Source organism: Phasianus colchicus, chromosome 1 (genome assembly GCF_987193195.1).
Source record: "Phasianus colchicus chromosome 1, bPhaCol1.hap1.1, whole genome shotgun sequence".
Classification (NCBI taxonomy): Eukaryota; Metazoa; Chordata; class Aves; order Galliformes; family Phasianidae; genus Phasianus; species Phasianus colchicus.
In genome coordinates, this window is record NC_143436.1 from 51472639 (window position 1) to 51737832 (window position 265194).

Sequence of the window (265194 nt, forward strand, 5' to 3'; positions counted from 1 at the left end):
CAGTGCCTCACCACCCTCTGTGTGAAAAACTTTTCCCATCCCACCTTAAGACACCCATGCCCCTTTGGGGTGCCTGTCCCCCAAAGATGCCATTTGGGCACTAACTGCAGATGGTAAATCTGCCTGAACTGCTTGCTCCAGGCTGAAGTTGTCATTGCCACTGAGCACCAGGGCTGTGCCATGTGTACATACCATGAGGTGGGTTAGGTTAGGGTTAGTGTTAGGAGCCTTCCCATCGCAGTGTGTGGTTTGGGGCTGGGTGTGATGCAATTGAGCTGATTGCTTTCACCTCACTGCTCTTTTAGGATGAGAAGGAATGGCCTCAAGTTGCACCAGGGAAGGTTTGGGTTGGATACTAGGGAAAACTCAGAAAGAGTGGTGCTGCAGTGGCACAGGCTGCCCAGGGAGGTGGTGCAGTCACCATCCCTGGAGGTGTTCCAGAACCGTGTGGATGTGGCACTGAGGGGCATGGTCAGTGGGCATGGTGGGGATGGGCTGACGGTTGGGTTGGGTGATCTTAGAGGTCTTTTCCAGCCTTATTGGTTCTATGATTCTCCTTGATGTGCTGTGCTGTGCACTCGAGTACTGAGCAAGGAACAAGCAGGTGCCTGAGATGCCCCATTCACATGATGGATGGAAAGAGCGGGCCGGCTGCATGCACCCGCTCCCCGAGCAGCCCCACGTCTCCTTCCCGGACAGCCGCACGGCGCTTCGGACCGCGGGCAGCGCCGGCGCTGCCGTTCCCGTTCCCGGCGGAGCGGTGGGGGCGGCCCGGCGGCGGCGGGGGCGGCGCGTGCGGCTCCGGCTGATATAAGCGCGGCGCGGCGGGGCCCGGCGCCGGTGCTGTTGCTGTCGGTAGCGTCCGTTTCTCCGTCTGCTGCCAGTCCGTCCGTCCGTCCATCCATCCATCCTTCCTTCCTTCCTTCCTTCGTTCCTTCCATCCTTCCTTCCATCCCTCCCTCCCTCCGTCCCCGTTTTGTTTTCTCGCCGTCCGCGGGCTCGGGCCCCCCACGCCGCTGCCACCCTGAAGTTTCTGGCGGTGCTGCTGGCGGCGGGCATGCTGGCTTTCCTGGGGGCCATCATCTGCATTATCGCCAGCGTCCACCCGGCGGGCACCGCCGCCCCCGCCGCTCCCACCGCCGCCGACAATGACTCGGCCGCCGCCGCGCTGCTCCCCGCCGCCGACAAGGGGCTGGGAGCCCTGCACGGCCCCGCCGAGGCTCTGGCCAGCGCCGGGCCTCGCCTCACGGGCTCGACGCCGCTGTTCAGCCGTTTCGTCTGCACTCCGCTGAGCGCCGAGTGCCCCGCGGCCGCCCCCGGCCCCGCCGCCGCCGGCCCCGAAGAGCTGCTGGCGCTGCGCAGCGCCGCGGCACAGCTGCGCCGCACGGCGCTGGAGCAGAAGGAGCGCATCCGCATGGACCAGGAGACCATCCGCGAGCTGACGGGCAAGCTGAGCCGCTGCGAGGGCGGCCTCCACGCCGCTCCCCCCGCTGCCGGGCTCCGCGCCGCCCCCCGGCCCGGCACCATGGGGCACCCCCCCGCCGAGCCGCCCGCCGTGCGAGAGCTGGAGGACGCCGTCCGCGCCCTGCAGGAGCGCATCGACCGGATCGAGGTGGGGAGGCCGGGGGAATCCCCCAAGCCCGACCCCCCAAAACCTGCTCTTTCCCCTCCCGATGTTCCCACCGCCCCTGGGGCGCTTTGGGAAGGTCTTCCTTGCCCCCCTTCCCGGCACCGCGGTCCCTGGTCAGGGGATGGGGATTCCTCAGTGCTCGCCCTTTGCCTCCCCACCCATTCCCCCCATAGCGGGTGGTCCCGAGCATCACTTCCTGACCAGCTGCTGCCCAATGTGGGAACCATGGACCATGTCCAGATGCTGCCCTCCTGCTCAGCCCCATCATGGCCATAAAATGGGGCTCCTTGCAATGGAAAGTGTGAGCATAGACTCCCTCCCTGGAGGGCTTGGAGAGATGGGAAAGACCCCAACCTACACTTGCTCCCCTGAGCATCTCTACCATGGTGTCAGCCCATCCTGGGGTCAGTGTCCATTCCTTGGGGTTAGGATGGGTTCAGCGGCCACGCAAACCATGGTGGGGGTTCGTGGTTACCTGGGGGCTGGCAGGGAGAAGCATCCACTTTGCGGGAATGAATGCAGCAGGGTGAAGCAGGTAAGCTTTGGGCATGTGGGGGCTGCTTTTCTTGAGTTATTTCCCCCAGATGTGCCATTGCTCCAGGGACAATGTGTTGATCTCGAGGTCTGCTGGGGCCATGGCCACCTGCCAGGAGCTTCACATCAACCTCAACACCATCCCACCTGGTTCCCATTACCATCCTGTTCCTCTCTGTCAGCACGGTGACACATTGAGAGCCAGTGCCCCTTGAACTTCATTAACCACAGAGGGTTCAGGCAAGGGGGTGGCAAAGGGTCATCCGTGCAGTCTGGGCCTTGTAAGACATAACGAGATTGAAATGGAGAGGTGTGGATGGAGGACATCTCCTTGGGGAGCCAGCCTGGGGGTGATGCTCTGGCTGTTGGCAGCAAAGCGATGGGTATGGGTATGGGCACCCAAACACTGGCAGCTCCAAGCAAGACCCAAGGGTGATGGAGATGTACTGCTGGATTGGCTCCTCCAAGGGAAACTTTTCCCCATCCCTTGTGGCGCGGTGGTGGGGGCATAGAGAGCTGTGCCAACATGGGACGGGCACACAAGTGTGGGAAGTGCCCAGCGTTGGGCTCCGCAGTGGGCACCTGTCCCCAGACCTGCTCTCCCCGCTTAGTTGAATGCTGGCACGGGGGGGGAAAGCTGTGGGGAGCAGATTTGCCAATGCATTAGTAAATGAAGGCTCTGATCTCCTTACATAAATGAAAGTGCATTGTGCCCAACAATGAGTACCGCCCAAGCCCCCCCCACAGCTGCTGACATTTCACGCGCTGAGCGCTACCTGGCAGCTTTCAATCTTTTCACCAGCTCTGGTGCCCAACGTGTGCCATGCACCTCCCCCGCTCCTGCTGCCCACTCCCCAGCTGCCCGTGCTGTGGCGGCAGATGGGAGCCCTCCCCAAACTGGTAAATAACAGCTGCACAGCTATAATTAAGTGTTTCATGAAGAATTGGGGAGAAGCGTGCTTGGAGGTGCTTATGGAGATGCAGCATAGGCTGGGAGCTGGGGGGCTGAGATGGTCCCATGTTCCCACATCCCATTGGGGTGGTTGGCCTCAGGGATGGGGTGACTGGAGCTGCGGGTGCCACCTGCACTCTTCCCTCCTGGAGAGGCTTTGCTCTCTGCAAGAGCATCTCTGGAGAAAAGTGGATGCTGGAACTGCCCCCCATGTACCCTCACCATTGGTTTTTTGCTTTTCTCTTTGGTTTTCTTTGTAAAACCCACAGAGGGTTTTTGCCTTGGCTGTCCCTGCTAGAGGCTCTTCCAAAGCCCAGAGCTTCACTGGTACTTGGCAGCATCTCCTCATTTCCAGCCTCAGCGTGCTCCCGCCTGGTCCAGGTCCATTTGTGCTCATGCCAACACCATCTCCTCGCTTCCTCTCCCTGCTACTTCCACCTGCCGTTCCCATCCGTGGCAGCCACATCCTGCATGCCCAAGCCTGGCTCAGCTACAAGGAGGTGTGGACAGGGCAGGGGGGTCACTGCCATCAGCCTTGGGGACTGGAGGTGTCCCCGAGTGCCACTGCTGACCCTGTTCCTCTTGGCACGCGTCCTGGTAGCTGGGGCTTTGCCAGCAGATGGGCGATGCCGGCTTACATTGACAGAGAGCTACCTGCTGACCTGGCACGTGTGCACGCACCCACGCACATGGGCTGAGCTGGGCTAAGAGGATTGCTCAGCCGTGCCACAACAGCAAGCGAGCAGCAGGGCAACCTGAGCTCCCAAAAGTCATTGAGAGCAACCAACGGGCCAACCTCATTTTGTACCAGAGGTTGATGGGACAAAGCCCTTGGGCAACATCCTGGGTTGTGGTCCCCATGGTGTCGTGGGTTGACGTGGTCCCTGTGGTCCACATGGTGTCATGGGTTGACATGTCACGATTTAACCTTCCATGCTGACATGATGTTGAATTTCACCCTGTCGCCGAGCGCAGCAGGAGCTGCCATCCCGTCCCAACGGGTCAGCACCCACCGCCCCGGCGCTCGCCCGCGATGCGCTGCACAGCAAGATGGAGCAGCTGGAGGAACAGCTCCTGGCCAAGATCCTCGCCCTGCAGAAGGAGAGGCACGCCGCCAACACGGACCGCAGCCAGCAGCAGCACGACATCGAGAAGGAACTCAATGCCCTGCAGAACCGAGTGGCAGAGCTGGAGCACGGTGAGTGCTGCCCAAGAGGGACCGAGGTGGCGTGGGCTGACATTGAACCCAAGCACAAACCTGGAGGAGCGCGGGATGGGCACCCTCACTCCTCACCCTCCTCTTCTCTCCTCCCATCTTTGGCACGCAGGAGCTCCAAGCTACAGCCCTCCTGATGCCTTCAAGGTGACTATCCCGGTGCAGAACAACTACATGTACGCCCGCATGAAGAAGAGCCTGCCGGAGCTTTATGCCTTCACCATCTGCATGTGGCTGAAGTCCAAGGCCTTGTCAGGGCTTGGCACCCCTTTCTCCTACTCCGTCCCCACCCAAGCCAACGAGATCGTGCTGCTGGAGTGGGGCAGCAACCCCCTGGAGCTGCTCATCAATGACAAGGTCAGCCCAGCCTTCTCACATTCCCTCCATCCCCATTCTTGGAGGTTGATTACCCATCTCTGGAGGTGCTCAAGGCAAGGTTGAATGGGGCCCTGGGCAGCCTGACCTGGTGGCTGGCAGCCCTGCCCATGGGACATTCCAACCCAAAGCCATTCTGCGATTCTGTGATCCTAAGTGACTTCCATGGGAGGTCACATGGGGGACCACAAGGAGGGAGGGCAAGGGGAGGACAGCTCTGCCTGGTGGGTCTTGATGGAGAGAAGCAACGGAATTCTGAGTCTCTCAGTGGGGTACACTGGGGCCCATTGGCAGCCCCATTGAGTTTCATTCTCTTGCTTTCTACCCAAGGTTGCCCAGCTGCCACTGAGCCTGAAGGACAAGGCCTGGCACCACGTCTGCGTGGCATGGACCACTCGCGATGGCAAGTGGTCGGCGTATCAGGACGGTGAGCAGCGGGGCTCCGGTGAGAACCTGGCTTCCTGGCATGCCATCAAGCCACAGGGCGTCATCATCCTGGGCCAGGAGCAGGTACCTGCTGCAGCCTACAGGTTGCTATGGGTGTGGGCATTCCCAAATGGAGTTTGGGCAGAGGCAGCCCCAAATAGGGCCCGGGGTGGGGACTGTGGGGCTCAGATGTGGGGGCTCTCTGCCTGCTCATCCAACATCCAGGTGGGCTTCTTGTTCTCAACATCTTTTCCTCTTCCCTTTCCTGTCCCTCTTCATCTCCACCTCCACACGAATCCTTCCCTCCCCCCAACTCATCCCCTTGTCCCTGCTCTGCTCCCATCCCCAGGACACTCTGGGCGGCCGCTTTGATGCCACGCAAGCCTTTGTTGGGGAGCTGGCCCACTTTGCTGTATGGGACCACATGCTGGCTCCAGCGGAGATCCTGGCTTTGGCCAACTGTACCTCGCACCTGCAAGGCAACGTCATCCAGTGGGACGACCAGGCTGTCGAGGTCTTTGGAGGGGCCAGCAAGGCAGCCTTCACTGCCTGCGACGAGGGGAGGAAGGCATGAACGGCACTCTCAGCTCCAGGCTGCCCTTCCAACCCTCCCAGATCAACGAGACCCTCTCACCACTACCACCACCCTATGATGGGGCGATGTTCGAGGCCTTCAGGGGAGGTCCCACGGCAGCCCCTCGCTCCTCCTGCCCCTCACCTTGCCCTGTTTTGTTTTGGGCCCCGGGCACTGGGGATATGGGGGGGCTGGGAGTGGGACATCCCCTACACTTCTTTATTTTCATCGCCCTGACGTCTGGTTTTGTGAGCCTGCTCCCTCCGAGCTCTTCTTCTCCATCAGCCATTCTCCAGAACCATCCTCCCCCCATAGGATGAAAAGAGTCCTGTGAGGGGGATCTATTTATTTTATTTTAAGCCTTCCCTGTGCCACATAAGGCAGGGGAAGAGGGTCAGAGACTCATCCTCATGCACCCGGCCCTGGTTGGGGTGGAGGAAATGAAGCAAAAGTGAGGAAAAGGGGCACGGGGAGAGGTGTACCTCACTGCTCCCCCAGCCCTTTGGGGCTGAGCTACTTGCAGGGGTGCTGGCCTCACCCGTGCCTCGGCCCCTGCTTTGAGCTGGCTGGGGCTGGGGATGCTGGTGGCCTCGCAGAGTGCCGGAGGATGTGATGTTTCCTTGCTGGTGTCTCAATATGTCTATGCCGGGGGTTTTTCAGGGGGGTCTCACAGTGTGATGTTCAGCTTCCAGCACTCCTCCAAGCCCACCATGTCCCACTTTGCACCTCCTGCCCAGGGACCGGGGGGCAGAGGAGACAACCCACCAGGGTGGGGGGATGCAGTGGGGATGCAGTGCAGCCTCTGTGCCAAGTGGGAAACACTGTGATCTTCATGCCCCCCTTCCCCTCCGCCAGTCGCTCGCTTGTGCGTGGCCGTGTCGTGTTGGGACATTTCTTTTGTAACGCTGGCTGTGGGCAATAAATGTGGCGTGTCTGTTGGAGCCTCGTGGGGCTGCAAACCTGGTGGAAAAAGAAGGCAAAAATCCCTATGGGTGCTGGGTGTATGCCTGGAGGGAGGCAGCAGAGCTCTGGGAGCTCAGGGCTGCAGGATGCTCTGCAGCTCTCACCTAAGGCTCTCTCCTGGGGGCTTGGAGGCAATCAGGCTGAACGGGGAACATGGAAAGACTATAATTTACCCAGTCATTTTAAAGGCTTATGGCAAACTCCTCCGAATAAGGCTCTTAAGGAAATGAAGTCATTATGGAGAGATTAAAAACTAGTTAAGAGGCAGGAAATCAAGAATGGGAATAAATATTTGATTTCCATCCTCAGTGAGGCCTCAGCCCTGACGTTCTGTGGCTGTGTATTCTGTAACTGGGTGGAGAAGGAGAAGCAAGGTGTGGGTTTTGGTTATCTGTGCCCTATGAGAAGCAAAAACTGGTTACAAGGTTTAGGAAGGCAGGTGGGGAGATGGCAGGAGGTGAAAAAATCGATGGGGTTGCAAAGAATAATTGCAATGGCTTACAGATGCTGCTGGCTTCTAAATTAAGCAGAGTCACTGAGGAAAAGAACTGTCTCTCTCTGAGGTCAGCTTGCTGGAAAACAATGTTTTGTGCACTGTGACAAGGGAAAACGAGATGGTTCTTAGGAGGGTTAATGAAGGAGAGGTGTAACAGCTGTACTGAGAGCACGCTATAGCCCAGCACCTCTTCCTAAAAGAGGGATTAAAGCAAAGACATATTGGATGCTGACACTATTAATTATGAGGGTCTGAAGCCATTAATTACGAGGCTTGAAGAGGAAACGCCATAATTCCCAAGCTGGGAGCTGGGCTGCATGTGTCCCAGTGGGTGCCACCACTATGAGCCCATTTTGTCCTAACGATGGGAGGCTGCTCTAATTGCCTCCATGTCCTCTTGCAGGCAGGAAGGCTCAGCAGGACGCTCCAGCAGGGCTGTGCTGTGGTAACACACAGCTGGCTGTGTCCCCATTTCCCAGCCAATGATGGGCACTGCAATGCAACCTGATGCTGCCGTGCATTAGTGGCACGTTGTTGTTTTACCAGCACAGAGGTATGAATTCAGGCTTTGCTGAACAGTGCCAGGGTTCCCCATGGGGAACGTTTCCCCCTTCTCCCCCCCCCCCACCAGCCTGGAACCACACTGATCAAAACCAAAGCAAAATTAATTGCAGGCAACATCACGCAAACACTCGCATACAACACACAGCCTCAGACAGAGCTCGCACCGACTCGCTGCTTCCCAGCAAAAGTGGGTGAACTACACAGGGATTAAAGCATTAAAAAAAGCACAGAAAGAATACGGTGCTTGAAAGCGCTGTATCCCCAGAGAGATTAGAGTAGCTGCCTGGAGATAGAGTAATGATGGAAAGATCTTCTTCCCAGAGATTCTGTTCCTAATTATCTTCTTTGCACACACACACACACATGAAAAGGATGATCTCCCGGCTTTTATCTCTCTCTCGATGGTTTTAGTGCCTTGTTGCAAGAGGCCCATGCCTGCAAAGGAGAAAAAGGAGAAGGAATCAGCCTCAGCTGCAGGAAGACTGCGGCTGTCATGGAGCAAGGGGACAGGAGGCAGCGTTTCATTTCTGTCACCGGTGGCAATGAAGGCAAAGGGAAGAGAAATGATCACTGCAACACTGTCCTCCCAGCGCTGTCAGGGGAATAAAAGCTCTGGGCTCTGCTTGGATGGATGGGTGTTGGGTGAGTGGGGCTGCCTTCACCCTGCAGCTGCTGGGAGGACATTTCACGTACATACCAACAGGACACCACGTGAACAATCTGGCCCCTGGACCTGTTCTGCATGACAAGGATGTGCCCTGATGGAGAGCCAGGCATCACATTTGGTGACCTGGGAGTAGAAAGTGTGATCCCAGAGCTGGATTTTCCTTCAGCTGTATTAATTTTAGACTGAGATTTTGGGCCCATGAGAACCTAATAAGGTTCTACAGGGACAAATGCAAGGTGTTGAATCTGGGTCAGGGCAGATATGAGTATGGACTGGGAGAAGAACTTGTTAAGAGTAGCCCTGCAGAGAAGGACACAGGGGTGCTGGGGGATGAAAAGCAGAACATGATCCAGCAGTGTGTTCAGGTGGCCAGGAAGGCCAACAGCATCCTGGCTTGCATCAGCAATAGTGCAGCCAGCAGGAGCAGGGAGGTGACTGTCCCTCTGTACTCAGCTCTGGTGAGGCTGCACCTCGAGTGCTGTGTTCAGTTCTGGGCCCCTCACTAAAGAGAGACATGGAGGCCCTGGAGTGTGTCCAGAGAAGGGCAGCAGAGCTGGGAGCATCAGACTTGGAGCACAAGTCTGATGGGGAGCAGCTGAGGGAACGGGGGTTGTTCAGTCTGGAGAAGAGAAGCTCAGGGGAGACCTCATCACTCTCTACAGTGACTTGAAAGGAGGTGCTCTTTAACATCTTTATCAATGACATCAATGTTTGAATGAAGTTTGCTGATGACACCAAGCTGAGTGGTGCAGTCAACACGGTGGAAGGAAGGGATGCCATTCAGAGGGACCTCAACAGGCTTGAAAGGTGGGCCCGGGTGATCCTGATGAGGTTCAACACAGCAAAGGGCAAGGTTTTGCACTTGGGCCGGAGGAATCCCAGGCATCCATACAGACTGGAAGGAGCGGTCCTTGAGAGCAGCCCTGCAGAGAAGGACCTGGGGGTCTTGATGGATGAAAAGCTTAACATGAGCCAGCAGTGTGCCCTTGCCCAGTTTGGAAAGCAAATGGTATCCTGGGCTCCATCAGAAGAGGGGTGGCCAGCAGGGACAGGGAGGTGATTGTCCCTGTCTACTCTGTTCTTGTGAGGTCCCATATGGAGTATTGTGTCCAGTTCTGAAGGTCAGTACAAGAAAGACAGGGAGCTGTTGGAGAGGGTCCAGAGGAGAGCAATGAAGATGATCAGGGGGCTGGAGCACTTGCCTTACAAAGACAGGTTGATGGAGCTGGGTTTGTTCAGCCTGGAGAAAAGAAGGCTGCGGGGTGACCTCATTGCAGCCTTTCAATACCTAAAGGGAGCCTACAAACAGGAGGGGAATCAACTCTTTGAAAGGGTAGATAACAGCAGGACAAGGGGAAATGGTTTTAAGTTGAGGGAGGGAAGATTTAGGTTGGATGTCGGGGGAAATTCTTTACAGAGAGAGTGGTGAGGTGCTGGAACAGGCTGCCCAGAGAGGCTGTGGATGCCCCGTCCCTGGAGGTGTTCAAGGCCAGATTGGATGGGGCCCTGGGCAGCCTGGTCTAGTATTGAATGGGGAGGTTGGTGGCCCTGCGTGTGGTGGGGGGTTGGAGATTCATGATCCTTGAGGTCCCTTCCAACCAGGGCCATTCTGTGATTCTGATTTCGTAAGGTTGTGATGAGGTGAAAGTAGGCCTCTGCTAGAAGGTAACAGTGATAGGATGAGAAGGAATGGCCTGAAGTTGTGCCAGGGGAGGTTCAGGCTTGTCTACGAGGGAATATTTATTCCCCATAAGAGCGGTGCTGCAGTGGCACAGGCTGCCCAGGGAGGTGGTGCAGTCACCATCCCTGGAGGTGTTCCAGAACCGTGTGGATGTGGCACTGAGGACATGGTCAGTGGGCACGGTGGGGATGGGCTGGATGATTTATGTCTTTCCGACCTCAATGATTCTGTGATTCTACTTACACCACAGGATACACTAGGATACACTAAAGGCGGAACCACATCCCGAAGGCACCACGTCCTTCTCCTTAACGACGCTCCGCACTGAAGCCGCTCCCCGCCCCCACCCGCAGGCGGTGGCACAGCACAGGCACGCCGCGGACACCCCACGCCGCGCGGCCCCAAGCCCCCTCCGCCAATAGGGTGAGGCGGGAGGCGCGCTGGCAGCCAATGGGCGGCGGGGAGGCGGGGCTTCCGGCAGCGGTTGCTAAGACAGCCGGAGCTCTTCCTTAGCAACCAGTGCGGGCCGCGGCGGCGGCGGCGGTGTAGGTGAGGCCGCGCTCCGCTCCTGGCCCTCTTTTCCTCCTTCCCGGCGCCGCTCTTCGGGCTCTGGAGCCTCGCGGCCGGGGCTGTGGCGCGTTTTCCCGAGCCGCCCCAGCCAGCCTGCCCTAAGACCACCTCCCTGCCCCGTGGAAGTGCAGCGTGCCAGGGCGGCGGCGTGAGGGTAGCGCCGTGTGACATCCCTACTTCCTCTGAGCGGGAGGGGAGGCACCTCGCTGTGAGCGAGAGAGCCGGGGCAGGCCGCAGTGGAATGCTCGGAGTTGGCTGGGCTGCCGTGCCCTGGCTGTGGTTGGCTGTTTGGCCTGAAGCAGCGGCCTGGCGCTTTCCTCTATGGGAATCCCCAGCTGACAAATGCCTGGGGGTGAGAATAGCGAGTGCCCCAAGGCGGGCTGAGATGTTCTGTTGAACGTTCTACCCGGATCGTGTTCCTCAAATACACGCGCGCTTTGTGGTGTACCAGACCAGTAATGGTTGATGCCCCCTCGTTGCTTGTGGGAAGCGTTGCCCTGACTTGGCACATCCCTCGAACTGGGCTGGTGCTTCTGGGAGATGCTGCCATCCTGAAGCCTCGCTTATTGGAAATGATACATTGTTAAAATTTGTTTGCTGTGAGAGCTCTCTGATTGCCTGGCGTGTGAAGAAGTTACTGTGATACAGTGAGTAAGTGGAGGTAGGGACAGCATTCTTGCAATAGTTTTCACCTTTCATTTTAATGCAAAGCTTTCTTCTTGTCTCCTATTTGTTGTTTGTTTGTTTCTGTTTAAGCGGTGTCCTCTGGGCCTGGAAGCTTCCACTTGTGCTGATCCTCAGAGCCACACTCCCTGAGCCATCTGCACTGCAGGGCCTTGCTGAGCTCCATCCCAGCTCCCTGCCCCTTCACGGGGTCACTGGGAAAAGACCATGGCCGACACTGGGGAGGGGAAGAAGGAGGAAGCTGATTATAAAAGACTGCACAGCTTTCCGCTGATTAGGGTAAGAAGGAAAATGAGTTATGTGTTTAGCAGTGTTACAAATATGCAGTGCTACCTTTGTTCTTCCCCATCTTCCAAAATAAGATTTCTCCCTCTGACAGCTGCTGTGGGAGCTGTGCTGTACCTTAGCTGTTCCATATAGGGATTTCAGTCACCACCATTTCTTCTGCCTGTCCGTCAGGCAAGGAAATCAGTCAGCCAAGGGAGCGTGGCACAAAGCAGTCATCTGATGTTCCACTCATGCTGCCTTTGGAGCCCTCTGCTCACATTGCTAGATACAACGTGTTTTTATTCTGTTTAGAGGAGCAGGAATAAATGATCTTAGCCAGCCAGATAACAGAAAAGACTGTGTAATTCTGTTATGCTTACAGACATAATTAAGGATGGTTGAAGCAGTACTGTCTTTCTCTTCATCTTTGCACTGAAAAACTAGCAACAGTATTTATCTCCTCCTTTAAGCTGTGCTTACTTTTATGCTAGTCTTAAATTTGGAAGAGAACAATTCTGCATGGACTGGAACAAAGGAAAGAATGGACAGACAATAAAGTAATAAGCCATTTTCATATTAATCTAATGCTTGGTATTCTGACAAGCTTATATTGCTGATGATGTTCTGCTTTAAGCTAACACTGAACGTCACGTGGAGTAGCTGCCTTGTGTCCGTGCCAGCAGCCTGGGCTCCGTGACAGCGTGGGCAACATAAGGGCTGTTTTCTGTTGTCTTCTGTCTAGCCTTTATTTTTCTGCTCAGTTCCTTTTTCTTGTTTGCTCTTTGCAGCACACAGACATGCCGGAGGAGATGCGTGTAGAGGCCATGGAGCTGTGTGTCACAGCATGTGAGAAATATGCCACGAACAATGAGGTATGAGCTGAATCCATCAGGCCATCCTTTCGTTGCTGCAGCTCAAGGAATCTGCAGGAGCAGGGCTGAAGCTGTAGGGCATAGTAGAACCACATACTGACAGATTACTCAGTTTCTGTACTGAGCAAGGGCAGAAAGAGACAGCTTGGCTAGATCTCAGATTTAGTTGCTTTTGTGAGTGAGATCTGTACTAGCTGTTTGCTTTCATGCAGGAAGCAAAGATGAGTCACAGAGCGATGCCACCTCACAAACCTTATCTCCTTCCTTCTCTGTGAGCTTCCTCTCTGTTCATAAAATGTCCTGACTGTCCTGAGAGCCTGTGTCAGAACTGTGAGAGTGGCCTGTCCCAAAATGTGGGTCCATTTGTCAGTGTTGAGCAAGATCATCCACATCAGGGCAGGGAGAGACTCTTATTTTGGAAACGAGCAAATTAAGCTCTTTGAACCTTTAGGTACAGTCTGTTCAGTCTTCCCTGTCAGCTTTCAGCCTCTTGCATGAAATTACTGAGAACACGTAGATGGGGTGTGATGGAGGAGTTACAGTCTTTTGAAATATTATCCTCATCTTTGAGGTAGAGAGATGAATGAGAACACACTTGCTCAATGGGCAGGGCACAGATTGCTTGTGCTAGAGGAGCTCTATGCTGGAGTGAGGCAAAGCTACAGAGCAGGAGATTCCTTCTATCCCCTCGTGCCTGAGACAACAAGTGTCACTGCAAAATCTTCTGTTTTCCTGACCTAACAGGGTGTGATCTTAGAGAAGCAAGCCTTCTAGAACTCAGCCTAGTTTCATTGTTTTGGTAATTAGCTGGAAAAATATATATATAATATATAAATGGACTCATGTAAAAATAGCTGCAGCTTAGTGACCTGAATCTCCTACCATACTCAGTGTGCCCAGCATAACTCCACCACTATAAAAAACAGAGCTCTTGCATCTCTCAGACCGTGTGAATGAGAAAAATGCCTGCTAGATGTAGTTGTTTAATTTCTCCTAGCTGCTATGCTGGAGGCTGCTGCAAACAGTAAGCTACTTTACCCTTTGGCACAGCCCTGAAGAGCTTCCAGTTTGCTCAGTGCAGCTGCTATACCTGTTGCCTGTGGCTTGAGTACTTTATTAGAGAGGAATAGCAGGGGGATGTTGCACGGAAACTTGCTGCTTACTATGTCTCACCCTACACTTTCCTTCATTCTCCAGAGTGCTGCCAAGATGATCAAAGAGATGATGGACAAGAAATTTGGGTCCTCCTGGCACGTGGTGATTGGGGAAGGGTTTGGCTTTGAGATCACTCACGAGGTGAAGAATCTGCTGTACATGTTCTTTGGTGGCAGCCTGGCTGTGTGTGTCTGGAAGTGCTCCTGACATCTGGCTGGGTCCCAGACTTGCTGCATACAGGAGATTTCTTCCTTCACCGATTTTGTACAATGTGGAGGTGGGGCTTTATTTTTAATAGTTAAAACATTGAGATTCCTTTCCATACTGACATAACAGTTCCATGGGATGCGTATATTTGGGGGGTGTGTGTGTATAACTTGCTAAGCCTGTCCTCACTCATGGGATTTCTGATCTGTCTGTGGCTCTTTCCTTGGTGTTTGAGCTTAAACAACAAGGAGGTGGTTAAATAGGTAATCTCATGGCACGCCATGCAGCAGCACTATGAGGGGGAAGAGGAGGAGAAAAGGTGCTATCTAGTCCTATGTTTTCTCCTCCCACTTGTTCTACATTGTGTCCTCTCTTCTCTGCCTCCCCGGCTATGTGTGGTATGGTTCTGACCAGTGCCTCTTTCCTCCCTCTTAACAGCACTACCTTTCTCTCTTCTAAATGACCACGCAGAGCTGGTTGTGTCAAGAGTGTCCCTTTGGGTTGTCCATGGAGGTGTTAGCTGTGGGGAATTAGGCTTGTTTTACCCTTTTCTGCTTGATTTGGGAGGACAGCTGAGCTGCCTGGATGTAGGAGGCTGCTATGCAAGCTACCCCCTCCTTTTTCACCCACTGCATGCTGAGATGGCATTGAAGCACAGGCGGCTGTTGATGCCTGGGGAGTGGGTGAGAACTCTTCGTACAGCTTGAATGCCTCCCTGTCAGTTCCTGGGGGTGTTGCGAGTGCCGTGTACTTTCAGCATCTTGTTTGGAGGCTGGTAGGGGAAGGAGGTGCCATGTGAGATATCACTTGGTCATCAGAAACCTAACGTCCTTTTGGACTTGCTTTTTTAGCCTGTTTCTTCTTTTAAAGCTGTCAGTGTTGGAGGATGGAGTGAACGTAATTGTATGTTACGTATATGGCTTATTTATATAAATCTGGGGAACTGTGTTTTTTACAATAAAAAAATAGTAAATTGTCTTTTTCTGTGTTTGTTCTAAAATAAAAACCCAATGTGGTGGATGAAAAAGAGAAATAGTTCAGGAAACATGGAAGTAAGCAAGGAATAATGTAGCTCAGGCAACAGCTGATGGCGAGTACACACCCTGCTTCCTTCCTGGGTGATTCCAAGGGAGCAGAGAAGTACTCTCATCCTTCCCATTCAATTCCTTTTGTTGCTGCAAGCCTGTCGAGGAAGGTTGCCACATCCATGGTGCTGCTGACCCAGGTCCTTTGTGGGAGTAGCAGCAAGGGAGTGTACTTGCATCCTCTGCCCAGCCAGTGTGCATCTGCTCTGACCTTTGGGGTCTGGCATTTGTGGCTCCTATGATTTTTCAGACTTTGCTCTGAGAAAGCCACCAACCGTGCCACTGGCAGCTCATGTTTTATGAGAGGCTATACTCGAGTACGTAGTTCAATTCCAAAGGACTTTTCTGCATTAGGGCCTGCAGTGGATCAAATGTGAAGGGTTTTCCATTTCCCTTAGTTTCTTCTCTGGATCTCAGTGTTATGATAGATGTCTTTCTGCCATTTCAGCATGTCAGGAACTCTTCTGCAAGGTAAGAATTGGAGTAATATAAGACCACTAGAAATTATTTCAATTTTTCACCATCTGTGCTGGCTGGGCCCCACATCCTGTCACATAATTCTTTACTGATCAAGTGAAAGAGACTTGTAAGGTAGTGGGGAGGACACAAAACTGGTACCATATCTGCCAGGTGCCAGGATCATTGTGCTGTCTGGAAGACTCCAAACCCTATGAGCTTCCTGTTGGTGTGATTACTCTGTCTCGCTCCAGCTGGCTGACTTTAAATGAAAATAGCACTATTGACTGGCACTTGCTGCAGCTGGCAGGTGGAAAAGCTGTTTTTCTGTTCCAAGACTTTCCACCTCCTTTATGTCTGGATGCACATCCAGAGGAAAAGGTAAAGCCACCGTCTTTGGAATGCTCTGTGCTCGCTGGAGCATAATGATACCTTCAGCCATACCACAGTCTCCTTAATTGTCCTTCTTTCACGCTAATGAATAATTAACTGCTGTGTACATGTCCGCAGACAGGCTGGTCATGGGCATCTCTGTGGGGTCATGCTGACCTGCAGATATTTGTAGGGAGAGGGAGCTGCTTACCTCAGGATGCAATCTCTTGGCCTTGCTACCAGCCTGTTATCAGTTTGGCCACCAGCTGACCACAGCTAATGTCTCTGTGACCTGCATTTGCAATAGGCAAATGCTGACCAGTCCCCAGCATCCTCAGAGCACAAGCACACAAACAAATCGAGGTGAGCTAGGTGTGAATTTGCAGCAAGTCAGCTCCTACACTGCAACTCCCCCAAGGTAAGCAAGTGCAAGGTGGCTCGCAGGAGAGCGCCATGCTATTTTTGTTTCCAAGGGCAACAGCTCTCCCACAAGAACTTACCACAAAAAGCCACCCCATTTTTGAATGCCTGTTATATGTGAAAGCATAAACCTCAACTTTCCAAAATTCAGCTGTGTGCGTCAAGGCCCCCAAGCAAGTATTTGGTAGGCTCAGCTTTCCTGCTTGTTGCAAGTTGAGTCATGCTGCACTGATTCCTGTGTGCTACAAGAAACTCCCACCCTCCTTTTGCTGTGGAACTAGAGCACAGTCTGGGGCTTTTGCTATGGAACTAGAGCACTTTGAGGCATGCCTGTAGTTCACATGGCAGTAAGGTTCATGGATTGGAGATGGTCCCTTCTTGTTCCATGTTATCCCGCAAGTAACCACTCTGCCACTGATGCTTTGGAGCCTAAAAATGCTGTTGACTCTAAAAACTGCCATCTCTTGCTGGAGGCTTTTTACCTTAAAAGTTTTTTAGCAGAAATCTGGGGAAGTTGGCACTGAATGTCTAACTACTGTTTTTTCCCCTCCCTATTGTGTCTTGCCACCTGGGTGTCATTGCTATTGCCATCAAAGGATCAAAGTGAGTCAGATGTGAAAAAGGAGTTGAAAAGCTCAGGGTGATACATCGGTGCCAGTCAGAATGACCGTTTCTGTCCATCCATCCCAGCAAGCCAGCGTGGAGTGGTAGCAGCTCAGAGGGCTGTGCTCATGATTTCATCCCTCCCTGCCGAGGGGAGATGGGGAACATCGTTATCGGCTGTCGGCCTGCGTGGCGGGGAGTCCGCGCTCTGTGCCAGCAATGGAAGTGTCCTTGGGTGTAGGGCTCCTCCTCCATCCCAAAGGTGACTGGGCCCTGCTGTGAAGGGGTGAAGAAGCTGGAAAAAATGGAGGAAAGAGGTGCAAATTCAATCGCTTCTCTGTGATGATGTCATGGCAACGAGGTGCACTGATGTGCTGTCAGGCAATCAGGGCAGGCTTTGAAGCTCCCCAGCTCTTCCTGTTGCTGTAGGCTCACGTCTGGCTTTCTGAAAAATCTTTTGGTTAATATTTAATGCCAGCATTGAAGTGCAAAGGGTGGCGAGCACCCCACCTATTCCCCTTTCCTCTATATTCCAATTTGATGCTAAATTAGAGTTGGGGAGTGGGGAGGATTCTGATTTACCATAGCATGGGGACAGGTCTCCTAGTCAGAAGGACGGCTTCATCCCATATTGGGGAAAAAAGGCTGCAGGCTCTGTGCTGGTGTCCCCATGTATGCAGCAGCCCTGGTAGCTCAGCAGGAGGGAGCTACCTACATCACAGACCTGTCCCAGTCTGGCTCTGGGATGCGGGAAGGATGCCTTTGTCACCCTGCCTCCCTGCAAACCAAGTTTGGAGCTGATGCTGAGCCAATGGAAGAAGCAGGGGGTCTCCCTCTCCCTTTGCTCTCCCGGAGCTGGCTTTGGAATAAAGGAATCCATGGCCCCTCTCTGAGAGCTGAGCCCAGCTCCTTTGATGCAAGTAGTTAGCACATGTTTTTATTGGCTTTTTTTTTTTTTCCCCACTAAGCAATGACCTAACGATCCTGTGTTCCAACCACAGCCCCTCCTAGGCGCCTTCTTTCCAAAACGTGCATCTAGACCGGATCCAGCAAACCTCCTGGTGCAAGACGTCGTGTTCCCTTCCCCAGGGAAGCCATCTGCTCCCCTCTGCCCGGCTCCTTCTGCATGGTTTGCAGCTCGCCAGCCCTGTGGGAAGCTCTGCTCCCGTCGGTCGTGCTGTTTGCGCGTGGCAGGGGGAAGGAAACGCGGTGCTGGCTGGATCTGGGGCTGCTGGCAATGTCAGCTGGAGGCGGTTTCCAAGCAACTGTTGTGCTGCGGGACACGGAGAGCCAGGAACACCATATTCCTGCTGCCCGTGTGGGCTGGATGGAGCCAACATGGGGCTGGTGTGGAGAGCAGCACAAGCTGGAGGGTATTGTAGGGCTGTGGCACGGGAGGAGGTCTCCAGCCCTGCTCCTCATCTGCCTGCCTCCAGCAAGGGGGACAGCGTGATATATGGGATTTCATGTGTCCTCTGCATTTTTGGGGAGATTAAAAAGGGTAAAACTGCTCCAGCTGCTATTTTATCCTGTTTATTTTAGCCACTGATGGGCAGTTGCATACAAGCAACTTGTAGATCCTTGAAGAGATGGAGAGGTGGTAACATTGCCCTGGCTAAGCAGTGGGAGCAAAACTGGATGACGAGCACGTGAATATAAGCATGGTGGGAGCCCAGCAGATAGGATGGAGCTGGGGAGTGCGGCAGAAGTGTGCAAACAAGGAGGGAAAGCAATGGGAGCTGGGCAGGGAGAAGCCCAGAGAGATGGGAGAGTGCAGGGCACCTGTTTGATTGCCAGTGTATGGGTTATCTGTGACCGTCTCTGGCCCCGACCCACCTGCAGCTATTGATTTGGAACTTGCCCTGTTCATGCTAACCTTGGCACTGCTAGCTCGTCCCTTATAAATCCTGCTGCAGCTCCTACCCCTCTCTCTGTCCTGCCACCAGGGTCTTCCCACAGCTTTGCTTTTTGCTGTGATGTTTTAGATGCAGGACAACTCTCCCTGATTTCTGCCCAGAGAAGAGACGGGGCAGTGGATGCACTGACTCTCTTTACCCTGTGTGGGTGCCTGCCCCTTGGCAAAGAAGGATGCGGCGCCAGCTGCAGACACTTGTCCAAAGGAAGTTTAAAGTCCTCCTCCTCCTCCTGCTGCTCCTGGCCTTCCTGCTGCACGTAACGATGGACTTGGCTCTCCCCAAGACTCACAGGCTCTGCAGCTGCGATGCGAAAGCACCAAAAGCCTTGGCTACCCCCACAGGCAGCCCTTTGCTGGCCAGCCTTGAAAAGCTGAGCCTGCGCATCCTCCAGGACTTCAGTGGCAGCAACAGTTCCTTGGAGAAAAGCTCCCAGCCACAGCGAGCAGGGCCACGGGGAAAGGATGGGGATGTGGGAATCCAGCACCAGCATGGAGACGTCAGTCCAGCATGGGCCAAGGGATCCAAGCTGGCTGCACTCTTTGAGCATCCCCTTTATAACATCCCGTTGCCGGAGGTGAAGGACAAAGACAAGCTGTTTGTCGTCAATCCCTTGGAAAAGTTCAGCCTAAGGAGCAGTGGGAGCGATGAATGGTGAGGAGTGGGCTGGTCTGGGGGGGATGCGTGGAGGTGCTTGAGGGGACAAATGGCAGGGAGCAAACAAATTATTTCCTTGCTTGGCTCAGCATCCCACCTGGATCGCCCCAGTGCCTCAGATCTTATCTCAGCCCCATTTCCAAGCTGCTGCCCCAGGGAGCTGTAGGGAGCCTCCTGCCCATGTGGCACATGGTGAAGTCCAAGGAGAGGCCTGAATTATTCAGTGTTACGTATGATATCTTCTAGGTCATCTCCTCCTCTCCTTACCCAGCACTGGTCTCTCACTGTAAATTTCAGGGAACTCCCCAATGCAGACTTCTGACCAGTTTGATCCCCTTCTCTCACCCACCTCATGTTGGAAATGCAAAACCCCAAATGTCAGCTGGCTCTTGACACGAGACCACGGCAGTCCCATGTTTCTCAGGGCACTCTCTGACCTCTTTAGGCTCTGCTGGGTGGTGAGCTCTCCACTGCTGGGTGCCTATTTTTGTCCCTGCACTACTAACCTCTAATTAGAAGGGAAGATATTAACGGAGATACCATGGGTAATACGCAGCAGATTCCTTATGAAAAGCACACCTTCCAGAGGTGAAAATACTAAGATGGGGGGACTAGATAACCCAAATTCATCCCACAGAGAAGCCAGGGGTTGTCACTGGTCTGGTCAGGGGGAGTCAGTTGCAGGTGGGAGCTCAGGATGCTGCTGGGAAGCATTCTTTTATGGATGTTTTGTGTTCCCCTTTAACTGTGCATAGCTGATTGCACACCTGGGAGCTGATCCCCTGGGGTGAGATCAGCTGGAAACTGAGGACCAGCTGGGAGACCATGGGGACTTTCTGTGGGGGATGCAAGGGTGGCCATCAGCTGCCAAGGGGACCTGCCTTAGGGGCTTCCGCCACCACCCAGGCCTTGTGCTGGCTCTTCCCAGAAAGGGCCTGGGAACAAGACCCCATCCCAACTAAATGTTGTTGTTGGGGTGGTGGTGGCTTTTGGGCTGCAGGGTCAGCAGCAGTAAAGCCGAGATGGTCCTCCCGACAGGGAAGACAGCCTACGACACCTACCCTGCCTGGCTCAAGTTCCACGTCGGCATCAACCGCTATGAGTTGTACCCACGTAGGGACCCCCTGATGCCCAACCTCCTGCAGGACCTGGCCACCATGAAGATTGTCAGCTCGGGTATTCACCCCTACCCACATCCCTATCCCATTGGCCTCCCCACCAGTCCTAGTCACCCTTGTGTGCTCCCTTCCAGTGCAGAAGTCTGGCGGTACCCAGCTGAAGCTCATCATGACCTTCCCAAACTACGGGCAGGCCCTCTTCAAACCCATGAAGTGAGTAGAGCTTGACTTCAGCCCCAGCGCTGGAGGCCCCTTCCCCTACTGCTGGCTGCAGGCTTGGTGCAGCTTGTGATGGGCTAGTGACCTCCAGTGGTGGGAAGGAGAAGATGATCCACGAGGACCACTTCCCAGCCCTTGTCCCAGTGGCATTTGGGGCCGCACCACACAGTGGGGTACACCTGTGCCTGGTCATGTCTCGGTGGCACCACAGACACAGCACAAGGGGTGGTTTGGGAACAAGCAGGAGGTGATCCATTCTTTGGCCACCATCCCTGCCCTCCCCAAATCTTCTCAGGCAGAGCAGGGACCAAGAGACCCCCGCTGACTTCTTCTACTTCTCAGACTTTGAGCGGCACAATGCGGAGATTGCAGCCTTTCACCTGGACAGGTGAGTTCTCTTGTGTGGCCTGCACCCAAAAAGAGGCCTCAGCCCTTGGGGGCTACCCTGTGCTTGGTGGGAAACACGACCAAAAATCTTCCCTCTGGGGCCTGTAGCCTCCCAGCAAACCTCACATCCAACCCTGGCCAAGAAACAACTCCTTCAGCCATTTATTCCTCCTCTATTGCAAGGATGCCTGCATCTCATGGCACTTGTACTAACTGGGTGTAAAAAAATGCCTCCACTGGCAAGAAATTGTGCTGAGTTTTGTGTTTTAGGATCCTAGATTTCCGACGAATCCCGCCTGTTTCTGGTCGCTTGGTGAATATAACAAAGGAGATCCGGGACATCACGACTGACAAGAAACTGGCCAAGACTTTCTTCATTTCCCCAGGTGAGCTCTTGCTAACCTTTGGCTCTCACACAAGGGCAGGCACCCATCTGGGAATGACTCCAGCTACCACCGCGTCCCCATCTATGGAGGTGGTTCTCAAGAAGAGTCACCATGCTATTGCTCTATGCGTGTGGCATGGTGAGTAGCTTCATCTGGTTCTTGTTTGGTCATCAGCCTGTGCTTTGTCTCCCATACCAGCGGGCAACGTCTGCTTCTACGGGGAGTGTTCCTACTACTGCTCCACTGAGCACGCTCTGTGCGGCAAGCCGGACCAGCTGGAGGGCTCCATGGCAGTCCTGCTACCCGACAAAGCTCTGGCCAAGCGTCGCTCCTGGCGCAGCCCTTGGCGCCGCTCCTACCACAAGAGCAAGAAGGCTGAGTGAGCTGGGACATTGGGGGACACAAAGGGACTCGAGGAGCGCAGGAGGGCTGCCCAGGTGGCCCTGTGGTCGCTCTCATGTACCCATTGTCCATTCTTTGTCTGAAGGTGGGAGCAGGACCCCAACTATTGCACCCAGGTGCGCCGGACGCCACCCTATGACAGTGGTCATCGTCTCCTTGACCTCATCGACATGGCAGTACTTGATTTCCTCATGGGTGAGTGCATCCCTCCGGTTTCTCCTCACTTTCCAGTAGCTGGTGGGAAAGGCAATGGTCAGGCTTTGCACCGTGAAGGCACTCTGCCTGCTTGTCCCCATGGCCTGGTCCCCACCTGATGGCATGTTTGGGACTGAAGAACCTGTGGTATGTTGCATACACTGAGTCATGGAATTGTTTGAGTTGGAAAGGACCCTTAAAGGTCATCTAGTCCAACTCTCCCGCAGTGAATGACATGAGTGAGGCTGGTTTGCCCTGTACCATCACAGTGTTGGGGTGCTTGTCTCCTGCCAGAACTCAGCGCTGGATGATATTGTGCAGGAGTTGGCATGGGGCCATGCGGGTACCCATCCCAGCATCCCACTGCTGCCACTCTCTCCTCACTCTTTTAGGCAACATGGACCGGCACCACTATGAGACCTTTGAGAAATTTGGGAACGATACCTTCTTGCTTCACTTGGACAATGGCCGCGGGTAGGAGAGAGGGGAGCACTCAACCACCTTAAGTGGACAGAGCTGGGGCTGAGGGGTGCCAAGAGTCAAAATGAGAGCCGATGCAGGGTAATGCTACACACACCCCGATGCCAACCCTTGGGTTTCTCCCTCAGCTTCGGCACGCACTCTCGTGACGAGATGTCCATCCTGGCCCCGCTCCAGCAGTGCTGCAGGTAAGCGGCTCCCACCACCCATGTTCCCATTGGTGAAAACCCAGCCTGATGCCAGGCTCTCTCCTCCGCATCGGCAGCATCAAGAAGTCCACCTACCTGCGGCTGAGGCTGTTGGCCACCGAGCCCTACCGCCTGAGTGATCTGATGCGGGAAGCACTGGCTGCCGACCACCTGGCGCCCATCCTGGCTGAGCCCCACCTGCAGGCATTGGACCGGCGCTTGGGCAAGGTGCTGGTGGCTGTGGGACGCTGCCTGGCCACAGCAGCACAGCCCCACCAGGTGCTGGTGGATGACGTAGGGTCGTGGCTGTGAGACGGGGATGGTGACGTGATGTGATGGCTGTTGTCACCCTGGGAAGAGCTTGGAGTGCGTGATGTTGGATGATGCAAGGGGAGACGGGCAGGTGCGCGCGTTATTTAAATAAATAGGTCGGCCTCGTGGAGCAAACATGATTTGGGATCCCGGCCAGCAGGGCTGTTTTTCCAGTCCCAGATTCACGTGGCATGCTGGCATGGCCATCCCTCCAAATCCTTTTATAATGAGAGAAAGAATTTTCATAGAATCACAGAATGGTTGGTTATGGAAGGGACCTCAAAGCCCACCCAGTCCCCGTGCTGTGTGCAGGGCTGCCTCCCACCAGCTCAGGCTGCCCAGGGCCCCATCCAACCTGGCCCTGAACCTCCAGGGATGGGGCACCCACAGCTCTCTGGGCAGCTGTGCCAGTGCTTCACCGCCCTCTGAGTAATGTATTTCCACCCAAGACCTAACCTAAATCTCCTCTCTTTTAGTTTAAAGCCATTCCCCCTCATCCTGTGCAAAAAGCTGGTCCACTTTCCTGCAGTCAGTCCCTCTCCAGCTTTTCCCCAGCCTACAATTAATGGGGCCTTTGGTGAGCTTCCACGTGGTTCACCCAACCCGCAGTGCTCATCCCTGCCCACGCTCTTCCCACACCCACCCAAAAATCCCAGCGGGCGCCGCGTCCCTCCTGCAGAGGTGGCTCTGGGATCCACACCGGGCCCTGCACCATATATAGCGCCCGGCTTCTGGCTTATCCACTAATCCTGGCCGGGGTTAATCCGCGGTGGGTTTGCGTCAGCTGGGACAGGTGCTGTGGGACAGGGGCTTCGTGCCCCATGGTGGGGATGAGTGGTGGGGATGGGTCCCTGGGGTGGCGGCGGGGGCACGAGGTGTCCCCAGGACACGGTGCAGAAAGCAGCAAATTGGGTGAATTGGTCGCTAATGAGCTATGGGGAAGGGGGGGGAAGGCAGCGGTTAATGGGTCCTGGGAACGGCAAGGGGAGATTGAGGCTAGAATTAATGGGCTGGAAGGAAAGGGGAAAAAAAAAAAAGGAACCAACAAAGAAACAAGGGACAAAAAACCCAAGAACTTTAAAAAAAAAAAGAAAGAAAGAAAGAAAAAAAAAAGAAAAAAAAATAGCAGACAAAGGCGCGCTGTGTGCGCCGCACACGGGGACGCCCCGAGCGCAGCGCTGCGCCTCCCGGGACCCCCCCGCCCCCCCGGAGCTGCCGGGGCGGAGCATTGGGGCTGGGCGGGAGCCGGGAGGGGTGGGGGGGGGGGAGGAGGGGGAGGGGGAGGAGCGGGGGGGCCGCGTCTTGCAAAACAAAAGGGAGAGGAGCGGCGCGGGGAGCGGGCGGCTCCGCGACTGTCCTCGGCTGTGCGGTGGGTGCTGGGGGAGGGATGGGGGGGGTCCTGGGTATCGTGGGGTGGGGAATGGGGGGTTCTGGGAGTGAAGAGGTCTTGTGGCATGGGGGGGTACTGGGTGGGGTGGGAGGAGTCCCGCTCGCGTCTCGGTCGTAGGGCTGCCTGGACCAGCGGGGGGGGGGCATAAAGGAACAGTGCAGCTGTCACTGCCCCGTGAGCAGGTGCCCCTGGGTGCGCTCGGGTTGGCCTTATGCGTCCCTCGGCACGGGGGTACTTAGGGGTGTCCCCGAGCGTGGCTGCTCCCCCCCCCCCCTCTCCATAACACTGTCCCCCCCCCCCGTGTGTCCCCCAGGTGAGCCGCTGTCCCCCCACCATGTCGCGCCGCAGCCAGCGCCTCGTCACCTCGCGCCTCTATTCAGAGGATGAGGACGGCACCAGCTCCCTGCTGGGCGGCCCGCAGCTGCCCTTCAAGGAGAGCACCGCCAGGTTCGGGGGTACCGCAGGGACACGGGGGGGGGGGGAGGGGGCGGGTTCAGGCTTTTGGCACCCAGCAGCTTCGGGCGCGATGGCGGGAGGGAGGGAAGCTCTGCGAGCGCCGTGCCGGAAAACCGCAGCGGTGTAAGCGGAAGCGGGGCCGGGGGCTCCCCACCTTTCGGGGTTTCGCAAAGCAGCGGTTGCGCCGTGCCGAGCATCCTCCCAGCCCTGCAGCGCTCCCGGTGCCGGCGTCGTAGCCGCGCCTCCGCTATGTGACGCCGATCTGCTGGTTCTCATCCCGGCAGGACGGCGGCGAGGAGGAAATCAAGCGGCACCAAACGGCTGTCGCCCGGCCCCAGCACCCAGACCTCCTATTACAGCGAGTCTTTGGTGAGCGAGTCCTACCTGGGGGGCAGCCGGGGGCTGGCTGCGCTGGATGATGCCCTGGATGGCAGCACTTACTGGGGTGAGCCTGTCCTCCCGTGGCATCTGTCGCCTCAACCCCTTGGGGCATCCCGGTTGTTTCAGAGTGGCTGTTTTCTGAGCTGTTTCTATGGGATTTTTTGGGGTGGGTGAGCAGGCAGGGAGCTCTCGACCAGGAGGAGAAGGGATACAGGGGACACGGAGTCCAGCAAAGTCAACGGGCTGCTGGAGAGCCGAACTTATGACACCTATGCCTCCTCCTCTGGGTATTCCTCAGAAGACGACTATGCAGGTAGGAATGCAGTAGTGGGATGCTGGGGACACCTCCATGGGACCACAGAGTCCTAGCCCCTATTTTCAAACCTAGGGATGTGGGTTCCATTCCATGTCTTGTTGCCTCCCCTCACACAGAATCCCAGAATCATTAAGGTTGGGGAACACCTCTAAGATTATCTAGTCAACCATCAGCCCATTCCCACCATGCCCACTGACCATGTCCTCAGTGCCACATCCACACGGTGACTGTACCACCTCCCTGGGCAGCCTGTGCCACTGAGGCACCGCTCTTTCTGAGAATTTTTTCCTTATATCCAACCTGAACTTCCCATGGCGCAACTCAAAGCTGTTACCTCTTGTCCTTATCTCCCTCTAGGTCAGCTCTACTCTGCCCACAGCAGTTCGGGGTCAGGGCTGAGGACTGCCGCCTCCAGGGTTGGCTCCTTCCTGTGGCAGGTGTTCACTGCACCAGGTGAGTGAGGGCCTGAGGGGGAAGGGGTCTTGTCCCATGCCCATGTGGAGGTTTGTTGTCCTATGGGGCTCCTTTGCTCTCATGCCAACTTGCTGTTGACCATGTAGCAGTTGGTTCTTGCAAATCTGAGGCAGGGAGGGAAGGGGATGCTGCATGCATGGATTGTCTTCCTCCAGAGAGCAGCCCTGGAGGCAGAGGGGATGTCCTGGGGTTCCTCTGAGCCTGCTTGTCCTCCCCCAGCCCGATTTGTGGGATGGCTCCTGTCCTGTATAGCCACCGCCTGGCACCATGTCACTGGAAGGGCTCCCCAGCTACAGCGTGTCCCCCTGTCCAGGTGAGTGGGATCCCAGCCCCAGGAGTATCCCACCACTGCAAGACACAGCCCATAGACCTCTTTCTTCCCCACTCTGCAGGCGCTACCCGCGGCTGAAGAAGTCCCTGTGGTTGCTGCTGCTCCTCTTGCTCCTTGCTGCAGTTGCTTATGGTGAGCCCACTACTATTCCCTCATCCCACTGTGATACAGGGCTGGAGAGCCATCATCCCCATGCTGTACCCAGGATGGGATGGCAGCAAGCTCAGTGCTTGTGGCTCCTGTCCCCCGTCACCATCTCACTGTTGAACCATCTTGTCCCCTGTGTGCCTAGGAGCGTGGTACCTGTACCCATATGGCCTGTCAGCACACAGCCTCCCCATCTTCTCATGGTGGGGAGCGGGACGCTTCTCCTCCTCAGACGTGCCTGGGGCACGGGACATGACTGCACTGGACCAGGTACAAACTGGTTGCCTTTGGGGCGGGATGGCTGGGGCCAGACACCCAAGGGAGCTCTGTGCCCATGGGTGCAGCCCCTGAAGTTTGGTACATCTCAAAGATGGAGGGAGGGGAAGCAGTAATGGGGCACAGCCACCCACGTAGGCCCGCAAGGCTCACGGGGGCTGCATGGCATTCTCTTTCCCCTCGCAGGGGCTGCGAGGAGAGCAGCAGCTCCTGGCCCGCTTCCAGGCTCTGGAGAAGCGTTTTGAGGCACTGGAGGCTGCGGTGTCACGCTGGGAGCTGGGGGTGGCTGGGGGTGAACCCCCACCGACGGGAGACATGTTGGGCCTGTTGGAGGGGCTGCTGGGCCGCCGCCAGGCCAGCATGGAGGAACGGCTGCGCAGCGACATGACCGGGCACCTCCAGGTGAGGGGAGCAGGGTGGTGTGGGCATGGGGATGTGATGGGATGGGTTCTGATGTCCCCATCTCATCCTTGTCCCGCAGGGTGAGCTGGACGCCCTGCGGACACAGCTGCAGACTGATATGGACAAACGTCTGGGGAAGATGGCGCAGGCCTCGCAGGTGAGTGATGTGCACCCTGCGGGGGTCCTTGGGGCTGGTGGGCAGCATTCATGTGGACTCTTGTGCCTTTGTGCTGGCAGGAGATGGAGGCCCGGCTGCAGGAGCTGAATGCAGAGTGGCAGAGGTATTGTTGCTCAGTGTGGGGAGAAACCCCATTGTTTAGGGTGGGGCAGGCCACAGCCTGGCGTTTTGGGGCATTTGGTGGTGCTCGGTGGCATTTCTCTCATTGTGCTGGTGGCACAGGTCAGTGCAGGAGGAGCTGCAGGGCCACTGGCAGCGGGCGACGGGTGAGCTGCAGCAGGAGGTGTCAGCACTGAGGAGGGAGCTGGCAGGGCTGCGCTCAGACCAGGAGGCTGTGAGCAAGCACCTGGAGGCTGTGCTGGAGCAGATCAAGGCAACACGGGCTGACGTAAGTCCAGGACATCCCCCCTTTTAGGGACCTCCACCCCCACCCAGGGCCCTGTTTGAGGCAGAGGTGAGTGTCTCTGCCCCACAGCTGAGCCCTGTGCCACACTTCTAGGTGGAAGCACAGATGCCAGCATGGATCAGCCGCTTTCTGGCACAGAGCCGGCAGGACGAGGGCACGGCCGGGCTGCTGCTCCAGCGGGAGGACTTACAGGCAGAGCTGCGTGCCCTGGAGCTCCGGATCCTCGCCCAAATGCGGGAAGAGCGTGGGCTGGCAGCACGGGACAGCATTGGTGTGGCCCTGCGGCAGGGGGGAGCCGGGGGGGTGACAGAAGAGGTGAGTGATGGCCGAGCACTGGGGACATGGGTGGGGATTTCATGGAGCTTGCAAACAACCAGAGCCACCTTGTTTGCCCTGTCCCTAGCAGCACTGCTGAGTCATTTGGGGCAAAACGTTGCAGCAGGATGACAGTGGAGGAAAAAATGAGCTTGTTTGCTTTGGAAATTTTTGTTGGCAGCTCCCTGTGGAGGCAGGGAGGGATCGCACAGGGCTAGCGTTCCCCTCACCCTGTACAGGCTCTGTGCACATGGTGACACTGGGATGCTGAGCTTTAGGATCAGCTCTGGGGGCACTATATGGCCTTGGGCCTGGTCCATGTCCCCCTCCTCATCCATCAGCACTGGGAAGGGAGAGCCCAGCCAGCCAGGCACTGCCCCTTCCTTGCACAGCACTTCTTGTCCCGGGTATTTTTAGCAGCCTCTAATGAGGCTTTGCAGCCAAGCGCACGCCTGCTCCTTTTTGCTGCAGTGATTCATCATTGCCTGTCCCGTGAGAAGGTCCCGTGGACTGGAGGCGGGGACAGCACTCCATAGCTGTGACCAGGCCTCTCTTTATCCCCACAGCAAGTACACCTCATCGTGGACCAAGCACTGAAGCGCTACAGTGAGGACCGCGTAGGAATGGTCGACTACGCCCTGGAGTCAGCAGGTAAGTGGCAGGGAGGTGAGCTGGAGGTAGCCAGGGAGTGCTGGCACTTCTGCTTTACCCCTGTGCTCCTTTCCCTGTGCCAGGGGCCAGCGTCATCAACACTCGCTGCTCTGAAACTTATGAGACAAAGACAGCACTGCTGAGCCTGTTCGGGATCCCTCTGTGGTACCACTCACAGTCCCCACGCGTCATCCTGCAGGTGGGCACTGAGAGTGGGTTGAGAGCTCTGGGGTGATGCAGAGCTCACACTGGGCACAGTGGCTGGGCTGCCGTTGATGGGAGAAAAAACGGTCCTGATGGTGATAATGTTGCTTCTGATACCTAAGAGCTGGCATTCCTTTTCTGTGCACGTAGCCAGACGTCAACCCCGGGAACTGCTGGGCCTTCCGTGGCTCCCAGGGCTTTGCTGTCATCCGCCTCTCCAGCCTCATCCGCCCCACAGCCGTGACACTGGAGCACGTTCCCAAAGCACTGTCACCCCAGGGAACTATCCCCAGTGCTCCTAAGGACTTCACTGTCTACGTGAGTAGGGTTGTAGTGGGAAGCTGGAGGGTGGGGTGCACCTTCATGGCTCCTATTCCCCATCCTGAACATCCCTGTCTCTTTTCTATTCCCTGTAGGGCCTGAAAGAGGAGCGAGAGGAGGAGGGCCTTCTCCTGGGGCGCTTCACCTATAACCAGGATGGTGACCCCATCCAAACATTCTACTTCAAGGTAAGGTGCAGCAGTGGTGATGAAGCACTCACCATGGGAAGGAAGTTGGGTGATGGTGTTGGATGGGGGGTGGTCATGGGGTCCCTCTGTCCTCAGAGCCTTCAGTGAAGTGGGAAAGGGGCGGATGTCCACCTTAAGCCTTTCACTGGGAGGTCTTGCCTGCCCATTTCCACTTATCTTCTCCATGGAGATCTCCAGCACCCACATGGGCTTGACCCTGGGCACCTTGCTGGTCCCAGAGATCCCTTCCAACCCAACCATCCCGCAGTTCTGTGACACATCTCTCCTGTCCCCAAGGATGACGACGTGGGAGCCTTCCAGTTGGTGGAGCTGCGTGTGCTGAGCAACTGGGGCCACCCCGAGTACACCTGCATCTACCGCTTCCGTGTGCACGGGGAGCCGGCGCTCTGACCCTCCCCTGCTGCCAGACAGGGCCATCCTGGGATGCAGGAGGTTGCACTGCCCTTCGCCTGCGCTGCTGCTTGCGGAGGAAAGGACTTTTTGCCTGCAGGGGGGTGAGGCGAGGACATCCCACGCGGGTGGCTCTCGGTGCGTTTCGGACACTTCTGACTTCTGAAGCTCATTTTTTTTCTATTGGGGCTGCGCCGTCCCCTTTCTGGTGGCACATATAACCTTCCCACAGTTGGGAGGGAGGGAACTCCGTGATGCGCTGGGGCACCGTGCAGCATGGTGCTCCCCTCTGTGTTTCTCAAGATCTTAAGGACCTCAAACCCTTCGATGCTGGGCAGGCAGAGGGGACATGAGACAGTATTAATTGAGTATTGTACAAGTAAAGGTTTGGGGGGCAGCAGGAGGGGAGAAACGTGGCAGGTGTGGGCTTCAAAGCCAGTCCTGGGCTGGGGTCCATGCACTTGGACCAGCAGCTGTGTTGGGTCCCAGTGATGCTCGGGTTCCCCATGCCTGGGGCTGCCTATCCTGCTTGCTAAGCTTGAGGATGCTACGTTCAAACCTCGCCTGCTTCCCCTTTTGGATTTGCTCTGCTGTTTTTTTTTTTTAAGGGGTGGGACTGTTTTCCAATTAGATTGTTGAGGTTTTTTGTTTTTTTTTGTATTAACAATGGAAAAACTTTTTCCATGCAATTTCTACTTACGTGGAGGTGGGGCTGTGGCATGATACCACTGGAGCGAGCAGCTTCGCCTGGCAGTGGGGCTAGAGCTTCGCTTGGCACAAGGATGCACACGCTGTAGGATAAGTTGCAATAATAGGAGCACAGCTGGGCTGGGGGACGGGGCCCCACACCGGGTGCCAGCAGGACATCCTCCGAGCTCACTTTCCCACTGGCACACATGTATAGAGGCAGCTGCTGCTGGGAGCTGTTGTCCTGGGTACCATTTCTCCCATCTGGTTTGTGGTGTGGGCCATGGGGTGGAGAAGGCTTGCTGAACTTCACAGGGTCCCCCAGCCTCAGTTTACAGCTCAGCTTATGCTCTGGGGTAGTGTTTCTAACAACCACATTTGTCTTGCGTTTAGTTTGCAAATAATAATATAAGCTGCAGGGCTTGCTTGTGGTGTTTGTGCCCTGTAGGATGCTGGCATCATCCTCCCAGGTACTGAGCACTGATCCCTGCTCTGGGAGAGGCAAGGGGCAAAGAGAAGGGCACAAGGCTGTCAGCCTCAGGGGATTGGGACAATGTTGTCCCCATCTCCAATCACATGAAATGGCCGCATGGGGTCAGGAGGCCCTGCTGTTGGGGGAAAACAGCCCCTCAGCCAGGGCACTGGGGAGAGAAATAGATTTGCTCCTATATTGAGCATAGAGCTTCAACTTTTGGCATCCGCAGCCTGAGTTATTTTAAGCTTGGCTGCAGCTGCCTGCGAGTGGTGACGCTGCTGAGCACCCAGACCTGTCCTGTGTTTATTTGAATGAGAAACAGAGTGGAGATGCAGCTCTCCTCTTTATTAGGGCTGTCCATCTGCTGGAGGAAATGCCATAACCGCAGGGCTGGAGATCCGCTCTTTACTCCACTCTCCTCTGTTCTCCCCCCTCGCTCTCAGTTTGCCCAATTGCAATGTTACAGACCCACCCTGCGCCAATGGACTGTTACAGGCAGGAGATGTACTTAATGCTGTAGCCTGCTGCAAATGCTGCACTGTTTTGTTCATTGTATTTTTTAATCAACAGATTGTAATTTATGCCTATGCAAAGAAAGAAGACCAAGACAAATAAATTATATCAGAACTGCTAAGAGGTGGTTGGTTAGTTGGTGTGTTGGCAGGTGAGAACGAAATGCGGCGAGATGAGAACATCACTGCTGTAGCTGTCGTGTAGTCTCACACCCAATTCTTATTTTCCAGCTGCCATACTACATCCAGGCATGCAGGTTTGCCCTCTTACAGACCTGAACTCCTTGGGCTGCATAAGCTGAAGCCTGCAGCCTTGCTTGCTGCCTTCTAGCAATGCCACGGCTCTGTGCTGTGCCCAGGACCTGAGGCTGCCCCAGCCTTGGCTCTCCATTGCAGTTCCCTGTGAGGCTGTTTTGTGTCTGGGGGAAGGCTCTGGCACAAGGACAGCACCCCCACACTCTCGAGCTGGCTGGAGCCTATGCTCACCAATTACGGCAGAATTGCTAAGCTTGGCATTTCACCACCAATGAGAAGCACCAACTCTTACACAAAGCAAATTCTGTAGGGGCTCAGTCCTCTGGACTTTGCTCCCTGCTGCAAGCACAGCCTCCTCTTGCAGCCAGCGAAGGAGAGCAGTGCCAGGTGAACATTCTTGTGGCCGGCAGTGTTTAAGCTGCAAGCACTGCTTTTCCAGAAGGACAAAAAAACCATCAGACAGCCTTTAACTCGGAACAAACTTTTTTAAAATTTATTTTATAGATCACGCCAGCCCGAGTGATCTTTGAATGCTGGTCACAAAAGAGATCGCACCGCCTCCTTCACCCGAACCGAAGTAAACCCTCTTCCAGTCTCGGCAGTCTCCTTCATTTGGAGCACAAGGAATGGAGAAAGAGAACACCGCCGCAGCCTTCCACTCCCCTCGGAAGCGGAGGGCAGTGAAATCTGATGCATTTGATGCTGCTACAGGGCCAGGACAAAGGCAGCAGGCCCTCGTGCCCTGCTTAGCCACACTTCACACCCTCACAACGCGGGTGCTATTAGTGTCGTAGCCGCCTATGGTTCCCCCCTCTCCAGGAGAGCGCTGGTGTTTAGGCACGTAGCTGGGAAAGGACGGGCTGACCTCCCCGCTGCCACCCGTGCTCAGGCCGCTACAGTCTCTAAGGCAAAGTACCTCCTCTCCGTGGTGTTCCTCACCTCACCACGCTGCTTAATGCTTTTCGAGTGCTGATATCCACGTCAGGAGATGAGCTTTTCCCTCTCAAGCCCTAATGCTTGCTCTTGCTTGGATGGCATTTGAGCCTACCTCCAAACTTGGCTTTCCAGCCTACCTGAAACCAAGCAGTGAATGGAAGGAGCTCTACACTTCTAGCAAGAAGCAGGAACAGCCCTCTGGAGAGGGACTACAACCTTAAAGTCTCCCTCCATGAGAAGTCTTCCACTGGGGAAGAAGGACCTCAAAGAAACTGAAGGTGACCACACATGCTGGGGAGAGCAGCAATCTGCTGGTGTCCATCTCCTCCCTCCAGATGGCCCTGCACTCCCACCCACAGGGGGTAACTCCTGTCCTGCAGGCAGCCACCAAGAGGCTGAGTGAGAGGAGAGATGAGAACAAACGGGGAACTGATCGCTCACACAGCCTGGGGTTAGAAGACATGATATTAGTATTTCATAGAGCATGCTTGCAGGGCCTTCCTGAAACTAGAATTCACCATTTACAACTGAATTAATTAAATTAAAGACAGAAAAATTACCACGTACTTCCAAACCTGAAAGCACTTCTGTAAGTTTGGTCCCTCTTTGGCCAAGAGGGGAGAAGACAAATCATACAATCTCTACCACAGCCAGAGGGCCAGTGAGTTCTAGAAAACGCTTAGGAAATCCTGGAGCAACCAAAATCAAGGGAAGGTCATCTTTACCTGGTGTCTGTTCCACCCATGGGGTCTCTGTCCGTCAAGGTGAGAAGGCTCTTTCTCTGGCTCAAGGGACGGACTGAGTGCTCCTGCACAATATTGTTAATACTGTTCATTGAGCTGCCACAGCCAAGAGAGGCAAGTAGGATTTGCTCCAGAATGCACTGAACAGGCAATAGGAAAAGCAGGGAAGGGGAAGAGGATGGGCAAACCTCTGCCCATTTAACTCTGTCTCTAAAAAAAAAAAAAAATTTTAACTGCTACTAATACATTTGAGAAGGATATTTAGTATGGGATTCCTCAACTAAAGATCAAGAACTGCTTTTCAATTTCCTTCCCTCTTAGACCTCAAACAAACGAATTTTTTCTTACCATCATCTCATTCAAATCTCTGTCACTATGTGACGTGAAATTAAAACCACTTATAAATCGGTTACGATGGGGGAGAACTCAGAAACGTATCTGGCATGTGGCCACAGCAGTGCAGAAGCAGTGCCATAAAGAGTCACCCTAAACAACGAGTTTTAACCACTGCAAGTCTGAAATTTCAGGTGTTTGACAGCCCCAAGATTTGAGATAGCATGTGAGAGAGAACAGCAAGTCCTGTAGACAGAATGGGATGAGGGAGGAGGGAGGCAGCTAACTGGCTCTTCTTGGCTCTGTCCAGTCTCTCCTCTTATCTTCATGCACACAAAATATAATAAAAACTAAGAATAAAAACTAAGCCCATGATGTACAAAAATGTGTCGACAGGGGGAGGAGGAAGGTGTCAGTTACTCTGTTCTGTGTCTTATCACCTTCATTAGCTTATAAGTTAATGTTCCTCTCCATCTTCTCCTTTGAGGAGGAAGGAAGTTTCTTCTGCAGCCAGTCAGCTGGGATGGGTTTTGGTTTGAGCTGCTCTGGATCTTTTGGATAAGAAATGAAGGAAAGAGGAAGAATTCCTCAGGAGGAGGAGGAGTAAGAAATTTAGCAGCCGCTGGCAGGAGTCACACAGGCTCCTTGAGACTTCACTTTATGGCGCTGACCTCCTCGTCGCCGGCCTCCTCCTCCAGCTTTCGACTGAAAAACAAGAAGAGACATCTTACTATGCAGTGACCTCTACATCAGATCATCAACACAGCAGGAGTCCAACACACACATCCAGATACTGGGATGGTGGTTGTGACTGATTGGCTGCTTACCACTGCAGGAAGGAAAAAAGGCAGACGCACCGTGACGGAAGGAGCGACGAGACAGACAAACACGTTAAGAAGTGTGGGCCTTCGAGCTGGGGAAGATCTCATTTCCCAATATTCTGGATGCTTAACTCCTCTAGGAGTCAGCAGGAGCCACAGAACTCAGCGTCTGGGCAACTGAATCTCAGATTCCCTGGGCTTTGTGGGGAATGAAAGGAGGGCCCCCCTCCCAGCACTCCTGCTAATATGACTCTGTCCCCAGACTCCAGCCAAACCCACCATTGTCATTCAAAGTAGCCAAATACCTTGTTGCCCTCACGGATGTGGGGCTCTTCATCCAGTGCAGGCTGATGGGAAGCATCGAGGAGAGAGAGACAGAAATCAGCAAGAGCAAAAGCAACACAGACTCTCAGGGGTAGGGACAAAACAAGCGAGGAGCTTTTCCTATAACCACAGTGATTCCACAACAAGGTGACAAACGATCAATAAGAAGCCACAAGCATATACACAGGAAGGAACCTCTGCCAGAGGGCCCTCTTTCAGAAGCAAGCCTGGCCAATTGCAGCTACTACAGTTAAAATTAAAAGCAAGAACATTGACCAAGACTCTTGACAGTCTGTTTCTGAACCTTTGCTGCTTACCAGGTAAGTACAGCAAAAGGAGAAGATCTGTGTAATAAAGCTGATAAAAATAACTCCTAAAGCTTGCTGTTACGATGGAGTTTCTGTTCCTTTCACAGCTGGGTATCCTTCTTGGAAAAACCAAGCTGAGAAGTCCTAACCAACAAGGCAAGCTGGACAAATCCGTCTAGAAAGTGAATGGCCTTTCCTTAGAATCATAATATATTCCAAGCTGGAAGGGATCCATAAGGATCACCAAGCACAACTCCTGGCTCCAGAAAGGAGCACTAAAAAACCCAGACTGTGCTCTTCTCCTTAGATATCTCCATCTTCGTTCCATGATCTGTGCTCGATACCACTACTCGTGTCACAGTTTCTCTAGTGTGGGGATTCTCCATCTCTCATTCAGACAGTAGAGATACATTCTGTGTTTTTTTAGATGCTTTGCTACTTCAGTTACTGGGCATATGAAAGAACTTTTCCACCACGACCGCAGTCAAGTAGTGAGACATTGCAAAGTTACACAGTCTTACTCCTGAGGTCAATTTTAATTGTCCCAGGCCCCTACACTTCTTGCTGCTGGAAGGTCAGCCATGAAGAGTCATCCAGTCATCAGATAATTCTGATTTTTGCTGTGAGACCATATTTCCATTTGCTTCTGCCATACATTAAGTCTTGAGGTGAGTGGAATGAAAATAACAGTTGTGTTTTAGAGCATCTTTCCTCCAACAGCTGAAAAACAGGCTGCAAAGAGCTAGAAAGGACAAGCTGCTTTCCTCACTTACCGATGGCTGCAGGGCAGTAGGTGTTGGTGGTGCTGCGGCTGTTGAGGGGGGCTCATCCCCCACCAGTGGGCCCCCAGTTGCCATCCCAACTGGAGGAACACCATCCTCTCGTTTTGTAAGAGCTCCCTTCTTTGTTGACTGCATCTTAATCTGCTGTGGCTTGGAGTTCATTGGGGAGTTATTGGTGGTCTGGAGTAACTGCATATCACAAAGGGAGAGGACACAACATTAAAATTGCTAGGTCAATCTGTTAAGGTTCAGCACCATTTTTTAAACAAACAAATAAACAAAAAAAAAATTGGGAGAATTAATACTAACACATACTGGGAAAAGAATGCAGACAGTGTTCTGTTCAAAGAAATCTTCATCTGCCCTTCAGAATCCCTATGGGGCTGAAAGTGCCACTCAGATGAGATGCCACTCAGACCTCCACCATGTGAATCAAAGAGACCAGCTGGAAGCTCTCAGAAAGAGACTAAGCCTTAAGAGCCAGAGGCATTTGGGTCACCCCCTACTGCCTCATCCCCTCACTTGTACCAGACAAGACCCACCACACAGCAAAGCATCTGCAACCCACGTCAGGACTGACGTCTGTGATTGAAGGATGGCCTCTTCCTTCAATTCTCCAGAGCTATTGGGACTCTCCTACTGGCTTCTCAGTGACACAAGTAGCTAATGGGCAAAAAAAAAGTCAGACTCTTTGGCCCTTACCTTAGTGATGGTACCCACAGCTTTGGTACGGCCTTCACGGAAGACCAGACGCTGGTCTATATGCAAATATTCTGGGGTTTTGATGAAACGAAAGTGCACTGTGGCTTTGTCCCCTGTCCGCAGGCAGTCCTTGTCCATGCTGAGAATTGTGGCTGTCTGACGGATGCTGCCACAATGCACTGTGAATGTAATGCACAAAAGCTTTCAACAAACGGTGTCATTAGAGGAATAAGCTTTAGGAAGACATCTAAGGCAGCTCTTGCTACTTTAAAACTAACAGTGCTGAGTTTGACAGGTGAAAATCAACTCAGTAGCATAGACTATATGCGTCACACGTCTGCCTTTATTCAGTCCTCAAAGAGAAAACCTGTATGAGAGAGAACAGCTGCCTTTGGATGGAGACTTTATGAAGCACCCTTAACAGAATCCTACAGACCAAGCAGCTGGGCTAGAGAGCCAGACCCAGAATGAGTTTATCTGCACTGGAAGATTAAGAATCTTTGCACAATGGAGATACAGCTCAAGCAGGCTACAAAAACACTTGAAGTCACAGATCTCCTTTTTACACATTTCTCTCCATTACTCTTCTCAGTTTCTTCCCTCCTGTCCCTCTAATGGATTGCTGGAACAGTAAAAGCAAAAACTCAGGCTTCTATTCAGGCTGACAGAGCCATCAGGACTGAAAAGACTAAAGCTGAAGTAAACTACTACCAGTGGGAAACACAGCTGAGACTGCACTCTGACACTTACCCATGGCCTGATACCGTGGGCTGATGGTGGTGGGGTGATGGAGCACCAGAATCTCTGCTTCAAACTCCCACGATGCTTGTGGATTCAGGCGGGGTGACACCATTACCATTCCTTTCCGGATGGAAGAACGCTTGATCTGAAAAGCAGAGACCCAAAAAAAGTCTTCAGCATGACTCTCTGGAGAAGAAATTTTCTCCTCTGGATGACTGCATCCAGAAGGATCCTGAGGGACTTCACAGATCATGCACACAAAGGCAAAGCAAATACAATTTAGCAGTAGGCAACTATGTTATGCAAAGGTTGCAAAAATCAAGTTCAGCAGAAATTTCTGAGGACATCTTACTCAGAAATACTTATGCAGCTGCAGCACAGAGAATTTTCTTGCTTTGTTACACATCTTCAACATTCCTCATTGTCTTGGGTCCCCCTGCTGCAGTCTGGCACCTGTCAGGTGGAACATGGGATCTACAGGGTTTCTATGGGATTTTACTGTGCCACAAAATGAGGTAGCTGAGATTTGCAGTCCAACAGCAGCTGATCTTCAAGAGCACTCTGAAATTACGGGGGTAGCTCCTATTCTGGGGGTCCTGAGCAGATCATCTCACCTTTTTTAAAGCAAAGGAGGCAGTCTGGCCTCCCCGCACTTCTTTGACAGGCATTCTCTTGCGGTGGATGGATTTGACAGCAATAGGCAGGAAGTTGCCAAGTGGATCCGGCCCCAATAGCAAGGTGTCATTCAGCTTGATTAGGCCTCTCAGTGTCGTCCCAGACACAACCGTTCCTACACCCTATGCCAGAAAACAAACACCAGTAATGAAGGTTATTCAACCACACTCACAGATGAGCTCTAGAACATCCCTCCCTAGGGATGACACCTGCTTCAACCTAAAACACACAGCGGAAAATTGCTCCAAATGCCAGATCCCTTACCGGGACAGAGTAAGTATCATCTATCTGGAATTCTGCTGGTTCTTCTTCCCTGTAACTGGTCCGTGGAGACAAGAGATTAAGAAACATCTTCAGCAAATCTAGGTTCTCCCCGGTGACGTTTGAAATCTGGAAAATGGGACACATCCTGTAAAGGGAAATTGATGAAAACTGAGTTAGTTCACTTTCCTGCCTGGGATTCCACACGTAGGGAGACATTCAAAATCTTGGACTGTATTCAACACATAGTGCTGGGAAGGGAGAGCCTGACAAGCAGTTAGATGTACAACACCCCATCTCTGAAACTCTACAACACTGCCTTCTGCCTTCTAATGACATTCAGGAAAAGGTGTAAGGTTCCAGGACTGAAGAAAGTCGAGTACCCTGCAGATTGCCCAGAAGTAGCCTCTCATTTCTGTATCAGAGTGGAGCAACAAGCAGGTCAATCTCAGAACACGTTCTTGGGGAATCAACACACCACATGGCAAACACAACCTGAACACATCTAGACAATGGGACTCTCTCTGAACCTTCTCACCCAGTCTCCAGACAGGATTGAAAGAGAAACAATTCTCTTCTACTCCCATTACCTCTCTGAGCTGAAGTTGGAGGCTGTTACAATGACATCATCCTTGCTCTGAACCAGCACGGGAATCTTCCTGCACCCTGGGGACTTCAGCAGTCGCTGTAACAGCTTCAGGGTTTCTTAAAGGGTGAAATGAATATTGTTAGGGCAGCATCTCCCGCCTTTACAAATCACTTTTGCTGGCTTTCCCGAAGGGAGGCTGGCACTCTTGCACAAATAGACAGGAGAAAATGGCCAAAAGTGTGTGAGTGCTACTGTGAGTTTGCTACAGCCAAAGTGGCATTTAGGAGCCATTCCATCTTCTACTTCATGCCTGCTGCAAAGCGACAGACAGATATTTGCAGCTACAAGTGCAATGCGGTGAAGTACAAGTTTTATAGCTGTCTATTAAGGAGCTGTAAGTAGTTCTAAAATACTTCCTCTTCCTAGAAAGGCTTTCTTATACCGGAGAATATGTGAATTAGAAATCAATTTTGACCAAACAAACCTCAAAAGACTTTGGCTGGCAACCAATCTACCACAGGAGATCAGAGAAGCATAAAAAGAGTAAAGATCATTTTTAAAGACTACGACAACGTAGAACCAGATATAACAGTTTTGGGACAAATCTCCCAGCTCCCAGCTTTGAATTCTTCCCTTTTTAATTTATATTCTAAGCCTCCTATTTGTCATCTGGCAGGGGCAATACCTCATGCACTAGCATCAGTTTTCTGCAAAGTGCCTTAAAACATGAGGGGAAAAAACAAAAGGCTGATGTGGGGTTTAAAAGAGTAAATCATTCAACTGTCATCCAATTAAATGGTTTTTGTGAACAAACAATTGCCTATCGGAGAGTAATGTTTTGGATACAAAGACAAACATCTAATCATGCCATCTGCTCTTCACAGATACATCTGAGCCAAACCTTGTGTCAATTTAATTTAAACAGAACACGACACAAGGGAAGCTTCTCCCAAGAGCAGCACTTCTCTCCTCACTGAGCCAAACATTCCCCTTCCTTCCCAGTCATTATGTTATTAGTCAGGCCTTGCTTTTATTTCACAAACTTATTATAGAAATATTCAAATTCATTTTTGATCACATGTTTCTGTTGGCTTGAAACATACTCAGGATTTTTACAAAAACAAGCTGACTACAGACAGTACTGGGAGCACCCACTTTCCCGATCCAAAGGACTGCTTAGCAAAAAAAGCATCACTCAATTAACAACAGAACATTCTTGAAGATGTGAGAACACATCAGGGGGATTTTAAAGGTGAGAACTGGTCGCACCCTGAGAAAAATGTCAAGCAGGTTAAAGGCCCACTGCTGGGGTCCCAAGGAAGTTGCTAGCCCCTGCTGCTCACTACCATCCTTCACCTGTGCCTTTTCCAGTCCTGCTACACATATATGGCTGCCTTGAACTGTGATTTACTGCATGTTGGTTAGTTGGTCAGACAAAGGAAGGAGCTGCTGAAGTGATGCCAGCATATCTGAGAAGTGCCCAGGTAAGCAGGATGCAACGAGCAGCTGGCCTTTTGCCTAGCAGCTGCCAGAGAACAAGACTGACCACAGCTTAAGATCATATCCACACTGTGGGCAAGGAGCAGTAAATTTCAAGAGAACTTCCAGACTTTCTCTTCAGGTTTGAACACCCACAGAGAAAACAAAAACCACTGCCCTACCTGCACACTTTTCTCCTTAGAGCTCAGTTAAACGAAATCCTATAGCAGACACTTTTTTGTTGACCCTCCAAGCAGAGTCACTCTGAAATGGTGACTACAAGCAAACTGCCTTGCAAATGGGTGAGGGAAATAAAAGTTTAGATTTCTGGAAGGTGTTTAAGATGCAGTCAAAACCAGACAAAGCAGCTTTCCTTTGGCAATGACTCCTTAACCCAAATGGAGGATAATGGCAGATTCAGAGGTAAGGAATACGCCTGGAAAGAGCTTGTAGGACTTACCTTGGAGAATATTGGCTGGGCACATGTCAATCTTGGTCACCACAACAAAGACAGGAACATTGAGTGCAAGTGCCAGACCCAAATGCTCCTTGGTCATTCCCACAATCCCAGCATTACTGCCAACCTACAGCAGATACAAGATACGTGGATGTCAGTATTCCTCCTTCAGTGTTCCTCCTGCAGCAAGCTGGCTTACACAGAACGTCTTGCACCAGACTCACAGTAGACTGTGGTCAGGTTGTAGATGTGGCAGTGGAAACAAATGAGGAGACTCTGCTCACTTCAAATGCTCGCAGCTATTGGCTAAGGAATCATTTCTACACAGCTCTAACAAGGTGCTCTGGAGTCTAGAAAAGCTTTCACTTCCTAAGAATCATACATCTTGGACCTCTTAGTGACTGAGAGTCCTGGGGAACTTGTCCCAGAATCCTGGTTATATACTCCTAGCCCCCCAGCTCCTCTCCACCTCTGGGAGATGCTGCCTCCCTCCACAACCCATAGGGACCTTGTAATAGAGAAGAAGTTGAGGCTGTAAAGCTGCAAACAGCACTCTTTCTGCAGGTACCACATATCTTTCTTGCTACCTACCATAAGCATGCAGAAGTCAGGTAAATGGCCAGTCATGCCAAAGACGGTGGTTTTCAGGTATTTTTCGTGACCAGCCAGGTCAATGAAAGTAATGACCTTGGTGGATTTCTCGCAGATCTTTGTCCACTCCAAGCTGCCACCATGGCTGTCAGGCTTGTTCACCACGTTGCCCTCGCTATCAAAACCCAGGATGTCATTGCCCACACTGCTGGTGCGGCCTGACTCAATCTCATGCTTATGGCGGAAGAGCTTTTGCCGAGCAAAGCCTCGGCCGTTGTCGAGTTCACCGTGTGTCAGGACACCCAGCAAGGTGCTCTTTCCTGCATCCACATTGCCAACCACTGCTACCCTGAAGGAGAAAGCAAAAAGGAGCGTGTTGAAAATCTGATATCTGAAGCAACAAACTCCAAACACCACTGCTCCTGCCAATAGTTTCTTCTCCCTAACCTGCAAGCAGCATAAAAAGTTGGATCTCTACAAGCAGAGCAGAGGTTTCTTCACTGTTCCCAGTTAACAGGGAACATCACAAGCTCCGGAAAATGAGAAGTAGAAGATTGTTGAAATATGTCACTGATGCTCAGAATTTAGAGCGCTGAATCCAGAATTGCTTGGCGCTTATACAGAATATCTCTTCTCCTAACTCCTAGTCTCTGCAGTCAAACACGGGTGCTGTGGCAGTTCAAAAATCTAAATCTCAGCTTGGGCTAGAATCCCTATACCATTTTTGTATTCTTCACACTGCAATAGCACCATATGCTAGGGAGAAAAGAGAAATATAAGTTGCTGTTCCTGGAAAAGGCAAAGCCCAAACAACAACGAAACCTTCTAGGAGAAGATCCTTCCTTACAGCAGTCCCCCTCCTGTTTCTGATAAAGGTGATGATTATGGCTGTTGACAAAAGGTGGAAATCCAAGGCTGGGCAGATTCTGAAGTCAGATTACACAAGCTATTAGATATCCACTAAAAGACGATCAGAATCATCACATTCTTGGAGTGGAAGAAAATCCTAATGGAATTCGAGCACAAATATCCCCACACCATCACCCAAACAACAGCTCCCAGCTATATAGAGCTAAATCTCTACAGTTTGTGTGCAAAAAAAGATAGCAATAACAACAAAAAGGAGATTTCATTAGCAAGGAGTGGTCAAGCTTTGCTGGGCAATGACAACACCTAGACTCAAACCAGCGTTGCTGGCTCAGCATCACAGAGTGCTCACAGGGTAAGAATGCAGCAGGGCTGCTGACTAAACCTGTCTCCACCCGGCTCCTCACCTGACCTCCAGGAAGTCGTTGTCACCCACACGTTTCCGAACCAGGTAGTCCTGCACCTTGCCCCCTGCCTCTTGGTGCTCCCGCAGGAGGATCACGTCAGCCTCGATCTGCTCGGCCATGCTCTTCAATGTGGCATAGGATGCTTCCATGTCTGCCTCGCTCAGACCGTACTCGGTCCCATCTGGTGTGAGGTTGAGGAGACAGAGGACAGTCTGTGAGCGTCACTGTGCAACAGCCAGCAGCAGTTTCAGCCCTGTTTGGCACTTTCACACCGATCAGGATTCACACGTGAACCAGAGACATCAGCCGTGTCAACAGAATAAATGTCCTTTGCCAAAGAGAATAAAGGACTTCCTATTTTAAGTCTTAAAATACACTAGAAATGCACCATCTTTCACCAAAGAGAGCTTTCCTTGTTATTATTACAAACAAGAATCTCCTTCAGTCTGATAGAGAATCTCCACTCACGCTGTAATAAAGGAAAAACCATAGAAAAACTGAAAGCTCTGACTGGAATATCATCATGGTTAACCAGTGAATGTGGAGGCAATTTAAGCTATCAGCTTACTTCAGAAAAAAACACATACCAACTCCACTTTTCTGCAAATCTGGCCTGCGCAGCAATTCCTTTGGCCCTCATGTGCTCCAGTTAAAACAAGGGTTTTGGCCCATCTCACTGCCTTCATCCTTGCACTTGGAAGAAATGCTGACAAGTACACGAGGCAGGGAAAAAAAAGAATGAGGCACTCTTGCTTCTTTCTGCACAGCTCACCCCAGCAAAGTGCTGACTGTCAGAGAAAGCCAGTGGCAACCACTCAGCCACTTGAAAGGCCACCAGAGCTCTCAGCTGTTCTTCTACCCTAAGTATTCAGAAGCTGCACAGATCTCAGGCCAGAATCTTCTCTGTGGGGTAAAAAAAAAATCAACCAACCAAAAAACACACACAAACAAAGGTGAAGTGACATATAGCACCTGGATGACCAAAATTACTGCTGTACAGTCATTTATATGCATGGCTGACTCATCAGCTGGTAAGCAGTAACTGCACTTTGCATGGACTAATCAGCATTTCAGTCACTGCAAAGCTCTACAGCACACAGAGCTGCTGGGCAGTTTTTTGTAAGCAACCTAAGAACTTGTGGAGATGGTGGGGAAAACAAGAAGCATCATGATTGGGGTTCTGGGTCATAGAAGGGAATAAGGAGTAGAGGATGGGAGTTACAGCTAAGGGAGAACAGGTATTTGTCAATACTGATGAAGCAGCCTTCCCTGGCCTCTCAGTCATCACACCCCCATACTAAAAATCACAGACACTCAAAGGGAATGAGAAAGTGGAGGGATATCTTTTTTTTTTTTCTTCTATTGGATGCTGTTTCCAATAGCCCCAATCTACAGAAAAGAACCTCACTTTTCTCAGCTATGCAGTAGCCTGAAGTAGTCAGAAGTTTTATCTCCTGTTTTAAGCAACAAGCACCTATTTTAAGTACATCATTGCAACAGTAACCTGTTAACACACCCATAACTTGTTCCAGAAGAGAAAGGATTTACTAGCCTGGCTAGCTAGATCTCCCTGCAATTGTGATTATCAGGAAGACCAAGGGCTCAGAATACATATGGGAAGCTTGTCTGGATACAAAAGCATTCCCTTGAAGTTGGCTGCATGACCACTGCCCATCTAATCCTGGCTTCTCTTCTATGTTGGCTGCTTTGTGAGACACGAAGAAAACCTGAAAAGCAAACAGTGCTGAGGTAGCACAATTCCCTCCATTACTGCAGCCAACCCTAACACTGATGACCATGGTTTTATATTCTTCCTCAGACATAGCAACCAGTAGAACATTTGCCTACAACTAGATATTCAATAGATATTTAGCATACTTTAAGTATGTTTTTAGCATTATGATAGAGACACAGAGGCAAGTCATTTTGCATTCAGAAATTTGCATTTCAAAACAAGACCACGCACAGTGCTATTTTATCAGCATCAGATGGGAACGTTCCAGTCATGAAAAAGAACAAAAAGGTAGCCCACCCTAAACTGCTAAAACCTGCAAAGGCAAACGCGTGCAGTCACAGCTGAGTGAATGGGACACAAAGACCTCATGTTCAGAAAAGGCAAACATCCCTCTCTGCAGCAGAGGCAAACACTAATAAAGAATCCGTATGATTTTATACAAGAAGTACACAAGATGGCCTTCTGCTACACTTTAGGAAAGTTTCCATGTTACTCTGGTGAGGTGTCATCTTCAACAGCAGTCACAGAGGTTATCATTTTCATGTTTTCTCTTGTTATCCAGAGGAAGCTGTACTGACCTGATCCCTGCCCGATGACATAGATGGTCTCCCCGCATCCCTCATCGATCCTCTCCGACATCTGCCGCAGCAAACTGTCGTACTGCTCTGAGGTTGGACTCACCATCACCAGCTGGAAAAGAGATTAAATACCCAACATGCAGATGTCAAGGAAAAAATAAAATCAAAACCTACTTCCGCTATAAGTACAATCAAACAGTGTGCTTTATTGAAAGATGAAGGCTCTTTTCCAAGGACCGTTTTCTGGCTTTGTGCGTATATGTGGCTGGTTGTTTTTTTTTTTTAGGACAGTTTTGCTGGCAACTATTTCCTTGTGACACTGCATGAGATGATTAGCCTGAGCTCAGAGCTCATTTACATGGAAAGGTTTACTTCAAAGCAAGTAGGAATACCAAGCATCTCATTTTGAAGCAACCGATATTTAAAAGCCACATGCAAGTGAGCATCCCACTTTGACTTCTGTGAAATACTTGTTTCCATGCAAGGAAAGCACAAAGGGGATGAGGGATTTCCTCCAAACAAACACCATAGGTGGGTACTTCTGCTGTTCATCCACAACTGGAAGCTCTGCATACCCACTGCAAGGCACAAGTAGGCAGCAAAACCAAGAGCTCTGTAGATATGCACTGCCATGACACCCTACAGCACTCCATGAAATCCATACTTCCACCAGCTGCTCTTACATACGTGCTCCATAAGCACACCCAGAAAGATATATTTCCCTCCACTGTGCACCCAGACCAGTGTGAAACTGGGCTAGATTTGTCTAAAGCATATGGCTTACAGCAGCTCACAATCATTACAACTGCAGGCCTCAAACAGCCTGACTTGCTGGCACAGCTAACAAAACGTATATTCAGCTTTTGCCACCTGCTGCTACATAGGTGATGAAGTCCTTTCTTAGAAATCTGGAGCATAAAGCATCATAACCAATGTTTGAGCAGCTTTCAAAACTACAGCAATGAGCACATCTGGAAAAATGAAGCACAGATACCAAGTGCTAATAGAGGGCTTAAGGCAGCCTAAGCAACGCCTTCCTTAGATCTTAACAGTAGCAGAGAGCATCAGTACTTCTGCAAGGGACAAAGAGCTGAGAGACAACCACCTTCGTGTACTTGTTCTAGATGCATGCCCTATCTAAGGCTTTGAACTACTTGGCACGGTCTGCAAAGCAGTTCAGATAGTAAAGCTCTCTGATGTACGAGGCCACAGTTTTTCTCTATTGTACTATAAAGCACTGAGTTTTGCCTTTATTACTGGTCTGTTCTGGTTTGGTTAGGCTTTGTTTTGTTTTTCAGAGGAGACCACTGAATGTATGAAGAGGAGAATCGGAATCTACTCAGAGGTTTGATCAGGACAGGAATGAAGGGCTGCGTGTTGACATGTAGGGCTTGTTTTGTACAGCCAGCACTTTCAGGAACTCCTGGCAAACCATCTCACTACTCATGCTAGTGAATGAGGACAAGTCAGGAACTCAGGAATATCTATTAAATAGGTGGTTATATCCATTAAGATCAGTAAACAGAGGAGTCATCAGCATAGAGGCATGCTAACTTTCATTTCTTCAAGCCTCAGCACCAGTTTCATTCTTCTACAAGTCTGAATGCTTCAGCAGTGCGTTGACTGAAGTACCAGGCACATTTCAGCTGAGCAGCTCGCTGCAGCCCTTCTTCACAGTGCTGGGCAGGAGGGCTGTAGGCTCACAGAACACAGTATATGCACATATTCAGGTAGCACAGATCAGAACGCTGTTCCCCATCAGCAACGGTGCTGCTGTAAGGTGTTCCAGGTGTTCAGGGCTACAACACTGCCCTGAATAGCAGGAGTCCTTCAAAGCCTCCCCCATGGTGATGAAGCTTGCATATGATATGATTTAGTGGGATGCAAAGAGAAAGAAGGATAGATCAAGTGGCAGCTTTCACGGATCAGATCTTTCAGTATTGTTCAGCATTTCTCATGGCTGCTTCTGCTGCCTGCAGTCACCAGCCAGTTCTGCATTGTCCTAGCTCACTGCAACACTTCATTTGGTGTTTTGAAGATCCCTTCTGTGTCAGAGAGAGGCCCTCTGTGTTTGTTTTCTTTTCCCACCTTTGAGAAATCCCATCTATGCTTGTATTAAACACTCATTTTTCAGGTTTTCATCAAGTCAAACATTTTCACTTTTGTTCTTTCAACTTTGCCAGACATTGAGCAGTTTGCAGAAGTCATGCAGGTCTAGCAATCTCAGAATTCCTATAAGGCAAAAAAGCAAAAGCCAGTTATTGTTCTATTCTCATGACAGCAGAAAGAAACATCTCTCTCACAAATTTGAGACATCATCTCTAAAGTCCCAACACAATGTTTGGGGAGAGGTCACATTTCCCACCTTTTCTCTGATCAGCTCTGGGATTAACACAGACCAGAAACTGGCAGCAGCTACAGCTGGATGAGCTGATCCCAAGGGGCAAGCAAACTGTGCACTCTGCTTTGCTCATCAGCAAGAAAGATGCCATAATCAACAAACAGCAATTTAAAGCTTCTGCTGCGATCAAGCTAAGGCTATAGTGTGAATACTTCTCAGGGAGTCCTAAGGGAAGATACATCCCCTACCCACAAGGTGAGCAAACTACAAAGGTTAAAGGCAAAACAAATACTAAGCAGCATTCAGTGCTGCTCTACTGGTATGACACAGTCTGACGTTTGGCTGGGAGGCTACCACGAACCATTGGGAAGTCAGGGGAAAGACAACCCAGCCCTGTGACATTTCAGTCTTACACCAACTCCTTCTGTAACATCGTATTTTGCTTCCTATTTCCTGTAGACAGGCATACTTTGAGTGCTACTAATGTTCTGTTGTCAGCATAGAACAAATGTATAATAACTTAAAAAATTCTGCTTCACTAATAGCTTGGTGAGATATGTTTTTGACCTAAAAAATAATTACTACTGCGGTGTATTAGTATTGAAGGGAAAACAAGCACCTATTAAGATTAATGCGATAATGGATTTGCACTGATGAATGGAACAGTTTGCTTGATCAACTGATAAAGTATATGTGCTTGATAAGAGAATCAAGAGAATCCCCAGTGTTGTTCTCTAAGAAGAGCAGAACTCACAGCAAACACACTGGGGAGGGGAATGGGAGAGAAGTGTGTCAGACAGCAAGCAGCTGGGTCAGAGCGGGACAGAAGGCCAGCAAACAAACTAACTGCAGTGGGAATCACTGTTTTAAGCAGGAAGTGGTGAGAAGTAATTCAGCTGGATAGACAGAGAAATAGGGGGGTTGGGGAAGAGGCCAAGTTAACTCTTGTGTTCTCACCATATGGGACTGCTGTTTTGAGAACAGAGCATGGGCAGAGCTCACAGCCTCAGCACTCATCCAAGATAGAGATCATAGAATCACAGAATCATTATGATTGGAAAAGGCCTCTAAGATCACTTAGTTCAACTGTCAGCCCATCCCCACCATGCCACTGCCCACGTCCCTCAGTGCCACATCCACAGGTTCTGGGACACCTCCAGGGTTGATGACTGCACCACCTCCCTGGGCAGCCTGTGCCACTGCAGCACCGCTCCTTCTGAGAAAACAGGGCAGCAGGTGTATATACTGCCGTGCAGAGAAGTCAATCGTAATAAAGGACAAAATAATGCTCACCTGTCACTTCCACTTTGCCTGCAGGTGCCTGGGAGCAGATGGCTGGCTGCCGACACCAATGGAAGCAGCAGGACGAGAGCTTTCCTCCCTCTTGGTCTGAGCTGTGGGCGGTTCCCGGCTGTCAGGGCTGCTGACAGCCCTCGGAGCCCTCCTGCGCGCTCCTCCACTCCGGTTGTACCCAACACAAAGCACACACACAGGTCGGCGCTGGCATCCAGTACCCGCACCTCGCCCAGCTCTTCCAGACACAAACAGGTGGCCCGGCAGACGCTGAAGTTTCGATGCTCACCCTTCGCTTCCTTACAGGATATCTTCCAAGCATTCAGAGCTCAGCCGTTCCCCCGCAGCCAAAGGCTCCTACAGCCGCACACCACAGCTCCCCTACGCGTACAGAGGAGCCGGGCCCTCGGAGCACAGGGTTACAGCGAGCGGCCGAACGGGACAGACCTCGAGGAGCCCTGGCGCGGTTCCCGCTATCTCTACCGACCCCTTCCCTCCGGACGGGACCCTCTGACAGCAGGCCCAGCCCGTGCCCGCCGCCGGAGCGCCCGCCGCCGGGCCTACCTTACTGGTGAGGTCGATCTCGGGCTCTCCGTTCAGCGTCTCGCCGTCCTCCGCCTCGAAAGAAGAGCGCAGGGAGCGGGCGGCCGCCGCCGAACGAGGCCTCCCGCCCGGAGAGCCGGGCTCCGGGGCGAACATGCAGGCCGGCACCGGGGAGCCCCCCGCCGGGGAGCGGCTCCGCTCCGCCGCCGCCATCTTCCCTGCCCCGGCACTCCGCCCCCGCCCCTCCGCCCCGGGAAGCGCGGAGGCCACGCCTCCCGCCCGCCAAGGCGGTGCGCGGGACGGACAGCCAATGGGAGAGCGGGAGGGGAGGGCAATTAGCCTGTAGTCACGGCGACGGAGGGCGGGTCCGTGACGGGGGACCACGCCCCCGCGAAGCGCGCGAAGCCAATGGGAGAAGCAGTGCCAGCTCGGCTTGTTTTCTATGTATACACACACAACAGAGTCCGCTCGACGTGTCGAGTATTTCTTGCCCAATAGGAGAGCTCTTCCTCTTGACAAGCGGCCCTACGACCCAATGGAACAGGAAGGCTTGAGCGATGGGGCGGGACCAAACACACGGCAGTTAGGCACGCGGGCGGGCACTCACTCAGACCGACCAATGAAAAAGAGGAACAGTTTCACGGACAGCTGTGTCGACCAATGAAACGCGCCGGGCGTCCGTGGGGCTCCTGACAGAAAACCCCCGGGCGCGTTAGAGAAGGAAGGGGGGGGGGGGCGCATGCGCCGCGCCGTCGGTGCGAGGAGGCCGTGGCCGGGCAGCGGGCGGAGCGGCGGTTCCTCGGGGCTCCGTGCGGGCCCTGCCCGCTCCTAACGGAGCTTTCCCTCGGGCGGAGGCGCGGGGCGGCCCGTCGGGCGCTGCGGAGCCCGGAGCTGTGTTTTATGGCCTAGGAGGAGGCGGAGGAGGAGGCGGCTTCCTTCCCCGAGCCGTTGGCATCCCGGAGCCCTGCCCGCAGCGATGGAGGAGGGCAGCTGAGGGACCCCGGCCCATCCCGTGTCCCGGGGCGGGCCCGCACCGTCAGCTCGGCCCCTCCCTGCGGCCTGCGCTGGGTACCGGAGATGGAAGAAAAGGAGCGGTGTGGCAGCATCCAGCTGGCACCTTGAGACCGACGGGATCCGTATCTTTTGCTTATCTCTCTGCTTTTGGTTTTGGTTTTTTTGTTGTCGGTGTTTTTTGGTTTTTTTTTTGGAGGGGGGGGCTGCGCGTGTGGCGTTTTATGGGGTATGGGAGAAAGGAGGTGGTTGTTAAAGCCAGCCGTCAGAGGCGATTACTGAATAAACTGAAGCACAAGAGGGGGGTTGGTGAGCTGGAAGCAGCCCTTGCCTATAAAATAAAGGGGCCGCGCGCTGCTGCTGTGACTCTGAGGAAGAGACCTCGGCCTGCTGAGTTTCTCACCTCCTGCCTCGCCATCCGCCCTGCGAGAAGATGAGTTGCGTGCCATGGAAAGGTGACAAGGCCAAATCGGAGTCCCCTGAGCCACCCCAGCTGCCACCGCTACATATTTACCACGAGAAGCAGCGCAGGGAGCTGTGTGCCCTCCATGCCCTCAACAATGTCTTCCAGGACAGCAACGCTTTCACTAGGGAAACCCTGCAGGAGATTTTCCAGAGGTACGGCATTCTGCACTGGCTGAAGCATTTGCTTCCTTTGGTGCTTAGAGAGATTTGCAGGTCTCATTTTTGGGGATGAATAGAAGTATTTGGAATATACTGCTGCTTTGAGTTAACGTGGCTCTTTTTTGCCTTGTTCCCTTCCTCTCTTATTTTTCCTTCTTTCCACAGAGAAATCCTCTCTTATTCTTGTTTCTCAGACTGTTCAGCCTGTCCGAGAGCTTTATTGCCTGTGCTGCTATGTAATTGCACTGCATCCACCTTAATGCATCTTCTGTTTTCTGCCCCTGACTCCTATCAGTGTGTTTTCTTCATGCAGTAAAAGATCTGGGGAGTGAAGGTGGCTGACAAAGGGATCATCGTGAGAGTTGACAGTGGTAGGACAAGAGGGAATGGTTTTTAAACTGAGACAGGAGAGGTTTAGGTTAGATATTAGGAGGAAGTTTTTCACACAGAGGGTTGTGGTGCATTGGAACAGGTTGCCCAAGGAGGTTGTGGATGCCCCATCCCTGGAGGCATTCCAGGCCAGGCTGGATGTGGCTCTGGGCAGCCTGGTCAGGTGGTTGGCGGCCCTGCACATAGTAGGGGGGTTGGAACTAGATGATCATTTTGGTCCTTTTCAACCCAGGCCACTCTATGATTCTATAAAAACATCTCAATTTAGTACTGTAGAACTTTGAAGATGCTGGACATTAAAGCTTTGTCAACTTATTCAAGCAGTTAAGTGAAGTTCTTCAAATATTGCAGCCTTTTTTACTTCCTTGCAGTGAGACCTTACTTACCGAACAGAATTTAATCTCAGTAGCTAGATCCATGTTTTCTGCAGTGTTGGCTGAACACTTCCTGGCAGCTTCACGTAATTAATAAAGGCATTCTTGAGTCTTACACGGGAAATTGTAATTGATGAATGTGCCCTGCAAATAACTCATTTGGCCAGATGTTTATTTCATGTTGTTTAACGCTTTGTGGAAATTGTCCTGAGGGTGCCTTTGAAAATTCTGATGACTTTAATTGATGAAGCTAAGGAATGGGGTAGTAAATGGAGTCTCCCTGTAGTATTCACTCTCTGTATCTAATCTTCACTGAGGTTATGGTTGAGTACTCATTACCAGTAGCTGACAGCACATTGTGTTAGTGAGGCATAGGGAATAGCTCTCCATGGCAGCAGTTAGGCTGGAGGTGCTGCTGGACAAAGTCCCCTGCCCTGCTGCTACCACCCTAAAAATCAGAAGATTTATTGAACTGGGGCTTGGCTTGTTATGTGTGTTCCTTCCTTTCTTTAGTGAACAAAATCTGGTAATAGGCAGCTGCAAATATCAGATTGAAGTGCTGTTTACAATGGTACTGTAAATAAAATGCCTATTCATGAAGAGGAGCTGATCAACAGCACTTTAACTTTGTCCAGTATAAAGGCTCTGTGGTTTTGTTCCAGAGTAGCAATTGTCAGAGCTGTAATCACTGATGGATTTCTACTGGCCTGAAGTAAACAGAGGCAGTTCCTGTGGTAGAAGTGGCGTGATGATCTAATTAGTTGGTTTTCACTGGGCTTGGTGAGAGAGAATTAGTGTGCAGCATGGAACTTCTCAGAAAGCATCGAGGTGTTCATCTGCTGAGTCCTCTTGCCCTAAAAGGAAGAATTTCTTAAATTCCAAACTGGTGTTGTCTCATGTTCGTATTCAGATGGAGGTATGCAGTCTGATCCAACCCCACAGCAGTAGTTGAAGCAATGTTTGGACAACGATCTCAAAAATATGGTTTGAATTTTAGGTGGTTCCGTGGAGCCAGGAGTTGGACTCTGTGATCCTTGTGGGTTCCTTCCAATTTGCAATGTTCTAAATGGATGAGCTATGAAGAATGCATAGCAATTGCCTCCTCCTTTGCCTCTCTGTGGAGTTACTACTTGTTTCTAACTCTTTGGCTTGACTTTAAGTAGCGTGGTCTTAGCCATGTTTTATACATCATTTTTCCACGTTTTTCCCATGTCTAGTCATACACTGAGTTCTACTGAATATGACAAAAGACTGATGAGTATTTTAATAAGCTACAGAAACGTTGCTAGGCATCATTATTATTATTTTTTTTTTTTAAGTTTAGTGTTGACATGATAATGAAATCACAAATGAGCTTAAGCTTTCTCTAGTTCTGACCGCCGCATCCCTTGAAAAATAATTGAAGTGTGTTTCTTAATCATTCATTTCCCTTTTGCTGCATCCCATGGCTCCAGGCCAGCGTAGCATGATTATCATCATCATCTCAAGTATATGCCAAAGCATGTCCCAAGCTCCCCTCTGGTTCTGTAGTCTGCCCTCTCTTCTTTCCTCTAATAGGAGGACCATCTTCTTGATGTTTCTCTGCCTTTTGTTTCAGGAAGTAAGATTGCTTGTTCCTGTTGTTGCATGGAGATGCCAACAAAACCACTTCACTTGAGTCTGTTTCTTGAGATCTGGTTAGAAAAGACAGCTTTGTGTTGGAGCTGATGAAGGCTTGTGACTTGGGAAGCTCTGAAGGATTGTTGCCTGTAGTTCTGTTCGACTTCATCAGTCTTGCCCAGATTAATCTCTAGATAAATCATGTTATTGTTCCTTGTTTAGTCCACAATCCTTCAGCAGATGATTGTGTACCATGTGTAAGTGTATGTGAGCAGAAGTACTACAAGGTGGCTTTTGATGAAGGCTTCCTGGTGGGTAACAGTTCTCTGAGTGTCACCTCTGTTTTTTATCTCATTTCTGGGCCTCTGTAAGTTATAGGAGAGAACAAAGATAAGTGCATTCTTTCAGCCTGCAAATAAACTAGTCTTTGGAAAACTGTGCCACAAGAGGGTGCTTGTGTAAACAAAAGGTCTCTTAACTGGGAGGGCTTTCCTAGCTTGCCAGCACTCATGAGAGATAATAGGTTGAAGCAATGTTCTTGAGGAATTATTGTAGCCCAGTGATCTTGCTTTATGGTGATGCTGGAAGGGTTGTGACGAGCTACAGTAGCATCTCTGATTTGTAAGATACCAGAGACTTGGAGACTGGGAGCTGATTTTCTGAAAATGTTCCTGCCTTGCTGAGAACTGCTCAGTGGCAGATATTAATAGATTTTTGTTACCACATTGTTTGAGGCTGTTCTGCTGCAGTTTGCTGCCCTGTAGGAGAACAGAACTGACCTGGAAGGTTACCTGTCTGTACCTTATCTAGCCTCACTTGGTCTGAAACATAACACTCAGCTGGTCAAGAGAGTATCAGGGGGTCAGAGCTGGCATGAAGGAAAGGCAGAGGAAACATGGATATCAGGTGCCACCAAACATCTGAACCTTGTGCCAACAGAGCTAGTGGAGTCCTTGCCAAGCAAAAGAGCAACCCATCGCAATAGAATAGAGCTAAGGCTTGGCTTTCTCCTGTTTGCCATTGCATGACCTTGTTCTTCTGGGCTCTCAGTTTCCCTCTGCACCCATCCTCCCAGCTGCTGACACCCATTTGTCCTCCTCACATTAACTCACTATCTCCTTGTTTTCTCTGCTTACAGTGTTTATCCTGAGAGGGGTGAGGGTTGCATATCTCCATCTCTTATGCCTTGCATTCATTTTCTGTATTTGTAGACAGTAAAGGCTATCTTACCTTGTTTGCATATTACATGATAGGCTCTGATTCTGGATTTTTGGATTTTACAGTCATGCAAGTGATGTCTAGGCAGGTTTTTTTTTTTTTTTAAGGTTAAAAGGTTGTTATTTTTTAACAGCAATGACAGTGCTTTAGAAACTTTCAAGCCCAAATACTTCCACAGCTTTATATATGAACATTCTTTTCATTTACCACAGGGGGAGAACAACCTTTAACTGCAGGCAGCCCACCCTGGGTCTCATCTGCTCTTAAAGACTGATGTTGACTTCAACACTTGAAGCTGTTGTAGCAGTTGTTCTAGATGGCAAACTGGCTTTTACTCCAATTCTGAACCAGGGGAAAATAATAAAAGTGGCATTCTGAAATACTAGTTCAATGTATGTGGAATGTTTGCAATTTTTCATGACAAAACTAGGATCCTTGGAGGTTTTGCTCATAAAAGTAATTGTTAATTATTGTTAATTATATTTAGCCTTCTCAGCCTCTTGGTTTAGGGGAGAAGAGGCAGATTGAAATAGTTCACTTTTAAGGAAGCAAATCTTCAGGAAACAGGCTTCAAGTTATACAGCAATTTTGGAATATGGGTTTGCCAAGCACTTCCTAGAGCACTTCTTGTTCTGTTTCCAGGCTGTCTCCCAACACCATGGTGACGCCACACAAGAAGAGCATGCTGGGGAATGGGAACTATGATGTGAACGTGATCATGGCAGCGCTTCAAACCAAAGGATATGAGGCAGTTTGGTGGGACAAGCGCAGGTATTGAGAAATTGTGTAATTCCAGACATGGCTGCCAACTGTAAAACTAAAAACAAAAACTAAAAACAAAAACAAGAAGCAGATGACATTCAAGTACCAGAATGTAATCTTGTTGCTGTTTGTTTTCTGTACCCTTTTAGGGATGTTAATGTCATTGCCCTGTCTAATGTGATGGGTTTCATCATGAATCTGCCCTCCAGCCTTTGCTGGGGTCCCTTGAAGCTCCCCCTCAAGCGGCAGCACTGGATCTGTGTCCGGGAGGTGGGAGGCACTTACTATAACCTCGACTCCAAACTCAAGATGCCTGAGTGGATTGGAGGTGAAAGTGAGCTCAGGTAAGTCCTCTCCACCCCTTTGTTATGTGTTTGTGGGTTTGTATTCAGGTATTTCCTGCTGGAAGGGGTGAATTTGTTCTTAACTACTTAGGAGTGGAAGCATTTATGGTTGAATTGCAGTACCAAATATTTGATGGTAATAAGTTTTGCTTACATTTATGTGGTGGTTCTTTGCTGATGGGAAGTTCAGCTCCACCACTCCTCTCTTTCACTACTCCTCAAAAGAACAGTGGGGAAAAAATAGGATAAGGACAAAGAGATCGCTCAAAGTTACCATTGTGGGCAAAGGAGACTCAGCATATGGGGATTAATATTATTCATTGTCTACTATTAACACAGTAGAGCAGTGAGAGCTAAAAGCAAACTAAAAACACCTCCCCCCTCTACCTCCAAAGGGGCTCAGGGGAGTGGGGGCTGCAGTCAGTCCATAGCACTTCATCTCTGCTGATCTGTAGTCACTCTGTTGTGTGAGTGTGGGGTCCCTCCTCCCTGCACGCCATCCTTCTCAATCTTATCCCACGTGGGCTTCCCATAGGTTGCAGCTCTCCGAGCACTGATCAAACATAGCAGCATACCAGAGGGCCCACCCTTCAGGAACTGCTCTGCATGATCCCTGTGGGAGGCAGCCTCTCTCAGCTCTCCTGGTCCAGGGCTTCTCCTGTGGGGGCTCTCCATGGGCTGAGCCTCCTTCAGGCCGCATCTACTGCTTCACTGTGGGCTCCTCCATGGCATGTGGAGATCTGCTCTCCATAGTGGGGACAGTGGAGGGGCAAGGGGACAGCCTGCTCCTCCATGGGCCTTTCCTGGGCTGTGGGAGCACCTCCTTCTGAATTGAATTTAGTGCCTGAAGGGCTGTCTTATCTTTTCATTTTTACTCCTCTCTCCCAGCCACTGTTGTGTAGCATTTTTTTCCTTTCTTAAATCTGTTCTCCCAGCATCGTTCATGCCTCAGCTCTGGTCAGCGCTGGGACCCTTCTGGAGCAGCTGAAGCAGGCTCTGATCTGACATGGGGCAGCTGTTGGGTGGCCTTTCCCCTACAAAAAAGCTTCTCTGCATAAGCCTGATGTCATTTATACCTTATTTGTGCAAAGCTAGGAAAATACTTTACCCTGCAGAGGTTTCTCAGAGCTCAGGAGAGCCTAATTTCATCTCTTACAGAGCTGGCTCTGTCACTAGCAATGAATGTAGAGGCCAAGTCTGACACTAGTGAGTGATGCCTGCAACTAAACGTGCTGTTCCTTACTGTCTCCTTGAATTTGAGACCATCAACATTCCTTTGCCTCTTCAGTACTGTGTGTTCCCAACAAAATCTCCTCAGATTAGGAGTGCAGCCCTATTCTTGACTGCTTGCCTATTTCAGTGTACGTTGCACATCTGGTTTGATTCCCCTCTTCTCTTCAGTCTTAATACAGATGGTTGGTGTAATTTGCTTTGACTGCAAAACCTAACCTGTCCTTAGTTGCCATTCTGCTGCCATTCTGTCCTGTTCTCACGTGTACAGATGGCATTGCTGTCTCAACTAGACTTGATTTAACTTAAGGGAGCAATATTTCCAGCACCTGTCATGTCATTCCAGACAAATTGGTTATAAGCCTTTTGTGAGCTTCCAGGGTAGAACAACACAGTACTGGATCTACTGTGCAGAACTAATTAGAGGGGCTTTTTTTGTTTCAGTCTTGGGTGTGCTGTTCTTCAGCAATAAATAAGGGCTTCCTACATGCTGAATTTTGGAAGTTGGGCAGAAAGATACGGGAGAAAACATTGATTTGACTTTAATGGCTATTGAATTGCTTCCAAGTTTGGTATGAGAAAAAGCATATGGACAAGAAAGGGGCTGCAGAGCCGTGTCAAATGACTGAGTGGTACTCTGCTGCTGTGACCTGTGGTGATGACATCCCAATGGCAGTGTTTTACTTTTTTTTTTTTTTTTTTGCTTGGTTTCTCCACAAATGTGCTGGATTTGTTGAAGTTACTTTCAGTTAAAGTGCAGTTATTGGTCTTGGACACCTGAAGAAAGTTTGTTTTTAATCACTATTTTTGCCACCTTGGAAAGTTGGGGTGTGACACTTATGTAGATCTCTCAACTGAAGTAATCATGTCTATCTGATTCTGCAATAGCTTGCTGGGTAGAGATGTGTTGAATGTAGAGCTTTTGTTCAGTTTTCTGTCAGGAAATAATGAGGTGAGAAGATGTTCCTCTCATTTCTTGTCATATTTGCATAAATAGCTATGTTTAGTTGTAGTAGATGACAAAGTTCTACATTCAGTTGTGCTTACTCCTGTTTCTCCTTACTGTAGGAAATTTTTGAAACACCAGCTAAGAGGAAAGAACTGTGAACTCCTGCTGGTGGTGCCAGAGGAGGTGGAAGCACATCAGAGCTGGAGAGCTGACGTGTGACTTGGATCAACTCTGTCCTCTCACTACAGCTCTTCCCCTTTCTGGAACTCATGATGTCCTGAAAGCTGGATAATGGGTGCCCCAACTCTTCTCTTCTGGAACTTCCTTTGTTAGGCTCTTTCCTTTCTTCCTTGGTGCAATAGGGCGGTGGCGTAGGACACTGGGGGTAGTGGGTGGGGGATACTGAAGGCAGAGTGGAGGAAACTGGAAGCCATTCATTGATAGAAAAGGTGAATGAGCTGCGTGCTCTTCAGCTAACTAGAAGGTGTTGCTCTCTCTAAAGCTGTGCTTCAAGGCTGGGTTTTCTGTAAGCCTCCGACCTTTCTTTCTCTGTGTTGCCCAAGGCTGCGTATTGTGGCGCTGCGTTCCTTTAGAGCTCACTGGGGAGGAGCAGGGGCCAAGCACGTTGTTGCTCCTTCACAAGCCTCTCCCTCCAAAACAAGTTGTCGTGAAGGCAATTGTGACTTGTAAGGGTCTCTCAGGACACACTCAAAATACTAGGAATGGTGTGGTGTTCAGCACGACCCTCTGCTTTGTAGGGATGGTTTGTGCCCAGAATTAGAGGGGAGGGGTAGTAAAAAAAGTCATCTTTCAGAAAATTCTTTGGGTAACTAGAGGATTCTTCCCCAGTATCTCCAAGGATTTACATGTGTGGCCAAGTAGTTGTTTGGCAATGTGTGGCTTGCTAAGGCAGTGCGAAAACAGCAGGCACAAGCTAATGGGGGAGTATCAGGTTTCTGAACTAGAGGCTGAAGTCTGCCTGGGTTTTGTGCTATGTTGGGTTTTAATTTTTTTTTTTTTTAATATCTGAAGCTATTTTGGTTTTCTGCATGAACACCCAGTAGTTTAGGAGCTGCTTGGAAAGAAAAATAAAATCTGAAAGGGTTTTAAGAGGAAATAATTCTCTTCCAGAAGTCTAGCTCACGATCACAAATACCATGCAGAATGTCCCAGAAGGAGTTTTCCTACAAGTGAGCTGGTCACAAAAGGAGAAAAAATATATGTAACAATAATTTGAGGAGGGGAAGTCTTATGATAGTCAACTTTTGCCTCTTTATAGTTATTAGCAGCCAATACGGGAGATGCAGAGGGTCCACCAGAATCATCAGGCATTACAGCGTGGGGCCTGGTGGTTGAATCAACTTCTCTTTTAGTGTTGGCTGACAAACATTCCATTAATGAGTGAATTGCTTTTTCCTCCCTCCTTTCCATGGGAGAAAAAAGTGATGAAACATGGAGACTCTAAGAGCGATCTTAGTCTGTTATTTCTCTTTCACTTAGGCCAGCTGTAGCTCAGTTGCTGCTTCCAAGCAGGAGGAAGCACTGAACTGAGGACATGGCTCCTTGCATTTAGCTCTTCCTGGCTGAACTGCCATTTGTTTCTCCCTTTACACATGTGGGGTCTCAGCTAAATGGTAACTGCTGAAAGGGATGCAGTTCATACGATTCTGCTGTGCCAGGTAGGGAAGTCTCGTTCTGGTGGTGTTGGGCCTTTCAGAAGGAGGGCTGTGGGCTGTAACTACCTTTTCTCAGTTGCTTGTCTCTTGAGAGCTCAGCAAAGCGTGAGCAGGTGTTTGAAGCCAAGCGAGAGACTGCTAACTCACACCTTGTTACCAAGACTGGAGGCAGCGTGACAACAGGATGAGCGTGGTGTTCACTGAGCCCCGGACATCCCACAAGCACCATTTTGCAGTCTTCTGAGCACAACCTTCAGAAGTTGAGGGCAGGTGGCTCTTACGTTTTAAATACCCAGCGTTTCTAGAACAAGTCCTGTTTCGTAACACATTCCAATGACCAATACCAGCTGGCGGAGTTTTTAAACACTTTACAAGCAGAATGCAAAGCCTGCAGGCATTCTGCTCATGACTTGAAGCCATTTCTTCGAGAGGAAGGGGGAGAAAAAAAATCTCTACAGCAACATTTTTCTATGCTGCGTAAAACTGCACTTTGGAGAAACCGTTTGCATGGAAACTGCAAGCCAATGGATCAGTGCACAATATGCAAAGATGTTTTAAAATATTTTGGGGCTACTTTCCTCTCCTTGTATGTCAGCACCTCTCCTGTGGGGGGAAAATAGTGTGATCCAGCTGCTCAGGTAAAGGGAAACTGAATGATCACACCCCTGGGGCAAGCAAGGCTGCTGGACAGAGGGTGGGCAGACCAGTCCAGTCCCACTGCCTGGGAGTGGGGAAAGCCCAAGTTTGTTTTCTTGCTTGTTTGGTTTTTGTTAGAGCCTTGTCTTGGGTTTGTTTACAGAGATGTATTTTGTTTAACCAAAAATGAAAAAAAAAAAAATGGGAAAAAAAACATTTCCATATAAATGTCTTATCACTTCTGTATGTTCAACTGAATTGTTCTGTAACAAAGTATGTAAAGGAAAAATAAACTTTTTTTCTTTGGTTATAAAACTGAATAATATTAAGAACCTTGAGCCTTGGTTCCTGGTGCTTGAGGTAGAATGGTGGACAGAAATTCTAGCACTTTTGTGAGAACTCCCTTAAATTACCCCCAGATGTTTGGAGTCCCCTCCCCAGGAGCAATGTGCGTGAACTGGAAGGGCAGATTGCTTAAACTTCAGTGGCACCAATGCTCCAGGAAAGAAGCATCCTCTTCAAGGAATATCTATTAAAACCACACTGCTCAGGTTGGATTTATTTAATATTCAATACAAAAAAATATGCAACCGATTCTGAAATTCTACTTTATGATGCAGAGGATCAGCACTAATGTGATTTTCATTAACCCCCTCTGCCACTCCCTTGGTACTCACACACGCACACACACAATGTTGCAGTGAAAGTATTTGCACACACATCTTCCCAGAGAATTTTTTTCCACAGGGTACAGATACCCTCAACCCTCCTTCTTTTTTTGCTTCATCTGCTGGGAGAGTTGCTTCTTGTTCTGTCACTGATGCTCTCAGGCTTTGAGTTAGCCAGAAAGGATTTGTGTTTGACTGTTGCTGTCTGAAGCCCAACTTGTGCCCCAAGGTGGTTTTTCTGGGAAGCAAGGAGTCCAGAACAGGAACTCCATGATTTCAAGTCTCTGTAACCGATTACAGCGTACTGATTGAACAAAAGAAAAGACTCGTGACTTCTACAGGGGAAGAATGCAGACAGGAGCCATCATCAGGTCCAGACAGGGGGCTTCCCCCCTCCCCCACAGTATGAACAGGTCAATGTCCCAAAATATAACCAAAAATAAAAACAGAACCAAAAAAATAAATGCCCTGACCCAACAAATCAACAGTTCAATATATCATAATCTCAAGGTCTTCCCACATGATACAAATCCAACGTGGCTGCAGCAAATTAGATTTTTCCGGGAAGTGGAGGCAGGGCTCCTGGCATGCCCCCAGACAGCCCTGTGTTGGGTCCTAAGAGAATCTGTAAGAGAGAGAGGTATTAGAAGATATTTGAGGATGCACCTCGCTACCCTGCATTAGGACTGGGAGAGCACAGCGAGGCAGCACCCACCCCTGGGATTACACATTTAGCCCTTTCCCTCTCCGCAACAACCACCAGGTTCAGAGCTTGACCTCTCCAAACCCAGACCCGTGGGGTTGGATGCAGCTGTGCAAGCCAAGAGGAAGCTGCCTCGTGCTACTCCCAGTGGAGAATGCAATCAAGAGTACGTTGTGGGATGAGTGAGCCCACAGCATCAAACACATCGCCTTTGCTTTTTGCTTCCAGAGCAGCAGCACCAGCTGATCACTGTGGGACTGCGCAGGCAGCCAGAGCCGCATCCAAACCGCAATGAGGGCGGGAGGTTGAGCTCCAGCCTCACCTGTCGCTGCTGCAGCTGCTGCTGTTGCTCCATCTGCAGCTTTTCGGTTTCAAACACGACGGGAAGAACTAAAATCATGAAGGAGGTGGTCCCAATCCACAGAGCTGCCCTAGAGAATCTGTGTGGAAGAAAACGCATTAGGAAGACGAATCTCGTGGCACGCTGCAGCAGCACTTGGATCCCTCCTCCGTTCCTTCTCCCCCTCCTCCAGCCTGAAGTCCGTCTGGAACCACCCGGCCTCCTCCCGGCCGCCGGGAAGCGGATCCCTCCGCAGCCCGCGGGCCTCGCCGCCCCTCACCTGTACATCTTCTGCGCTATCGCCAGCGACAGGTCGAAGGTGGCTCCTGCCGCCGAGCGCACGCTCTCAGGAAACATCTCTGTCAGCCCCCACAGCCGCTCGGCCAGCGTCTCGTCCAGCTGCGGGCGACAGCGCGGCGTCAGGCCTGCAGCGCCCGACGGGGTCACCCCGCTCGCACGGCCCTCCCGGCCATCCCGGCCCGCCCCGCCGCCGCGCTACCTCCTCGTCGTCGTCGTCGTCCTCCAGCTCGTCCTCCAACTCCTCGGCCTTGCTCGCGCCGCCCTTGGGCAGCAGCTCCTCCGGGGACAGGGACGCAGCAGCAGCCATCACCACCACCACCAGGGACGGAGCGGGCAGCGAGCCGGCGGAAGCGGAACTGCGGACGGAGCGGCCCCGGAAGAAAGGCGGGGCGCACGGCGCCCCCTGGCGGCCGGGAGGTGTCACTCCCCAAAATACGACGCGCCCTCAGATTTTGGTTCCAACGAACGTTTTAATGTGAGTTTTCACGTAAACGATGCCGAACGCTCGAAAACAAGCAAGGTCAGCGCCCCGCTCGCCAAAGGCCCTGCACAAAGCCCGGCTGTGAATCCAAGCATCTGCCGTGGCACAGATCTCTGCTTACAGGGAGCACGGTGCTGCCAGGTTGCTGTGAGGCACGTGTACCTGCGGCTAACAGCCACGAGTGCTAAAAAGTGGTAAAGTGCTCCGAGAACAAACGTGAGCGTTGGTTAACAGTGCACAATGTGACGTACTGGGATGCGGAAGCACCCTTACACAGTACCGATGCAATACTGCAAGTATCTTGTCCCGTGGAACTATCTATATGTGGTACCAATACAGCCTGGACACCCAAGCCAGTCTCTGCCTGCAGGAACAGGGAAAGTGTCCCATGACCTCCTCTCCCTTCTCCCTCAGCCACCGCTTCTGTCACTTCCTCCTCCGGATGTGACTCTTCAGCTCCTCCAGCTCCTTCTCCATCAGGTGGGACTCGGCGGTGGTCTCAGAGAGCTGCAAGGCACAGTGAGCAACAGTAATATGCACCTTCGAGCACCATCCTACCAGAAGCTTTTCTGATTACACTCTGTTTTGTGACACAATCTTTCCAGAGATGTCACCAAAATTTACAGTCGCATCCAGCTCCAATGTGAGAAAGCTTTTGCAATTTGGTGAGAGGGAAGCTGAGGCTTCACACTTCACCAAGACAGCCCAGAGAACCTGGAGGGCAGCTATACTTCCTGCTAAGTGCAGTGCTGCAGTCACAGAAGCAACTTTCCAGATTTTAAAACATAAAAGAACATAAAGAAGGAAAATGCTGACGGAACAGCTATTTCTTCAGGCTGAATAAAGGCCAAATCATTTAGTATACTCAGAATATACACATATTCTATTTCAGCAAAGAAACTCTACGGATTTTGAACGTGTAAAGCTGAATTTTGGTTAGTTTAGTGCTGGGGAATTCTGTCACCCATAGAATCACAGAATCACAGAATCAGAGGGGTTGGAAGGGGCCTCCAGAGATCATCGAGTCCAATCCCCTTGCCAAAGCAGGATCCCTACACCAGGTCCCACAAGTAGGCATCCAGGCGGGCCTTGAATATCTCCAGAGAAGGAGACTCCACAACCTCCCTGGGCAGCCTGTTCCAGTGCTCCGTCACCCTCATTGTAAAGAAGTTCTTGCACACATTTGTGCAGAACTTCCTATGCTCCAGTTTCTCCTCTTGTCCTGTCAAGGCTTACATACAGAACAGATATAAGAGTGCTTGTCAGGTCACGAGGAAGATCCTAGAGCTTTAATCTTCTGTGACCTGACACAGCACTTGCAGAGGCTCCTGTCCAACTCAGCACTTGCTAAGTGCTGAGCCAAGCTCTGCCCCTCATCTCGCAGAGGGAGCAGATGAAGTCAGATCTTTCTCCCATGTTCACTCCGGCACCAAATTTTTTCTTGCATAGTATGGTAAAGCAGGAATGGAGTGCACTCTCTGCAATAAGAACCACTTCCTTTGGTGCCCCCAACACCTTTCCCATCAGCATTTCCACCACTAAGGGCAGGTAGAAGTTCAGTACTCACCATGTCCAGCAGAATATCCACCTTCAAACGAAGGAGATTGTTTTCCTCTTCCAGCTGCTGGTTGCGTTTACGCAAGCGCTGCATTTCCCTGCGATCTCCCGTGAAGCTTCCTATTTCTGTAGGAAATAAAGAGACCACACGGAGGGCCGTCAGCCAACCGTGACCACTGGAGGCCAACCGTGACCACTGGAGGCCCGCCGTGCTGCACAGCACTACCTGCCACCCACTGGCCGTTCTCAAACTTGAGGCTCTGCCCAGTGAGGTTCATGGTGGGGGTGCCATACTCCAGGCCCAGCTCGACCTCGCGGGTGGATCTGTCCAGCTGCAGAGAGAAGGAACTTTTGAGGTTGGAAAAGACCTCTAAAGATCATCTAGTCAGCCATCAAGCCATCACCATTAAACAACTCAGTGTTCCTCAGTGCCACATCCACACGGTTCTGGAACACCTCCAGGGACGGTGACTGCACCACCTCCCCGGGCAGCCTGTGCCACTGCAGCACCGCTCTCTGGGAGAAGAAATCTTTCCTAACATCCAACCTGAACCTCCCCTGGCACAACTTAAGCCCATCACCCCTTGTCCTATCACTCGTTTCCAAGTTACTCACCACCACGCCCGCACTTTCTCCCACCCAAACACACCGGAGATGCCACCCAAGGACTGGGAGGAACCAGCAGCCCCAACGCTCACCAAGTGCAGGTTGGACAGCGAGGCGGCCTTCCGCGGCGGGGTCTTCTTAGGGCTGAAGGTGCTCCCGAAGAGGGGCATCGCTCCCTACCGCCACGTTCCTACCGCCGGGCCGCGTCCCAAGAACACAGTAGGGGCAGAGGCGCGGGCTCTTCGCCCTGCAACGAGTACCGCCCGAAGGGCCCGCGCTGGGGGCAGGCAGCGGGCACCGTTTGCGAGAGAAGAGCAGACGAGGAGCTCCCCGCTCCCCTCCCGCCGCAGCGCCCGGCTCAGCCCCGCCGCGCGGGGGAGGCGGCAGCCCGCTCCATCGGGATTCGCCTTCGCTCCGTGGGGGCAGCACCGCTCCGCCGAGCGGCGCCTGCGCCCCGCCAGCCCCCGCCGCTCTGCGCGGCGGGTCCGCCGCGTGGCCCGACGGCGGTTTGCGGCCGGCGCGTCGCCATGGAGACATCGGGGCCTCGCCGCTCCGCCCAGCTGCTGCCCTGGGCGTGGGGCCTGGCGACGGGGTTCCGGGCCTCGCGGGGGGCATGGGTGGGGTTAAGTGCGCTGCGGGCGTACGGCCGTGCTCAGACGGGGCGAGGAGCGTGCGGGGCTTCGGTGCCTGCTCGCAGACTGTGGTCTCCCCTGAGCTCCTCTTCTCCAGGCTGAACAGCCCCAGTTCCCTCAGCCGCTCCCCATCGGACTTGTGCTCCAGACCCCTCGCAGCTCTGCTGCCGTTCTCCAGACACGCTCCAGGGCCTCCGTGTTTTTTCTGCAGCGAAGGGCCCAGAACTGAACGCAGCACTCGGGGTGCAGCCTCACAGCGCCGTGTTGTCCGTTGAGGGCTGTGGGAATACAGCATTAATATCAGAAAACCAAACTGTCTCACCCGGGGTCTTGCAGGGATTCTCTCAAAGCTCAGGGAATCACCGTTTTCATCAGGAAGTGGTGAGAAGAAATTCATCTGGAAAGACAAAAAACTGAGGGGAGATGGGGGAAGCCAAGTTAGCGCTCACATTCTTACCATAAGAGGCTGCTGTTTTGAGCTCAGAGCACGGGACATAGGGCAGGACTCACAGCCTTATTGCTCATCCAAGACAGAGATCATAGAATCACGGAATCATTAAGTTTGGAAAAGACCTCTAAGACCTCCCGGTCCAACCTCCAGCCCATCCCCACCGTGCCCATAACCACGTCCTCAGTGCCACATCCACACAGTTCTGGAACCCCTCCAGGGTCGATGACTGCACCACCTCCCTGGGCAGCCTGTGCCACTGCAGCACCGCTCTCTGGGAGAAGAAATTCTTCCTAATAGCCAACCTGGCCTCCCCCAAACCTCTATGCTTATTGTGATGTCAAAGAGGGTATTTGTTTTCATTTCTGACATTTAAAACTTGCTACATTCACTGGTGGGCTAGACGAGGCTGAGTTTAAAACTTAAGCTTTTTTTTTCATACTGAAAATAATTTCATTCCCAATTAATTTATTGAGCAGTAAGGCAATTCTTGACACCTCAGTGTTCTGCAGTTCATTATATCCCTTCTTCTAGAATGATAGATAGTGGTATAAATATCTCACCTGTTATAGCAGGCCAGGTTGGATGGGGCCCCGGGCAGCCTGGTCTAGTATTAAATGTGGAGGTTGGTGGCCCTGCATGTGGCAGGGGGGTTGTAGACTCATGATCCTTGAGGTCCCTTCCAACCCAGGACATTTTGTGATTCTGTGATTCTATGATATTGCCGAAGCAAACACCTCTTTTTCAGGTTTGTTCGGTTTTTTTCTTCACGTTATGGTCAGCTCCAGACATGGGAGGACAGCTGCCACACCACATTGCAACTGCTTTCCTCCTGCTTGACGGTCACAGGTTGCACCACCAGGAGGCCCTCACGGCAGCGTGTAGAGCTAGGCAGAGAAAACAGCTAGAAAGAGAAACGAGATGCAGAACTCCACTGTCGTAGGAGCAGCTGGAAAACCAATACTTGCTCTATGAATAGAGAATTCCACAGTGATGTGCAGGCATCTGTTAACTGATTCTTGTAGGAATCCTAATCTCCAGCCATCAGTTGTGACTTTTGAGGATATGTGGTTGTAATGGATGTTATCCTTACATTGAATCACCAAGTGATAATCAGGAAAGTGCATGCCTTTGTCTTGTGGATAACAGAGCTTTCAGAAAGTGTAGTAATCAAATGGCAGTACAGTCCTGTTTTGATTTCTGGTCTCTCATTTCCGCCCTCTGTATCTCACCTAAGGAATAAGCCTTCACCTAATTCACACCTGCCTTTTCTATGAGACTTTTCACTCGTTCTTGGGTTCTTCAATGCTTTCCACTTATCACAGTGGGTTTTTACTGCCTGCTAGAAGTTCTAAACATTGACACCAGCAAACTGATCATTCTCTTTTGCTCATATGACCTTCTTAAAAAATAAGGGAGAAAGAGAAATGTCTTAATTCTTTCTGTGCCAAATATTGCACTTTTTAATTACAGGCTCTGCATCAATTGAAACTTCAGTTGTTTCTTAATTCAAAATAAAGCATGGATATGCTTTTTGGTCGTGTAAACAGTACAATCAAAGGTTTCTCCAATTCTGATATTGGTAACAATAAAAACTACATGGATTTGTCATTTTTTCTTTCCTTAAATCCTAGGATTTCCCTTTATTCATTAATTGAGTCTTATATATCTGCTGTTATTGTTTCAGTACTGATGAATTCAAGACATCTCAGTGTAGTTTCTCAGCTTCTCAGTGTAGTTTCAGAATGGATGGTGGGTGAAAGTGGCTTTGTTTCTGTCAGGAAACACACCTTAAGCAAGCTGTAAGCTGGAAATTGAGTCCATTGCCCTTCAGTCTCCATCTCTGCCCTCCTTCCCTGAATTGTCTGATACACACATTTATTTACATGAGCTTTTCTTATATATAACTGTTTATATATCCCAGCAGTGTGCACTTGCAGCCCGGAAGGCCAACTATGTTCTGGGCTGCATTAAAAAAGGAGTGGCCAGCAGGGAGAGGGAGGTGGTTGTCCCTCTCTACTCGGCTCTTGTGAGGCCCCATCTGCAGTACTGCGTGCAGGCCTGGGGCCCTCGGTACAGGAAGGAGGTGGAGCTCTTGGAGCGGGTCCACAGGAGGACCACTAAGATGATCAGAGGGCTGGAGCACCTCTCTATGAGGAAAGGCTGAGGGAACTGGGCTTGTTTAGCTTGGAGAAGACTTTAGGGAGACCTCATTGTGGCCTTCCAATACTTAAAGGGAGCATATCAACAGTGAAGGGCTGTTTACGAGAGTTGATCGTGATAGGACAAGGGGGAATGGTTTTAAACTGAGACAGGGGAGGTTTAGGTTAGATATTAGGAGGAGGTTTTTCACTCAGAGGTTGGCGATGCACTGGAACAGGTTGCCCAAGGAGGCTGTGGATGCCCCATCCCTGGAGGCATTCAAGGCCAGGCTGGATGTGGCTCTGGGCAGCCTGGTCTGGTGGTTGGCGACCCTGCACAAAGCAGGGGGTTGGAACTGGATGATCTTTGAGGTCCTTTTCAACCCAGGCCATTCTATGATTCTATGATTCCATGATATTCTTATATACACTAACATGTAAAACACGTATCCTCTGCTTTAGGAAGGTTCTAAGTTTTGAATTTGGAACTGTGTTTTGCATTCTCCCCTCCCTTCCCCGCATTCCTTCAAGATGATGAGTTGCTGGGAGAAGCACTGCCCACAAGAATGCAGTGTAAAAGAATGCTCATTGATATGACATGGGCAAAACAATACTTGAATGTGACTTATGCACCAAGTGCCTGAATGATTTAAAGAATCTCATATTTAACATTACTGGGAGGGAAGGGTGTTGTATTTAGAAGCTGGTTCCCAGCTCACACATATAGGTAATTCGATTCATTCTGGGTATAAAAGCTGGTGAAACTCAGTCTGCAAGTTTAAATCTTGTCAGCCCAAGAGAAAGCTAAACTGTTGCCATAGGTCAGCAGGCAGGCTGTTTCCACAATTTGTTCATTCATTATCTGCTGAAGTAATGTGCTACTTCAGTTCCAAAGTTAAACAACTGGCGGCGATAACTTGTTGTCAGGAATCCTGCCAAGCCTTGTGCAGGACACGGGAAAGCTTGTAATCTGAGTTGAGATAGGTGAGCCAGTGCTCAATAGTTTGCAAGGAACAATGGTCAAGACAATGAAAAATAAATAAAAATAGTAATTTCCAGAACGACTTCCTGATTTGCTATTCAGTCACCTAGACAAGTATCTACATATTTAAAAATGCTCCGTAATAAGCATTTATCTTGCTGCCAAGGTGAGTGCCTGCCACTTAAGGTTTGACTGTTTAATTAAGAGCCTCTGATTTAATTCTTGTTTTGAAATCTTGGGACCTGAATGATGCGTATGATGGACAAATGCAAGAGCGTTCCTCCTGTGCCTGGACACAGAATAGCAAACCACTTTAAAATGCCTAATAGAAATACATAGTTTTCATCAGATGTATTTTTGTTAATGCTGTAGAAGAAAGAAAGAAAGACATGGCTATTTGTCACACAGAGGAGGGGAAAGTTCTAAGCACAGGCAGCAAATAAAGTAAGGCAGAAAGGGAAAAGTAAATCGTGGCTATTTGGACAAAGCATCATGGAGAGAAGTGGTGGGAGGAATGGTAGTATTAAATGTAGACAGAGGCTGCACTGGGTAGGGGGCTAGGAATGCTGAACCTGTTACAGAAGCCACTGAGAACATTCAAAGTTGGTAATGATAGCCATTTATTTCTCTATAAATGCTTTGAATGTAAGCTGAATTGTATCATTCTTAAATTGAATTTCAGGATGTGTGTATTGCAAAGTACATTGAAAAAGAGGGAAAAAAATGGGTGGTGAGCCTTCAGGTCTGCCCACTGTGTTCCTATTCTTATAAAGGAAGCTCTCAAAACAGCAAGTTGTTCTCCTTAAAATCTGAAATGAAGTATGTCACGCATTTTCTTTTATATTCAGTCTTATTGCAGAGGATTCTTACTTTCAGTGCAACGCACAGAATTCAGTCAGCTTGCATCTTGGTGATTTCTGCACACTTTTGTAATGAAGACTTTTGCTGCCATGTCTGCCAACAAGTAGAAGCAGCAGCTTCTGTTTCTCTTGACCAAGCTACATCCTTGAGTGCATTTTTTTTTTTTTTTAATTTTATGTAATGTGCACCATTGCAGAAATTCTGCCAGGCTCTGGATTCCTTTTATTCTTTGGAATGCCTTTGTGGATCTTTAAATATCATCCGAGAGAACTCCATACTGCCAGCACATCAGTTTGTCTCACCACAGCCAGCATCTTGCCACTACGGAGTGTTAGAAGACGACCCCTTACAGGTACTGCTTTGTCACTGCAGATGGCAGGGGGGAAATGTGTTTCACTGAGTAACTACGCAGGGAATGGATATTTGGGAAGGACTGGTTGCTGGTGCCACTTTTCTTCCCAGACCTACATGTTGAAACTGGGAATATGAGCGTGTTGTGTGACATTAATTTTGTTAAAGTAATTCATGGAGCCAATAAATTTTCAGGGAAGCTATCTCCAAACTTGCTTTTGTTAGAGACAGCTGACTTCAGCAGTGGTTGGGTGTTTTATGGAATAATTCATTAAGTTTTTTTTTTTTTTTTTTTTTTTTTTTTTTTTTAATACTAGATGAGGACATTACCCTGCTATCATAGCTTTTCCAAGCCTGTAATTGCTTTCTACCACCCTGCAATTTCTCTAGCAATTTCAGCAGGAGAGGATGCTTTTATTCTTTTCACATGACTGCAGTGTGGTGCTGCCAGCAATGGTGGATGCTTTATTTTGCCCTAGAAACAGTCATGTCTCACTTGTGGATGAGTTAACCTCTTTAAAGAGAATGCATGAAAATTAAGGCATTTATTTTACCACTGTGGTAGATGACTCAAACATTTTTTCTCCCTTCCTTTTTTCTCTTGAAAGAACTACAACATGGACAAGCTTCTAGCAATTGCCAGCTTCATCAAACAAGAAAAGTCTTCCAAGTCCAACAAGCAAAATTTAAAACAATGCATCTTCCAGTTATAGAACGAGGAAAAGGTAAAATATTATTTGTTTTACTAAGACTTTGCAGGCTTGCTTTGCTGCATCACGTCCTCCCCATAATAAGGATGGTGCATGTACATGTATACATGGGTTTGCTTGTTGGCCCTGGATAGCTGAGACTCATCAGAGGTGCTAGTAGGTGTATCCATTTGTGAGTGTCAAATTAGTGCAAATACTTCCTTAGGTACTGGATTCACAGTCCTGTGCTAGATGGGGGGAATGCAGTCTGCTAGTATTTGTTTCAAACCTCCAGGCAGTGTCAATATATGCTGAAAACATGACTGAAATAGCACCTCATCCTAGAGAGGTGATAAAATGGAGAAGGATGGAAGATGTTGTAGATGGCTGAGTGAATTTTTGATAGCTGATCTTCTTGTTGGCATCCCAATCTACCTTGCAATACATTAGCAATTCCTAAAGGCATTTGCTCACCTACAGGGAGTACTGCAGTGGCCTTGCTTTGTACTTTTTAGTACTGCTTCTTTGTCAGCTTATCCCCACAGATTCTGTCCCTTAGCCAGTAATGTTCCTTCCTTGTTCCCTGCTAGAACCTTCCATCACATCCAGAAGAACAGCTGAGAGTACTTTCTTCCATTCTCTGGATGGGTCCTGTAAGAGCTTACACAGCTTATGTTGTCCTCAACCTATTGATAGATGCAGCTTCTAAACTCTAGTGCTTTGGATATATTTTTTAGACTCAAAATGGTGATAGTTTGACATCTGTTGTACTTTTATGCTCCTCAACAGGTTTTCTTTAGTATTTGCTCTTTAGGAATCCTAATAGTGTTGGTGACTGTATATTTCATTCTTATTGCAGTAGTGCCTAGAATTTCCTTCTCTGTCTTTTTTTCTATCAAATAGACATAATTTCCTTCTGAAGCAACAGACAGGAAAATCCTCTGCCTGGGTAGTTCAGTCTCATGAACCAATTTGCAGGTGCTTTTACTTTAGATAGAGGACCTTCAAGGCCGCTCAATCATTCCTCACAATGCCCGGGATGAAGGATTGTTGTTATTCTCATCAGCTTCTTATCTCCAGTTTGCTTTTGCTGCGCTGGCACTGTGCTGGTGGGAATGTGCTCAGTGGCTGTTCACTTAAAAACACCTTATGGCTGCAGTTAAAATACCGAATGCTGTTTTTCCAGTTGAACATCTGAGAGTCACCATGTGGTCTGCTATCCATCTCCTTGACCTAAGAGCAGAAGTCATGTGTGAAATTTGTTCTCGGAAGCTTTGACCCTTACCTCCATGTTGGATTGTCCAGCCATTAGAGCAGAAAGCACTGCCTTAATGATCCAATAGGAAAACAACAAGAGGGCCAGATAAACAGAAAGAAAGATTGCAGAGGGAAGTACTGGGATATATTGAACTCAGTGAGAGCTGTGAGCCTGTGCTGAGTTTCAGGAGAAAAAAAAATTGCTTATCATTTATAATTACTAATTCAGCAGAAAACACCAGGAGAGAAGAGCTTGAAAGCTTACTGTGTGATACAGACAGAGGAAATGTTTAAGGTGTAGACACGTTTCCAGTAAGGCAGGCAAAGAAACTGATAATCCAAGGAAGGAGGAACAAGGGGTTAAATATCAGAATCATCACGTTAATCATTCACTAAAGTTCAAATTGTGAGACTGAAGCAAATTATTACCTGAACCATTTGCAAATTAAGGCTTTATGTGTAGCAAAATCAAGGAAACACCATATTTAAGGCTAACTACAACCCTTTTGAGAGTTCTAAATGTTATCCCAAAGTAAAAATAACTGTGATGAGGCAGTTAATGTCTATCCAAGCTTTAAAATTTGAAAAGAAACTGATCATGATCTTTTCCGGCCACTAGCCTGGCAAACATGGAATGCAAATGGAGCAAGATATGTTTGTTTCTGTGGTTTACATACAAACTCACTTGCAGAAGCAGCAGCAAAACTGAGTGTAGGAAACTGGCCGAAAGAAGAGCACATCCAGTTCTGCAGGGTGGCTGGTCTAAAAGAAAAACTATCACAAGCTCAGAAGCTGAGCTAGAAAACATTAACTTTTTCAAACTTGCTAAGTGCATGGAAGCACTGTGAAAGTTTTTCAAGTTGATGTTCTTCAGTTTTGATTTCTTTCTTTTTTTTTTTTAAGAAGAAATATCTCTAATGCCAGTGCTGAACCTCCTCCAAATATGAATTCAAAATATTTTGCTCACAAAATGCCATTTATTGATGTGACCAGTGAAGTCTCCTGTAACTTGGAAATTATCTATTTTCTATTAGCTCACATTAAATACATTCTTGTTTCTGAAGCATGCCAATGAAAACGCTGCCCGCAGTACAAAACAGAGCAGTGCACTCAAAGACATTATTCAACCTACTTGACAACAGAAGCACTCCGCTTCTGTGAGCTGTAATATATTAGAGGAGAAAAGGAAAACATTCAATTAATTATACCTTTTTTAGCTGTAACACTGAAAACTGCTCTTCCGTGTTCTGTGGATAAAGCTGCTCTGCTTTGAGTCTAATTTAGATTAATTCTCAATGCTGATGTGTGAATAAATTAGAGAAGCGTTGACTTTTTTGGCCATAGCAGTTAAGACAATATTTGCAGTACTTCCAGCTTGTTTGTATTAGGAGACAGAATGTCTTTGCTGTAAAGAATACACACAGTGCTGTGTTCTGCAGCATGGCAGTTTCATCTAGGAGCAGTTTTCTTGTTTTAACTCTTTCTGGGGCATAGTCTGCTTAAATCAAGTTTTCAGTCTCTTTTTGTTTTTTCTAAAGAACTCATTCTGTTGCTTCTCTCTCCTTTTCTGTCTCATGCACCAACATATACAGCTCCCACCAGGCAAATTCTCCTTCCTGTATTTGCATTCACTTCCAGAGCATTCTCTGTTTAAAGGAATAACGGGTGTCCACCAAATGACAAAATTGATCCAACATCAAACCAAAGCAATTTCTCCTGACTCTCTTCCCCACCCCACTAGCTGGTCCCATCTTGACTTTTTTTACTGTTCACATAAGCACCAGAGTGAATACAAGCAGTAGAAATGCAAAGCCATTTATATAAGGCAGAGCATGACAAACGCCCAGCTGGCTCAGAGCAGAGCTGTGTCTGAGGGCTGCAGCAGCCGTGCTGGGGACAGCATGCCAGCCTGGCCACGCACTGTTCCACTCAGGCCCAGAGTTTGGATGGTGGTTTCCTATTCCATCCGTGAGCAGAATATTTAGGCAATTCCGCCTTTTTACTTGAGTGAAATGAAGATAATTTGCCTATAGACTTGAACTGGGCCTGTGACTGACCTTCAGTTCAAATGCAGGCTTGTCAGTGGCATTGTCACTGGCTGTGAAGGCTGATCATAATTTCATGGTAAATAAATCAGGATGAAGAAAGCAGCAGTAATTTTTTTCTGACCTTGGAGGTTAATTCAAATGACCGAAGATGTCTGCAAGTGCAACTACACTTACACTTCCCACCTAGCTACATGTGTGGGCATTCTTATTCCATAATTAGTCTGTTTTCCCTGATTATCTTTTCCATAAGCTTTATAAAGTTGATTGAATTAAAGTAGAACAACATGCACTTTGTCCAGAACAAAAATCTCTGTGTGGAGTTAAGAACAGTTATTTTGGAATTTGCTAAAGCTGTTTAGAAAGCTCTCCTAGTGTTAAAAAGACCTGGGTCTCCCAAATTAGTTATTTCATGATTCAGAGTAACATATTTCCCCAAGTGCATTTTGTTATAACAGTTTTGTGTGTGTATGTGTGCAGAACTGTGTGCATGCAAAGTTGATAATGTATTGTTACTATAATTGAAATCTTATGTTTAATGTTTATTGAGTATCATGTTTGTCTAACCTTATGAATATATAGGTACTAGATGTTCTGTATTACATAGGCAGAGAACATGTGCATTTAATGTATGAACACAGTGAAGAAAATTGCATTGTTTTGTTTGGTTGGTGGAAACTTCCTTGGAGCACCCAGGTCTGAACAAAAAGAAATATCTCTCCTGAGTGTGTGGGAATTGGCTCATTGCACACCAAGTAATGAACCTGCTTTGCAGACAGCATCATGCATATGTGAAGCCAAGAATGTATTGTTAGGAAAATAGAAATGTGTAATGTTTATTGATCCAGATATAACTTACAAAAGGGAAAGAATAATGATGCAGTGAGAATACTTCTATAAAACTGAAACACACACACACATAGTTCTTGGTTTCTGCTCCTTTTCCCTGTATTTCACTCTCCCTTCCACTATTTCTGTGGGTTGTAAGGTTGGTGGTTTCATTCTGGTACGTGTGGGAGAACTGTTAAAGAGCTGTCAGTCAGGAGTCCTTTACTGGGAGGAATATGATGTTCATGTTGGTGGTTTCTTCCTCACTCAAGGATTCACCTGGTGTCATTTTTATGTTTGCTAGCATGTATTTATACCCTTACTCTCTGGTCTGCATCTCCATGTTACATCTGATTTTGCTATGCGTGGTGCACATGACATATATTAGATACTATTTCTTTGTTACCCTAAAACCAGCTGGACAGCTCCAGATTTACTCTTATTTTATCGCTGATGAGCTCTTTATAGCCATCAAGTTTCTTTTGTCAAGCCTGTGTCCTGCCTGTTATCATCCTTGCCTGTGCTCCTTTATACCACATCCTGTCCACAGTTCTCAAGGTCTCTGCTATCGCACCAGGCCTGTATTTCTCTGCACTACATCACTGTGCTAGCTGTAAATCTCTCATTCTACATAATAACCATTTGTTCCTGCCTTTTTTTTTTTTTAATGAAAGAATGGCTGTACAACACAGATAAACAGAAGTAAAACAAATTAGCCAGAGACACCTGGTCATTTATAGAAGCTGCTATCCCAGCTAACTGAGTAAAACGAGGTTACAGAAGGGTCAAGTGAAGCTCAGAGAAAGCAAGCCTGACAAGCCTCAGCCCTGAGGCCTTAGAAATTCACTGTAATACTGGGAATGGCAATACTAGAGAACTACATGGTTACAATGTTGTAGCCCCAAAAGAGGAGAGCAGGTAAGAGCAAGCTGTGCACACTAATGCATCAGTATGGGGCAATTATTTTAGAGCTGGCTGTGCTGGCATTTTGTTTCTTTTGCGGTAGAAGACACAAGAATGCAAGAATTAGTCACGGTTATTCGATCTTTTTAAACTAGAAGTTAGCTTAAAGTATATAGCACACTTTTACAAACAAAATTGCATTACCAAGTGAAAGATGGAGTTCAAGGGTGATAGCAAGGATAGTCAGAAACCAGAAACCAGGACCAGAAATTATCTGGTTCTTTCTCAAAAAAAAAACCTCACAACCCTCTAATAAAACAAAGTCCGGTTTCCCCAGGCAAGGAAACATCCTCTGAGTTCAGTTGATTCAGCTTTGAACTAGATAATCTCTTCTTGTCCCTTTCAGCCCTATTGTTGCCTTTTACTGGTTTGCTTTTCATATCTTAAAAACATTCATTTTCAAAAGGGAAAGCTTTACTTACTTATTCCGTCTTTCTGATGGACTCTGCATATGATAAATTGGTGCATGTCTCCAGAAAGGCTGTTAACTGGGATTAGGTTTTGCAAAACTTAAAAGTGGCCTTCTTTCTTTGAGTCTTCCTTTTATTTTTTCATGACATCCTTTATCACATATTAAGAATTATCTATTTTACAGTAATATTTTGAAATCATTACAAAGAAAAGGAAGCTCGTAGTGTTTAGACTGTTATCACCTAATGTCTTTATATAGTTTATATACTTACAGATTATTTCTTCTTGACTCAGAAAAGTAACTGTACGTGTGTTCACCCATTTGCGTTTGTTTGTTTGCTTTAATGAATAAATTGTCTTTGGCATCTTTTCTTCTCCAGTCACATCCATCCTGATGTGGTCCTGCATTCACCTGGCTTCTCTTTAATATTAATAGCACAGACATGTAATACATCATTTTCTCAGGAGGCTGAATCTTCCTGGGTTATATTCTGTCCTGTGTAGGGACAGGCATACTACAAGCCTGAAAGTTCAGAAAGGGCATTTGTTTATATATTTGATTCTATGAACTTGATCTATATGGACCTAAATAAAACACAGAAGCAAGCAATATAAAAACCACATTATTTCCCTCCTGTAACCACGGATTAAAACATTTTTTAAGATGACAAAATCAGCTGAATATTTTTTATATATTTTGTGGCAGTGGTTTAATTTGAGTTTGGCCTTGTTGGAGCTGGGACAATCTCAAATGAAAGGAAGTGCAGAATGACACCTCACCAACACCCAGTTGTAGGTTCACGGTGAGGATGGCAGTAATGGGATGCGATGGGAATGCCTTGACTTGCTTGGCAAGCTTGCCATGTTAGGTGATGAAGTGTGTGGAGTCATTGCAATGGATTGAGTGCCCCCTCAGTAAGTTTGCAGATAACACCAAGCTGGGAGGAAGTGTCAATCTGCCTGAGGGTAGGAAGGCCCTACAGTGGAATCTGGGCAGGCTGGATCAATGGGCTGAGGCCAATCGTATGAGCTTCAATAAGATCACGTGTGGAGTCTTGCACTTCGTTGACAACAACCCCATGGATTGCTACAGGCTTGAGGCTGAGTGGCTTGAAAGCTATGCGGATATGGAGGAAGAGGATCTGGGGTTGTTAGTTGACATCCAGCTGAACATGAGACCCATTGTGCCCAGGTGGCCAAGAAGGCCAATGGCATCCTGGCTTGTATCAGCAGTAGTGCAGCCAGCAGGAGCAGGGAGGTGACCGTCCCTCTGTACTCAGCTCTGGTGAGGCTGCACCTCGAGTGCTGTGTTCAGTTCTGGGCCCCTCACTGCAAGAAAGGCACTGAGGCCCTGGAGTGTGTTCAGAGAAGGGCAGCAGAGCTGGGTCTGGAGCACAAGTCTGATGAGGAATGGCTGAGGGAATTGGGGTTGTTCAGTCTGGAGAAGAGGAGCTCGGGGGAGACCTCATCGCTCTCTACTGTGACCTGAAAGGAGGTTGTGATGAGCTGGGGGTCGGCCTCTTCTCCCAGGGAACAGTGATAGGATGAGAGGGAATGGCCTCAAGTTGTGCCGGGAGAGGTTCAGGCTGAACATCAGGAAGCATTTCTTCCCAGGAAAAGTGGTGCTGCAGTGGCACCAGCTGTCCCTGGAGGTGTTCCAGAACCGTGTGGATGTGGCACTGAGGACATGGTCAGTGGGCATGGTGGGGATGGGCTCACGGCTGGACGAGGTGATCTTAGAGATCTTTTCTAACCAAAATGATTCTGTGATTCTTTAACATCTGCTGGGAGTCAAGTGAGCAGTTAGTGATCCCAGCTCTTTGAGGATGTTGGGTGTAATCTGTTATCCTAAATTGCACCTTGGATTGGAAGATGATCTTCAGATTCTGTGCATTCATTGGCTCTTCCAAAAAGAGGAAATGTGAGAGAATCATAGAATTGTTCGAATTGGAAGGAATCCTTAAAGGCCATCCAGCCCAACTCCCCTGCAATGAACAGGGACACCCACAGGTTGATCAGGGTGCTCAGAGCCCCTCCAGCCTGACCTTGGATGTCTCCGGGGATGGGGATTCAGCACTACTTTGGGCAACCTGTTCAGAAGTCTGTTTACACATGTATTAGCTGTTGTGGAGCCACTTAGCAGCACCAAAAAGATCACTCCCTGCACGTGCACTCCGTCTGGAGTAAAAGCATGCTTTGTGAAGGGATTCATCTTTAGGCTAAAGGACTGCCTGCCTAAGTGCTCTTCTGGAACAGTTCTAGTGGAATAATGCCGTTTTCAAAAGCTGTGCCAGCCAGTTCCTCTCTGCAGACAGAGCCTTAGGCACTCAGAATCCAGGCACGGACATAAACTGCTCGATTTTTCAGGCGCCCGCGGTGCATGCGCTCAGCGTTGTGCTGCGGGGGGACACCGAGGCAGCAGGCAGCGCCATTGCCCTCATTCCCTGGGCGGGAAGGGCGGGGCGCTGCCTCAGGAGGAGGAGCTCAGGGCGGTGCTGGGGCTGAGGGTGGGTCGGGGGATGTGGTGATTCTGCCGGTGGTCTACGGGGTGGGGGAGCGAACGAGGCGTTTTATCGCTTGTAATAGAGGCCCAAGCTCGGCCCCAGTTGGGTGGGCTGCAATGTTTCCGTCAGCTCACGAGCCATTTGTTAAAGCCAGCACGGTGTGCTCAGGACGGGTGCCTGTCGCACAGCCCGCGTCTGCTCAGCACAGCGCAGCAGGCAGGCTTTGCTTTGTGTACCCAACAAATAGCTCCCAGGGCACCCCGAAACGGCTGTATTTCCTCACAAAGATCCTTATTTCTTAATGGATTTGCCGTGTTTTCACACCTCCAGCCTTATATCTGGTTCATTGCAGGCTGTGACAACTGGAACCTTCTGAGCCTTCACTGCACCAGCAAAGGGAGGAGGATTTGGCTCATCCCTAAAGCTTCAATTAGAGTGTGGTATAATTCCTCTGTTGTTCCTCCTAGACTGCAGGAAGGCACAGGTCTGCGGCTGCCTGGTTTTTCTGCTGGGAGGTGCCAGTTGCCTCAGGGTGAGGAATAGGAGGGAGAACCGAAGGCTTAAACTGTGCAGGGTTATGTGCATTTCAGGAGGGTGTTTTAAACAGAGGAGAGGGTTGGGATATGGTTGTAATACCTTTTGCATTACTTGTTTTTCTTTCTTCAGTATTTGAAGCTCAGTGGGCTTAAAATCTCTTTGATTACTTTAATTTAAATTTTAATTATTTTATTGGAATTACTCTTCCTGTATAAAGTATGAAGCGAAGGCATGATTTCTCATTCTCTCATTCTCTCAATCCATAATTGTCAGGGTTCTGAAACAAAAGAAAACAAAACCATAGAATCATAGAATGGCTTGTGTAGGAAAGGACCCTAAGGATCATCAAGTTCCAACCCCCCTGACACAGGCAGGGCCACCAACCTCCACATTTAATACTAGACCAGGTTGCCCAAGGCTCCATCCAACCTGGCTTTGAACACTTTCAGGGATGGGGCATCCACAGCTTCTCTGGGCAGCCTGTGCCAGAGCCTCACCACTCTCTCTGTGCAGAACTTCCCCCTGGCATCTAATCGAAACCTTCCCTCTTTGAGCTTAAATTTCCCCCTTGTCTTATCACTATCTACCCAAGTAAGAAATTGATTCTCCTCCTGTTTATAATCCCCTTTTAAAGACTGCAATGCAAAAAAAAACACATATCCTGATGCTATCAGAAACAGCTAATTTTATAGGAATGTTTCCACTAAATATTAACAAAAGTGATTGCATCATACATTCATTTCAAAACACAAATAAGATCATCTTAAAATTATATTTTCTTTCTCACTTTTCCCATCTTCTGCGTATACAAGATTGACAGGCTGAGAGAGCTGGGACTGTTCAGCCTTGAGATGAGAAGGCTCTGGGGAGATCTGAGAGCAGCCTTTCAGTATCTAAATGGAGGCTGTAAGAAGGGGACAGACTCTTTAGCGGGTTCTATTGGGATAGGACATGGAGAAATCATTTCAGACTAAAAGATTTAGATTGGTTATAAGGAAAAAGTGTTTTACAGCAAGGGTGGTGGGGCACTGAAACAGGTTTCCCAGAGAGGTGGCGGATGTCCCCTCCTAGGAGACATCCAAGGTCAGGCTGGAGGAGCTCTGAGCAGCCTGATCTACCTGTAGGTGTCCCTGTTCATTGCAGGGGAGTTGGACTAGATGATCTTTAAGGATCCCCTCCAAGTGATATGATTCTGTGAACATGTGATTCTGTGATTCTTGTCAACAAATTATGCAGACCTTCTGTATCTATTTGAAAGCTAGGGGAAAAAAAAAAAAAGCTATTTGCAGCAATTTATTCTAAATTATCTCATCCTCTGTTAAATGTAGCTCATTTTGTAGGTTCACAAAAACATCATATTCTTTTCATGGACTTTATTAAGGAGGATGAGTAAGCAAACATATACAATCTTCTGGATGAGGCACTTTACAAAACTAGAGCAATGAAGGCAAGCTGACAGTTAAGACAGAAGCAACCTAACAATTTACAAAATGATAAAACTGGTACAGCAGGTTATGAAATCATATTTATAAGGAACTGTTCATTTTTCCTGCTTTCATATAACTTAGAGGCAATACTGTCCCTTTTATTTGACAGTGCTACTGCTTACGGAAATAAATTCTACTAATGATAAATCATTTAAAATGTTCCTGCCTCCAAACTCTCACTGGGACCCAAGATTCTTACAAGGGAATGAATTCTGTTTTCTTAATACCAGTTAAGCCTTTTCTAGACAAATTAGTTCACTGGGGAGTAACACAGTAGGTTTTCTCCTTCTGGAGAAAGAGAGGGATGCAGAATCCAAGTTTAAATCCATATGTGATGACATACTTAAGGTTTGTGCAGTTTGAGGTCATTTTAAAAGTCCTTTTACAGTTACTTGCATATTTATTATGGTCCCAATACTGTCTTTGTTTGCATTTCTCAGTACCAATCGATACTTTATTGCCTGTTCTTTCACAATGAAGGCCATGGAGGATCAAGTAGTCCAAGAAGAATCTGGATACCAGGATGATGAGGTAAATTTTATGGTTCTTTGAAAAACAGGTGCAGCAGGTGTCTGAAGATATGGTTACAGTGTACTGAAGCTCACAGAGAGACAGGAAGTCCCCAAAGACCACCAGGAAGTTCGTTTAGAATTTTGTTACAGTCTAACACCAAGAAAATCTCATTATCTCTGTACAGTTGTGTTCTTCAGATGCTCTTCACTAACCTTTCCAAAGCTATGCACAGTTTTTAATGGAATTATCATTATTGGTTTATATCTTGCACTTTAATATTAAATGCCAGAGGATTATCAGTTAATTTGAAGCTTCCAAGGAATGGTCATCAGCCAGAAAAGGCTGAAGAACAGTGGATGAAAGAGTCAAGATGTGATCCTAACACAAGTTTATTACAGCAGAGAATTACTTGCCTATGAAGATATATTTGATGAAGAAAGTGGTAGGAAATGTGTAGGCCTTTTTGGCTTACTCTGGGTTTTCTTATTTTGGTAGTTCAGCAAGACATGTTATTAGGGAAAACCATTTTAAGGTTTACAAATTTGAAGCACAGAGTGAGATAGATGTAATTTTAAGAAAAATAAAGACCTACTTTCAACTGTTTTTTTAATTGTTTTTTATTTTTAGGAATCCTTTTTTCAGGACATTGACCTGCTACAAAAGCATGGGATTGTAAGTATTACCAATGACTTATCTGCACATCATTGTCCATGTAAATTTCTCCTTGCAAAAAATTCTAAATCAGTCATGTGAAGACAAATTTTGCCTTTGGTGATAAGACAGGTTTTCAAAATATCTCATTCTCACTAGATTCCTACATAAAGTGTCAAGATATTCAAAATATTTAGCACCCAGTACTTCTTGAAAAGCCAACTAGCTGCTAACTTACATGAAAACCGTATAGTAGATCACTTCCTGTTCCTGCCAGTCTTTGTAATTATACCTGCATTTTTGGTTCCCTTGAAATTACACTGTGGCAGTTGTTGCTAAATTATTTTTGGAAGGCTGTTTAAGGGAGTAGAGTGGGAGTGAACAAACTGTTAATAGCTGGAGAAGTAAGTGGAGAGCTTTTTCATCAAATATGAATTGTTCTCATCATCAACTTTACTGTCACATAAGCATTAGCTTCTTACTTGGATTACTGTTATTATATATTTACCTTGGAGACTGACTCATGGGTCAGAATGTTCAGTGTTAGAAAAGCAGAATAAGAAGTTTGGTTTGCCTGAAGTAATTTCCAATTTAAGATAAATGACTGTAGATGGATACAGACAGGGATGACACAGGCACAATGGGACAGGGTTATCCAGCATTATAGTTACTGCACTCAGCATGTCAGCAGTCTAACTGTTTCCACTTTCTTACTGACAATTCATTGTCAGGGTTTTAAAGAGTTCTGGAGAGGATAATGAGGTAATGAGCTGTAACGATGGTACAGTATAAGAAAAATACACAAATTCTTGTGTTAAAAAATTAAAATTAGTCAAAGAGGCTGACCTCATGAGCTGAAAGAGAGCTGTGTAAGCTTGTCAGTATAGAACAAGGCACAGTATGCAGAAAAATGTTGCTAAGTTATGGAAAATCTTGAAAATAAAGAGTAGTGACTTAGACTGTTCTTCATCATACTGTTTTTGGAGACAGATGTGGCTTACTGAGAGTCTCCTGCTCCTTTTCTATTATTTTTCTTCTCCCATTAAGTGTTTATTCCTACTTCTCAGGGGAAGATGTTATTCTCATCTGTGCCAGTGAGCATATGATGACCTATACCCATTAATTTCACATGCTTAAAGTAGTTTTTATGGCTTTAGATATTTTTCCCCCCAGAGGGATAGGAGAAAAATATTTCGTAGATGTGTCAGCACGGCCACAAATAGTCAGGTTTGCAGAACCCAGGCTGGGGTTTGATGTTCTAAAGTGTTTGATAGGAATTAAGTTTCTGTGATCCCAATGCCACTGCTGAGCGTTCCTACCCTCAGGCATGTGCTATTACATTTTCTGGCACATCTGTTGTAGCCACACTGTGAACTAGATTTGTAAATCAATTCTTGCAAAAAGTATGACAACAAAAAATATGATCTATGTAGTTTGTTTATTTGTTCATTTGAATTCTTGCTGTGCTCCTGTTTCCATCTCAGAGGCATACAACTAGGGCAGAGATGCTACATAAAAAGGTTGGGAGTATCAGGATAAGCAGCTGGTGTAAGGGGGCAGGTGTGTCGGTGTGTTCAGTCAGGACAAACTGCTGAATGCTTCACGGTATCAACTAGTAGAAGAGAATTCTAGTACTTTGGCTGGCAAACAAACAGTTGGTAAAAGATGTATTTGGGAAGCAGAGGACAAGAACTTCTGCAACCAGATCTGCTGCTCAGGGAATTGTAATGTGGAGCAGTCTTAAGTTTGATGAGACCAGTAAGACAAGGCCACTGAAGAAATGAGGAAGCTGAAGAGTGAGTTTTGGCTTAGAAAAATGATCTTTGCAGCAAAAGTCTATTGTCTTAATATAAAAACACTACATGAACAACAGCTCAATATTGTTTTTGTTTGTTTGTTTGTTTGTTTTTTAATTACAGATTTTTTGGGTTTTTTTGAGTGGAAGAGTCATTTCTATTTGTGATCGATTTTACCTCACCTATCCCTCTTAATGTAATAGTCAAGAATATCTCACAGGATGAAAAATAAGCTTCCCAATGACCACAACTAATTCTTTCCATAGCCCCCCTCCCATCCTAAGAACAGATATCCGCACAGTAGATAAAAAAAATGATTCATCCAACTCATAGTGTGGTTTGTTTGTTTGTTCTTTTAAATAAATAACTTGGCTAGAGATGATGAATTGCAGTATTACCTCCAACCTTTCCCATGGTATGTTTCTTGTGAGTTATTTGTTCCTTGCCTTTACATTTCCAGTGATATCAGATTTCTAAAGTGAGGTGGGAAGAGGCAAAACATGCCTGTAGGGTGCTGAATGAACTCATGCTGTATCCAGTGAATTAAAACCTCTAGTAAGCCCATTCCAGATGCAAGTGCCTGTTGGATCTGGCAGGTTAGGTGTGTTTTGCTTTGGATTTGCTGTCAACATGCAGGAACGTCACAGCGGTTAGAGTCAGCATCCTACACCTATGCAAGTCAGCTCCCAGCTGTGATCAGATTACCTGGTTTACAGATTATGTGTGCAAGGGGAACAAAGACAGATTGAATTTGACAGGGTTTTTTAGGTTAGACTCTACAACACCTGAAATAATTCATTCTGTTTCTTTACTATTCGCTTGGATCTAGAAAGACTGGCACTGAACAGGGACAGGTTGAGTACAACCAGACCCAACATAGCCTGCACCATGATCCTTCACATTGATGTGACTCAAAGTTTTCTGATATTTGGGTGTCACAAACTACATAAGGAAGAGTTTACTTTGTAAATATGTTTCTTTGTGAAAATACACGTGCAGATGAGTGTATAACAAAGTATTTCAAAGGTTTACTTTGCCAGCTGGTTGTTATCTGTCACAAGTACTCATAGAAAGGAATTTTCTTCGCAGAACGTGGCAGATATTAAAAAACTGAAGTCAGTTGGGATCTGCACTATCAAAGGAATCCAGATGACAACAAGACGAGCACTGTGCAATGTAAAAGGGCTTTCAGAGGTCAAAGTGGACAAGATTAAAGAAGCTGCAAATAAGCTGATTGTAAGCCAATCACTTTCTTGATCATTTAAATTTATGCTGGCCTCTCCAAAATGCTGCGCAACATTTCTCTGTATACAATTTTTCACCACCTCATCGAGATAATTTTGAAAATTATCCGGTTCACTATTCTTTATATTCTTTATATTTTGCAGCAGCCAGACGAATGTTGTGGTGCTTTTCATACCCAATGTGTGAAATGAGGCTGTGGTAGACAGAAGTCATCCGGGTGGGATATCACACTCTGCCTTCAGCTTAAAGCTCAACAAAATAAGCCTCTCATGTTCTCTTTGGTCTTCCTTAGGAGCCAGGCTTTCTAACTGCATTTGAGTACAGTGAAAAACGGAAGATGGTATTTCATATTACTACTGGCAGCCAGGAATTCGAGTAAGCTTACATCTACTTTTTTCCTGTCTTAGTACAAACTGTTCTGATTATATTTATTGTCTTGAATGAGAAACAAAAGTATAAAAGAACAAAAAATCAGTTAGGACATGTAGGTTATTTTGCATTTAGAGCAAGTGCTGTCTCAAAGATGCCTGAATCTCTAAGCAACAAAACCAACTCCTTTTCTGAGGGAAACCAGGCAGTCATTGTAAATAAACAGTTTGCATCCAAAAATTCTGACCATCATTTGATGATCCTGAACATCATTTTTTCACCTAATTAAAACAACCTGAAGGCCTACAATCAAAATCATTAAGTCTAAAAGACTTCCCTTGAAATACTTCTATGGAACTTTATCTTTCAGGGATGTTTTCTATCTTCTCTCTTCCAGCAATAATTTCTATACATTTTTCTCTTGCAGGCAGTAAGGAAGATTGATTTAATATTTTATCAATCAGTGGTCATTTAGTGCCCTGCTTTAGGACAGATATAACTCATCTTGAAGCAGAAAAAAATTATCTGTTTTCATTTCCTCTTGTGATTTTGTGGCTTTAACTATATCATAATTATCTTCCTTTCTGCAGCAAACTTCTGGGTGGTGGGATTGAAAGCATGGCAATCACTGAGGCCTTTGGAGGTGAGAAAACTACATTAAATGAGTATTATTAAACAGACAAAGAGTAGTTTAGATTTTAAATCAAGCTAGATCACTTCTGTGAAACATCACACCGTAGTCAAAGATGAGTACTGCATGTCTGGAAGAAGAAATAATCCACGTTGAATTGCTTGCAGACTAAGTTTGAGCTGAGTAATCACTATATTTGGGGGGCATGCTGATTCAGAATGACATTAATACTACTATTAACTATTTCCTAATATAGAAAAGATTTCCCTGATGCAATCTCTGTTCCTCTTCAGTAATGGCACAAAAGATCTATTTATTTACACTTGGGATGCATTGAATTTCATACAAGAATTTGCAATCAGTTGTTAGAGTAAATTCCACCCATTTGTGGTTAGCACTTCAAAAACAGTAAGAAGAGTTTGGAAAATGCGGTAATCTCTTTGGAGAAGATAAATTGGAGACCTGTATGATTTGATGTTGTGAGATTATTCTTGATCAATTAGTTGAAAATACAATTGGGACTGATCCTGTTTTGGGGGGTCAAAGTGGACCCAACCACTCATTTTTCCTCCTTTCTCAGTTACCAATTTCCCATCCATGCCTTGTGGTACTTAACTTCTACAGAAAAGTAGAAATAAACACAGCAGTCAGGCAAGATCAGATGAAAGCATTTCAGATTCTGCTTTTCATGCAAGATGTTTCCACTGAACGTAATGTGATTTATATATCAGGATTTAAATGTACAGATGTATAATTAGAGAAACAGAGGTGAATTTTTGCAGTAACAGAATTTGGTAAACTTGGAAGAAAAGACCAAAAAAAACCCAGGAAGTGACTTTTTTTTTTCTTTATTTAACAGAGTTTCGGACAGGCAAAACACAGCTATCTCATACCCTGTGTGGTAAGTGTGCTACCTTAAAACAGGGAATGTTGTTTGTTTTTTTTTTTCTTTACAACGGTGTAAAAATTCAACACAATATTCAACAATATTCAACAATAAAAGCAAGTCAGAATATTCTGTCTCTAGAAATATAGTGAAAAAAACTTTGTGACTCTTTCTAATAGATGTGTTTGAATACAGAACTCATGCAGATAATTGCTTATTAATACTGCTCACATCAATCTAAGTATTGCCAGACGGAGAGAGAAGTCCATAAGCCATGTTAGGGAGCAACACATGCTACCTGGAAAAGCAGAGCACAAACAGGAGTCATAGGGGAACAAGAGCATTGCTCTTGCAAAGGCAAGATTCTTTGTCAGCAATGCTTTTAATTTCCTGGGTTCAAGAAGTTCTGCTGACAATGACATTCTGAAAGGACACTGAAAGGATACCACTGGCTAACATGAACTGGTTAAACAAAGACTTTGGCAGTGCCAGGACTCTGATTCCACAGCACTATCTCACAATGTGTAGATAGTAGTCAGTAATAACTATTGTAACAATTACACTTCTGGAATATAGTTACAGGTCACTGGGTAGACAAACATTCACTTAAATGGACACTGTGGCATAAAGGGAATTGTGGAGCCTTCTGGAAAAATGAAGACTCTTCCATTCAATGCAATCTAAGTTAGTCAGCAGAGTTATATTCTTTCGCCTGAATGATCACAACTGAATGGATTGAGTATTTTAGCTTATTCACTTCAAAGAGGCTAAACTAGTGATTTCCACATTGATTAAAACCAGTGGCTCTCTGTGATACAGGTACACAGTCATCATATTTTATTAAAAATAATAGTGTGAAAAAATATTTTTCTCAGCTATTCATTTTATTCTGATTCATTCCAGTGACAGCTCAGCTGCCCGGGCCCAACGGCTACACTGGTGGAAAGATTATCTTCATTGATACTGAAAACACTTTGTATCTTTTGGGCTTCTGAAAGCTACAGGTACCTTGAACTGGAAAGACAATTCATTTTGTTCTAATTTCAAGCAAGTAGGAGGCTCCAGATGGCTTCACGCATGGGAAAGAATATGATAGGCACAGAAAACTTGGAGAGCGTAGTGTATAGTGGCTTTTCCTCTGTCATTTTATCTAATCCAAGCTGGAAAAGTTAGTCAGAATACAGATTTTAAGTACTTCTTTGGGATTTAACATGCTTTCTTAGTGGTGACAGGTTATAGAAAGCAATGAATAAATAAACAGATAGACAGATGATCATAGAATCATAGAATCATAGAAATGGCCTAGGTTGAAAAGGACCTCAAAGATCATCTAGTTTCAACCCCCCTGCCACAGGCAGGGACACCAACCATTAGACCAGGCTGCCCAGAAGCCACATCCAGCCTGGCCTTGAATGTATCCAGGGATGGTAGGTGATATAAGTATTTATCTCAAAATAAATTTATCTAAGAACTAACTTAATGTCTGTGATAGACTGTGTTTGAATAAGTTTTACTAGCTGCTAAATTCCCACAGCATGTATATCCATATGTCAACCCTAAACACAAAACAATTATCATCAAGAGCCTCAAACTGTCCTTAGGGTATGTAAGACAGTGTGAAAAGTCAGTCTTCTCTAGGATTAGAATAAATATATATTTTTTTCCCATATATTTATTTTGGGATGGAATTTTAGTGTTTTTAGAGCATGGTTTGTACAGAGAGAAATCCTTAACTCTGACTGATGTCAGCCGACCAGACCGTCTCCGTGACATTGCTGATCGTTTCAATGTTGACCATGATGCAGTCCTTGACAACGTGCTGTATGCACGTGCATATACCAGTAAGACCATCACTGCAACTGCTAGGATGACTACGATTTTTCTCCAAGGCTTCTAATTTAGTAGTATGTGTATTATAGTTGTCAGTGTACCATCTTAGTAACAGAAGCAACAGTTAATGTCTGAACGTAAGCTAACTCTATAAATGCTGTCGATAATTCTCTATAATTTTGTGAATGGACCTTCAAAGAAACAGTTTCATGCACTCTGACAGAAGACATTGCATTAATACTTCAAGTAAATGGGACTTTTACATGAACATAAATAATATGGCAATACAGTTTCTTTGTGTCATTTAATTCAGTGTTCATTTCAAAGAATTCTGTTGGTTTTCAATTCTCAAAACAAGACTTTTTTTGTGGAGCTCTTCACAAAGAAGTGTTGTTGGCTGGGCGAGTGGAAACTGGAGCCTGCAGAAGCATAAGCACTATTGGGTATTGGAGAAGTAGCTTGTTAATGGGCACTGGACTTAGGGCTGCTGGTGGTGAAAATACAAAGAATGCAGGCATTTAAAGTGGAATTTCAAAATTTAGGCTTTTCTTGCTTCAGAATTCTTTCTGGCCCTAATTTCATTTGTCAACTGTACTTCTCATCAGGTGAACATCAGATGGAATTGCTTGACTATGTAGCAGCCAAGTTCCATGAGGAAGCTGGTATCTTCAAACTACTGGTACAAGACTAATTTTTATTTTTCATACACTTGCTGCTTTCAGAATAGTTTTTGTTTGTTTGTTTTTCACTGTATTGACTTATCCAGTGCAATTACAATACAGATCATTGACTCCATCATGGCACTCTTCCGTGTGGATTTCAGTGGTCGTGGAGAGCTGGCTGAACGACAACAGAAACTCGCTCAGATGCTGTCCAGGCTCCAAAAAATATCAGAAGGTAAAGGAAACATTGCAAAATATGGACAACATGGATTGGTGTTACTGAAACAGCAATTGTTGGTGGCAAGACCACTAAGTGTATTATCAAATCAGGTTCTGGCCCAGGGATCCTTGCTCACTTTACGCTTCTGTCACTTACCAAAAAGAAACAAAAGTATATTATTTCAAGGTGACAGATAAAAGAGTCTTTAGAATTATTTAACATTTAGAGTTCTCCCAGAAATACTGTTGAGAAGTCCTAAATAGGAGGCCAGGTTTTGAAACTGGACAAATTTCCAGCCTTCCCCCAGCTTCTACAGTCTAAATACAAAAGGAACATGGAGAACAGGATAAAAATGGAGAAGGTACAGAGAGAGGAGAAGGCTGTGCTCACTGCCTCATTCTAATTGCTGCACAATGCTCTGAGGGATGAAGATGGAATGAACAGGATTCTTCCTTTTTTGGAATGGCTCAGAAACATTGATAAAGAATGAGTAAATGTGTTTATGTAGTAAATATCAAAAAAAGGGGAACAGTCAGAGGGAGGGAGAAGAGGCCTAGGGCATGGAGCCCATGGAGAAGATGGGAATTGAGAAAGACTTCTTCAGCAGAACTCTGAAAAGTGCTCACTTTCTGGCAGAAATATTACAGCTGACACAAGAGCAAAGTTAGGCTGTCTTCCCGTTAAACCCAGCCAGCAGGCATAAGGAACATTTGCTTCTCTTTCCTTTGAAATTTGAAGTGCCTCAGTAGCAACCTTGATGTTACCCTGAATATGAGGATATTTTTGAAATCTAATTTGATACAGTTCATCTTCTTTGCATTGTTTTCTATTGCAGAATATAATGTGGCTGTGTTTGTGACCAATCAGATGACTGCTGATCCAGGAGCAACTATGACGTACGATACTCACTGTCACATTTCTAATCTTTGGTTACATATTTGGTTACATATTTAACAGAGATAAGAACTGAGACTGAGCAACAGGCATTGACATGAAGGCACACTCCTCATGTTCTAACTATTTCAGGCTGTCCTTTGGTCTTTCTGGTATCACGAGTCATTCACAGATGACACCTATAGGTTTCTCTCAATTCATTTTTTAAAATGATCTATTTTTCCTGGCTGGCATGATGATTTCTTTCACTGTGTCTTGAATGAACAGAACAAAACATAACAACTATTGAAAAAAACACCTGTCTTTTAAAGCAGTGTATATACGTTGTGTACATTCTTGAACCTCTTGAATTTGATGAGAGGACATTGAGCATTGAGCATCTTATCTTGAGACAGGTGTGTTTAGATCCTCTTTTGAATTCTGCCTGTTTATTATTCATTACTGACTTCACTGTGCATTGCCTGACAGTTAATCACACTATTAGCCTAAGGAAATTGCATGGTGAATCATCACTTTTTTTTTTTTTTTTTTTTTGCTGATTTAGCTTTCAGGCAGACCCAAAGAAGCCCGTTGGGGGCCACATCCTTGCTCATGCTTCAACTACCCGAATTAGTTTGAGGAAAGGGAGAGGGGAGCTGCGTATTGCAAAGATATACGACAGGTAAATCTGTCCTTTCACAGGAAAGAAGCTGCTTTATGAACACAGTAGGGTGTCAAAGTTCATTGCACCGAAACTTAATAGCTTGTGAACTGATTGGTGGTTTCAAATGAACCATGCATCTGGATGGTATGTTGAGAGAAAATGTGAAAGGACAGAGTGATTGGTAGATCTAGATTAGTAGATTCCAAGTTCTCTTGCATATCATATATATTACGTTATGTAACCTTTCCTCATAAATCCTACCAGATGTTCATTTCTTCTAGAAGACTATCAAATCATAGAATCACAAAATCAGAGTGGCCTGGGTTGGAAAGGACTCCAATGATCATCTAGTTTCAAAGCCCCTGCTATGCACAGGGTCACCAATCACTAGACTAGGCTGCCCAGAGCCATGGTTGTCCCTTGGCAGGAACATTCCAGATCTGTTAAATGCTGACCTCAGTGGGTATCAGTTTACACGCTGAGCTGGGGCAGATGCAGGTATTAAAAAACCTATTAGCAGAACTGTGTGGAGAGACCAGTGCTCCCTGGTCAGCAGGATCTGAAATGTGGAAGACACGTTTGCACAGTCTTCTCTTCTCCCACACTTCCTCCTTTCCCCTCACTTGTGTTTCTCATCTTCAGAGAGGTGGGTTTCATGTTTTCTCATCTTGATAACATTGATCACATCTCATAAAGATGCTGAAGTATTCCATGTTGCTTTTACTTAAAACCTTTGGGAGACCGTTCCATTACTACATTTAACACTTGTGGATTTCTTTTTTTCCCAGTCCTGAGATGCCTGAAAACGAAGCCACATTTGCAATAACTCCTGGAGGGATTGGAGATGCCAAAGAATAGGCAGAAAACTCATGCAAAAGTACAGCTGATAACCACCAAGGCAGCGAGTTGGGATGAAGATTTGTGCAAGCTCGCTGTCTCCCCAACTGCATTTTTATCTTCTTGGAACAATTTGAGAGGTTTTGAGATAAACTGTGTGCTTCAGTGTTTATTCATCTTAACAGAAGTTGGTTCATTTTGGGTCTTCTCTTTTCAATTGACAATAAATAGCTGATGGAAACGGCAAAAGCCCAAGAACTTTGTGGAGTTTCACGTGCAGAAGAAAAAAAATATATAATAATTACCTGAAATACCTTCACATTGATCAGATTATTTATTTATGCACTTTTACTTTTTGGAGAGAATGACCTCAAGTTGTTTACACTAAAGCTAATAATAAAGATATAAAATCAGAACAGCATTTGACCCGTGTTTGGGTGCTTTGCATCCAGCCCTACTCTCAGTCATCTCCCACGGGAGAAATAAGCCAGATGCAACCCAACCTTTTGAAACCCGTTTGGGGTACCTCAAGCCATTTTCTCCCAGCCAGGAGAAAGCAGACATCATGGCTGCTGTCCCTCCCGCCGCTGCCCGGGCGCTGAGCCCACAGCCCCCAGGCAACCTGCGAGGGAGCCCCAAGCCCACCGAACCCGCGCAACCCGCAGCAGCCCCTACAGCCCTCGGCCCCGCCGCCGCAGCACCGCTGTTGTTGTCTCCTCCACGGGGGCAGCCAGCGCCTGGCCGAACGGCCGTATTCTCTAAGCGCCGCTACGCTGCACGATTAGCGTAATCCTCCGACCCTCTGCCAGCCCTTCCCGCACAGCCCGCGGAAGAATTTTACGCAAAACGATCGGGCTCTTCCTGCTCTACGTCAGCCTGAGTTACGCAAGCTGCGTACGCCGTACGCTTACGTAACGTACGCCTCGGCCTAGCTTTTCCCTACCCTCTAGAAGGGGTTACGCGATGGGCTCCTTGCGTAGCTGACTTTGAGGAATAAGAAGAGCGATACTCTGTTTCCTGCCCGCCTCGCGCTGGGGCAGCTTAAGTATAGAACGCTACGCAACTTTCGTATCTCGCTCTCCGTTCGGAGCAGCGTTTCGCCATGAGCGCGTAGGACGTAGTTGGCTTCCGGGAATAAACGTAGGCATTTTCGGGAGCCGCAGTTTGCGCAGGGCCGGGGCGCCCGTAACGTAAGTGAAGCGGGTTGGGGCGGCGGCGGCCATTTTGTGCCGGGAGCACGGAGGAAGAAGACGCGAGCGTCTCCACACTTGACGGGCCCTGGAGCCGACCGAGAGCCCCGCCGTTCCCTCCGCCGACGCTCAGCGGGTCTCCGACCCACTGACCAATTCTTCTTCGTTTGTGTCCCTCCCGAGAGCCGAGGTGGCGCAAAGCGAGTCCTCCGAGACCCAGCCGGCGCTGGCCGGGCCCTCGCCCCGCACCCCCAGCCCCTCGCCGTCACCACGGCCGGCGTTCCGATGCCTCTCGCCCACCCCCCCGGGGGCGATGAGGGGCTTCGGGGACCGGGGGCGAGACCGGGACCGCGGCGGGTAAGGGGGCGACGGGGAGGGCCGGGCTGGAGGGCGGGGGGTGTGCAAAGGGGGGGGAGGGGAGAGGGGTTGGGGAGCGCTCACCTCGGTTGAAGAGGCTGGGGGGCGAGGGGAGGGGCGGGGAGGGGGGATTTCTCCTCACGTGATCGTGCTGAGGAGCGTGAGGGGCGGTGGGGGGGGGGGTGAGGACGGATTTTTCACCTCCGATTTTCACGTTGAGGGGCGTATTGTCACAGTTTCGGCAGCAAGGAGTGGCTTTGTTTTTATTTACTCTTTTTCTTACTGACGTGCCTAGTTTGCAATTCTGAGGCCTACCTCTTCCTTTTCTCCCCGTATCCTTAATTTATTTTCTCCTTTACCCAACCACCTCTCCCCTCCCTCCCCCCCACCAATCACCGACGGGGGTCTCTGTGGCCCTGGCGCTGCCCTTCGTGCTGTCATTGCTCCTCTGGGGCTCCCTCAGAAGATGGCAGTTGGTGCAGGGCCCTTCTCGTGAGAGGAAACGAGAGTGAAAGCTGCCGTTGAGCTGCCTGCATTCTCAGGAGGCCAATGGCTGTAAACATGGCCTGGGCTGTGCTTAGCAGGCACGACCAAGCTGAGCGTGACCAGCCTTAGCGTGACCAAGCTGATGGAGCAATCGAATGGGAGCTGTCTGGCTGCTGTAGTTATGGCCTACTGCTCCGTGCTTCCAGTGTTGCTGTTGAAAAAGATTATGAAAGGGTTTTGTAGGTTTGACTCCTTCTAAGGATGGCAGCAATAAGATGACGTTATAATATATAAATGGTTTGTAACTTGGTTTTCTTTCTGAGGGTTAAAAGCAATAAGACTCATCCTAGAGAAAGTGAAAACCAGTTTAGGAGAGCAGTGTTTTCCATCGTTATGATAGCAAGTAGGCCTCTGTTCTCAACAGTTAACCTATATGTATCGTACGGATCTGGTCTGCCATATTAAGACATGATTCTCATGTTTTTTGGTCTTATTTTTCCCCTTTTTCTCAATGGCAGATTGAGGAGTATTTTGTTTACGTGTCAAAATCCACTTTAACATTTAGTTTCTCTTCATCTGTGGAGGAAGATAGTCATACTTAGGCTTTATCTTTGCACCCACATTTCGCACTCTGAACTTAAAGCATCCTTTCACTTTTTTTCACAGGGAGGAGGGTTGTATTTTTCCACCATGAGCTTTCCAGCTGAGCACAACACAAGGACACCAGTGTAAATGCTCTGGCAATCTGAGATAGCTCAGGCCCAGCTGCTTTTGGAGTTTAGAGAGTGTTTGAGTATGCAGACTTTCTTAGAGTTACCTAAAGTAACACTGTTCAGAGTGTTGTTACAATGCTTAGCATGCATGAAATTTGTGTTGTCATACTCTGCAGAAGGGCTTTGGTTGTAGATTCTTCTGGTTTAGATCAGGGATGTGGTGTAAGAAGCAAGTAAGGAGGAGAGCCTTATTTGTCAGGTTTTTGGACATCTGTGTGGAAAATTGTTTTCTTGGCCTATTACACCAGAAGATTTAATGTATCAGGATTCAGCCACTGACAAGCAATTCATAAATAATCTCTCTGAGAAAGTGGGGCCACCCAGGATGCTGTGTTCAGAAGTTCTTCATCTTCTTAGTGCTGACTTTTCCCTGAGCTAACAAATACAGACTTCCAGTTTTCTTCTTAGGAATGAGCTGTAGGTGACTGCTTAGGATAGGCAGCTGTACTGTTTTGCTCTGGAATGTAATAAATTCTCTCAGTTCTGTCCCAGAATCTGTGGCATACTTGTATTAGAGAGGAATGTTCTGGGTCAGTCTGAATTTCTCAGTGAAGTAATCCTAGATTTAAATCAATTTGACTGGAGCTGGAATCGGGTGGTTCCCACCAGGTTAGCGGGGTTGCAGGAGTGCAGCAGGGTTCCCTTCCTTCAGGTCAGTGTGCAGCCATATTGCGTATGGGGACAGAGAACTGGAACTGCTGTACTTGTGTCAGAGTGTGTGAATCATTATCATAGAATGTCCTGGGCTGAGAAGGACCACAGTGATCATCTTGTTTCAACCCCCCTGCTATGTGCAGGGTCAGCAACAACCAGACCAGGCTGCCCAGAGCCATATCCAGCCTGGCCCTGAATGCCTCCACGGATGGGGCATCTACAACCTCCTTGGGCAACCTGTTCCAGTGCGTCACCATCCTCTGTGTATGGAGTCTTCCCTCTGGATAGCTGTGGAGTGCATAGAGTACTCAGCTGTTTTGGGGTCCAGTCTTGCAGTCAGCTTTTCCTCTCACCCTCCAGTAGACTCCAGTGAGGCTGTCTATGCCTTCTGTTAGAACTGCTTGGTTACATCAGTAGTAAGCATTTGGACCTCAAGTTAGCATGGTCAGCAGCAGATATTTTCAGCGGAGCAGAATGTTTCTGGAAATGATCTGTACTATTGTTGCTTTTCCTTTGTCCCAGAAGACAACTTAATGCTTAAAAGTGATTTTTGAAATGGTGTTTTATGATCTTTGCCTATGATAGAAATGACTGATTACCCAGGGTGCTGGTGGGGAACCTGGTGAACATAGGAGGAGAAAATAAGGGGTATTTATACAAGGGGGAAGAGATGTAATGAAACAGTTGCAGCAAAACAAACATTAGAATTTACATTGCTGGCTGTAAGTTAAATTTATATCTGCCATGCTTTTTCCAACAGCGCAACTCCTTCCTGTTAATATGTTCAACTTCTGCTTTTTGGTCTCTTAGCCTTTGTCATTTTGTAATTTCCTTTAGGAAGCAGTTTAAAGAGCAAATGTGGCTACTGTCTGAACAGATAGTCCTCTAATTAAGGTAATGCAAGCAGTATCTCAAATCTACTTTATTTTTTATCAGGCTCTCCTCTAGTTACCAGTTGATGAAAAGTTCTTTGGGATTTCTGTAGCTTTTGGTATGTTTTGTTGACTGTAATTTTTCTGGTGAAGTTTTAAAGTAAATAATAATTTATAATGTATCCAGTAAATAACTGCTTCATACCACTCTAATTCAGTATTATTATAGATTTCTGCCAGAAGTTATTGTTTTGTTTACTGCATCCCTGAGTCATAGGAGAGTTCTTAACCTTCTGAAGTGCGTGAAATAAACCAAGTAAATAAAACGTCTGTGAGAGAACAGTAACTTGGCACTGCTTGATACTTAGGACGTTTTTTAGCAGTCAGAAATGTTTGAAGGAAGATCCTTTTTCTTTTTTTTTTCTTTTCCCCCTCGTGGATTTGTTTTGTTTTGTGGTTTTGTTCTGCTGTGGCTGCTTTAAAAAGGGAGGTGTTACTTATTGCCTTGGTTCTAGCGTTGTACGCAGGCTATCAAGCTTTGCTGGCTTTGTTTCCTTTTTATTCTTTCTTGTTTCGTATTTGAGGCGTATGGCTTGATAAGAAAGGGAGAAAGGAAAATAGCAACTGTCTTAATAAAAACTACCCTTGAGATGGAAGGAGCTTGTGATTAGAGATTTCTCCTATGCTTTTCATCTATCCATGTTTTAAGCATAATCTAAGCTTCAGTGAAAAATAACAGGCAGGGCTGTACCAGCAGCTTTGTCCCAGGAAAGGGATCACAGAATCACAGAATGGCCAGGGTTGGAAGGGACCTCAAGGATCGTAAGTCTCCAACCCCCCTGCCACAGGCAGGGCCACAACCTCCATATCTAATACTAGACCAGGCTGCCCAGGGCCCCATCCAACCTGGCCTTGAACACCTCCAAGGATGGGGCATCCACATCCTCTCTGGGCAGCCTGTTCCAGCACCTCACCACTCTCTCTGTAAAGAACTTCCCCCTGACATCCAGCCTAAATCTTCCCTCCTTCAACTTCAAACCATTTCCCCTTGTCCCCTGTTGTCAACCCTTTCAAAGAGTTGATTCCCCTCCTGTTATATATATCCCTTTAGGTACTGAAAGGCTGACCTAAAAATGGCTGCGCTGAAAGGAACTTTGAAGATGGCTTTGGGTTAGAATGGGCACAGGGCATGTTTATGTTGCTGTATGCTATCATAGTATTGGTTTCTAGGGGGAGAGAGAAAGTGAACTGTGAGAATATTGTGCTCGTGTCAAGAGGAGGAAAAGGAGTGGAAATGCTAAAGAAACGTGCAAATTCTCAACCAACTAAATTCTGTTTGTAATTTACCTTGGTATTTCCAGGTTTGGAGCAAGCCGTGGAGGTCCTCTTCCTCCAAAGAAGTTTGGTAACCCGGGGGAGCGCTTACGGAAGAAAAAATGGGACTTAAATGAACTGCCCAAGTTTGAGAAGAATTTTTATGTGGAACATCCAGAAGTGGCCAGGCTTACTCCAGTAAGTGTTCAAGTTCTGACCTTTTACATACAACAAAAAGTATCACAAGTTGAAGGCTTTGTTCTAGGGCTTCTGGAACAGTGTGTAATAAAACTGTCTCTTCATTAATCTTGTTTGGCATGTTTGTCCTCTGCTGCCTCACACTTGTAGCCGCTGTCACTGTAACGTCAGCAGAGGTGATGCTTCTGGTTTTCAGCCGTTTTTATACATGGTATTTTACTTTTGACCACTTACAACTCACCATCAAAATGCTGCTGTGATCTACTTTCATGAGATTGGCAAATGAAGATGTCATCCTTTGTCAGTGTAGATGCAAATTAGAGGACTTCAGAGTTATTCTACTGGGGAGGCCCTGAAAGAACCAAAAATAATGAACTAAGATTGGTACAAATACTTGAGGAAGATTTGGGAGAAATACAGATTTGTGATAGCAGTTCATGCTGAAAAAAGGAACCTCACAGAATGGCCAGGGTTGGAAGGGATCTCAAGGATCATGAGTCTCCAACCCCCCCTGCCACAGGCAGGGCCACAACCTCCATATCTAATACTAGACCAGGCTGCCCAGGGCCCCATCCAACCTGGCCTTGAACACCTCCAAGGATGGGGCATCCACATCCTCTCTGGGCAGCCTGTTCCAGCACCTCACCACTCTCTCTATAAAGAACTTCCCCCTGACATCCAGCCTAAATCTTCCCTCCTTCAACTTCAAACCATTTCCCCTTGTCCCCTGTTGTCTACCCTTCCAAAGAGTTGATTTCCCTCCTGTTTATAGGCTCCCTGTAGGTACTGAGAGGCTGCAGTGAGGTCACCCCGCAGCCTTCTTTTCTCCAGACTGAGCAAGCCCAGCTCCCTCAGTCTGTCTTCTTAAGGGAGGTGCTCCAGTCCCCTGATCATCTCTGTGGCCCTCCTCTGGACCTCAGGAGATCTCATCTAATGCTCTGCTCAGAGCTCAAGCAGGGTGCTTAATGCTTTGTCCTTCTTACTTCAGATGTCCCAGAGATGATTAGAGCCTGTATCCACCTGTGTGGCTGTCTCAGGTCTTAATGTTTCTCATGGTATTTTTTTCCTCAATAACTAATTGAAGTTTTTAAGGTCAGAATCACAGAATCAATAAGGTTGGAAAAGACTTATAAGATCATCCAGTCCAACCATCCACCTATCACCAATGGTTCTCGCTAAACCATATCCCTCAACACAACATCCAAACGTTCCTTGAACACCTCCAGGGAAGGGGACTCCACCACCTCCCTGGGCAGCCCATTCTAGTGCCTGACCACCCTTTCGGAGAAGTAGTATTTCCTAATATCTAGCCTGAATCTTCCCTGGCGCAGTTTGAAACCATTCCCTCTAGTCCTATCACTGGTTATATGGGAGAAGAGGCCGACCCCCAGCTCGCTACAACCTCCCTTCAAGTAGTTATAGAGAGCAATAAGGTCTCCCCTGAGCCTCCTCTTCTCCAGTCTGAACAATCCCAGCTCCCTCAGCCACTCCTCATAAGGCCTGTGCTCCAGACCCCTCACCAGCTTTGTTGCCCTTCTTTGAACACGCTCCAGGGCCTCAATGTCTTTCTTGCAGTGAGGGGCCCAGAACTGGACACAGTACTCAAGGTGTGACCTCACCAGAGCTGAGTACAGGGGAACAATTACTTCCCGACTCCTGCTGGTCACACTACTTCTGATACAAGCCAGGATGCCATTGGCCTTCTTGGCCACCCAGGCACACTGCTGGCTCATGTTTAGCCGAGCGTCAACCAACAGCCCCAGGTCCATTTCCTCTACACAGTCTTCTAGCCACTCCACCCCAAGCCTGTAGCGTTGCTTGGGGTTGCTGTGGCCAAAGTGAAGGACCCGGCATTTGGTCTTATTAAACCTCATCCCATTGGCTTCAGCCCAGCTCTCCAGCCTGTCTAGATCCCTCTGTAGGGCCTCGCTACCCCCAGGCAACGCCCCAACTTGGTGTCATCTGCAAACTTACTGAGGGTGCACTCAATGCCCTCATCTAGGTAATCAATAAAGATATTGAAAAAGACAGGCCCCAGCACCGACCCCTGGGGAACACCACTCGTGACCAGTCGCCGGCTGGATTTAGCTCCATTGACCACCACTCTCTAGGCCCGGCACTCCAGCCAGTTCCTTACCCAGCCAAGAGTGTACCTGTCCAAGCCACGGGCTGCCAGCTTCTGCAGGAGAATACTGTGGGAGACAGTGTTAAAGGCCTTGCTGAAGTCTAGGTAGACTACATCTACGTCTGGCTCCATGTTCTCTAAAGTAGCTCACAACAAAGAGCTGAAAGTAGCTATTAGACTCCCTTTTTAGTCCTCTCTCCAAGGCTGAACAAATCCAGTGCTCCTCGTCTGTTTTTGTAGCCTGTACTTAGCCTATGCCTTCCCCTGCCACAGTTAGATATGCCCTGTTAACCAGTATCCTTGCTATGCTTTGGATTCAAACCTGGACAGCCACTTCCCCAATCCTAAAATTGTCCTTTTGTAAATACACATTTCAGAAATACTATTTTAAAGTATTAGGGCCTTAGTGTGTCATTGCAATGTTGCTGGGCTTCTTAGAAGCAGAAAGGAAATTCTTTGGTATGTATTAATGGAAAGAGGGGGACTGCCCCGCCTTCACCTTGTTTGTGATATGGCAGGGCCTATTTTATTTATTGGGTTCTCAGTACTGCCATATAGAACATGCTTAGTCTGTTCCTCAGCTTCTATTCACTTTTGAAGCTGTTGTTAAATTCTGGCCTTGGAAGAAGGAAAAAAGCCTTTAAAACATGGTATTGATACACTTGTTATTAGAAAAAGGCTGGTTGGAAGAAAACAGATGCTAGTACTAGGCTGTGTAGAGAAGCCTTACCTCTGATTGGTTGAGAGCCTATGTGACAGCTTGATCTAAGGGTGAAATCCTAAGGAAAGCAGTCATTTTTGAGATCTTGTCGATCTGATCTCCCACATTAAGCCGTTAGGTAGAGGTGTGAAGTAACTTAATAGTTAGAAGCACGTGTTTGAGGATCCTGCTGAAATTTGGCATTTCTTTGCATTTTTTTTTTCTCCATGTAAATAGTATGAAGTTGAAGAGCTGAGAAGGAAGAAAGAGATAACAATTCGAGGAATGGAGGGCTGCCCCAAGCCTGTGTTTGCCTTCCACCAGTGTAGCTTTCCACGTAAGTATTTTGCCTTCCTTTAAGAAAATGAGGATTACTTAAAAGCAGTAAGTTCTGTTTCTACAAGGTTTTCTGAAACTACATTTAACTTCAGTTATCCTTAAAGAAATTTTTTCCTTCCTTAAATGTTTAGAGTATGTGATGGATGCCCTGATGGACCAGAATTTCACAGAACCCACTCCAATTCAGTGCCAAGGCTTTCCACTTGCTCTCAGTGGCCGTGATATGGTGGGCATTGCACAGACCGGCTCTGGGAAGACACTCGCAGTATGTATTCTTCTCTTTCCTCTCCATACTTTCACTTGTGGAAATCACCCTTGGCTGCTTGTTACTAGTGTTTGGTCTTAGTACTGCAAGCACAGAGTGAGACTTTTGCATGTTTTTAAAGCTTTTTTTATTGCATCATGGGTGAGCCTCAGCTCATCTAACCTGTCTCATTCACAGACGTGCTTTTTGCGTGGTTCTTTTTTTGATGTTGAAACGCTTCTTTTGTCCATGCTTACGGTGTGGTTTAAGAATTAGTATGTGCTTAATTGTGTGTTTGTCTTACTAAATATGAAAGTCCAAAGAAGTGATGGTTGAGTCTTCATTTATATATTAATTTTATCTGCAGTGGTCAAGAAGATATTTCCTTTATTATGAAAAGCATTGTTTAGAACCAGGATGACTCAATTCTACTAACTTAGGCTCCAAATTTAAATGTGCCTTTTCTTCAAAGGTACTAAGCAGCCAAGTTTTCCACCTGTACCAAAAGCAGATGAGGTGGCTCTATCCAGCAGCTCTGGAAATCTCATCTTTTGAATAAATAAAAGTATGGTTTTGTAGGTGTTAATACAGAAGAGATTTATTCCTATCTCTGAAACATATAGTGGCTTTTGAAGGGCCGTTAGGTTAAGTGGGCTCTTCCCGTGGCCCAGTTGTCACAGCAGGTGGTCATTAGCGTTGAATATTGAAGTCCTCTGTCTTGACATAAAGTATTTTTTGTTTCAGTACCTGTTGCCTGCAATTGTTCACATCAACCACCAGCCATATTTGGAGAGAGGGGATGGCCCAATTGTAAGTGCTTGTCAATCTCTTCTTTTATCTGTATGGCATGGCAGCGTTAATGAGATGTGTGCTTTAATTGATATATCAGAATAGTAAGTAGAGCACGTTTACGATCACAGAGTGAACATCCCACTCATTAGTTGAAATTCGGTGCGATTGCTGGCATAATATAGAGATATTTCTATGTTTTAGCTAATAGAGAGCAGATGGTTTGGCTTTGCTTATGGCATTTGAGCAGAGCCCTTAAGTTAGGGCTGTGTCTACAGCTTGGTTAACCTGAATTGATTCCTTTTGCAGTGCCTGGTTCTTGCACCTACCAGGGAGTTGGCCCAGCAGGTGCAGCAGGTGGCTGACGATTATGGCAAATGTTCAAGGCTGAAGAGTACCTGCATTTATGGAGGAGCACCCAAAGGTCCCCAGATCAGAGATCTAGAAAGAGGTAATTAGATTTTAAAATGTGTGTTTGCAAATTTCTGGAGTGGTGTTTTTTTAAAAACAACAACGACAAGAAACAAAAAACCTGTAAATTTGAGAGTGATCTTAAAGCCTGTTTGAAGAAGTATTAGTGGTTGAGAAGCAGTCTCTTCTTCTCCTTGGAATGATAGTGCATGTGGTAATTCTCTGTTGTATAATGGCTTATTTGGATATTAGACTTCCTTTCCATTTTATCTTCAAACTTGTGAAAGACATCAGAACTTGTTCTTAAGGACTAAGCTTTCTGCTCATGGCACCTCCATAAAATTCTGCAGTTACCTTTCCTAACATAGCAAAGTGATGGAGTTAAAAATAATAAGGTGCCATGTTTTTCTGCAGCAACAGCAGTAGTGCTCTGGTGACCCAGCCTTATATTAAGGGCTGTCTGCATGTAGTTTCAGATGCAGGGATGTTCTGAGGGTTTAATCTTCTTTAGGCTAAAAAGAAATGATATAATTGTGTGAGAAATGTAAGATAAAGCTAACACATGGAGATCTACTCAAGAAATGAAAAGTTTTTACTTACCACTGTGGTTTGAAGAGTTACTATTGAACACTGCAGTATCAGGATAACAATGTGTGGTAGAAGGCTGTGGGGTAGTTCTGTTCAATAGAACAGCAGTGCACTCCTGTTCAGAAGCAGTATTCATCAGTGGGAGAGACAGTATTATATGAAAAGACAGTGAGAGGGTCAACTTGGTGAAATTTTGCATACTTTTCTGGAGTGCCGTGCAGTGGGTGTTCTCCTTATGGAGCAAACTTGTTGATTAGAGAATTTGGGCAGATAAGAGTTTACTGTCTTTGGAGTGTTGCTTAGTATTTGCTGCAGCAAAGACTGTTGGATAGAGCTCATTGGACACACTTTTGACTCAGTTGTGATTTTCTGGGTATCTGGTGAATTTGCTTTGGAGGAATACATTGCTGATAACGAAGTGCAGTTTTTTCAGTGTCTTTAGCAAACCTATGACTCTGTTAGAAGTCTAATTCTTGCATGAGCTTTGCCAGCTTCGTCAGCTCTGAGGAGCCCAAGTTGACACAAACAGAAGGATCAGGGCTGCCCCAGCATACTGTGCATCTGAAAGTGAAGCATCGATGAAAGTATTAGGTTTTTGTGCTGCTTTTTGTTTTTGTTTTTTTTTCTCAATTCATTACTTGGCTAAACTTAATGTTTGTGGGTATTTCTGTGACACTGAGGAACTCACCCCCAAGGCTTGGAAGTTGAGGGACTCCTTCCACCATTTTAAGGAATATATAAATTAACATACTTGATGCTTCTTTATAAATACTTGAATTCTGTTTTTACGCTAGCAGTTATGGGTTTGGTGACTGTCACAATTATAGCATTATTATTCAGTATTAAAGGCCATGATTTCAATCTATGATTTAAAACTGGAAAAAAAAAAAGTAGAATTGAAACTAATTTGACCTGTGCAGGAAGGGAGACACTTGATTCAGGTTGAGTTTAGTTGTAGGTCACTGTTATTTTTCCTAGAGAGCTCTCTAGATTGTATAATCATGGATAAAAGGGGGTCAGGGTTGAGTAGAAGCTTATTTTGGTTCTGATTTTTGGGCAGCTGGTGTTCTGTGCTCTTAGCTGGTGTTTTCTGACAGTAAGCTTTTAGCTTCTGTACTGCATTTATTGTTCTAATGGTGCTGTAATGGTAACTTCAGAATGGGGAAAAAATGAATTATTAAAAGAAACTAGGGCTTCTACTGAAATGAGTCAATCTTGGATATGGATGAGGGTGGTGCTTTTTCATTTTATTTAAACGATTTTGCTCTAGAAGGTGATTCATTCTGACTAAAAATACCAATTGACATTCAAATGAAGAGCCTTATTCTTTTTTCCTCCTTCTGTTTCGAAGGTGTGGAGATCTGCATTGCTACACCAGGTCGCTTGATTGACTTCCTTGAGGCAGGAAAGACCAACCTTCGTCGGTGTACATACCTCGTGCTGGACGAAGCAGATAGGATGTTAGACATGGGCTTTGAACCCCAGATTCGCAAAATTGTTGACCAGATCAGGGTGTGTGAACCTTGAAAAGAACAGCCTCCTTCAGTTTCCCACCTGAAGTCCACAACCTTAAATCTTTTTCTCTTTCTCTTAGCCTGACAGACAGACTCTGATGTGGAGTGCCACCTGGCCCAAAGAAGTGCGCCAGCTTGCTGAGGACTTCCTGCAGGACTATGTTCAGATCAATGTGGGGAACTTGGAGCTGAGCGCCAACCACAATATCCTGCAGATAGTGGATGTATGCATGGAGAGTGAGAAAGACCATAAGTACGCTCATTTTTCCCTAGTGTTTCAGTTTTTTTGGCTATATTTTAATATCAGCATTGTCAAATGTGAATTCTAAATAGTGAATTTACTTTGAGGTATTACTTAACCTTTGAATGTTACCAGGCAAGTAAGTCCTGTATTTATCCAATCTGTTGCATATGTTCTAACCATAGTATTGTACAATAGACCTAAATTTTGTGTAAGTGGTGCTGGCTTTATCAATGTGTATATGTGCTCAGTGCTCTCATGTCTATTTTAGACTGATACAGCTAATGGAAGAAATCATGGCGGAGAAGGAAAATAAGACCATCATCTTTGTGGAGACAAAGAGGCGATGTGATGATCTCACTCGAAGGATGCGCAGAGATGGGTGATTAACTCCCTCCACCCTTTGCTTCTAGTGAGAAACAGAAACTGCAATAAAAAGCAGCAAGGTTTAAACGTTTGCCATGCTGTTGTTGGGAACAACCTGTCCGTTTGGTTCTTGGCTGAATTCAGTCTTAATTTCCTGGAATATTCCAGTCCATCAAAGCATTAATGCAAAAGAGAATATTTGTCAACTGTGCAGCTTTCAGTATATCAGAATACTGATGTAATGAACTGGCAGGAACAGCATCAATATAGCAAATGTGATTTGGCTTAGATGGCTGCTATACAGTTAGTGGGTTTAATATGCAAGAAACATTCTAGGTGCATCTTAATGTGCAAGCATGCATTCTGGGTAGGTAAGGCCAGAGGAAGGAGACGGGGAATAAAAATATTTCTCAAATGTTTTATTTTCTGCCTTCTTTCTGAAATGCCAGTAAAGCTTCCTGTTGCCTTTAATATATGTACTTTCTGTCTATACTAATGTACATCTCTGTTTGGCAGTTGGCCAGCTATGTGTATCCATGGAGACAAGAGTCAGCCAGAAAGAGATTGGGTGCTTAATGGTGAGTCCATTCCTGAGGGGGGGGATAACTCGGGTTGCTGCATGTAACTTATTGAGATATGCTGTTCTTAGGCTTTTGTCTCTATGCCCATTAGATACATTTTGGAGGATTTTCCTTTGCCTTTACTGTTAATTTCAGTGGTTGTATTTGACAAAATGCAAAGGGAAATTAGCTTAACCTATGATGCTGGATTTTGGAGAAGTAATTGATGTGTTATTATTTCCTGACTTGTTGGGTTTTCTGAAATTGACGTACATATTACCAAGATTCTGGAAAGTGAGCATTTCATGTAAATCAAGTTCAGATCAGGTTATCTTGTTCTGAAAAGTCTTGCTTCATAGCATGCTTTGTTTTACAGAGTTTCGCTCTGGAAAGGCTCCTATCCTCATTGCTACCGACGTTGCATCTCGTGGGCTAGGTTTGTACACATAGACCACTCTTGCCTACTGCTGCATATTTTTCTTCTATGGCCTGAAATGTTTTCTTTAAAAAAAAAAAAAAAATCAAAGCGTGATTTTCCCCCACATGTGAAATACGTTTTTTAACATTAATCTTTTTTTTTTCTTTCATATTCAAAGTCTCTTCCTGCTCCTAATGAACAGGCTTTGGTCTGCAGCAAGGCCTAGGCATGACTAATCGATCGCCAAGAGGGAGAAGAGACGTCCAATTATGCAACCCAACCCTTCCACCACACTCACTTCTTCCCCAAATCCAGCTTTTGTTGCTGGATTATAGGGATGGATTGCTCTGTTCAGAGCGTGCCAGATAAAGCCCAAGTAGGAAGTTGTGGGAGAGCATTTCAACAGCAAATAGCTAATATTCTCCCTGCATAGTGCACCACAGATTGAAACATACAAACCCCAACATATACACATCTTTACCCTGCAGATGTGTTCACATCTGAGAAAGCACTGCTGTAGATTTTTGATCTTGACGTGTAATTTCCCTCCTCTGTGTTCCTTCTAGGCAGGATCACTGAGCTTACATATGGCCATTAACAGTATTGCCCGATACTGTAACTGAATCAAAATTGCACCACTCAATTCTGGTAGTATGAAAATGATCTGTCTGGATGCATCAGTTGCACCCCCTTCTTAAATGAGCACACTTGGACTGTGAAACACTGTGCTAGGCACAGCCCTTAAGCATCTGCCCACTCTAAAAGGGGAGGATGACTTCTGAAGTGCTGAGTTTAATAACACGCACTGAATATTCCAACCTCCCTGAGCGGCAGAAGATAAACCACTTAGCGGTCAGTGTCTTGTAATGGTGAATTTTAGACAAAATTATTGCTCATCATTGCAGATAACATCTGAAAAATCTTAGGTATATTGGAAGTCACCATTATTTGAACTCTATTTTTCATATGTTGAAAGGGTGGCTGTGCTGCGCATCTTATGGTGGCTTTAACACAGGCAGACCATTACTAGATGTGGCAGCCTTTGTTCACACAACCTGCACCCCTCCTTCCCCTCCCCATTCAAAAAATGTCCAACACTTCCTCAGGGAGGTGATTATATGGACTTCAGTCTCTGCCCTCTAGGGTCATGTCTGGACCTGTGCAGTTAGAACTTGGGCCTGTTGGGAGAAGGGACAGAGGCCTGAAACTAGTTTGTATGAAAGAGAGCTGCTTTCTCTAGCAGCATTTTTTAAACAGGCTTGCTATGTGCTGGTAGCTTCTTTGTGCATCTTGCCTAGACATTTAAAACAGCCTCACCCCCCTCAAAAACACTCACTGAAACTACTCGATTGGATAACACTTCAGAAAACAGTCTCCCCACTTCCCATCCTCCGCTTCACCTAAGCTGTGGGGGAAAGGTACCAGAGTCTGTTTCTTGTTACTGAACAACATCTCTGCTTGTTTTGGGGCCCTGAGTTTGCTGCTTCTTAAAATAAGTCACTTAACTGGCAAACTTCTGGACGACTTCCTCCAAGATCCTGGAAAGTGAAGGCTTCTACCTAAATAACATAAAACAGGGGCGCGCGCCTTTTGGCTGAGTCACCAGGGCTTTCCCTCTTCTTAATGGAACATTGGTTTCAAAAAAGCTTCTGCCAGGTAAGTTCTGAGTCCCGTAATGACTTCTTTGTGATAATTCCCTGGAGTGAGGTCCTCTCTCTGCACTGATCATTTTTTTTTTTAATTTTCTTTTTTTTTTTGTTCAGTCTATTAAACTAAAAACATTGAATTTGTTTTGTTTTGTTTTCTTTAACAGAAACTTTGATATCAGCTACAGATCATTCTCAGTGCAGGGGTGGGGGCACATCTACATTGGTGGTCAAAACCAGCTCTCTAGACTAGCATGTTTGCTAGTTTGTCCCTTCTAATTAATACCATAATCGGAGACTGTCTGTGCCATAGGATACTCTGATGGCCTGACAAAGGGCATGTTTCCCAAATAGCTGTCAAAAAATGATTGACGGTTTCAATTTTAGTTCCTGCCACATGATCTTCTGAAAGTGCAGGAAGATTGTGAGTGTGCACAAACACCTTGGAGCATGCTAGACTGGAGAAGCCGAGTCTTGTACTTGCTCGGGTATTTCTTCAGCCGGCTGCGTGCTCTGCCAGGTTCACTTTCTAGTCTGGACAACAGTCTCACGTTTTCCTCTTCCTGCCTTCCCATTCTTCCCAGTCCTCCCCAGTCAAGTCAGTGCTGTCTACATCGATAGCTCCGCTTCCCTGCACTTTCTGCTGGGAAAGCACATCCTTTATCCATCCTCTGTGGTAATTCACGTTTCTTTGCTATTGATGGATGTGCATAATGGGGCTGACTGAGGATCATGTAGCCTGCAGCTTGTCCAACTAGTTGTACCCTGGCTGTGAAGATGCAATCTGTCATGTGAACTCCTCTCTGTTTCGCTTTCCCCTTCTTAAAAAACCTGTTGCATCAAGGACCCTAGCTGGAGACTCGCGCAGCCCCCTGTGAAACCTGCCTTCTCACTCCCTTTTTTTGGTGTGATTCAGGACTTTGGAGCCAGCAAAGACTGAGGAGCCCCCCCCTTTGCTGTAATAAGAAACAGACATAAAGTCCCCCTCTTGCCACTACAACCCCCCTCATTTTTATTTTTTCCTACGACCCCTTTGAAATTGACGCAGTCTGGGCAATAGATGCAGTCTGACCCTTTGGATGTTATTTTTCGCATCTCCTTTTTTTTGACAAACGCCCCTAAGAGCCCCAAATCGGGGACAGAAAGCGTTGGAGGACCTGAAACTTTTACCTGAAGCCAGGTTCTCCGGCGCTTCCCAACCAAATGGGGCTACAGAGAAGCATCTAAGCCAGTTCACAGAGCGAGCGTGTGTGGGGACTTCTCGCTGCCACGGACCCTTGATGCATGCTCCCCGCGCTCCAGTGGTCCCGTGTCAGAGGGCGGAGTTTTCGAAAGGAGGCCGCCAAAAATAAAAGGCAAAGAGACGGGATCGGCTGCAGCGGTTTCCCACAGGAGGAGGGAGTGTGCATCGGTCTGGTAACAAACAGAGAATGTTTCTCTCTTTAAAACAAAAAAAAGAAAAAAAAAAAAAAGGAAATCACAAAAATCTGTGTTTTATTTTGGATATTTTCAGAATATTCGTCTTAAAATGCAGATTTTTTTTTTTTTCATGAGCTGTTAGGACACTTACTGTAAAACCGTGCATTTTTTAATGTTCTATACTGTAGCAAATAGGTGCTTTCGGTACTTTAAATGCTTTCACTGAAGTGTTACACTAACATTTGCTTTGTTTCTGTCCCACGAGTTTCTGAAGTTTCCCTGGAAGGTGTGCAACTCCAATCTCTTTTGCTATTCTTTACCCAGCAGTTTTGATCCCTTCATTTCCTGCTTCTGTCTGATATGGGAAGTTGGGAACTGTAAACAGAATGCAGGATGGCCCAAATTACCAAAGCTTGCCCGAAGTGGACAGAACAGCACAGTGAAATGTTAGTGCAATGCCTTCTTGTGATAACTATGCAGCTAAGTTAAGATACTGTAGGTACGATCCGTGCAGTTTTTAAAGAGTTGTCTGAGTAGTAGTGTGATTGGAGCGCCTTAAACTTGAGGCTAGGGAAAGTAGCTCACTGTATTTTTGTTAGGATCGTAAAAGTAAATATTTGTAAGACTTGTGTTTTATTTCATGTTACCAAATGGAAGGTAAGTGATCTCATTACTGTTATTACTTGTTAGACTTCTCCCAACAGAGTAAAAGCTTGACAGTGGCAGTCCTTCCCTTCCTCCACCCCAGTTTGCTGTGTCAGATGGTGTGGTTTTCACCATCAAGATTGTGCTTTGGAAAAAAAAAAGTACAGAATTCAGTTAGCTTATTCGTCATCAATGAATTTAACGCTGGAATACAGAGAAATGCATTCTGGGGAGGATGAATTTGAGTGCAGGGAGAAGCTGCTTGAAATCTACCACTGTTTTTCAGGACGCTGGTCTTTGTTCCCGATGATCTCAAATCCGAGTCTTCTACTCTTTTGGGATGAGTCTGTCTTGTATCTATTCCATGCATTTGCTAACTTCGTGTTATTTTTTTTTTTCTTATTACTGTCACCTGCATTCGTGCTCCCCACCTTTCGTTGGCACGTCCTCTCTTCTTCTCCCCTTTCCTCAACCCCACCCTTTCACTGTGCTTCGCACCTGGGCACTTCTCAAGATGTGGAAGACGTTAAATTTGTGATAAACTACGACTATCCGAACAGCTCTGAAGATTACGTGCACCGCATTGGCCGTACCGCGCGTAGTACCAACAAAGGTACCGCGTACACGTTCTTCACACCAGGAAACCTGAAACAAGCCAGGGAGCTTATCAAAGTGTTGGAAGAAGCCAATCAAGCCATCAATCCAAAGCTGATGCAGCTTGTGGACCACAGAGGAGGAGGAGGTGGTGGTGGAGGTAAAAACAAATGGGGAAGGGGCTACATAGGGAGTAGGTTCCCATCTTGAGGGAGGGAAGACCGAAGGAGGATAAGGAAGTAATAAGCAAAAGTCTAAGATAAAACATCATACATTTGTTTTGTACCTGAGGTTTCCATGTGTTCTATAAATATTTCTTTTTTACAAGCTAGTAGGCCACTTTTATAGCTTAGTCAGATTTTTTCTTTTTTTTTTTTTTCCAAATAACATCCTCAAAGAGCTAATTCTACGTGAAGTAATTAATTTCTTGTAGCTCCTACCTAATCAGGGAATGGGTTTTCTGACTTCACCTTCATGGGCTGAGACTATTTTTTCCTCCTCTCCCTGAAGGAATAATGAGTTTCACTACATCCCTAAGCTAGTCCTATATTTCTTCTGTTTCCTTTGTCTCCGAGTGCACTCATTAATGCTTTCTGAGCTTCATATCTACACCTTGAACAGAACGCAGGGATGTATGCACACAGCTGTGTAAGTCAGGCGAAAAGCTTTGCTCCTTGTGGGCAGTGCCCTGCCTGTATAAGGGGGAGAAAGGGTGGCAATAATTACCACAGTTCGTTGTTTAAAACTTGTTCACGGTACTAAATCTTAATGTATCCATCGCCAGGAGGTCGTTCTCGTTACCGAACGAGCAGTTCAGTAAACAACCCTAACCTGATGTACCAGGAAGAGTGTGACAGGAGGCTCCGGGGAGTGAAAGAGGGCCGGAGAGACTCAGGTGGCTTCAGAGACCGTGAGCGTGGTGACAGTTATGCCAACGGAGCCAACAAGACCTATGGCAGTGCCTACGGGAGCCCAAATTCCGCTTTTGGGGCAGCACAGAGCCAGTATGGTTACACTCAAGGGAGCTATGGAGCAGCTGCCTATGGCACGAGTGGCTATGGCACTGCGGAGTACAGTGCTAGTGGCTATGGTGCCAGCACCACAGCTGCCACCGCTGGGAGAACCTCACAGAGCACTACCCAACAGCAGTATGCAGGGATGGTGGGGCGCTCAGGCCAGCAGCCACAGCCGCTCATGTCACAACAGTTTCCTCAGCCCCCTGCCACTAATGTGATGGGCTATATGGGACAGACTGCCACCTACCAGTACCCACCCCCACCCCCACCCCCTCCACCCTCACGCAAATGAGACCACTCGCCTGCTGGTGACCAGTGTTAGACCTCTTGCATTTAAAGGAACCTTTTCTTTCTCTTCTTTCCCATTGTGATGTCTCTCTCATGCAGGCTAGGCTTAGAATTCACCATACAAATCCCTTGAGCCCATCAGAAATGGCCCCCAGTAATCCACATTACTGACCCTATCCTTTTTTTCCTTTTTTTTTTTTTTTTAAAGAGATATATATAGTTGACTGGAAAATTTATTATTTTTTGTCTTGCATGTTGAGGAAATTGGAAATTTTATTTTCTCTAAAATAAATGAGTATAAGGCAGATAGGTCCCAGCTCGATCATCTTGGTGTCTAAGGTTTGTGCAAAAAACTTGCTTTGAGGGGAGGAAGTTTCTATTCTGTAATACATTAACTTAATTTCAGGAAGTATCCAGAGAGGTGGGAACCTTTGGGGAGCCAAAAAGCAGTTCGTTTAACATGATAAATGCAAGGGAGCAATGCTCACTTTTCCTAATCTTAATATATTTTTTTAAAGTAGCTCACTATTGTTGCTTGTAATCTATCATAGGTAACTCTCTATAGGAAAACTCTGCTCATTTGTCTCAGTGCAGTGGTGTTCTGAGTACATTATTGGCATTCTCTGCAGCTCTGGTAGCAGCAGCCCATCTTCTGGTACCTGTAGGAGGTACCTGCAGCAGGGAAGTTGAGATTAAAACTCCTTTGTTGAAGACCAAACTTGTCTTGGATTCAATACCTGAAAACTAGGTAAAGTCACTGTAGGGTATTACTGCTGTAGTGTTCAGCCAAATACGTCTTTTCTCTTGCAGTTGTTAAATTGCAGAGTCATTAACGCCTGAAACCTGGCTACCCTTAAGCTAGTTTCTGCTCTCAAGTTCCTACTGTTGGGTTTATGGAGATAAGTCTTATTTGAGAGCCCAGAAACTGAACAGAATGAAGACCACGAACAGCGTATCTTGTTTGTCTTTCCTTGGTGAACAAACTCACTTCTTGCCATGGGAGATGCTCTGAATGCTGCTACACTGAGCAAAATTGAATGGAGTTTTCCACCTTTATAAGGTTTGAATAGGGTGGGTTGGGGGGAGGGTCAAGGGGAGGAAGGGCGGAGGAGGAGATTGCCTGGAATCTCCTTTCCATGAGGTAAGGAGTGAGCTGGTTAGTGCATCTTAATTCTGAAGCTTTCTTTCTTTTCTACCTTGCTCTGACTATTGCTTTTCTTGGCTTTTGAGTGCTTTCCCCGTTCCATTGGTCCCTTTGAGCTCAGCTCTTGCAGGTAGGTAGCATTTTAGAAAATGTTAGAGAAGAGTGAAATTTTAGTAAATAAGTAAATAAATTGTTTATTTTACAGGCTAAGGTGGGTGTGGGGGGGTTTCCCCTTTAGTAAAGCATGTTGTCGACTTGTTATTTCTAATATGAGACGGTTCAGAGATGGTAGATAATAAGAGAAGTTAGCCGCTCTATATCTGATAATGTGACAAAAGAATGAATATAACTCCTGGTTTGTGAGGCATAAACTTTGCATTAAGAAAATGCAGATTGTTGGGTTGTTGGTTTGCTGGTTTTTTTTTTTCCTGTTTTTTTCTTTTTCTCCCTGTTGGCATTCTTGCATAAGGATGAGCAAGGCAGCCCACCCCTTCTGTAACAGAGTGGAACTTCTTATAGTCCAGGCAAAAAGCTTGCTTATACAGATTTTTTTTTTTAAATTCCCAGAGTATTAATTTTGTGAGATAAATGCACATTGGTTTGTGCAGTACACAGGTAGGTTGCTGACACAGAGGGAGAAGGGAGAGATTTTTTTCCAGAACCTTGCTTCCCTCATCCCCTCTTCAAATTCCATTGCTTAGGCAAGCAATTTCTTTGCTTGTGTTAAGTGAAAGCCAGAAACATTTCATTTAGCCAGGCACTGACTGATCTGTCTTTGGCCTCCCTCACAAGCAAGCATAGAGGTTTATTTTTTTTAACTTTTTTTAAAATTTGTGACTGATGCAGAAATGTGTTCGAGGGGTGTAGGAGTAGGGCATCTTGCTGACTGGCTTTAGAAAGGGTCTCTGGGCCACCAAAGCTGCCTTATAGTTTGCTATCGCTTTTACTTCTTTTGGGGGGACTTGTGCACATGTAAACATATATATGCCAAGTCTTGCAGTGCTTTATTGCTACTGAGGTCAGCTGAAGTCCAGGGTCTGGGTTCAGTTCAGAGTGTTAACCAGATTGTTGAATGCTTAAACGCACCGTGGCATGTGCTGCCCCTGTCCCACCTGGTGCTCGCTGCTCTGTTCCATATACCAGCTGGAGGGCCCTCGTTGATAAGCATTAGCCTTTAGTATCGTTTGCGTTGTTTTCAATCTGTAAAAAGTTCTGTGGGAGTGTCGTACGACTTGGGTGTCTCCTCCCCTCCCACTTCCTGAAGCAATTTACTGTTTGGACTTCTCTGAACAATGGAAGGGTTAGTGGCTTTGTGTGGGATCAGCATCTCGTTTCACACGTTTGCTGGTCTCTGAACACATTCCTGTTGTATTAACGAAGACTTGAATTGAGAGATTCATAGATCTGTGGTGTTCAGACACAGGATACTAAGAGCTATGTTACTATTCTTAGTTTGTAAATTGTCCTTTTGATACCATCTTGTTTTCTTTTGTAGGTATAAATAAAAACACTGTTGTCAATAAATTGTGAACTTTGTCTTTATTATTTTTGGAGTATAAAACAACATTTGCCCCCATTCTTCCCATTTGTTAAAAGAAGTCAAATCCAAGGGGTTAAGAACATCTGTTGGCGGCCCTCTGAATTATAATTTAAATGTCCCTCATCTGTAGAATGTGAGGAACCCTCACTGGAGATGGTTGAGTGGGGAGGGTGCTGGAATACTTGTGGAATGGAAGATTCTTGCCACGTGAAGGTAACGCGGACCTTAATAGATCGGGGTTCAGGCACAGTGGGAGGGCGGTAGTTCATGTAGCGGTGGTATAACAGTTGAATTTTGGATGGTCCTGTGTGGAGCCAGGAGTGGGACTCAGTCTTTGTGGGTTCATTCCAACTTGGGCTATTCTGTGATTGCACATAGGGGCCAGTGACCTTTGTATATGTTATCAGACTTCATGATAACATGCCCTCTTCACTTTGGCATTCGTTGGGGACTAAAGACTGTGACAGTTTCCCTTTTACTTCTTGTGGTGTTTCAGGGTAAGGTAGAGGCATGTTATGGAGGTGAGTGCTCGGAAGAACAGGGAGGAAAACGATCTGCATTTCTTAGTATTGGCCAGCACTACTCATTAGCACCAATTTCAAGTAAGAAGAAACAACAAAATGGAGGGAGAGTCTCATCCAGGTGACAAGCATACCAGCTGTCCTGGCCTCGCTGTCTTCTGGCACTGGAGTGAAGCTCAGCTGAGCCATTCTTCAGTCAACAAGGGCCAGGAAAGGAAAGCTGTGGTCAATTAGAGTTTCATCTTTGGAATTTCTGGTGTTGTCTGGAAATGGCTTCAAACAGGCATTGGAAGGCTTAGCTTCTTTCCTTTTAGGACTGTGAAAAGAGATGGTAATGAAGGCTTGCTGGGAATACAAACTGTTCTGTTGTTTCTACAAGTATTTTGAATCTGATAATTTGGGCCACTAGATAGCAAGCTGCCAGGTTTTCAAACCAATATTCCCTTTTTCTTTTTTCCTTTGATATAATACACTCTTCTTTCCCTGGTACACTTTCATTACTTTTAAGGGAGAATAAATGGCCTTATGGCCAGAGACCGCAAGCATCCCCCTGCTGATGTGGGAAGCTTGGCTGGGAGGCCTCACAGAAACACCAGGGGTTGGGGTAGATGATCCCTGCAGGTGCTTCCAACCTCAGCTGTTCTGTGAAACACAAGTTTTTTGGGGAGCTGAAGGCTTCCTTCATCTTTCAGGTCCCTGCGTTAAACAGAAAGCAGCTCATCTAGTTTTAAAAACAAGAAAAAGAGAACTGGCATTATATAAAGATCCCTTTGCAATGCTTTGTAACCTTATTAAGTAGGTTTCTTTTTATAAAGCATCCTTGCTTTCCTTACCAGAATCGCTGCCCTTTTGTCTGCGCTCTCCTGTGATAGAAATGTTTTGAAAAGATGCTTTTTTTTTGCAAGTGTAAGAGAGATGCAACCTGCTATAACATTTCTGGTTGCCATAAATGACTGCCAAGCATTTGCATATCTCCCGCCACCTTCTCTTTCCCTTGATCCAGAACAGTTGTGTAAAAGAAGGGGGATGAAGGGGGGAGGCAATTCTCTTCCTGCTGTGATGTCCCTGGGACAAATGGTTTTTTATTTCTCCCTCCTGTGTCATCTTGAGTTCTGCAGCTTTATGCCTAGTGATGTGAGACCAAAAGCCAGCAGTTGTGAGGTTTTTTTCTCCCTTCCCCTTTTGTTCCACCTTCCACAACTGCAAAGGGTATAGATTTCTAACAGAATGTAAGGATGCAGGACTCATGAATTGCATGAAGCTAAAATGGGCGATGGGAGGAAAAAAAGGAATTGACGTAGGGCACCTTGATGGTGGTTTTGCAAAGTAATTTTCTAACGTCAGAGATGCTTCAATTACAGAAGAAAATCTTAATCCACAAAGGCCAGCCCTCCGTTCTATGCCATCACCTCTCTACCAACAGGAACAGCGCATGGAGCTCCTTAGAGCCACCCATCAGTGCCCCCAGCACAGGATCTGGTGGAATAGTTGGGGAACAGGAAAGAAGAAAATGTCTGTAGAGCTGTGTTTCATCAAATTTTTCCCTCCTCAGCAAATGAGCAGTTTGAAGCCTACTTTAGCCTCAGCACCGTAGCGTGTTCTACCAGATTGTATGCCCGTTAGCGCTGGTATGCAGCCATCACTGGCATCTGGTTTTGGGAAACTGCAGAGTCTTGTACGTGCAGATGCCTGTCTTCCTACAGAATGAGTCCTTGGGAATGCTGCGTCTCTTACACCAAAAGGAAAAGTAGGCTTAATATTGTCTCTATATGTTTGCAGGTGCGTTGCCTGCCTGTGGCTATTTTTTCTCCCCCCTCTGAGGTTTACTGTGATTCATAATCTCAAAAAGCACATGGAAATGAATATACCAGAAAACATTAACTTCTCAGGGCGGGCTTAAACCAGACTGAGCTCTGGTTTTAATTTCTACACAGATAAGGAGTGAACTCAAGGATTAACACCTGGCAAGCTGCGAGAAGGCCAAATGACCGCATCCAATGTATACCAACACTTTCACCCACCTTTGGTAACATAGAGATAGAAGAAGTCGCAGTAGAAGATGGTCTGTACCACCCCGGAGACCACAGCAATCTGGTCATAGAACTTCTCGGTGTGGTAGCGCCAGATCCAGTTGGCGATATAGAGGGCACGATAGAGGCCCAGGAAGAAAAGGTAATGCGTTGTGATGGTCTCTGCTTCCCCTGTCTTGCTGATCATGAAGAGCTGAGGGAGGATAGCTACAGACTCCAGGTAGATGGAGAAGGTCCAGAGTATCTGTGAGGTGCAAATGAAGGTGGCGGTGATCATAGAATGATCATAAAATCATCGTAGAATTGTGTGAGTTGGAAGGGACCCTTAAGGGTCATCTAGTCCAACTCCAATGACATGGAAAGACCCAAGGCTTTACTCTTGACAGCGTGGGGAATGAGAGAAGACGGTGCTGAGCCGCTCTACAGATTTTGTGCTCTTCATGGATTACCAGCCTTGCCTCTCCTACATGCTTTTGGCATTAAAAACCCGAACTCTTCAACATCCTGCAATCTGGGTAGTGCCAGGTTTCCCTATCCTCTCCTGCCCCATGCTTTCCTTACCTCCAGGGGGGTGAAGCTGTGGTTCTCCAGGAAGGACAGGCCTGTCACAGGGACCAGGAGGAACTCCAGGCGAAAGGAGTCATTCTCACTGTCGAAAGTTTTCCGGAATTTCACGTAGATCATGTACACGGTGATGTAGGCACATATCAAAAAAATGACCTGGGGGAGAGAAGGGGAACTGCAAGATCTGACCTGCTATCGGACTGCCTGTGCTTGAATAGAAGATTGGCTTCAGTCAGCTTTGCCGAAAGCAAGGTCTGTTCACCTGCTGGGCTGTGCTGTGGTGAGATAGCAGTGAACAATTTTTCTACACTGATTTATGATTGGCTGGTGTTGGAGGTGCTCCTGTGGTCAACTAGAGATTGCCACTCAGCCTTACCATGAGGGTAACTGTTGTTTAAGAACTCTTAAGGCTCTCTGTTGGCTTGGTGGCAGCCAACTGTTATGCTCTGGCTGTGCAAGCATGCCCAGTCCTCATTCACAGCATCTCAAGCTGGTCTTGGTGGTGCTGAATGTGGTGGGCTCACTTGTTTAATGTGATGAGCGAGTTCTATGGTCGCTGGAGGGCTGGTGACACCAAAGGGAGCGCCTATAGCTGCTCTTCCTGTGTGTAACCCGCTAGCTTTGGTGACAAGCAAAGAAGGTGAAGTTGCTCCTGTCTCCCTCTGGCTGAAAAACTAATGTGGTGAAACCGTGGCGAGCTGGGGGGAGCGTCTGCTTCCCTGCTGCTCTCCTTACCTTCATCACGGTGTTGTAGAGGGAGATGAATGTTGTGAACAGGTCCAGGTAGCGGGTAGTGAAGACAAGGGCAAAAAGAATCTGGCTTTTCCCCGAGATACCTGCATGGCAAGGAGAAGAGAGAGAGGCAAGGCAGGTGAGAGAAAAAACCCTTCAGATGTGGGTTTTACCCTGTGCTTTTTTTGAGATCACTTGTGTACGTGTGTTTCTTCACAAGCCAGGAACTCACCATCACAAAGACCTTTTCCTAACATGCCTGCCCATCTCATTGTGGTGAATTGCTGTGGGACTGGGGACTGGCCCACGGATGTTGGTGCTGTCACCTCTGGTGGGGTGGCAAACATGGATGAACACAGCTGAACCCATCCTCTCATCTACCTGCAAGCCTCTGGCTCTGTGGGAAGCAACTGCTCTGCATGCCTTGCCCAAACACAGCCTCTAGCCTGAAGCAGCATTCTCTCTGCATCTTTTCACCAGAGGTCATTGCTTTTGGTGCCACCAAACCTTCTTGTGCTCACTTTCTGCCTCATCACCCTCCTCCCCTCTGCTTCGCTGTCACCCAGACACCTTCCCCGTGGCCGTGTGCCGTGCCACATCACATCCTTCCAGCACATCCTTCTCCCTCCTGGCAAGGAAGTTATCCACCAGGCTGTGGAGTCTTCTGCAAACCACAACAAAACCCGGTGATGGGCTTGACAAAAAAAAACACCAAGGCGTACCAGAAAGGCATGGGAGAGAAGCTGGAGAAGAAACCGGGAGGCAGCGTAAGGGAGGAAGGAAGAGGAGCCTGATGCCTCTGAAGAGCTGAGGAGTAGGGTCCCCTCCTTGCGCAGAGAGCACTCACCAGCACAGGACTTGGACCTGTGGATCTTCACCAGCAAGATGATGATGGCCAACAAGTGGGAGACGTCCCCCAGGATGCGGAAGATGTTCATGGCGGCGGTGGGCGAGGGCAGTCGTAAAACCCCGCGGGGAGCTCCGTCCTCAGCCGAGCGTGCGCTTTCCTCTGGCTGAACTTTCCCTTCTCCCGGAGCCTGGAGCTCTCTTCTCTATGCCTTCCCAAGGCTCCGCGTCCCCTGCCCCAAAGTCCCTGGACTTTCTCTCTCCCAGAACTGCGTCTCTGTCGCTGCTTTTCCCTTCTGTGCGGGGCCTGTGCAAAGTTAGGTTTTGTCCTCTCAGCAGCCCCGGAGCAGCGCTGGGTGACGTGGCTCCTGGCTGGCTGGGGAGGAGAGAAAGGAGGAGGCGGAGGCGGGAATAACTGCACTATTTTTCCCTTTCCCCTTTTTTTTTTTTTTTACCCCTTCCTCTCTTTTCCCTCACTTGTCTCAAGTTACACGCGGAAGCATCCTTAAAGGAGAAAAGGCAGAGGGAAAGGGGTCATCCATCCTGTGGGCTGGGATGCCGCTGCAGCGTCTTGTGCCATGTTGGCAACCCCGTGGCCCCATCAAGCGGGGATGTGACATACCGGGCTGCCATCACGTCATGTCCCATCCCACCAGGGCAGTGCATTAAGTACAAGGCTGTGCACAAGGAGTGTAAGTGCTGCCATCCTTATAGGTTTAGGAGAAGGGATCTGAGGAGGGATCGCTACAGAGTTTAACCATATTCAGAAACATCAGTGGCCAACCTTGGGACAGCCCTTCTTCTCCAATGGGATCTCAGGGTGCTGAGGGCACTTTTACCCCTAGTTGGTTCTCTCATGCCTCTGTTCCTTGGCTCATCCTTATGGGCTCGCCTGGAGTATCGTCCCTAATGATTAAAGTGTAAAAATATTATTCTCAGTGCTTACTAACAAGTCTATTAGCATCGCCAGATTCCTTTTGGAATGCATTTGCATACATTTCCTCCCAGCCCATCATGCTGGCTGTGTTTTCCTTCCCAGCCGCTGTAGCACCTGCCGTACTGGGCTTTTCCAGTCGTATTTGCAGGTTGGGCTGGAAAGCACTCATGGATCCCCATGGAATAGGGACTGCCACCTACTACCCATGGGCATGCTGAGGCAGGAGTGGGGACAGCCCTCGCTGTAGAATCACAGAATCATTTGAATTGGAAGAGACCTTTAAAGGTCATCCAGTCCAACTCCCCTGCAATGAATAGGGACTCCTACAGCTGGATCAGGATGCTCAGAGCCCTGTCCAGCCATCCTTGGTCCTCTTTCTTTCTTGTCCCAAATGTGGTGGACCCAATCACCACCACTGGAAGGGCACCAGTAAGACAATTGCAGATGGCGGAGGTTTATCCTCTTCCTCTCATGCCTTCCCAAGACCTAAGGAGAGCTGATGTCCAGTGGTGCTACTGGGAACCACCAGGCTCTGAGTGGGACTTCACAGGAAGGCCGCTGGGTTGGCAAAGGGCATATGGATGCTTAGAGAAGGAGAATCTGGCACACCAAGTGGGAGTGAGCAAAAATAGACCTTCCCTCCTCCTTCCCTGTGCCTTGCCCTGGGTGTCTCCCTGCCTCCTGAAATAATGCTGGGCGCTGCCACCACCCCTCACCATGATGCTCTCTCCATGCCTCCCGTTTCCATGGCGACCCTAAGGAATGTCGCCAGGGTGACAGGGAGGAGAGCAAGCTGGGATTTGGCATTAAAAACAGGAATTTGGGGTTGTTGGGTTTCTTTCTTTTTTTTTTTTTCCCCCTTCAGTTCTATTTTTGGGTTCCTCTCTCTGCCTTTGCTGGTTCTCCTTGCTCTCCTGCAAGCCTCTATTGAGGACACAACAATCCAGTGACACCAGGTTCACCCTTCTTGCTAAAGCATTCTTCTGTCACTGGACTTCTGTGATTTGCCCTAGTCATTCCCCTTCAACTTCTGCTTTGTGTCACATCCAGGCCCTCATGGTGGAGAACAAGACCTGTAGGCCATCTCCAGCTGTGCTGTGGATAGTAGCAGTAGGCGTGGAGGGGCTCAAGGGCTTGTGCTGGCTTCAGTCAGTGTGGTGAGAAAGCAGGACTGTGGTTGCCCAACCAGGGTCTGATTGGCATGGTGGTGGCTCTAGGCTTCATTCCCAGACAAGAGAAGGGTCAGGTAGTACCTGCTCACCTTCTGAGGAGCTCCTGCTTCCCCTCCATCCATCCATCCATCTATCCATCCATCCATCCATCCATCCATCCATCCATCCATCCATCCATCCATCCATCCATCCTTCCATCCATCCATCCATCCATCCATCCATCCATCCATCCATCCATCCATCCATCCATCCACTTTTCTATTCCTCCTTCCTTCCATATATCCCTCAATTTATTTTTCCATCTCTATCCATCCTTCCATTCCTCCTTTCTTCCATCTGTCCTTTATTTCATCCTTCCATCCACCTCTCCATTTATCCATCCATCCTTCCATCCCTCCATCCACTCCTTCAGCCGTCCATCCATTCCCCTTCTTTCCACCCATTCTTCCTTCCTTCCTTTGATTCATTTCTCCATCCATCCATCCATCCATCCATCCATCCATCCATCCATCCATCCATCCATCCACCCATCCATCCTTTCTACCCTCCCTCCTTTCTTCCATTCCTCCTTTATTCCATCCACCTCTCCTTCCAATCCTCCATCCATCCCTCCATTCATCCATTCACCTCTCTGCCTCTCAGCCATCCATTTCTTTGATTCATTTCTCCACATCTCCATCCATCTTTCCATTTCTTCTTCCCTCTTTCCTTCCTTTCTTCTGTCTTTCGTTCTTCCATCCATCTCTCCTCCTCTCATCCATCCATCCATCCATGAGCTCTCTCTCCATCCTTCCCTCCCTCCATTCTTCCATCCCTCCATCCCTTCTCCCACCCTCCCATCCCTCCATCTCTCTGTCTCCCCCCATCCCCACAGCAGCACTGGGAAAGGTTGGCGGAGTGGGGCTATTTTTGGGACCGTCTCCCTGGCAACGGCTGCCACCACCGTCTGTGGTGGCTTTTCCATAGGTGCTAAAATATTCCACGCTTCTTATTAAAGACGGTGCCGGTGGAGACGGGCGGGGGTGGCGAGTGTGAGCCACCCCACTGCTGGGGCCATTGAGCCAGGAATGGTCAGGGCATGGCACGAGGACAGTGAGGGGTTGGTGACATCCTTGCTGTGACATCCCGATGTCCATCCCAATGGCCCAACCATGCTGGTTGCACAGTGCAAGGGGTGCAGCCTTATGTCCGTGTGGAGCAAACCACCACCATGGCCACGTGTTCCTCCCCATCCTCAGCAACACAGTGAGGTTTTGGGGATGAGTTGAAGCACCATAGGATGGCTTCACCCCTTGGGCTGCGACCACCATGGACACACCAGGATGTGTCACATCAGCCTTGGGCAGAGCCGGGGCTCTCTATGGGATGGATGGTGACCTCCAGATTAGTGCCCCTGGGTATGGGGGCTCCCTATGGGATGGGCAATGACCCCCAGCCTAGGGACAGGGATAGTAGGGATGGAGGGGCCGGACAGCCCCATCCAGCTGCAGGGAGCAGTGGAGCAGAGCTGTTTGCAGGATGTTGGCTGCTCTCCCTGCTTGCAGCTGCGGACGGATGCTGAGAGGTGCTAAAAATACTCTCTGCTCCTCCCGGTGAGAGTTCTCCAGGAGGTGACCTGGAAGCCCCCGAGATGCCACCGGGGAGCTCCCAGCAGTGACACCCTGAGGGGATCTGGGTCCTTGCCTGGAGCCAGGTCTCAGCCTATAATTTGGGATCCAGGTGGGAAAATCCTACAGGTCACAGCCTGGGTACGTGGCTGCCCCACTATCCCCTTCCCACTGCCACTTCCACTGGATGTGTTCCCTTCTCCCCCATGGCAGCTCAGCAGTGCGTATCCATGGCTCTGAGATCACACGCAAGGATGGGCTAAAGTAGCGGAAAGCTGTTGGATCCTACCACGGAGTTACTGACTTCTTAGCTACAGACTGCATAGCAATCAGAGAGGGGGAGAGGGAGCCAGGGAACGGGAGCAGGGAGAGGCGGTGCAGAGATTTTGGGGTGAGAGCAGGGAGGTGCAGGGAGAGGAAGGAAGGGCAGAGGGGACGAGGCAGGAGGGGGAGAGCAGAACCATCGCTGAGAGCTCGTGGGATGGACGGGAGCGAAGCACGCTGAGCGGAGGAGGAGAGGAGCTGGGCACGGTGAGCTGGGGCTCCTCGGGAATCCAACAACCCCGGAGCTGCAGAGAACCCACTGGGTGAGCCCAGGAGCTCTGGGGCACCATGGAGACACCGACTGCTGACCCCATCCTTTGACTCTGGCTCCCAGGCAGCCCCGGCACGATGAGGTAAGAGATGCCAGGCTGCTCCCGGTGCAGCAACGGGAGGTTTTGCCTGCAAAAATGCTGCCTTGCTAGTGCTAGCGCTGAGGAATGGCTATAAATATAACTTAGTGAGATGTGAGTGGCTTCATGTGAGTGTGTCCGTGAATAGCAAAGTTGCTGTGTGCATGGCAGATGTAAATATCGCTAATGGAGCGTGACAGTGCGGAGGGCACCTCCTCATCAGCCTCCCCAACTTTCCTCCCTTGCCCTGCAGGTAACTCGTGTGGTTTTTCAGCTTCGACCTTTGCTTTGCTCCCTCAACCCAGTTCTTGTTTGCTTTTTCCCTCTCCATCCCCATGGAGCAGCCCTGCACTGTGGCATCCATCTGTGTGCGCTGCTCTGGGATGGGTCTCTCAGCACCAGGAAGGTGCTCTCCAAGCACAGAGTGCACCCAGGGTTGAAGTGTCTCCTTCTAAGCTTAGAGATTTTGGGGGGTCCAGACCCCTTCCAGCTCATAAGGTCCCAGCTCAGTTCTTGCTTGGAGTGGACCAATGTCTCCAACAGACACTGCCAGCAGGGGTTACCCCTTGGTGTTGGATGCATGGCGGAGGTGATGGGTCACCAGGAGCCTGAGAGGGAATGGGGAGGTGTGTAGGGAGCACGGGGATGTACCTGTATCCATTTGCCTTTGGAAGCAATGTCTGAGCACCCCAGCAATGGTCACCTCAGTCTGGGGCTGCTGACAATGATGACATGAAGGATAGCAGGAATAGACTCAATGATCCTTATGGGTTCCTTCCAACTCAGGATATTCTGTGATTCCATGATACGAATGTGGGCTTTTAGAAGGGAAACTGGTGGTGAGGAGGAGGAGGGATGGAAATGGAAGGGATGGATGGGAGAGAGTCGATCTTCTCATGCTGCAGCCTTCCTCTCCTTCCACCATTCCTCCTCCTTGGGGCACATTGCCTGGAGGTGTCCCCCAACCATTGGGCTGCTCCAGCCCATGCTGCCCCTCCATCCCTGGTGTGGCACAACCGTGGGACAGCAGGATGGGGGATGCAATGACGGCCACCGGTGCTTCCATCAGCACCGATGTGGAGCAGGGCACTTAATTGCAATCCGCCTTCAGCAAATTCCCACTTTCCTGGGTCACTGCGTTATGGCATTGGGTTCGTTCAACCCGACGGCGACGGGGGATCGATAGATGGACGTGCCCGTCTTCGCAGTCAATCCCTGCTCACAAACACAACAACCTTTCTGCGAATGGTGCGGGTCAGACGCAGCTCTCCTGCAGGCGACTGTGTTGGATATAGGACCAATGTATGGACGTGGTTCTCATGGAGCACTGAGGGCTCTGGGGTGGAGAGGACCCCACTGGGAGTTGTGGGAGAAGTGGGGGCTGGGGAAGGGGGCTCAGCCTCTGCTCTGATTGTGTCATCGCAGGGACCTTCGTGCGTAGCCCTTTTTTATCTGTTTTCTGCCTTTCTCTCCTCTCCCCCCCCCTCCGTCGGTATGTGGGCTGATCACTGCTCAAACTTTTAATTCAGATGGTAATTGGAATAATAATACGGGCAGAATCCTTCTGGCTCTGTTGCTGCAGCTGGCTTCGGGGAGCTATGAATAGCTCTGAGTCACACACTGAGAGGCTTCAACTTCAGATCATTTTGTTTTGTTTTCATATTACCCGTGCCCAGGGCTTCACAGGGGGGAAATATCCCCTCACTTGCTCCACCCTGAAATGCAAACAGGACAGAGGGACATCCATGTCACCCAATGGGGGAGCAGGGGTCAGCACACCCTGACTGCGGGCACACGGGGACTGCTGGCACCCACCCGATCTATTTATAATTATTGAGGGAAAAGGCAGCAGCGTGTCTATATAAATGGCACAGAGCTCCCTCCCCTCACCTGCCCCATGCCATGTGCCTTTTGCTCTCCTGCATAGCTCCAACGCCCTCGCTAATGAGATCTAGGGTTAACGAGGGGCACCGAGCCCACATGTTAGCCCACATGCAGGGGCTCAGGGAGGGATGGGGGATGCTGCAGGTGTGCAGCTCTGCCTGAGCCTGGGAGTCCCCATACCCAAGGCATCCCCATAAAAAGGGATCTCCGAACTAAGAGCTTCTCATACCAAGGGAGTCCCATATCAAAGGGGTCCCCATACACAAGGGCACCCCAGACCCAAAAACATCCACATACCTAAGATGTCCCCATACCCAAGCGGTCCCCATGCCCAAGGGGTCTCGTGCTCACGGGGTCCCTGTCCCAAGTGGTCCCATGCCAAGAGATCCGCATACCCAAGTGGTCTCCACACCAAGGGATCTCCATACCAAGGGGTCCCTATGCCCAAGGCTAGGGAATGAAGGCCCCTCAGAGCCGCAGTGACCACAGACAGGAGGCAAGCATTCGCCAGACAGCTCTGGATAAAGCCAAGTGTAAAAATACCATGGGATTTTTCCATCGCCGTCGTTGTTGTTTGCGGTGTACATCCCCGGAGCGCCAGATAGGGTTGTTATAAAAAGAGAAGTGGGGGAGTGCTTCTGCATGGAGTTGTCTGTTCTACTTCACAAGGCCGCTCTGCTGCGGATTTGAAGCAGATCCTTACATCCAGACTAAATCTCTCCTCTTTTAATTTCAAACCATTTCCTCTTGTCCTGTCCCAACAGACCCTGCTAAAGAGCCTGTCCCCTTCCTTCTTATCGCCCCCCTTTAGATACTGAAAGGCTCATGGCGCAGGCAGGGCTGTGCTGGGAAGCAGCAGGTGGGTTTATTTCCATCCACCTCTCGGCTGGTGCCGTTCCCTCCGAGGCCGTGGCCGGCGGCATGACGAGCGCTGCGCTCTGCCAGCTGGCAGCAGGGGATGGAGCGGGCGGCAGCAGCGCAGCGCGGCCCCGTCTGCGGCCAACCCGCCCGGGCCGATGCCCTGCCCAGAGTGCTGCCGCGGTGCTGCCGGAGGAGTGGAGGCAGCGAGTGGAGCCTACAGGTCCCCGCCAGCCGGCCACACACCCGTCACCCAGGTAGGTGCCCCGCGGATGCTCCGAGAGCCGTCTGTAGGGGACAGCTGTGGTGTCCCCTTGCGGACACCATCGCCAGGGCGCACTTTGCAAGGCGTAGCTATCGGCAGGTGCCAGCCAGAATTAGCCAGGTGCCTGTCCTTATCAATGTCCCGTCCGTGCTCTCCCCCTGCCCTCCGTCCTTTTCCCGCATCAGCCTCTGTCCCCCCGACTGCGGCATTTCTCAACCTGCTCCTGCTCCGCCAGCCCTGTCCCCTTCTCCCTCCTGCTGCCAGCATTGGCAGGAACGCCGGCAGCTTGGTCTCGCTGCCAGGGATGTCTTCATCCCCGCTTATCCCTGCACTGCTGCCCAGGGCTGATGGTTCCTGCACAAGGTGAGAGGTTTGCTTTGTGCGCTCCTCTCATCCCGCTGGGATCATCCCCAGGGTGGGCTCTGGAGTTCATGTGCTTGCAGGGCTCCTTGCTCCCTGGTCGTGACCTCACAACCAGCATGGTGATGTCACGGAGCAAGGACACGGAGATGCCGGGCTCTCCTTTCGCTACCATCTCTGTTCCATCCCACACAAAACCCCACTGATCTAAACGGAGAGCCCTTAGTGACATCCTGCTCCCCGCATGTGTCACTGAGGCTGCAGAAGGCTTTGTCATTGTCACCCAACCCAGGCTGAGGACACGTTGCATCCTCCTGTTTGCCATCCTGAAATCATGCCGCGGCCACTCAGCATCTCTGAGAGCATGGAGAGGGCCTGCACTGAGCAGCAGAGCCTGGAAGAGGATGATGATGATGACAATGACAACGAAGAGTTCGGTTACACCTGTCCTTTGGCACATCCTCCACCCCCATGCATGAGTTTGGGTGACACTCAGCTGGGAGATGCTGAGTTCTCATTTAAGCCAGGGCACTCTTGCATGGTGAAAGATGATGGAGAGAAAAACAGAATATACGCCAAAAGGTTAGCCAGGCACGCGTTGGAGCTCAAAGAGAATGCTCAGGAGTTTGAGGAACCATTTTACAAAGACACGGAGATGTCCAACAGCCCGTTTGAGGAGGAGGACAGCAGCTGGACCAGGACCTACCACCTCCCTGTTCACCAAAGGAAACACACGTCTCGAGCTGCCAACACATCACCATGCGGTTCCTATGACTCCCACCAGCATGACCCGTTTTCCCTATGGGCCCAACCCAGCGACCCATACCTCTCCAGCCTGGAGCACACCAGGGGAGCAGAACCCCACAGGTGGCACGAGGAATCCATCGGGGACCGGGAGAACCCCTCGCTGCGTGTGTCCTACAGGGAGCTGTGGGAGGAGAACAACAAGCTGCGCAGGGTGGTGCGGAGCATGCAGGGCTCTCTGGAGAGCCAGACTCAAAGCATGAGGAGCCTGGAGCGTCGGCTGAAGGCCAGTTTGGCTAAGGAGGAGAGGAGGGCCCAAGGGCTGCAGGCCCTCAACCAGCAGACGGAGCGCAGCCTCCAGCTCATGACCCAGCGGGCTCTGGATGCGGAAAACCATGTGGAGAAGCTGAAGCAGGAGATGCTGCTTCTCCAGGGAGAACTGGAGTCCTCCAAGGTGGAGAACGAAAACCTGAGAGTGGGGCAGAGCATGGACCCGGAGGCGGTGAAGCACAACGTAGATTTTGCCTTGAAGAACCTCCAGAAGATAATAGCGGGTGCAAACTGGTCCATCAAGCAGCTGGTTGCTGGGACAGAGTCACTGAATTTTGTCACTGAGATTCTTAAATCCACGGGCAAAATTTCTGATGCTGAAGCGGAGAAAAAAGAATGAATCAAACACTGTGGATGTGTTCAACCACAGCCTATACAAAAACTTTTGCTCTCACGTGTGTGTTCAGCTCGATAACCTTTATTCCTCACAGGGGTGCTTTCCCTGTGGCTTATCTCGTGGCTGGGAAAAGGGGAGGGTTGGTCAAAACTTTTAGGAAATGTTTATTAGTGAGATATTGCAGTGACTTTCCTCTGGTGCCAGTGTCAGTGCTAAGAATGAACTTATAGAACCATGGAATTGTTAAGGTTGGAAAAGACTCCTAAGATCACCTGATCCAACCATCAGCCATCCCCACCATGCCCACTGCCCACGTCCCTCAGTGCCACATCCACACGGTTCTGGAACACCTCCATGGACGGTGACTGCACCACCTCCCTGAGCAGCCTGTGCCACTGCAGCACCGCTCTTTCAGGGATGAGTTTTCCTCCCATCCAACCTGAACCTGAACCTGGTGCAACCTGAGGCCATTTCCCCTCATCCCATTGCTGTTACCTGGGAGTAGAGGCCAATTCTCACCTCTCTACAACCTCCTTTCAGGTCGTTAGAGGATGATAAGGTATCCCTTTCACTTGGTTCAACCAGTGGAAAGCACTGGTTGGAGAAGATTCCCTTCCTCTCCCGATGCAGAGAAGCACACCCAAATTGTCCATTTGTCTCCTGTTGAGTAAGGCAGGATGCCATAGCCCACATTTACTATGTAATCACTGAGGATATGTTTTAGTTTTATCCTTTTGGGACTATATGTGGGCGTCATTCTTCAACACCAGGTCATCCCCCAACATTTCTGATGAATTTAGGTTAGCCTCCTCATTTTCAGGTGTAGTTTATCCAGTTGCACAGCAGATCTTTCTCTATCTGGCCAAACAGACCACGATTAAAGACTTTGGTGATGAAGGGTGATGAGAGGCTGGGTGCTGGCAGAGCTCAGCATCAACGTTTTTTCCCAATGAGAATTTTTGGCAGCTGTTCACTCCTACCTACATATGGTGAGTGGTGAAGTCTGCTGCCTTCTCATGGTTCTCAAGTGTCCCAGCAGTCGTGGCTGGGTCTTCAGCTGCCTCAGTAACCTTGTTGCCTGGAGGAGGGACAGCTGGTTAATCCCTATTGCAGACATGACGATGGCTTGCCCATCAGAGGTGATGTCTGGAGCTCCATACTTGCAGCCTCCCAACATGGGCTACTAAGCCAGAAGGGGTGCTGGTCACCCTTAGCCACTTGAAGCCCCACTCTACAACAATGGTCACGAGACAAGAGTGTTTCTCACCAATTTTCCTATCCTCAACAATAACACCAATTGTTCCTGGCTCCCACCTTTGCATGACCGCTTGCAATGAGTTCTAAACCTTGTATTTGACCCAGAAATCCCTGGATTTCTCTGAGATATGGCAACCACCCGCTTCTCATTGGTGAGGCTGGGAGGTAGTGAACTAGCTGTGTCTGTGCTGCGTGCTCTACGCTGTCTGCTGTAATCCAAAGGTTACAGTGTAGGATTAGCATGGGTGTACAAAGCCCTTCCTAATCTATGAGTCATTACCCCTCACCGCATTTCCCTTCCCAGCAGCTCTGGGCAGGTGGGATAGGTCAGCCCTTGAGTCTTCGGTCTCCTAGTTCTTCAACTCAGGGAGGACCAGTCAGGATACAACACCTCCCAGACATCCTCCCCAGGGTCATACCACAGAACCACTCCTCGGATGCTATGCACGGCACATCGCAAGGTCTGTTTGCTCAACTGGCTTCTCCTTGGCTGCCCCTAAGCTCCTCCTTTGCATTGGCTCTCCATTTTGGCTCTATCTCTTGCTTTTCTTCCCATCTTTGAAATAGGGGGGATATTTTTCACTTCTTGGCAATAAATTTCCTCTAGGTCAGGTTGGGCTGACAGGGATCTCTAGGGCTGCTGTGTGTGTCTGCGCTTTGTTAGTCCTTGTGTGTGAAGTATTTAGGCTGGCTGAGCTCTTGTCCTCCTGTAAGCTATGATATTAATATGTTGGCTCAGGGCAGGGACCCTGCAAGCTGCTAAACTCTGGTGTCCTTGGTCCAGAGAGAGGTGACCGTCTGCCAGCACCTCTGCATGAGTGAGATATGTGGGCTGCTGTGTGAACTAGGTGTGTGTCTGTCAGCTCTTCACCTCTGGAGCAGGGCTGTGGTGTGGTGCCTACCATCACCACCTGATCCCTCTGGGCATACAGCAGAAGGGATATGTGCATGCAGGCTGGGTGTTTTCAGGGTGGGCTTTGATGGGGTTTTGCTCTGTCCTTCTCTATAAGGCACATGCCCAGGAGCAATGGTGATGATGGCATGGGTCTCAGCTTGTCAGAGGTGAAAGCTAGAGCTGCCAGGTCCCACACGAGCACGGCTGCATGAGATCCCACGCTCGCCCAGCTCCTGTGGCCCCCAACACCTGATGATACAGCAAGCCATGGGCAGCGTCCGCGTCAACCGGTGAGTAGCCCTCATCCCAAGGACTGTTCATAGAATCATTAAGGTTGGAAAAGACCTGGAAGATCACCTGGTCCAACCTCAGCCCATCCTCACCGTGCCCACTGACCACGTCCCTCAGTGCCACATCCACACGGTTCTGGAACACCTCCAGGGATGGTGACTCCATCACCTCCCTGGGCAGCCCGTGCCACTGCAGCACCGCTCCTTCTGAGAAGAAATTGTCCCTTATATCCAACCTGAACCTTCTCAGAGGCCTTCTTGAGGCCATTCCTTCTCATCCCATTGTTGTTACCTGGGAGCAGAGGCCAATTCCCCACCCACTACAACCTTCTTTCAGTAAGGTCTCCCTTGAACCTCCTTTTCTTCAGACTGAACAACCCCAGTTCCTTCATCTGCTCCCCATCAGACTTGTGCTCCAGACCTCTCACAGCTCTGCTGCCCTTCTCTGGACATGTTGCATGTGCTGCCTTATGTGTTCTGGGCATCTTCTGGTCTCTTCACCCATCCCTCAATATGTTATTTTCAAAATACTTTCCTGGGGCTAATCCACTCTAAGTTATGGCTCCTCCATCTCCAAGTCTGAAATGCGCTGTATGTGGGGGGAGATCTTGGCTCTCAGCAGGGTTGGCTGGTGCAGAGGAGAAGCAAAGTACCAATGCAGTGCTGGACACCAGCCCTGGCCCAGGAATTGCTGATTTCAGCAGGACTGCAGAAGCCTGGTGTCCTCTTTCCAATGAGATGAGGACAGCAAATGGATTTGGAGCTATGTGGCTACCCTGAAGAAACCACCCTATTTAAACAAGGAACAGTCAGCTTCAGGGTCCATGCTGGAGGACTCCAACAGCCATGTCAATGTGATGGGGAGGGAGGGAGGGAGGCACTGCCAGCCTCAGGAGTCATAGTGGCTTAGTGGTGATGAGGGTATTGGTGGGTCTATGCACTCAGAGGGAGGCTACTGGATATCTTCAGTGGTCAGAGCATCTTCTTCCATAACCTCTTTAAATGAGAATCTGTGATTTTAGATCCAGCAGCGTATGAGCACTTGGAAGCTGCCTTCTCCTGGCAGTGGTGAGAGGGGCAACAGTGCCATCCACTGTGGAGGGAATCAGTGGGAAACAGCTCCCAGTAGAGGGGAGTTTCTCCCAGAAAAAAACTGCCAATGATTTGACTGTTGATCTCCAAATTACACCTTTAGCTTTGGATGCAGGATGCTGGGAGCCATGCTTGTTGCTGTGGCAACAGAATTGTCCTGAGCACACGAAGTGTATAAACATTGTCACCAATATACAATGGCATCAGGGCGGGGAGCAGAGGAGAAAATAGAAACTCCCAGTCTTACACCATACCAGGGCCAAAATATCATTCTTCACATATTTCTGTCCGTTCCTTCTCTTCCAGGTACAGCATTGTCTCGACGGAGGAGGATGGACACAAGGTCTCTGCGCTGGGCAGCATGAATGGGCACAGCCGGAACGGGAAGGGCCACACACCCCGGCGGAAGCACCGCAACCGCTTTGTGAAGAAGAACGGCCAGTGCAATGTCTACTTTGCCAACCTGAGCAACAAGTCTCAGCGCTACATGGCCGACATCTTCACCACCTGTGTGGACACGCGCTGGCGGTACATGCTGATGATCTTCTCCGCCGCCTTCCTGGTCTCTTGGCTCTTCTTTGGTTTCCTCTTCTGGTGCATTGCTTTCTTCCACGGTGACCTCAACGCACCGGTGGTGGGGGGCAGTCCCTCTCTCCTCAAGCCTTGCATCATGCACGTGAACAGCTTTCTAGGGGCTTTCCTCTTCTCAGTGGAGACGCAGACAACCATTGGGTATGGCTTCCGCTGTGTGACTGAGGAGTGTCCACTGGCCATCATGGCTGTTGTGGTCCAGTCCATTGTGGGCTGTGTTATTGACTCCTTCATGATTGGCACCATCATGGCCAAGATGGCGAGGCCCAAGAAGCGGGCCCAGACCCTCCTCTTCAGTCACCACGCGGTCATCTCGGTGCGGGATGGCAAACTGTGCCTCATGTGGCGAGTGGGGAACCTGAGGAGGAGCCACATCGTGGAGGCCCACGTTCGTGCCCAGCTCATCAAACCCTACATGACAGAGGAAGGGGAGTACCTCCCCCTGGACCAGCGGGACCTCAATGTAGGCTATGATGTTGGTCTCGATCGTATATTTTTGGTCTCGCCCATTATTATTGTTCATGAGATTGATGAGGAGAGCCCACTCTATGGGATTGGTAAGGAGGAGCTGGAGACAGAGAACTTTGAGATCGTTGTTATCCTGGAAGGGATGGTGGAAGCCACGGCCATGACCACACAGGCACGGAGCTCTTACCTCGCCAGTGAAATCCTCTGGGGTCACCGCTTTGAACCAGTAGTGTTTGAGGAGAAGAACCACTACAAAGTGGATTATTCCCGCTTTCACAAGACCTATGAGGTAGCTGGCACACCCTGCTGCTCAGCTCGGGAGCTGCAAGAAAGCAAGATGACTATCCTACCTTCTCCCCCACCTCCCAGTGCCTTCTGCTATGAGAATGAGCTGGCTCTTGTCAGTCAAGATGAAGATGAAGATGATGACGAAGTGGGTGTAGCGTTAGGTGGCAGCACCAAGGAAGAGGGAGGCGTCATCCAGATGATGGATTTTGGAAGCCACCTGGACCTGGAGCGGCTCCAGGCCACTTTGCCCTTGGATACCATCTCATACCGCAGGGAGTCAGCCATCTAATCCCTCCAGCCTCCCCGCTCTACACCCATTACCCACCCCCTCCTCCTCCTCTGTTCTGCACCCATACGTAGCTGGACAAGTCCCTTGCCCACCAAAAAATGCCTCCTGTGACCACCTCTCAGCACCTGAGTACATCGAGGCCTGGAGTTACTCTGATATATTCCCTTTCCCATGAAGTTGTACCCCTGGATGAGGAGCGAGAATACACCATTCTTCCAGACAGCGCAGCTTGCTTGAGGACCTGCCCAGGGACAAGAAAGAAGCATTGTTGGATTCCCACTTCTGGGGAGGTGACAGGAGCCTGTGCCCTCAATGGAGAGACTGTACCTGCTCAAGTGTTTCTGCAGCTGAGACAACAGCACTTTCTGTCTCTCTCAACATGTGCAGACCCACGGCTATCAATAGCCATGGCTCTCACAAAGAGAGGAGTGATGCATAAGTCCTGACCCAATGAGAAGGGACAGGGGAGTTTAAGACTCCTAGAGGGACTGGGAGAGTCTCTGGAGATAGGGGTTTGCTTGCATGTTTATTGCTTGTTGCACTTGACTTTCTTTGTATATAAAAAGATCGAGACCTGAAATCCATATTCTTCCACTGTAAATGCCAAGCTGGGAGAGAAGGACGCTGCACGTAGCCCGCTCTGCACTCTCCTTGTGGCACCCATCACCTCCAGCAGCAGCTCAGCCCCACAGACTCAGCCCTGGTTCCTCCACTCCTCCCCAGACCACGTTCTGCTTCTTTCTTGGAGCGCCTGGCAGCAGGCAGGGCCCCATTGCTCACACACCTGGCCAGGGCTGGAAGGCAGTGACCTGATGGGACAGCAGGCCCCTCATTTGCTCCTTCCACCTCCTCCAGTCTTCTCCCTGCTGCCATCAGCTGTAAAACGGAATTTGTATCTATTTATTTTTAATAAAGTCTAATATCCCAGGGGGAGGTTTGGAAACAAAGGAGACCCCGAGGCTGCAGCCTGGTACAGAGACTGATGAGTGTTATTAGTGCTGGTGTTTGCTGTTTGTATGGGTTTGATGCCTGGAGGCTTCACCTTTGGTACTTCAGAGCCAGAGCTAGACTTAACACCACTTCTCTGTTGTTTCACAGAAGACAGCAAAACTCTGTGAGTCTTTATTAAGAGCGTTAGAATCACTCACTCAAAACTAGATAACATGAGGATGGGAAAATAATTGGGTAGCTCAAAAGGCTGCTCTGCACACCTGGCAGATGTGCTGTTGGGGAAATGGTTGAAGAAATAATGTTCCATCTAATCCCTGATCTACAGAGCAGAAAGCTAACATCTTGGTAACAGGTTGGGCTTAGCACAAGGAGCAATAAGAAGAGGGGAAGAAGCAAAAGAGGAGGGAAAGAGACAGAAGGAGTGAGGGAGGAGCAGGAACCACAGGCAGGGAAAAAGTGAAGGGGAAGGCGAAGGGAAAGGGACAAAGAAAGAAAGGGAAGGGAAGGGAAAAGGAGAAAAATGAATAATTTGGTAATGTGGGAGAGTATTTGGGAGGTAACAGGGATAGTATAACAAGATTGGTAAGGACACAGACATGGCTACCTCAAGAGGAACACCTTCTGGTCACCTTTTGGCTTTTCTCACCTATGACTTGATATGCAGCCATGTTTTTCTACATGTGTCTGTGTCCCACCTCCTCTCCCCGCTGCTGATTAAAAACGTCCCTCCTCCTCCCTCCCGCTATTATTTATTTATTTTCCCCCAGAGGGAATAAACAGAGGCCAGTATTGACCTAGCTTTCAATATAGCTTTCAGAGCTGGGTGCCTGTCGCTGGTCATAGCAGTGGAAACAAACTAATGGACCGAGAGGGAAGGACTCTGCATGTGAGGACACAGGCACCCAGAACACAGACTGAGCTAGTGGCCCCAAAGAAGGGAGCGTGGCTGGGCACCCCTCACCAAGGTGCAGCACCCTTTAGAGGTGAGTGGGGATGATGTACCATGACTATTAGTTCCTAAGAGTCTGGTCTGCAAGGAAATGCACTCCATGAGGTCATCTAGGGGAGATTTCTCCCACTTTGCCAATGCACAAAGGTATGTGTACCCTTCAGTACATGTGCTTCTGCACCTGCATGCTCCAATCACAAAGTACTCGTGCCTGAATATCCACTGAACATACGTATGTCATATATGCAGGCATAAGCCATCCTACACCTCTCAATAAACCATAAACACTCAATGATGTGCACACAAACTTTGTGCACCAGCAGCACTCATCTCAACAATTGGATGTTGGGGACTCCTTTATGTGGCCCATGAAAAATCACCAATAGAGAAGGTTGGATATTGGGAACAATTTCTTCTCAGAAGGAGTGGTGCTGCAGTGGCACAGGCTGCCCAAGGAGGTGGTGCAGTCACCATCCGTGGAGGTGTTCCAGAACCGTGTGGATGTGGCACTGAGGACATGGTCAGTGGGCATGGTGGGGGTGGGCTGGCGGTTGGACCAGGTGATCTTCCAGGTCTTCTCCAACCTTAATAATTCTATGAATCCTCTGTGGAAAGCTGCCATGAGGAAGACTGGACATTTCTAGGTGGGTCTGCAAATCAGCTCTGCAAGCCAGAAATACAGATGGGATTTTGGCCAGGGTGCAGCTACGTATGATATGTGGAGCATCACCTTCCCTTTAAGTGATGCGTCTGGTCCAGAGAAGATACCTCCACGTGTTCCCTCCCTTCTGCAGGACCTGATGGACAGAATGACTCTCCAGCACTTGTTGAGATTTGGCTTCTGTTGAAAAGTATTCCAATATCAGAAATCTAACAGAGAGAGAATGGACTTTTTGCCCTATGAATAGGATCCAGGCATTGGCTCAGATTCGGCACCCCATGACAGCTAACTATACCGCTTTCACTCCTGCCAGCTTCCAACTGAACATTGTTGTTGTTTTTGATGACACTTGAGAGACTTGTTTCATGTTTTATTTTTGGTGACACTTTCAGCCAACCCTTTTGAAAAGAGACCATCATTGGCACCTTTCAGCTCACCCAAAATTTGCTCAGCAAAACATTTTGATACACGCTGCAGCTAAAAATATGTTCAAGGAACATGATAATAAGGGAGAAAATGGGTTTGGATTTCTGTGATCGGGAATTCATGTTGATAACATTTGTGCTTCCAAACAAAAGTGCTTTTTTTGCAACCAGCTCGGCTTTGGTGTTGACCCAGAATGAAGAAGAGTCGGCTGCACACAGCCGTGTGACCTCTGCTCAACAAAATGCCTCTTCTACTTCTTCCCAGGCCATTAAGGGCTTGCTCCTGCCCCTGTTAAGTCAATGGGAATTTTGCCATTGCCTGGGGTGAATTGCAGAGCTGGGCCCTAATGGAGCGCCGCTATTGGAAAAGCCCTGCAGCCCCAGCCTTCTGCTGAAGCTGGGACAGATGATGTGGGCTGTGCAAGAAGGGGAGAGGTGGAAAAAGGCAGCGTGTGGGGCTGGGGGAGCTGAGCACATTGCTTGGGGGGCACTGGGGAGGCTGGGGGAGAAGCAGTGGGGTGGGCAGGAGACATGTGGGTGTCTCTCAGTGAGAGGCTGCCTGGGCTGGGGGCTAAAAACCAGAGGCGCTGAGGTGGGAACGAGCTGCTGGAGGAGCTGTGTCCAGCCCTCGGGACGCGGCTGGGGGCTGCATCAATCCCGGCCCACCGGTGCGCTGGGGGATCCAGGGCCGGGAATCCACGGCATACATATCTCGGGGAGCCCGGTCCTTGCCTGTCCTCAGAGCACCACCTAGGGATGGCAGCGAGCCTCGCAGCACTGACTCCGAGCTCCCCGAGCAGCTGCGGGCTCAGCAGGGCTGGGGGTAGGGTGCAGGGATGGGGCGCAGGGGTGGCTGCAAGTCCCAGCTGGAGGTCAGGATGAAAATATTTCCCTTCCTGTCCTGCAGACAATGCCAGCTCTGGAGGAATAGGCATCGATGTGCCCATGTTTTTCCAGCCCGGATCTTCAGTCCATAATAAAGTTCAGGATGTCTGATGGAGGGGTGAGGGATTTTTATGCCATGCCATCAACTATCAGCTCTGTAAAACCTCAGCAGCTTTCACAGAGTGGCTACTGGCTTTGAAAGCAGTTCAGATATGCAGTGACACTTTGATTTCTTCCCTGTGGAAAGCTGTGGCAATGTGGGAAGTTGCACAGGGAATACTTGAGTTCAGAGACAGACCATCTGGTTATTGCCCTGCTGCCTGCCTGTCCCTTCAGTTGTCACCTCTGCAACATGGCTGGTGCAGATGCTCAACGTATGACATTTTTCCCCACTTTTCCACTATATAGTCCCTTAGCGTGGCACACACAATCTATGCTATAGTAGAGCTGTGCTGCTGTAGCACCTGCCTTTTTCCTGCCCCAGGCAGTCGTGAAATTGCATGGAAGTAGAGAAATGCCCCAATGGGACGTGTCCTGGCCAGTATGAAGCACAGCTTCCAGGCAGAGGGTTTGCAATGCCCTGAGAGTTCTTTTGGCAACCTACCTTTCCATATCCCCTTGAGATATAAGGTAATGACAGCCTGCCTTGCAAACCGCACGGAGTCTGTGCTCCTGTGTTTATCTCATTTTCTGGGAAAAAGCAATGAGAGCACAGCAGTCAATGGGCCATTCACTCTTACCCTGCCTTTGAACACATCCCTTTCAGGAGGAAGCATCCACAGGGAGCAATCCCTTTGCTCTCTGAGCAGCTGTGGCTCTAGGTACACAGTCCTGGAGCTGCCCAGAAGTAGGCAGTGTGGGAAGAGGAAATACGTATTGCTAAGTGGAATGATGTGATTTCATTGCCCTGGTGCCTTCGAAGAAATGTGGGATGGACACAAACACCGTCCTGAAATAGTCTGTGAGACATTGGATATTTGAGCTTTCAAAGTGTTTTTGGCCTCTGAAATTAGCAGGATTATTTTGGTGCTGGCCCCTGATTTGAAATAGCGTGTCTTGAGACTTGGGAGCTGGTAATATTTGGGAATCCCAATGGCAGCACATGTATCGAGTTGTTTGGATGTCCCAGGACTGCAGTCACTGAAGTTGTCAGTTGGAGGATACGGTGCAATTGCCAAAGCAGTTGCAACTGAGAGGGCAAGGAGCTTGAAATTGCCACTGGCAAGTGACAAGCTGCTCATCCAGCAGCAGGCTCTCCGTGTCTCTGTGGGTTTAACCTGCCACCTCTGTGCAGCTGGGGAGACTGGGAGCCACAAATCAGAAATAGTTCCTAGAAGAGTCTGCAGCTGCAGTGAAGACATGGTCAGGACGTCATACCTCCCTGGGAACGTGTATAGCTTCCATTTCGTTCATACTGCCACTTGGAGCAGCTCTGGAGGATCAAGCACAGCGCCTGTTCCCAGCAGAGACACGCTAGTCTCCAGATCTCCACCAAAACACCCCACCTGGAGCTTCACAGACAGAAACCAGCATGTTCAGAGCACACCCAGGTGCATCAGCCCCCAAGAGCACAATGCAAGTTGAACTCTATGCTGGTGCCGGGGCTGTATGTATTTGGGGTGCTCCTCCTGCTCATCATGCTTGAATCACACTGGGCTGAAAGCAAGCAATAAAGTGCTTATCCTCAGCCCAGCTGGCCGTATGGGACATGTAGTGAGATGGCCTTTTGTTAGTCGGTGCCCCGTGCCTGGCGCTCAGCTAGCAAGGACAGGCTGTCCCTTCCAGAGAAACCCCTTGCATAAGAATCACAGAGGAGCCGGGCTGAGATGCTGAACTAATCCAGCAGGGCATGCCGGGAAGCTGCATTTTAAGCCATCCTCCCTGCCCTCCCATCTCCCGGCGCGTTGTTTATCTCTCCCATCCCTCCCACAGCAGTACATGAATTACTCTGACTGGGCAAGCTGGTTTCATAACCGCCCGCACCGCCCCCCCAGAGCGCATGGGACTCACTCACACACCGGCGGCTCCTCACTCGCCACCAGTTTGCGCTGCTGTGAATCACAGCCTGGCGTCAATGCCGCACTCCCCCCAGCACGGGGGGGATCTTCATCGTGTGCAGCAGGCTTATGCTTCCAACGCCCTCCACGATGCTCTATGGGGTCACCGGGATGCTGCCCCGTGTGCTTTCTGCTCAATACAGACACACATGCACTCACCTGGGCAACTTTTCCCCATGTTTGACTCCTCAGGGACAGAAATATTTTCCTAATATCCATACTGGATCTCTCTTCTTTCATCTTATAGAATCACAGAGTCATTAAGGTTGGAAAAGACCTCTAAGATCACCTAGTCCAACTATCATCCCTTTCCCACCATACCCACTGACCACGTCCCTCGGTGCCACATCCACACGGTTCTGGAACACCTCCAGGGATGGTGACTGCACCACCTCCCTGGGCAGCCTGTGCCACTGCAGCACCGCTCCTTCTGAGAAGAAACTGTTCCTAAATATCTAACCTGAACCTCCCCTGGCACAACTTGAAGCCATGCCCTCTCGTCCTGTCTCTCATTACCTGGGAGAAGAGGCTGAACCCCACCTCACCACAACCTCCTTTCAGGTCATTGTAGATAGCGATGATGTCTCCCCTGAGCTACTCTTCTCCAGACAGAGCAATCTCAGTTCCCTCAGCTGCTCCCCATCAGACCTGTGTTGTCTGATAGGACATGCCCTTGAGCAGATCACTTGGTTCCCCCTCCACATCAGCCTGGTGGGAAAGCACTCTATCACCTCCTCCCTATGTGAAACATCAGGTCTTCCAGACACCCCTTAACCACTGCCTCCTGACAGCCAGCCAGTTTTCACACAGCTTTCTGTCCATCTAAAAGAGCAAATCAGCCTTCCTTGGACAAAGGAACATGATGGAAGATGGCACTGAAAGCCTGGTTGAGTTCAAGGTAAATGACTTCCACTGCTCTCCCCTCACCCACAGAGCTGGTCATTTTATCACAGAAGATCATGTTGGCCAGGCGTGATTTACCTTCACTAAAACCACACTGACAGTTTTCACCCTCTTCTTTGTGTGCCTAGAGATGTATTCCAAGAGCATTTGGTTTGGACCAAATGAGTCTGACCAGCCTGCAGGATCAGCTTCTTGGATTTTTTTGAAGAAGGATGCACCATCTGCCTTCCTCCTATCTCTGCGGACCTCCTCTGACCTCCATTGCTGTACTCAGCCTCTCCTCCAACCAGCTTACCAAACACAAATCATTTCACAGCCCGACTGCCTCCTGTCCGATTTCACTTGGTCTGACCTGAAAATCTTCCAGCAGGGGTGAACATGACTCCTCAGGTCTTTGTCCCTTCATTCCTAAGAGAGAGAGAGGGCTATGCCTCAGAGCTCCAGCATCAGGGCTAATTCCCTTCTCCATGAGCTGCACGTCTTCCCACCAGAGGCTGTGCCCAAAGCCACCCCAGTGCTGTGCAGAAAGAGAGGCAGCAGCCTGCCTCCAGGACAATGGGATAGGACTGCCCAAGCTGATGGCTCTGCCACAGGGTCAGAACCCCAGAGACAAGGATCCACTCAGCCCCTTTTCTCCAAAAAACACAAGGGTTGGAGGATGGGGCTACACGTCTTCAGACAAGATGCTGCAGATTGAGCTCAGAGTCGTGTCTCTACCCTGTACCCTCTGCCCTCACACAGCCCTAAGGGTACACTCGAATATTCCTGTTTGTTTTTTTCCACTTGGTCGTGGCTTTTTTTTGTTTTTTTTTTAAACAAAGCAGGCCTGCGTGGGTGGCTGACAGAAGTTGGGAATGCCACAAGGATAAAAAAAGGTGAGGTATATGGAAAAAAACAATAAAGGCCCTTAATTATAGGTGTGGCCGGGAGCTGCTCCTATTATTAAGGTTGCCGACACTTCCCCTTTTAAGACCCTGTTTTCACTAGCTTATAACTTTGTCAAAGTTTCACCAACAGAGCAGAAATTTTTGGTAGTGAGTGATTGCCTCCTCTTGAATCAGGCATGTTTATTTAGTTTGTTCTGGAAATACAGGCCCACCCCTACGTCTGCTGGGCTAGAGGAAGCACACCTGCAGTCTGGCCCAGGGGAGGAAAGCTCTGGGTCTTCTGGGCTTCAAGCAAGGGCTTGGCCTTGGGCAGGAGGACAGTTTTTGTGTCACGGAGGCTTTGTTTTGCCAGCTTGGTGAGACACTGCTTCTCTCCCCCATTGGCGTGGACAAATTATACAGCTTTGCTATGGGCCGGAGGAGGGTTTGTCACAGCTTCTCAGCCTCTGTGAACCTGCTCAACCCTCAAGGTAGCATGACAGTGTGCGGGCTTTCCCCTGGAGGAGCAGGGCTTCCCCAGTGGGGCTTTCTGAGGTACTAACTGCTGCTCTGGGTCAGCACCAGGCTGGGATCTCCGCTGCTCTTCTCTGGTTGGGTCCAGAGATGTTGTGGATGCCCCATCCCTTGAGGTGTTCAAGGCCAGGTTGATCTTTGAGGTCCCATCCAACCCAAGCCATTCTATGATTATCTCCTTTGGCCCTGCGCTCCTCATTGCCCCTCTTTTGGCTTCTGGGAAGTTTGTAGGAAGAAAGGCCTGATTTGAATAGGGAGGGGACGAAACCCAAAGGGAAAAGGAACAGGGAAGGGATAGAAAAACTAGGGAAAAGCAAATGAGGCAAGGAGTCGGAGAGGATGGGACTGGCTGGGCAAGGGGGGGATCGCCTGGGAGCTGTGGGGTGACTTGAGTCAGCTGAGCAGAATGAGAGGAGCCAGACTACTTGTGGGTGTTCTGGTGGCAGATAGGGTTAATGGAAAGAGAGGAGGCTGAAATAAGGAAGGCTCTCAGGGTTCACCAGGAGTAGGGAGGACAGAGGTGTCAACTTGTGTGGCTGGGACCACAGGTTTCTCCAGCACTCAAGCAACAGCTGGTCCTGTGATGTGAGCCCAAATGGCATCCAGCATTCTGTCTCACCTCTCACCAGCCCTTGCTGGAAACAGCAGACCACCATTCTCCCTCTTATATCAAAATACAGCTCTCCCATCACTGAGGAATGGCAGCACCAAGGCTGTCTGCACAGCTGTCCTTCAACGTCCTCACACATATGAGTTATGACAGAGCCTTTAATTACACGGCCACAAATCTATTTTCCATAGGACACCTGCAGCACACAGGTTAGATGGTGCTCTGGGTGAGTCTGGGCTGTGTCATGCAGGAATCTCCTTGCAAGGACTCAGCATCATTTATTTTTTATTTTTTGCAAAAGTGTCAAGGAAAAGGAGTGACTCATTGCTGGAACAGTTGTGTGCTGGCCTGGATCATTGCCCCTGCTGTGGATTTCCTACCTGAAGCTGAGAGTCACCCACAGCAACCTTTCCAGAGGTAGCTATTAGCTATGTTTTATTTATTTTGGCATTTTGCTTTGTTTCTAGTCTCACACTATCCTGGGATCCTGATGTCTCATTTGCAGTAGTATTTATTGCTCCCTGGTGCATGTGAATGGGGACTTAGACTTGACTGTGCAAAAGGCTTTGAAAAGCAGAGCGCTCTGGCAAAGCTCACCACTCAGATCAGCATCCCCACTTTGCAGGCTGCTTCTGACCTTACCTCCAGGACACTGGGTCTTCCATAAAATGCTGCACACTTTCTGTGTGAGTATTCCAAGAAGGCAAATCCATGAGAAATCTAAAAGTGTGCCCTGTGAAAAGACCTCAGGAACATTAAGCATTGCTTTTAAAGTAAGGGATGAATATTCTGAAGTTAATAAACTGTGAATTAATGCTTTGAATGACAAGGAGAGAACAGAATATCAGACAGCTGACCTTTAAATGATCACCAGCCAACCTGGGCAGGAATCCCGGAACAACAAATGCATGTGGTCTTATACAGTCTGGACCATAATCCATACCCTTCCTCTTTTAGCCCATTTTGGGCCTGAGGATTTTGCAGCGCTAGCGCTGCCCTTGCATAGCATTTTGAGCATGATAAAGTAAATCTTGTGGTTCTCATGACACACTGCTAACCCTGTGCCTCCGTTACATCAGAGGCAGGAGGGCAGCTGAGGTGCAGCCCAGGGTAAGTTGGGTGAGATGAGCAAAGGCCCTGGCCTGGTAGGAAGTCACTGCAGGGATCCTGGGGCTGCTGGAGGTCTGCTCTGGTGGATGAATCAAGCTGCAGGTTCTTAGCATGGGCAAGTCTATGTGAAGATGTGACTGCGGTCTTTGAAGCAGCACGTCCTTCCCTGGATAGCAGATGAAACAGGAATCTTCTCACTGTGGGCCAGGCAGAGCTGCCAAACGCGATCTGGCAGCACACTGAGGTCTGCCAGGTCACTGGAGCTCAGCTTTCCCTGGGGAGGGCTTCAGTTTACCCATGCGTTTCGCTAAGTGCTCCAGCTCCCTGGTCATGGAAAATCATACACCTTTCCAACCACTCCAAGCACCCAGCAGAGCAGGACAGGGCTTCCATGAGACTCAGCCCATGGCTATAGTGCCATTATCAGGGGCTACCCAATGATCTTCCCGTAAGAACAGATCCCAAAGGGTCTGCGAGAACTACGCTGTGCAACCCATCCTCTGCACGCCCAGCAGCAGTGCTCTCTCCATAGAATCATAGAATCGTTTGAGTTGGAAGGGACCTTTAAAGGCCAGCTGGTCCATCTCCCCTGCTATGTACAGGAATACCTCTAGCTCGATCAGGGTGCTCAGAGCCCCTCCAGCCTGACCTTGTGTGTCTCCAGGGGCAGGGTCACCTCCCTCTCCCTGCTGGCCACGCTACTTTGGATGCAGCCCAGGGTACGGTTGGCTTTCTGGGCTGCGAGGGCACACTGCTGGCTCATGCCCAGCTGCCATCCATCCACCAATACCCCCCAGTCCCTGGCCCAGGCTCCCCAGTAGGCATCACTCCGTAAGAAGAGGTGTAACCAGGCAATGCTTGGAGAGAAGGAGGTGGGTGTTATTAGATCACCCGCTTAGCTGGGCTAACAGCACTAAAAACTTGATTACAATTCAATTAAGGCAACATTTCTAATTAAAGACTTATTATTTTAAGCCCTAAATGATTAAAATAAAGGCGGCTGAAGTGTCCGTGCACACACTTCACGATTTCACCCCCGAGGGCTGCGTTTCCCCTGGGGACAGCCAGAAGAGGAATGGACGACGTGTTCTAGGTTATCCTGATGGTACCTTCCACGCAAAAAGCCATCATGGGTGCTCAGTGTGGGCCGCGCTGCCTGCGTTCAGGGTTGCTGCTGCCCTCGCACCCCGAGATGTGACCCCATCCCAACAGAGCCCACCATTCTTGGTGGCGTGGGGCTCCCCAGTGAAGCACACTGCGGGGCTGCACACATCGCCACACACAAAACTCGATTATATCTGAATTTCCAGAGCCAGAGCACACAATTGCGTGAGAAAACGGGGCGGCCGTGGGGCTCTCGCTCCCCACAGCCGAGCACCGACAGGCGAGAGCCCGAAGGGAGCCCGCCCGCCCGAGGGGAAACGTCTGCGGGGCCAGGCCCGGGCCGAGGGAACGGCGGATGGAGGAGCGGTTGTGCCTTTAACGGCGGGAGGGCGGGAGGAGGAGGAGGAGAAGGAGGAGGAGGAGGAGGGCCGGGGCTGCGCTGGGTGACATCAGTGGGTTTGGCTCCGGGGCTCAATGGAAACTGGGTGAGCGCCGGGCTGTGCCGAGCACACGCCGGCTGGAGGGGACGGCGAGCGGGCGGGAGGCGGCAGGCAGCGCCGCGCCGCGCTGAGCCGAGCGAAGGAGGGACGCGCCGGGCACGGCCGCCGCCAGCCCTCCCCAATCCTCCGTCATCCTCCCCGCCGCGGCCGCCTGGCCTCCTGACAGCCGGCGGAGCAGCAGCCCCACACGGCCCCCTTCCCGCCAGGGTGGGTATGGGGGGCGCCCGCCTCCATCTTGGGGCGCAAACCCCGGGGGAAAGGCGGCCCCTCCGGCTCTTTGTGTGCGCGGAGGGAGGGAGGAAGGAAGGGAAGGAAGGAGGGGCGGGGGAAGGGAGGGCAGGGCGCGATGCGCCGGGCCGGGGGGCAGCGGGGACAAAAGGCCCTTTGTGGGGTGCGGGGAGGGGGTCGCCCCCCTGCCCCCCCTTCTTTCTCCTGCTGTCCCTCGGGGCTCTCGGGGCCTGGCCGTTGTAGGGACGCGAGGGTATAGCGGGGGGGAGGGGGGGAGGCTCGGGCTCTCGGGGCGACCGCGGTGGGCTCGGGGTTGGGGGGAGCCGGGAAGTTGGCTGCCGTTCGGGGGGGTGGTCGCTTTGTGTGATCTACCCGGAAAATACAGCCCGGGTAGGGCCGTGTTGTGCCTGTAGGGGGTGGGGGTGTCAGGAGAGATATATTTATTTTATTCCTTCCTTCTTCTTCCCCCCCCCCACCTTGTTTTTCCTGTTTGTGGCTATTTCTAACGAAAAGGTGGTCTTCAGCGCTTCGCCTCTTATTATTTTTTTTCTCTCTTTTTTTTTTCCCTTCCCATCTGCCAGACCTCCTCTTTGTAAATGTGAAAGGGGCTTAGGGAGGGGGCTGCTCGCTGTCTCGCGTTTCCATCAAAATGCCATATTTTTTTTTACCTCTTTTTCCCGATTTTATTTATTTATTTTTTTTAATTTTCCCCTTTTAATTTTGATTATTAAAAAAAACCTCTTTCAGATGACTGTGTTTTGCCAACCCCTTCCTTTATCTCCTACACATATATACACACACAGACAAGGAAATAAAAGCCCTGCACAGCCCTTACGGGCACGGCACCCCCCACGCTCCCACTTCCCCTCGCAGCCTCCATTATGTGGCCTCCAAACTCGGTGCTGCATGGCTTTCGTGCCCCTCCGCTGTCCCCACTGCCCAGGTGTGGGGCCGAGGTGACGCTCTGCCCTGCGAAATGGCTGGCGTCGGACACAGAGCCCCAAGACCGGCTCTATCCTGCCTTTATATAATGGCCTTTGTGTGTATGTACGTGGGTATTTTATCTTATATAAAAGGGCCCTGGTGCAAAATGGTGTGTGTGTGTGTGTGCGGGGAGCGACACGTAGTATTTGTAGTATGTTGTAGGTGTGAGGTGGATATTAACGTGAGCGCACGCTTTGCTTTGAGGTGGTGGTGTGTTAATACTGTGTGGAAAACGCTATGGGTTAAGGGACCCACGGCCCTGGGTGCACTGCTTTGGCTTGAGGGGTCAGGTCTGCTGGGGTGGTGGGGGTTGGGGAAGGAACATCACACGGCCTTTTAATTGTAAGCATCTATAAATAATACATGGAGTGATGTAATTTTTTAAATATCACAATATAAATTGTATATGCGAGTTCTTCATTCTGTAATAGTAGACCCGAAGACGAGATAAGGGCAGGAACTGTAGATGGGGGTATGCGTGTGGAGTGGGAGGCAGCCAGCAAATGTGGCGGATGTTGGGACTCCTGGAGCAGTTGCTGCTGGGGGTGGTGTGCCCCCATACCACAGATCCCCGTGGCCACCCTCTGGCCATCATCTCCCCGCTCTGTTCCCTAAGCACACTTGTGTTGTGCTGGGGGGGGAGATAAGGAGGAGTGACAGCTGTGCGGCCGTGATTTTTCACTCCATTATCCCGCTCCCTGCTCCCACCCCCTCACCCCAGAGCATTTTTTAGATTCCCCTTTGTAGCCTGTTGCTCAATCAGCCAGAAGGGCCGCAGCCTGGCTGTGCGGGGTACCCTCCTTAACCTGGCTCCTGGCTGTCCCAGAAGGGTGGGACCGTGGTATGGTGGGACCCTGCTGGGATCTGTGGCTGGCAGGGGAGCTGTCGTGATGTTTGGGTTCCTGGGAATGTGGACCTTTGATCCTTGGCTGGCGTAGGAGGGCGAGCAAGTCGGATGTATGTTAACATGGTGATGCAGAACAGCAGGCAGCAGTTGGAAACCATGTCTGCTCGCTGTGCCCAGGCCTCCCAGTGTGGCTCCCAAGGCACTGCCTGCATTCCTCGTAGTAAGAAAGTCAGAAATAGCCATGGGGTTTTGTGCTCCTCAGACGCACAGAAACACACATGCATGAGTAAATAGAGTTGAGGGAACTCCACCTCAGTGTGCTTTGTGCCTGGTTTCAGGGTTTGCAGTGTCCCTTGAATGCCTTGATGGGATTATTTTCCCTGACATCCCTGTAGCTCATCCCTTCCTCTTCCTGTAATCCCACCTCCTGGGGCAGCTTGGGGTTTATGGTGTGCCCAGAATCCTGTAGCTAGGATTATTTTGTGCATGCATCTCAGAACCATTTCTTCTTCCCACCTTTGTCTTTTCCTTCGGTGTTGCCTCCTTCCCATCTAGCTGCAGCAAAGGAAAGTTCCTCTCACCTACTTGGGAAAACATGAATCATTCCTCACCTTTCCTGTCCCCAGTAGACTCTGTGTCTGTGTTCTGTAAGCTAATGCTGTGGCATTGCATAAATCAGGAGTGTGGCAAATGCCTCTAAGAGGAGCCGTGCTCGTTGGCTTGGTTCCTAGAACAAGTTGGTGTCCGTGGAAGCGGGGAGGGAAAAGGGACCTGTCGGGAATGGGGCTGTGTGCTTCAGAAGGGTTGTTTGGGGTGGGATGGGGTTGAGAGCCTCCTACCTTCTGGATTTTCTCTGTAGGATGAGTAGGCTGAGCCTGTCTACGTTAACCGGGTGTAGCAGGTCAAAGGGTGAACTGATCACCTGGGGCGAAAGGCCGGGGGAAGGCTGCAAACAAGCAGCCAGCACACCTGGGTGGGTAGCACAGGCGTGGAGGCTGCTGATCGCATCAGCAGAGGTGCGTGGCGATAAGCAAATGGCCGTCCTCCTCCCAACCTGCCTCTCGCAGAGCTCACTCCTGTGTGGTGTCTCCTGCTGCCCCAGCCTCCACCTAGGGGTGGTGGAGTCACTAGCTCCTGGCAGTCTGTAAGTCTGTCTCACAGCCCTTGGTTCCTGCACTTTGTTGCAGCTATGGTGCTGGTGTAGTGCTGGGCCAGAGAGAATTCTTTCTCAAAAGCCATGTGCCTGTCCCTCCTGTTGTCCCACGGGTCTAGGAGTGTCTTGATGCCTCTTATTTTAGGTTACTGTGAAGGAGGTGCTCCTTAAAGTGTGAAGCAGTCACCTGCTGGCACATTGTTAGGAGAGATTTCCTTCCCCAGCTCTGTGGAGAAGATGGTGGGAAAGAGGTTCAACCTTTCTGCATTTCCATGATGGGAACACAGATGATGTTCTTGAGTTGGTCGTGTTCCTGCAGTGTTTCTAACTCATGCTGTTTATGGTCACCTGAATTTCTGTACAGCAGCTGCATAGAAAGTGAAATATTTCGAGATTTAGGAGCTATGTCCAGCTTCTGAAGCAAGTGCTGGGTGTAACTGATGGAAGATTTGCAGTCTTCCATGGGGCACGATTCAGTTCCAGTTTCTGCTCTGACTTTGTGGGTTTTTTTGTGTTTCTTTTCTCAGCACCACTAAACCATGGAGCTTCGAGTGGGGAACAAATACCGGCTGGGCAGAAAGATTGGCAGTGGTTCATTTGGAGACATTTACCTAGGTGAGTGTCAGTCTGTGTCCTTCCACCTGCGTGGTTGTTTTTCTCAGTTACGTCATTATTTTTGGTTTGATAAATATATATTTGCCTGTTGATATTTTTAGCACCATGTAAGATTGGAGATGGTGGAGGTGGGGGGGAAAAAAAAAGCTTCAAGAAATACTGCCAGTTGTTGGCCATCCTCTGATGGCACAGAGGGTGGGATGAGCTCCACTTTGTCTCCCAGATAGTGGAGACATGGTGACGTTTGGTCAAATTGATCTAGCTCTGGACTATTGAGAGTGTATTTGTTATGTACCTTGCTCCAACTCTCTTGTTGACTTTTACTGAGCTTGGGTGTGTGTGGGTATAAACCCATATGTCAGAGTGGGTGGTGGAAAGGGAGAAGATGGACTTTCCTCCAGGGCAAAAGGAATGGAGCGATGGAAGGCTGATAGTGGGAGAGATGGTCCAGCACCTGAAAGAGAGAGGCCTGACAGAGGGAGGTGTAAAACAGGTCGGGGAGGAGGCTGGCCTGGCTAAAGTTCTGGGGCCCAGATCTAGTAGAACATGGGTGGGGTAGAATTTAGGGTTATCATCTGGGGTAGCCTCAGCTGGGAGGTGCTGATGGGATTGGTGGACAAAGCCTGCGGAACTCTTGAGTTTTGTATTATTGCAGCACTTGAGAAGAAGCACCTCCAAGCCAGCTCACTGAGGTGTATATGCATTTATTCCCTGATGCTTTGCCCACTGATGTTGCTGGCGCAAACTCTGTGGGGCTGGAGGGGCAGGACTATCCAGTAGCCTGACAGAACCATCCGTGAAGTTTCTTCACCTGTTGTCCACTTTGCACTGTTACCTTTGAAGCTGTAGTCCTCCAGGCCAGCGGAATGGGCCTGCAGACCCTTTCTTGGTGTGTGCACCCTTTTGGTACTTACAGATGGTTATCATATGCTCCTTGACTGTTTATTTGCTCAGATGAGTCGTATTTTGCTTCCCGCTACATCCACTGCTCTTCACTGTTGCTGTTCTTCCAATTTTTCCCAGTTTATCCATCTGCTGAGCAGCTTGGAGCCTACACAGCATTTTAGGTGCGGCATTTCCAGTGCTGGGCAGAGAAGGGCTACCCTTGAACGGTCTGTAACACGATGCCTCTGCATAGGCTGCTTTGGGTCTCCTTGGCTTCCCCCATCACCAACACTGTATCACGTTGCAGAATTGGCCTGAACGTGCTGTCAGCTGTATTGTGCGAGGTCTCTTCCAGGTTCTGCAACATCTCTTTGACCCTCCCCTAGCTGCCTTCGTTGAATACCTCTAGTTCAGATTACTTTGCCTCATTTTGTAAATCACCTGTTTTCTACCTCTGGCTTTTATCTCCACCTCTCCCTTGCTTTATTATTCTCTCTTGATTGGTGTTGGCAGCTCCCCTTGAATAAGTACCCTTTGGGAATCACTGGTAACAGGCTTTGTTGCCACCTTCATCCAGAGCGCGAACAAAGGTGATAAATAATGGATCGGGGATCCCAATTCCATTCTGTGATGCCATCACTGCAGCCCTTCCTGCTTGTCACTCCTCTGTTGCCCATTAGTGTCTCAGGTGACAGTGCATGCAACACCCAGGTGCTAGGGATCAAAGGGTGACAATTTCTTAGCCTGGATACAACATTTCCACCTATGCTTGAGCTCGGAGCCTTCCAGACCCTTCCAAAACACTGGAAGGTGCTGTGATCTTGCAGAACATCTGGGATACATGTGGAGAAAGCAGGGAGGCACTGAATGGGAAGGCCTGATTCTGCATTTCTGCATCATGTAGCAATTTGCACACCTGTACAAAGTGGGCATGGAAAAGCAGTGGCTCAAGTGAAGAGATTGTCCCCTCCTTGCCCATAACTAAGCCACACAAGCATCCAGGGAAGCTCCAGTGCCCAGTGTGAGGAGCCTCAGTGGCTTGGTTTACTCGAACGTAGTATCAAAGCCCTTGTGATTTGCACTGAGGTGCAGGCCAGCCTGTTTTGAAGCAGTGATAGTGAGACTTGTTGGAGCCAGGGTGACACCCCAGCCTGGAGGGATCAGGCTCGCAGTCTGTGCTGCTGATTGGGCTCATGCTATCCTCTCAAGGCCTGGGTTGCAGACAGAGACTTATTCACTAGAATTTCTCTCCTGCACCAGATCCACCTCTAGGTTTCCTTCATGATGGAGTGGAGATGGAGCAGAGACGAATGAGTTTTGTCTGTATCTGAAGGCTGGTTTGGGCTGGATGCTTTATTCCCAGCTTTTACAGAATATTGGTGCTTCTGTGATATGTGGGTACTGTGTGCTCTACTCCTTGAGGTTTGTTTTTGGGTTTCCTGCCAGAAGGAAATGCGAATTTCCACACGGTCACACACAAAGGGAGGGCTCCTGTTAATCATAATCTGGGGCTCAGATCATGCAGATAATGGCAGTCTCTTGCTTTTGTGCTCTACCTTGAGGGTTATATGTGCCGAGCAGAGTTCCCCTGCACTGGGTGGATTGGCACTGGGATTGAGATGGCAGCAGGCCTGAGCCTGCTCACCTCTGAAAAGGAGAGTGAAACCCCAGGGGAGCAAAACCTAGAGGAGCCACAGGGACATTGGGGTTGTTGGGAGGCTGCTGCTTTGTTAGGGTGTTGGTGAAGGGGCCCTGGCACAGTGCTGCCTGTGATATAGATGACTAGGGTGCACCAGAGGAGCCCTTGGGATGAGTAGGGGGGAGGGTGACGAAGGGGGGGATCTGTTCTGCAGACAAAGCATGCCGGGACAGGGCTTTGGACAGTTCCTGGTTGCAAGCTCCTCCTCAATGGGAGGGGAGCGATTTCCTTTGTTTCCTGGACTGTTAACTCTCTCTCGCCCTCTGACTTCCCCCATCTGCTCACAGCCCTCCTTTTTTCTGTCGCTAAGCTGGTGGTGGGGAGAACCCGTTGTCCTGCTCAATGCGGAAGGTTTGCAGTATCAGACACGCAGCGAGGCTTCTGCTCTTAAAATCCTGTTTAGCAGGTGACATCCTCTGTCCCCAGGGCCCCGTTTCAAACAGCTCGTGATGAATGAGTAGTGTTTGTGCAGCCCCCACAGCGGAGCGAGACTGGGGGTGGATGTTAGGAATTATCCCTGATCCTACATGCGTCTCTCAACTGGTTGAAGCTAGGCAAGCTCTGCTGTGTTTGTCTGGGGTTTTTCAGTCTGGAGAAGGAGCAGGGAGCTGTTACTTTTGTTGTTTGTATCTTTTGAAAGATGGTGGTTTAAAGCAATGAACAAAGCATGAGAGAGACCCCTGGCTTTGGATTCTTGCTGTCTGCTAGTTCTCTAAACAAAAAAAAATGGCCAAGGGAGCAACCTAAAGATACTTGAGGTGGGGGGGCTGATCTGCAAGTGTGAGGTACATGCATCCTCAGCAAAGAACCACCCTGTTTTAGGTGTGATTCATCCTCATTTTACCATCCTAGGCCACAGTTTCTGCTTCCTGTAAGAGACTGACACAAGTATTTGGGCTATGGAGTCTGTGGGTCTCGAGGCCACGCTGAATGGCATACTCATATTTTGCAGAAATGAAGCTTTCGTGGTGTTTAACAACCCCTCCCACGTACCCACCTGCACACCTTCCATTTCCCTGCTTTACGTGCTTATAGATAACACCCCCCCACCTGCAAGCAGCCTTGTAAATGGATGCGTTGTCATCTTCCTAAATATGCAGGGCAGTAGGGAGATGAGAACACATTCGTCTTGCCACTGTTCAGCTTTGGGGGGTAAGGTTCATTGAAAATGCTAATGCTGCCAGAAGTCAACAAGAGTCATTGTTGCTCGTGTGTCAGCAGATGGACAAGGAGAAGGAAAAATCCCCCAGGGGAGGGATGAGGGAGCTGCTGCTGAGGATTTGGAGGAAAATCTTTACAAAGGCAAGGGAAAGAGAAAGGAAATGCTCTTGTCTATCTGGATATGCTGGGTGTTTCCACACTGAATGAGGTCTCGTGATTGAACACGAATTTAAAAGGTAGATAACCAGCCTGTGGCCACATTAGTACTGTGGTCTGAGTGCCTTCTGCTGTTCTTTCTTCAACCCCTTCCACTCTTGATCTTTGTCAGAAGGGTTCTGTGTGACGTGAGGAGAATGCACAGACTTGCTTTGCAGACCAGTAGGCTTTTCAGTGGGAAATATCAGCCTTTTTCAAAAAATCACACTTAGATACTTAGCTCTAGCAATTGGGATGCCTTTTTCCCCCTTCTGTTTGCCTGACTCTGGAGTAAAAGCCCTTATTAAATTCATCCCATTGCTCCTCCTCCTTCCCCTCCCTCAGAGCACCCTAAATAATTCCTCTCCCTCCTTAGTGTTTACAGCCTTCAAATATTTGCAGACTGTTGTCATGTCCCATTCTTCCTCCCCACCCTTCTTAGTTGTATCTCTTGTCTACATTACATATTTAGCTCTTTTAATCTTCCTTAGTAAATCAATCCCTCCAGGCCCTGATGGTTTTTGTTCCTCTCTTTCAAATTCCTTGCAGCTTGCCTATCTTGACCTGATGCTGTAATATCTAGATGACGTCTTGTTGCTAGCAGTGAGCTCTTGGCTAACTCTGTGTACAAGCAGTGCCTGAATCCTTTAGCAGGAGATGGATCACCTTAGTATCCAGTGGGAGAAGAAATCTAGATGCATGAACTTTTCCTTTTTTGATAGAACAGCTGCCTTGGTGGACTTTTTGTTAAGACCTTGACCATTAACACAGGGACAGGGGAGCATGAATTCACCAGGCCTACCAAAATGTGCCATAGGTTTTCTACAAAACATTGTTTTCCACTTGTGGTGTTCCCCATGCATATTCTGGAGCAGTGCTGAGTAGTTGCTCTGAATCAGAGCTGCTCTCTGATTTGTTTGAGTGCAACTTGTAACAACAGTTCCTGATACATGGAAGAACTTGTCTGTATTCCAGGCAGGCACGGGAAAGGGGGAGAGAGAAGCAAGTTTTAAGTGTCATTCCCGTGACCTGTGTACAGATCTTTGTTCTTTCCATTTTAGGATGATGTGAAACATCTGGAATCCTCTCTGCTAATAGGAGAGAAGGATCAGCCTGTTCCTCCTTTGGCAGTGCCCTTTGGGACCAGAGTGCTGGCTTTCGTGGCTGGCAGCTTGCTTCTTTTTGAGGAGAAGTGTGCAGGGAGGTGCTTCTGTATCATTGCAAACTCGCTAGCAGTACCTTCAACAAAAGGCATCTGAGTAGCTTAATTCACTACTGGATTCAGTTTACTTCTTCATGCTTCTAATTTTGGATGTAGCAAATGTTTCTGTATTGGCAAAAGATTAAATACATTATTAAAATCCTCAGGAGAGAGAGAAGCTGGAGATTTGTGAACTGTCTGTACTGAGAGCCCAGAGGTAGCTGGGAATGTCAACAATGTCTCCTCCTGAACTAATTGGCCCTGTTGAAGTGTGTGACTTCTAGAACCTGAGGTAACCAGAAATTTTACCAAGGAAGATGTATTCCATATCACTCCCTGGATGGCTGGCTTGTGTTCTGGGGGCTAAGAATAAGGTCAGCTAAAACTTCTACTCAGGATAGTTTATGCTGATACAGGTTGTCCTCACAAAGCCTGGCGCTTGTTGTCCTAGCCTGTCTGTAGGATCAGAGCTGGCTTACTGGTCATGTGCCTTCCTCTGTGCCTGTATTTGCAAATGGCACTGCTGGAAACTTGGTATGAAGTGGCTGAATAATCTCATTTGTTTTGCAGAGAATAAACCTTCAGATTTACCCCGAAATTTTGGCATCTGCATGGGCCTTGTTAAAAGTATAGCTTCAGTGGAAGCCTGCACAATCTTCCTTTAACTCTCATTTCTATGCAGGAGCCAACATTGCAACTGGTGAAGAGGTGGCTATCAAACTGGAATGTGTCAAAACCAAGCATCCCCAGCTCCACATTGAAAGCAAATTCTACAAGATGATGCAAGGAGGAGGTGAGATAGGGAGGGAAAAGATGGGGCCGGGGGAGTGGTTGAAATAGGGAGTTATTCTGGAGGGCCTTAGAAAGAAAATGATTTTGGTATTACATAGAACCTTGTCAGCAGGGGATGCAGCAGTTTTCCTCTGTTCTGTGGCTTAATCTTTTTTTTCTTTTCCCCAGTGGGTATCCCCTCCATTAAGTGGTGTGGAGCAGAGGGGGACTATAATGTGATGGTGATGGAGCTCTTGGGGCCGAGCCTGGAAGATCTCTTCAACTTCTGTTCCCGCAAATTTAGTCTCAAGACAGTTCTGCTCCTGGCAGACCAGATGGTGAGTTTCCTCTGAAGCATTTGTGCCTACTCTCCTTTTCCATACCACCCCCCCTTCCCCTCTGCTCAAGAAATGCTACATCCCAGGCTTTTTCATTTAGCAGCAAGTGGCTGCCAGGTTTTACTTTCTTGATGAAGGCCTGGATCCTAGGTGCTGCTGGGTGTTTCTGATCTCTGTCCTTCCTTCCTCTTTTGCTCACCTTCACATCTGTGCATGTATTACATGCACAGATGCTTTTACCTACATGGTAAATGACTGACACTGCTATCCATTTTGAGTAAACAGCACATGCCCTGGTCTTAGGACCCTTCTGGACCCTCTCCTTTCCCAGCCTGGCTAGGTTTGGAAATTGACTGGTGTCAGTCCTGAAGCTCAAGGTTCTAATCCATAGAAAGTCAATTCCCATACCTCCTTGTGGTGCTAATGGTGACCTTTCCAAACTGAGGACTGACGGTGTGTGGGGTTTAGATTTCCAGATACTGCTGCCTTCAGAGGGTGGGGAGGGTCATCTTTTTCTTTGACTGCCATCTCTGGTATTCTCTGCAAGGGGTACCTTTTCCTTCTTTGATAGGGTAAGATATCTTTTTAATACATGCAGCTATAATGAGCTTTCATTTCATTTCTAACACTTTGTTTAATTTGAATTTTTTTCTGTTGTTCCCCTTCAGATTAGCCGTATTGAGTACATTCATTCCAAGAACTTCATCCATCGGGATGTGAAGCCAGACAACTTCCTTATGGGGCTTGGTAAAAAAGGCAACCTAGTATACATCATTGATTTTGGTTTGGCCAAGAAGTACCGAGATGCCCGGACCCACCAGCACATACCTTACCGGGAAAACAAGAATCTGACTGGCACAGCTCGTTATGCTTCTATCAACACCCACCTGGGGATCGGTGAGCCTGCTGTTGCCTCTTGGTGGGGCTTTCCATGGGACATGGCATCTATCTTGCAGGGGGGTGGCATGCCTTCTGAAGGTTGCAATACCACATCTGGGGTTTGAGTTGTCATAAAGCCAGCGTGGCCCAGTAAGCAGGTGCTAGCTGGCTACTGGATTCTGTGCCTGGTTCTTCTACTGGCATGTATGGAGATCATAGGCAAATAACTTAATTGTTCTGTCTTTGTCTCTGTGGCCTCTCCTCTGTCTTCTGTGGCCATCTGAACTCCTAAAAGCAGAAATGGTCTACTGGACTGTGTTATGGACTGCTTAGTGCAGCAGAACCCTACTTCAGCAGTGAGGCTGTGACCTCCTCGACTTTACTGCCACCAACTCTGCCTTGTACAATTTTTGCAGGCTTGTAGATATGCAAAAGGCATTCGGAGACATTAAGTCTGTAGGGATACACACAGCTGAAACCTCTTGCTGACTGTCTGTATCAGTGCTGATTTTTGTGGCTGTCGGAGCTGGAGTATTACAGGCCACCACTGAGGATGGGGACAGCAGTGTGCTGGAAATGCACAAGGAGCTGGAATAAGGGGAGGCTTCCTACTGCCAAACATGCAGGTTTTGTAACAGTGAGAAATTTCTTTCATAGGCCTCTAAAATCTGTGGGTTTTTGAACTCCACTGTCTCATTCACCTCAGAGTAAACATGAGGCAGCTGTAGGGAAGCAGGGCTCTGTGCTTGGTGCCTAAGGCTGGTTTAGTGCTGAGAATTCAGCCAGGTCTTACACTGGTTTTGGACATTGTTACAGGCTTTGCAGATACCCCACACAGGTTAACAGCCAGGGCACTTAAACCTCCTGAAGTCACCCAAGGTTGTCCTTACAGTGAGCCTCAGTGCACAACACCTGGGTGATCTGGGGAGCAGAGATGAAATCTGCCTGCAGTTTTCTCTTCCCTGACTGGATACCTACTTCTTTGTGTGACTTCTTTGTCCCCAGTGTTAGAGTTTCATTGTTACCACAGGGTTCCTTCTAAACAGGCTGACTTTGTTCTGCTACTTTGACAAACCCGATTGGCAGAAACATTGAAAGCAGCTTGCCTGTCGAACACAGCTCGCTCATAGCTCTGCTGGCTTTTGGGAGACCTTCTGAGATGTATAAGCTGGGAATTTGAAAATCACAGCAGAGAATTCAAACATCTTAAACTAACAGTCTCTGCAAGATTTCGTATCTTAGTATTCTTGGGAAAGCTTTCAGTTCTCCCCTCTTGACTCTGGATTCTTGAGAAAACATCTACAAGACTTCACCTGCAGAAAATAGAGCAATTTCCCACTGTCTGCCTTCCTTACTACTGTGTAGCTGTATACCAAAAATGTTTTATTTATATCAAAATGAGGAGTGTTGTGTGTTGAGAGTGGGCTATGATCTCCTGACCTCTTTCACATAGCAAAAATAGTTCTTGAGGTGCTCTCTAAGTTGGTCTTGTATTTTGGCTTGACCTGCTTATATATAACTGACTCTCCATTGAATTCTTGGTCAGGATTTCCACAGCCATGGTAACTGTCACAAGGAGACATGCACAAAATAATTCTTACTGCTATGTCTGTCAGTTTTTTTTTTATTTTTATTTTTCATGTGTGCCTTCCCTGTCTGAACCAAGCACGAGATGCTAATGTCTGGTTGTGGGCTTTTTTTATTTTGTTTAAGGAATTTATTATTCATCTGACCCCTAACTTAGCCCTTTGCTACTGGTGGTTGGCTTGTGTATCGGGATGAACAAACAGTGCCCGAGTGCTAATCCAGGGGCAAACTGCATAGGCCATCAATCTGAATGTAGCAGTCACTTGTTCTCTTCATGCCCTTTGCTTCTGAAATGCTGGGTGTGAGTTGCTCAGTGCAACAGGTCTCAAGTATGTTTTCTCCATGCTGCAGATAGTTGTCCTGAATCATATAAAGGCTACATGGCTTGCCTGGAGCAAAGGGGATGGAGTGTCATAGTTGCAGCTGAATTTCCTGTTTCTCAAGACCTTGCCACAGGATAAATGGCAGACATGTTTGTGAGTTAGCAGCGTTGCCATGGGAACTGTCACTAATTTTTATTTTTTTTGACTTGTCAGATACTAAATTCTCTGTCATAATGTTCCATTAATGCAGTTTTGAGAGAGGGAAGGAACCAGGTGCTGGGGTATTCATGTGACGGGAATAGCAAATGAATAAATGCCTTTATTTGAATGTGCAAGCTAAGGACTGGGCATTCCGATGTCTGGAGGAAACACATTCTTTTCCCAGTGACCAAGGAAGAAGTAGGAGGCAAGATTGGAGAGGGTTTCCATAGTGGGAGACTTGCTGTTCGGGGAGTCAGTGGACTGTGCAGGCTTTGGTTCATGCATTCCAGTCAATTTTCACATGCTCCAGGGATGAGAGTCCCCTGCACCCTCTGGAACTTGGTGAGGTCTGAAATAAATGCCCAGGAGTGCCCAGGAAACGGTCTTGGTGGGCTCTGTCTGGATGACAGCAGGCTGGGCTGGGATTGGGGGCCACTTCTTCCCCAAACTCGTCTCGTAGGCAGTATCAGTGTGGGCTGTGCCCATCATCAAGTTCTTTTGCTGACCCTGCTGGCTGCCACCCATTTCAGACTTCTGCTGTCATGCAATGGGGAGAGAAAGAGGAAGCGTAGTCCGAGAATGTGCAGTGTCAGGTCTGAGTGTGTAATCAGGAAAGCATTGCTTGGTTAAAACTGCTCGTAGCCCCAGTGAAGAGTTGTGTTTTAAGGAGGCCTGCACAGGGACTGCATTGCTTGGGATAGGATTGGAAAGCACTAGCCTGGGGGACTGGAAGGTACTTTCAGTTGTCAGGAAACTAGTTTGGTCATGAATCTTGCATCCAAGGCAAACGGTCCTGGTTCTGCTTTTGCCCAAACATGTCTTCATCAGGTAACTCGCCTTCTTGCTACTCACTTCTGACTCTGCTCCTTCCAAGGAACCTGCTTGGGAACAGAGCTGGGAAGGGGGCTGGGAGTCTCCCCAAGAGTGGGAGGAATCTGGCAGTGTATCCCCGTGCCACTCCTAAGAAGGGGGAGATTGCTTGCAGAGTGAGTTGGATTCAAGAGACTGTGCTGCATTGTGTGGGATGGCGACCTCATGCTTTGTATTGAAAGGGTTTTGAGTGAGGATCTGTCTTCTGAAAGTAGCAGTCCCCAGTCTGTTGTAGGAGAGCTGAGAAGCTGAACTGAAACGGAGAGAGGAAGTGTGATGTGGTGCCACAGGTTAGGTGCAGGTCATGACTGTAATCCTGCTTCTGAGCTGACTTGCTCTGTGCGCCCATTCACATCACTGGATTTTTTTTCTCAGTCTGTGGTGTGAGATGTTTGCCTTCTGCTCAGGGATGTTATGTGGTTAATCAATGATTACCAAGCTTCTAAAAGTGGGAAGTAATGATGTTAAATAAAATTTCCATAGTGCGTAGAGGTGAGGGTTTTTTCTAACTCTAATTGCCTTCTTTTGCTGTCTACTATTACTCAGTCTTCTGTGGCTGTTGGTGTATGAGGTCAGGCCAAAAAAAAAAAAAAAAAACCTCACCCAAAAAAAACTTGTGTGATTCTGAAAATGAAACAAAGGAACGGAATATGTGAACTTATTCCATCACCCAATGTTTAATCCAGGGTCTTGCAGTTTTGGCTACGAGTGAAAGAAATACATGGTGTTCTGAGGTCTGCATAAGTACTGTTCAGGCAGTGTGGCAGCCACAACCCATCATGTTGGTGCTTCAGGCTCCTCTCAGATTTGAATCCCACTAAAATCGTTTAAGTGGACTGCAGTGATGAGATGTATCTGAGAAAACTGACTTCAGGGATGCCACACAGTAAGGCATTTATCATACTGCCTTTTAATAATTAGGTTTTGTGCTTACAGTTATTTTTCTCTGTCATGTTGCTGTGCTGAAGCACGCATCATGTGCTCTGGTGAGCCACCCAATTTAGTTCTGTAACCCATCTCCTTGCCTCCAGTAAGGGCTTGTAGCATCCCCCACTGACTGCAGTCTTCATAGCCTTCTGTCCAGTAGATTTCTCTGGTTCATGCTCCAGACAGGGAATCCACAATTATGGACTGTTAAAGCTACTGTTTGGGTAAGTTGAAGGCTGGCAAATTGCAGGATCCAGGTTGCCCTCCACACCTGTTTTTTAAGGCCCTGGATGTGCGTTCAGTGTAGGTTGTTATCAAATATGGTTTAGCTTTATTTATTTGATGCATGGTGTGTAATCACAGCTGTCTGAGTGTGTATGCATGCCAGCCTTCACCCAAATGCAATACGGCTGCTTTCTTTTCCCTGCTTCCTCCACAGCATCTAAGTGTCTCCCAGCCAGTCCTGTAGTTATCTTTGGCAGCAGCCTGATGAGATTAAGAAGCATTAGCCCCTCTAAAGTGGGCAACTTGAGGCAGTGAGTTAGTGAGGTCAGAAAAAGCTCTTACTTCAGCATGTTCAATGTAAGGTAGTTTGAGGATCAGCAAGGCTTCTTTCTTCTATGCTCCTGTCTTGGACTATAGCATTTTTACAGTATTTCATGTGCTTTGAACTCAAGGCACTTTCCTCTTAAATCTGAAGCGATGGAACCTCTTTTTCTTTTGCAATCAAGGCCATTTTTTCTTTTCTTTCCTTCCACTGCCACTCCTCCTCTAATATTTCTAATTTACCAAGCCCCCTGATCCACAGAAGCACTAGGAGGGTGGCAGGAGGAAGGAAGGCCCACAGTGAGTTGTGGAGCTTCTGTATCAAAACCATCTTGAGTGAACTTTTGGTTTAAAATGGCTTGGTCCTGACAGAGAACAAATTCAGTGTGGAATATTTTTGTTTGGGAAACAAAACTTCTAGATGTGATTTTATAAAACACAAAGTGGATCCTTATAATGGCACGTAAAGGGCAATCCTTGCCTGTGTAGAGTTGGTGTCAGTTATACAGTCACTGTCATTTGGAGGAGAACCTTTTTGGTTAAAGTATGCCTTTTTCTTCCACATCTTGAAAAACTACCAATCCAGAAACTTCTTTGCACAGTATTACCTAACAATATTACCTGTTAAGCTTCTCTTAACTGTCAGCACAGCTGTTTATCTTAAGAAGGGGTCACCAGTTCCTTGTTTCTGCCCTGTGTAAAGAAGGTTAAGTGGAATATATGTTTGACAGTGTAGTGTTGGGCTTGTTTCTGTGAACTTTGCCTTTCTGTGACCATCTTTGCCATGACTAATCCCTGAGCTGACTATCATCCTGGGTGGAGAAGTGCAGGTGCCCTTCCTCTGTGACAGGAAAGAGCAAGCATGCGGGGTTGCTGTTGTGTGAATTAAGGCTCCTCCAATTGAGGATTTAGGCCAGTCCACTTCGTAAATAGATAATTCTTCTCTTGTGGGGAGTACTTCAACTCTACAGTATGAACAGGAATTTTTACTGGATTTTCTTCTATCCTTAAAACTAGGGTTTTTCTGTCCTTATAGAACCACCAAAGAAGAGAGAGGGATCGTTTCTTTGATTCTGTGTTCACCTCCAAAGCTGTGAAATTGCCAAAACAGTTCTAGTTGCCACTCACTCCTTGCCCCATGTAACTTTTTCCCTACAGAACAGAGTCGTCGTGATGACCTGGAGAGCCTGGGCTATGTGCTCATGTATTTCAACCTGGGCTCGCTGCCCTGGCAGGGCCTCAAGGCTGCCACCAAGCGCCAAAAGTACGAGAGGATCAGCGAGAAAAAGATGTCAACGCCAATTGAGGTGCTCTGCAAAGGGTACCCTTGTAAGTGCTCTGATTTTGATGGCTGTGTTGTCTGATGCATGGCTTGCCCTCCTGCTGAAACTTCATGGAGTCTTGAATAATGAAGGCCCAGACCCTGATGTGCTGCTGACACCAGTGAAGAAAATTAAAAGAGACCTTTGATGATACAGTTCTGGTTCAGAAATGGGAAACAGATGTTTTAGTATAGAGCTGAGCCTTTTCTTAGTAAGGGCATGAGGGTGCTGGGAAGGATCTTTTAGAATCTCAAAAACATTCTGGAAGGAGGGTGGGCAGTGAGGTGAGAAGATGTGCAGGTGATCCTGAGTTATTCTGGATAATAGGAATTAGGGTCAACCAAGATGAGTTCCAGAAATAACCAGGCAATGGAGTAGAAAGTGCAATTCATTGTAGACAAACGTAGAATGATGTATGTGAGGGGAGAGTAGAAGGCTCAAACTTCGTGTCACATAGAAACCAGTAAGCTCTGATCTGACAGGTGTCAATCAGCAGTGAGCTGTTCCAGTTACAATAGATGGTTCTGTGAAAGCAGCAGATTTGCACTTAGTGGCTACTGAGGAAAGCGGATCAAGTGTAAAGGATTACTAGAAAGAGAAAAAGCACGAAGAGTACACATAAACCCATGGCCAACTCACACCCTACTTGCGCTGTGCAGCTCTGGTTGTTTTCTCTCTTTCAGAATGGGTGCAGTAGGTCTGGAAAAGGTCCAGGAAAGACCAGAAGGATGATGAGCAGTGAGGTGACTTCTACTAAAGCAGTAAATAAGCAAACTTGAATCTGGAACGGAGATGGTTAGAGAGGAGATGATCGAAGTCTGTATTCTCACTGTGCCTCCAGATTTTTGGCTGGGAGCAGATTTCTTTTCCAGTTCAAGAACTGGAGCAGCCAAATGAAGCTGGCTTTTGCTAGTTTTGAAACAAAGTTATAAGCTTCTCTATGCAGGCAGTAGGAGACCCGTAGAACTCCTTCCCTGAAGATGTGGATGCTTAAAGGAGAGGTTGGACATTGATGTGGAAGAGGGATCTACTGTGGGTTATTAAATAGAACCAACACCAAACTCAGGAACTTTTGGATCTGAAAACAGGTCAAAGCTGAGCTAGTGTCAATAGAGGCATCAGACGTGCTTGCTCTGGTGTTCCTTTTTGGTAGCTGTCTACTCCTGACCAGAAGCTACTGGACTAAAGAGGACCTCTGGTCTGAGCTGAGTGCATCTCCTGTTACACAGTTCTATCCCTTCCAGTCTTTCCAAGTGGCATCAGTCATATTCATATCATGCAAGCCTGCATTCCTCTCCTTCAGCAAACACTGTGACTTGCTGCTTCTTGCAGCAAGAAGAAGCAGACAGAAGAGGGATTTGTGAGCATTACCTCTTGTTTAAAAAAAAAAAAAAAAAAAAATACGGATGGAATCTTCTCTGTGACTAGAGCACTACAACATTCAGAGTCTGTTTTCCTCCTTTCCCAGCTCTGTGTCTGTGCTGTCCAGATGCAGCACATTGCTGCTGAAAAGCTGTGGTAGATCTCCAGTGAGGCTGGGGACCAAGTAGTGTCTAACAAGTGGCTGTTCTCTGCTCTCTCCAGCTGAGTTCTCGACATACCTCAACTTCTGCCGCTCGCTGAGGTTTGATGACAAACCTGACTACTCATATTTGCGACAGCTCTTCCGCAACCTCTTCCACCGCCAGGGCTTCTCCTACGACTATGTCTTTGATTGGAACATGCTTAAATTTGTGAGTGTGTGAGTGGGAAAAGGGCTGGGTGGGATGTGGATGGGTTTTATGGCATGGAGATATGGGAGGAAGGTAAGAAACTGCCTGTCATTTGTATTTACCCCCAGTGATCAACTTGGGAAAGGGAACCAGGTAGAGGCAGAGTTGTTCCATAGTGCTAACTGGGGGAATACAGCTACAGTTCTGGCAGCGTATCTGATGCAACATGTGGGTCAGTAGATAGATCTCTTGCTGTACAGTTAGAAATCTTCTCTCAGAAGGAGTGAGCTATACTGGGAGATAGGACAATAATGGGTTGCAGTAGCAGCTGTAGTACCACATGCTTTCATCCATACTTCTCCGTGAAGAACACCCTCTAGATGGAGTGGAAGATGGTGAGAGGAACTTGTTTATGGGATGGAGTTCTGCTTTCCTGTTGTGTTCAAACACCCTGGATTTTTCTGTCTGTTGTTGCTGTCTCTCTTAACTGACATCCATTTCTCTCTCTGCCCCAGGGAGCAGCCCGAAACCCTGAAGATATGGATCGGGAACGGCGAGAGCATGAGCGAGAAGAAAGGATGGGACAGCTCCGGGGGTCAGCCACACGAGCACTGCCCCCTGGCCCACCTGCTGGAGCCACTGGCAACCGTCTTCGCAATGTCGCTGAGCCCATGGCCTCCACCCCCACCTCCCGAATCCAACAGTCCGGTGAGCAGGATGAGAGGGCGGGGGGAATGTGTGCTGCCCCTGTTCATCAGCTGGATGCTGTAACTGCTGACTGGTGTTGTCTCGCTTCTCTATGCCTCAACAGGAAACACATCCCCCAGAGCAATCTCAAGAGTGGACAGGGAGCGGAAGGTCAGCATGAGGTTACATCGAGGAGCTCCTGCCAATGTCTCCTCATCCGACCTCACAGGGAGGCAAGAAGTGTCACGGATTTCAGCATCACAGGTGAGCCCCTGCCTGAGTGTTCCGCAGAGACTAAGGGCCCTGCAGCAGATTTTGCTTGATATGTTAGAGCTGACATGAGGGCACGCTGCCTGAAGCTTCTGCAGCACACTAGGGAGTGGTACTGGGTTACAGCTTCACTCTTCAGTTGTGTGCTTTCTGCAAGCTGTGCCTAGCATGGTCTTAGATCTGTTTTGCTCAGTTTAAGCCTTCACCTGGTAGTCTTCCAGACCACAGTGGTTTCAAGTGAACCTTGGGAAGGGTGATATGTGAGAGAAATGCTCAGCTTCTCTGTTTTGCTGTCCCTGCCCTTTCTTCATCTCCTGTATATTCTTTCTCTTCTTTTGTAGACAAGTGTGCCATTTGATCACCTTGGGAAGTGAGGAGCAATTGCCACTGGACCAGTGTTTGATTAGGTGAGTGAGTCCTGGTGCCTGGGATCCTGCAAAGAGTGGGTTGCTAGCACCAGGGATTAGGCTAAAACCTTGATGTAACTGTGGGGGATGGGGACATTTCCTTTCCCCTTTGCCTTACTTCGAGGTGTTTTTTAGCTTTGGGAGGAAGAGCAAAGTTTGCTGCCAAAGCCTTGGGGATGAATTATCTTGGGTGTGAAAGTAGCTTCTGTTTTTCCTGGAGGGTAGGGAGGGTAGAGAAGGTGCTGGGCTGGGGAGCCATTTGTTAGTTCCTGATGAATGCTTTTCTGGCAGTGTGATGGTGGGGAGGAGTGTGAAACTTTGCACAGCTAAAGAGTATTTCATCTAACTGGACAAGGTAACTGAGGGGTGGCAGGAGAGCAGGAGAAAAAAGTGATTTGGTTAGTTCTGCTCCAGTTGGTATTGAATTTACTGGGGAGAGCCTCTTTGCCTAACTTCCTTTTCTCTCTCTCTCTCTCTCTCTCTTTTTTTTTCTTTTCTTTTTTTTTTTTTTACTTTTCTTGATTTCTAGTGTCTTCACTGTATTTTTCTTTTAAAAAACAAAAAACCCCAAAAAAACAAACAAAAACCTAAAAAAAAAAAAAAACCAACAAAATCACACACACACACAAAAAAAAAAACAAAACAAAAACCAACAAACGACAACAGATTTTCTTTTTGCCAATGAGGAGTCGAGCTGTGCCCCGTGCTGGTACGAGCCATTTCCGAGAGGGCTGCTGCATCCCCCAGTGTGAGCACCTCCAAGGAGCCGACGACGTGGGAGCCGTGCAGAAACACCTCTGTGCAGCTGCCCCCAGCCCACCCGGGCCCTTTGCTGCCTGCCCGTACCCTCTCCTGGTTTTAGTTTCTTCTTCCTTCTTTCTCCCCTCCCCCTTGGGTATCTTCTGCTTTGTTATTTTTTTTAATTATTTTCAAATCATATGGTTTCTAGCCATATACATTTTGACTTTGCTCTCCTTTTTCTCTGAGGGCAGGGGAATGGGGTGGGGGGGGGATTTGCTTTTCTGTTCTGTCCTTTTCAGGAGACTTGTGGGCCGGGAAGGAATCAGATTCCAGCCACACTCGATGATAGAAGTCCGATTTTTATTGTAATAACAGAATTTATTTTCTCAAGCATTAAACAAATTCTAAGCTGTGAGGGGAATGGTGGCAATGGCCTCATCGCTGACTCGGGCTTCCTTTCCTTGGTGGCTTCTCTGCGTCTTGGTTCCAAGTGGCTCTCCGTGCCAAGACATCCAGAGCCGAAGTACAGGGAGATGAGAACCCACTTCCCATCCCTGCAGCGGGGTCTCTTTTTGTCTGGCTGTGCGTGTTTTTTCTATTTTATTTTATTTTTATTTTTAATTTGTAATTAAACTTGTTTTAATTCCTCGGAGAGAGCGTGAGAAGAGAGGGCTACACAGAAACTCACGGAGCGGTGGCTCTTGCTCTCTCCTTCCCTCCGGCAGCCCCAGTGAGATCCACCCTCCATGCACAACCCCTTCCCTTCCCCTCCCCCCCCCACTTTAGTTGTTTTTAACTATAATTTAGGAATACTCGAGCTGCCCCGTGGCGCTTGGGGGCTCTGAAACACAGCGCTGACCACTGCGACCTGTGGCCTGTAGCAGACACACTGTCACTGGAGTGTGGGGCCCGTGGGTTGTGGGCAGGGCGGGGGGGTGGGGTAGTCTTTTCGTTCGTTCGTTTTTATCCTTTCTATTTAACGCTTCGTTTTTCCTCCCTGTTTTTTTTTTTTTTTTTTTTTTTTCCTAATTTATTTACCCCTCTGTCTCTCTCTCTCTTTTTTTTTTTTTTAATTAAAGAGCGAAACTTTTTATTACTTTGTAATTTAAAAAAACAAACAAAAAAAAAAACCTGAAGAACTTTGGGGGGGATTTTGTACTTTTTTCCTGTGTAAATATTGGACTTTTTTGAGCTTTATCGTGGTTGTTAATTTGAAGTAATAAAGTAGAAAATGATAAAGTGACACCAGCATCTGTGCCTCCTTCTTCTCATGTCAGGGCCAGGCCCCAGGGAAGCACTGCTGTGCAGCCCACCCTATTCTGACTTCCAGGAACGAGTGTGAGTACAATTACTGGAAAAATGGAACTAAAAATAAATCGTCGTGCCTCAGGATGGGCACTGAAATGCAATGCGGGGCCTCGTTTCTGGGGGAGCCGAGTTGGTCGCTGTAGGACAGCGGGCCGGGATCCTTCCCTTGATGTAAAGCGGAGGAATTTGGGATTTGTGCTTTTCGCGTTTCAATCCGAAAGCAAGTCGGGAAGGAGCGGCACCATTGGGCCGCGCTGCCCCTTTAAGAGCGAGGCGGTGACGTCATCTCCCCGCGCCCCGCCTCCTCCTCCTTCTCCTCTGGGGACGGCGCATGCGCAGGTGGGGAGGGCCGAGCGGGGAGGGCCCGGCGTCGCCATGGGCTGGTGAGAGCCGCGCGCGCCCGCCTGCCCCAGCGCCGCTGCCGGCGCCCGCCCGCGGGGCAGCGGGGCAGGGCCCGAGCCCAGCGCCGGGCCGGGCCGGGCCGAGCTTAGCCCCGCCCGCAGGTAAGCCGAGGCCGGGGGAGGAGAGTAGCGGTGCTGTGGGGTGCTTGAGGGAACCAGCAGCCCCTCGCTGAGGCGGCCTCTGCCAACTCCAGGGCCTGGTGGGGCCTGTGCGTCCCACGCAGCTCCCTCCCCTCGGGGCGGTGCTGCCCACGCGGACGCGCAGCCCCCGCGCTGCTGCTGCTGGGTGTCACCCTCCTGTGTCGCCTCGTGTGGGGACGTGCGGGGGTCTGCCCTGCTCCGTGGGTGCTGTGTAGGTGTACGGGGAGGCTGTCAGTGCGTTCCTCTACTGCGTGTGGGTTGGGAGCCTGCTGGAGGTTCTGGTCGTCCTGTGGGGAGTGATTCAGGCTTGGCAAGCTGAAGGAATGGGAAGGCTTGTGCGTGTCGCTGGGTTCTGGTGAGTCGTAATCCGGGAAAAGGGATGGAGTGGGTTTCAGACGGCTTTGTGAAAGCTCCTTGGAAGGTGGTGAAGCTGTCAGAGGGGGAGGAGGAGATGGGGGAGATGGAGAGGAGATAGCAAAGGTGGGAGCATTGTGAAGAAAGTTTGGAAACGTTCTTGCCACGTATGGAGCTCAGTTGGAAGTAATCACTGAAGAAGACAGGCTTCCTCCTGGAGAAGTGCTGAAGAGAAAAAGATAAGGTGTGATCAGTGACAGAACAGCATGTGCAGGGGAAATAGTAATGTTTTGTCCTGAGAAGTTTTCGGTGCCCCATCCCTGGAGGTTCAAGGCTAGGTTGGATGGGGCCCTGGGCAGCCTCAGCTGGTGGTGGATGGGCTGGGTGAGTCTTGAGGTCCCTTCCAGTCCAAACCATTTTATGATTCTATGGAATGTCTGTTTCCTATTCTGTAGTAAGTAGGCAACAATCGATGAAACCAAGCTTACATCCTGCTAACAAAGACCTGACTTTTGTTTGATACAATGGTTACCTATTCTGCTGAATTTGTGTTGCTGGAATTTCTCCTGGAGTCCAAGAGCTTAGCATTCTTCCTAAAAGGGGCCAAAAGTCTCTTTAGAAACATTCCTGCTATTCAGATTCACTATATTGAAGATTTGTGTTTGTGCAGTAGTTTGAGAAAATTCACACTTTCAGGATGCTACTGACACTAAACACTAGGACTTAAAGGAGTGGTGTGGTGGTGATGATGATGATGATATCCCACAGCTGTCTACTTCAGGTGTCCTCAGGAATACAGGATGCTTGTGTGTTCACTCTGGTCTAGAGGAGGAGCTTTTAAGTACTTAACACCATTGTTACCACCATCATGCTGCAAACCTTAAGTGACACGTATGCAGCGTGTGGTTGTTTGCACATCTGGAACAGAGGTGGTTTGGTGTTGCTGTGGAGAGATGAGGAATGCACTGCTACTGAAGCCAGTGTTTTGAATCGGCTCATGGTGTGCCTTGAGTCTCTACAATCTTGAAGTGGTGTAAGTGCTGTTCTTACTTCTTCCCAAACTCCTTGGGGTTTGCTTTCTTGTGGAAGGAGAACAGTTTCTTGCCAAGACGTTACATCCTCCCAGAGCATGCAGGGCTCTGAAGGCTGTTTGAAAGCGATAAGGAGGATTAAAACACTCAGTTAAAGTAATGTAAAATACAATACTGCTTAGACTGGAAGCAGCTTTTGGAAGTGTTTTTTCATTCTGTTTCATTATGAACTAATTTAGGAAGGAGCAACCGTTCATGTTTTCAGCACAGCAACCCTCAGGATGTTTTTGGAGATGAAATATTGGTAGTGAAGGCTGTGAGCTCCAACCACCTTCCAGGAGCTTCTCTTGCTAGCCATCCTTCTCCTGAGGATAAGTACTTGCTCCCAGCAAGGTTGTCTCTGGTTTTTAACAATCAGCTCAGCCTCTGAAGGGTTTTTGTTTGTGATAGTGTAAGTGAAATATCTGGAAAGGCAACAGAACAAACCATGTTCAGGGAAAATGCAGCGTGTGGGCAAGCTGCCCAGGAGCCTTGCTGCACCTGGGTGTCACCAGATCCTTATAGCCCCTAAGGGGCACAATTTACAGGAAATTCTAGAAGGAAGTACCTTATGTGTTCTACCTGCAGCACTGAATGTCACTTAACCCATTGGGTAAGTGCATATTTGTCTCCTCAAGTTTGTCTCTGTATTGAAAGGATGGAGATGCTGCTATTATCATCTTACAGTCACAGTGTGTGGGATTTTGGTTACACTGAAAGGATCAGCTGTTTGGGGACACTGGATAATGGAGAGTGACCAGGAGCGGAGAGAGATGGCATCACAGTTTCAGCTTGCCTTTTCTAAACTGAAAGCATTCTTCCCTCCTTGGCTGTGTTGTGCATCTGGCACCTTAGACAGTATGTGACAAAAAAAAAAAAAAAAAAGAAAGAAAAAACCCAAACCTCTGTGGTTCAGCAAAGAAAATGCCACATGTTACCTCGTGTGGCAGTGAAGCTTTGAGAAGGAGATGAAATGAAGTAATGCCTTAAAAGTTGACCTTGCCATGCCACTGTTCCTTTCCAAGGCTGTAAAACATGCCATGATGATATCAGAGGATGCAGAGCTGATAGCCTGGGAGCCTGCAGTTGTCTGCTCATCTCTAGCACAAATACAGCCTAAGCAGTGGTGATGAAAGTACCTTTCTCTCTCCAGGTCACTTAAAATGAGATGGAAAAGAGAGTTGTTCTCTTATTGGCTCACTGTATCTCATCTCTTTGTGGCTGGTTTTGTTAGGGAAGAGTGGTTAGAGTTGGGTGAAGTTGCTGGCAGCTAATTGCCCTAAGGCAGCTGGGAGTGACTCCAGCTGACTTTCAGACTTTCCCCTGTTCCAATATCTTTGTGATGGCACTGGTTTTATGGCAGAGCTTTAAGCCAGAAGTTATTCGTAAGGGCTGCTCTGGAAGTAATGCCTCCTGTTTTATGATGTTGGCCCATGACATCAGAAGTGGATGTAGAGTTTGAACCTTCTCATCAGTATTTTGTTACGTTTTGTTGCCATGTGACAGAGGGCAGCACAGGGGCTGTCTGACCAAATGGTGTCTGATGTGGAAGTACCTATGAAGCAAAGGTGTGTTACTGAATTCCTCCATGTGGAAAAAATGGCACCTATCGACACTCATTGATGCTTGCTGAACATTGATGGAGACCAAACAGTGGATGTGAGCACAGTGTGGTGGTAAGTGGTACGTTTCAGCAGTGGTGACAGCCATGTGTATCACTTCAAGTGTCTCAATCAGCTCTTTGTGCAAATCATCAGATTACAACCAGGAAGCTGTGTACAGAGCTGAAGATGCGGCCCTCAGTGGTAAAGTAATGTGCACTGTGCACTGTCTTTTGGGATAGGAGAGGGGAGATCCTCCTAAATTTTCTGGAACCCAGACATACCATCAGCTCTGACCTCTGTATCACGATACTGACTAAGCAGAAAGCTCAAACTTGCAGTTAGACCAGTGAAGAAGACAATCTTTCTCTTGCAACACCGTAATGCCAGGCTCCATGCCAGTTTAAAGACCGTGGAGCACATTGCCAGTCTTGGCTGGTCTGATGCACAGTACCCATCATGTAGTTCAGACTTCCATCTGTTTGTGCTGATGAAAGATGGACTGCGTGGGCAACATTTTCCTAGCAGCATTGCTGTCATAGCAGCTGTGAAACAGTGGGTCATCTCTGTTGGTGCAGGTTTTTATGAGTGCATCATGCAGGCACTTGGTTATCACTGCTGAAAACGCATGGCTAATGGTGGGGACTGTTGAAAAATACTGTTTTGTAGCAGCCTTCAGAAGAGGCCAGGCAAGGGTGTTCCCACTCCTGTCTCTACTCACTGTGCTTTTGGCATCAGCTTGAGGTTGGTTTCCTTCCTTAGAGATCACTTTTCTGCTTCTGAGCTTCCAGAGGTAACTTCTGTGTAAAGGAAATGTTGTGTCTGGGTTCTGTCCTTATATAGGGCTTTGCCTCTTTTTGTGGGAAGGAGCTCCTCCTCACCCAGGAATCCAGGAATACAAAGCTCCTATTTCTGCTTTTAGAAGGCTGATCTGTTGAATCTTTGTTTTTCTTGGAATAACAGGGGACAAGAAAAGTGTACCTGGGACAAAACAGGTGTAGTGATGCTTCACAGAGTAACTGTATACCATGTAGCAACATCAAGACTTGTCTTCTGTGCCTCAGCACTTTAAAATGGGGAAGGATGAATGCAAGCAGTGGTGGCATAAGTTCTGATTTGACTTTGTTCTTGAGGTTTTGGGAGATGAAAGGCAAACTTCCTCTGTGGTACCGGACACAAGTGTTTGCAACGCATCCTTTCTGTCGCTGCCTCTTTCCCCTTTGCCAATTGCAGAACATATCTGTAGTCTTCCTATGTTTCTCTCCCAGGAGCAGAGGGCTGTACTGGTTCATGTGAAGCAGAGCTGTGAGAAACATGGCAAAGGGATGCAGCGCATGGCCCTAGTCCCAAAGGGCAGTCGGAAGGATGAGAGCATCCCTTCTCCTCCTCTCCATCCTCTTTTCTCTCTTCTTCCTGTCACCTTCCAAAAAAGGGACTAGATGTTGGATGCTGACCTATTACAATGTGGGTCAATCAGCTAAAAAAGAAAAAAAGAGGAGGAGGGTAGAGGGGGGGGAGGGCTGCACGAGTACAGCGAGACAACAGAAATTAATAGAGCAGAAAAAAACTCTGGAAAGAAGAGTGTGCGGCTCGGGGTAAAAGGGTTTTGTTGTTGATTCTGAGTTTTAAATGGGTGCTGTGGAGGGGAAGCAGCACTGCATTAGGGTGGGGTAGCTAAATGGAGGGGTGGTGGGAGCTGGGAGTAGCCAGGATTCATGTGTCATTCCTGAAAGCTGGACTCAATGATCCTTACTGGGGCCTTTCCAATTCAGGATATTCTGTGATTCTCTTAAAATGAGAGGAGAAGTTGCACAGGCTTGCTGAAAGTTATGTGTGTGCTGTACACTCCTGCTTGTACTCAGGTGTGGGATTATCTCTTAAATATGGCATAGCGTGGGTGCACCTTTACCTGGACAACCAGAGTCCTCCTGGATGCCCAGCTCCAGCACTTGCCTTCTGCTGCTCCCCACATGCTGAACTCACTGATTTGACCTCCGTGCTGCTCTTCTCTCAATATGAACAGCACATCCCTCTCCTAGCTGAGCACAGCTCATGTCCAGTTGGCGTTACATGCATGGGTATGAGGTATGTGATGCGGAGCAACTTTCAGGAGCTTGAGGTTATGAAGATTTTGTCCAGTGTGAGTAGTAACATGTAAATAAGTCACACTAGCCAAAATTGCATGGCTGGTCGCACACTTAGCTCACAGATTGTTTCAGGAATGTGATTGGAGAGCTTAAAAACACACCGTTGAGACCTTTTTATGTCTTGTAGCTAACTGAAGTAGATGCCACCCCAGAGAGCAAAAGCAATTTAAGATGTAATAAATTTAAAAGCATTTGATTTTCTTTTATTGCTATCACTGGTTTGATCTGCACCAGTGGCTCTGGCACTCTGTGGCACTATTTAGTCCTGCCTCCCTTCCTGCTTTCTCTACCCTTTGCTAGATCAGCTTGCTATGCTGTGCCTTTGGGGGTTGAAAAGAAGTTAAATCAATTACAAATTTGCAGTATATACCTGGCACAATGGAAGGAGCTGATCCCAGTTGGCAATTCTGGGCATTCTTATAATTAAAATAGTCTAAAATAAACCTTGAACCATTTTGTCATGCGTTCTTGTACTCCTTCCAAATGTAGGGGACATTCTGAAAACCACAAAGCTCCTGCTTCATTGATGCCAGGCTTTTCCTTGTGGCCTAATAAAAGCAGAAAGTTCTGACTTCAAATCACCCGCTGCACAATGGTAAGTGTGGAGTTGGTCATAAGGAGGAGCAGCTCCTCACCTTGCAGCCATCCAGGAGGACCTCACAGCCAGGTTGGGTTTGTTTCCTAGCTTGTCCCGTGTAACAGACGGAGGCTGAGCTGTTAAGGCTCTTTCCCGGGATAGCTTTGTGTATTGTTCTTTGCTCTCTCAGCAGTTTAGAAATGAAATACTTTCAGCCTCAGATGATCTATTTTAAAAGCGCAGATTGTGTTTGCAGATGGCAGAGAGCAGCTTCAGAGCGCTGCCGTTCGCTCCTGGTGTCCCACTGTCAGCTGTACTGCACTTCAGAACCTGCAGGAATTTGGGGACCCAGTGCTGCAAGCACCACTTCCCTCCTCTTGCGCAGTGTCAGGAGTGGGCTTGGTGTATTTATGGCTGTTTATCTTGATGTAGAAACAGCTCCTCCTCACTGCTAACATTTTCCATGCGTTGACGCAAGCCAAAAATGAAGTTTTTTTGTTTCCACTTGTGCCAGATCCCTTCTGTTTACTGTTCCGAGTTTATTTTTGGTGGAAGAAGCTGCCGTGTTAGTGTTAGGGACAGAAGGCCTCTGTTTCCAAAAGACACAGGGATGGCAATCTGTTTCTGATGGAGAATGACTGCGCTGCTGTTCTGCTGTGGCCGCGGGCTGTATGGGCGCAGCCGGCAAGCGGCCGAACCGCTCTTGTGCAGGATGGAGCCCCTTCCCTGTAAGGGTCTTGGTAATGCTGTTTGGCATCTCAGGATAGCTATCTTGGTATAATTAGTCCATGGTTTTCTTTTTTTTTTTTTGTTTCTCGTTCTCACTCTAAGAGCAGAGTCTGGTGCTCCTAAAGTGGGGCCCTCTGTATTTACTGGAATTGTTCCAGAACCGTGTGGATGTGGCACTGAGGGACGTGATTAGTGGGCATGGTGGGGATGGGTTGGCAGACTGGATGATCTTAGAGATATTTTCTAACCTTTATAATTCTACCCAGACAGACTTTTTGGGTATGGTCCAGTTTCCAGTGCACAGTGCCTTTCCTGGTTACGCATTCTCCTGGTCCTGTTTACAATGTGTTGTATTGAGGGTTACCTCCGGGGGGAGCAAGGTAGTAAGTTGGAGATGGGGAAGCTTCAGAGGGAAATACAGAGGGGAGGAGTAAGGGTGCAACTTTACTCTCCCTTATAAATGGAAGCAGTGACCTGGAGGAGAAAACAGGATGTGATGGAAGAACAAGGAATTCTTCCAGAAACTCCTCAAGGAACTGAAAGCTGAAATCTGGGAGCAGGGAGTTGAAATGCCTTTTCCCACATAGGGCAGGGAGCAAGACTTTATGGCCACTGGGCTTGCTCGTGTAGGTACCATGGGCAAAACCATCCTGATCTACATGAAGGTTATGTGACTCTAAGGGACGTGGTTAGTGGGCATGGTGGTGATGGGCTGACAGTTGAGCTAGATGATCCTAGAGGTATTTTCCAACTTCTGTGATTCTCTTCTATGAAATTTATAATGCGTCAGATTCCCAGTGCAATACAAAATAAATTGATGTAGGTTTCTAAATGCCCCTAATTTGCCATATGGTAATGTCATTGGATTGGTACCTCACAGTACTGGGAGCTCTGCAGGCAGAGAACAAAAAGATGGTTGTCCCATGTAGCTTAAAATGCATGAGAAACAACAGCAAAGATGCAGCCAGCTGGGAGGGGCACACAGAAAGAGATTGCATCCAGTAGGCTGACCAGAGCTGGGCTGCTGCCTAACTGTAGTGGCAAAGTGGAAGAAAGGAGAAAATGCAGGAGAACTGGAGATAGCTTTGTAGACATCAGACCTTTTCCCCAGGCACTAGAGGAAGCAGGTGGTGTGGTAGGGGTGATGCTGTGATGGAGCTGGGTGTCCACTTATAGAATCATAGAATCATTTGAGTTGGAATGGGCCTTTAAAGTCATCTAGTGCAACTCCCCTGCAATGAACAGGGATACCTACAGGTAAATCAGGTGCTGAGAGCCCCTCCAGCCTGACCCTGGATGTGTCCAGGGATGGGGCATCCACCACTACTTTGGGCAACCTGTGTTAATTTGGATGTGTTAATTTTGAACGTTCAGGCATGCAGTGTTCCTTCATGTTTCACTAGGAAGGAGAATGAGCTGAGGGTTATAATCAAGAAGTAGTACTGACCCATGTGAACGTATCCTCAGGCTGCCCTGAGACAAGGGGTGCTCTCAGATCAGTGGGTTGGGGCAGGGGAACAGTAGAGTCCCACTGAAGAAACCGTGCGTTTTTTGTTTCAAACACAGAGCTGGAAAGAGTTACTGGTTGCAATGACTGTGTGAATTAAAGGGGATTAGGCAAGGAACAGTGCATAATAATTCAATTAAAGACAGTTGGTGTACAATCACAAGAGGGCAGTATTAAGGTTATGTATACAATTTGAACTTGTAAATGCCCTTGCTTCTGAACGCTTAACTCTTTTTGCTGTTTCAGCTCCTTATAAAAGAGGGAAGTGCAAAGTAGCAGAGCTATTCCCTTTCAGTTCTTCTGTTCTGATGATGTGCCCAGTGTTGTATTTGGGGCTGCGCTGTTGGTGTGGCTTGCATAAGAGTGAAGCTCCAGGTCCTGCCCCTCCTGCAACTTTATGTGCAGCTATAGAAAGCTGGAACTTAGAACAGGAATATTTTGGAAAAAGAGTGACTGGGAAAAGCTAAGAAAAGCCAAGTTTGACAATTATCTTACGAATTAAACCATAGCAATTGTGCACTCTTACAAAAAAAGGGCATGCCCAAAATTATTAGGAGGTTGTCAGGAGGCACTATGATGCTGTTTCCCTTGGTAATAGTGTCTTTGCTACGACAACAGCAAAAGCAGCTTTTACGGTTCACAGAGCCAATGGCAGTCTGCTTGTGATCTTGGTTTAAGTGGATTATCTTCCTCCAACTCAGAGGTCACATTAGAGCCTCCTTATGACCATATTGAAAATAATAGTTGCTTTACAACTTGGACCTGTAAGAATTTTTTTCCATTGAATGAGAACAGCTTTTCATCCATGGGTAATGCTGCTTTGTAATCTTGCATATATGTGTGTTCTGGGTGTGTTTTCATGGGTCAGCTGGCTTTTAAACACCAATCAGGCTAAATTCACATCATGGAGAAAATGATGCTAAGTTAGCAGAGTTAGTGATAGGCTGACTAAGTATACCATACCATATGGTGTTTGATAAAAGCATTGCTTTCATGCTCTTCTTTCTAGCCAGGACAGCTTTCAGCATGTATCCTTCCAATGCAAGCACTTGGGGCTGCGTGTTGCTTTCAGAATGGCATTAGGAAAGGTAGGGGTTGCTTGTGGAAGGAATGGGGATGCTTTCCTGCCCCCTTGCCTTGCAGTAGGTGAATGTGGTGTTCATCTTGTTCTTACATGTTTTTGTTGCAGGTGGGGGATGACGGCTGTGTTGTGAGTGGAAAAGAGGTTCCTGAATACTGTGTGCTCTGTTGTATTGTATATGTAAGGGGTGGCAGAGGCAGACTTACCAGATCCTATTCGTAAAGCATGAGCAGGCAAAGCTCTGTTACTGTTACTGTTGTGCTCCCAAGTCCTTCTAGCTGAGCTCAGTTGCTGTTGGTTCTCTTTTGTGACAGGTCCTGTCTCTTGGGCAGTTCTTCAGCAATCCCAGGTGGAACCTCACACTGAAAGGCACCATGATGGTGATGACTGACGTCACCGCAGCCCCCAGACTGGGGTCAGCTGCCACCACGCCAGCTGTGGCTCCCAACTTCTCCTGGTTGCCAGAGGATGGCAGCCCCACAGCTGTGGAGCAACCGATATTCCTCATGACCACCGCTGCTCAGGCCATCTCAGGTTTCTTTGTATGGACAGCTTTGCTCATCACCTGCCATCAGGTAAAACCCTGTCACTGCTATTTCTGACTCTCTCCCTTTCCCCACATGGTGGAATACATGATACCTTTGGAAATCTCTGCCAGATACAGCTATGTTATGGAGGGTTGCGGACTCTGAGGTGGTACGAAGGCCTCTTCTTTGGGGTTCTAATGCATTATTTATGCTGGTTAAGGTGGCAGCTTTTGTATGAAGGCCTTTTTCTGCCCAGGTTCTGTAGTCTGACTGGAGAGGAAACAAACGCTTTACAGCCAGCAGGTGCAGAACATTTGGCCTTTTCTTGAGTGTTTGCAGAAAGGTGTGTTCTCTCAAGCTGTCCTTTCCCAGGTCCTGTAGCTGTAGCTAGCCATTTTGTTGTTGTGTCAGCTGTTAGCTAAATGATCCTGGTCATCTGTTGTTTGACATACCTCCTTTGATCTACTGTGCCAATGGATTCCCCAAGCTGAACTCTGCTGTGGAAAGGAGTAGCAGGAAACGTTTTGTTTTAATTTTTCTCCCCTCCCCTCGTTTTGGGGTAGGTGCCCTGGGAGCCAGAACAACATGAATGCTTCATCCTGTTCTGTACCTCTCATGCGGTTGTCATGTGAACTGAAAAACAGTGGGGAGCCCTGTTATTTATCAACCTGTGCTTTGTACCTGTTGGTCAATAGATTCCAGAGTGATGACTGGGGCCTAGAAAACTACAGCCTGTTGATGGCGTACAGGGGATAGTGAAGCTCAGAAGTGGGTTAGTCACTGATGAATAAGAAAGAGTAACACCTGCAGTTTCACCAGCTTGGGTAACAATTGCAAGTGCTGTGGGTCTTCCTGTTTCGGGACAGAAATTGATCAACTACCAAGGGTAGGAAGAAAATCTTTACTGTGCAGCGTAGCATTGCATAGTTAGGTACTGATACCCTTCTCCAAAGAAAAAGTGATGGAGGTCGGTGCTGGAGAGACTCTGTTGATTGAAGCACACTGTTGTCCTGTTACAGGAAAGCAGTTCCTGTCTAAAGTGCTCTCATAGGCACATAGATTGCAGGGCTCTTGTGACATCCCAAGGGCAAAGCTTGGAGTCATCTGAACCCAGGTCTCAGCTGTCCCTGTGCTGGGTGAGGTGTGTCACTGGAATTGTCACAAGGAAAAAATATCACTAAGTTAGCATTAGTTTATTTTCAACCTGTTCTTGACAGGAAATGAGGCTTTTGGAAGATCCTTGTGGGCTGGGGAGAGGGAAGAAGTGTATTTTGAGTCCTTCAGTCAACTTTGACTGAACCTGGCCAAGAGGCAGAAAGATATGAAAGGAGTTAACTTCCTGTCCCTCACAAGAGAAAGATGAGGTCATCAATGTGTGCTTTATTAGACCCCGTAGAATCTGCCCAGCACACCCATATCACATGCACACCCGTATGGAGTGTGAAGCTGCAAACAAATGCTTGTGCTACTTCAGGCAGCCAGATCAGCCAGTCATGAGGCAGATACGTAACAAACAAGGTGCTATTAATTCCAGCAGCCACGACAGCAGCTTGATTAGGGTTGCTGTGCAAAGGCCTGGCCTCTGGGGAACATGCCCTCTGCTGCCTCCATGGCCTGCAGAGTGTACCTGCAACGCCAGCTGAAGCTCCTGCTGTGCTATTAGGCCATTTCAGGAGTGGTGCTCATCTTCAGAGTGTGCCTGTGGTGGAGTCACCGACCCTGGAGGTTTCCATCTACGTGTAGATGCAGCACAGAGAGACGTGGTTTGGTGGGCGTGGTGGTGATGGGTTGATGTTTAGACCAGATGACCTTAGTGGTCTGTTCCAACCTTAATGATTCTATGATTCTGAATAACTTTTCCACCAGGTGAGCGTCCTGTGAAAAATACAACTTCATTGTGGGATTTAGTAATGGCCAAAAAACTGTGGGCAGTGCGAATGGGCAGGATAAGGACATTGAACTGCCCTTAGCCTATGACTTTGGGGGGATTGGCATGTGCATAGACAGCCAGACAAAGTGAGTGGTGTGCTGTGTGCTTCCTTGGAGCACAGCCCAGTGCCTGGGCACGGTGCTCCCTTGGTGGCTGAGGCTTCATGGCCATGCTGTCACAGATGTGCTGCGTGGCAGTTTTTGAGCAGATGGGCTGTGGCACGTTGCCTCTGCGCTGTTGCGAAGAGCACTCTCAGGTTGTTTCAGGTGAAAGTCTTAAAAACATCCAAAACTGCCTGGAGAGTGAACGTGTTCACAATGAGTGTGTGCTTCTCTGTTCAGAGAAAAGGAACCTGCAGTGTTGTCAATCTTAGGTACTTAAAATAGGATAATAGGAACATGAGATTAGTAACAGGAAAAAATATGATGAACAAAAGAAGAAGGGAAAGGTGATGGTAATAACGGCATAATCATTCCCAACCAGAAGCTAAATTAGAAGTGCTTCCACTTCTTTTTCCTCCTCCTTTCCTTTCTCTACAAACTAAGGGATGCTGTATGAATGCCATAAGATAACAGCACTTTTTTAATGCTTACCACCCTGAGGTTTCTTGAGACAACCAAGAGTTGTTTTACTGAATTTGTTTTCTCGTGTGGTTCACCAGTTCCACTTTCTCCTCTCTACTCCACATGCTGCTGACCCTGGTTTTCCTCTCCATCTTCCCAGATCTACATGCACCTTCGCTGCTACAGCTGCCCAAATGAACAGCGCTACATCGTTCGGATCCTTTTCATTGTGCCCATTTATGCTTTTGACTCATGGCTCAGTCTCCTGTTCTTCACCAATGACCAGTACTATGTTTACTTTGGCACAGTGCGGGACTGCTATGAAGGTAAGGAGGGCTCAGACACAGTGGGGGAGGTGGAAAGTCTCTACCCTGAGAGAACTGTTGCTACTGGTTGAGAACAAGGAGAAGCATCTCCATCGTTTGCTGAGATACAGTCTTATGGGGTATCTGACTGGTTGACCATGGCTTGCTCAGTGATTGAAAAATGACACCTCATCGATTCCTGGACTCTGAGTGTGACAAGATACATTGAGCTTTCCCTCTTGTGTTCTGCAGAGACAAAGTTGGTGATTTTTCTGGTCCTTTGCTTCAGGAAGGTATAAAGCAAAAAATGCGGGTGTTTAAAGCAAGGGATTGATTAGTTCCTGGCTCTTAGAACAGCCCTTAGTAACCAGATGCTTGCTTTGAACTGTTTGCTAGTGAAGTATTCCCATTGTCTCACCTTGTGGCCCCTTGTGTGATGGCACAGCATAGCACAGCCTCCACGTGCTAGTGTTATTGAGGGGTGATGTGCTTCGCAGTCCTGCAGGAGAGGATGAGTTAGTGATGCTTTCATTTTTGGTCATCTGCTGCAGATGATACCACTAACATTTTATGTGAGAGAGACAGTTACTCTGCAATAAACACTATCTAAACATCACTTCTATCTCATCTGAAAAAGAGCCTTCTGCCCACCCACAGGAGAGAGTGCATTCTGGCAGCATGCTTTTGAGGGCAGTTTATTACCATACCTGCATTAAACTGTTTTAGTGAGATCTGCATTGCAGAGAGGTGCCCCTGACTGCGAACAAGTTAATCAGCTCAAAGGACCAGTGGCCTTCCTTCACATCCATGACAGTGCCCTGAGACACAGCAGCAGCAGCAGATGGCAAACGTGTGCACACAATTCAGAAGGCAGCTTTGTTTGGGCCTGTTTTTTTTTTTTGTTCCTCCCTACTTCCCCGCCCTGTGTGTGTGTGTAGGTCTAGCAGGAAGCCTGCTGCTCTGCAAAACTCCTCTCCTAGCAACAGCCATTATTCCTCTGCCTTGCACAGGGAGTTTGCAAACATCAGAGCCTTTGCTCAGGAGGCAGCCCACGCTTCAGAGCTCACCAATTTCCTCAGCATGTTGTGCTGTGTGAAGGGACTGCAGGTGGAGGTGAAAGCACATTCAGCCAACAAGTTCTCCGTTGCTTTCTGTGAGGACTGCTTTGAAACTGCCTCTTTGTTCTCTCCTCCCTTTGCCATTTTCCTCCTCGCTTTTTTTTTTTTTTTTTTTTAGGAAGGCTCTATGTTGGGAACTGTTGGGTTAGAAAATTCTGTTAGAGAATCACAGGAGAAGACCCTGCTGATACATTCTGAAATCTATCTTGGGCCATTTATGGGCTTCATTTCATAGTGTGTGTTAGGGGGAGCATGGTTTGGTGTTCTTTCCATGCGACTCCAGCAGCCAGGTTTGTAAAAAAAAAAAAAAAAAAAAAAAAAAAAAGTATCACTGACATGAGTAGATTTTTTTGTTACACCAGTGATGTGAAAACATCTGGTGAATGCAGATCAGGAATGGAAGAAAGTTGTTTTGCTGGTGCAGTTAGCTTTGATAATTAGCACTTGTTTCTTTGAGGGATGGGAGGGCAGATACTTCTCCCACCTCAACTTTTTTGTTTACTTCCTCTTCTGTGGAATGGGCAGCTGGTATTGTAATGACCACATCACAGGGCAGGGGTCACTGGAGGGTAATAGGAAAAGCTCTGCTTTTCTTCCTCTGAGTGGTTGGAGCTGTCACCCAAGCTGCAGGAAAATTGCAGGCAAAAGAGCTTACCACAGTTATTTAAATAACTTTTCCATGTTTGGTGTTTTCTTTCCTAATTATGGCTTTCACAAAGTCATTGCACTGTGAACATACCTAACTCTGGTCAGTAACTAAGATTACAGATGGAATAGCAATTTCCCAGTTACATAAGTAGAAGCAGATATACCACAAGCTTTTATGTGCTGTGGCATTCTTGCCAGCTAGGCACATCTAGAAGCCATTAATATAATGTTTGGAGGATGAGCATTTTGGGCAGTGTTGAGTATCTCTTTTCTAGGACATAGTTTGGATGCTTGTAGAACAAATTAGAGTCTGTGCTGGCAGTAAACTGTGGAAGTTCTTCCAGGTGGCAAAATAGACCTGAGGTCTAATAACTGGTTACTTGGTGAGGTCAGGTTCTCAGCACAGTATATTAGGCTTTTGTTCTTATTCCAAAGTTCCTTGAGACTTCCGTTTCCATCCCAAATTGTTTTGGTTTTGTATTATGTCAGTGCCAAAGGCCCAAACCAGGATTTCAGTAGTGGAATTCCAGGGAATGTCTTGGAATGGAGTATCGTAGAAAATAAAGTTGAGAGAAGTGTTGTCTGATCCAGTAGTGATTATGAGAAGTGAAGAGAGCGGCAGCCAAGACTTGTAGAGGCTAACTTCATGCTCAGTTAAGTGGTTTTGGATCCCTTGAAAAGGAAACAGGTCAGTAATTATGATAAGAGTCCTCCCCACTGTGTCTTTGTCTCATTTTATGTGTATCAGCACAGCTGAGCATTGAAAAGAATTGAAGTGGAGCAGAGTATTAGTGATCAGTCTGAGAAGGCTCTTCCTCATCTGTACCAAATTGCTGAGGGAGGCAGAACAGAAGTAATCCAAGAAGAGAGCTGTTCAGTGCACAAGAAGTTTCAGCTTTCTGAGGAAATGAAGCACAAAGCCTGTTTGTTGAAAATATCCACCAGACATGAAAACAAAGTTTCACTGATTGGTGGAAACACTTTCTCCAACTTTTATGCCTGCAATTCATCACCTCAGAGATAGTGCTTATCACTTCAAAGGGCAGAAGTAGGAGATATGGTTGATGGATCAGAAATAACTTTTCCATATGATTTAATACTAGTGTAATGTCCTGGAATAATGCACAGGAACTCTGTAAAGAGTGACATCTTACAGCTGCCAAGTAAAACAGGCTGACCACAGTTTTAAATGATCCTGTGACCCTTTTGGCATGAGGAGTAGATCTGGCCTGGGACCTTGGCCAAACTCCAGTTCAGACAGTCTTGTGAATGCTGAGGTAGGGAGTTAAATACAGTGAAAACAAACTGGAGCGTTTTAAAAGGAAAGATGCTGCATAAGCAGTCCCTGCTGATGTTTGGTCTGTTGCCTGCTCTCTCGGTCCTTGCACCTGTTTTGATGTTGGTTGTCATTTTACTCTCATTGATGTCTTTGCAGCCTTTGTAATATACAACTTTCTCAGCCTCTGCTATGAGTACTTGGGAGGGGAGAGCTCCATCATGTCTGAGATCAGAGGGAAACCAATCGAGTGAGTATTTATTCTGCTTGCAGCACAATGTGTTCATCCTTCTATACCAGTCTTCTGTGTGTCTATCCCTGTCCCTAAAAGCTCTGTCAGGTGGCAAAAGCCTGCTGGGTCTGGGCAGGATGGCTAGCGATGGCTTATCAATATCTTCCTCCAACACAGATCAAGCTGATCATGTCCACTTAGGCAAGTTGGATTGATTCACAGCTTTTCTGAACACCTGCCTCCTCCTTTGTTCCTTTTCTTCCTTTCTCCTCCTCTGTATCTTTCCTCTCTTCCGTTGGTTGTGTGCGCTTCCTCTGGGGTCTGCTTTTTTCCCTGCTACTCAGCTTAAAATAAATTGTAAAATAGTTTGGAGTATGGAGTCAGAATGTTGTTCTAAATATGTCTCTGAAAGAGGCTGTGACTGTAACTGTAGTCATGACTGGAGAAATCATAGTCCTGTGACTGCTACAGAGGAGGCAGGCAGAGAAGATAGAAATCTTGTGCTCTGGCCCAGATCTTGCTTCTAATCCTTGTAATCTGTTGTTGGTTCTTTCAGGTCCAGCTGTGTATATGGGACTTGCTGCCTGTGGGGAAAGACCTATTCAATTGGATTCCTGAGATTCTGCAAACAGGTATGGGCTGAAAGAGCTGTGCCGTCCTCCAGAATTGAATGAAGTGTGTGGCAGGGTGACACTATTGCCTTTTTGCTGCTGAACTTTGAGGTGTGTGTTCCTTTTAGAGGATTTATAACGTGATTTTGAGGCAGGCCTGGAAGCTGCTGAGACAGTGTTTTGGTTTTTTTTTTGGTTTTTTTTTTTTGAGATACATTAACATTTTCTACTTAACCCCAAATTAAGAAGGCCTAGCAAAAGACAGGGTTTATCTCCTGGATCTGATGTTAGCCCTGAGATTTTCTCTTCCCTTTTGGGATTAGAGAGGTCCCAACTTTAAGAAATTAATGGCTGTGTTGTGTTGCAGAAACCCAGCAGTTGTGTAACAGCCTCCCAAATTCACAGTGCTTCTGTCATGGCTAGTAGTAGAGGAGGGGGTGGAGGTTAAGCACAATACAATGATTTTTAGGAGGAACCAAGTATTGCTCACCATGTCTGTCTGCTGAATTGGGTATGTTGAGGGGGAGGGAACAAGAGAGATCTAAACCATGATATAGCTCTTGTCTGCTCATCAGGTCAGTCACCTCTGGCTGCCTTGAAACAGCAGGTGAGTTTTAAGGCCTTGTTCACTGACCAAAATGATCACATGAGGTTTCTCTGGAGACAACGTGAAGCACATCTGATGCTTTGAAAGGGCTTAGTTCACTGTCATTTCAGTTTCTGGGATTAGATCTCTGCCCTGCCTTCTTCTCCACATTGTGCCCCCATCATCTGTGTCTTAGTAGCGTGGAGAAACATGAAAGGTATAATGCAGACTCATAGTGACATCCAGATTGGCCTTTTTGAAAGGAACATATCTTTCTTTCCTCTGTTCTGTTTGTGTCTATTTTGTATTCTGCTCTCATGCCTTACTTGTTTTCTTCCCTAAGCTGTTCCCTTTATGCTGCTTCTCTTGTTGCTCTTCATTTGTACACCCCATATTTGATCCCACGCATAAGCTTATCTTTTTGCTTCTAATAATATTAACATTTGCCTTTTAAACATGTCATAAGAAGGCATTACACTCATCAAGATGAAGGAGTGCTGGAGTGAGAATTTCCCTTAGACTTCTTGTTTCTCATGTCCTGCAGCCTCTGGCAAGTATCTACATGGGTTGCACGTGAGTGTGTTTGGAAAGTTTGGGGTTTTTTTTTTCCCCACTACAGTGAAAATTAGAAGCACTTTTTCTTAGGCATTTTGCTGCAAATATTCAGCTCATTTGTTAACTCTGGCTTAGGTGGACATTTTGCTTTTGCTTTGCTGTTATCTGGCAGCAGTTCTTCTAGTCAGGCCAGCCCTTTGCATACAGCCAATTCTGCTGTGGAGGCTGTGAGGGAGGTGTCTTGCAAAGTGATGTGCTAAGTACTTCCGTGCTTCTTGGCTCAAGCTTACATGTTGCCTTGGTGAGAGGTCTTTGACACCAAGACTCACTTTCTGCTTACTTCTAGACTTCCAGGATTGGTGAGTGAGACCTTCCAAGGCAAATTCCTAGAGAGGAGAGGGACACAGAGCAGATCTCAATGCTAATCTATGTAGGATCCCACCAGTGTGATAATCAGGAAGAGAAGTGTGCTGGAAGAAGCACCTTGCCCATCTTACTCCGGCCCTCAGCATCTCTAATGCTGCCTCCCACCTCCTCCACCTGTATTTTCTGCTTTTCCCAGTCCTCTTTTCCCAGTCCCCTTAATCCTGAGGGTATCTGTGTATTACATTATCTCCTTTTCATCCCCTCTCTCCACCCCAAGCTGTTCTCAGACAGGTGCCTGGTAGGGCAGTCAGTCTGCACATATTGCCTGAGATCCTGCAGCAGTCAGTCTGTTGGTGGCTATGATGTAAAATCTGGACAGATCATTTCCTTAAAATTGTCCCCATCGAGGTTGTTAGCTGGATCTGTGTCTGGTGACCCTCACAGATGGGTCACACACAATCCACATGCTTCCCGTATGCCATAGCATCTTCTGGGGAAGCATCTAAAAATAAAATGCGATGGTTTGGGTTGCAGAGAAATGGTTAAGCCATCTGCAGATTGGAAGGAGGGGAAGCTCAGAGGACAGAGCTGTTTACCAATTAGCCTGACCTTTTCCAGTTCACATCTTTACAGTGACTCACTAACTGGCATGTGCTGGGGTTTTTAATCTCCTTGAAGTCTTATGACCACTAACAAATTGCACTGTATCCAGAACAATCATTCCTCTTTGGTTTTGCCTTCTTTCTGTGCACCGTCCTCCCTGCATGCGTGCAGGTCAGCACCTCCCCAGGCTGTTCCAGCCTTCTTTGGGGAGATATGAGTAATGTTTTAGGTTAACGACCTTGTGCTCTTTTAAGACCTTAGCGTTCGACTTCCCTCTTTCCAGAAGGATGTAGGCTGTGCTGGCTTTGAGAGAGAGTTCCTCTTGGAAGCCATTCTTTATACCTGTAGTGCCTACAGCCAAAATGGAGAGAGCAGATCCCAAGTGCCTTAGAGTCCTTCTGTCCTGTACAAGCAGATAGCACACACACTTCCTCTGAATCTCCTCTGTCTCCTCTTGGGTGCTTCAGTCCTCAAGCACAATTGATTAGCAAGTGTCGGACTCCTTGTTGGGGCTGGATTGCATTGCCTTGCATGGCAGGTCACTGTGTCCACTGGATGCTTGTTTGGGAACGTGACTTCATGTACCTCCTGCCTTCTCATTCCCCTTCTCTTATTCCTGTAGGCTACCCTGCAGTTCTGTGTGGTGAAGCCCCTCATGGCGATCAGCACAGTCATCCTTCAGGCCTTTGACAAATACCAGGATGGTGACTTTGAGTAAGTATGTTTGGATAGAATGGAAGTTTCAGTTTCCCTTTCTCTGCTGGGCCTTGGGAAAAGATGGGGATGCACATAAACTGAATTTGTATGTGAGAGGAGAGGGCAGAGGTAAACCTGCTGGTTTCAGGTTTCTTCTGCTCTAGTTTGGGGGAGAGAATGGGACAGAGAGGCAGGAAGGAAATGAGATTCCTGGTACTCCCCAGTGATGGTGACAAGGGGAAAGGATCATACTTGGCTTTCAGGTGTTTGTGTGTTTGCTCTCTTCAGTGTAACCAGCGGCTACCTCTATGTGACGATCATCTACAACATCTCTGTCAGCCTGGCTCTGTATGCCCTCTTCCTTTTCTACTTTGCCACACGTGAGCTTCTGAGTCCCTACAGCCCAGTCCTCAAGTTCTTCATGGTGAAGTCTGTCATCTTCCTCTCCTTCTGGCAAGGTGAGCAGCTTTTCCCTTCGCTTTATAGCCGCAGAGAGCTCTGCGCAGGGACTCGGATGCTAGAATTGATAGAGCAGATGATTAATTGTCAAAATGTCTTTCTCTTGTTTTTTTTTTTGTTTTGTTTTGTTTACTGTTGTATTTGTTTTGTAATCTTTTGTTGCTTTTCCTAGGGAGAGCTGATTTGCATTTCTGAAACAATCACACACATACAGCATGAGGTGCTGCGGTTTTATCTGCGTGCTGCCATTTTATTGATTAAAGTGGGACATCTAAAAATCTTTTTAGTGCTCTGTAAACAAAATTGTAGTAGCTTATCTGTGATTCTTGTGCTAGCTGACTGCAAAATGTGCTGCTGCGGAAACACTTCTTCGTATTGGTGTTTGTAAAGGACATTCAGAATATGTACACATCATGATGCAGACGCCACATCAGAGAGCTTAAATTCCACCTCAGCTTAATGCTTCTTACTAATTGGCTGTAAGCAGTTCCCTATTCAGTGCCCTACTTTAGTTTACCGAGTTACACTTCAAAGACTAATTGAGTATATTGAACTTAGATGGAATTTAGGCTGTTGGAGTTTGGCCCATCCTCCCTGTGTATAGACAGACTAATAAGCTGTCTAGTTTATCATGTTGGGCCATCTGGTCACAAGCTTTCTGTCTTCACTGGAATTCTTCAGCCACCTGGTATGTGGACAAGGGAAAATATCCTTCTTACAACTGAATGTCATGCTTCTCTTGCACATTTACGTGAGGTTATTCCTTTGTTCAGGGATGCTTCTGGCCATCTTGGAAAAGTGTGGTGCCATCCCCAAAATCCACTCTGCCAATGTGTCTGTGGGTGAAGGCACAGTAGCTGCTGGATATCAGGACTTCATCATTTGTGTGGAGATGTTCTTTGCAGCCATTGCCTTGCGCCATGCCTTCACATACAAGGTGTATGCGGACAAGAGACTTGATGCACAAGGTAAGAAATATGCCAGTACACGTGGCCTGTCTGCTTGGTAGCAAGACTGGGTGGAGATTGATCCCTCTGGGTTCCAGCACATTGATATGACTCTCAACCTACATGCTTGAAAAACATCACATCCCTTCCTTCGTGGTGTCCGAGCCGATTCATTGTGCAACAGTTCTGCAGGCCAGAAACCTTTCCTGAATTGCGTGGTTCCCTTTTCAGTTCCCTGATATGCCACCCATGATAGCTTGTTGCAGACCTCAGGGTAGCATGAAGTTGCATCCTTTCAATAGAGTGGATTTGTCCTTCTTCCTGTCTCCCCAGAGGGGAACTCCATTGCTCCAGATTGTGCAATAGTCTGGAGGCAGGAGAGACAAGGCCTGAAACAGTCTCTGTTTTGACTCCAGCACGGGAGGATGAGGCTGTGCTTTAGCAATATGTTTTGCCTGGAGGAGGAGGATCTTCCTGTAATGGTTTTGAAGGTGGAGCTGCTAGAAATCTTATTTTAGGGAAGACAGAGGTGGAAGTTTTCGGGGAAATGGGGCTTTTGGTTCCCCAAATAAAGGTATTCCTTCCTGTTGGGGATGGATGGGAGTCTGCGCTGAGCTGCTGGAAGACAGCAGCGCTGGGGAAGTGTTCATGTAGATAATCCCTCCATCCCAGCTGGCCCCAGAGGTCAAAGAAGAGCAGTGGCTACAGCTAGGGGAGCTGAGATCTGTATGTGATGAAGGGGTAAATTGCTATCATGTACACTGGGGATGATTCGGTGGTGGGTCTTGTTCAGTTCTTGTTATTTCCTCTCTTTTTCTCTCTGTCTCTCCATCTCTCCCCTCCCTCTTTTTTCTCTCCCTTGCTTTGGCCACTGGTCCCTGATGCAGCCGTTCCATCATATGGGCCATACGGTAGGTGCAGCATGCTCTGTGTGTTTGTCTCAGTTGGTTTTAACTGGGATATGCTGTTCTGTCCTGGTTCCCAGCCTGTCTACTACCTGCCCTGTCCCTTGTTCCCCTTCCTGTAGATCTGTAATCTGACTGCCTCACACAGCTGCTTTAGGGTTGTCCAGATACATTGTAAAAGAGCCCTGTACAGCAGCGTAACACATCTTTAGAGCATTCGTGTTGGGACTGCATGAAACATTTCTCCCCGAAAAACTGAGCAGGCTCTAAAAGGAGCTGGTTTGCTCCCTCTCAGCCCAGTCTCCCTTCTCTCATGAATACTACAGCTAATCAGCATGCCTTGGTCGCTGGGAGAGCTCATCCTCAGAGCTGAGCAGAGCCAGAGGCCCATGCTGGAAGCGGAACTTAGAAGCTGGGATAAATGGCAGCTCCTAGAAAAATGCCTAGCACTTGGGTGGGACTGGCTTCAACTGCTGCATCCTTTGCTGTGACACCCTCCAGCTGTGGTTCTGCCTTGTACTGCCCGTCTCTCTTCCTTTATCTCCTGTGTTCTCCTCTCCCCTTTTATGATTTCTTTCCTTTTAATACCACCCATTTCCAGTGAGTGGGAATGGCAGATGCCATTTCTTTGATGTTTTTAGAAGTTTCTTGAGTTTGTTTTTTACTTCCAAAAGCCTTTACAGAAGCACCTCCTTACCTGGCTGTCTTTGTCGCACCCCTGAGCCAGCCCAGATCACACGTGGGGAGGTTGTTGCTGTACGTCCCATTCTCATCTCCCCTATTTGGTGCTGAGTTGGATTCACTCAGACTTGGGGAGCACTACTGATAGAACTTAGCACCATTTATTTGGTGGCATTTTTTCAGCTGCTGCTTAAGGAATTCTGTAAAGTAACTTCTGCAGGACTTAGGAGTGCATGTTCCCTGTTCTCCTTCCCTTCATGTTAAGGCGTATGGAGGAAAGCAGTGGTACTCTTTACCTGTTCCTCCCCGTCTCACCCCAACAGGTCGTTGTGCTCCCATGAAGAGCATCTCCAGCAGCCTCAAGGAGACCATGAACCCCCATGACATCGTCCAAGATGCGATCCACAACTTCTCCCCAGCCTACCAGCAGTACACCCAGCAGTCAACGCTGGAGCACGGCCCACCCTGGCGCAATGGCAGTCATGTCATCTCACGCTCCCACAGCTGCTCGGGTGCCCGTGACAACGAGAAGACCCTCTTGCTGAGCTCTGATGATGAGTTCTAGGAGAAAAAACTGCCAGCACAAGCTATCATTTTCCCTCCTTTGTTGCTGTTTTTTTCTTTTTTTAATTTATTGAAGCAGAAACACGCAAGTCATATCACCTTTAGTGCAGATTGCAGAAGTGGGCATTTCCCATTAGCTTTTGTGGATACGGATGCAATGAGTGGAATGGAATTAGGGGAATGGCCAAGACTTGCTTCTCAAGCCCATTCCTTACAGCAGCAATTGACTGGAATTAACTGAAGCAAAGCTCCACTGTCTGGGGCTCTGCCTCCCACACCTGCTCAGCTTGATGTGGTGTGTGACTGGCCAGAGCTTGGAATCGTGGCCAGAAATGTTTTGTTTTCAACTGGACGACCTGACTGCTTTGAATTCCTCTTCCTGAATGATTGATGTAGGCACAGCTTGCACCCCCAGCTCCCCGGTACTAACGTCTCTATGATCCTTGGGAAATGGGATTAGGATGCAGTGATAAGCATTCCTGAGGGCCAGAGTGGAGATTGGACCCTCTGTAGCCATTGCAGTGAATATTTAGTATGGAACATCTTCTCTCACCCCTCTTAAGCACTGCTTATGCGGGCCTATACTTGAGTGAGTGTAGGAGAAGAAGGCAGGACTGTCGCCTTGTTCTGCCCTCTCTGCTCCATGTCAAAGCTGCCTGCTGGAGTTCAGCAGGGGTGGAATTATTATCTCACAAGAGCAGAGTTTTCTATCACCAGGTGTCCGAGCTTCCCATCTCCCCTGCATTCCTGGGGCAAGATGCTGCCTGGAGCATCTGTCTCTTGCTAACCAGGGTTGAGAACTGGCCATGACAGGTGGTGGAAGTCTGTACAGCTCTGGCCATTTCATTCCTCTTGGGGAAAGGAGCATTTGTGAACACTAAGATGTTCTTTCCTCTTGTTCCCTGCCCCCTACCAACAGCGCTGCCTCTCTCTTATAGTTGTGGATTGCACCAGCGGCTGTCAGAGCAGGTCCCAGCCCAGGTGTCTTGCAGGTGGCCTCCCCTGCAAGCTGCACGAATTTTGCCCTTTGACCGGAGTATCTGAGAAGGGATGCACCTTTCCAGATTGCCCCTTGTTGCTCTGCTAGGAGAAGCAGGGTCTGATTTACTGCCTGGAGTTCACCTTCCTTCCTGTATCCTGATCGCTGCGCTTGTTCATTCACTTCCTCAGAAGCGATGGTGAGCAAAGAGCTCCTTGTGTCCTCAGCACCCCTACCAGGTCAGGAGCAGCACACACTGCAACAATAGGCAGTTGGCTCCTGCTTTTCCTAAACCTGTAACTGCTTATGTAGACACACAGACACTATCTACCAGGCTTTTTGTGGGCTTGGTATAAAACTCCTCATCCCATAAGCCACCTGGAAAGCAGGACTGAAGTTTGAGCTTTCCCTCCATCTTCTGTGGCTTTGATTAATAGGTTTTTAGCCTGGGGTATTTATTTTAAACTTCCCCTCCTTTTTAGAGGACAAAATCCCTTCCTCCCTTCCGTTGTATTTGCAGGCCTCGATGATGTCCCAGTGTCACTTAACCAATGGCCGTACCCAGTGTTTGTTGCATTGGATGGCCGAGATCTGAAATCTCAGAAACTGCCCTGTTGAGCCTGAAGATATTCCAGGCTTGGGGAAGCATTTTCTAAACATTATTTTAAAGCGTATGCTGCATCTATATGCTGTGCATAGGATCTGGATATTCTCAAAGCTTCCTGTACGTAGAGGTTTAAAGTATAACTCTGTTGCACTAGCTGCCTTTGGAGAAGCCTGGAGAAGAGCTAGCGCCCAGATAACAGCCAGCTGCCATGCATTATAATTTTATATATATATATTTTTGTAACACTAAGCAAAACCATCTCTGAGCTTCCTGCACTCCCCTGCAACAGGCCAGCACCAGGACAAGGATCGGCTCTGAAGCCACTCTGGTTTGGTGGAGCAAATCTCTAACCTGAAGACCCAGAGCTTGAGACCGAGGGCATCTCCTGCTCTCTCAAGCAGTTCTGCTTGTGGTAGCCTGAGGCCAGGAGTAGGTCCTCAGAGCTGCTCATTCCCTTTCCCTCCTCGCCCTTCCTTTTTGTTTACCATGTAACATACCCATGGGATTTGTTTATTATTTTTCCATGTAGACTAGTTCTTTGTATATAAACAACTGAAAAAAAAAAATGTATGATAAATAAGACAGAGCCACCTAGTTTTGTACCTATTGTGTTTAACTGATGTGAGCTCAGCGACAAGCCGCTCTCTCTATTTTGGTCTTTGTGAAGTTATACTCTGCAGAAATGAGCAAATATGACGACAAATAAAAATATAGAGATAATATAGATTGTACTTCAGCTGCCTCGCGTGACTTCTCTGAACCAATTCTGGGTTTGTGATGGTTCCAATGCAGCACTACTCTTTTGGAGAAGAAATTTTCCCCAATATCCAACCTGAACCTCTCCTGGCACAACTTAAGGCCATCACCTCTTCTATTGCTGTTACCTGGGAGAAGAGGTCAACCCCACCTAACTACCACCTCCTTTCAGGTCATTGTAGACAACATTATGGTCTCCCAACACAGCTCTAGAAGTTCAAGAAAGACCAAACGCACTCTCTGTGGAAAAAAAAACAAAAGAACTCACTTTATTTGTAAAGTCTACAAAATACAGAGGACTCAGGTAGGACACATACTGTAAGTCAGAAAATAAATAGTATTTTTTTTTTTGCTCTATATAAGATAAAATGTGATTTGCATATATAAAATATAAAGTACGGCTCTGTACCAACATCCTGGCTGTGCCGAGAGGCGGAATGGCAAAGAGGACGTGAAAATAACTTAGGTTCGTGCAATAAATAAACCCAGGGGGAGTGGGATAGAGGGGATGCTAACAGTGCCCTCTGGGCGGGCACCTCTCTGGGTTGGGACGGAGGCTGCAGCCGAGGGCGGCTGGCGTGGCGATGCCCAGACCTCTGTGCTGATGTCCAAGCTGGAGGAAAACCCAAGGGAGAAGCTGCCTGCCAGGCAGCTCCCAGGAGTGAGATGCTCTGCCCTCCACACCCCTCTGTCTCCTCACTTTGTGCAGCCCAAGCCCTGGAGCTAGTGGAGCACAGGACTTGGCAGGGCCATCCCCGTGGGGCTGTGTGCAGCAAAACAGCAGTTATCTGCACTCCAGCTGCCTCCACTTCCTTCCTGCCACTGCCTCTGTTTTCCAGGCACCCGGTTGGGCTGAGTGTCCCACTCAGGTCATGAAGAGGCGTGAAGGATGTGCCGTGATGGGGAGAAAACAGCCCCTCCACGTCTCCTTTTTGTCTCGCAGCCCCCAGATGTCTCCTGCCCAAGAGTTCCCCTCCATTGCTGTCACAGTGCTATGCCATGCCACTCACCCCAACCTGCAGCCACTTTCTGTTCCCCTCCGACCTGCACATTCTCTTGCCATCTCCACCTTATCTCACTGGGCCTAATGCTGACCCCATTCATCCTCATCCTTCTGCAAAACCCTCTTCCCCATTTCCCTCTCTGGCACGTGCTCCTGAGAACTCCTGCCCTGCACTCAGCTCTCCCAAAAAATGGGGTGCACTGTGTTTTCCTGCCAGCTTGGAGCTGTGGGGGTGTTTCCCTGCCTCCATCCATTCACATGGACTCATCCCTTCCTGCATGCACCCACTGATGCAGCAAGGGATGGGCCCACGGGGCAGTGCCAGGCTGTGGGCTTCCCCCATGGGATCTCCAATAAGGTGCTGTCCCACCCGGCACACACATGGTGGCAGTCCTCCCTACAAGCGGAGGTCTGGGGACCAGAGGGAAGGATTTGGGGTGCAGCTCCCAGCAAAGGAGAGCCTCAAGTATGTAGGGGAAGACGCCCTGGGGGGGACAGTGCCCAGCCAAGGGACGGGGCCAGCACTAGGAGTAGGCAGCCTGGTTGGCACCGGACTTGACAATGGTGATGACGCTGGCAGTGGCCACTTTGGCAGGTGGCCCATGGGCAGCCACAGTGCGGGCAAAGCCTTGCAGGGCCTCGTACTTGCCACGGAGAGTGTCAAGCTCCAGGCGCATGGCAGCATTCTCCCGGGCAAGCTTGTCCACCTCCCATTCCAGCTCCATCTTCTGCTTCTGCAGCTCTTCCTTCTGGCAGACACGCTTCACCCGGCAGCTGGCAGCGTAGCCCCGGTTCTTCAGCGTCCGTCGTCTCTGCTTCAGCCTCGCCACCTCCTCCTTGGAAAGGCCCCGCAGGTGGTGGTTGAGCTCCCGCACCGACAGCCCCATCAACTCTTCATCAGACAGCAGCGGCGTGTTCTCTCCGAGCTCTCGCTTCACCTGTTGGGTGGAGGAGCAGGTGAGATCCCAATGCCAGTCCCCAACCACCAAATGCCAAGCACCAGTGCTAGACCCCTCCCAAATGCCAACCCTTTTTTCCAATCCCCAATGCTGGACCTCCCCAGCACCAATCCCCAGCGATGGACCTCTCCAGTGATGGCTCCCCCCCCCAACACCAACCCCATTGCTGGACCCCAAGGCCAATCCCCCATGCTACAGCCCCAGTGCCAATTCCTCATGCTGGAGCTCCCTGAGGCTGGATCTCCCCAGTGTGATTCCCCCATGCTGGACCTCAAAGCCAATCCCCTGTACCGCAAGTCCCTACTGCCAGCTCCCCATGCTGGACCTATCCAATGCTTATCCCTCATGATGGACTTCTCCCAGTGCCAATCCCTAGCGCCAGACTCCCTGATCCTGATTTATCAACTCTTTGAAAGGGTAGATAACAGCAGGACAAGAGGAAATGGTTTTAAGTTGAGGAGGAAAGATTTAGGTTGGATGTTAGGGGGAAGTTCTTTACTATGAGAGTGAAGAGGTGCAACAGAAATTGTGGATGCCCCGTCCCTGGAGGTGTTAAAGGCCGGGTTGGATGGGACCCTGGGCAGCCTGGTCTAGTATTAAATGGGGAGGTTGGTGGCCCTGCATGTGGCAGGGGGGTTGGAGCTTCATGATCCTTGAGTCCCTTCCAACCCTGGCCACTCTGTGATTCTGTGATCCTGGACCTCCTGATGCCGGACCCTGTAGCTGGCCCCCCACATCCCTCGTTTTCCCCAGTGCTCACCTTCAGTGCCTTGCTGGACAGCCCATCTGCAGCCATGGTCGCCCCGTACCGGCCCTATAAAACACCCAAGAGAAGAGCGGATGAGTGCCAGCACGGGGACACGGAGAGTGATGTCGATCCCCGCCCAGCTCCACCTCACTCCTTTATACGAAGCCCATAATAATGGCACACAACCACAACAACGAGGGAAGGCCCTCCCCGGGGGCGCAGGGGAGCTCCCTCGGAGGAGGGCAGCGCGGGGGGAGGGGGGGAGCCGGGCCGGGGCCCGCGGTGGGGTCGAAGGGTGGGGGCCGCGGCCACGTCGCGGGGACGGGCGATCGGGCGCCGTCTCACCGTGATTCAGCAGCGCTGGGGACGGGGGGGGGGGGTGAGAGGGGGGGGGCCGGAGTCACTAACCCCTTCTGTACCCCTCGACCGCCACTCTTCTTCTTTCTCGGAGCGCGGGGTGGAGGGGGGGCTGATATTTTCTCCCCTCCGCCATTACGGGAGGCGAGGGCCCGGTGCCCGAAGCGGCCCCAACTTCAGACCACCCCCCTCCGCCCCCCCCTCTCGCCAAAGTGCCGTTGGGGGCGAAGCACGGGAGGAGCTGAGCTGATGCAATCAGGGCCGGGGGTGAGACGCGATCATCGAGCTCCCACCGCCCGCCCTACTCCGGAAACTCCCGATCCCTCGCCCCGACCCGGCCGGACGCTTACCGGAGGCCGCGCTGTGTCGCGGCGCTGCGCTGTGCTGTGCTGCGCTGCGCTACGCGGGAGGGGTGCGGCGGGGCGGGCGAGCGGGCTCGTTGCGCTCCGACCCGAGCTCCGCGCGATTACTCACCCGCGGATTCCTTTCATTCATAAAAACACAGTCATGCGGTGACGTCACCTTTCCTTCGCCCCGCCCCCGGGGGGCCCGGCCCCGCCCCGCCCTCTCCGCCCTTTTCAAAGATGGAGGCGCGCGGCTCCTCCCTTCAACTCTTCCACCGCCCTTCTCTGGGATGGAGGCCCGTTGGCCCCTCCCCATTGACCCCTCCCCATTGGCCCCTCCCCATTGGCCCCTCCCCATTGGCCCCTCCCCATTGGCCCCTCCCCATTGGCCCTTCCCCGGGAGCGGCGCAGCTGATTGGTCCGCTCTGGGGCAGTGACCAATGTGAGAGTGGCGGAGCCTGCGGGCTTTAGCTCACCTTAGGCCCCGCGGGCGCTGCGGGGAAACGGCCGTTCTTCCCGTAAGGGGAAGGCGATACAGAAACCGAGAGTTGCCGGCTCCGGGCTGTCAGTCCTCGGTTATCTGTCGCAAGGTCGAGCTGGGGAGCTGCGTGCCATGCAGTTCCTCGGGCGGCTCTTGAGCCAGGCGTTCAGCAACCCGTACCGCGTGAAGGAGGTGCCCGCCGCAGACTATTCGGGGCAGGGCAGCCTGCTGGAGGACGGCCGGGTGCGGCTCTACAGGAACGGCCGCTGCTGGGACGGAGTGCTGGTCAACCCCCAGAGCCCGGGGGTGGCCTTCCGGTAGGTGCTGGGACCTCAGGTGTCTGCTTAGAGCCTGGAGGGAGGCCTGATAGAGCACAGTGGCACAGGCTGCCCAGGGAGGTGGTGCAGTCATCATCCCTGGAGGTGACAACCGTGTGGATGGGGCACTGAGGGACACAGTGGGCGCTGTGGGGATGGGCTGGCGGCTGGACTGGATCATCTTCGAGGTTTTTGTACCCTTAATGATTCTATGTTTACCTCTCCCTTTCGCCTTTCCTCCAGGCTCTTCCACCTCGATGATGAAGCAGAAGCCCTGGTGTGCTTTGAGCGCTATGCTGGCCACCTGCGGCCATTCTACGAGAGCTCAGCCCAGCCCCTGTCGCTGGAGGTTCTGCAGCAGCTCAGTGACTGCATCCGCAACCACCCCAGCTGGTCCTCGGCACACATAGCAGTGGAGGTTGGCATGCATGAGACCTTCCGACACAACCGTGTACTCAGGTGAGGGTGCTGAGCAGTCTCCTGTGGGCCTGGCGTTGTTTGTGCTGTGTTGAGGTGTCTTTGATCCTGCTGCTCTGGATCATAGGCTCGCAAAATGGCTTGGGTTGAAAATGACCTTAAAGATCATCTAGTTTCAACTCCACTATTGCGGGCAGGGCTGCCGCCCACCAGCTCAGGCTTTCCAGAGTCCCACCCGACCTGGCCTTGAGCATCTCCAAGGATGGAGCACCCACAGCTTCTCTAGGCAGCCTGTGCCAGCGCCTCACCACTCTGAGTAAAGAGTTTCTTCCTAACATCCAATCTAAATTTCCTCTCTTTTAGTTTGAAGTCATTCCCCTTTGTCCTATTGCTATCAGACCATGTTAAATGTCAGTTCTCCCCCTGTTTGTAAACTCCCTTAAAGTTCTGGGAGGCCACAATGAGGTCTCCCCAGTGCCCTCTATTCTCCAGGCTAAACAAGCCTGAGAAGGACTGAACTGTTTTGCTGAAGACCGACAACCCTTGTGGATCTGTTTTTCAGAGAGGGGGTGTGGCTCACTGTAAACTGCAAGAGAGGAAAAGGGTTTTGGTTGCAAACTCTCATTCTCTTTCGGTAGGAACATTCACATAGGGTAGAGGAAACCAGCAAGGAGCAAGTGCATCAAGAGATTGATCACAACATCTCTGCCTGATTGCTGACTGCTGTCTGTATCCTCTCTTCTTGTGGGCAGACGGAGCTGCCTTTGGGCATGCACAGAGGAAGGGGCTGTGTGTCAGGAGGAGGGTCCATGGTAGGGCTGGGTCTTTGCAGAGGTAGGTCCTTGTCTTTGCAGCCTCTCTATGCTGTAACATTCCTTCTTCTCTTACAGCTGTGTGAATAGCACAGACAGTGAGGATGGCTGCACTCCACTGCACCTGGCGTGCCGCAAGGGAGACATGGCCTGTCTGCAGGAGCTGCTGGACTGCCACGCACGAGTGGATATTACAGACAGGAAAGGAGAGACAGTTTTCCACTATGCTGTGCGAGGAAGCAACCCCTATATCATTGAGGTGGGAGCAGTCTCAAAGCTGGGAGAAGGGAGACTGGAACTTTTCCTTACTGTGCTGTGAGAGAGAGAGAGGATGATAGCCAGGGGCTGCAGTCTGGGGTAATGAATGGCAGGTAGCTCTGCTGCAGCATCATGGGAATGGGAACCTGGTTTCAGCCCCTTTCTTCCTCCCTACTTACTGGTGCAGTTTCCCATAAGCAGATTCCATGTTCCACCCTGCAGTGGAACAGGGTTGTAAAGCAGTGGTTTCCTCAGAAAGTGTCCTTTGGCATTTGCTTCAAGCCTTAATCCTAACTTTACTCAGACCTTTGGCTGTCCCTTCAACAATCTCCTCCCAGCAGGGCTTTTAGATCTGGGTAGAGCACTCCAAAAAGGGCCTTCAGGCTACCAGGGGTGTGTGTGTTGCCTGCAAACTCAGGCTCTGGTTTGGAGCTGCCCTGGGCTTTCCCGAGCCTGCAGAACCTGTTGGAACTGAGCAGTTCTGGTGACATGATCAGAGCCTCGAGGCAGAGTGACTGAGTTTGCAAGGCTGCGGGTTCCTTTCCGCTTTGCTCCTCAGGTCTGGACCGGGTGCCAGACAGGCCCTCACCTGCAGCTGCACCAGCTGTGTTTGCCCAATACCTCTTGTGACAGCTCTCCTGTTGCCTGCCAGACGATGGAGAGATTTCCTAATCTGTGGTGGCGGAGGGATGATGAACAATCAGTGTTTGCCACACTGTGGGGCAGGACAGTTAGGACCTTTGTATTATAAAGATGTTTTCTTCCTGTATGCCTCTAATGGTGGCAGCTCAACTTGTTAAAGACATACTTTCAGTTTTGAGCAATCTTGAGTTTGTTTCTCTTTCAATTCCTTGCTAGACCAAGGAAAATAAATTAAATTCCTGCTTTTCTTGTGTACACTGGGACTTTCAGTGTTCCCATAGTATGGCAGTGGGATTGTTTCTTGTAACAAACTGGTGTTGTGGCTTATCCTGTATAAGCAGCAAAGCATCACATAGCCACTCACTTGCTCCCCACTCCTTCCCCAGCTGGGTGGATGGGGAGAGAATCAGAAGGATGAAAGTTAGAAAACTTGTGGGCTGAGAAAAAAGGCAGTTTAATGAGAAAGAACAAAGAAAATGGGGGAACTGGGGAGGGGACAAGTGATGCAAAACACAATTGCTTACAGCCAGCCACTCTCTGAGCAACAGAAGGTTCCCCAGCCTGCTCCCTGAGTTCCTTTGCTGGGCACAGCTTCGTATGGTATGGAATGGTTAGTTGGGGTCAGCTTTAGTGACTGTGTCCCCTCCCAGTACTTTGTGCAACCCCAGTCTTGCTTACAGGCAGCTTGAGAAACAGAAAAAAATCTTGTTTCTGTGCGAGCACTGCTTGGCAACAACTAAAACATTGTTGTGTTATTTTATCAGCATTATTTTCTTCACAAATCTGAAACATAGCACTGCGTAAGCTGCTGTGGAAAGAAATTAAGTGTGAAAACCAGGGCAACCAGTTAATCTGCAGCGGATCTGAAATTTACACGTAGAAGAGGAGAATTCCTTCAAACATCTCCCCACGTGTATTTTAAACAGACACATTAGTAGCTGAAAGCAATGGTGGAACTGCAGGGAAAGGTGAGCTCCTGCCTGCTGGCTGGCTGTGGTAGCTGATAATAAGAAGCTGCTGGTTCCAGGGAGTGCTGTCATTCAGTTGGGCTAAGCGTGGCACACTCAGAGTTACTGTTCTGCAGCTGAGTCTGCAGGGCTGTGTTAATACAGCTGCTAAAGTCTATGTGAACCCTTTTTGATTGAGGGGTGTCTCAGGTGAATGTGGACCAGGGGAAATGTGTGCAGAGAACACACCTTCAGGAGTGCTTCGGTTGTCATGTTAGAAGTTGGACTGTGGGGAACCCTGTGCTACAGTCTCTCCTTGGAGCTCAGGGAGTGAGACAGTGCTCTTGTATGTCTGTCTGTCTTCTATTTTTTTATTTCCTGCTCTCCTCAGCTCCTGAGCAGTGCGCCGACTGTTGGCGTGAACCACCTGAGCCACGAAGGGCTGACCCCTCTGTATCTCGCTTGTCAGCTGGGCAAAGAGGACATGGTTCGGTCTCTGCTGAAGTGCCGTGCCAGCTGCAATGTCATGGGGACAGTGGGCTACCCCATCCATGCAGCTCTGAAGTACTCCCAGAAGGGGTAAGTAAAACTGTGTGAGTCAATGCAGGCGTGCAGCAGGAGCAACCACACGCCATTACCTCACCGACTGTGGGATCCTTTGGGCAGCAAGCAAGCAGACTCTCACAGGCACCAGTACAGACACCATTAGGCTTGGTCCATGCTGGAGGGTCACAGATTTGTTTGTCAGGGGTTTGCGCTGACGTAGTTTACCACTCTACTTTGATTCTCACTGTGCCCTGATCTACTCTGCACAAGGCAGGACCCCAACACATTCAGTAGGGTGCCTTCAATTCCACCTTATATCCATGCTGTCTACATACAGGTGTCAGACACTCAGAGGACAAGCAGCAGTGGGTATGCTGGGTATGCTAGATGTGTTTTCCTACGCTGCTACTCTCCATGCTTTACATTTTCCTATCTGCAAGGTCACTTGAGCATATTTACAATCCTCCTTGGCAATCTCTGTCCTCATCCAGACTTCTGCTCTTAACTTATTCCTCCCTTTTCTCACAAGTGACTGCTGCTGCTGGGGCTGGCAGTATGGGACAGTGTGATATACAGAGACAGGTAACAAAGCATACAGGAAAATAAACATAAAAGCATACAGTGTTCTTAGTTAGGAGTCCTGCTCCTCCTGTGATGGAATGAAGCCACTCAGCAATCAGCCAGTAGATTGTTGCATTTGATGCATTAAGTCCTGAGGACATTGAACATGCTTCACAGTAGTTAATTCATTGGCTATGTTGAGGCAGCATGTACTTTCAAACTCAGAACAGTGTTTTTGGTGTTGAAGGAGGTAGTTCATCACTAGTCAATTAAGGTTCTTTAGCATACAGCAGTTACTACCAAATTGAAGGCAACAGTTACCTTTTATGTTCAATGTAAACCTTGTGCAAGGACACCTGACAGGTGCTCTATAATTGCTACTGAGAAAGAATAACAACGAGGAGTTGGTTCCAGTAGAGGCCAACCAAACCCAAGTGTTTAAACACTGATCTTACAGAAATTGTGTGTCCTTGTAGAACAAGACTCCAAAGCAACCTGTGATAAGAAAGGAAAATAGGAGTGTCATCTCTGTCCAGTACACATATGCCATTGCTCCAGTTCCTTCAGATAATATTACTTTGGGCTTGGTAACCTGACGTAGGACAGTCGCTCACACAGGCTTGTACTTTTTCAATTGAACTTCAGTTCAATTTTCATAATGCCAATAATATAATTCCAGTGCTGTCTTCCTTAGGTGAGGCACAGTATCTGTGGAAGATACTTGGAATACAAAAACTTAGAGTCAGATATGAACAGAGGGTGTAGAATAAGGGGAGAGGTTGGAATACAGAGCCACACTGCATTCTCAAGTTATATGAATTATCACATCTAGATTGGTAGGTCGTAGCCTGTTATGATCTCACCACACAGTTCATCATTGTAAACAATTCTCTTTCCCCTGTGGTTGATATCTGGGGAGAGATACCATCTGGAAGAATTTCAGTCTTCATTATATTTTGTATTGGAAGTGTTGTGATAGATCATAGGGTGTTTGATTGTGAATATTTCAGTTTTACAAAAAAAAAAAAATCTTTAGTAAGATATAAATAAACTCAATGTTGTAAAGTTTAAGTACTGTTTAACATCTTAAATTATTCTTTCAACATCCCGTGCATTATTTCAGTTAAGCCTTTAGCTCAAGGATGGTGGGCAATGTGGAATATTCTATTTCATCCTAGCCCTTTAGGCCAGTCTTGGACGTCCAATGAATTGTGTTCCTTGCTCACTGTGTATTTGGTGAGGAGGTCCACATTGATGACTGAGTTATTCTAACGCTTCAGTTGTGCTCCACTGATCAATGGATTTGTTGGGTTTAACAAGGAGCTGTACTGATGGCCTATCCACAACAGTGAATATATATCAACACCCTATCAATGGGGACAGTGAGACAATTTAATCAATCTGCCAGGTATTCAAAGCCCAGTGACCCTGTTTTATTTTTCCTTGGGGTCTATACATGGCCCTTAAGTGTATCTGTATACAAATAGTACATTTATGTACACGTGCCTTATACATGTGTAATAACAAAGGGGTTCAATTGGGAGCAGTGTCCCATGCAAGCACAAATGGGCTGATCAACATCCACAAGCAATATGAACATTTATAACTTGAGCATGTACTTTGGAAGAGGTCATATCATCCACTTCCCTCTTATTTTGCATCTTTTGATTGAATGAGATGTGCCTTACTTTTAAGGTGTATTCATGTATGTGTTTCCAATTTTGTTGCCCTACACTTGCCCCCCCATGCCAGGTACCGAATATGCCAACTTCCTGGGCCCAGCTTAGTAACTGCTGGCCTAAGCAGTGAGGTTTTTGCATACAACCCAGCTGTCAGTGAAGAAGCAGTGTGCCTTCCCTCCCAGGATGGCCAGGGATACTGCAGTCAGTTCAGCCCATGGATCAGATGCCTGTACATCTGTTTGCCCCAGTAGAATTTCTGGGAATTGTCCAGGTTCCAAGGAATGGAACCTTAGCTCAGAAACGTCTCCCTGTTTCTTTTGGCTTCTTTACCATTAATACTGCTATGCAATAGGTTAGCCTCAGTCCAGTATCCACCAGAGTTGACGCATAAAATCTGGTATTTTATAATTGAAAGAGCATCACAGGCACTGGTGGTGGCAGTGTGGGAGACCTGCCAAACCTTCCTTCCTGCTGTGTTGACATTTGCCAGTGCCTTGCCTTGAGGTGGCAGGTGCAGTGGAGGGGGATGAACTTGCCATTGGCACAACATTTCAGGTGTTGTGATCCCGTCTGTTTCCTGTGGGACACCAGCTTGCACAAGAGCATTTCATGTTTGTTTCCTCATCACTCGTGAGGAAACTCCTTTTGGTTTGCTGGCTTTCCTTTATTCACCACCCATAAAGATGGTCCCGAAATTATGACCTCAGCTTTCTTCAAGGTATTGGTAAGGTGCCTCTATTACCAATAGCTCTTGTGACTGCCCTGTCCAGATTGGCTCCTGTAATTAATGCATAAGCCATCCCCATCTGCTGTGCTAGACTAATGCCTTCTTGTATTATACACCAATTTCTGAGGGATGACAATGATTTGGCAAGATTTGCAAATGCTGTTAAAACAACATCTGATATAGCAGAGATGTAGCCTGCCTGTCAGAATCCCTGATCTCTTGTAGTTGAGCGTATTCTCAGATCTGATCACTGTGGGCTAAAGGTCTTTTTCACCCATTCATAAGTAGATAGATGCAGTGCCACTACATTAAGTCACAAAACTCCATGCCTTTCCCACTCTGCTTCCAATCTCTGTAATTCCTTTAACTCTTTCAGGATATAAGTGTCTGTGATCTGTACCCCTCTGTCCATCCACTTCTGGTGCTTCTTTGTTGATTTGAAGGGTTGTGCTTCCACCACCTCCCTGCCCTTCCAGCTCAAACTCAATCTTGGAGTCCAAGTCCCTCCAGATATTGCCATCCTATTCCTCGGCATTCCATAGAAGTTTCATAGTAAGAGTGGTAACTTGTGAAGCTGAAACCAGAGTTTTCCCATATCTGTGCCTTCATTTTTTTTTTCCTACACTTTCCCATTCTCCAGTCTTTATGTGTTCCCACCTGCAGGTTCACTTGAGCATATTTACAATCATTCTCCTACATTATCAGATATCAAGAGAAAGACACATACACACAAAAAAGAAGAGTTTATGAACTACTTTTTCTCAGTAAGCTGTGAGAAGATGACTTACCAATGCTTAAAAACTTATTAATTTGCTGTAACTCTGCTTTTGATTGCTTTGATCCTAATAAGCTTTCATTCCAAAGCCTATTTCTTCCTGTCTCCTGTGGGCCAGTGGTAGTCTTGGCCCTTAATTAACACACTTTGAACCTGAATCAAAAGACATGATACTTACTTCCTGTTTTCTTTTTCACGGACAAATTTAATTCTCTTTGTATGTGCTTTGTAATGCTTATTTTCATGGTGTCCCAGTCCCAGGAGTCAGTAGTAGTAACTGCTGCCAACTGATTTTTCAGCATTTTGAAAACTGCTTTCCATGTTAGAGAGACCTTCACAAGCTGAGAATATGCTTGGGTTCCTTATTTTGCAATAGGGCTTCATCACTTTTACAACTTACTTGGCACTGTTTTGGAGTGGACATTTGCAGGCACTGGACATTAATCACAATAGATGTGATTTTTTTTCTCTCCTAGGCAAGTAGACATATTGGCAAGTTCAGCAAGTATTGAACTTTTTCACTTTTATCCCCAAGTTTCCATGGGGAGAAGGATGAGAGAAGGCAAATGTTTTCCTCCAGCTCTTCAGATTTTCCAGAAATATCATATTCCTATATTGGGGAAGCACCCAGGTGTTGCTCCCAACTTGGAATCGGGAAGGGATTATGCAGTCTCTGAACACTGTGCTGCTTGTATGCTTCCTGCTTCTCCTTTCCTTTCTGCAAACAGCAAAATAAAACTGCTTTCAGCTGAGGAACTTGCAGGTGCTGCAGCCAGCCAGCTGCTGCTGAAGGGCTTCCTGAATGGCTCTGTGCAGAAGGCAGGTGCTGACATGAATGAGGTCTTGAACTAAGACAGCAGACACCCATCCCTTCATCTTGTGTTTTCTAGGTGTGCCCAGGCCATCCTCGAGGTGGATGCCAGCCAGGTCCACTCCAGGGACCCACGCCATGAAGCCGTCCCGCTGCACTGGGCGAAGAAAGCAGAGGTAAATAGAGACGGTCCGTGGCGAGAGCCTGTGCTGCCACCCAGCGCCTGGTTAATTCCTTTCGCTGCTGACCTGGCCCTTCACTGAGTACTTGTGTCAGAGCCCAGCAAGCTGTCCACGAGATGGCCCTGCTGTTGAGTTGATTGAGGCTGTTTGATTTTATTTGCCCTCTGCTGATCAGTGCTGTTTGCTGCAGGGAGCACTGGAGCCTTGCAATACAAAAAAGATTGGTGTGCTTGTTCTAGTAATTCATCCTTGGCTGTGAACTGCCGACTTGTCCCTTTTCCCTTTTTGGCTGGGGAGAAATAGCACCGCTGTCACTGAAGCACGGTTACCCCTGGGGGGAGCTCTTGTCTCATTACCTGCCAATTTCAAGAAAGGAAGCAGATGGATGCTTTAAAAACTGCGAGGGGAGTGCGAGGTGGGCGCCGGGTGGTGGCATGTAGGTTGCAGTCATCTTCTGCCAGAGATAACCAGATCAGTGATGTGATGTGCTATGCTGATGCACCTTTAAGAGCTTGTTTCAAGCAGAGAGCGTTCCAATGGAAGGACTGTTTTCCCTCCTGCAGTATCACATCCCTCTCAGAAGTGTCCTGCGGAGGTTTTCTGCAAAATGAGTATGTTTGGCTTGCAGACATCAAAAAGCAAACTTCCCTTCAGCCTGCAGAGATTCTGGCTTGAGTAAGAGTTGTTCTTCTGCATTGATCTCAGCCAGTTGTTACATTTACAAATAAGACTCAAAACATCCAGAAGTTGTAGCAGATGGTGAAACTACCAGCTAGTTCCAAGTCCAGGCTTAAGGCTTGCTGTTCTTCACTTGCCTTGCTTGTCCGTGAGTCTTGGCTTGTGTGAGTTGTCTTCATGATTGCTTTCTCTTTTCTTCACCTGGCACTTGCATGCTTGGGCACAGATGACGCAGCTGCTGCTTAAGTATGGCTCTGAGGTGAACCTGACCAGCCGGACAGCTGACATGGCCCTGCACATTGCAGTCAAGAGAGGTCGTTTTGACTGTGCCATGGTACTGCTGACACATGGGGCCAGCACCAATGCCAAAGGCCAGGATGGCAACACACCACTGCATCTGGCCATGAAGGTGAGATTTTTTGCAGAGGCTGCTGGGGAGAAAAAGGCATTTTCCTGAAGGGCTGAAGCAAAGGCAGGTCCCTTTGAAATATTGGCTGTTGTCCTTCAGGGGGAATTTCCTTGCGTGTGCTTTGGCTAATGAAAAGAGGAGGGAGGGAATGAGGGATTTAGCTGAGGGAATCATGGCTTTTGACTGAGCTTTCTCTTGTCTCCTAGCATGACCACTTGGATATGATCAAAGCAATTGTTGTGTTCGGAGGAGATGTTGAGATCCCTAATGATTTCGGGGAGACTCCAGGGCTGCTGGCAGCCAGGAACAGCAAAGGTGAGGGAGCATCTGAGCAGCTCTACAGGATGAACCTACCATTCTGTCTCCCCTTCTTGGCTAAAAGAGTGCCTTGGAGAGGTGAAAACAGGCCAAGCATAGGCAATGCTTCTCCAAGATGCTCTCCCAGCTTCTAGTTGCTGGCAGTTGCTGAGCTAGTGACATAGACTTCATATTAATAGTCCTTGATTAATTTCTCCTCTGAGACAGAGAAGCGAGAGAAAAAGCTGGCACACACACCCTCTCTTCAAGCCGTGGTGTTGGGCACTGCAGGCTCACAGCAGGATAACTGTGACTGAACAGCCTTGGCATAAGCAGGCACGGGCTGTTCTTCCACAGCAAGAAGTGTGCAGCATACCCTTGAAGCTGCACAGCATTGGACACACCTTCTGACCACAGATCCTGCTGCCTGTGATAAGGCAGAGAGATCCAAGACATGTTTTTCCTGGGTCACCCCAGAGGTTTTATGAAGGTCAAGGCTGCTGTGAATTTGGCAGAGTCCCCGGTGTGTGCGTGCACTGATTCTCTTTCTGATCTGTGACTCCCCCACCATCACCTAAGGTGCGAACCGGAAAGTGCTCTTAGACCTGCTGCAAACTGTAGGGACCGAACGCTGCCTCCCAACCATTCCTGACTCCCAAAGTCTGGCACCATCTGCCGCCTCCTTCCTGGAAGGCCAACCTTCCCCGCGGAGCAGCTTCAACAGCTTAGGTAAAGCCTTCCCTGACCCTCCCTCACTCTCCTCTTTTTCTGGCTTCACAGCACTCTGGTTCTTTGGATAGCCTCTGCTCTGAGGACTGTCTCCTCGCTCTCACTTTCAGCTGTCAGTCCTCATCCAGCTGTTGCAGGATTCAGATTCTTGTTTTCTCTGCTTTTCCTGTTTGTGTACTCTGAAGTCTACTACTCTAAACTTTTGTTTCATAGACCTGAAGCAATGCAGCTCTATATAGAGAAAAGGGAAGGCTGTTTCTCTCACTCCCTCACCCCCCTGGAAGAGGCATAGGACTTGTTTGCTTGCATGCATTTTATCCTCTGGGTCATGTCAGAAGTGGAGGCACTTGCCTTGAGGACATCCCACTGTCGCGTTGTGCGTCAGGATATCAAAGTGTTGCTTGTTCATATCCCGGGATCTAGTTATTGGGAGAAGGAAGGGATGAAGTCTGAGGATAAGTGACCCTAGGCACAAGGTTTATATCATCCATAGGAAGATCCAAACCCAGACATATGTTTGTGCCATAGCCTGTACTCTGCACTACCCAGGCTTTGTGGGTAAGCCCGTGGATCAAACTTTCCTCCTCCAGGGAGCTACAGAATTTGGGCAGAAGCAGCAGGAGCAGGCAGTTGGTGGGGTGAGTTGGCTTGGCTCGGAGGGAGGCTCTGACAACATGTCAGGGACTTTCAGGAGATAACAGCTGCTTATGGTCTGTTTTCCCTCTCAAGCTTGGTGGTTTTCGTTGCAGAGGCCTTCCAGTGGGGCAAGGGGTCAATCCCCCACAGGCCCTGGACCATGTCACCACTGGCTGATGGCACCAGGACTTTCTTCTCACCATGGCTTTGTGAATGTGACCAGAGAGTTTCAGCTCTCATAAACTGCCAGAAAAAGACCCTTTTCCAGCATAGGACTCTGGTCTTCAAAGAAACCCCTCGCCGTGTTCTCTGTCATCCAGCTACCTCCCAGCCTGGGCACTGGCAGCAGTATTTAACCTCTTCCCCATGTTCTTTCTTCTCTTGGTTTCACAGGCTGCCTTCTCACCTAGGCTGGATTGGTGCCCCGCACCCAGGGTGACCTGGGTTTACATCACCTGAGGGGTAATGACAAGCCACCCTGTCCCCAGAGCCTTTCTGCTTAGGTTACCTCACAGGAGTAGATTTAGGTTTGATCTTATGGCTTGCAGTAAGTGGCATAGTGGGCAAGCTGCTAGGCTCTACCTTCTCTCTCACCTGTTCTGCTCATCATCTGCTTCTCCAAATCCTTTATCACTGCTAGCACCCCTCCAGCTGCCTGCTCTGAAGCATGGGGTTTCTCCTCTTTGGTGTGGAGTTTATTTTAGGGGATACTTCCTGGTTATGGGTAAGATGGCTTATCTTTCCTGCAGAAAGCTTTTTTAAGCTGGGAAAGATGTTGGATGTTTTCTCTGGAAATCATGTACCTTTGGGGTGGGAAGTTTTGTGTACCATGATCAGCTTTCTGGGTACAGAGAGAAAGTGGGAAGAATAATTAAAAGCTTTCTAATTCATTAAGTATGATTTAGTTGACTGATACCCCTGAGGCACTCATCAGAGGGTTCACGTAGCAAAGTGGTTTCTAATTTTTTTTTGCCCTTGAATGTTCATGGCTCTCTAGGGTACAAAGACCTTCTGTATGTTTCTGCAACACTTGGGCAGTTCTTGAAGGCACCAGATGTCGTGGACTCACCCAGAGAGGGTGAGAGAAAGTAAGTGAGAGAGTTTCTGTTCCAACTCCTGTGCAATTGAAAGTTAATGCTGTGTACATAAATTCCTCCCCACCCACGTTATCAGTGTGGCATCCCCAAGTAGCATTATTTAGTATCCTTTGTTGCAGTTTATGCCAGAAGCCCCCACCCCCCCTTCCACTCTGTTGTCTTGAATCTCCATTCCCATAAAGGACCATCTCTTGTTTCTGCCTGCAGCCCTGGAGCTGCAGCAGAACCTGAACTAGCAGGTGAAGCCCCTGCACTGTCTTACCCTTCTGCTGCTGGGCACCAAATGCTGTTCTGGCTTAGTAATGTCTCCATCTCCACGTGCTGCTGCCCTGATGTTCATCTACCTCCTTTGCTGACTTGTGCACTGCCCTGTTGGTGTCTGTGTGTACCTTGCCTTGTGCACAGCAGAGGGAGGGTTGGCACTGAGGTGCTGCTAACAGGAACTTAGGACTGTGTACATTTTGTTTGTGGTAATATCCATTACTAAATACTACTACTAAAGCCATTCTATGATTGTCCAGAGCAGTTTTCTTGTTACTGGCCCAGTTTGCCGTGCCCAGGCCCCGTGCTGAGATCTGTGAGCCATCCCACAGCTCCCATCAGCCGTGTCTGTCTCTCCAGCTGCGACCGCCTCCTGTGTCTGGATGGAGGGGGCATCCGGGGCCTGGTGCTCATCCAGCTTCTACTGGCCATTGAAAAAGCTGCGGGCCGTCCCATCCGTGAGATTTTTGACTGGATCGCGGGGACCAGCACTGGGGGCATCTTGGCCTTGGCTATTGTACATGGTGAGGACAAATAATGGGCCCTTTCTCACTCCTGTGGCACTCTTCTGGGAGGGACTGGGTGTGGGGTGGGAACTGCCTCTCTAAGAGTCCTAACGGGGATTCGTTATCCCTACCTAAAAGGGGGATGTTTGTCAGTGAAAGAAAACCTAGACCTGGGTTTGCAGTTGCTTCTCATCTCAGTTGGTATCGAGCAGCTTTCTGGATTTTGGGAAGGTGATGGAACACAATGTTCTGTTCTTCCTGCTCTCTCCAGCCTGGTTTTATGGCAAGGTGATTGGCACTTACCGCTAGGAAACTAAGCTCCAACTTTACCTTTCCTCTTTCACCCTTCCCAGTCATGCTGCTGATGGCCAAGCATGTGGCAGGAAGCCTGTGAAAGGGATGGGGTTGGGAGAGTTACTTCCTTTCACCTTCTGGTCCTGGGAAATCCAAGCTCTGATGTGCTGTTTGTTTGCCTGCCCTTCCTCCCTCCCCACATTCTTGCTGATGCTGTTGCCTGCCTCAGGGAAGTCCATGGACTACATGCGCTGCCTGTACTTCCGCATGAAGGACATGGTGTTCCGGGGGTCTCGGCCCTACGAGTCAGAGCCCCTGGATGAGTTCTTGAAGAAGGAATTTGGGGAAAACACCAAAATGACAGATGTCCAAAAACCCAAGTAAGTCCTGCTTGGGGCTATGCTGGTTGCTCTTCTGGGAGACTCTCTCAACAGAGATGCTTAGCATCTCCATTGAGCAGATCTGGAGGACCTGTGATGTGCAGACTATTGAAGCCATACGCGTGAGTTTTTTTACATTTTAACTTTGGTGTGTTGTTTCCTCTCCCCCAGAGTTATTGTGACAGGGACTCTCTGTGACCGACAACCAGCTGAACTCCACCTCTTCCGGAATTACCCCGTACCTGAGACAAAAATCTCCACTGAATACAAGACAACTGCAACTTTCAAACCACTCACTCCACCCAAAGGTAAATGCTGGCATGCAGCAGTTTAGATGGTTGGTAGTCAAGGGGGAATCCTTCAGACACAGGAGATTAATTTAGTGGTTGTCAGCCCTGCCCATTGCAATGGGATTAGAACTAGATGGTCTTTAAATTGTCCCTTCCAACACAAGCCATTCTATGACTCCTGTTGCTCTGAAAATTGAGGTGTCTCAGCAATGGCTCATTCCTGATCCTGACTTGGTTTGGTCCTAGTGGTAGTGCCCTTTTCTCCTCACCCCTCTTCCATTGGCTTCTCTTGTACCATGAACACGGACTGGCTAGTGAGGATTTTGAAGAAGGGGTCTGTTAGGGGACCGCTGCATGCAATCAGTGTACCTTCCCTTGGGCTCTCAGGAACAAAGTAACATGGAGAAGCCTTGTAACTGAACCATGAAACCCACTCCAGCTTGCTGCTTTCATTGTTTAGCAAACAGGACAGGTTCACTGTTAAGGTAGTGGTGAGTAGAAAGTGAATTTTTCCTATCTCAAAATATAAGGAAAGTGATGAGGACATCTTGGTACACAAGTCTTATGAGGAAAAACTGAGAGAACTGGGGTTGTCTTGTCTGAAGAAGAGGAAGCTAAGGGGAAACCTCATCACTCTTTACAATGATCTGAAAGGAGTTTGTAGTGAGCTGGGGATTGGCCTCTTCTCCCAGGTAATGAGTGACAGGACAAAAGGGAGTGGCCTCAAGTTGTGGAAGGGGAGTTTCAAAGGAGGAGCAGGGAAGCCCCCAGCACTGATGTTTGGGGGAGAACTACGCTCAAAACAGTTTTGTCTCAGAGTGGTGCTGCAGTGGCACAGGCTGCCCAGGGAGGTGGTGCAGTCACTGTCCCTGGAGGTGTTGCAGAACCGTGTGGATGTGGCACTGAGGGACGTGGGCAGTGGGCATGGTGGGGATGGGCTGGCAGTTGGACCAGGTGATCTTAGAGGTCTTTTCCAACTTTAACGGTTCTATGTTTGTACAATCTTTTTAAGTTAAAAAACAAAAATAAAAACAACAATACAAAAACAACAAAGCCAATAAATAACAAACCTAACCCTGCTGTTGGGAGAAAGGCACAACAATCTACATATTCTGGACCTACAGGCCTGTTTTGCCTTGTGCTGGTGCTCCGTTCACACAGAAAAGCTGCTGAAAGAGGCCTGTATGCTCCTTCTTCTTCTTTCAGACCAATTGGTATGGCGTGCTGCTCGCTGCAGTGGTGCAGCTCCCACTTATTTCCGGCCAATAGGGCGCTTTTTGGATGGTGGGCTGCTAGCAAACAACCCAACCCTTGATGCCATGGCAGAGATTCATGAGTACAACAAGACCCTGATCAACAAGGTGAGAGAAATCCTGGCCCTGAAAGGTAGCTGGGGCTTCATTGACCATCCTGGGCCACCCTCAGAGGGGAAGACAGATTGGGAATGAGCCCTTCTCCAGTGGAAAAACAAATTAGTATTACAGCACCCTGGAAAATACTGTATGGGAAGGGGGATAGGTGTAGAGAATGCTGGCTGATAGGTGAAATGCCTTTTCTGACAAAGGTTTGAGGTGGGGAGGCAGGAATCATAGGGGCAGACTTTGCATATACTTGCTGCTTTTAGCACAGATGGTTCAGATGATGGTAATGTGGCCCGTGACACAGCTCTGCAAGACCTCTTCCTGCCCTCTCAAAATGGAGAAGACAATGGTAGGGCACTCTGCTCAGTGAATGCTTTCTGTGGTGTGCCCAGTTGCTCAGAAGGATCAGTAACTAGTGGCAGCCACCACTCCCTGTAATAGAGAGGAGAGGTTTATTCCCAAAATGACTGAATGAGTTGGACTGTTTCACAGCCATCTGGTCGTCTCTGTGGGAATCCCATGGGCTTGAATGCATCCAGACCTGTAAGGCACAGAAGGATGTAATCATTACCTTTGAAGGCGTGTAGATTAAAGCTGTCTCATCAGCCAGTAATAAAGTGGGAGAACAGAGGCGAGAAAAGGCTACTGAGCCTTTTCCCTTTGTTTTCAGATCATCCACTAGACTTCTGTGAAATACATGTTCTGCCATAATTGTCTGTTCTTGGAAGTAAATATGTGGTTTTTTTTGTCCACAGGGTCAGAAGCAGAAAGTAAGAAAATTGGGGTTGGTGGTCTCCCTGGGGACAGGGAAGCCTCCACAGGTCCCGGTGTCCTCTGTAGATGTCTTCCGTCCTACCAACCCCTGGGAACTGGCAAAGACAGTCTTTGGGGCTAGGGAACTTGGCAAGATGGTGGTGGACTGTGTAAGTATTGGGAGGAGGGAAAGAGGGAGAGCCCTGGGATTACTCTCAGCGAGGGAGCAAAGGTTTCCAGTCTTCAGCTTCTTCCTTTTGAAAGAAAATTGAATTTCCTTGGAATAGCTCCAGAGTTCAAGAATTGCTTAAAAACTGTGGGAGCACAGCAGGTCTGAATTCCTCTCTGCCTGTTTGGGCAGGTAAAGGCAGGATGGTGGTCAGTGAGCCATAGGAACATTTGCAGGTGTCAGTTCATGAGACCTGGAGTCTTTCCAGGGAGCATGAACTATTGTCTGAGCAATGTGGACCAAAAAAAAAAAAGTCATGCTTCAGCATGACAACAAGTAATTTTTCTTAAGAACAGCTTTGTGATTCTCACTGGGACAATTAGCAAGTGCTAGAGGAGTGGGAGTGTTATTAATAAGAAGTAGCAGCTCATAGCTGTGGTTAGGAGAGTTTAATAAGCATCTAATTTTGCATACTTCAGAAGGAAGCTCATTAGGTGTTGTGCATGAATGCACTCCAAATGAATGAAAGTCAGAAGGAGCAGAATTGAGGTTCTGACTAATCTTCACTCTGTTGCTTCATTTCTTTAACTTTCTAAAGCCTGAAAATACCTGGGGGGATTCCTGTGTCTCCCCCAGTCTTTCTTTGTCCCACAATAGCATAGAGGGCCTGCAGTGGTCATGGGCTGGTTGGTACTGGGTTGTGGAAAAGAAATGGGTAAAGTTGAAGTCCCAAGGAGGTGCACCCTGGGGATTTCTTTTGTGAATTTGTGCTGTAACGGAAGGAGGATCTGTAGGGTAAAATTCCTCATGTCCTTGTGTCCTAAGGATCAGGAATGCTGTAACAAAGCCACTTTACTAATCTTCACCATCCAGGATGCACTTGCTGCTGCTTTTCCCTTTCCCTCTGTGCTGGTGTAGTTCAGCCTGGTGCCAGGGAGCCTCTTGGAGGCAGGGAGAGGGCAGCAGTGCCGTCAGGCTCTAACTGTGGGCCTGCTTCTCCCGCAGTGCACTGACGCAGATGGCCCAGCTGTGAATCGTGCCAGGGCCTGGTGTGAGATGACGGACATCCCATATTTCCGGTAAGAGCTTCCTTTCTGCTCTCTGCACAAACCTATTTTTATTCTCCAGAACCTGGCTGTGGAATGTGTCATCCCAAATTACATCCCTTCCAAGGGTGTGCCAGCCTAGAGCTGGCTTCCTGCCCCCAATCCTGCTGCTTCTGTGATACAATGGAGGATGCCGTAGTACGGTGTATGAGCTGATACACTGAGCATGCCTTATCTGGGGTCCATTACTGGGATTTGGAGCATGCTAAGAGGATCCTTTGTGGATGTGCACACTGCTCTGTTCTATTCAGGGTGATACTGTCTTGGTGTGCACAGGTTCAGCCCTCAGCTACATACGGATGTGATGCTGGACGAGGTGAATGACAGCGTGTTGGTGAATGCCCTCTGGGACACCCAGCTCTACATCTACCAGCAGCGGGAGCAGTTGGAGCAACTGGTGCATTATCTCTGCCGATGACTGACCTGGTAGCGTCCTTTCTGCATCCCAGATGCAAGGAGCAGCTTGGATTTGCCCTGATCCAAGATGTTGAGGTGGGGGAAGGGACTGCTACTGCTAATTATAATTAAAAATTAGTGATATTTAGTACACAGCAGTGCACGTACACGTGTATTCCAGAACGGCTGTGAAAAATTGAGTTACTGTCACACTATAGGCTAATCTCCACTCCACTGTGTGTTGTTTTGCTGCCCTGCTATCTGAGCATACAGCCCTTCCCAGAAGCCAGATCCCCAGCTATCATGAGCCAGCTGCAGTCTCTGCAGTACTGACAAAGCACCTTATTCGTTCCCACCTCACACAGCAGCCCACTACCAGAGTTCCAAGGATTATTTTCCCTGCTTGGGACAAGCTGGTTCAAAACGTGTAGGATGGTGAAAGGGATTTGTCTTTGATCAATATACTTGGCTTAGAAGGGGGCAGAAATTCTGCAGCCTTCTGCAGTGGGTTGATGCAACATATGACTGACATTGGAAGAGCCAGTTGGTTTCTCTAACACCCTTCCCTTTTGCCCTCAGAGACAGCTGGCAGCTCGGGTTCTGACTGCACCTAGGGTGGGAGCAGCCTCCTGGAACTGTTTTATGCCCCCTGTCTTGCTGTGATACTCTGCTCAAGGGCTGAGATGTGAAAACCTTGTGTCTTGTCTATGGCAAGCTCAAGATGAGAGCTAATGGCCTTGTCTTGGTTGAGAGATTGATTCTCTTTTTTGTTAGCGTGCAATTTAAATGTGCAATTGAACCTGACATCGGGTTGCAACAAAGATGCTGACAATTTGGATTTATTTTACCTTTTTTACTGCTGGAAATCCTGGTGAGACTTCTATACTAAACATTTCTGCAGCAAATTTTGCATATTTATAAATGATGTGTATCCACTGGAAGGAATTTTGTGGAGTAACCTGAAAAACTGAAAACTTAAATCATTTGCTTTTGAGTGAATGGACTACTACTGTGAACAAAGCCTAACTTGACTTGAAATAAAGAGAGCTTTGAAATTGTTTCCATTGTAACGCAGTCTGTGATTGTCTTGTTTGCATTCTGCAGAACCCCAGATGTGTTCTGATCTTGCAGTCTGAATTTCTTACAAGTAGAAAATCACAAATTGAGCTCCTTGAGACACAGAGCTATACCCTTTGTATGGGCTGGGTAGGTGAATGATCTGTGTTCAGAGCCAGGCCTGGGAGCATGCATGTGATGCGAGTGTGCTGGCTGTCCTACAGAACACATTCCAGAATGCAGCATTACTCATTGAGCTTATCAGTTCCATGCAATGCAGAAGCTTTGGAGCAGCTCCCACATCTTAGGATGGAGAGAACATAATCTCTCCTACCCTTTCTTATAAGCCAACTCCATCTGCAAGGGCTCCCAGTAGTGATGCTGTGCTTGGGGTCCATGCAGGCAGGGAGAACAGGGGCGTTCAGCACAAGCTTGTGCTGTCACTGGAGATCCTCAGTGAGACTGCGAGTGGGAGGAAGGTTCAGGAGTTGGGGAATTAGAGGGAAGGGAAGAGCTGAAACCTATTTGGAAGTGTTGGTGGTTTTTTTTTTGTTTTTTTTTTTTTTTTTGTTTGTTTGTTTGTTTTTACTTTTTTCTCCCTGCTATTTGCTGCCTGTGATCACAAACCTACAGGGATCTCCTGATCAGTGGGACCTGAGGATGTTCCAGCAGCGTGGGAAGGCTGAGCGAGCCACCTTCGGGCGGTGGGAGGGACAGAGGCAGCAAGCAAGGTGTGACTCTGGCAGGTGGCTGGCTCTGCAGGTGCCAGGGCAGGGGGAGCTGGGCACCGAGCTGGCAATCAATAATTCAAGGAGGTGGTCACATGCCCTTGCTGGCTGTTGCAGGATTCCTCTCTCACCAGAGTCTGGTTACATCCAGGGATCAAGTTCCAACCTCTTGGCTGGTGAATTATTAAACTCCAGCAGTGCTCTGTTCCCTTTGTACCACGGCTGTGTCTTCCTGCTGTCATTCCTTGCCAGCGACAGGCTCTCCACCCAGCTAGCTCTGTGGAAGGGCTCCTCCAGACCAGCACAGTACCTCAAGCTCTCCTTTGCCTCTTGCTCATCGGCAGGAGAGGGAAAAGCCTGGGGAGATGGACCTGTCCTACAGATCCACCATCTCCATCTATAAGGTGAGTACCGGCACTGAATGCTGCTCCTCGCTGCCTAGGGGAGATGTGCAGCTGGGAGGGGAGGAGCTGATTTCTGCTGGAAACTCTTCTGGGGGGACAGCTGAGGGCTGGATCTGTCCCCAGGTTGAGCTGCAGCAGCTCTGTGGGCTCTGGGCTGGGTTTGGGAGCGGTGAGAGCGGTGACTGCCAGGAGGGGAGAGTGGCATGGGTCTTATGGCAGACCTAGGAAGAAATTGGGCAGTCAGTGTGGTTTGGATCTGGAGATCCTTTATGGAGGGTCACACTCCTTGGCTGCTGGTAGTAATCAGTTCAGTTGGCTGTTTCTGTCTTGCTGGGAAGAGCAGTCTGATCGCGCTAATGCTTCCCTGTGCACGTTGGTGTTGCAGCAAGGTAGCAAGGGCTGGGAAAAGTGAAATTCCTTATTCCAGCCTCTGCTCTGCTGCTATACTGTAAGCAATAAAACTCTCTGATAAATAGGTTTATCAGCAAATAAAAGTGATGGGTTGATTTGAAGCAGTTCCATCCCTTCTCTTATCAAGCTGCTGAGGTTGACGGTGCATCAGATCCTGGACAGGAAAAATAATGTTTGTACCTGAGTGATAGATGGTGGCCTTCACCTGTGCAGGCTCAGGGAGAACCCCATGTAGTTATTGCCCTGTCTGCAGTGGCTAAGGAGCATGGAGCCCAGGGAGAAAGCCATCTTTAGATGACAGTGTAGCTCTCCATTAGGCACCTTGCCCTCTGGCATTGACCTGGTACATGGAGAAGACCAGCATTAACATGCTTCTGCCTGTCCACAGAGCATCCTGGAGCAGTTTAACCCTGCACTGGAGAACCTGGTGTACCTGGGGAACAACTACTTGCGTGCCTTCCATGGTGAGTGGGTTCTCTCCTGAGGATCTTTTGTGTGCTGGGATGCTGCTGGTTTTACCTCGTGGCATGTCCTGTGCTTTCCTCCTGCTCTATGACCCTCTACTGTTAGTAGGTACAGATGGGGAGAGACCTATAAAGGAGGTATAGAGTGAATCTCCTGCACACTGCTTGCTGGGGCTGGTGGGAAGGCAGGTCAGATCCTTACTTCTCCTCTCCTCTCCACACAGCATTATCCAAAGCAGCTGAAGTCTACTTTAAGGCAGTCGAAAAGATTGGGGAGCGAGCATTGCAGAGCTCTACCTCTCATGTGCTGGGTAAGGCTCTCACACACGCCACTGCTGTCCAGAAAGGAGCTTTCCCCATTAGTTGGTCCCTTTCCAGGGGGACCAACCATTGAGGGAAGACAGATCCTCCAAATGAAGGCTCTCAGCCTCTCGGGATGCAGAGAGCCATACACTGTTGGACTTTCACACCCGCATATCAGTTGCGGTGGCACACTGCTGCTCAGCCTCCCTGGTCGCACCAGGAAACAGCCATGGTGTTTTTCCACCCTCTCCCTTCTCTTTTCTCTGAAGGTGAAATCCTGATGCAGATGTCTGACACACAGAGGCTCCTGAGCTCTGATTTAGAAGTTGTGGTGAGTGGTTTTCCTTGGAGCTGATGTGCAAGTGGGGACAAATAGGGACTTCCCATCCTGCAGCTTGCTGGCATTTGCCCAGCTCACCCCACTTCCCTCCTTCTCAGTGCCTGCAGTCAGGTGCTGCCTCCCTGCCATCCCTGCTGCACATGACAGAGGCGTGTTGCAGAGCTGCCATGCCCAGAGCCTGCTGCTGTTCCATTTTTGGTGCTGTTTGGGGACTGTCACCACCCTCAGGGAATGCCAACCTTTCCAGCCTCATGCTGAAGACCAGAGGCGGGTACCAAATGTGCACACCCAGGCTGCAAGGCTGCTCCACAGCAGCCCCAGAGTGCCCATTTTTGGCTTTTCTTTTGGGGCCAGCTGGCAAGGGGGCCACTGGTTCTTGGGTTCTGTGAGCCAAACTTCCCATGGCTCTCACAATTCTGTGAGCCAACCTTTCCATAGTTCACACAGCATGGGTTAGGGGTGATGTCTCCTTCATAGAATCATACAATCACAGAATCATTAGGATTGGTTAAGTCCTCTAAGATCACCTGGTCCAACTGCCAGCCCATCCCCACCATGCCCGCTAACCATGTCCTCAGTGCCACATCCACACAGTTCTGGAACACCTCCAGGGATGGTGACTCCACCACCTTCCTGGGCAGCCTGTATCCAACCTTTCTCTCTTCCAGGCTCAGACGTTCCATGTGGACCTACTGCAGCACATGGAGAAGAACTCCAAAATGGATGTGCAGTTCATCAGTGTGAGTGCTGAGTTCCCTTCCACTCCTTGGCCCTGCTTGTTTCTTTGCCACTTAAGACATCATGCAGGAAGTGGGGGAGAGGCTTATCTTCTCCTCTCATGGACTGTGGTGTCCCTGGTTCCTCACTGAACCTGCTTTCTACTGACAGGAGAGCCAGAAGCAGTATGAGCTGGAGTACCGGCGCAAAGCCAACAACCTGGAGAAGTGCACAGCAGAGCTCTGGAGGATGGAGAGGGCCCGTGATAAAAATGTCCGGGAGATGAAGGTGAGCAGGGGTTGCAGGAAGCAGAGCTGGGAAAGAGCAGCTCTGCCCTTCCTGTGAAACAAAGAGATTATCCCTGACAATCAAAAGGCAGCAGGCTTATCTGGAAAAGAGGAAACTCCTCTTCTACAAGGTCCTGCTGACCTGTGGAACTCGATCATGCAGAACCTGCCAAGCTTTTGCCTCATTTAGCAAGCCTCAGTGTGCAAGGACATGGTCTCTGTGCTCTAGCTCCTTTGTGCTGGGAAGCTGGTAGCCATAACCACCCATTTTAGTGTTTCTCCTTCTGAATGCTGTATTTCCACTGACCTCTTCCTCCTTTCCCCTATGACCCAGGAAAACGTGATGCGGCTGCGCTCGGAGATGCAGGCATTCCTTTCCAACAGCCAGCGGGAGGCTGAGCTGGAGGAGAAACGCCGGTACCGCTTCCTGGCTGAAAAGCACCAGATGCTCTACAACACTCTCCTCCAGTTCTACAGCAGGGTACGGCCCTGGGGAGCGGAGCTGGGTGGCTGGGGGGGAACATGCAGGCAGGAGAGACCCAGGGCTTGGTGACCCCTTGGATCAAGGCAGTGTTTTGTGCATGGATCAGGCGGGGATCTGGGGTCCAGACCGACTGTCCTCAGCTGGAGGAGTATGGCTGGTGAGGAGTTGAATGCCATGTCCATTGCTGCCTATTTTCTCTCTTTTCCCAGGCCCGAGGCATGATCCAGACTAAGGCACCACAGTGGAAGGAGCAGTTGGAGGCCAGCCGCAACCCCTCCAACAGCCATGTGCAGGGCCTGCTCACCAGCTCCCATGGCCAGGGCTATCCGTCGGGCCGGCTCACGCCTACCCACCTGGAGACGGTGAGGAGCACATGGACAGCCTTCACCGTGGTGGTGGCAAGGCTGCTCTGCCCTTCTGAGCTTGCAGGGCAAGGCCAGGCTGTGGCAGTCTCCCTGCTTCTCCATCCTCTGGCCAAGATGAAGGAAAGCATACGTATGGGTTGTGATGGAGGAATATGTTGATTTTTGGGGTGTCTCTTGTTTGACACTTCCTCAGTGGCTGTGCACTCAGACTCTCTTCCCTTTCAGCAGAGACCCCTTGGAGACTTTGCTTCTTCTATGGCTGGGAGTAGGTCCAGCATCTTTTCTCAGGAACCACCAGAAATGAGACTGTCTCCTCAACCAGAGGTCCCCAGGCGACCACTGCAGAGGACACCATCAGCCAGTATGTCTCATGTCCAAGAGCTGGGAGACAGTGCTTGGGCTTCTCTGGGAACAGGGTTGGGTTCAGGGAGGGACCATGACTATTAAATAGTGAGTCCTCAGCCTGAGCACAGTGAGAGGTCAGTGCATGGGAAGCCGGGGAGGACAGTGTTGCATGAAACAGGAAGGAGCTCAGCCTTCAGAGTGGAGTCCATCCAGGACTCAACTGCCTCTCGATCACCAAAAATTTCAGCTTAAACTCTTTTCAAGTAATAAATTGAAAAAATAAATAAATAAATAAGAGTGAGAGAAACAAAAATGTCCCATATTCTACAGCAGGGTCAGGAAGAGGGCCAGCAGCCTTTTGCAGCAGGCGATGTCTAAGGCCTAGATATCTGGCTAACGACCACATAGCACTGGTGTTCTTGAGGCAGCATGGGTTCTTGCAGGAGGATGCTGAGTTCTCTCCAGACCCCTCTAATGCCTCTCTGCAGGTTTGCTCCCTGCTGGCCGTGTCTCCCGCTCTGGTTCCTTTGGTGAGGCCAGCAGCAGCAGTGAAGGCAGGCGGAGGAGCGGCACAGTGAGAGTGCAGGCTATCGCACCCCACACGATAGGGGCCAACCGGACCCTGCTGCGCTTTGATCCTGGGGATGTCATCACAGTGCTGATGCCAGAGGCGCAGAACGGCTGGCTGTACGGCAAGCTGGAGGGCTCATCCGCGTACGTGAGACCTCAGTGTAGTAAACGGGCTTTGTCTTTTTGTCTCTCTTGTGCCATATCCCTAACCTGCTTGAACAGGAGAAGCAGCGAGGCAGGTTGAGGGTGGGTGACGAAAACCAGGGCCCTGGTGATACCTCCCGACTCGCATGGCTGAGTGGCTCCTGCCAAAGGAGCCAGCTGTGAACTGCTGGAGTTACCTGAGAGGCCTGGCATTTCTCAGCTCCAGCACAGGGCATGGAAACTGCTGCACCCAGTGCTTACTGAATTACTCCCTGCAGCATTACCAGCTGACACTTGTTGGTGAAGCCAATGCCCCATGCTCTGGGTCACTCAGATGCAAGATGAGCAAGAGTAGTGCCTTTCTTCTGATAGAGTTCTTGGGTGCAGCTGCTTTGCCCTGGGGAATAGAGCATAGCTTCTGAGACAAGCGAGTTCTGCGCAAAGCAAAAGGTGAAAATACCATTGCTCCGTGGCTTCCCAAGGGCTGTCTTGCCCCACCTAGGGGTGAAAGATGTGCTGAACACTATCACACATGATAGCTGCAGCAGTGGAGGCTCAGCTGATGTGTGGAATGGGTGTAGACAGACCCACAAACTGGTTTGCCTGGAACTCATTCATCTCTCTGTGTCTTAGATGTGGCTGGTTCCCTGAAGCTTATGTCAAGCCTCTGGAGGATGCAAGGGATACGGAGGAGCCACCTGTCAGGTAAGAGGAGGGCAGCTGGCCAACAAGAAAACCACGTGCCTGCCACCTTGTAAGTCTTTCACACTAACAGGATGTGTGTTTCAGGTGCAGGCTGCATGTTTTCTCCAAAGATGTCTCTGTGGCTAGCACCTGTGCTACTCCCCATTGCTTGCTCTTTGGCTCTCCTCTCACTGCTTTCTTTTCTTGCTCAGATCTTTCCCACTCCGGAGCAGTCACAGTATGGATGACATCTTGGACCATCCCAGCGTTTCTTCCTCTAGCTGGTCTGCTGCTGCCCAAGCTGCTGTGCCAAACCCACCTCCTGCACCAGTGGGTGCCAGCAGTCACCAGAGTGGGACGGTGACATCAGGTAGTTCGAAGGTGAGTGCAGGAGGGCTGACTGATGTAAGTGGAGGGAGGTACATCCTTCCAGTGGTACTGGCTTCCATCCTTTTCTGCAGTGAGAAGGAAAAATGCTTATGAAATGTTGATATGGGCCTTCTTCCCTTCCCGAGATTAGATGGCATGTTAGCACTGGCCTTTCTCATCTAGTCTGTTCTCATGCAACCATGTCCTGGTGTCCCTGCCATCAATTTTGTCTGTGTGGATCCTCAGTGCCTGGATTTCCTCTTCCAGGGACTGTCTTTGTGCTTCTGCCCTTCTCATTTTTCTCTGTTTTTTGCTCACCAGGGCCCCTTCAGTTCAGTCCTTTTCTCCATGACTTCCCAGCCTGATTTCTGGTGGCTCCGGGGCAGCACCTCTTTCTGCTAATAGTAGGACCATGGAGTGATCAGGCTGGGCTGGGGGTGGCTGACCAGCTGACAGAGATGCCATCCTTCTTTTCCCTTCAATGAATGGAGAAAAGTATCATTGATCCTCCTCCAAATTTGAGCAAGGCTTGGATTAAAATCACAGCTGGAATAGGCAGAGAACTAAGGGTAAAGGCTGAATGCACAGCCATTTTGGAGAGTCTTAGAACAAGGAATTTCCAACCCATAGCTCACAGATGGCATGTTGGGAATTAAACTCTCCATGTAACATTGCTTCCAGTTGTGAGGAATTCACTGGTGAAAACAGTCAAAGTTAAAGTGAAGGACAGTTGAAAATGAGGACCACTGGTAGGAGAGGGAAGAATGGTGCTGCCTGAAAGGTGCTTCTTGCTCAGTTGCACAATGCTAGAAAACCTCATTTCTAGTCACTGGTTCTAGGCCAGTGTGAAGTTGTAGGAAACTCATTGGCTCAGAAGACTGGAACACATTTAATTAGCTTTTTATTTTTCCTTTCATGACCTGTTCCATGGTTTCAGGAAGTCGCAGGCTGCACAACACAGAGCGGAATGGGCTCTAAATTCTATGGCCTCTGGGTTACTGATTTCCATCCATCCCCAAGGCTAGAGTATAGGGATAGACCTGAGATTGAATAATGATGCGTGTGGAGCATTTAAATTTTAGTGGCAAAACAACTGAACCTCATTAGAAGTTTGGAAAGACTCAGCCTTGCTCTAAACTTCTGCCCCAAATATCCTCCAGTTGAGCCAGCAGCAAATCAATGCTTGTTGCTATTACCAGTTGGAATACAGAGCTTTCTTGTCTGCCACCAGCTACAGAAAGTGGTGTGCATTAGCAGGCCATCACAGTTGTCACTGATCCTTCATCATCTTCTGGCCAAGGATGAGGATCACAGGACCTAGTCTGTCTTTCTACCTCAGGTTGGTTCATATTTGAGCAATACATAGTGTAGGGCAGGATACCAGCGCTCTTGCATACCCTGCAGGTGCAGGGAGTGTGTGAGGACACTGACAACGAGCTCTTTGCTAGAGTGGGTGGGCAACATGAGGGGGCATCTCTGGCTGTGCTGGCAGGGTGGAATGTAGACCAGACTGGCCCTGTTTGCTGTGCTCTTCAGACATGACACTTAGGGGATCTGAGGCATCTCCCTTCTTCCACAAAAACAAGGGAGGTGTCCTAGGGGAACAGGGAACCTGTGGTGTAGAGACAATCAGCCACCACAGGGAATATGCAAAATTTGAATGAGTAAGGAGTCAGAGCCCTGTTAATAGGGCTTGGGCTCTTAATTCACTCAAGCTTTTTGCAAAATCTTCTTTCAAGTGTGCAGTGTCTCCTGCCCCACCTTTGTCTCTCCATTTCCTCCCCCACTCCAGATAACTCACAGTTGCCTTTCTTTTCACTGCAGAAACCAGGAGTATTAGACCAGCCACCTGAACTCTTCCCAAGGTAAGAGTGAGACATAGGGCTGCACTCTGGAACCACCAGAAAGAATGGCATTATTACAATGCTATTACTGTAGAAAACTTAACAGCTCTTGCTTGGTCATCAGCTCTCCAGCATGGTCTTTCCAGATTGCTTGATGTGATCTGTCTCCTTTTCCCTTTCAGAGGTACCAACCCCTTTGCTACAGTCAAGCTACGTCCCACAGTCACCAACGATCGCTCTGCACCCATTATTCGATGAAGTGGTGCTGCAGGGAAGAGGAAGGCATAGGAGTGACGGGCTGCAACCCCTATTGGGCAGTGACCTCATGCTACCGCTCACAGAGTGACCTCTCTCTATCCCTCCCTTCCCTCTGGGACATGGCGATCTGTCTCATGGCTGTCTGGCATGCTGTAGCCAACAGCAAGCCCTCTTTGGATTGCCCTCCACCCCTGTGTGATGTTATCGTGCTTGAGTGGGAGAAGCCTGGTGATGGTGGCATGGGGGGTGGGAGGGGGATTCTGATGGTCTGGGAGAAGGACACTTGCCAGATTTTGCTGTTGGAAAAATGAAACCAAGAGGGACGTGGCTGCCACAAAGCTGCCAGTGATGTGGCTTGGCTGAAGGGCTCTTGGCCCCTTTGGCAGGCATGTTTGTTTCAGTCCCTCCTCACCACCAGCTGACCCCTTCCCTGGCCAGTCAGCTCCTGGGCACAGGGAAGGAGGTGATGGAGCCCAGTGTCGCTGTCCTACTCTTCCACCAGTTGTCCTGTGGAGAAAGCATTTTGAAATAAAACAGACAATGCTGCTTCCATAGCTGTTCCAGCAGCCAGGCCTCTGCTGTGCTCAGAGGGCATGGAGAGGAGGACGTGGCTCCTCTAACAGCCCGGGGATGGGGGGCTGCTTGACCCTCTGCCAGGCCCCACCAGCCAGCCCTGCCTCTGCTGTCACTGGAGGGCAGCACAACCCTGCTTCCTGGTCCCCACAGCGCCTGGTAGGCCTCAGGCTGGAGGATAAAGCCTGGCGGCCATCTTCTCACCCACCACCAGGCCCAGCCTTCCTGGCCCTGTTACCAGGCTGCCCTCCCTCCCAGGAAGGGAGCACAAGCAGCAGCCCAGGCCTGAGCCGATTAGCCTTATTAATAGAAATTAAACCCCAGCTGTGAGCGCTGCCAAGACCTGCGGGCCCCACATGTGCCTCCTTCCCCACTGATGGGGCACAGGGACTAAGAGGCTCGGGAGGATTAATGTGTGGGCCCCGAAACCCTGGCCCCAGAGCCTGCAGAGGAATGGGCTCCCCCACGTGTGGCTGGGAACCATGGAGGCAATTGAATGGCAGCCATGTAGGAGTTTTGTTTTGGGGGGGGCTGCTGAGGGTGGGATGGATGTCCCAACAGCTCTTCCAGCCATGAAGGATAGCAATCCCTCAGCTGCTCCACCTCATCTTCACTCTCTGCTGGGCATGTGCCCCTTGGCTTTGCCCCAATCCAGAGCATGGAGGAGGTAGTGGGCACTTGGGGGCACCCATCTCCTATTTTGCTCCTCACTGAAACATGGATCTCTGCTATGTTCTCCCCCTGCACCCAGTCTCCTGCTCAGCCCATTACAGCATTCCTCTTCTTCCTCCTTTGTCCCCTCCCGACCTGCCCAGTTCTGCTGGGAGAGTAGTGAGGAGCCCCGTGGCAGGCCATGGGATTACTGCAGGATTCGGGCCGCGACAGGCAGCCTCCTCCTCCCTATTGGCTGGAAAAGCCTCTTAAAAGTGGAGAAGTGCGTTCTGCACGCTCAGCACCTGCTGGTCTTCATCAACCTGAAGCCATAATCAGCCACTGACCCACATCCACACTGCCTGCATCCACCCAGACGAGGCAAGGAGGTCCCCTGCGTGGGGCATCCCTTCTGCGGGTGGTTTTGCAGAGGGTGGCATTGGAACTGGAGGAAAGCAGGCTGAAAGGGGGATTAGCTCTGCAGTGAGGACGTGGCTGCCCGTGAAGAAAGTAGTAGGGCAGAAGAGACTCCTGCAGCTGTCACCCTGTGCCCTGCTGACAGCGGGCCCACCATGGAGCAAAGAACCTGCGGGGCCTTCTGACTGGGCACACTCATCCAGAGCCAGGGAGTACCAGCTGGACTGATCTGCTCGGTCTCTGGGGTCTTTGGCGCTCATCGCTTCATTGCACAGGTCAGTGATGCAGAGGGGTGCTCGCATCTGAGCGCACATGACAGCTTCTGAAGGCCTGTACTCGTTTCATTCTTTAGTGAAGGCTTTCCCATGGTGGTTTTTGTAGGCTACTGGCACCAATCGTGGCCTTTGCATTTATTAAACCCTTCCCAACCTATCCATACTCAATTGAGGAACCAAGAGACATCCTCATATTTGTGTGGATGCTCCTGGATGCTGGTAGTGGTGCAGCTTTCCTGGTACAATGGGTTTTTCTGCAGTGGCCTTCACCTGGTCGGGGTTGGTAACTTCTGGTGCTGGTGCAAGTCTCCTGAGAGGTAGACCTCTCCAGCTGCAGCTAGACCTGTGGCAGTGCTCACTATGGGCCTACCTGCATGCGATGCCCAGGGCAAGTGCTGCTGCCTGTGCTGATGAGCTTTAACGTGGGGTATTTTTACCCATGAATAAAGCTCCTTAGCTGTGGAGAAAATAATAGCAAGCTGTAGTGTATGCAGAGGCAGGTACAGGGTACATGGTGTGACCACCGTGTGCAGTGGTGAGTAGAGGAGCCCGCGTGCGCACCGGGGCGTTATGATTGAGGCAGCTCTGGACCGCCTGCTCAGAGCTGGGATAAAGCTCCAGCAGAGCTGTGCTGCAGCACGTTGGCTTGGAGGGAGCTCCACGTGTGAGCTGCTCAGCTGCACCTCATCTTTGTCGGTCAGCATCGAGCTGCAGCCAGGTAAATGCTCTTTCATACCTTGCTGTATGGGTGTGTTGTGCTGTGGAAAGGGTTCCTGCAGGTACCCATCCAGCCCGAGACTCAAGCAGTACCCATGGATATTTGTCTAATGTGCTCAGATGCTCTTGATTCATCACCAACAGGTGATGCTCTGGAAATCCCTGAAATGATCCCACAGGTGGACAAATGTTTTCTTGCTAGGAAAATGAAATGCAAAGGGTCTAACTGATTGATTAGATTTGTGGCAGAGGACAGGAGCAAGAAAAGTGAGGCAGCAAGAGGGGCTCAGTGTATGCTTGGTGGCAGCTGCTCTTATTTGAGGTGCAGTGGATGTATTGGTGGTTGAGGACAGCACTGATTGAGCCATTAGTGCACTTTTGCAATGGGTCAACCTTTGCTTGGCTGTAACCAGGTCAGGCTGGGAGAGGAGCAAGGACAGGAAGGGGCTGAAGCTGAGTTTAGTGGGCAGTACTGATGGTGAGTGGATGGTTGGACTAGATAATCTTGGAGGTCTTTTCCAACCACAGATTTGATGATTCTATGGGGCTGTGCTCAGTTTGACTGTGCTGGTGCCAGTGGTCAGAATACCACCAGAAAGGGGTGAGGGGAAGGTATGTGTGTCTGTAGAGTGTGTAATTAACCTTTCCATTCTAGCAATGATTCTTTTTTTTTTTTTTTTTTTTTGCAGCCTGGTCTCAATTCATGCCTCTGCCCCTTGCTGCAGTCCCTGAGAGGTGTTAGGGTATTGCCACCTGCAAGAGCTGCTTCAGTCCTCCCCTTTTTTGTGGCTGATGGGGTCCTGAAGGTTGGGAAGCTCTGCTGCAGTGTACTATGGCTGTGGCAGACACCTGGGTGCTGGCATAAACAAACCCCAAGAGGAGGAAGGAAGGAGGGAGACCACTGGGGTGGCTGGTGACTCTTAATCCACCATAACTTCTGCAGGAGAGCCTTGGTCAGATGCCTGATTAAAACCATTGGCCAAGACCATTTGGTGTTATTTTGTGTGCTTTCTAACACCTTCTGATACTACTGGGGAGTAGCAAATCAAAGATCAATGATAATTTTGCATACAGGTATGAAAATAAGCTTTGATGCGGAAGAAACTGAGGTAGTGCTTGGTGGAAGGGGTATGGCAGAAACTTGGTACATAGGGGAGAAATGAGAAATACATTCTTACAGCAGCCAACTGGAGCAAAATTCTTGTGCAGCTTAGGAGTCCTGAGAGCAACTCACAAGACATATCCTCTAATTCCCTCCTTCTCCCCCCTTTGTCTTTGTTGAGGCCCCTCTGGATAGGTACGGAGCCCTAATCTCTCTGGCATGCAAATAACCACTGCCACACGTTTGCCATGCTCTCAACCTTCACCCATTTTCCAAGTCTAGTCCCTTGTAGCAGGGAAAGGAAAGTGAGGGCTAATACAGAGGGCACGGAGGGAGACCTTGTAGTAAATGTTTGCCTGCTATGCTCTTCTCTTGCAGAATCTGCAGATCTCTTGCTGTCTCCCTGTGTCACTCTACCTCATCCCGGCTTGCCTTTCCCCACCCAGGCTAGACAATGGGGAGAGCTGACCCAGAGGAAGGGCAGCTCCCAGCTCCTGTGAAGCCCCCAGATGGTGGCTGGGGTTGGATCGTGCTCTTTGGCTGCTTTGTGATCACTGGCTTCTCCTATGCCTTCCCGAAAGCTGTCAGTGTCTACTTCAAGGAGCTCATGAAAGATTTCCACGTGGGCTACAGTGACACGGCCTGGATCTCCTCTATCATGCTGGCCATGCTCTATGGAACAGGTGATGCTTGGATATACCTCTCCCTACCCAACCTCTGCCTCTTCTGCCCTTCTAGAGTTCCAAACCATGTCCCCATGGGCACACTCAATGGCCTCATCAGGAACCAGTGCTGAAGACAGTTCTCCTGCTACATTCTTCTAGATGTGTGGTACATTTCATGTCTCTATCTCCTCTGCCCCAGGAGATCTCCGGGGTCCATGACATTTGCTGAAGCACCAAGTCCTTTATTGTTCGCAGAGAACAGGGGGCTGAAGGCAGGCAGGGCAAAGATCTCCACACCAGGACTTCTGTCCCTTGACCAGGCCCAGGGATTGTGTAGCTAAACAGCCAAGCAGTGATCTCTGCCATTAATGTTTCATCTTCCCCAGTGCCCTGTTTGGGCACACTGTCCCTTCCCACATGTCCTATCTATCTCCTTCTGAAATCCTACTCTGCCTTCTCTGCTTCCTCCCAGGACCAGTATGCAGCATCATGGTGAACCAGTTTGGCTGCCGGCCTGTGATGCTCATCGGAGGGCTGCTAGCTTCCTCTGGGATGATTCTGGCTTCTTTTACCACCAACATCATTGAGCTTTATCTGACAGCTGGTGTCCTGACAGGTAAGAACCCCAGGAGTAGGGGGAGCACACTGATGGAAGAGCCAAGAGTGCACTGTATCCCCCTTTAGCATTGCCATGTCTGGCATCAGGTCACCCCTCAACCTATTTACACCTGCTCACAGGAAGAATCTAGTCTTGAATGTTGCACTGTAGGAGGTTTATCTGCTGAATGTAAACAGTCAGGAGAGAGGGACAGAAGAAAGGCAAGCAATGCCCAGTGATCACAGCAACTGGAGTGGCAAGAAGTGGTACTGGGACAAAGTTCATGTTTAAGGCAGAGATCCTGTCTAAATGTAGCCACAGATATCAGATTCAAATACAGTTCCAATAGACAGGCTGTTAGCTCATTTTTTCCAGTGGAGAAGAGGCTTGTATGGAAGGACTTCAGGATAAGGGCAGTTTTGGGTGGGTTTTTGCTTGTTGTAAAACGTCTCACATTCTTGCACTCCCTCCCTCTCATAGGTCTGGGTATGGCATTGAACTTCCAGCCCTCACTGATCATGCTGGGCACCTACTTTGACAAACGTCGGCCTCTTGCCAATGGACTGGCTGCTGCTGGGAGCCCTGTCTTCCTTTCCTCCCTCTCTCCACTGGGGCAAGTGCTGCTGGAGAAGTTTGGTTGGCGAGGAGGGTTCCTCATCATGGGGGGCCTTCTACTCAACTGCTGCACGTGTGGAGCAGTCATGAGACCCCTGGATACAGGCATGAAGCGGAAAACGGAGAAAGCTCAGGACAAATATGAAGCCAAGGAGATGCTGCCCATGGGAGGCAAGTCAGAAGAGGGCATCAGCACCACTGATGGAACCAAGAAAGCCAAGAAAGCCAAAAAGAAGCCCAAGAAAGGAAAGAAGCTGTTGGATTTCAGCATCTTTTCCAACCGAGGCTTCATCATTTACACTATCTCAAAGTTCATCCTGGTCTTGGGTCTCTTCGTGCCCCCCATCTTGCTGGTCAACTACGCCAAGGACACAGGAGTACCAGACACAGAGGCCGCATTCTTGCTCTCCATCATTGGTTTCATCGACATCTTTGCCCGGCCAGCGTGTGGCATGGTGGCAGGCTTGAAGTGGGTCCGCCCTCACGTGGCATACCTGTTCAGCTTCTCTATGCTCTTCAATGGCTTGACAGACATCTGCAGTGCCAGGGCTAGCAATTACACGGGGCTGGTCATCTTCTGTGTCTTTTTCGGCATTTCTTACGGCATGGTAGGGGCTCTGCAGTTCGAGGTGCTGATGGCCATCGTTGGCTCCCAGAAGTTCTCCAGTGCCATCGGGCTGGTCCTACTTATCGAGGCTTTTGCTGTGCTCATTGGTCCACCCTCTGCAGGTAGGTCTCGTGCTGCAAAATGCAGGTGATTAGTTTTGTTGCCATCCCACAGTATTGCAGGTATTGGTTGTGTTCACAATCCTTGAATAAAGGCCCCACTTCTCAATTTCAAAGTTCTCCTGGAAGCTCTCTGAAGTGAGAGCTCCTGGTCTCCCTTCATGCACCGCAGCTGAGCCAGGGAAGAAAATGGTAAGTGGTATTTCCTTCTGCTTTTCTGAGAGATCTCAGCAATGGCAGGCATACAGAATGGCACGACTTCTAGAGTCCCTCAGTCCTCATCAGTGACACTTCTCCCTCTTTCATGCTGGGATCCATGTTTCTGCCTTCACTGTGAACACTGCATCAAATCGTGTTGTGTTTAGGGTCAGGCACATTTTGCAAGCAATCCTGTGAGAGTCTTCAGTGGGACAAGATTATTTCAAATTCCCCTTGATGTCTGTGGCACTTTGATTGATGCTGTGAATGGTGATTTCAACTTGTATTAGCCGCAACCCAAGGTGCCAACATTTCGGTGTCAATCAAGGCTGCCAAAACAGTCAGTATAGCCACCTGAAGCATTTGCTGTTACTGTGTTTTCCATGATGGCCTTCCCTCTTACATGTTATTTGACAGAGTTTAAGGTCAAATGGTTTCTTGTATAGAACAGGGTGTAGGAGAAATGTGGATGAAATTTCTCCAGGTCAGGAATCTTCAAGAATGATGAGTGGAGTCTGAAGACACTGAGGCAGCAAAGCCAGGACACACAGAGCAGGTAGTGGAGGTTGTATCTTCAAGGCCACCACTCCACACCTCAGTCAGTGGTCAAACCACTGTGAGCCATCATGGAGGGCGGGACTCCCTCCTCAGTTCAGCTGTGCTTTGGCACTATGTGAGTACAAGCTGGGACAGAGATGGAGCAAGGTCTATGATGGAGAACAGTCACATGGACTGGGGGGCTCCCATTTCCCCACCCTGGAGGGACTTTGTTGCAAGATCTGTTTGTATATGAAGCTTGAGGGTACTTGGAAACCCCACAGCTTGGACTTGGCACAGCTACTTGACTGAAAGAAAGGGGTTGAACAAAGTGTCTTTGTTTGGTGTAATCCTCCTGAGCTGTTTCCCCCTCTATGGGGCTGAGGGGCTCACTGTAGGATAAGCTGCACACACACGCACGCACACAATCCACACTTGCTGTCCAGTTGGGGTGAAAAGGGCACATTCACCTGCTAAAAAATTCGCTGTTTGTCAATGCAGGGCCGGTTTCATTACAGCCAGGGTCAAGGGATTACATCTGCTGGCAGGAGAATGCAGGACTGGGATGAAACTTTTGGCCATCATAGCCCCATCTCAGCTTGGCAAATGCTATCTCAATTACAGTGGGAACTCTCTTTCCACTGTCAGCCTTGAGACATTTGGGAAAACATAGAATCATAGAAAGGCTAGGGTTGGAAGGGACCTCAAAGATCACCCAGTTCCAACCCCCTTGCCATGGGCAGGGCTGCCAACTACTAGAGAAAGCACTAGATCAGATTGCCCAGGGCCCTGTTCATCCTGACCTTGAATGCCTCCAGGGATAAGACATCTGCAGCTTCTCTGGCAGCCTGTGCCAGTGCCTCAACACCTTCTCTGTGAAAGAAGAGATATCTCTTTGGCAGAGGTGTGTGCCCTCCAAGGAAGCCTTGTCCTCAGAGGCCGATCTCATTTTGGCAAGAAGATGGTCCATCACAGCCTGACACCATGACATCAGTGCATCACCATTGCTTAGCCTTGTCAGAACATGGGAAAGCAGCAAACCCACACTTTTAAAGTAGTGACCCTGGTGGCAGAGCAGTTGCCCATCCCCTTACCCAGTATGATTTCAGATATCCAAGCTTCCTCCTCTTCCTTTCAGAAATGGGTCCCCAGGTACTGCCCAGCTGTGCTAGTCTGTCCATCCAGGAGTGCTTAGACTGACGCTAACCTTCTTGTTTCTTCTCCAACCTCCAGGCCGCTTGGTTGATGCTCTCAAGAACTACGAGGTGATCTTCTACTTGGCAGGCTCAGAGGTGGCGCTCTCCGCTCTCTTCCTGGCCATGGCCACCTACTGCTGCCTGAACCAAGGGAAGAAGACACCTCCCCCAGAGAAAAACCCTTCAGCAGGTGGTGGGAGTGATACTGAAGAAGCCGAGTCTGATGTGCAGGAAGCTGAGGAGCACAGCAGCGATAACCACCAGCCAGCCCATGGCACTGACAAGGCCATGGTGGCAGCCAATGAGGAGGCCAACCATGTGGAGGATGAGCAGAGTGGGGAGGGAGGCAGGTGTCCTGAGGCGGATGGGGAGGTGTTGGCACGAGCTGGCTGCAATGCCGACCAGACTGTGGAGAGGGACAGTTTTTAGCCAGGGAAGAGGAATGGGGATGTAAATTACTGGCCTGGTTTGTGTGTAACTCAGTGTGGGAGTGTAGATGGGATGTGGATTGGAAAAAAGTAAGACAAAAGCAAATGTAAGAGATAAAAGGGTGAAAGTCTAAGAATAGCTGGTCCTCATGTACATATGTCCACATACCTACACAGAGATATGTCTACTTGCATCCTGCACCATGCTGGTACAACGCAGGCTCAGTGCAGCCCAACCACCAGAATCTTCTTCCCCCTACCTCCAAACCAGCCCTGGAAAATATATTTTGAAGGGGCTGCGAAGGACTCTCCTTTTCTTTCTGCATTGTCACAATACAGAACACAATTAGAGACTCTTTGTAATCATCTCTGGTATGCTCTGGTCTGGTGTCAGTGTTTCCTCTATGCTACTTCCAGGGTTGAGATAGCACAGCCCTGAATGGCATAGCTCTTGGAAGGACCAAGGGCAGCTGCTGTACTGGTCTGGGCTTGCCTTGCCCCTGGGACACACAAACCAGGGAGTTTGTGATAGTCATGGGAGCAGACATGCCAGGCAAGCTGGGAATAGGTTTAAGAGATGCTGTAGCTCATAGCTATCACTGGGTCATGTCCTGCTGCAGCAGGAGTAAATGCTGCATCTCCCACAGTACCTCCTCAGGGCACCGCTGAACCAGTCGGAGCATTGGCTGTGACCACTTCCCTCTTGAGCACCTTCAGTGGGTAGTAAAGCAGTGGTACATAATGGCTTTTCCAAGCTGCTACCAAAGTGCAAGAAGGTGGCACCTCAGAAGGGCTAATGCCACTAAGCAAGCCCCGCAGCACAGAGCTTTGCTGCCAGGAATAGCAGTGGCAGCTGGGGGTGGGGTTGTCAGTGCAGGTAAACATCCCTGTCCCGAGCGATTATCCACTCAGCAGGAATGGCACAAGATGTGCGCGTGTGTGTTTTCTTTTTAAATAGAGAAAGGCTTCTTACATAAAGGAATCAAAGGTAAAGCAGAAAGACAAGCTGCAGCCTCTCGGGTGCCACCAATGAGGGTGGTGGGGCACATGGCCAGGCAGGCGTGACTCCCCTCCCCCTGCCCACAGTGGTGAATTTCTGCATTCAGAGAGGACAACCTTCCCTGGCATGCTTAAACCGCTCTTAATCTGCTTTGGGACCGGATCTTTTATAAACACCCTTGGCCAAAGCCCTTTCTTCCGGTTAGCCCTGGAAGAACCTCTTAGTGAAGGAGGGATCAAGACCTAAGCAGAACTGGTCTGCAAGGAAGGCAGCCTATGAGACGATCAGACAAGGTGGTCATTCCAGACAGGACTGACTGTTAATTGAAGAGTAACAGGTGAAGCCAACAGAACTCACAGAGCTGTTTAAACCTATCTGGGGCATGGGAACATGATGGAAAGAATTTCTCAGGTGTATCTAGCATGAAGAAACCGTAATTGACGAGAAAACTACAGTTGCTGGATGAGTGCCAGTTTAAGAACATGACTGACAAGAAGAGTTATAACAGAAATTGGAAGGCAAAACACAAACCCACATAGGTCTGTGCTTGGTTCTACCATGGCTAATAGCGCTGTCATTAGTTCTAACTGTGAGCCAGTCATATCAGTGTATTCAGGTTATTTTCATTTTGTTTTTTTCCTCTCCAACCCCCCTTAGAAACCTCACAGATCAGACCAAGCACCACAAGAAATGCTGCATGCACAGCCCCAGGAGAACACGCAGCAGCAGCAAGTGATTGGAGCCCTATGGGCATTCCGCCACTGCTCTGCAAACTTGTTCTTCTCACAAAAGGTAAGAGCACTATTTCTGCTCTGTGCAAACAAGTTGCTCCACAGCAACCTGTCCTCCAGAGCCTGGTCTTCCTTACAAACCAATGCCCCCTTCTAAAAGCTTCCCAGAGGTCCAAGATCTACAGCCTGAAAACAACCACCCTCATCAGCACCAGGCAGGTCCCTAGAACAACATCCCCTCTGTTTCCCTGTCACCACTTCACATTTCCCACAGGCCTCCTCCTCTTAAATCTTTTCACAGAGGCAAATAACAGCCCTTAGGCTACAAGATCTTGCTATAGACTGTGCTGTGAGATACCCAGCCCTCTTCCTGCCCACTTTCTCTGTGATGGCAACCACCACTGCTGGGTACTTGCCAGAGAACCTCAGGGGATGGTTTCATGCCAAAATCAGTCTCCTGCGGCCTCTGGTTCTGGCTCAGGCCCTAATACATCCACTGCTCAATGCACACTGCCTTGTGCTGTTACCGCTATGCCACACAGGAGATTCTTTACTGCAGCACTTGCTTGTGTTTGGGGTCTTATTCAAGCAAGGACAACTATATTCATGAACAAAGAGTAAGTTTAAGGGATGCTGCTGAGGCAGAAATGGGTGCCATACTTCTGTACCACTCCCCAGAAAGCTAAGGCTGCTTGCTTGTAAGCAGGTTGCAAAAAAATGCTGCTGGGCGATGTTGTCCTCCACTTTCACACTGCTGACCTTCAGGCAGGTTCCACTGAACTACTCCACATTCTGGCACAATGAAAAGAGGATCAGGGATTTGAGCATCAACTTACTTCTGGTGCAATAGTTGAGCCGTACAGCAAAGCTGGTCCTGAAGCAGCATAAGGACGACACCAGGCTGGTGTTTCCTTGGATGCTAAGATGCAGAGAAACTGTTACTGCATGGAAGAATGGCCTTGCTACAGCATCTGTAATGTTCTTGAGGAAACCTGAGCTATAACGGCCATAGCATCCTGGCACAGAGACATCTGTGAGTATGAGCGAGGAAAAACTGACCAGCATAAGCAAACACATCACTAAAGCAAAGCCAGAAACAACAGAAAACGAAACTATCACATTTTTCTTTATTACAGACAACAGTACATTTAGAGTCCATTTACATCTTCCAAAGCAGCTTGCCCATGGATGACTTCCTTCCACGCACCCATGGAGATAACAAGTCTCCAAAAATACAAAAAAAAAACCAAAACAAAAAAAAACAGAAAAACAAATCAAACTAAACATCTCAATCTTAAATTAATGCCTTTAAATAACTTCTCTCACTACCATTAGAATGTAATGACAGAGAAGTCAAAACCCTGGCCTCTGAGCAGCACACCACTGCCAGCAAGAAGTGTCATCCGGATCTGGGATCTGCCCACAAGGGTGGTGGAAAAGTAAGCTTTACCTCTCCCTCCTTCCCTTGTGCTGGGGAATGTGCCATTAGCTTCTGGCAGAACGGAATGGGTGGGTAGAGAAGAGAGCAATACTTTGTATGCTATTCATACTTCACACTCAGAATCACCACGTCTCTGTCGCAGGCCTTATCTTCCCCTCCCTGCAGAGCTTCCTGCCTCTTCTCACTAGTGTAAGGATGAAACATCACCTCTGCAGTCCTAAGGTGGCTCCTTATGGCACCTGCACAAGGAAAGGAGTTTGCAGGTCTTACTGCACGTCCTCAAGAAGCCCGTTTGGTTACTATCCATTGCAAAGAGCAGTATAAGAGAACAAGAGAAAGGAAATGCATGCAGCTTTGCTCTTACTTTCAGGAACCTGATTCAGACAAACATGTTAACTTCAGCATCTCTCTGCTGACTGGGAGAACTTTCTAGGGTCCTCTCTACCACATGTGGCAGAGCTACATACTGGAGGACCCTAACCCTAGGGTATAGCTATGGAGTGTACAGATAGCACTAGCTGTGCAGGAGCTCAAAGAATATGAAGAGGATAGCAGCCAAGGAAATAGTCTTGTAGATCCTTGCAGCAAACACCAGCCTCTTCCAGGACAGGGGGGGTCTGGGAGTAATCACCCTAAAAAAAAACCTGTCCCACAGCTCATGGGATGTGCTCCAGGAAGAAAAGAGAGGAAGATCGAAATAAGCCAAAGCTTGAAGCATGAAGACAGCAAGCAGTGAGGTGAAGAAAACAATGCTGGTGCTAATGTTTTCCCATGGCACAAGGGAGGACAGGAGACTGTTCTTCCATTTATAGTTATCTCCAGATGTTTAGCAGCCTTCCACATGCCAGAGAGAAATGATGCATCCTGCATGCTCAGCTGTGCACATGGACATGGCGATGTGGGAAGAGATTCTCTTCCCCACAACTCAGTATCCAAGTTGGGCAACAGAACTCTGCGAGGGAGAAAGGAATATCCAGGCAAGCAAGCAAATGAAGAGAGGAATGCAGAGGTTGGCCCCAATCCAACCAGCTACTGCCACCCAGAGCAGAGGAGGATTCCCAGGCTGGACAACACAGACAATCACAAAGGATGAATTGCCATGTAAAATACATGTTTTCATAACAGTCTGCAAAGTCATTTCCTCCATGCCATATTGGCACATTCAGGCATCATCAATGAGCTTTTCACCATTTGCGTCCTCCTTCCCACTACTCTCTCTCTCACTTCCTCCTCCTTCTTCTTCTTCTGCCCCATCTGTGTATGTGTCCTTCTGCCCATAGTTCAGAGTAGTGCGGGCAAGATCCACCTCAATGGGAAAGACGTCTGCATCTCGGAGCACAGCATAGCAGTCGTCATAGTACTTTGACATTGTGGAGACAAAACGCTGGAGCTGGAACACTATGTCCTGCACTGTAACGGAAACACGTTGGGAACAAATCAGATGAAACCTCTTCCCAAACAGTGTGAAGGCTGTGATCAAGACTCCCTCACCAGTAGGAGTTACAGATTCCCACTCATTAGTTCCATGTGGTGCCGAGCACAGACGTCTCAGGCACAGTCAATCATAGAATCACCAAGGTTGGAAAAGACTTCCAAGATCATCCAGTCCAACCATCCACTTACCACCAATATTTCCCCACTAAAATACGTATTAGCATAATAATCTTAGTATAACACAAACATTTCTGGAACACCTCCAGGTGACTCCACCACTGCCCAGGGCAGCCTATGCCAGAGCCTAACCACTCCTTCAAAGAATAAATTTTTCCTAACATCCAACCTGAATCTCCCTCCCCTGGTCAACTTGAGCCCAACAAAGGGTTCTTCAGCACAGACCGTTAAGATGAATGAGGAGCATAAAACCTGAAGCCACATATACCTGAGCCTTCCAGGTGCTGGACACAGCAGTGGTACTCACCATGTTTCTGGTCTAGGAGTTCTATTTTCTCTAGCACATCTTTCCTCATCTTGGCAAAACGTGTGCGAGCCTCCTGGCGGCAACGCAGGATAAGGCGGTACTCGTAGTTGCCAGTGCTGACTCGGTAGAGGGGCTCACCCAGAGCCTGCCAAAACACAGCACCATTTCAGAGACTCCCACAGCACTGCCTGAACACACAGTTTGCATGCCAATACAGACCTGCAGTGACCTTGGGTATTACAGCCCTCTCAGGAACTGCAGTCAACAAGCATGAAAGACTGTGAACACAGCCACAACAGTAAACTGACAGTCATCATGGCCATTCTCAAGATCAAATATGCACCAGCCACAGTAAAGAAGGGTGCCACTATAAATCAAAGAAAACAGAACATGCACCTTCCGAGTCAGTACAGAGAAGTGGAAGGGCTTCTTAACTGAACTATTATGACAGATACCATAAAAAAGCAAGCCTAGTGCTTGAGGGATGTATTAATTTACATTAATCACACAGCAAACTCTGAGCTTCAGTGCAAGTCTTACTCTGTATGGACTGCATAATGTAGCGTATGTCTCTACAGGGAATTCTGTGCTTTCTACAATCATCCTATCACAACATTCGATCCATTAGGGATGAGTCCATAAACTGTCCCACAAAATAGTTTGGAGGGAAAGGTGTTAGGTTTGTCATCTAAACAACATTCTTCTCTTGCACCTGCAAATCTAACATAAAAATCCATGTTACTGACTGCGGCTTCATAATGCACACTACATATGCCAAAACCCAGAGATGTTACTCTGCTGGCCAAGACTGGGACTCTTCTGTTCCCAACTAGCACAAGAGATGTAATTAAAAGCTGTGGTAGAAAAGTTTTATTCATTCCTGGCATGGCAATCTAGGGATCACAATAAAAATCAAATCCTTCCTCTGAAAATAATGCCTAGAATAAAACAGATCTTGCTTTTATGCAAGGAAACTGGGTACGTGGGGAGCACTTTTAGCTATCTTAAACAGAGCTGCTAAGGGTGACAGATGTGAAAGTTTAAAACAGGCAGCAAACTGTTACTGGAGAATGTCAATGGGGGTTGGTTTTGGGTTTTTTTTGGGTTTTTTTGATGCCTTCTGACTTCACACAACTTATTTTTAGGAAAAATTATTCTTGAACAAGATCCTTTAATCCATTTCTTCAATAATAAATGGAGCTTTCATATGCATTTTTTTGCTGAGAAGCTAAACCTCAGAAGAAAGATTTAATTAGAATTAATAGTAAGCTGTGCACTAGACACAAATGGAATCTGTGAAGATAAGACCTTAAACCTTCTTACACAAGCTAATATTACTTAAACACCAAGAGAGGCAACCACCATGCACAGAGGCAGATAAGATGACTGCTCCCTCTAGTATCCCACAGCATTCATGAGAGCTACTGTCAGTTTCCTAGGTAGTGTTTAAGGATTTCCAGGTTCTAATATGATAAGAACAAATGGATGTAGTTCTTAGGATGTATTTGCTAGTGTCCTGTGCATACCCAATTACAAGGCGGTGTGCACACAGAATCTACAGTAACAGAGGATGCAGTTTGCTATGCCACAGTACTCACAATGCAGCTGTATTCTTCATCATCCATCTCTTTGACTTTCAGGCAGTAAGACTTCACAGGATTAAAAAAAAAAAAAAAAAAAAAAAGCAGATAAGGGAATATTAAGGATTAGAAGCAATTCAACCACTGTTCACAGCCATAGAGTTGTATCATTTCAAGCCTTCCTTCAATTGCTGCAGCTAGGGACAGTGAGGAAAGCACAGTGGGATCAGAGCAGATTCAGCATTCCAGGTGGAAAGAAAAACAGTTTAGAGAAAATGGTGGGGGAGGGAGAAGGGTCTTATTTATATGACGTATTTGCTCCTGTAATACGAGTATAACCCAGTAGGAGAAAAATCCTGCATTCAACTACTGTTTGGGAAAACACACTGCTGGAAAACCATGTGCAAAGTGTAAATAAGGAAGAGAAAAAAAGATGAGCTGTGGGAAGGATTGATGTGGGAAGTTGCCATTTTCACTTGCCTTAGGGTGCAGTTCCAAATATTTCCCTCAGCTGATAAAAGCAAATAGATTACGACAATTACAGAAAAGATGCACTACACAAACCTACACTATTTTTGTTTTTTTGGTGCAGAAAACAGAGTGTGAGTGGAATGGAAGAGGAAGAAAAAACAACAAACCATAGTTTAAACAAAAGCAAACATAATTTGACAGCTGTCCAATTTGGCTGAAGAACTGGCTCAAAAACAGGGACTCTGAGACTGCAGAGTTGTTCAGGAGTGTTCAGGAGCACAAATTCAACCAGAATTCCTTACAAATGAGTATGGAAATAAATTTGGTCAGATGGAAAGTAAGTCATCTGGATTCCAAGACACCCACTTTATTGGTGAGAACTATGAGATCAAAAGGAGACATTTGAATCAGTTATCTGTCAATAGACAAAGAACTGGGGGAAGACAAAAGAAAGCATTCTCATATTAACCGTGGAAGGATGCACATGTGATCGTGCAGACTGCATGTGATTCTCAGGCTACGATTCTAGAAAATGTAATTTCAACCAGCTTTAAAAAATAAGAGCAGCTCACCAAATATTCAAACTTGACATCCAGGTATTTTTTGATAGTCAGCCTTGTGTCAGGAATGGCTTTATTCAGATACGTGTTCAAATCAGTCAGCATCTGCAAAGGAAACATCGTGTTGCCAAACCTAAGTTTAAAAAGCATGACTATAATTCATGAAGTCCAACCTTCTAATGGGCACAGGTCATGAGACTGTCTCGAGTTAACTCTTCTTTGAACTAGAACACGTTGGAAAAAGAATGTTTGATCTTGATTCAGAACTGTCATTGTTAGAAGACCCATTACAGCTGGTTAAGTGGTTCCAATGCTAGAGATGCATGCCTCACTTCTAGTCTGTATTTGTTTGCTTTTAACTCAACTTGTTTCATTTGTAATTAGCCCTGGAAATTGCTCTCCCGAATTCACAGATGAACTAACCAAGACTGCCCATGCAATACAGCACCTAAAGTAGTGCTCAAATCAATATTTAATATCCTGTTTGCTAAACAAAATGAATGGTTCACTCAAATTTACTAAGCTCTCTTAAATTTAGTGAAGTCTCTTAGTTATGGATACCAATATCAGGGAAAGGACTCCAGGGACTACACTGATCAAACTACCCTCCCAGCCCCAATAGACAACAAGAGGCATATATTCATGTGCAGAAGTCAAAAGGACAAGTCTGATATATTCCCTGTTTTAACTCTTAGGTTATTTATGAAGAGTTCTCTGAAGGAAAGCAACGACAGTTCTTCCCACAACTGATCTTTATGATAATATCTTCAAATACAGTCATCTGTCTTTCTAGATACCCTCCTTCTCCAGACCCTTTATTGGTATGGTTAAATTCTTTACCGGCTTAATTGTTTTCAGAAGGTGAATCCCAAACTTCTCAATGTTGCGATGGGCATCAGCAAATTTCACAAAAGCTTCACTGGCAGCTGGTTGAGGCTCCCGTACACCAATAACAGAAAAAACGTCTCCAAATGCTGGACAAGGGCAATAAATACAAACAAATGGTAGAAGGGGTTGGCCCTGGAGAAGAATCATGCTTCTAATGCTTCAACTCCTTCCCAAAACCTTGCACTTAGTTAAGAGATGATGCTAGGTATAACAAACATAAGTTTGGCAGGGCATTTCTTCAATGTTTTGCGTGAAACACAGGGCCTGTGTTAGCACCATGATTGCTAACACCAGGAGGACAGCCCTCCCCATTTCATTTCTGCAACACTTTGTTTTCTTTGAGTGAAGGAATCACACCTTTAAGTATCAACTAAAATTCCTGAAACAGGAAGTTAAAGACTTCTGCTCCCTTTGCTCACTTGATACCTCTGTGTGTCTGGGATAGCTCAAAGAAAGCTCTGAGAAGACTCTTGGTGTGTTCTGTCAAGCCTGTAATGGAAGACAGAAAAAGACATTTAAGTCATTTCACTGAAACATAACGTAGACATCTTTCCTCCCCACACAGTATCTAATGAAAGACACAGCTTACCTTTGTACAGTTCTGCAGTCCTCTCCAGCTCCTCCAATCTCTTCACCAATCCATCTAAATGTAAACAAGAATCAGAATATTGAATTACAATAATCAAATCTAGGATCTGGTTAAGGCACATCTGACTGGAAAAACACCAGCTTCCTATCTTTGGTTCAAACCTCTCTCAAATCCAAAGCCTGTCCTCTAGTCTAATATGGGAAGATTTTAAAATAACTGCAAACTGGTTTTACAGTGTGAGGTCACTGTCTATCAGCATTCATTACATGGGTTCCCACTTGAAATTAATTTGATCTTAGTTATCATTTAAATGGACCCAAGGATATAATATACATTACCCAGGAAGAGGCAATCAGAACAACAAGGTATAGAAGAAGGAAAGAACTGTGAAGTAATAATGTGGGACATGTCAGTAATTATAAAAAGGTGGTAAGCACAGAAAAGCAAGCATTCCCTTACGAAAATGTCCTTTTGGGTGATACTCACCATTGCAAAGTATGGCTCGGCTTAACCCCAGGGCATCTGCTGTCCCTGAGCTCATGTTCTCCACCAGTCGATGCTTTACCTTCTTCAATACTAAAACCCAAAAGAGAATGTCATAGCAGGATCAGGGTCATTTCTACAGGCATGAAAAGCATATTAGCACACTTCAACCATTTCTCAGATGCTGAATAAACTCGTTAGCCTCAGTCTAACTTACTATTGAGATAGTGAGCAGCAGAATACCACAGAAACTTCAGTCCAGCTGCTGTGCGTAGCACATCATTTATCTTGCTCACCTGTTCTGTTCTCACATCCTATACACCTAAATCAATAGAGGTCCATCACTTCCTTTGGAAGACCATGCCAATAAATTTCATTATAAGCTACCTATCATTGTATTTGTAATTGAATTTGCTGTACTACTTCAACTGAAGTCAGGATAAGAGGCTGAAAGCAAGGTGAGTAGGATTTAACGTCAAAATTATTTTTGCCCACTTACATCTTATTTAAACCCTTTTGGGACCCAATGATGAAATTCATTTCTCTCTTTGATGGCCATACTCTGCACATTATGCCTTTTTAGCACCAGATGACTCAGCTACATTTATTTAGGGGCAAACTGGCAGGAATGTCAAGCACCTGCAGCTCCTGAGAATGTCAGTTGCAGCCACAGTATGGAAAATATTCCATTCTCTCACTGCACTCTTGTTTCACCAGAAATCCATTCAAGTTCTTAGCATTTCCTGGAATCCTCATCTATTCATTGGGACATTAAATTAACCACCATTAAAAGAAATGAAAGCAACAGCAGTACAGGATTCTTTTAGGAAAGTGAAAAATGCAGACCACATAGAAAACTGCATGGGCTTAATTCAAAACAGTTACTTTATTCTAGAAATAAATCTTCCCCTCTTTCCTATAAAACATATGAATGTACAAACCAGTGTAGATAGGTACTTCATCACAGTTCTAAAAGCTGAGGAACAGAACTCAGTGTCTTTCAACAGACATTTCAGCATACAGCTGAAAAATCTCAATAGGTCAGCATAATGTACACATCAAAAATAAACAGATCAAATGACTATCTAATTGAGTTTTGCTATCCATGCTTAATGCAACACAGAAAAGAAAGCATGCTGCAACAACAGCCAAGCCTTGATTTAATTCTCCAAACTACTTCAAAAAGGCAAGGAAGGATTTTTTTTAAACCTCTTATTCTCTTTGACAGTTTCATTTTGAAAATGTTTGAGCTAGGAGGAAGAATGGAAACAGAACAGTACTTCAGTTTCATCTGTGACCAATCTTTCACCCCTCCATGTTGCTTTAACACTGTAGGGAGACAGAAATCACTACATCTTACCGATATCCAAAGACTTGCCCTGCTTTGGGTCAGCCTGAAGTTTGTTGTAGTGAATTGTCACTTCTCCCTGTAGGAAAAGCAAATTCAAAGCTGCTGCGCTGGAACCAAGTGACAGCAGCTTTCCTTCACTGATGGACAATACAATGTAAACTATGACCCAGAAGCTCCCCCTCCTACCTCTCACCTTTACCATCTGTATCATCTTGGCAACTTCCACCTTGGTCTTCCCTTTGACAGACTTGCCATTGACCCCTGTGATTTCATCACCCGCTGCCACAGTCCCATCTAAGGCTGCTGGAGTGTTATCAAATACCTAGAGAAGGGGAGAAAAAGCACGAGCAGTCTAGAACCAGAAGAATGAAAAAGAACGGTGCAGGGCTGAAGAACAAACACCTGGCAGCTACATTTCTCCTATTTAACTTGGTTCTATCTATGTACAGTTCATGGTGAAGCATCAGTTTTTCTCCTAATTCTGAGGTGGGATGATCACCTTGCTCTCTCAGGAACTTTCTGTCTTCAAGACACACCTTTTCACGCACAGGACTTAAAAGTGTCAACACCGTTCCCCTCTGAATTCTAACATTCTCCAAGAAGAAGAATAATCTCAGAAGTCTTCATGTAATTCTTCCATGCATACTAGATGCTGGGGTAAGGAAACCTTATCTACTGTAAAAGTGAAATTTCTCAAACTTTGAGAGAAACAAATAGCACGGGGCTCTCCACGGCTTCACCTCTCAGGCCAATGCTCTTTCATTTACTCTTCCTCCCCAGGTGCCCACCTGGACAATATAGAGACAGGGGCAGTATTGTGCTCCTCCCCCAATGCTGATCCCAATCAGGTTCTGGGAGTCCTTCTTCAGGGTCACTGTCCCAGGTACAGTGGGGATCCCTCTAGAGTGAGAAAGGAGGTAATGCAAAACTGAACACAGCAGACAGAGCTGTATCTGTACGAAACAACTGTGGTATCTGTGACAATAAAAACTGAGTACACGATACATGAGACATTGCACATTTTAATTAAGCACATTATCTCTGCCATAGAGTCTATAAGCACATGACGACAGAAAGACACTCTGAGCTGCTGTTTTTGAGACAGCGTGCATGGAGTGAGGGAGGGAGAGATGCAGAGAGAACATCGCTTTGTTTTAGACAGTGTTTGAGCTGGTCTGTGCTAGAGTAAGAGATAAGAACGTGCATCATAAATGAGACTCCATGCCAAAGAAACTGCTGATTTCATAAAACTACCTTGCAACGAGAAGCACAGAGCAGTCTTTGGAGAGAGACGCAAAGTCCTCTCATCTGCTCACTATCGCAGCGATGTCTCATCCCCATTCCCCCAGGCAGCAGGAAGCCAGAACTGAGCAGTTAGCCTGACCCTTTAGCACATCTTAGAATCAGAACTGCTTATCGGAAGGGAGCCTTAAAGGCCATCTACACAAACCCCCTACAATGGACAGAGACGCCTATAGCTAGATCAAGATGCTCAGAGCCCCTCCAGCCTGACCATGAATATCTCCAAGGATGAAGCACCCACATCCCTGGGCAACCTGTTCCTTACTGAAACTTCACTACACTTACTGGAAAATAAGTCTACATACAGTCTAAATTTCTCTTCTAGTCTGAAACCCTTTCTCTTTGTACTATCACAAGGGACCCTGCTAAAGAGTCTGTCCCCTTTTTTCTTATAGTCTCCCTCTAGATACTGAAAGGCTGCTCTTTGGTCTCCCCGGAGCCTTCTCTTCTCCAGGCTAACAGCCCCAACTCTCTCAACTTCCTGTCTCATAGAGTAGGTGTTCCGTCCCTTGGATCATTTCTGTGGCCCTCCCCTGCATGTGCTCTAACTGGTTCACATGTCTCCTGTACTGAGGGCTCCACATTTGGACACAGTACTGAAAGAGAGGTCTCACAGCATAGAGCAGAGGATCACCTCCCTCTCCCTGCTGACCATATTGCTTTGGATGCAGCCCAGGACACAGTCGGCTCTCTGGGCTGTGAGGGCACATTGCTGGCTCACATTCAGCTCTCATCCACCAGTGCCCCCAAGTCCTTTTTTGCAGGGCTGGGCACCATCCTTACATCCCCCAGCCTGAACTGGTAGCAAGAGTTGCCACGACCCAGGTGCCAGACCTTGCACTTGGCCAAGAACCTCACGAGGTTCTTGCGGGTCCACTGCTGGAGCCTGTCTAGGTCTTTCTGGCCTTGTCAGCAACAGGGAACTCTATCTGCTGCCATTTGGTTTGAGCTGTGAAGACTATTTCAACTGTTAGAAAAACAATACAAAACAAAACCCAGATGAGCGCCATACTCACAGCTTATCTTCCTCGATGTCATAATCCAAATCTGCAAACATCGTTTTCGCTACCTGGAACCTGACTGCCTGAAAGCACTTGCTGCAAACTCCCTGGGAAAAAAAGGACAGAACAAAACCCGGTAAGGCCACTGTCTCTGCAGGTGACCACGGGCACCAACCTCAACTCCCACCCCCTCTATTTCTGAATGGCAAATCGTGCCCTGCCCTGACACTGGGGATGAGAGAGAGGCCAGGTCCCTGCATGCTCTGCTCCAGGTGCAGCACCACAACCGTTGGCAGCGCACGGCCCGCTCCCCGCGGAGATTCCAGCTTTGTTCTCGGTTTCCTAGCAACTGACGTGACCCCCGATGCCTATCTCATGCGCAAGGCCCCGCACTCCCCGCCCGCCTCTCTCGTGCTAGCAGGCTCGGGCCCCGCTCGCTGCCCCGGGCTCGGTCACGCTGCCGCCGCCCGCCCCACATCAAAGCCGAGACCTTTGGCGGCGGCCGGTCCGACCCCCCCTTGCGCCCCACGCGCGGCGCCGCTGCTGTCGTCACCGCTCCGATGACCTCACGCCTCGGGTACCCCTCGTCGCCTCAGCCGGCTTCGGACCCGGCGGCGTTGCCAGGGCAACGGCGGCGCGAAGGGCGGCCTGGTGGTCCCGTGGCTCACCGGAAGTGACCGCCCGGCGCGCGGCCCTACCGCCGTCAGCCCGCTGACGCGTCGCCGCCGGAGCCGACCGGAAGCGCACAGCCAGGCCCCGCCTCCTCCGCTGGCGCCGTTGTTGCCATGGGGACGCCTCTCCCTCTTCCCCCCGCCATCTTGAGAGTGGCGCATTCGCCATTTTGAGAGTGGCGTGGTGTTAGCAGCTCGCTTCTCTCGGCTGTTTGCGGCTCTTAGCATCACAGTGTTGGAGTACAAGAGCAAGAGTGGGTTTTATTCATCAGCGTGAAGCCCTGGATCCGAGACATTATATATTCATAGAATCATTGAATATCCCGAGTTGGAAGGGACCCATAAGGACCATCGGGCTCCACACAGGACCGCCCAAAAATCAGACCCTGCGTCTGAGAGATGCTCCTTGAACTCCAGGGCCTCCCAGAAACTTAAACCAGCCTCCCGGCTGGGATTCATTCCTAAGGCAGGAGCTCCTCCGTGTGGGCGCTGCCGAGAATGGCTGCGTGTCTGGTGGGCTCTGCTTTTGTGCTTCTCCACTGGTGCGTGTCTATTGAATATGCCCCTCAATCTGCCCCTGAAGCATCCTTGAAGTCGTTGTACACGCGTGCTGGGTGACCCTGCCTTTTGTGTGCGGTCAGTCCGACTTCAGGGTCGGTTGGATGCGCTCTGCATGAGATGGAGAATGATTTGCATGAGCCCTAGGGCTGTGTCTGTCTCAGTACTAGAAATCTGGTAGATCCCCTCATCCCAAGGGGGGAAAAGTAATGAAAATGATCATCTGAAAAAAAAAGAAAAAAAAAAAAACAAACCCAAAAACATAGTGCTTACTGCCTACCAGCACAGTTTGGATCAAGAGAACTCAGCAACTACAGACCTTTTTTCCACCTTTAGATACGCAATACAGCAAAGTCAGCCCAGGCTCCCAGAGTCAAACTCTCTTCTGCTCGTCTTTCATCACATGTAATAAGGAGTCTGCAAGGAGATCACACGCTGCATGACTAGTTGGCTTCTTGGCACTCAGACGTATTGCTGTGTGCTGGGTCTCTGCTGAATCTCATGTTTCTGGCTGCTTTTCTGCTACTGCTGTCAGCTTAGAGTCAATGTGACTAACGCTGAGCTAACATCCTCCCCAGTCACTGTCCTTCAAGCATGTTTTCTGTTCTTGAGGATAAGTGTGAGGATTATGATCTCCTTCTCAGGCCAACCCCTGCCTGGTACTTCACAGCTTGTCCTGCTTCTGCTGGCTGCATATATCTTTGCATGGTACAGGTATGGGGCTCTTAGCCCCACTAAGGTGGGATAGAGAGGCAGTCATATGCAAACTTATCACATGCCAGGGTGCCTGCTGTTAGCACATGCATCCTATAGCTACAAACTCAGGAAGGAGTGAGAAATGTTGAAAAGGTGGCTACATAACTGCTTGTTTACCAACCTGTAAACCCCATCACTGCCACAGTGGACATCTTAGGACCTCTAGGGATGAGGTATAGCTTCTGTCCACTGGCAAGCTGGAAGTATCCCTTCCCATTGGAGCGCCAGGATCTGAGAGCTTGGCCCATACTGCTTCAAAAAGATACCATGGTATCTCCACCCCTTGGAGTTCAGATTTAATTAATTTGGATGGTGATATTTCACAATTTATGGATGAAACTATTTTTTTCTTTTTGTGTGTTTGTTGTTGTTTGTTTGTTTTGTTTGTTTTATTTTCTTTTGAACTTTTTTTTGTTGTGATGGGCGTTCTGGAGTTTCTTGAATTTAGGATTATCAGAAGCTTATCCAGAGAAAAACATTCTGATGAAAAGACCACTGTCTGGAGACACATTGTATTTCCACTTGCACCAAATACATTTCATTTGCCCTTGGCATTGCTTCATTTCTTCTCCTACTCAAGGATATAAGTCTCAGGTACATTTGTTCTTACTCACTGCTAATATGCTACTCAGTCCTTATCACAGAATCATAGAGGTTGAAAGGGACCTCTGGAGAACAAGTTCCCATGCTAAAGCAGATTCCCTACAGTAAGTTACATGGGAAAGATTCACATGGGTCTTGAATATCTCCAGCGAAGAAGACTGCACGGCCTCTCTGGGCAGTCTTATTCCCTAGAAGGTCCAGCTGTTAGTTAGATCAAGGCATTAGCCATGGAAATGCAATATTTACAACTTGAAAAAATAGTGATGCAAAGCCTAACAAGGTTTCTGAGACCCTGCAGGTGGAAAGTTTGGGATCTTGGCCTTTGCACACCAAGGACACGATCACACATTACTGCACAATCTAGAAAGACCATCCGTCTTGCAAGGTGCCACCAAAGCTCACGGTGTTTGGGTTAAGCCCCGAGGGTGTGGAGCCCTGTGGTGAAAGAGCAATGGGGCATATAGGGGGCCACATTTCATGAGCAGCGGCAGAGTGTAGGATGGGAAACAGTCAGAGATTTGCCCTCATTATGCCTGGGTCTAACATGCCCAATTACCCCATCCTCTCCTCACCTCCTTGATGTAAAAGACTCTTGTTGAGAGTGGCCATAATTCACGGTGAACACCCTGCCTCCCCCTTACTCCCTTCACACCCGCTGCTCTCCATTTTCCTTCCAGAAAAAAATGTGTCTTTGATGAAATGAAATGGCTCAGTCAAAGAACCCCTCAAATGGTTGGGGACCCCTGCACTTGGCCACCCTTGCCCACTTCCCAGCTCTATTTCTGGCCGAGTTTGGAGTTTAAGTAGGCTGACCTTATGCCCTGGCTGCCCTGGGGGTCAGTGATGAAAGCGGATGGAGGCTTCACAGTCAGGTCTCTTCTGTGTGACTCTTTTGTTCCCAGACAGGGGTGTGCAGTGCCTGGGACAGTGCTTAATTGTTCGGGGGCACTGCTTTACCCGTCATGCCTTTCCTCGGGTGGCCCCAGCCCTTCTTGCTCATGCGTGGGAGGGAGGCAGCTTCTCCACTTGGGGTAGGGAGGAGGAAGCACAGTCTGGGTTGCTCGGCATCATTTCTGGTTGTTTATTAATCCATGTAATAAATTTTAGAGTGCCAGGAAGCAAAAATAAAAATAAGAAAAAAAGAGGAATTGCTGGCATCATTCACAAACCCTGTTTGTCACTGAGTGCATCCTCCCTTGTCCTGTTGCTTGGTCCATATGTCATGCTTCATGGATGCACCCCGGCACCATGGGCTTAGGGAAACAAGGTTGGGCTTAGTCTGAGAGGAGACAGTGGGCTTGTGACAGGCAGTGCAGAAGCCTTGGGTTCGGGCATATTGACAAGATGGTGTTGTGAGAAAGCAAGTCCAAGACTGGAGGTGTTGGAGCTCCTGGAAAACTTTGCTAAGCCCAGGCTGAGTACCCACACCTGGCAATATCCTGTCAGCATGCAGTGGTTTTACTGTAGGTAAGCAGGAAAAGGATGGCAAACAGCCTTTGGGGCTGATGATTAAGAGCTGAAGGCTTGCAGACATCCGTGATGCAGATAGATAAGCACGTGGAAAGCTTTGTACTACTCAATATCTCTTTGATGCTCCCTCTGCATCTTTCTTTTTGCAGTGAGCCCTTCCCATGCCTCACATCTTCATTGCAGCTGGAGGCTGGGCAGAATACTGCATAGCAGGCCGTCTTCTCTGCTGTTTCAGTGAGTGACTGCACAAAGGAAATGGATAAAAGGAGTGGAGGGTCAGAGTTTAATTACCCTATTGTGTGCAGAGATGAGTGATGGACAGAGACTGTCAGTGGGTCACCGATTAGCTGCCATGGAGCAGACAGAGGAGGGGGAAATCGTGATGAGCCCCCTGGACAGAGCAGTATTGGGGACAGCCAAGTGACAGTGAGACATGGAGATGGCAGCTCAGAATGGGAGACCCTTTTTAATTGAGTTGCTCCCCCCCAATCCTTCTGCTTTGTTACTGCCTCCATAAGAAGCCCCATCGGCTCAAGCTCTCTGCTGGGCTCTGGGTGCTTGACTGGCCAGGGTGTGAGAGCTGCTTGGGTGGTAGATCCTCTGGGGGGATGTAGAATAAGGTGAGTCATTGCCTCCAACTGCACTGAGCTCTCATGTCCTGGTGGAGTGGAAGCAAGGAAGGAGGGAAAGAAGGCAGGAGGGAAGGTAAGGAAGAAGGCTGAAGAAGGTGGTTGCTGGTGGGTGAGGTGTAGTACAGGCAGGGCTGCTCTGTCCAGATGTGATGGTCTCATGCAGAGAGATCTGCCCAGGAATCCTGTCTGAATCCCCACAGCCTCATTATGACCTGCCTTGAACATGGATGAATGTCTCAGGAAATAAATTACTCTCCCCCTTACAGTTCTGGCATTTGTTGGCGCTGGGGCTAAGAAACCAGGGTGATTCTCCTGGCAGAGCTGTGACTTGTTTTTGTATAAGAAGGCAGGAGCAACAAATTCTGTAACTCTTACCCCTTCTGGTCCCAACTCCTCATCCTACACACTGTCCAGTTTCCCTCTCCTACACCCTCAACAACTTGATCCACTCATCCCCAATCCTGCCTTCAGTCCTGCCACACCTAACCTTCTTCCACCAGTCCTATTACTTTTGTCTCAAAGGCTCCTCTATCTTCCCCTTTTTCCTACAAACCCTCTACACATCTTCTTAGGGATTCTGGCATCCATTTTTGACCTCTAAGGTCCAGCTCTCCTTGTTCCCTCTGCCTTTCACCTCTGCTTCTCCCTTTTTTGCCTTTCTCTCCTTGCTCATCTTTTACCTCTCTTTCCTGTCCCCGTCACCCCTCATCTCCCAGGGCTGTTTGCATGAATCGTTTCTGAAATCATGAGATCACTGTTTTTTTCTGTCTCTGTCAGTGGGAACATCACATTAAGGAGCGTGGAGAAGTGACCGGGGGCCATTGGGGTGACGCTGGCACCCCCTCTCCTCACTCTTCCTACCCCCTCTTCTTCTGTATCAAAGGAAGCTTTGTTGTCCAAAAGCAGAAAAAGAAAAGCAGATAAAAAGGCAGAACATGTGATCTCATTGGCTTTATTTAGACATCCAGCTAACCCGCCTCTCCTTTCTAGATTCATCCAAAATTATCTAAGTAAGAAACCATAATCCATCTTCAGGTTTCTAATTTGTGAAAGAGATGGCAGTGAGTTGTTTTTCTCCAAAGAGATTTCAGCAGCTAAACTCCTGGCCTCCACAAGGTGCAAAGATGAACCCAACAGGGCTTGCTGTCAGCAGAGTGATGCCTTTGACTGCAGCAGTCTTGACTGCAAAACTGTGGGATGCAACCTGGTGGACCAGAGAAAAGCAAATCCTTTTCCTTGTTTCACCATTGATAAGTGAGGTAACTCTTAGAGGATCCAGAAAAATGCATTGCTTCAGTGGGGGCACTGCTTTGTGAGATCAGTGGTTGTAGCATTAGGCACTCAACTTTTAAATTCTTGAGTTTCTGGATCAGATAAGGGCTTCCTTATTGACCAGGGCAAAAGTTTCCATCTCAGAATGCTTTATTTGCCCTCTGTGTTGGTAATCATCAATGATTTTTGGCTGAGTTTGACTAAACCACGACTGTGAGCACCCTGTGCAATTGAGCTGTTATGGGAGCAGTAGGGCATGGCTGGGATTGAAGTAAAGGTCTGTGTCTGTGTTAGGATTCATTTAGATGTTATCAAGCCAAGAGACAGGAAGAGGATTGTTATATATTTGTTAATTGTTACATCTCAGATGGGCTCAATGCTTTGCAAGGAAAGCTGCTCTGCATGCAGTTTCAAAACAGATATGGTTGACTTGGTGCAACTCTTTATTCTGGACACAGTCATACAAATATGAGTTTGGTTCGTGTGCCATTTTTATGATGTTTTAATCACTTTGGTTTAGAAAACCACCAGGCAAGAAATCCTTCTAATGTGGGAATTCAATACCTCTTTTATCTGTGTAGTCTGTTCCCATTCTCTACAGGAATAAAAATTTTCCATGTGAAGTCTTACATCCACTGCTTTGTATGCATGTATGTCAGAAACCTCCTTTCTGTGTCACTAAGGTAGACATATAGAGATTGTTTCAAGGGCCTGCTAAAATAATTAAGGAGCTGCATGGGAGAATGGTGCAGGAAGCATGGCAGATGGAGTCAGGGAGTGTATGTCCTGTTCAACTAGAGTACAGTGCAGACTGAGATAGAGATGGGACGAAGGGCAGTCAGAGGAGCAAAGAGGGTCTGTAGAGAAGAAAAGAAGAAAGGCAGAGTAGAAAGAATTGCTTCAGCTAAGAATGAAGAATTTGATTATTTGTTTGTTTTTTTGTTTGCAGAAGGTAGCGTCGGTGAAGGATACACCAAAGTGCTCCCAATCCAAAAGGCAGAGAATTTGGCTGGAAAATTGTTTCTGTTGTGGAAGAACGGCCATTATGGAAGTTGCAGTGACTTCAGCATCACATGAACTTTTACACATCTATGTATGTGCATGTAAAATGACTCAGTCAAGCAGTATGTGCAAGGAGGAGGCTATAGCTAGAAGGATGTTCATGGGAATACTTGAGGCATAATTTAATGGGGTGTGGGAAGACATGATGTCCATGGGGTTTTGCCAGAGCTTTACTGTGGTAGAGGTAGAAAGATACTGTTGAGCACGTACTAGGAAGCATTGCTGTGGGAAGCAGAGGTTTTGCTTGGAAAATGAAGGCTATGTTAAACTGAGGAAGGTATCATGTGTCAGTAGGCAGCACTGAGGGGGTTACACTGCTGTGAAGAGAAAAATTTTCTTGCAGTGCATCTTCATGTAGAACGGGATTTACAGCAATGGCTCAGACATCACAACCTCTCCAACAAGCGTTGGCTCCAGCTTACAAGATGCAAAATCAATAGATGTGGAGGCAAGACAGTGACTTTTTCTATCTTTTTAAACTAAATGCAGCATTCCTATAAAAACCTAGACACATTGTAACCACCGCTGGACCCTTGCCAGTTCTGAGTATCCATCATTTGCTTTTTCTGAAACGGGCACCATGACTCCATTCGTAAGACATTTCCATTAGCATGTTGGGCTGATTCAACTTATATCCTGCCCTGTTGTGTCTGACTCATTTTTCCCCATCTCCAGGAGAAGCCTGAAGGAAAGCAGAGGGCCCTTCACATAGATGCTCAAGGTCTCTATCAGATAATAACTGAAGAAATATTTGCCATGACCGCGCTATGGTCATTTTTTTGCCATTCCTTAGTCACTTGGCAGCCAATGGAGGAAAGAGGCGAGAGCAGGGTGGGGGAGAGTAAATGAGACAGAGGAACAAGAACAAAAGAATTCTTTGTAGTGCAGAGAGAGAGAGAAAAAGGGAAAGCATCACCAAATGCCCAGAAGCCATCTTTGTAACAAGAGACCTATTCTCTCTGCTGCTTGGAAAACAAGTTGGAGTAAAAGGTCCTGGTTGAATTAACCCTTCACAGAGACAACTCACTGAGCATGAAGGAAAGAGGCATGGCCACGAGAGGCGTGATCTTTGTGGTGAGGTAGTGGCACTGGCCCTTAAGCAATTTAAAGCAAGGATTGGTTGTCTGGGAAGAGGAGGTGGGGATGACGTTGGGTGGTTTGACCATACCAAAGATCTAAAATGTCAGATGTCCTTTCTTCACAGAAGCTTTGGTTTTGGCAAAGATCTTTAGAGGGGGTTTTGCAGCATAGGAGGCAACAAAACTTTTCCATGGACATTTTGTTCTTGGTGGACAGAGAGAAAGGAAGACATTCCCCCTCAAAATACACATTTTACTGCAACATAATCTTGTCCAAGAAACCTCTGTAAATTTACCTCCTGTCACTGCCCTTCAAAAATTCAATTCTTGCACACTGCATCTCTCTTTTTCATGTCTTGGACCTTCCCTTGGCTGAGCAGAACAATTTTATTGGAGTTACTAAAGGAATGAATTGAAGGTAAACAAAATCCTCCATCCTCGAAGAAACAATCAGTCTTTTTTCATGTGAACACTTTCTCTTAGTCCTCTTCCCACTCTTTCTAAGAAAGCTTCCTCTTTTACTGTGCAGACACTTCTGAGTGAAATGAAATTTCAGAAACGATAATACCAAAAAAAGAGATACAGCCATGGAAAGACGCCCTGAACCTATTTGGACATCAAACGTGGGATATCAGTATATATGAGAGTTTTGTATCCGAGCTTGCTCCAAGTGCTCTGCCGATTAAAAGAAGTGAGACAGCCAGGTCAGAAATAAAGGCTTTTTATCTCCATGAAAACACAGAAGGAACAGCACCCTGCTTCTGGAGCCTCATCCCACAGAGCCAAGCAAAGAGAAGCAAAGGACAGACTGGAAATGAATACAGAACAGGAGCAGTGTCCAGCCACGGGTCAGCCATCCCCCTGGGCGCTGATGGGGTAGATTCCATGGGTGCCCCCTGTGCCCGCAGTCAGGTGGGCTGCAGAACGGATGTGAGATGCACACAACATTACGCCTGTGCTTTCGTAAATTACCGATCACATGGGACTCGTGCGCCTGTGCTTGAGCAGTGCTTTGAAAACAACTAGGAAATTCATACAGCCACAGGATTCTGCAGTCTCCCGGCATTCCCCCACTCCCTGACCTTCTCCCTCCCTTTTGCCTCCTTTCTATGTCTCTCTCTGTCTTACAGAGATGGTAACCACAAAGGCTGGAGTTGAGTTTTGCTCCCACTAACCTCATCCTGGGCCTTGGGGTGTTTGCGTTGGCACCTGGTCTTGGCATCCAACCTACCTATGCTGCTCAGGCCACCTGTGCTTTGCAATGTCCCCTGGAGCCCTACCAGAGAAATCCTCGAGTTCAGTCTCAAGATAGACTGAAGGAAATTTCCCCAGAGGGGATGCTAAATATGATTAAACCCATTGCTCAACAGGATTTTCACTACTGCAGTTCTGGGTCCTGCAGGAAGTTACTCTATTGGCACTCACTATCATTTCAATACCTGACAGGCAGCTACTGGGGTCTCTTCTAAGGTAGGAGGGTCAACTTGATCTAATGCCTGATTTAGTAGGTGGCAACCCTGCCCACAGCAGGGGGTTGGAAATGAATGATCCTTGAGGTCCCATAGAATGGTCCCAAGCCATTCTATGATTTTATGCTTCTATGAGTGAGTTCTGTAAGACCAAGTTTGAAGTGCAAGTGGAAAACTAATAAAATTGAAGTTCAAATCTGTCTTGTCTCCACTGCTCCCCCGTACAACTCATTCACAGCAACAACATAAGACCTTAGCCAAGCTAAGTGCAGGTCTTGATCTGTGTAAAATAGGGACCACCATGCAAGCACTAAATGCATTTCTTTGAGCCTCATCTCCCCTAATGAGCTCATGTTGTAGCTAAGTTCCTACAGAGTATGGCTAATGACTTGCTAAGTGCAAAGAGTTCAAAGAGTCAGGAAGGAAATTAGGGATGTAGTGGGCTGTGTCAGGTGAGGCTCAACATGCCCCACTGTCCTTGTATAGTGTTGGCAGTTACACTGTCTTCTACTGTACATTAGTCCAGCTATCATTTATGCCAAGCAGGCGTATGCTAGATAAAAAGTTGAGGATCTTGATCTCTAGCCCATAAGTCCTTCACCTTTTTCAGCTTTATATGCTTCCCTAGGTGCATTTCTGCTGACTGCAGTCTTCCCTTCCCTTCCCTTCCCTTCCCTTCCCTTCCCTTCCCTTCCCTTCCCTTCCCTTCCCTTCCCTTCCCTTCCCTTCCCTTCCCTTCCCTTCCCTTCCCTTCCCTTCCCTTCCCTTCCCTTCCCTTCCCTTCCCTTCCCTTCCCTTCCCTTCCCTTCCCTTCCCTTCCCTTCCCTTCCCTTCCCTTCCCTTCCCTTCCCTTCCCTTCCCTTCCCTTCCCTTCCCTTCCCTTCCCTTCCCTTCCCTTCCCTTCCCTTCTTTTTCCGTTTGAGTAGAAGTGCAACAAGCTGGAGCACTTAAAACCTCTGTACTTCACATAAAATCTAGACATTTCTGAATGAAAACACTTTTAAACTGTCTCAGAACTGACCTTCTGTTGCCTTGCAGCAGACACATTCTTGTTCAAATACTAATTAGGTTAGACCTCTCGTGCAATTGGACAAGTTAGATCCTTAACAGAGTGTGACTTGAATTTGGCCAGAATGGCCTGTGTATGGCTGACTTAGGCAGATTTACAATGGGTTTGATCTAGTTGAGTTATGCTTATGTGGACTGAGCACAAGACAGATGTAGGCTTGAGGTGGCATCTTGTGACAGGCATGGTGTGGGTAGGCTAGACTTGGCTAGGTTAGCTGCTGGAGGCAGTGTTGAATTTGGTGCTGAAAATAGGACCAGTTTTGAATGTATTATGAATTTTTATGATGGATTGGGGTGAGCTGATGGGAATAGTTTGTCTGAGCACAGTTCTGATGAAATGGGGAGAGTTGCCTCACTGGGAAGCCATTTGCTGGACCAGCCTTCCATGGATAGGAAAAAGATTATTTACCAAGTGCTGAATCAGGATCCCCCAAAGGCTGACAAAACCCTTTAGTTTCTCAGTGTCCAGTTGCTCCAGACCATCTCCTCCTCCCTCAGCCTTGCACACTTATGACCAGTACACACCAGAACATCTGCATCTCTTTCCCAAACTGATCCATCAGGTCAAATCCATTCATCACTCAACAATCTATCTGTAAAAAGGAAAGTTCCCCAACCAGGGATGACCACGAGTGTTTGGAGTGAGGATGTGAAAACCCAGCATGTGGGTTTTTTTCCACTTTCTAGAGTTCCTCAACAGTGCAAAATTTGGTACAGTCTATTATAGGCATGTGCAATGCACTGTCACAGTATTCCCAATCAAGGGATAAAATTAATATTTAACTTGAAGGATTGAGCCCCAAGTAAAAGAAAATTCAGACTATTTCCAAATAGTCTCGGCAAATGTCTCAGCATAAGACGTGGCACCTGGATATTCTGACAAATCAGTCTATGTGGGGTGACAGTGTTATCAAATCCCTCCTCCCCCCCCCCCCCCCAAACTTGTTTGGGCTCTGCTTTTTAAAAGAACACAGGAAGAAATGTGTAGTGATGGATAGGAGACAGCGTGGTCCCGGGGAGAAGCAGAGCCCCACCGCCTTACAGAGCGAGCAGAGAGTGGAGCAGGAGAGCGGAGGGTAGCACAGCGCTGTACAGCTGCAGGGCTGCTCACAACAGGGCAGAGCTTGTGGAGAATGTGCTCTTTGTTCCCTGCCTTTAAAGGGTAAGAGAAACACTTATGCATGGCAAATTAGCCCAAAAATGTATTTCTCTAAAACACCCGATTGTCTGGCCAGCTCTGCAGCTGCAGGGAAGTTCCAGGGAGAGAAGGGGGAGGCAGCGGGAAGGAGGAGGAGGGAGGCAGGGAAGGAGGATTCTGATGGCTGGGGAGGGGGGAAAGCAAGATGACTGTACAAACAAGGGAGAAATTCTCATGCTTCAATTGAGACACAAGCGAGTGAGGGCATCCCAATGAAAGGGCCATGTTGGTGGCCAGGGGAGAGTCCCCATGGGGCTGGAGAGGAAGGGGGACATGAGACAGCAACAGCCAGCAGTGTCGGGGCTTCCTGACCCCCAGCAGGTTCAGCTGTGCCATCTGGGCTGGGATGCTCTGTGCCAGTGCCATGCTCCTCTTGTCACCACGTTGTGTGTCCTGGGGGCGACTGGATGAGTATCCTTCTCTTCTGAGAAAAACACGCAGGGTGCATCTCACCATGGAGGTGTGGGGCTCACATTCCTCTCTGGAGTGCTTCTAGGCTGACACTTGGCTGTAAAATGTCCCAAATATACCCAGACTTGTTCTGGGCTTGCTGTGAATTTCAATCCCAATGCTGGCACTCAATTTGCCATTGCTGCTGGACAACTGAATTCTCTGAACTTCCTTTGGTTTGGAGTTCAAAAGTCAATGGTGATTTTCCCAACAACTAGAAGCTCTGCCAGTTCTATGGACTCAGAATCAAGAGCATACTGAATTTCTCCAGGCAGGATCTATCAATAACCACATCTTCTAAAGGTTAGACTGTGTTCACTTGGGTGCCCAGATTCCCTAGAGAATTTCCGAGCTCTCAAAGGAGCCTGCTGTCTGTTTTCTCTTTGGAGAGCAACAGAAGACTTGTGAATGGGATCAAATCTTTGAAAAAGTGAGGCATGTTCTGTGGGAATAGCACCAGAGGGACAAAGAAACTGGAGTGAGCTCAGACTGTGACGGTCCTGTCCCTGCGTCAAGGGGTGCCACTGAAACCAGTCAGGCCCACCGCCAGCAGAGTTGAGAACTAAATGTCCAAGGAGAGTCTCTCACCCTTTCTGAGCTGAAGGTTTCCTCTTCATGTCTGTGCTGAAAATTTATTTGCTCTTCTGTTATCCATATGGAAGGAGAATTTCTCCCTGCTGCAAACTACAATGCTTTGTAAGCACAGTCTGGAGGTAGTCTGGTTATTTAGGATTGCTACCCACTGAATGCTCTTGGAAGCATCTGTTGTGTGACCCACTCTTCAAGTTGGTAATCCAGAAGTCCTACAAATCTTCTCCCACTGGACTGAAGGAAGGCTGAAGCAGGTGGGCTTGGATGTACTATGTGAACAAATAATGATACCGGCTGTTGGTTGGAATTATTCATTTAAGAGAGAGGGTACATGAAGCTCATTCAGATGACACTGTGTTATCCCATGGAGGTACATGCTGGATATGTACAGCATTTGACTGGAGAAAGACAGCTCTGGGTCTGAGGAGGATTTCTGTAATGGAGAAGCAGATTGGACTTAACAGGGACAGTGAAGTGAGATGAGCAGAGGAGGAGGTGAGGAGCTGAACCATTCTTGAAATGAGTGCTAGGGAAGCTGATGACAATTCTACAGTCCTGACGCCATACTTGGCTCATCTCTGCATGGCCATTGGGATGGCTCACTTGCTGTATACATATGAGAAGAGTGGTATGAAAATCATAGGATCACTGAACCATTAAGGTTGGAAAAGACCTCTGAGGTCATACAGTTCAACCAACAGCCCACCCCTACCATGTCCACTGACCATGTCCCTCAGTACCACATCCACAAGGTTCTAGAACACCTCCAGGTGACTCCACCACCTCCCTGGGCAGCCTGTGCCACTGCAGCACGGCTCTTTTGGAAAAGAAATTGTTCCTAATATTCAACAAGAACCTCTCCTGATGGCACTTGAGTCCTCTCATCCTATCACTGTTACCTGGGAGAAAAGGCTGACCGCCAGTTTGCTACAACCACCTTTCAGGTCATTGTAGAGAGTGATAACATCTCCCCAGAGCCTCCTCTTCTCCAGTTATATGAGTTTAAGCCTCAGTTCTTAAGGCCACAAAGCTACAGTTGTGTCAGCATTGGGTGTCGTGATGTGCAGGGAATGAATGGCACAGCTTGATGGCAGGCCTACCGCTGGTCCCCACATCATTTGCAACAAAATGGGACCCAGGGACACCATGAATCCAGACTTTGTGGAGACCCTAAGGCTTTCCAGGGATGTGGCATCATATGAGGGTGGGAGTGACAAGAGCTTAGTGGCAAACAGTCTGCCAAGAATGAGAATTTCAGGGGAATGAAAGATGCAGACCCAGTTCAATTCAACCAGCAGTTTTAGCTGGACAGCAAGAGTGGGAGGGGGATATTTAAAATATCAAAACATTTCATTTCAAGATGGTCTTTCTGAATTATTCTGTTTTCGAAATGCCAAAATGTTATGAATGGATGTTTTGAAAGAGAATTTCTGACTTTTCATTTCCAACTGACATGATCTTGACCCAGATTGAAAGATAAGAGGTCAAATACAAGATAATAACCGCAAAATAAAGCATGCTGTTTCAATTTCAGTAGAATGTTTCGATCTCTGACTTATGCTACCTAATAATAATAGTAATAATAAAAAAGGCTTTCTTGGTTCAACCACAGTGATTTTGTCTATATTTTTTTCATCTCATCTTCTGAACCAGAGCTTCCATTATTCACCCAGCTTTCCTGGTAGAGGTTTCATTAGTGGTAATCGTGCTGTGGTAGACAGAGTTGAAGGATGTCAAGGTTTCATCAGCACAGGATACTTGGCTGGTGCTCAAACCTGGGCATGGGAGAATAGTGTTGTGACTTGGATCCCCTTGCACCTCCCTGAGATGCTGAGAGCCCCTCACAGCAGAGCTCCTGCTCATGTCTGGGTCAGCATTCCCATAGGTGACACCTCTGAGATGGTGGATCATCAGTATCTATATTGATGATATGGATGAAGGTGTTAAGTGCTCCCTCAGTAAGTTTGCAGATGACACTACACTGGGAGGAAATGTTCATCTATCTGAGGGTAGGATGGCCATACAGAGGGATCTGGGCAGACTGAATTAATGGGCTGAAGCCAATTGTGTGAGCTTCAGCAAGACCAAGTTCCAGGTCCTGTGGACTTTGGTCACAACCTCATGCATCTCTACAGGCTTGGGACAGAGTTGGCTGGAATGCTGAGTGGAGGGAAAGGATCTGGAGGTGTTGTTTGACAGCCAGCTGAACATGATCCAGCAGTGTGCCCAGATGGCCAAGAAGGCCAGTGGTGTCCTGGCTTGTATGAGAAGTAGTGCAGCCAGCAGGAGCAGGGAGGTGACCATCCCTCTGTACTCAGCTCTGGTGAGGCTGCCCCTCGAGTGCTGTCTTCAGTTCTGGGCCCCTCACTAAAGAAAGACATGGAGGCCCTGGAGTGTGTCTAGAGAAGGGCAGCGAGTCAGGAGAAGAGGAGCTCAGGGGAGATCTCATCACTCTTTACAATGACCTGAAAGGAGGCTGTGGCCTCTTCTCCCAGGTAACAATGATAGGATGAGAGTTAATGGCTTCATGTTGCACTGGGGAAGGTTCAGGCTGGATATTAGGGAAAATTTCTTCTCCAAAAGAGCAGTGCTGCAGTGGCACAGGCTGCCCAGGGAGGTGGTGCAGTCACCATCCCTGGAGGTGTTCCAGAACCGTGTGGATGTGGCACTGAGGGACGTGGTCAGTGGGCATGGTGGGGATGGGCTGGAGGTTGGACTGGGTGATCTTAGAGGTCTTCTCCAACCAAAATGATTCTGTGATTCTGTGAATCATTGGAGCAGAAATGTGGTTGAGATGTCTCACTCAACCAGTGTCACTGTGGTTGGGATAAAACCAGCCAGGTAGTGACCTGAGATGAACTAAACTCATCCTCGAGCACCCCAGGAAAAATTTCACTCATCTCATTATATTTCCCTCACTCCAGTATAGCTATTTACAGTGGGGTTTTTGCTGTGCACTTCTCAGCAGTGTTTGCATCAGCTCATTTCCACGGGTAGCAACAAGCAAAGAGAAGATGAGCAAAGCTTTGGTGGCTGCAGTGGTTTTGCCATATTGTTTAGTCAGGGTGACAAAAGCAGGTTCAATCTCGAGGAACACAGAAAACAGCTCTCCTCCTGCTTCCCTCGCCCCCAAGACCCCAGTGAATAGAGTTGGCAAGGGTGGGCACTGAGGCTGATGGCTCCCGACGTGAATAAGCAGCATAAAGGCAGAGAGCGGCCCCGTCGCGGCTCCGTCCCGACTCATCCTCCCCAGCTGCAGCAGCATCCGCTGCGAGACCAGACCGGCCATTCCTACCCCGTCTTTCTGTGTAGTTCGTTTTTTTTTCCCTCTCTCGTCTCCCCCCATCTCCCTCCCCCCGTCGTCGTCCCCCCCCTCTTTTTTTTTTTTTTTTAATTTAATCCCCTTTTTTTCGAACATATCATTACAGGAGCAACAAAAAAGATGGGACAATACAGCCATTGATGAGCTGCTCTCGTCCTCCCGTCCCGGTCCCCCCCACTCCCTCCCTCCCCTCCTCTGGTGCGTGCCAACACTCTTTCCACCCGCCCAGGGCTGGAGCCAGCGCCAAACAACCTCTGCTAATAAACAAGAGGAACCAGATAAACCAGGAACACAATAGAGGGATTTGTTGCACTTTAGTGATGGTGGGAACAATGTCAACTCCGTGGCGCAGCTGCATGGACCCCCTCCCATCCTCTCCCCTCACTGCCTTGTGCCCCCCGCGCACTCACAGCCCAACACTGTGATTTATGAAAGGCCAGAGGTCACTGTGCATTAAAGGGCTCCTTTCTTGCATCATTTATTAACCCCTCTACGACAAGGGGTCCTTATTGTGGCAGTGGTGGCACGGGGAATGGAGAGGGGGCAGAGAAGTCCATCCCAGAGGCACCGCACATCTCCTGTAGGATGCTGAGATGCCATTACTTAAATCCATTTTCACAGCAACCTGAGGCACATGGAAAGGAAGGAAAGCTTTAGTGGGATGCATTTTGGCTACTGTGTGCCAATAAAAGCAACTTGTGCACTCCGGTGCAGCTCTGTTCCCATTCTACATGGGTCATCTTCTACCCGACATGTGCTCAATGCCATGCTGATGAGCTGAACTCATGTTTTGTCCTGCCTAGGACTAGCCTGAAGGATTGCCCTGCAGACCCCATCAGACATATGGTGGCCCTGAAGGGTCAACCTGGGTGTATCACTGGAGCCTTGGGACACCTTGTGCCAGCAGGTGTGAACTTGTAGCACAGCTGGGGAGAGAGGTGGCAGGTTGGCCACCTTGAGACTCCCTTCTGAGGCCAGGATAGAGGTGGCCAAAATCTCTCCTAGCCTTGTGGAAGCAGGTTTCCATCACAGGCAATGCTGCTCTGTCACTATGCAGTGCTTTCAAGCCTCTCTTTGTGACTGTGGAGCAAAACAATGAAACATGGACATGCTAATTTGCAGGCTTGGCCTTTTGTTGCAGTGACCACGGTCACTTTGGGAGAAATGATATGGTGGCAAAGCACTGAACTCTACAGTCCCCTGAGCTACCCACATCCCTAGATGTGCTTATGGGCTCCTTGGAGACCCTCTTCCTGGCCAAGCTTGCTTGGAAAGACAAAACCCATCCCTTCTGATGGCCTCATGGCATGGTGCAGGGGATACAATGGTGCTGGTGGGCTGAGACATCTTTCCTCTCATGAAATGGATGGGGAACAAGGGACAAAAGAACTGGAAACCAGTCCCCAGTCTAGGAGCTGGTGGGAGCCCTTTGTATGAGCTCAGGGGGCAGAGGGGATGCAAAGGTTGGGGTCCCGCCACTCAAATGCCGGCTGGTAGCTCTGGTTACCAGCCCAAATGCTCCTGCCCTGGTTTTGGTGCCTCGGCCTGGGGCCGTGCTCCGTCGCTCACTCTCCCTCACATTCCTCCGGGAGCTGATCAGGGCTTGAATGACACCCCAGATGACTCCTTGCTATTAATTCCTGCGAACAGAATGGGCTCCTTGTTCTCCCAGTCCTACTCTCTGGAGGAATTACAGGGGCCAAGGCAGCGGGCTGAAGCCTTCCTGATTTAACCCTTCCCCTGGCTTCCCAGGAGCTTCCCTGCTGCCACTGGGTTGTTGGAGCTGAAAGTCTTCCCAGAGCTACCTTGGCCTCCACTGTATGAGTCCATCAGTGTCACCCAGCACTGTTACGACCAAAGGACTCCTTGAGAAAGTCTCCTTTTCTGGTCATTCTGTCCACGCGTATTTAGGAGTACTCATTTCCTTTCTTCTGCCCCCGGGCATCCCTCCTTGGTCACGCAGTCAAAGAGCACTCAGTTCCCTCCATTGTATCATGCTGAACGTGGAAGACTCTACCTAAGAAAACATGAAGTGTTCTCCCCCATCTCCTCATTCCTTCAATACATGCTTTTTAATATTTGCTTTTTGGAATTACACCTGGCCTCTTGGTTAGGAGGTGAGGGGGTTAATAACCTGCCACCCATCAAAGCAGGTAGCTGACAGACCTGCCAGGCCTTGCTACTCTTTGATCTTTCCAAGCCTTGGTAATGCAGGAAATTGTCCGAGGGACAATGAGGACTTGCATAGCATTACCATTACCAATTCTTCCCATGTTCATGAAGAATTGTATCAGATGCTGGGCCAGGAGCTGCCTGGTATCTTTGCAATGCTCTGAGGTGCTTGCCCTCTCTGCTTTCCAAGAGGGTTCCTGCACCCCCAAGGTTGAGATTTAGGAAAGCTTCCCTAGAACTCTCATCTTGGGGTGATGAAAAACAGGGCTACATGCCATTGGCATCACCCACTCCTTGTCAATAACTTTGTAGGAAGGCAGCTACCACCCATGCAGGACACTGGATCTAAGAGAGGGAGCAAAAAAACAACCCTGCCATGCAATGATCAACTCCATGTTCCTTTGGCTCCCCAGCGGTGGGGAACACAGCAAACTGTCCTGCAGCCACATGGATGTGCCTCCTGGTGCAGTGCTGCCAAACCCAGAATGGGTTGCAGTCAGCTCTCTGATTTTTCTGCATGACCCATGCCATCTCCTTCCTCTTTGGGCTGCCTCACTGAGTCTCCTGATGGCGAGAGCCAAGAGTCAGCTGGGAAGGTCTAGGACCAGTACTGGGAGCT

The 265194-nt window shown here is 48.5% G+C and overlaps 20 protein-coding genes and 2 long non-coding RNA genes across 50 annotated transcripts; 14 read left to right on the forward strand and 8 right to left on the reverse strand.

Annotated features, from left to right (window-relative positions):
• Positions 1–797: 797 nt before the first annotated feature.
• On the forward strand, positions 798–6648 carry NPTXR (neuronal pentraxin receptor). The gene is made up of 5 exons (XM_031600195.2): positions 798–1612; positions 4092–4314; positions 4445–4689; positions 5038–5217; positions 5483–6648. The coding sequence occupies exons 1-5, from the start codon at positions 1058–1060 to the stop codon at positions 5705–5707; spliced, it is 1428 nt and encodes a 475-aa protein (XP_031456055.2). The 5' UTR covers positions 798–1057; the 3' UTR covers positions 5708–6648.
• Positions 6649–10523: 3875 nt separating this feature from the next.
• On the forward strand, positions 10524–14811 carry DNAL4 (dynein axonemal light chain 4). 4 transcript variants are annotated; one of them, XM_031600189.2, is made up of 4 exons: positions 10524–10627; positions 11405–11611; positions 12388–12471; positions 13669–14811. In XM_031600189.2, exons 2-4 carry the CDS (start codon positions 11540–11542, stop codon positions 13831–13833), a joined length of 321 nt encoding a protein of 106 aa, XP_031456049.1. In that variant the 5' UTR covers positions 10524–10627; positions 11405–11539; the 3' UTR covers positions 13834–14811. The 4 variants fall into 4 exon arrangements, with proteins under 4 accessions (XP_031456049.1, XP_031456050.1, XP_031456048.1 ...); XM_031600190.2 differs by lacking the exon at positions 10524–10627 and adding an exon at positions 10640–11309; XM_031600188.2 differs by lacking the exon at positions 10524–10627 and adding an exon at positions 10640–11299.
• Positions 14812–18673: 3862 nt separating this feature from the next.
• On the forward strand, positions 18674–24047 carry LOC116233354 (extracellular serine/threonine protein kinase FAM20C-like). The gene is made up of 10 exons (XM_031600192.2): positions 18674–19336; positions 20340–20515; positions 20592–20670; positions 20972–21064; positions 21334–21449; positions 21648–21828; positions 21937–22046; positions 22439–22520; positions 22655–22714; positions 22792–24047. Exons 1-10 carry the CDS (start codon positions 18858–18860, stop codon positions 23024–23026), a joined length of 1611 nt encoding a protein of 536 aa, XP_031456052.2. The 5' UTR covers positions 18674–18857; the 3' UTR covers positions 23027–24047.
• A 258-nt stretch (positions 24048–24305) lies between these two features.
• Positions 24306–31687, forward strand: SUN2 (Sad1 and UNC84 domain containing 2). Of its 2 annotated transcripts, XM_031600179.2 has the most exons (18): positions 24306–24395; positions 24730–24863; positions 25157–25317; positions 25432–25566; positions 25927–26022; positions 26263–26356; positions 26436–26506; positions 26667–26791; positions 26984–27199; positions 27279–27356; positions 27437–27480; positions 27600–27765; positions 27877–28098; positions 28665–28749; positions 28833–28948; positions 29104–29271; positions 29370–29462; positions 29760–31687. In XM_031600179.2, exons 2-18 carry the CDS (start codon positions 24751–24753, stop codon positions 29871–29873), a joined length of 2097 nt encoding a protein of 698 aa, XP_031456039.1. In that variant the 5' UTR covers positions 24306–24395; positions 24730–24750; the 3' UTR covers positions 29874–31687. The 2 variants fall into 2 exon arrangements, 1 of the variants encoding a protein (XP_031456039.1); XR_004167949.2 differs by lacking the exon at positions 29760–31687 and having other exon boundaries at positions 29108–29271.
• Positions 31688–32267: 580 nt separating this feature from the next.
• Positions 32268–49548, reverse strand: GTPBP1 (GTP binding protein 1). Of its 2 annotated transcripts, XM_031600182.2 has the most exons (13): positions 49330–49548; positions 45132–45243; positions 42819–42999; positions 41545–41893; positions 40957–41080; positions 39019–39133; positions 38432–38576; positions 38107–38289; positions 37502–37637; positions 36752–36930; positions 36041–36238; positions 34941–34982; positions 32268–34519 (listed from the first exon to the last, which is right to left on the reverse strand). In XM_031600182.2, exons 1-13 carry the CDS (start codon positions 49519–49521, stop codon positions 34427–34429), a joined length of 2049 nt encoding a protein of 682 aa, XP_031456042.1. In that variant the 5' UTR covers positions 49522–49548; the 3' UTR covers positions 32268–34426. The 2 variants fall into 2 exon arrangements, with proteins under 2 accessions (XP_031456042.1, XP_031456041.1); XM_031600181.2 differs by lacking the exon at positions 34941–34982.
• Positions 45316–49319, reverse strand: LOC116233355 (uncharacterized). The gene is made up of 2 exons (XR_004167951.2): positions 48766–49319; positions 45316–47363 (listed from the first exon to the last, which is right to left on the reverse strand). It is a non-coding gene; the product is annotated as an uncharacterized LOC116233355 (long non-coding RNA).
• Positions 49549–50026: 478 nt separating the features above from the next.
• Positions 50027–60436, forward strand: JOSD1 (Josephin domain containing 1). Its single transcript, XM_031600184.2, has 5 exons — positions 50027–50444; positions 50664–50937; positions 55167–55295; positions 55436–55630; positions 57929–60436. Exons 2-5 carry the CDS (start codon positions 50753–50755, stop codon positions 58026–58028), a joined length of 609 nt encoding a protein of 202 aa, XP_031456044.1. The 5' UTR covers positions 50027–50444; positions 50664–50752; the 3' UTR covers positions 58029–60436.
• Positions 60437–60643: 207 nt separating this feature from the next.
• On the reverse strand, positions 60644–62492 carry TOMM22 (translocase of outer mitochondrial membrane 22). The gene is made up of 4 exons (XM_031600185.2): positions 62332–62492; positions 62113–62231; positions 61815–61932; positions 60644–61414 (listed from the first exon to the last, which is right to left on the reverse strand). Exons 1-4 carry the CDS (start codon positions 62437–62439, stop codon positions 61340–61342), a joined length of 420 nt encoding a protein of 139 aa, XP_031456045.1. The 5' UTR covers positions 62440–62492; the 3' UTR covers positions 60644–61339.
• Positions 62493–62830: 338 nt separating this feature from the next.
• On the reverse strand, positions 62831–65171 carry CBY1 (chibby 1, beta catenin antagonist). Its single transcript, XM_031600186.2, has 4 exons — positions 64869–65171; positions 64397–64502; positions 64181–64296; positions 62831–63120 (listed from the first exon to the last, which is right to left on the reverse strand). Exons 1-4 carry the CDS (start codon positions 64944–64946, stop codon positions 63040–63042), a joined length of 381 nt encoding a protein of 126 aa, XP_031456046.1. The 5' UTR covers positions 64947–65171; the 3' UTR covers positions 62831–63039.
• A 172-nt stretch (positions 65172–65343) lies between these two features.
• On the forward strand, positions 65344–92738 carry DMC1 (DNA meiotic recombinase 1). Of its 3 annotated transcripts, XM_090142162.1 has the most exons (17): positions 65344–69145; positions 70037–70192; positions 70800–70916; positions 79241–79420; positions 81353–81443; positions 82053–82097; positions 84962–85108; positions 85410–85492; positions 86077–86129; positions 86977–87018; positions 87907–87979; positions 88753–88844; positions 89439–89512; positions 89616–89730; positions 90551–90611; positions 91154–91270; positions 92041–92738. In XM_090142162.1, exons 5-17 carry the CDS (start codon positions 81387–81389, stop codon positions 92108–92110), a joined length of 1029 nt encoding a protein of 342 aa, XP_089998288.1. In that variant the 5' UTR covers positions 65344–69145; positions 70037–70192; positions 70800–70916; positions 79241–79420; positions 81353–81386; the 3' UTR covers positions 92111–92738. The 3 variants fall into 3 exon arrangements, with proteins under 3 accessions (XP_089998288.1, XP_089998290.1, XP_031456034.2); XM_090142164.1 differs by lacking the exon at positions 84962–85108; XM_031600174.2 differs by lacking the exons at positions 65344–69145; positions 70037–70192; positions 70800–70916; positions 92041–92738 and adding an exon at positions 78655–78891 and having other exon boundaries at positions 79356–79420; positions 91154–91274.
• Positions 92739–93279: 541 nt separating this feature from the next.
• On the forward strand, positions 93280–113534 carry DDX17 (DEAD-box helicase 17). Its single transcript, XM_031600172.2, has 13 exons — positions 93280–93636; positions 97783–97933; positions 100996–101095; positions 101229–101362; positions 102086–102151; positions 102440–102581; positions 104481–104641; positions 104724–104896; positions 105156–105266; positions 105767–105828; positions 106187–106246; positions 110453–110692; positions 111317–113534. The coding sequence occupies exons 1-13, from the start codon at positions 93593–93595 to the stop codon at positions 111838–111840; spliced, it is 1968 nt and encodes a 655-aa protein (XP_031456032.1). The 5' UTR covers positions 93280–93592; the 3' UTR covers positions 111841–113534.
• Positions 113535–114389: 855 nt separating this feature from the next.
• KDELR3 (KDEL endoplasmic reticulum protein retention receptor 3) lies at positions 114390–120999 on the reverse strand. 5 transcript variants are annotated; one of them, XM_031600177.2, is made up of 7 exons: positions 120867–120999; positions 119998–120119; positions 119215–119520; positions 118371–118471; positions 117633–117791; positions 117063–117315; positions 114390–115357 (listed from the first exon to the last, which is right to left on the reverse strand). In XM_031600177.2, exons 3-7 carry the CDS (start codon positions 119303–119305, stop codon positions 115317–115319), a joined length of 645 nt encoding a protein of 214 aa, XP_031456037.1. In that variant the 5' UTR covers positions 119306–119520; positions 119998–120119; positions 120867–120999; the 3' UTR covers positions 114390–115316. The 5 variants fall into 5 exon arrangements, with proteins under 5 accessions (XP_031456037.1, XP_031456036.1, XP_031456035.1 ...); XM_031600176.2 differs by having other exon boundaries at positions 119215–119585; XM_031600175.2 differs by having other exon boundaries at positions 119215–119589.
• Positions 121000–121765: 766 nt separating this feature from the next.
• Positions 121766–135027, forward strand: KCNJ4 (potassium inwardly rectifying channel subfamily J member 4). Of its 2 annotated transcripts, none has more exons than XM_090142158.1 (3): positions 121766–123606; positions 130649–130823; positions 132222–135027. In XM_090142158.1, exons 2-3 carry the CDS (start codon positions 130786–130788, stop codon positions 133549–133551), a joined length of 1368 nt encoding a protein of 455 aa, XP_089998284.1. In that variant the 5' UTR covers positions 121766–123606; positions 130649–130785; the 3' UTR covers positions 133552–135027. The 2 variants fall into 2 exon arrangements, with proteins under 2 accessions (XP_089998284.1, XP_031456030.1); XM_031600170.2 differs by lacking the exon at positions 121766–123606 and adding an exon at positions 126180–126602.
• On the reverse strand, positions 124871–127078 carry LOC149919603 (uncharacterized). Of its 2 annotated transcripts, XR_016467609.1 has the most exons (3): positions 126828–127078; positions 126031–126165; positions 124871–125318 (listed from the first exon to the last, which is right to left on the reverse strand). It is a non-coding gene; the product is annotated as an uncharacterized LOC149919603 (long non-coding RNA). The 2 variants fall into 2 exon arrangements; XR_016467614.1 differs by lacking the exon at positions 124871–125318 and having other exon boundaries at positions 126004–126165.
• LOC116233344 (endosome-associated-trafficking regulator 1-like) lies at positions 127229–128450 on the forward strand. The gene has a single exon (XM_031600171.2). It carries the CDS (start codon positions 127305–127307, stop codon positions 128382–128384), a length of 1080 nt encoding a protein of 359 aa, XP_031456031.1. The 5' UTR covers positions 127229–127304; the 3' UTR covers positions 128385–128450.
• A 9976-nt stretch (positions 135028–145003) lies between the features above and the next one.
• CSNK1E (casein kinase 1 epsilon) lies at positions 145004–166601 on the forward strand. 4 transcript variants are annotated; one of them, XM_031600167.2, is made up of 11 exons: positions 145004–145313; positions 148846–148933; positions 154757–154867; positions 155035–155183; positions 155852–156080; positions 161675–161845; positions 163423–163571; positions 164066–164258; positions 164362–164501; positions 164849–164914; positions 165601–166601. In XM_031600167.2, the coding sequence occupies exons 2-10, from the start codon at positions 148858–148860 to the stop codon at positions 164879–164881; spliced, it is 1251 nt and encodes a 416-aa protein (XP_031456027.1). In that variant the 5' UTR covers positions 145004–145313; positions 148846–148857; the 3' UTR covers positions 164882–164914; positions 165601–166601. The 4 variants fall into 4 exon arrangements, with proteins under 4 accessions (XP_031456027.1, XP_031456026.1, XP_031456028.1 ...); XM_031600166.2 differs by lacking the exon at positions 165601–166601 and adding an exon at positions 165444–165563; XM_031600168.2 differs by lacking the exon at positions 165601–166601 and adding an exon at positions 165206–165363.
• A 718-nt stretch (positions 166602–167319) lies between these two features.
• TMEM184B (transmembrane protein 184B) lies at positions 167320–192460 on the forward strand. 3 transcript variants are annotated; one of them, XM_090142276.1, is made up of 10 exons: positions 167320–167466; positions 176886–177146; positions 179752–179917; positions 183098–183188; positions 183727–183802; positions 186514–186605; positions 186876–187045; positions 187820–188014; positions 188881–188904; positions 189903–192460. In XM_090142276.1, exons 2-10 carry the CDS (start codon positions 176946–176948, stop codon positions 190142–190144), a joined length of 1257 nt encoding a protein of 418 aa, XP_089998402.1. In that variant the 5' UTR covers positions 167320–167466; positions 176886–176945; the 3' UTR covers positions 190145–192460. The 3 variants fall into 3 exon arrangements, with proteins under 3 accessions (XP_089998402.1, XP_089998411.1, XP_089998396.1); XM_090142285.1 differs by lacking the exon at positions 167320–167466 and adding an exon at positions 167557–167860; XM_090142270.1 differs by lacking the exons at positions 167320–167466; positions 188881–188904.
• Positions 192461–192727: 267 nt separating this feature from the next.
• MAFF (MAF bZIP transcription factor F) lies at positions 192728–196070 on the reverse strand. 3 transcript variants are annotated; one of them, XM_090142290.1, is made up of 3 exons: positions 196027–196070; positions 195208–195261; positions 192728–194426 (listed from the first exon to the last, which is right to left on the reverse strand). In XM_090142290.1, exons 1-3 carry the CDS (start codon positions 196045–196047, stop codon positions 194013–194015), a joined length of 489 nt encoding a protein of 162 aa, XP_089998416.1. In that variant the 5' UTR covers positions 196048–196070; the 3' UTR covers positions 192728–194012. The 3 variants fall into 3 exon arrangements, with proteins under 3 accessions (XP_089998416.1, XP_031456023.1, XP_089998422.1); XM_031600163.2 differs by lacking the exon at positions 196027–196070 and adding an exon at positions 195903–196017; XM_090142296.1 differs by lacking the exon at positions 196027–196070 and adding an exon at positions 195604–195738.
• Positions 196071–196330: 260 nt separating this feature from the next.
• Positions 196331–215486, forward strand: PLA2G6 (phospholipase A2 group VI). 4 transcript variants are annotated; one of them, XR_004167946.2, is made up of 17 exons: positions 196331–196694; positions 196938–197153; positions 198002–198182; positions 200162–200349; positions 204952–205048; positions 205959–206141; positions 206348–206456; positions 207018–207167; positions 208801–208891; positions 209522–209685; positions 210191–210341; positions 210513–210649; positions 211838–211992; positions 212748–212915; positions 213920–213993; positions 214297–214512; positions 214996–215486. XR_004167946.2 is itself a non-coding variant. In XM_031600160.2 (16 exons), the coding sequence occupies exons 1-16, from the start codon at positions 196510–196512 to the stop codon at positions 214436–214438; spliced, it is 2391 nt and encodes a 796-aa protein (XP_031456020.2). In that variant the 5' UTR covers positions 196331–196509; the 3' UTR covers positions 214439–215486. The 4 variants fall into 4 exon arrangements, 3 of the variants coding, with proteins under 3 accessions (XP_031456020.2, XP_089998439.1, XP_089998448.1); XM_031600160.2 differs by having other exon boundaries at positions 214297–215486; XM_090142313.1 differs by lacking the exon at positions 207018–207167 and having other exon boundaries at positions 214297–215486.
• A 59-nt stretch (positions 215487–215545) lies between these two features.
• BAIAP2L2 (BAR/IMD domain containing adaptor protein 2 like 2) lies at positions 215546–224252 on the forward strand. Of its 3 annotated transcripts, none has more exons than XM_090142351.1 (14): positions 215546–216604; positions 217404–217479; positions 217704–217790; positions 218010–218113; positions 218791–218862; positions 219011–219127; positions 219461–219607; positions 219820–219972; positions 220201–220336; positions 220809–221034; positions 221668–221739; positions 221931–222099; positions 223912–223952; positions 224114–224252. In XM_090142351.1, exons 1-14 carry the CDS (start codon positions 216566–216568, stop codon positions 224187–224189), a joined length of 1515 nt encoding a protein of 504 aa, XP_089998477.1. In that variant the 5' UTR covers positions 215546–216565; the 3' UTR covers positions 224190–224252. The 3 variants fall into 3 exon arrangements, with proteins under 3 accessions (XP_089998477.1, XP_089998462.1, XP_031456352.1); XM_090142336.1 differs by having other exon boundaries at positions 218052–218113; XM_031600492.2 differs by having other exon boundaries at positions 218052–218113; positions 220204–220336.
• Positions 224253–228364: 4112 nt separating this feature from the next.
• Positions 228365–233235, forward strand: SLC16A8 (solute carrier family 16 member 8). The gene is made up of 4 exons (XM_031600164.2): positions 228365–228607; positions 229062–229205; positions 229668–230531; positions 232497–233235. The coding sequence occupies exons 1-4, from the start codon at positions 228379–228381 to the stop codon at positions 232886–232888; spliced, it is 1629 nt and encodes a 542-aa protein (XP_031456024.2). The 5' UTR covers positions 228365–228378; the 3' UTR covers positions 232889–233235.
• A 3914-nt stretch (positions 233236–237149) lies between these two features.
• PICK1 (protein interacting with PRKCA 1) lies at positions 237150–246972 on the reverse strand. Of its 4 annotated transcripts, none has more exons than XM_031600156.2 (13): positions 246871–246972; positions 246218–246309; positions 244688–244799; positions 244093–244221; positions 243909–243975; positions 242552–242641; positions 242066–242119; positions 241903–241965; positions 241429–241562; positions 240601–240693; positions 239576–239626; positions 237978–238122; positions 237150–237469 (listed from the first exon to the last, which is right to left on the reverse strand). In XM_031600156.2, the coding sequence occupies exons 2-13, from the start codon at positions 246256–246258 to the stop codon at positions 237222–237224; spliced, it is 1227 nt and encodes a 408-aa protein (XP_031456016.1). In that variant the 5' UTR covers positions 246259–246309; positions 246871–246972; the 3' UTR covers positions 237150–237221. The 4 variants fall into 4 exon arrangements, with proteins under 4 accessions (XP_031456016.1, XP_031456019.1, XP_031456018.1 ...); XM_031600159.2 differs by having other exon boundaries at positions 246693–246950; XM_031600158.2 differs by lacking the exon at positions 246871–246972 and adding an exon at positions 246430–246666.
• Positions 246973–265194: the final 18222 nt, after the last annotated feature.

Coding starts and splice junctions, on each gene's coding strand:
- PICK1 (XM_031600157.2), bottom strand. CDS start 246,462: ATGCAGGGACCTGGCCTCTCTCTCATCCCCAGTGTCAGG. Junction 242,642..243,908: donor GGGCAAGTCTTTGGATATCG/GTAAGATGTAGT, acceptor TTTGGGTTTTAG/TATTGAAGAAGGTAAAGCAT. Junction 240,694..241,428: donor TTCTGAAAACAATTAAGCCG/GTAAAGAATTTA, acceptor TTTCCTTTGCAG/ATGCTGACTGATTTGAACAC.
- LOC116233344 (XM_031600171.2), top strand. CDS start 127,305: ATGCCGCGGCCACTCAGCATCTCTGAGAGCATGGAGAGGGCCTGCACT.
- KDELR3 (XM_031600177.2), bottom strand. CDS start 119,305: ATGAACATCTTCCGCATCCTGGGGGACGTCTCCCACTTGTTGGCCATC. Junction 117,792..118,370: donor TCTACAACACCGTGATGAAG/GTAAGGAGAGCA, acceptor TCTCTCCCCCAG/GTCATTTTTTTGATATGTGC. Junction 117,316..117,632: donor ACAGCTTCACCCCCCTGGAG/GTAAGGAAAGCA, acceptor TGCACCTCACAG/ATACTCTGGACCTTCTCCAT.
- DMC1 (XM_090142162.1), top strand. CDS start 81,387: ATGAAGGCCATGGAGGATCAAGTAGTCCAAGAAGAATCTGGATACCAG. Junction 85,109..85,409: donor AAGCTGCAAATAAGCTGATT/GTAAGCCAATCA, acceptor GGTCTTCCTTAG/GAGCCAGGCTTTCTAACTGC. Junction 87,019..87,906: donor GCTATCTCATACCCTGTGTG/GTAAGTGTGCTA, acceptor GATTCATTCCAG/TGACAGCTCAGCTGCCCGGG.
- TOMM22 (XM_031600185.2), bottom strand. CDS start 62,439: ATGGCTGCTGCTGCGTCCCTGTCCCCGGAGGAGCTGCTGCCCAAGGGC. Junction 62,232..62,331: donor ACGACGACGACGACGAGGAG/GTAGCGCGGCGG, acceptor TGTCGCCCGCAG/CTGGACGAGACGCTGGCCGA. Junction 61,415..61,814: donor AGCAGCTGCAGCAGCGACAG/GTGAGGCTGGAG, acceptor TCTCTCTTACAG/ATTCTCTTAGGACCCAACAC.
- CBY1 (XM_031600186.2), bottom strand. CDS start 64,946: ATGCCCCTCTTCGGGAGCACCTTCAGCCCTAAGAAGACCCCGCCGCGG. Junction 64,503..64,868: donor CGCTGTCCAACCTGCACTTG/GTGAGCGTTGGG, acceptor TTCTCTCTGCAG/CTGGACAGATCCACCCGCGA. Junction 63,121..64,180: donor TGGATATTCTGCTGGACATG/GTGAGTACTGAA, acceptor TGTGCCTTGCAG/CTCTCTGAGACCACCGCCGA.
- LOC116233354 (XM_031600192.2), top strand. CDS start 18,858: ATGCGGCGCCAGCTGCAGACACTTGTCCAAAGGAAGTTTAAAGTCCTC. Junction 19,337..20,339: donor AGCAGTGGGAGCGATGAATG/GTGAGGAGTGGG, acceptor TTTGGGCTGCAG/GGTCAGCAGCAGTAAAGCCG. Junction 21,829..21,936: donor CACAAGAGCAAGAAGGCTGA/GTGAGCTGGGAC, acceptor CTTTGTCTGAAG/GTGGGAGCAGGACCCCAACT.
- MAFF (XM_090142290.1), bottom strand. CDS start 196,047: ATGAATGAAAGGAATCCGCGG. Junction 195,262..196,026: donor TGAATGAAAGGAATCCGCGG/GTGAGTAATCGC, acceptor GGTGTTTTATAG/GGCCGGTACGGGGCGACCAT. Junction 194,427..195,207: donor TGTCCAGCAAGGCACTGAAG/GTGAGCACTGGG, acceptor TCCACCCAACAG/GTGAAGCGAGAGCTCGGAGA.
- NPTXR (XM_031600195.2), top strand. CDS start 1,058: ATGCTGGCTTTCCTGGGGGCCATCATCTGCATTATCGCCAGCGTCCAC. Junction 4,315..4,444: donor AGTGGCAGAGCTGGAGCACG/GTGAGTGCTGCC, acceptor TTTGGCACGCAG/GAGCTCCAAGCTACAGCCCT. Junction 4,690..5,037: donor AGCTGCTCATCAATGACAAG/GTCAGCCCAGCC, acceptor TTTCTACCCAAG/GTTGCCCAGCTGCCACTGAG.
- DNAL4 (XM_031600189.2), top strand. CDS start 11,540: ATGGCCGACACTGGGGAGGGGAAGAAGGAGGAAGCTGATTATAAAAGA. Junction 11,612..12,387: donor ACAGCTTTCCGCTGATTAGG/GTAAGAAGGAAA, acceptor TGCTCTTTGCAG/CACACAGACATGCCGGAGGA. Junction 12,472..13,668: donor AATATGCCACGAACAATGAG/GTATGAGCTGAA, acceptor TTCATTCTCCAG/AGTGCTGCCAAGATGATCAA.
- CSNK1E (XM_031600167.2), top strand. CDS start 148,858: ATGGAGCTTCGAGTGGGGAACAAATACCGGCTGGGCAGAAAGATTGGC. Junction 154,868..155,034: donor CAAGATGATGCAAGGAGGAG/GTGAGATAGGGA, acceptor TCTTTTCCCCAG/TGGGTATCCCCTCCATTAAG. Junction 163,572..164,065: donor ATTGGAACATGCTTAAATTT/GTGAGTGTGTGA, acceptor TCTCTGCCCCAG/GGAGCAGCCCGAAACCCTGA.
- SLC16A8 (XM_031600164.2), top strand. CDS start 228,379: ATGGGGAGAGCTGACCCAGAGGAAGGGCAGCTCCCAGCTCCTGTGAAG. Junction 228,608..229,061: donor GGCCATGCTCTATGGAACAG/GTGATGCTTGGA, acceptor GCTTCCTCCCAG/GACCAGTATGCAGCATCATG. Junction 229,206..229,667: donor GACAGCTGGTGTCCTGACAG/GTAAGAACCCCA, acceptor TCCCTCTCATAG/GTCTGGGTATGGCATTGAAC.
- JOSD1 (XM_031600184.2), top strand. CDS start 50,753: ATGAGTTGCGTGCCATGGAAAGGTGACAAGGCCAAATCGGAGTCCCCT. Junction 50,938..55,166: donor CTGCAGGAGATTTTCCAGAG/GTACGGCATTCT, acceptor TTCTGTTTCCAG/GCTGTCTCCCAACACCATGG. Junction 55,296..55,435: donor GTTTGGTGGGACAAGCGCAG/GTATTGAGAAAT, acceptor GTACCCTTTTAG/GGATGTTAATGTCATTGCCC.
- PLA2G6 (XM_031600160.2), top strand. CDS start 196,510: ATGCAGTTCCTCGGGCGGCTCTTGAGCCAGGCGTTCAGCAACCCGTAC. Junction 209,686..210,190: donor GGCCTTGGCTATTGTACATG/GTGAGGACAAAT, acceptor TGCCTGCCTCAG/GGAAGTCCATGGACTACATG. Junction 212,916..213,919: donor GCAAGATGGTGGTGGACTGT/GTAAGTATTGGG, acceptor CTTCTCCCGCAG/TGCACTGACGCAGATGGCCC.
- DDX17 (XM_031600172.2), top strand. CDS start 93,593: ATGAGGGGCTTCGGGGACCGGGGGCGAGACCGGGACCGCGGCGG. Junction 102,152..102,439: donor AGAGAGGGGATGGCCCAATT/GTAAGTGCTTGT, acceptor TTCCTTTTGCAG/TGCCTGGTTCTTGCACCTAC. Junction 104,897..105,155: donor GAGAGTGAGAAAGACCATAA/GTACGCTCATTT, acceptor TGTCTATTTTAG/ACTGATACAGCTAATGGAAG.
- GTPBP1 (XM_031600182.2), bottom strand. CDS start 49,521: ATGGCGGCGGCGGAGCGGAGCCGCTCCCCGGCGGGGGGCTCCCCGGTG. Junction 41,081..41,544: donor CTGACTTCTGCATGCTTATG/GTAGGTAGCAAG, acceptor TATCTGCTGTAG/GTTGGCAGTAATGCTGGGAT. Junction 36,239..36,751: donor CTGTGGGTACCATCACTAAG/GTAAGGGCCAAA, acceptor TGTGATATGCAG/TTACTCCAGACCACCAATAA.
- BAIAP2L2 (XM_090142351.1), top strand. CDS start 216,566: ATGGACCTGTCCTACAGATCCACCATCTCCATCTATAAG. Junction 217,791..218,009: donor CTCTACCTCTCATGTGCTGG/GTAAGGCTCTCA, acceptor ACCAGGAAACAG/CCATGGTGTTTTTCCACCCT. Junction 219,973..220,200: donor CGCCTACCCACCTGGAGACG/GTGAGGAGCACA, acceptor CTTCCCTTTCAG/CAGAGACCCCTTGGAGACTT.
- KCNJ4 (XM_090142158.1), top strand. CDS start 130,786: ATGATACAGCAAGCCATGGGCAGCGTCCGCGTCAACCG. Junction 130,824..132,221: donor GGCAGCGTCCGCGTCAACCG/GTGAGTAGCCCT, acceptor CTTCTCTTCCAG/GTACAGCATTGTCTCGACGG.
- SUN2 (XM_031600179.2), top strand. CDS start 24,751: ATGTCGCGCCGCAGCCAGCGCCTCGTCACCTCGCGCCTCTATTCAGAG. Junction 27,481..27,599: donor CTGAATGCAGAGTGGCAGAG/GTATTGTTGCTC, acceptor CTGGTGGCACAG/GTCAGTGCAGGAGGAGCTGC. Junction 29,463..29,759: donor TCCAAACATTCTACTTCAAG/GTAAGGTGCAGC, acceptor CCTGTCCCCAAG/GATGACGACGTGGGAGCCTT.
- TMEM184B (XM_090142276.1), top strand. CDS start 176,946: ATGATGGTGATGACTGACGTCACCGCAGCCCCCAGACTGGGGTCAGCT. Junction 183,803..186,513: donor TCCTGAGATTCTGCAAACAG/GTATGGGCTGAA, acceptor TTATTCCTGTAG/GCTACCCTGCAGTTCTGTGT. Junction 188,905..189,902: donor TCCATCATATGGGCCATACG/GTAGGTGCAGCA, acceptor TCACCCCAACAG/GTCGTTGTGCTCCCATGAAG.